At 45.1% G+C, this 288,358-nt stretch overlaps 2 protein-coding genes across 2 annotated transcripts; both read right to left on the reverse strand.

Moving 5' to 3' along the window:
• Positions 1-93,566: 93,566 nt before the first annotated feature.
• Positions 93,567-214,225, reverse strand: LOC143768163 (uncharacterized). The gene is made up of 17 exons (XM_077256852.1): positions 214,068-214,225; positions 213,861-213,984; positions 213,686-213,783; positions 198,583-198,732; positions 198,274-198,453; positions 198,067-198,190; positions 197,886-197,983; positions 193,283-193,373; positions 158,393-159,978; positions 139,297-139,387; positions 134,127-135,465; positions 129,219-129,399; positions 126,234-126,569; positions 101,509-101,626; positions 101,355-101,425; positions 99,117-99,207; positions 93,567-95,088 (listed from the first exon to the last, which is right to left on the reverse strand). The coding sequence occupies exons 1-17, from the start codon at positions 214,089-214,091 to the stop codon at positions 93,665-93,667; spliced, it is 6,126 nt and encodes a 2,041-aa protein (XP_077112967.1). The 5' UTR covers positions 214,092-214,225; the 3' UTR covers positions 93,567-93,664.
• A 38,768-nt stretch (positions 214,226-252,993) lies between these two features.
• On the reverse strand, positions 252,994-273,677 carry LOC143767382 (uncharacterized). Its single transcript, XM_077255683.1, has 7 exons — positions 273,627-273,677; positions 271,202-271,341; positions 270,893-271,072; positions 270,686-270,809; positions 270,505-270,602; positions 267,443-267,533; positions 252,994-256,056 (listed from the first exon to the last, which is right to left on the reverse strand). The coding sequence occupies exons 2-7, from the start codon at positions 271,277-271,279 to the stop codon at positions 255,059-255,061; spliced, it is 1,569 nt and encodes a 522-aa protein (XP_077111798.1). The 5' UTR covers positions 271,280-271,341; positions 273,627-273,677; the 3' UTR covers positions 252,994-255,058.
• Between the last annotated feature and the right edge of the window lie 14,681 nt (positions 273,678-288,358).

The raw sequence follows: 288,358 nt of genomic DNA on the forward strand, positions 1-288,358 counted from the left end.
ACGGCCTCTTCGGAATAGGCAAGGACAACAACAATCCACTAGCCCGAGAACAGCAAGGCTTGGCCCGAGCACAAACATCCCGAGACAGGGAAGGCCACCAGAAGGACCTGGCCACCAAATCTCTGGTACCAAAAATTCCAGGGTGACCTGCCAACACAGAAGAATGAACCTCCGAGATGACTCTACTGGTCCATTCATCTGGAACAAACAGTCTCCCAGGCGGACAACGATCAGGCCTATCAGTCTGAAACTCCTGCAAAGCACGTCGCAAGTCTGGGGAGACAGCAGACAAAATCACCCCATCCTTAAGGATACCCGTAGGCTCAGAATCACCAGAGGAGTCAGGCTCAAAACTCCTAGAAAGGGCATCTGCCTTCACATTTTTTGAACCCGGCAAGTATGAAACCACAAAATTAAACCGGGAGAAAAACAACGACCAGCGCGCCTGTCTAGGATTCAGACGCCTGGCAGACTCAAGGTAAATCAGATTCTTGTGTCAGTCAAGACCACCACCTGATGTCTAGCACCCTCAAGCCAATGACGCCACTCCTCAAATGCCCACTTCATAGCCAAGAGCTCCCGATTACCGACATCATAATTTCGCTCGGCGGGCGAAAACTTTCGAGAGAAGAATGCACATGGTCTCATCACTGAGCAATCGGGACTTCTCTGCGACAAAACCGCCCCCGCTCCAATCTCGGAAGCATCAACCTCGACCTGAAAAGGGAGCGAAACATCAGGCTGGCGCAACACAGGGGCGGAAGAAAAGCGGCGCTTAAGCTCCCGAAAGGCCTCCACAGCCGCAGAGGACCAATTGGCAACATCAGCACCCTTCTTAGTCAAATCAGTCAGAGGTTTAGCAACACTTGAAAACCCAGTTATAAATCGACGATAGAAATTAGCAAAGCCCAAGAACTTCTGAAGACTCTTCAGGGAAGTAGGCTGCGTCCAATCACAAATAGCCCGAACCTTGACAGGATCCATCTCAACAGAAGAAGGGGAAAAAATATACCCCAAAAAGGAGATCTTCTGAACCCCAAAAATACACTTTGAACCCTTTACAAACAAAGAATTGGCCCGCAAAACCTGAAAAACCTTCCTAACCTGTTGAACATGCGACTCCCAGTCATCCGAAAAAATCAAAATATCATCCAAATACACAATCATAAATTTATCCAGGTATTTACGGAAAATATCGTGCATAAAGGACTGAAAGACTGAAGGAGCATTAGAAAGACCAAAAGGCATTACCAAATACTCAAAATGGCCCTCGGGCGTATTAAATGCAGTTTTCCACTCATCTCCCTGCTTAATCCGCACCAAATTATACGCACCCCGAAGATCAATCTTAGAGAACCACTTTGCCCCTTTAATACGAGCAAATAAATCAGTCAATAGTGGCAAAGGATACTGGTATTTGACTGTAATCTTATTCAACAGGCGATAATCAATACAGGGCCTCAGGGAGCCATCTTTTTTACCCACGAAAAAAAAAAACCTGCTCCTAAAGGGGATGAGGATGGACGGATATGTCCCTTTTCCAAGGACTCCTTAATATACTCCCGCATAGCAGCATGCTCAGGCACAGACAGATTAAACAAACGACCCTTGGGAAACTTGCTGCCCGGAATCAAGCCTATAGCACAATCACAATCCCTGTGAGGGGGGAGAGAACTAAGTTTGGGCTCCTCAAAAACATCACAATAGTCAGACAAAAATGCCGGAATTTCAGAGGGAGTAGATGAAGCAATGGAAACCAAAGGTACTTCCCCATGAGCCCCCTGACATTCCCAGCTTAACACAGACATTGTTTTCCAGTCAAGGACTGGATTATGAGTTTGCAACCATGGCAATCCAAGCACTAAGACATCATGCAAGTTATGCAACACAAGGAAGCGAATCACCTCCCGATGGTCAGGAGTCATACACATAGTCACTTGTGTCCAGTATTGTGGTTTATTCCTAGCCAATGGTGTGGAGTCGATACCCTTCAGAGGGATAGGAACTTCCAAAGGCTCTAGGCTAAACCCACAGCGTCTGGCAAAGGACAAATCCATAAGACTCAAGGAAGCGCCAGAATCCACATAGGCATCCACAGTAATAGATGATAATGAACAGATCAAAGTTACAGACAAAATAAACTTAGACTGTAAAGTGCCAATTGCAAAAGACTTATCAACCTTTTTTGTGCGTTTAGAGCATGCTGATATAACATGAGCAGAATCACCACAGTAGAAGCACAACCCATTTTTACGCCTATAATTCTGCCGTTCACTTCTGGACAGAATTCTATCACATTGCATAATCTCCGGTGTCTGCTCAGAAGACACCGCCAAATGGTGCACAGGTTTGCGCTCCCGTAAATGCCGATCAATCTGAATAGCCATAGTCATGGATTCATTCAGACCTGTGGGCGTAGGAAACCCCACCATGACATCTTTAACGGCGTCAGAGAGACCTTCTCTGAAATTCGCCGCCAGGGCGCACTCATTCCACTGAGTAAGCACAGACCATTTTCGAAATTTTTTACAATATATTTCAGCTTCATCATGCCCTTGAGAGAGGGCTATCAAGGCCTTTTCAGCCTGAATCTCCAAATTAGGTTCCTCATAGAGCAACCCCAGTATCCACATTGAGCAGCGCAGGATCCCCTGGTGCCAATGCAAATGCCCAATTCTGGGGGTCACCCCGCAACAAGGAAATCACAATTTTAACCTGCTGAGCGGAGTCTCCAGCGGAGCGAGATCTCAGAGAAAGATACAATTTACAATTGTGCTTAAAATTCAAAAAACGAGATCTATCTCCAGAAAAGAACTCAGGTATAGGAATCTTGGGTTCTGACATAGGAGCATGTATAACATAGTCTTGGATATTTTGAACCTTAGAAGCAAGAGCACTCAGGCCTGTAGCTAAACTCTGGATATCCATTTCTCAACAGCTGAGATCTGAGCCATTCAGGGGTTAAGAGGAGAAAAAAAAGCAGCAGATTGCAATTATGGCTAGACAGAACTTCTGAGTAAAAAAAAAAAAAAAGTGTCAGAAACTTCCTCTTTTCTCTCTTTCTTCAGCCAATACCTTTAATACATTTGCGGCCGGCAATACTGTCATGGTTCCCAATGGCAGGGACTCAGGCAAAAACGGACTAGCTCTAGGAATGATGGAATCTCAGATGACCGCGATGCTGAACCTAACACGCAACTAATAGTAGCCAGGGGGTGTGCCTACGATTATCCCTAGACACCTCGCACCAGCCGGAGATCTAGTTACCCCCTAGTAGAGGAATACACAGACCTGGCTTGCCTCCAGGGAAACCCCAAAAGTGATAGTAGCCCCCCACATATAATAACGGTTAGGTAAGAGGAAAACACGTACGCAGTATGAATATAGATTCAGCAAAGAGAGGCCCTCTGACTAGATAGCAGAAAATACAAAAGAGGACTTCGCGGTCACCTCAAAACCCTAAACAGCCATCCTGAAATTACTTTAACTCCGTTATCAACTCATGACACCGGAGTAGTAATTTCAGATCACTAGAGCTTCCAGCAGCAAGAGAAATATAAATGCATGCTGGACAAACAAACACAAAAAATGCCAAAGATCCAACTTAGCTGAATTGCAGACTTGGAGCAGATAGCAAGCAACAGAGGTGCTCTGGTAACATTGATTGCCGGCACTAGAATGACTGAGAAGCCAGACTAAATAGGAAACTCCCAGTTTCCTGATGGGAACAGGTGCAAGACAAAAGTCAGCCAGTACCACCAGTAACCACCAGAGGGAGCCCAAAAACAGAATTCACAACAAACCTCGCCACATAAAAGTAGAAACACAAAAGTCGCCGCTCAAAACTCGCCACGCGCAAAACTCTCCACATGCAAAACTCGCCACACGTGCAAAACTCACCTCATGGAAAACTCGCCACACGCAAAACTTGCACACGCAGAAAAATTGCCACACGCAGAAAAATTGCCACATGCACAAAAGTTGCAACACATGCAAAAGTTGCCTCACACAAAACTTGCACATACTCAAAAGGCACCACACATAAAACTCGCCACGCGCAAAACTCGCCATGCGCAAAACTTGCTGCACACAACTTGCTACACTAACCTGTCACATGCAACTCGACACACAAAAAGTTGCTACACGCATGTCGCCACACAAAACTCATCTCACAAAAGTCGCTACATGCATGTCGCCACACGCAACTCAACACACACAACTTGACACACGAAACTCGCCCTAAAACACACACAAGTCTGGTATTATCCTTCAAAAATAAAAATCTGATTAATAAGCAGACAAACTACAAGAGCAACAAATGTACCATATAGGAATCCAGCAGCTGTCAGTCACATGACCAGTCTATTATGTGTATGTGTGAGCTAATACAGTTAGGTCCATATATATTTGGACAGAGACAACATTTTTCTCATTTTGGTTATAGACATTACCACAATTTAATTTAAAACAAAACAATTCAGATGCAGTTGAAGTTCAGACTTTTAGCTTTCATTTGAGGGTATCCATATTAAAATTGGATGAAGAGTTTAGGAGTTTCAGCTCCTTAACCTGTGCCACCCTGTTTTTTAAAGGGACCAAAAGTAATTGGACAATTGACTCCAAGGCTATTTCATGGACAGGTGTGGGCAATCCCTTCGTTATGTCATTCTCAACTAAGCAGATAAAAGGCCTGGAGTTGATTTGAGGTGTGGTGCTTGCATTTGGAAGGTTTTCCTATGAAGTAAACATGCGGTCAAAAGTGCTCTCCATGAAGGTGAAACAAGCCATTCTTAAGCTGTGAAAACAGAGAAAAAACCCATCCGAGAAATTGCTACAATATTAGGAGTGGCAAAATGTACAGTTTGGTACATCCTGAGAAGGAAAGAAAGCACTGGTGATCTCATCAATGCAAAAAGACCTGGGCGCCCACGGAAGACAACAGTGGTGGATGATCGCAGAATAATCTCCATGGTGAAGAGAAACCCCTTCACAACAGCCAACCAAGTGACCAACACTCTCCCGGAGGTCGGCGTATCAATATCCAAATCTATCATAAAGAGAAGACTGCATGAAAGTAAATACAGAGGGTTCACTGCACGGTGCAAGCCACTCATAAGTGTCAAGAATAAAAAGGCTAGACTGGACTTTGCTAAAAAACATCTAAAAAAGCCAGCACAGTTCTGGAAGAACATTCTTTGGACAGATGTAACCAAGATCAACCTCTACCAGAATGATGGAAAGAGAAAAGTATGGCGAAGGCTTGGTACAGCTCATGATCCAAAGCATACCACATCATCTGTAAAACACGGCGGAGGCAGTGTGATGGCTTGGGCATGCATGGCTGCCAGTGGCACTGGGTCACTAGTGTTTATTGATGATGTGACACAGGACAGAAGCAGCCAAATGAATTCTGAGGTATTCAGAGCCATACTGTGTGCTCAGATCCAGCCAAATGCAGCAAAACTGATTGGTCGTCGTTTCATACTACAGATGGACAATGACCCAAAACATGAAGCCAAAGCAACCCAGGAGTCTATTAAAGCAAAGAAGTGGAATATTCCTGAATGGCCAAGTCAGTCACCTGATCTCAACCCAATTGAGCATGCATTTCACTTGTTAAAGACTAAACTTCAGACAGAAAGGCCCACAAACAAACAGCAACTGAAAACCACCGCAGTGAAGGCCTGGCAGAGCATCAAAAAGGAGGAAACACAGCGTCTGGTGATGTCCATGAGTTCAAGACTTCAGGCAGTCATTGCCAACAAAGGGTTTTCAACCAAGTACTAGAAATGAACATTTTATTTAAAATTATTTAATCTGTCCAATTACTTTTGGTCCCTTTAAAAACAGGGTGGCACATGTTAAGGAGCTGAAACTCCTAAACCCTTCATCCAATTTTAATGTGGATACCCTCAAATGAAAGCTGAAAGTCTGAACTTCAACTGGATCTGAATTGTTTTGTTTAAAATTCATTGTGGTAATGTCTATAACCAAAATGAGAAAAATGTTGTCTCTGTCCAAATATATATGGACCTAACTGTATATACTGCCAGGGGGTGGGCTTACTGTTGGCTGGGGATTTATCAGGCTGCCATTTTAGCTTACAAATACTGAGGTAAAAATACTGACCAAATAACGTGTGAACGAGGTCTAATACAGGAGGAGATGACATACAGATATATACTATATACAGGAGGAGATGACACACAGGTATATACTATTTACAGGGGAGATGACACACAGGTATATACTATATACAGGAGGAGATGACACACAGATATATACTATATACAGGAGAGATGACACACAGGTATATACTATATAGAGGAGGAGATGACATACAGGTACATACTACATACAGGAGGAGATGACATACAGGTATATACTATATACAGGAGGAGATGACACACAGGTATATACTATATACAGGAGCAGATTACCTACAGGTATATAGTATATACAGGAGGAGATGACATACAGGTATATGCTATGTATAGGAGGAGATGACATACAGGTATATACTATATACAGGAGGAGATGACACACAGATATATACTATATATAGGAGAGATGACACACAGGTATATACTATATACAGGAGATTACATACAGGTATATCTAATATATAAAGCTGAATGTGTGTATGTATGTATGTGTGTATGTCCGGGATTGGCATCTGCACCGTCGCAGCTACAGCCACAAAATTTTGCACAGTCACACGTCTGGACCCCGAGAGCGTCATAGGCTATGTTGTGAGGTGAAATTTTAACCCCGCGCGTTCCAATTCACCAAACAATTTTGCCCCTATCTACATAATGGGGAAAAAGTGAAGGGAAAAGTGTTGGAGGAAAATTGACAGCTGCCAGATGTGAACAATGAGGACTTAAAGAATGAGAGCGATGGCGCCAAAGAGTATATACCGTACAGTTGCTAAGGTGGGGCCCCGACATGGGATACTCACCACACACGGGGATATGAACACAAACACAAAATGCGCCACACACTACCACGTGCTTGAACACATATACGACCCTCAGCACACATTTCACCACACACACACCAACCTCGCCACATAAAAGTCGAAACACAAAAGTCACCACTCAAAACTCGCCACGCGCAAAACTCGCTACATGCAAAACTCACCATATGCAAAACTAGGCTCACGCAAAACTCGCCACACGTGCAAAACTCACCTCATGGAAAACTCACCTCATGCAAAACTTGCACACACAGAAAAATTGCCACATGTACAAAAGTTGCACCACATACAAAAGTTGCCTCACACAAAACTTGCACATACTCAAAACGCACCACACATAAAACTCGCCACGCGCAAAACTCGCCATGCACAAATCTTGCTGCACACAACTTGCTACACTAACCAGTCACATGCAACTCGACACACAAAATGTTGCTACACGCATGTCGCCACACAAAACTCATCTCACAAAAGTCGCTACATGCATGTCGCCACACGCAACTCAACACACACAACTTGACACATGAAACTCGCCCTAAAACACACACAAGTCTGGTATTGTCCTTCAAAAATAAAAATCTGATTAATAAGCAGACAAACTACAAGAGCAACAAATGTACCATATAGGAAATACGGCAGCTGTCAGTCACATGACCTGTCTATTATGTGTATGTGTGAGCTAATATATACTGCCAGGGCGGAGGGCTTCCTGTTGGCTGGGGATTTATCAGGCTGCCAATAGCAACCAATCACAGCTCAGCTTCTATTTTGCTACAGTTAATTAATCTGAGCTCTGATTGGTTAATATAGGCAACAAAGACATTCTCAGTATAACAAAGCTAATATATGTTGTGAAATTCTTCTATTAGCTTAGCTTTTGCCTTTTAATAATTACATTTCTATCTATTTGTTTTGTGGTTTTTGCGTGCAGAATAAATTTTTGTTAACACATTCTATTTTGCTAACAGCAGTCATTAACCCGGGCGAAGCCGGGTAGTACAGCTAGTTATCTACATATAATCCATGTTCATTCCATGGCTAAGATATAGAAGAAATCTATAATACCTCTCTATATTTTTGGACCGATGTTATTATGCTCATTCTTTTTAGTATGTCCCGTATAACACACAGTCCCATTATAGTCACATACAGAGATTTATCACAGGCTCAGCACTGAGGGGGTTAATGTCCCCTGCGCCCAGTAATGGGGAATCTCCAGCACCTACCTCCACCTGCAGAGCCGCACACCACATATATGGCTGTTCTGTGCGCACAGGACCTGTGATGAGGTCACAGGAGGGGAGGAGTCAGGGGGTCACATGATCAGGGGCCTCAGTGCATGTAGGAGGGGTTTACAGTGTGCCTGTGGATGTAGCAGAGGCATAGGTGTACGGAGCGGAGCCGTGTGTATACGAGGTGTATGGAGCAGGGACACGGCCAAGGTAAGGAAGGATGAAAAACGACTACCTTTGAACAAGAAACATAAGATAAAACGTCAAGACTGGGCCAAGAAATATCTTATGACTGATTTTTCAAAGGTTTTATGGACTGATGAAATGAGAGTGACTCTTGATGGCCATAGGCTGGATCAGTAAGGCCTCTTTCACACTTAGTTGTTTGGCGTCAGTCAGAAACCGCCATTTTCCTCAAATAGCGGATCCGCTATTTTCCCATAGACATACATTAGCGATGGATTGTGGCGGATAGTCGTCCGTTCCATCCGCCATGCGACGGTTCCGTCGAGATTTGGCGGACGTCATCTAGACATTGACGGACATTACAACGTTTTTTATCTGCGCCGAAATGGCGGTTCGCCAGAATGGCCGCCTATGGGCAACGGATCCGTCGCGACTGTCATTTCGGCGGATCCGTCGCCCCAATCCGCTTTTTCAATTGCGCATGCTCCAAAAAGTAGATACTTTTCCCAGACAACCCCCAAGTAATGGATCCGTCAAAAAAACGGATCCGTTAGAACCGTTTTCTCAACAATAGTGACGGATCCGTCGATCCGGCACTATGTCGGAGCTGGCTGACGCCAAACAACTGAAGTGTGAAAGAAGCCTATGGGACAGAGAGCTCCACTCCGACTCAGACGCCAGCAAGGTGGAGGTGGGGTACTTTTATGGGCTGGTAGCATCAAAGTTGAACTTGTGGGACCTTTTCGGGTTGAGGATGGAGTGAAGCTCAACTCCCAGACCTACTGCCAGTTTCTGGAAGACAACTTCTTCAAGCAGTGGTACAAGAGGAAGTCAGTATCGTTCAAGAAAAACATGATTTTCATGCAGGACAATGCTCCATCACATGCCTCCAACTACTCCACAGCGTGGCTGGCCAGTGAAGGTCTCAAAGAAGAAAAAATAATGACATGGCCGCCTTGTTCCCCTGATCTGAACCCCATAGAGAACCTGTGGTCCCTCATAAAATGTGAGATCTACAGGGAGGGAAAACGGTCCACATCTCGGAACAGTGTCTGGGAGGCTGTGGTGGCTGCTGCACGCAATGTTGATCGTAAACATATCAAGCAGCTGACAGAATCTATGGATGGAGGCTGCTGAGTGTCATCATAAAGAAAGGTGGCTATATTGGTCACTAATTTTGGGGGGTTTTGTTTTTGTATGTCAGAAATGTTTATTTCTACATTTTGTGCAGTTATATTGGTTTACCTGGTGAAAATAAACAAGTGAGATGGGAGTATATTTGGTTATTAAGTTGCCTAATAATTCTGCACAGTAAGGCCGGCGTCACACTCAGCGTAGGCAAATACAGTCCGTATTTTACATGCGTAATACGCAGAAATGTTCCCAAAATAGTGTTCCGTATTGTCATCCGTAGGCAGGTTGTGGCAGCGTATGGCATCCGTACAGCGAGATTTTCTCGTCGCCTTGCAAAACGGACATACAATGGATCCATGGGCTCATATATTCATGAAAACATATATACAGTCTATATATCTACTATATAATTGTCTAAGGGTACTTCCGTCTGTCTGTCCTTCTGTCTGTCTGTCTGTCGCGGTTATTCGTTTGCTGATTGGTCTCGCCAGCTGCTGGTCATGGCTGCCGCGACCAATCAGCGACGGGCACAGTCCGGAAAAAAATGGCGGCTCCTTACTCCCCGCACTCACTGCCCGGCGCCCGCATACACCCCTCCGGTCACCGCTCACACTGGGTTAATGCCGGCGGTAACGGACCGCGTTATGCCGCGGGTAATGCACTCCGTTACCACCGCTATTAACCCTGTGTGTCCCCAACTTTGTACTATTGACGCTGCCTATGCGGCATCAATAGTACAAAATGTAATCTTAAAAATAATAAATAAAAAAAAAAAAAACCTGCTATACTCACCCTCTGTAGTCTGCTGAGCCGCTCGCGCCGCCCGCCATCTTCCGTTGCAGGTTGCGGTGGCAAAGATAGTATGGCAGAAGGACATGCCATGACGTCACAGTCATGTGACCGCGACGTCATCACAAGTCCTGCGCGCCTGCGCGGAAAGGACCTGACGTGAAGTCATGGTCATGTGACCGCTACACGGTCATGTGACCGCGACGTCATCACAGGTCCTGCGCTCACACCAACCCTGGGACCGGAAGCTGCCGTGGACTACAAGGGGCCCTCGGAAAGGTGAGTATATGTTTATTTTTTATTTTTTAACCTGTGACAAACGTGGCTGGGCAATATACTACGTGACTGGCCAATATACTATGTGGCTCTGTGCTGTATACTACTTTGCTGTGCAATATAATACGTGGCTCTGTGCTGTATACAGTACTACGTCGCTGGGCAATATACTACGTAACTGGGCAATATACTACGTCGCTGGGCAATATACTACGTAATTGGGCAATATACTACGGCGCTGAGCAACATACTACGTCGCTGGGCAATATACTACGTCGCTGGGCTATATACTACGTGGCTGGGCAATATACCACATGACTGGGCAATATACTACGTGGCTGGGCAATATACTACGTGGACATGCATATTCTAGAATACCCGATGCGTTAGAATCGGGCCACCATCTAGTATATATATATATATATATATATATATATATATATATATATATACACACTCACCGGCCACTTTATTAGGTACACCTGTCCAACTTCTTGTTAACACTTAATTTCTAATCAGCCAATCACATGGCGGCAACTCAGTGCATTTAGGCATGTAGACATGGTCAAGACAATCTCCTGCAGTTCAAACCGAGCATCAGTATGGGGAAGAAAGGTGATTTGAGTGCCTTTGAACGTGGCATGGTTGTTGGTGCCAGAAGGGCTGGTCTGAGTATTTCAGAAACTGCTGATCTACTGGGATTTTCACGCACAACCATCTCTAGGGTTTACAGAGAATGGTCCAAAAAAGAAAAAAAATCCAGTGAGCGGCAGTTCTGTGGGCGGAAATGCCTTGTTGATGCCAGAGGTCAGAGGAGAATGGGCAGACTGGTTCGAGCTGATAGAAAGGCAACAGTGACTCAAATCGCCACCCGTTACAACCAAGGTAGGCCTAAGAGCATCTCTGAACGCACAGTGCGTCGAACTTTGAGGCAGATGGGCTACAGCAGCAGAAGACCACACCGGGTACCACTCCTTTCAGCTAAGAACAGGAAACGGAGGCTACAATTTGTACAAGCTCATCAAAATTGGACAGTAGAAGATTGGAAAAACGTTGCTTGGTCTGATGAGTCTCGATTTCTGCTGCGACATTCGGATGGTAGGGTCAGAATTTGGCGTAAACAACATGAAAGCATGGATCCATCCTGCCTTGTAGGGAGCATCTTTGGGATGTGCAGCCGACAAATCTGCGGCAACTGTGTGATGCCATCATGTCAATATGGACCAAAATCTCTGAGGAATGCTTCCAGCACCTTGTTGAATCTATGCCACGAAGAATTGAGGCAGTTCTGAAGGCAAAAGGGGGTCCAACCCGTTACTAGCATGGTGTACCTAATAAAGTGGCCGGTGAGTGTATATATATATATATATATATATATGTGTGTGTGTGTGTCAGTGAGAAGCATATATATATATTTATATTTAATACAGCACTAGATAGCTTAAAAGCCGGTAATTCAATTGCTTTTGCTATCTCCTTCCCAAACCCGACAGGATATGAGACATGGTTTACATACAGTAAACCATTTCATATCCCTTATTTTTTAACATATTCCTCATTAGTAATGTTCCAAGTGTCTGTGTGCAAAATTTTGGGGCTCTAGCTGTTAAAATATAGGGTTAATTCACGGAAAAAATTGGCGTGGGCTCCCGCGCAATTTTCTCCACCAGAGTGGGAAAGCCAGTGACCGAGGGCAGATATTAATAGCCTAGGGAGGTACCATGGTTATAGGATCTCCCCTGGCTAAAAACATCTGCCCCCAGCCACCCCAGAATAGGCGCATCTTACAGATGCGCCTATTCTGGCACTTAGCCTCTCTCTTCCCACTCCCCTGTAGCGGTGGGATATGGGGTAATAAAGGGTTAATGTCACCTTGCTATTGTAAAGTGACATTAAGCCAGGTTAATAATGGAGAGGTGTCAATAAGACACCTATCCATCATTAATCCTATAGTAGTAAATGGTTAATAAAGCACATACACATTAGGAAAAAAGTATTTTATTGAAATAAAGACACATGGTGTTGTAATAGTTTATTATACTCTCAATCCAACTGAAGACCCTTGTCACCTGAAACAAAGTTAAAATAAAAAATCAACAATATCCCATACCCAACAATATTCCGTCGCTCAGTCTTGTCCCACGCTGTAAATCCATCTGAAGGGGTTAAATAAATTTACAGCCAGGAGCTCTGCTAATGCAGCTGTGCTCCTGACTGTAAAATCTGGGGAATGAATGGGAAGCAGGGGAACTTAGCTACCTAGACTTGCGGTGCTGTGCCCCCTGCTGGTATAACCTCAGATGAACTCGAGCGTGAGAAAATAATCTGAAAAATTCCCACGCTCGAGTTCATATGAGGCTATGCCAGCAGGGGGCGCAGCACTGCAAGTCTAGGTAGCTATGTTCCCCTGCATTCCATTCATTCCCCAACGTTTACAGGCAGGAGCACAGCTGCATTAGGAGAGCTCCTGCTTGTAAAATTATTTAACCCCTTCAGATGGATTTACAGCGTGGGACAAGACTGAACGACGGAAGGTATGGGATATTGTTGATTTTTTATTTTAACTTTGTTTCAGGTGACAAGGGTCTTCAGTTGGATTGAGAGTATAATAAACTATTACAACACCATGTGTATTTATTTCATTAACCACTTTACCCCCAAGGGTGGTTTGCACGTTAATGACGGGCCAATTTTTACAATTCTGACCACTGTCCCATTATGAGGTTATAACTCTGGAACGCTTCAACGGATCCTGGTGATTCTGACATTGTCACACAAAATACGTAATAAGTAACATTTCCCACATGTCTACTTTACATCAGCACAATTTTGGAACCAAAATTTTATTTTGTTAGGGAGTTATAAGGGTTAAAAGTTGACCAGCAATTTCTCATTTTTACAACACCATTTTTTTAGGGACCCCATCACATTTGAAGTCATTTTGAGGGGTCTATATGATAGAAAATACCCAAGTGTGACACCATTCTAAAAACTGCACCCCTCAAGGTGCTCAAAACCACATTCAAGAAGTTTATTAACCTTTCAGGTGTTTCACAGGAATTTTTGGAATGTTTAAATAAAAATGATACAGGAAAGATATATATCTTGGTATTTTGTATTAGTCTATGCCTGATGAAGAGACCTGAGTAGTCTCGAAAGCTTGCAATTTGTTACCATCTTTTCAGTTAGCCATTAAAAGGTATCAACCACTGAGGACTCTCAATTCTAAACATTTTTCTAAATAAAAATGAACATTTAACTTTTTTTCACAAAAAATTTACTTCAGCTCCAATTTGTTTTATTTTACCAAGGGTAACAGGAGAAAATGGACCGCAAAAGTTGTTGTACAATTTGTCCTGAGTATGCCGATGACTTTTCAATGCAAAATTGACAGGAATTGAGATGGGACTCCATGTTGCGTTTGGAGAGCCCCTGATGTGCCTAAACATTGAAACCCCCCACAAGTGACACCATTTTGGAAAGTAGACACCCTAAGGAACTTATCTAGATGTGTGGTGAGCACTTTGACCCATTAAGTGATTCACAGAAGTTTATAATGCGGAGCCGTAAAAATAAAAAATCATATTTTTTCACAAAAATGATTTTTTTCGCCCCCAATTTTTTATTTTCCCAGGTGTAAGAGAAGAAATTGGACCCCAATAGTTGTTGCACAATTTGTCCTGAGTACGCTGATACCCCATATGTGGGGGAACCACCGCTTGAGCGCATGGCAGAGCTCGGAAGGGAAGGAGCGCCATTTGGAATGCAGACTTAGATTTTTTCTACAAAAATTATTTTTTAGCCCCCAGTTTTGTATTTTTCCAAGGGTAGCAGGAGAAATTGGACCCCAAAAGTTGTTGTCCAATGTATCCTGAGTACGCTGATGCCCCATATGTTGGGGTAAACCCCTGTTTGGGCGCACGGGAGAGCTCGGAAGGGAAGGAGCACTGTTTTACTTTTTCAACGCAGAATTGGCTGGAATATCGCGTTTGGAGAGCCCCTGATGTGCCTAAACAGTGGAAACCCCCCAATTATAACTGAAACATTTTTTGCGTTATCACATTCTGAGAGCTATAATTTTTCCATATTTTGGTCCGCAGAGTCATGTGAGGTCTTGTTTTTTGCGGGACGAGTTGATGTTTTTATTGGTAACATTTTCGGGCATGAGACATTTTTTGATCGCTTTTTATTCCGATTTTTGTGAGGCAGAATGACCAAAAACCAGCTATTCATGAATTTCTTTTGGGGGAGGCGTTTATACCGTTCCGCTTTTGGTAAAATTGATAAAGCAGTTTTATTCTTCGGGTCAGTCCGATTACAGCGATACCTCATTTATATCTTTTTTTATGTTTTGGCGCTTTTATATGATAAAAACTATTTTATAGAAAAAATAATTATTTTTGCATCGCTTTATTCTGAGGACTATAACTTTTTTATTTTTTCTTTGATGACGCTGTGTGGTGGCTCGTTTTTTGCGGGACAAGATGTCGTTTTCAGCGGTACCATGGTTATTTAAATCTGTCTTTTTGATCGCATGTTATTCCACTTTTTGTTTGGCAGTATGATAATAAAGCGTTTTTGGCCTAGGTTTTTTTTTTTTTTTTTTTACGGTGTTCACTGAAGGGGTTAACTAGTGGGACAGTTTTATAGGTCGGGTCGCTACGGACGCGGCTATACTAAATATGTGTACTTTTATTGTTTTTATTTAGATAAAGAAATGTATTTATAGGAACTATATATATATATATATATATATATATATATATATATATATATATATATATATATATATATATATATATATATATATATATATATATATATATATATATATATATACACTCACTGGCCACTTTATTAGGTACACCTGTCCAACTTCTTGTTAACACTTAATTTCTAATCAGCCAATCACATGGCGGCAACTCAGTGCATTTAGGCATGTAGACATGGTCAAGACAATCTCCTGCAGTTCAAACCGAGCATCAGTATGGGGAAGAAAGGTGATTTGAGTGCCTTTGAACGTGGCATGGTTGTTGGTGCCAGAAGGGCTGGTCTGAGTATTTCAGAAACTGCTGATCTACTGGGATTTTCACGCACAACCATCTCTAGGGTTTACAGAGAATGGTCCGAAAAAGAAAAAAAATCCAGTGAGCGGCAGTTCTGTGGGCGGAAATGCCTTGTTGATGCCAGAGGTCAGAGGAGAATGGGCAGACTGGTTCAAGCTGATAGAAAGGCAACAGTGACTCAAATCGCCACCCGTTACAACCAAGGTAGGCCTAAGAGCATCTCTGAACGCACAGTGCGTCGAACTTTGAGGCAGATGGGCTACAGCAGCAGAAGACCACACCGGGTACCACTCCTTTCAGCTAAGAACAGGAAACTGAGGCTACAATTTGTACAAGCTCATCGAAATTGGACAGTAGAAGATTGGAAAAACGTTGCTTGGTCTGATGAGTCTCGATTTCTGCTGCGACATTCGGATGGTAGGGTCAGAATTTGGCGTAAACAACATGAAAGCATGGATCCATCCTGCCTTGTATGGAGCATCTTTGGGATGTGCAGCCGACAAATCTGCGGCAACTGTGTGATGCCATCATGTCAATATGGACCAAAATCTCTGAGGAATGCTTCCAGCACCTTGTTGAATCTATGCCACGAAGAATTGAGGCAGTTCTGAAGGCAAAAGGGGTCCAACCCGTTACTAGCATGGTGTACCTAATAAAGTGGCCGGTGAGTGTGTATATATATATATATATATATATATATATATATATATATATATATATATATATATACATATATATATATATTTTGCTTCTTTTTGGGGGGGGAATTTTTTTTTTTTTAATTTTTATTTACAAATGTGAATTCTTTTTATTCTTTTTTTTTTACACTATAACATTGCCCCGGGGGGGCATCATGTTATAGTGTAAGATTGCTGATCTGACAGTTTGAACAGCACTCTGTCGGATCGGCGATCTGACGTGCACAGCTCCTGGAGGCTTCCCGGCGCCTCCTCTGAGCAGGCGCTGTGAAGCCACCTCCCTGCAGAACCCGGATGCCGCGGCCATTTTGGATCCGGGCCTGCTGCAGGGAGGAGGAGGTAAGAGACCCTCGGAGCAACGCGATCACAATGCGTTGCTCCGGGGGTCTCAGGGAAGCACGCAGGGAACCCCCTCCCTGCGCGATGCTTCCCTATACCGCCGGAACACTGCGATCATGTTTGATTGCAGTGTGCCGGGGGGTTAATGTGCCGGGGGCGGTCCGTGACCGCTCCTGGCACATAGTGCCGGATGTCAGCTGCGATAGTCAGCTGACACCTGGCCACGATCGGCCGTGCTCCCCCCGTGAGCGCGGCCGATCGCTATGACGTACTATCCCGTCGAGGGTCAGATAGGCCCAGGTCACCTCGATGGGATAGTATGTCTAAGGTCAGAGAGGGGTTAAAATACTTTTTTCCTAATGTGTGTGTGCTTTATTAACCATTTACTACTATAGGATTAATAATGGATAGGTGTCTTATTGACACCTCTCCATTATTAACCTGGCTTAATGTCACCTTACAATAGCAAGGTGACATTAACCCTTCATTACCCCATATCCCAGCGCTACACGGGAGTGGGAAGAGAGTGGCCAAGTGCCAGAATCAGCGCATCTTCCAGATGTGCCTTTTCTGGGGTGGCTGGGGGCAGATGTTTTTAGCCACGGGGGGGCCAATAACCATGGACCCTCTCTAGGCTATTAATATCTGCCTCAGTCACTGGCTTTACCACTCTGGCGGAGAAAATTGCGCGGGAGCCTACGCCAATTTTTTCTGTGATTTAACCCTTTATTTTAACAGCTAGAGCCCCAAAAATTTGCACGCAGACACTTGGAACATTACTAATGAGGAATATGTAAAAAAATAAGGGATATGAAATGGTTTACTGTATGTAAAACATGTCTCATATCCTGTCGGGTTTGGGAAGGAGATAGCAAAAGCCGGCAATTGAATTACCGGCTATTCTGCTATCTAGCGCTGTATGACATATAAATATATATATATATGTGTCTCACTGACATATACGGTATATATACCCCTATACTATGTGTGCACATTTATTCTACCTATTCTATTCTGTCAGTGTGATTTTACTGTACACCGCACTGAATTACCGGCTTTTCTATAGAACACCGCTGCGTATTTCTTGGAAGTCACACGCATGGTCCGTGTGTAATCCATATTTTTCTTGCCCCCATAGATTTTCGTTGGTGGATTTTTTGTGCAATACGCTGACAAACGCAGCATGCTGCGATTTCCTACGGCCTTACAAGACCGTAAAATACAGATGCGTAAAATACGCCAGATAGGAGCTGTGCCATAGAGAATCATTGTACCGTGTGCAATGCGTATTTTCTGCGCCTCTCATACGTCCGTAAAACTCGCTAGTGTGACGCCGGCCTCATAGTTACCTGTACAAACAGATAACCTCCTAAGATAGCCAAATCTTAACAAAAAAAACACTCTAACTTCCAAAAATATTAAGCTTTGATATTTATGAGTCTTTTGGGTTGATTGACAACATAGTTGGTGATCAGTAATAAAAATAATCCTCTAAAATACAACTTGCCTAATAATTCTGCACACAGTGTACATTTGGGGGGTAATTTGTCCAATCCCCACAGTGCACCCTGGCCAGAAGGATCTCATGCCAGATTATCTCCTGACGCGTTTCTTCTATTCTTCGTCCGTTAACGGGGTTATATCGGGCCAGATATCAGTCCCAGTACCATGTGACGTTACACTGAAAACACGGCCGTGTTGATTCGAGGATCGAGATAAAAAAGCAGCTTAAGGTTAATTTGGATATTTAATCACCTTAATGAGGTTTTCCATCTCCAAGATCCTATCCCTATATGTATTAGGTGTAATAATAATATAAACAAATACCACCAATTATAAATGTAGTATAGTTTTTCTGATTCGCTATGTCTCTTTCCTCATGTGCAGGTATTGCAGGTCCTTAGATATCCATGGTTATGACCACTAGCAAATAGCTGTCACTTTATCAGTGGATGTAAGTAATCATGGATAGCTAAGGCCAAGCAATGCCTGCACATGAGGAAAGAGACATAGCGAATCAGAAAAACTATACTACATTTCTAATTGGAAGAATTTGCTAATATTATTATTACACCTACTACATATTAGGAAAGGATCTTGAAGATGGGAATATTCCTTTATCGGCACACTAGACAAATCACTATGTACAATGTATAGACACTGACGAGCAAAATAGTAATAATGTTTAGAGGTTTTGACTTTCAGGCTCCATATCTCACCCATCCATTACAGCTTCGAACATGAGACTACCATCATTTTATAGACAATCATCTTGGCTATCTCAGACATAAACTATTTAGCATATCATTAGTTATGCAGATACTTGTCATGTCACTGCATTTTTACTGTTTTGCTCCCGGTGGTGTAAAAATATTTTTCTTCCCGTATGCTACAAAATACAACCTGTGTTATTAGGTTTATTCCCAGGCGAAAGGTCACTGGTTGAATCATGGAGCAGCCATGTAGAAGATTTCGCAAAAAAAGAGAAATGGCATCATCCAGCTTATGGATAGCCGTCTCTAGGCCAAGATAATGGCCAAACTGCATCATGTGACAGCTTGAAGAATACGAAATGAAGTCTGTCCATCCATTCAAAAGTCAAGAGGTGGACGTCCATGCAAAATATCGAGAAGTCAGCTCATCATAAGGGCTGTCATTGCTGGAATGACAAACATGGCAGTGGAGGTGGCTCTTAGGCTATGTGCACACATTGTGGATTTCCTGCGGATACGCAGCGTTTTTTTACGCGTGGAAAGCTGCAGATCCGCAAGTGATTTACAGTACAATGTAAATCAATGGGAAAAAAAATGCAAAATTCCACACTGAAAAGGCAGCAGATTCAAAAATGGACCATGTCAATTCTTTTTGCGGATCTGCAGCGTTCCTGCACCCATTGACTTGCATTGATTCTGTCGTATCTGCAGCAAAACCGCAGGATCTGCGGTTTTGCTGCGGAGTTGGGTGCTAGAAACGTTGAAGATCGGGAGGGGGAAGAGTGTGTGGGCGGAGACTGTGTGTAGGCGGAGATGTGCATGTCTGTGTGTGTCTGCGGGGATCGCGGGGCTGTGCGGTGATCGTGGGGGTCTGCGGGGATCGCAGGGCTTCATGGCGATCGCTGGGGTCTACGGAGATCACGGAGCTATGCAGGTATTGTGGGGCTGTGTGGTGATCGTGGGTGTCTGTGGGGATCGTGGGGCTGTGTGTGTCTGTGCGTGGGTGTGTGCATGCCTGTGTATGTGCAGGTCTGTATGTAGGCCGGCATCGTCCGATGGGACTCCTAGTCCCATCCGGCTATACCTGCTACAGTGACAGGTAGCCAGATGATGGGACTTCATCCGCTACTGTGTTCAACTGTACAAAAAAAAACACATTCACACATACAACATACAGAACATACAAAATACAGTACATACAATATACAGTACATACAATATACAGTACATACAACATACAGTACATACAATACTGAACATACAATATACAGTACATACAAAATATAGTACATACATACAGTACATAGAACATACAGAACATACAACATACAATGCATACAACATACAGTACATAATATAGACATACAGCACAGACAGTACATACAACATACAGTAAATACATACAGACATACAGTACATACAACATACATATAGACATACAGTGCATACAACATAGAGTAAATACTCACCATCACCTTGATCCCCGAAGCCATTGCTCACCTGAAAAAAAAATATTAAAATTATAAACAAACAATATACTCCCTGATCCACAGAAATCCAATTAATACCAGTGTCCCACGATGGTCTCCCGTGGAGAGCTGCCACATCAGCTGATGCGACAGCTCTCCAGGGGCCCCGGAATACAGTGACGGAAGGTATCCTTCCGCACTGAATCCCTCCGCCGCTGTGAGAAATAGTTCCTACTCTCACTTGCGGCACTGCTGTGTGAAAAAATTCCCACGCAGCTTTGCCATAACGTGAGAGCCTGAACTCAGGCAACCTCTTCAGTGATGCACTGCTGGAGCCATTGTCTCCTGTCAGTGTGTCACTAGAGGCCTATAATAGAGCTGTGACATCACGTGATGTCACTGTTCTACAGGGGAGATCGTCGTGGGACACTCGTTATTAATTGGACTGCGTTGGACAGGGAGTATACGGTTGGTTTATTATTTTAATTTTTTTGCAGGCGATCGAGTATGGTAAGTATGGTGAAATTAAGAATATGAAAATACTTTATTTTGGCTTTGTCTTTTTTTTAACTCTTTCTTTCACTGCAATAGGATTAATAATGGATAGGTGTCTTATTGACGCCTCTCCATTATTAACCGGGCTTAATGTCACCTTACAATAGCAAGGTGACATGTAACCCCTTATTACCCCATATACCACCACTACACGGGAGTGGGAAGAGAGGGGCTAAGTGCCAGAATTGGCGCATCTTAGAGATGCATCATTTCTGGGGCGGCTGGGTGCTGGTATTTGTAGCCAGGGGGGGCAATAACCATGGCCCCTCTCTAGGTTATGAATATCAGCCCGCAGGTCTCTGCCTAGCCTTTCTGGCTATAAAATATAGGGGGACCCCAAGTCTATTTTAATAGACAGTAAAGGCTATGCAGACAGCTGCAGGCTGATATTCATAACCTGGGAAGGGGCCATGGGTATTACCCCATTCCCAGGCTACAAATATAATGCCCCCGGTCGTTGGCTTTCCCCCTCTGGCGCAGAGTAATGCGCAGGATCCCTTGCCATTTTTTCCCCGTTTTTTTTCAAAAATAAAACATATTGTTCATTATTAAACATCGGCCTTGCTATTATATAATTATGGATAGATGTAGATAGATATATGGATAGTTAGATAGATATATTTATAGATAGACAGATATATCTATAGATACTTAGATATGTCTATCCATATATCTATCTTTCAATAGATATATCTATGGATAGATACAGTCATATGAAAAAGTTTGGGCACCCCTACTAATCTTAAGCTTAATGTTTTATAAAAATTGTTTTTTTTTGCAACAGCTATTTCAGTTTCATATATCTAATAACTGTTGGACACCGTAATGTTTCTGCCTTGAAATGAGGTTTATTGTACTAACAGAAAATGTGCAATCTGCATTCAAACAAAATTTGACAGGTGCATAAGTATGGGCACCCTTATCATTTTCTTGTTTAAAATACTCCTACCTACTTTTTACTGACTTACTAAAGCACTTTTTTTGGTTTTGTAACCTCATTGAGCTTTGAACTTCATAGCCAGGTGTATGCAATCATGAGAAAAGCTACTTAAAGTGGCCACTTGCAAGTTGTTCTCCTGTTTGAATCTCCTCTGACGAGTGGCATCAAGGGCTCCTCAAAACAACTGTCAAATGATCTGAAAACAAAGATTATTCAAAATAGCTGTTCAGGGGAAGGATACAAAAAGCTGTCTCAGAGATTTAACCTGTCAATTTCCACTGTGAGGAACATAGTAAGGAAATGGAAGAACACAGTTACAGTTCTTGTTAAGGCCAGAAGTGGCAGGCCAATAAAAACATCAGAAAGGCAGAGAAGAAGAATGGTGAGATCAGTCAAGGACAATCCTCAGACCACCTCCAGAGAGCTGCAGCATCAACTTGCTGCAGATGGTGTCACTGTGCATCGATCAACTATACAACGCACTTTGCACAAGGAGAAGCTGTATGGGAGAGTGATGCAAAAGAAGCCGTTTCTGCAAGCACGCCACAAACAGAGTTGGCTGAGGTATGCAAAAGCACATTTGAAGAAGCCAATTTCTTTTTGGAAGAAGGTCCTGTGGACTGATGAAACCAAGATTGAGTTGTTTGGTCATACAAAAAGGCGTTATGCATGGCGGCAAAAAAATACAGTGCGTTGTATAGTTGACCGATGCACAGTGACACCATCTGCTGCAAGTTGATGCTGCAGCTCTCTGGAGGTGGTCTGAGGATTGTCCTTGACTGATCTCACCATTCTTCTTCTCTGCCTTTCTGATGTTTTTCTTGGCCTGCCACTTCTGGCCTTAACAAGAACTGTACCTGTGTTCTTCCATTTCCTTACTATGATCCTCACAGTGGAAATTGACAGGTTAAACCTCTGAGACAGCTTTTTGTATCCTTGCCCTGAACAACTATGTTGAATAATCTTTGTTTTCAGATCATTTGACAGTTGTTTTGAGGAGCCCATGATGCCACTCTTCAGAGGAGATTCAAACAGGAGAACAACTTGCAAGTGGCCACTTTAAGTAGCTTTTCTCATGATTGCATACACCTGGCTATGAAGTTCAAAGCTCAATGAGGTTACAAAACCAAAAAAAGTGCTTTAGTAAGTCAGTAAAAAGTAGGTAGGAGTATTTTAAACAAGAAAATGATAAGGGTGCCCATACTTATGCACCTGTCAAATTTTGTTTGAATGCAGATTGCACATTTTCTGTTAGTACAATAAACCTCATTTCAAGGCAGAAACATTACTGTGTCCAACAGTTATTAGATATATGAAACTGAAATAGCTGTTGCAAAAAAAAACAATTTTTATAAAACATTAAGCTTAAGATTAATAGGGGTGCCCAAAGTTTTTCATATGACTGTATATCTATAGATAGATATATGAATAGATCTATCTATGTATCTATAGATCTATTTATATATAGATCTATCTATCTCTTTCCTTCTATCTATCTATCTATCTATCTATCTATCTATCTGTGTGTAATGGAGTGTGGGTTGGACAAATGTAAAAGAAGAGGTTGGACAAGAAATGACATCACAAATCTTTTTTTTTTCCCAATAATAGATCTTTATTTAGCTTTCAAAAAGGCATACAAATCCGCATGGAAAAAATGCATAAAAAACGCATCAAAAACGCAGCAAATCCGCACGTGCGTTTTCTGGCAAGAGAGGGAAGAATCTGCACAGAAAATTCCACAGGCAAATATGCAACGTGTGCACATACCCTAATGCTCCTTAACCCCTTTACCCCCAAGCAGGGGCGTAACTACCGCGGTCGCAGGGGTCGCAATTGCGACGGGGCCCGCAGTGCTTAGGGGCCCACCCAGTCCAGCAGACTGGGCGGGCTCCTAAGAACTCTAAGCTACAAAATGGGCCGCCGGCCCTTTAAATAATTCTTCCTTACAGGCCCTGCTGCGCGTGCACTCGCGATCACGGGTGGGACTGCACTTGACCCGCAGCAGAGCCCCTCCACCGCAGAGAGCCGCACACCACTACTATAGCTGCCACTGCTCTGTGCGCACAGGACCTAGGATGAGGTCACAGGAGGGGAGGAGTCGGAGTCACATGATCAAGGGCTTCCGTGTAGTGCAGGACAGTAGTGCAGTGCTGTTTGTCATCTTGCTGGAGGAGGGTAAGCTTTTGTGTGAGGTCAGGAGGGGTTTGGGTGGATGTAGCAGAGCAGTGTGTGTATGAGGTGTACAGAGCAGAGCCGGGTGTGCATGAGGTGTACGGAGCGGAGCCGGGTGTGCATGAGGTGTACGGAGCGGAGCCGGGTGTGTACGAGGTGTACGGAGCGGAGCCGGGTGTGTACGAGGTGTACGGAGCGGAGCCGGGTGTGTACGAGGTGTACGGAGCAGAGCCGGGTGTGTACGAGGTGTACGGAGCAGAGCCGGGTGTGTACGAGGTGTACGGAGCAGAGCCGGGTGTGTACGAGGTGTACGGAGCGGAGCCGGGTGTGTACGAGGTGTACGGAGCGGAGCCGGGTGTGTACGAGGTGTACGGAGCGGAGCCGGGTGTGTACGAGGTGTACGGAGCGGAGCCGGGTGTGTACGAGGTGTACGGAGCGGAGCCGGGTGTGTACGAGGTGTACGGAGCGGAGCCGGGTGTGTACGAGGTGTACGGAGCGGAGCCGGGTGTGTACGAGGTGTACGGAGCGGAGCCGGGTGTGTACGAGGTGTACGGAGCGGAGCCGGGTGTGTACGAGGTGTACGGAGCGGAGCCGGGTGTGTACGAGGTGTACGGAGCGGAGCCGGGTGTGTACGAGGTGTACGGAGCGGAGCCGGGTGTGTACGAGGTGTACGGAGCGGAGCCGGGTGTGTACGAGGTGTACGGAGCGGAGCCGGGTGTGTACGAGGTGTACGGAGCGGAGCCGGGTGTGTACGAGGTGTACGGAGCGGAGCCGGGTGTGTACGAGGTGTACGGAGCGGAGCCGGGTGTGTACGAGGTGTACGGAGCGGAGCCGGGTGTGTACGAGGTGTACGGAGCGGAGCCGGGTGTGTACGAGGTGTACGGAGCGGAGCCGGGTGTGTACGAGGTGTACGGAGCGGAGCCGGGTGTGTACGAGGTGTACGGAGCGGAGCCGGGTGTGTACGAGGTGTACGGAGCGGAGCCGGGTGTGTACGAGGTGTACGGAGCGGAGCCGGGTGTGTACGAGGTGTACGGAGCGGAGCCGGGTGTGTACGAGGTGTACGGAGCGGAGCCGGGTGTGTACGAGGTGTACGGAGCGGAGCCGGGTGTGCACGAGGTGTACGGAGCGGAGCCGGGTGTGCACGAGGTGTACGGAGCGGAGCCGGGTGTGCACGAGGTGTACGGAGCGGAGCCGGGTGTGCACGAGGTGTACGGAGCGGAGCCGGGTGTGCACGAGGTGTACGGAGCGGAGCCGGGTGTGCACGAGGTGTACGGAGCGGAGCCGGGTGTGCACGAGGTGTACGGAGCGGAGCCGGGTGTGCACGAGGTGTACGGAGCGGAGCCGGGTGTGCACGAGGTGTACGGAGCGGAGCCGGGTGTGTACGAGGTGTACGGAGCGGAGCCGGGTGTGTACGAGGTGTACGGAGCGGAGTCGGGTGTGTACGAGGTGTCGCATCTCTGCTTCAGGAAAATGGCCGCCGCGATCTCCATCTGGGCACGCGTTTCCTGAAGCCGCGGCCAGCAGAGCGCCGCTTCTGCGCACGCGCGGCCAAAGGAAGATGGCCGCCCCACCGATCACCAATGAAATGTCGCACATCACGCTATTTTCACTCCCCTGTGCAGTGGATTCGGGACCTTGGGCATGCGCACACCACTACGCCACCAACGGAAAACTAAGCAAGATCTGGGGGAAGACACCACGCCCATCTGACCAGACCAGCCTGATTGACAGGCGAAAACGACTACTTTGGTAACGTATTTCGGCAGCATAGGTGGGGAATCGGGGTCCACAAAATACACTATTGCAATGCACAGCTCAGGCCCTATTTAACAGTATTTTTATCTCATACGGAAAAAACGGGGTGACAGGTTCCCTTTAAGAGAAAGCCAAAATAACCCCGGGACAGAAGGCGAGAGCAGGGGGGAGGTGCGGGACAGAGCCGCTTTAGGCTAGTTTCACACTAGCGTTAACTGCAATACATCGCAAATGCGTCGTTTTGCCGAAAATACGCATCCAGCAAAAGTTCTTGCTGGATACGTTTTTTCGTCATAGACTAACATTAGCGACACATTTGCGACGCATTGCCAAACGTCGCGTCCGTTTTGCGACGCTTGGGCGTGTGGTAGCGGACCGTCGGGAGAAAAAAACCTTACATGTAACGTTTTTTGCTCCCAACGGTCCACTTTTTCCGACCGCGCATGCGCGGCCGGAACTCCGCCCCCACCTCCCCGCACTTCCCCGCACCTCACAATGGGGCAGCGGATGCGTGGGAAAAATGCATCCGCTGCCCCCGTTGTGCGGCGGAGACCACACTAGCGTCGGGAACGTCGGCCCGACGCACAGCGACGGGTTGTTCCCGACGCTAGTGTGAAACTAGCCTTAGTCACTAGTGTGAAACTAGCCTTAGTCAGGAGAAGCTGAGGAGCTGCAGCCGGTTTACATCAGCCACCCCTGTACCAGAGAGGAGATTGTGAGTTGTGTATATGAGCTGGTATCTCTGGTGTGTGTGTGTGGTATCTGTAGTGTGTGTGTGATAACTGTAGTATGTGTGTGATATCTGTAGTATGATGTGTGTGTGTGTGTGATATCTGTAGTGTGTGTGTGTGTGATATCTGTAGTATGATGTGTGTGTGTGTGTGATATCTGTAGTGTGTGTATGTGTGTGTGTGTGATATCTGTAGTGTGTGTATGTGTGTGATATCTGTAGTGTGTGTGTGTGTTATCTGTAGTGTGTGTGTGTGTGATATCTGTAGTATGATGTGTGTGTGTGTGTGATATCTGTAGTATGATGTGTGTGTGTGTGTGATATCTGTAGTGTGTGTGTGTGATAACTGTAGTATGTGTGTGATATCTGTAATATGATGTGTGTGTGATATCTGTAGTGTGTGTAATAACTGATGTGTGTGTGATATCTGTAGTATGATGTGTGTGTGTGATATCTGTAGTGTGTGTGTGATATCTGTAGTATGTGTGTGTGTGAGGCAGCGGCGTAACTACTACGGTCGCAGCTGCAAGCGGCTCTGGCAGGTCAGGGGGCCGTGAGTCCCCTTGAGCCTGTCTCCCTTATGCTTGTGTCCCCATGTGCCAGTCTCCCTTGCCCATTAGTCCCTGTGTGTCCCCATGTGCCTGTCTCCCTTGTCCCCTTATGCTTGTGTCCCTTGTCCCCGTGTGCCAGTCTCCCTTGCCCATTAGTCCCTGTGTGTCCCCTTGAGCCTGTCTCCCTTATGCTTGTGTCCCCGTGTGCCAGTCTCCCTTGCCCATTAGTCCCTGTGTGTCCCCATGTGCCTGTCTCCTATGTCCCCTTGTGCTTGTGTCAGTCTCCTTTGTCCCCTTGTGCTTGTGTCAGTCTCCTTTGCCCACTAGTCCCTGTGTGTCAGTCTCCCTTTCCCACTTGTCCCTGTGTGTCCCCTTGTGCTTGTATCCCTTGTCCCCTTGTGTCAGTCTCTTGCTCACTAGTCCCTATGTGTCCCCTTGTGCCTGTCTCCCTTGTCCCCTTGTGCTTGTCCCTTGTCCCCGTGTGTCAGTCTCCATTGCCCACTAGTCCCCTTGTATCAGTCTCCCTTGCCCACTATTCCCCGTGTGTCAGTCTCCCTTGCCCACTAGTCCGTGTCCCCGTGTGCCAGTCTCTCTTGTCCACTAGTCCCCGTGTGCCCTTTGTGTCAGTCTCCCTTGCCCACTTGTGTCAGTCTCCCTTGCCCACTAGACCCCTTGTATCCTTCTCCCCTGCCTCCTAGCCCCCATGTGTCCCCTAGTGCCTGTCTTCCTTGCCCCCTTGTTCCCTCTCCTCTGCCCCCTCGTCACCATTTGCTCGTGTCTTTGTCACTGCCCCTGTATGGAGGGGCTGCATTATACTATGAGGGGGGCTGCATTGTATTCTATGGGGCTTACATTGAATTTTATGGCGGGGGGGGCCCCATTTGGAAGTTCGCACCGGGGCCCATAACTTTGTAGTTACGCCACTGCCCCCAAGGGTGGTTTGCATGTTAATAACCAGGCCAATTTTTACAATTCTGACCACTGTCCCTTTACGAGGTTATAACTCTGGAATGCTTCAATGGATCCCGGTGATTCTGACACTGTTTTTTAGTGACATATTGTACTTCACAAAAAAATAGATCAAGGGGATCACAGTCTCAAGTATTATTGTCCTCAGAAAAAAGTGATATAGCAAAATAGATCAATCTGAGGACATAAAAAATCAATTGCCAAAATCAATTTTATTATTGGAAAAGAATTATAATTTGACCAAACATACAGTGAACCTCTGGATATACAGTACCTCTAGATATACATTATCTACTGTATATATTGTTAGGTAGATATGGTTATGTGATATTCTAATTTTCTCCCCTTTTTTTCCCTTTTTCTCTTATAGACTTAGGCCGGCGTCACACTAGCGAGTTTTACGGACGTATGAGCGCACAAAATACGTCCAGAAAATACGCATTGCACACGGCCCAATGATTCTCTATGGGGCAGCTCCTATCTGCCGTATATTACGCATCCGTAATATACGGTATGTTACGGGCGTAGAAAATCGCAGCATGCTGCGTTTGTCAGCGTATTGCGCAAAAAATCCGCCAATGAAAGACTATGGGGGCGAGAAAATTACGGATTACACACAGACCATGCGTGTGACTTGCGAGAAATACGCAGCGGTGTTCTATAGAAAAGCCGGCAATTCAGCGCGGTGTACAGTAAAATCACACTGACAGAATACAATAGAATAGATAGAATAAATGTGCAAAATTTATAAATATTCAGAAAATATTCTGAAAAGTTCCCAGGCTCGAGTTCATATGAGTTCATCCAGCAGAGGGCACATCACCGCGACTGGAGGTAACTATAGGACATTCCCCTGCATTCCATTCATTCACCAAGTTTTACAGACAGGAGCACAGCTGCATTAGCAGAGCTACTGGGTGTAAAATGATTTATCCCCTTCAGATGGATTTACAGCGTGGGACAAGACTGAACGACGGAAGGTATGGAATATTGTTGTTTGTTTTTAACTTTATTTCAGGTGACAAGGGTCTTCAGGCGGATTGAGAGTGTAATAAAATATTAAAACACCATGTGTCTTTATTTCATTAAAATACTTTTTAATATAGTGTGTGTGTTTTATTAACCATTTTGTACTATTGGATTAATAATGGATAGGTGTCAGAATTGACGCTTCTCCATTATTAACCTGGCTTAATGTCACCTTACAATAGCAAGGTGACATTAACCCTTCATTACACGAAAATCCCACCATCCCACCACTACAGGGGAGTGGGAAGAGAGAGGCTAAGTGCCAGAATAGGCGCATTTTACAGATGTGCCTTTTCTGGGGTGGCTGGGGGAGATGTTTTTAGCCAGGGGGGCCAATAACCATGATCACTATTAATATCTGCCTTCAGTCACTGGCTTTCCCACTCTGGCGAAGAAAATTGCGCGGGAGCCCAGGCCATTTTTTTCCGGGATTTAACCCTTTAATTTAATAGAGACCCCAAATTTAACACACATACACTTCTTACATTAGTATAGAGGAATATGTAATAAAAGAAGGGATATGAGATGGTTTACTGTATGTAAACCATGTCTCATATCCTGTCGGGTTTGTGAAGGAGATAGCAAAAGCCGGCAATTGAATTACCGGCTTTTCTGCTATCTAGCGCTGTATTAAATATATATATATATATATATATATATATATATATCTCACTGACATATATATATGTAGACTGTATATATGTTTTTAAGAATATTTGAGCCGATGGATCCATGATATGCCCAATTTGCAAGCCTGCGTGAAAAACTCGCCGTACTGAAGCCATACGGATGACACACGGATAAATTTGTGCGTAAAAATCACATCCTCGCATTGAATACGGAACAGTGTTTTGAGACAATTACTGCGTATTACGGCCTTAAAAACGGACCGTATTTTCATACGCCTAGTGTGACGCCGGCCTTAGTCCGGTGGTCCCCCACATGTTGGGTGTATCTCTATTTCCTACAGGTTTGTGGGTCCTTCATTCTTACACACTTTTCACTATCTATTATATTACACCACTATATTTGACACTGGGTCTATATTCCTTTTGCGGCCCCATTACTGCTCGTACATGATATATATTTTCCTTTCACGTAAATATGGTATATGGTGTTATAGTTTTTACATTACCCAGTGGCTAGTGCCTTCACATTCTTTCAATTCACACTCTATTCTTGATCGGTACGATTTGCTATTATTTTTATAATTTAACATTTTCTTCCTTTACATAGTTATTCCTGTTTTTGCCTCGTTTCCGTCGTTTAGGCTGCACTGCGCATGCGCGTGTTAGCGATCTTTTACCTACAAAGTAGTTTTCCTCCGTGTATTTATAACGGTGTTCCTGCCCCACTTCCGTCCTGTTGTTTCCATAGCGCATGCGCATGTCAGCCAGTTCGCGCTTGCGCAGCAGCTTTCGAGATCTTTCCTCTCTTCCGCTTCACACACATCACTGACGCTATAAATAGGCGCCAGAACCGATACACGGTACACCTCAGTCCTATTGCGGCCTCATCCGGAACCTCATTATCCGATCTGCCAGGTATTAATACTGTTTCTATATAACCTTATTCACCCTTCTAGTTATTTCTATGGCACTTACTCTTTTTCGTTATATTTTATTGTTCACAGTTGAACTTCCTGTACCACCATACAAGTAATCATGGACTCTATTTGTTTCCTTTTGTTTCTGTACATTCACCTTATGGACCCTGGACTCAGTATCTCTTGATATCCTCCTTTACTCAGAAGACGTATCATAGATTGATTGATTTATTTATTTATTTCGATATTCTTGTAGTGTAAACATAGCTATCCCTTCTATAGTAGTTTGACTTTCTTTTTTCTTTTTTTTTTCTTCTTTTGGGTAGATTTTGCCCTTTCTATGTCTATGATGCGATATCATTTAATATATATCTATATATGCATATATGCTTATGCCAACATACAAGATTCATATATTGTTTTCTATTAATATTATGATGTTATATACATTTGATGGTATTTTCTCTTCTTTTTATCTTTATTTTTTGACCAACATGTATTCATTATGCGTTATTATGTTTCTGTAGATAACTGCCTTGACAAAGGCCAAATGTGGCCGAAACGTTGGCTCACTGTATGTTTGGTCAAGTTATAATTATTTTCCAATAATAAAAATTGATTTTGGCAATTGATCTTTTATGTCCTCAGATTGATCTATTTTGATATTGTACTTCATGATGGTGGTAAAATTTCTTTGAAATTTGTCAAAAACTTTAAAATTTCGCAATTTTCCAACTTTGAATTTTCATGCCCTTAGTTCACAGAGATATGACACACAAAATACTTAATGAATAACATTTCCCACATGTCTACATCAGCACAATTTTGGAACCCCAATTTTTTTTTTTAATAGGGAGTTATAAGGGTTAAAATGTAAACAGCGATTTCTCATTTTTACAACACCATTTTTTTTAGGGACAACCTTACATTTGAAGTCACTTTGTGGAGTCTATATGAAAGAAAATACCCAAAAGTGACATCATTCTAAAAACTGCACCACTCAAGGTGCTGAAAACCACATTCAAGGCATTTATTAACCCTTCAGGTGCTTCACATGAATTTTTGTAATGTTTAAAAAAAAATGAACATTTAACTTTTTTGACAAAAAATTTAATTCAGATCCAATTTTTTTCATTTTACCAAGGGTAACAGGAGAAATTGGAACATATGAGTTGTTGTGCTATTTGTCCTGAGTACGCCGATACCCCATATGTGCAGGTAACCTACTGTTTGGGCACATGGCAGAACATGGAAGGGAAGGAGCGCCATTTGACTTTTCAATGCAAAATTGGCTGGAATTGAGATCGTACACCATGTTCCGTTTGGAGAGCACCTGATGTGCCTAAACAGCAGAAACCCCCCACAAGTGACACCATTTTGGAAAATAGACCCCGCCCAAGGAACGTTTCTAGATGTGTGAACACTTTGAACCCCATGTGCTTCACAGAAGTTTATAACATAGAGCCAAAAAAATAAAAAATCATACTTTTTCCACAAAAATGAATTTTCGCCCCCAATTTTTTCTGTTCACAAGGGTAACAGAAGAAATTGGACCCCAAAAGTTACTGTGTAATTTGTTCTGCGCACGCTGATACCCCATATGTGGGGGTAAACCACTGTTTGGGCGCATGGCAGATCTCGGAAGGTAGCAGCGCCGTTTTACTTTTTCAACGCAAAATTGGCTGGAATTAAATTCGGACACCATGTCACGTTTGGAGAGACCCTGATGTGCATAAACAGTGGAAACCCCCCACATGTGACACCATTTTGGAAACTAGACCCAGCAAGGAACTTATCTAGATGTGTGGTGAGCACTTTGAACCCACATGTGCTTCGTAGAAGTTTATAACATAGAGGTATAAAAATAAAAAAATCATATTTTATCCACAAAAATTATATTTCGACCCAATTTTTTTTAATTTCCCAAGGGTAAGAGGAGGAATTGGACCACAAAAGCTATTGTGCAATTTGTCCTGAGTATGCTGATATCCCATATGTGGGGGTAAACCACTGTTTGGGCGCACGGCAGAGTTTGGAAGGGAAGGAGTGCTGTTTTACTTTTTCAATGCAAAATTGGCTGGAATTAAGATCGGACACCATGTCGCGTTTGGAGAGACCCTGATGTGCATAAACAGTGGAAACCCCCTACAAGTGACACCATTTTGGAAACTAGACCCCCAAGGAACTTTTCTAGATCTGTGGTGAGCACTTTGAACCCCCAAGTGCTTCACAGAAGTTTATAACGTGAAGCCGTAAAAATAAAAAAAAAACATTTTTTCCACAAAAATGATCTTTTCGTCCCCAATTCTTTATTATACCAAGGGTTACAGGATAAATTAGACCCCAAAATTGCTCTGCAATTTTTCTTGAGTACGCCGATACCCTATATGTCAGGGAATACTACTTTTGAGGCACAGTGCAAACCTCAGAAGGGAAGAGGCACCATATTGGAGTTCAGATTTTGTTGAAATGGTTTGAGGGTGTCATGTCATATTGGCAGAGCCCCTAAGGTGCCATAACAACAGAACCCCTATATGTGAACTCATTTTGCAAACTATACTCCCCATTGAATTAATCTAGGGGCGCAGTGATCATATTAACTCCACATGTGCCTTACAGAATTTTATACCACTGAGCGGTGAGGAAAGAATAAGTTACATTTCTACCTCTAAAATGTTGTTTTAGCCACAAGTTTTTAATTTTTCTAAGGGCTAATAGAAAATGGTAAAAATGGTACCCAAATTTGTCCCACAATTTCTACTGAACGTGGCAATACCCCATATGTGGCTGTAACAGTACTACTTAGCCATACAGAGAGACTCGCTTATTCAAGTGAATGGGTCTGTGCACATGTCAGTGTGTTTCCATGGACAGTGTGTCCATGGGCAAAACAAGCTGACATGTCCGTTTTTAATGTCAGCATGGGCCACAAAATGTCCCGCACATGTGCATATACATAACACACATGAATGTCATCTGTGTGACATGCATCGGCGCCGAGAAAGAAGTGTTACAGTAAGCGCTGTTCCCCATCGCCGGGTGCTGAACATGGCTCTCATCATTCTCCCCTGCTGTGCCGGCGATTGGCTCAATAAAAAATGATAAAAGAGCAGGAGGCGGCTGATGGGTCTATTACTCCTATCAGCCTATCCCTGCTGCTAATAACAGTGACAGCAGGAGCGGCTGATGAGGGTATTCATCAGCCACGGCCTGGGCTGTAAATAAATAAATAAATGATAAAAACAGCGTTGGTTCCCCTGTATTTTCTATAACCAGCCAGGCAAAACTCACAGCTGGGGGCTGCAACCCTCAGCTGTCCGCTTCAGCAAGACTGGTTATCAATAATAGAGGGGTCCCCACTCTGTGTTTTTTTTTAATTATTTAAATAAATAATTTTAAAAAATGACGTGGAGTTCCCCCCATTTTTGACAACCAACCTTGCTAAAGCTCACAGCAGGGGGCTGGTTTTCTCAAGCTGGTAAGGAGCAATGGATATTGACCACCCACAGCCTAAAAATAGTAGCCCATAACTACCCAGAAAAGGCACGTTTATTAGATGCACCAATTCTAGCGCTTTGCCCGGCTCTTCCCACTTGCCCTGTAGCGGTGGCAAGTGGGGTTAATATTTGTGGGGTTGATGTCACCTTTGTATTGGCAGGTGACATCAAGCCCATGGCTTAGTAATAGAGAGGTGTCTATAAGATAACTGTACGATAACTCCATAATTCCCTATGAAATTACGACTCCCGTCTGTCTGGGGCGTTTCTTTGAAGAAGTTAAGCAGTTTGGGATACTTCTGAAGGTGAAGATGCTAGGGCCTCCACCCTCGTCTTATCTCCTGAATCAGCCCTCCTTCTATTCCCTTCCCCTACCCAGGGAAGAGGAGAGCTGCTGTACAACGCAGTACACCAACCCGACAAACAAGTCAAAACGAACAAGGGGTAACTGAATATACCAGGCATACAAATATTCACTCACATATAACAGGAATGCACCGGGGAGTGGAGGATGGGGAAAACCAAAGTAAGAGGAGGGAAGGGTTATCACTCTTCAAACCCATGCAACGGTCACAGATAACTCCTTCAATCTCCTCATAATAAGCACTAAAGCACCTCTCCTCCAAGGCATGCAGCTTATTATGAGGAGAATGAAGGAGTTATCTGTGACTGTTGCGTGGGTTTGCAAGAGTGATAACCCTTCCCTTCTCTTACTTTGTTTTTTTTTGCATCTGGCTCTGACAATGTGTTTTAACCAGGACGCAGATTATATAGTGGATAGGAGTGGCTAACCGAGCTCACCTGAGAACTCAGACTCCCAGAGCTCCCAACATGGCCGATTAACCCCTGTTTTGCCAAAAGAAATAAACACCATTTAAAAAGAAGGTCAAGTGCTTCTTTTCAGTGCAGGAGTAGGAGCAATCAGATGCTGCGGTCTTCTGGCTCCTCTCTGTTGCGGTAACCCTGTGATAGTACCCCCTTCTTCGAGGGACCTACAGAACCTCAGGACCAGGTTTATCGGGATGTGCCATGTGAAAAGACAGGATTGGTGTGGTCACATGGACGTCAGATGCTGGTACCCACATCCTCTCCTTAGGACCGTACCCCTCCAATGTACCACATACTGAAGCGACCAACGAACTAAACGAGAATCCATGGTTTTCGCTATCTGAAATTCAAAGTTTCCATCGACAATGACAAGAGATGGTGGTAGTAGTGATGGTACCAAACGTAGTTTTTGAGGATAGACTGATTAAATATATTATGGATCCTAAAACTAGGCGGCAAAGCAAGGCAGGATGCTGCGAGGTTTACGATGGCTATGATCTTATAAAGGACAAATAAACCTGGGTCCCAGTTTTCAAGATGGAACCTTCAACTTAATGTTCCTAGAGGACAACCACACCAAGTCACCAACACACAGGTCCGGAAGCACCAAATGTCTCCGATCAGCAGGGGCTGGCTGGCAATTTTCAGCCTGGGGGGCAATCACAAGGCAGTGGCCCTCGAGTTTCGGTGGCCCTCCTTTTCCCTGCTTATATCTGGCCACTGCATTAAAGTAGCAGAGATAACAGGCTTTAAAAACAGGCTGGTACACAGATATGGGAACTGAACGGAGCTTGCTGCATAGATATGGGAGCAGAATCGAGCTTACTCCAGAGATATGGGAACCGAACGGAGCTTACTACAGAGATTTGTGAGCAGAACAGAGCTTACTACAGAGATATGGGAGCAGAACAGAGCTTATTATATAGATATGGGAGCAGAACCGAACTTACTAGATTCAGAGATATGGGAGCCGAACCGAGCTTACTGCAAAATATGGGAGCAGAACCGAGCTTACTACAGAGATAAGGGAGCAGAACCAAGCTTACTACAGAGATAGGGGAACAGAACCGAGCTTACTACAGAGATATGGGAGCAGAAACGAGCTTACTACAGAGATAAGGAAGCAGAAACGAGCTTACTAAAGAGATATGGGAACAGAACCGAGCTTACTACAGAGATATGGACGCAGAACCGAGCTTACTGCAAAGATATGGGAGCAGAACCAAGCTTACTACAGAGATATGGGAGCAGAACCGAGCTTAGTGCAGAGAAATGGGAGCAGAACCGAGCTTACTGCAGAGATATGGGAACAGAATCGACCTTACTACAGAGATATGGGAGCAGAACCAAACTTACTACAGAGATATGGGAGCAGAACCTAGCATACTACAGAGATAAAGATAAAGGAGTAGAACTGAGCTTGCTAGAGAGATAAGGGAGCAGAACTGAGCTTACTACAGAGATATGGGAGCAGAACCGAGCTTACTGCAGAGATATGGGAGCAGAACCGAGCTTACTACAGAGATATGGGAGCAGAACCGAGCTTACTGCAGAGATATTGGAGCAGAACCGAGCTTACTACAGAGATAAGGGAGCAGAACCGAGCTTAATAAGTCTACTACATGGAACCAAGTATGCTACATAGAAACTGGAGCAGAACTGAGATTACGACATACATACAGTACCATAATCTAGATTACTACATTGATACAGTACCAGAACCAAGCTTACTGCTTAGATATGGTGCCATAACGGAGCTTACTTACAAACATACACACAACAATACAGCTACACAGTGCCTAGTGCTATCACCACTGCACAGAGAATACATAATTGTTGTGAATTCCGTTCTTGGGCTCCATCCTGTGGTTACAAATGGTATTTTTGGAAGTTCTGCTCTTGGGCTCCCTCTGGTGGTTTCGAGTGGAACTTAGCAGCTGCTTTCACTAATCGGTTCCCTGGCCTTGTTATTTAACTGGGCTTTAGTCTGTAGTGGATGCCAGCTGTCAATGTTTCTTCCTGTGTATTCAGTCCTTTCCTGGAAGTTCTCTGTTGGCCAGTCCATTTCAGCTTAAGATAAGTTCTGCTAGTTTTTGGGTGTTTCCCTGCTTATGACCTTTTGTTCAGTTTAAGTTATGTCTCTTTTGTCCAGCTTGTCATTATGAATTATTCCGGCTAGTTGGAAGCTCTGGGGTCGCAGATTTGCTCCTCCACACCGTGAGTCGGTGTGGAGGTTATTTTTTGTAATCTCTGCGTGGACTTTTAGTTTTTATATACTGACCACACAGTAGCCTTTTCTATCTCTGTCTATTGTATAGTATTGGCCTCCTAAAATCTAGTTTCATTTCTGAGTTTGTCATTTCCCTCTCCACTCACCGTCAATATTTGTGGGGGGCTATCTTTCCTTTGGGGGTTTCTCTGAGGCGAGATAGTTTTCCGTTTCCATCTTCAGGGGTAGCTAGTTCTTAGGCTGTGACGAGGCGTCTAGGCAGAGATAGGCACGCTCCACGGCTATTTCTAGTGTTGGTGTTAGGAGTAGGGATTGCGGTCAGTAAAGCTACCACCTCCCCAGAGCTAGTACATGATTGGTTTTACCCACCAGGTCATCTCAGTACTGCTCCGTGACCACCAGGCCATAACACATAATATTATAATATCACCATTACCTCTACATGAAACTACATTGTATACAAAGACCAATGATGCCACCATACACTCCCTGACAGAAGTTATGTCGCTTATCCATGTTATGTAAATAAAAGCTTATAACCTGATGTTAAATTCATCCATTGGTTGTATGAGTTATTTTTTTGAAAGATGGAACCCTCCAAAATGTGATTTAGGTTAAGAAAATAAATTGGTATCAAAGCAGAAATATTGATCAGTTAATGGACACAGAATGGTCACATTTTGGCAAGACAAAATTTTTGTTGCCCACAGACAAATAATTAACTTAAAATACAAATATATGTTGCATAACATTGGTGAATGAAGTTGTGGTGCTCATCTAGATTCTTTGGTTTTGTCTTCCAAGCTTCCTCTTTCATCCTTCCCCAAACATGCTCAATGATGTTCATGTCTGGTGACTGGGCTGGCCAGTCCTTGAGCACCTTGATCTTTTTTGCCTGGAGGAACTTTGTTGTAGAGATGGATGTATGAGATGGAGCACCATCCTGCTGCAGAATTTGACCTCTTTTATGATTTGGAATATAAGCAGTAGCTAATACTTCTTGATATTTTAGGCTATTGATATTGCCTTCCACCTTGCAAATGTTTTGCACACCTCCATACTGAATGTAACCCCAGACCATGATCTTTCAACCACCAAATGTAACTGTCTTCTGGGTGTATTTTGGATCCATACGGGCTCCAGTAGGACTCCTGCAGTGTTTGTGGCAGCTGTGGTGTAATTCTACTGAAGAGAAATCCATCTTCTGCCACTTTTCCAGTATCCATCTATTTAGCAGGCTGTGGGAGTTTGCAAATGCCACACGGTTTTTTATTTGCCTTTTGTTTAGTGCTGGCTTCTGGGCACTGATTCCACCATGGAGGCCATTTTGAGACAGAATCCTACAAACTGTTCTAGTTGACACAGGTAAAGGTTTAGGTGTGCACTCAGCCTTAATATGGCGAGGTGCTGGTGTAACGGACCAATGGCCCAGAATAACAGTAAAAGTTAAATTCACCGCACTCTCTCTAGGTTTCTTATGCAAAGTCTGGTGTAAATTTATTATACATAAACTGGGAGCGTAACAGAATATTACAGCATCTGCGATTTTTTATATACAACCTTTCGGCTCAACCAGAGCCTTTGTCATGTAATCGCTTGTTCCAGCTAAGATAGTGATACACAGAGAAGGTGGAAAGTCCCAGCGGTGCAATATAAGCTCTATTGTAATCTAATTGTCCGCCTATGGAAGATCCTGTCCAGTAGTGTGGACCTGCAGTGTCTGTTATGACAAGCGGCGCTCCCGCGCCTTGCTAACGATCGGCGTGTCACGTGCGGTGAATTTAACTTTTACTAGTTGACACAGGAACTTGAGGTGACCAGACCTGTTGGAGCTCTGCTGCTGTGGAAGAGGGGCTTGCTTTGGATTTTCTAACCAACAAACATTCCTCCTGAGCAGTTGTCTTGCGGGGTCTGCCGGACCTGCGCTTGTCAAACACATCTCCAGTCTCATCAAATCTTTTTTTTAATTCTTTGTACTTGACGCTGAGACACATTAAAGGTGCACGCCACCTCTGCAGTGGATCTGGTCTTCAGCCTCTTGATAATCCAGGCTTTGGTCGCAGGGTGGATTTTTGGAAGGTTGTCAAGAGCTCAAGTTGCAGTTCAAGTGAAGGTCTGGGGTGCTGGGTTTCTTTTTATACACACACACTAAATAACCAATCATTTACTGAGCACAGGTGAGGATGTAAACTAGGATTGGGTGCATTATATGACCAGGCGACAAAACTTTTGTCTTGCTAAAATCTGACCATTCTGTGTCCATTAACTGATCAATATTTCTGCATTGATGTCAATTTATTTTCTTAACCTAAACCACATTTTGGAAGGTTTCAGCTTTCAAAAGAATAATTTATACAACCAATGGATGAATATAACATCAGGTTATAAGGTTTTATTTACATAACATGGATAAGCGACATTACTTCTGTCAGGGAGTGTACAACTTTTACTACTTGTATACTACAATACTGATCATTAATTTTAAAAAAGCACAACACTAAGTGCCATTGTATACAGGAACTCTGTATTTACGGTCAGTGTAAGGATACTACAGTGATCACTGGTGACATTATACACAGGAGATCTGTATAAGGTGTCAGTGTACAGGTAATACATTGATCACCACTGTCAGTGACATTATACATAGGAGCTTTGTATATAGTATACAGTGTATAGTGTCAGTGTACAGGTAATACACTTACTCACTAGTGACGTCTCTAGCTGAAGTCCTTCATCTTTGCTTTTAATTTTCATCCAGCACAGACTGCCATCACTTTTTCCAGCCAGGACTCGTCTCTGGATAAAATAACACAGTTACCTAGAGCACGCCTTCCAGACCACATTCCCCACTTTTTCCCTTTCTTCTACACCATGTTCCAAATTATTATGCAAATTATATTTTTCTCGGATTTTACTAAATGGTCGGTGCAAATGACAGTCAGTCTAATAAAAGTCATCACCCGTTAGAGTATACATCGAATTTTATAGGAGAAACCTCCCCATGATAACAGTATAATCTCCAAAATGAATAATAACTCAAAATGCACTGTTCCAAATTATTAGGCACAGTAGAATTTCTAAACATTTGATCTGTTTTAAAGAACTGAAAATGCTCATTTGTGGAATTTGCAGCATTAGCAATCTTGCCTTGTGCAGGCATGTACTACGGAGGACAGAGAATGAACTTCAATCCAATATTGCAGCCAGCATGCAGCCGGCGGGTAAGGAAAGGGTGCATCAAACACCCGAAAACCCCGCCCCTAGGTCTAAAGATTCTTCCCTCCAAATTCAGGTGACAGTGTCCCTTTAAAGGGCCCTTCCAGCTGTTTCCCCATGATTCCAGCCCAAAACATTACTCCTCCATCTCCTTGCTGACGTTGCAGCCTTGTTGGGACATGGTGGCCATCCACCAACCATCCACTACTCCATCCATCTGGACCACCCAGGGTTGCTCGACACTCATCAGTAAACAAGACTGTTTGGAAATCAGTCTTAATGTGTGTCTGGGCCCACTGCAACTGTTTCTGCTTGTGAACACTGTTTAGGGGTGGCCGAATAGTAGGTTTATGCACCACAGCAAGCCTTTGAAGGATCCTACACCTTGAGGTTCGAGGGACTCCAGAGGCACCAGCAGCTTCAAATAAGTGTTTGCTGCTTTGTAATGGTATTTTGGCAGCTGCTCTCTTTATCCAATGAATTTTTCTGGCAGAAACCTTCCTCATTATGCCTTTATCTGCATGAACCCTGTCTGTGCTCTGTTTCAGTCACAAATCTCTTCACAGTATGATGATCACTCTTAAGTTTTCGTGAAATATCTAATGTTTTCATACTTTGACCAAGGCATTGCACTATTTAATGCTTTTCAGCAGCAGAGAGATCCTTTTTATTTCCCATTTTGCTTGAAACCTGTGGTCTGCTTTATAATGTGGAACATCATTTTAAAGTAGTTTTTCTTTAATTAGAATCACCTGGAAAACTAATTATCACATGTGTTTAAGATTGATTTCAGTGATCCATTGAGCCCTGAGACACAATACCATCCACAAGTTTATTTGAAAAACAAAACAATTAAATCTTTATGACACTTAAATCCAATTTGCATAATAATTTGGAACATGGTGTACACTAGACATCTGAATACAGAGGTGCACCCACAAACAATATATAATTGGTTATTATGCAACCTCATAGATAGTAAGCTTGCGAGCAGGGCCCTCATTCCTTTTGGTATCTGTTGATCTATGTGTTTATTGTTATGCTTAATGTCCATTGTCTGTACAAGTCCCCTCTAAAATGTGAAGTGTTGGCACTATAGAAATAAAATTATTATAATTATTATTATTAACTGACCATTCCAAATATAAATTATAATCCACCACTGTGCACCCACTAACTATAAATAGCCACTTTCCCCATTTAATATATAAATTAATTACCACCTGTACTCTTTCCCCCAATTCATTACCAGTCACTTCATCCTCAACGCCCCCCACTATGTACCTAGCACTCTAACCCTAACCCTGATTCATTATAGTTACATGCCCCTCCCGCCCCAATTCATTGTCATGTCTTTCTCTCTCACCCTCTATTCATTATCAACTGCTCTACCCCACATTCAATACATCATTTACTCCCCCACCCTTAAAATTCATTATTTGTTCTTCCCCTAGATCATCATTTGCTCTCCCCACCCCCTATTCAATTGATCATTTGCTCTCCCCACCCCCACCTTCAGTTAAATTGCTGGCCCCTTTCCCTCACACTGAATTTATCATTTTGCAGCCCCCCACTTTAATTTGAAGTCCCCTTACTTCATTCATTGCAGTCCCCTATCACCCCCTCACTTCATATGCAGTGCCCCTTCATCATTTGCAGCCCCCTATCCCCCTTCCATTTCATCATGAGCAGTCCCACATAAGACACACTTCATCATGTGCAGTCCTGCAGTCCCCTTCTCCCACTTCATCATGTGCAGTCCCCTTACCCCCCACTTCATCATGTGCAGTCCCCTTACCCCCCACTTCATCATGTGCAGTCACCCTTACCCCCCACTTCATGTGCAGTCCATCTTACACTCCACTTTATCATGTGCAGTCCCCATTACCCCCACTTCATGTGCAGATCACCTTACCCCCCACTTGATCATGTGCAGTCCCCTTTAACCCCCAATTCATCATGTGCAGTCCCCCTTACCCCCCACTTCATCATGTGCAGTCCCCCTTACCCCCACTTCATGTGCAGCCCCACTCCCCCTTCATCATGCACAATCCCCCTTACCCCCACATCATCATGTGCTGCCCCATTCCATCATGTACAGCCCCACTCTCCCCACTTCATCATGTGCAGTCTCCTTTATCCACTAAACTATCATGTGCAGCCCCACTCCCCCTTCATCATGTGCAGCCCCACTCCATCATGTACAGCCCCACTCAATCTTCATGTGCAGCCCCACTTACCCCCTCACTCTATCATGTGCAGTTTCCTTTAACCCCCAAATTCCATCATGTGCAGCCTCCTTACACCCCCCACTTCATAACTTGCAGTTACCCACCATTAAATTTATTTTATAAAGAAAACAAAAAAGTTCTTCATACTTACCTCACCAGTTGCTCCCCTGCAGTGCCTCTCTGCTTCTAGCATCCGGGTCATGTCGGCGTGTGCGTGAGGACGCCATCGTGCATGTCCAACAGCTAACCTGGAAGTATAGAGAACATGAAGGGAGCAGTAGCTGCGCAGCCATCAAGGTGACAGCCAAGCATAGCTCCTGGCCCCAGCGCAGACGTGTGCGCTAACTGTGATGCGGCTGTGTCTGCTGCCAGCCACGTCACATTACAGCAGACATGGCAGCGCACAATTTGCTGTGTGGCTGTAGCCACCACCAGGCAGCCAGCCCTGAACAGCTGCTGGGGGAGCGGCCCGGGGGGCATTTGCCTCTTTGCCACCTGGGCCAATCAGCCACACTCTTATATTTGGATCCCATCTTCCTCAAATTATTAGTAACCCCCTGCCACACGGACGCAATACATAATGAAAACCGTTCCTCTTCAGGTAATCCAGAAGAACAATTCTTATTAAATGACCTGAAAAGGGGATGAAACCCATATGCCCTGAAAAATGGGGACTTACCAGTCGATTCATAACAACGATTATTTACTGCGAATTCAGCTAACGGTAAGTAGGTAACCCAATACTCCCGATTCTCAGACGAAAAACACCTTCGATAAGTCTCCAGATTCTAGTTAACCCGTTTAGTCTGCCCATTAGACTGCGGGTGAAATGCAGAAGTAAATGACAGATGGATCCCCAGATGGGTGCAAAATACCCTCCAAAACTTGGAAACAAGTTGCCCCCTGTACAAACTGTCAGAAACAATATCGGTCGGGATCCCACATAATTTTCCCTGATGAAAATTTGTGCCAAGGACTTGGCGTTCGGTAAAGCAATAAAATGAGATATCATACTGCATATATCCACAACCATCAAAATTACCGTATTCCCTGCTGACATGGGTAGGTCCATGATAAAATCGACAGACGAGTACAAGGTCTGCTGGGAATCTCAAATGGTAGGAGAGCCCCTGATGAACGAATATGAGGTCTTAGGCTATGTGCACACGTTGCAGATTTTGATGCGTTTCCGCAGCGCTTTTGGATGCGCGGAATTGCATCAAATCCATAGTGTAGTGTACAAGCAATGTTAGTCAATGGGAAATTGACAATTGGTGTACACATGCTGTGGAAAAAAACACGCAGATTTGCAGCGTTTTATTTTCCGCAGCATGTCAATTCTTTTTGCGGATCTGCAGCGTTTCAGCACCCAATGACTTCCATTGATTCAGTCAAATCGGCAGCAAAAAAGATCTGCGGTTTTGATGCGGAGTTGGGTGTGAGAAACGTGCAGGGAGGAGGAAGAGTGTGTGGGCAGAGTATGGGCGGAGACTGTGTGTGTGGGCGGAGACTGTGTGCGGAGATGTGTCTGTGTGCGGGGGTTTGTGTGTATCTGTGTGTGTCTGTGCGTTTGGGGGAGTCTGCGGGTGTGTGCGGGTCTGAATGTAGGCAGGCAACGTCCGATGGGACTACTAGTCCCATCCGGCTCTGTCTGCTACAGTGACAGCTAGCCGATGATGGGACAGCAGTAGTTCCATCATCCGGCTACTGTTTTCAAGTGTAAAAAAACAAAAGAAAACACATACACACACATACAGTACATACATATAGACATACAGTACATACATATACATACATACATACTCACCATACAGCTAATCCCCGACGCCCTTGATCACCTGTAAAAAAAAAAATAAACCAACAGTATACTCCCTGTTCCATTTATCTATAGATATATCTATCTATCTATAGATCTATCGAGAAAAAAAGGTGAAAAAAGCAGCACAGAAATAGTTACAGGGTGCAAAGCTTCCCAGGCGTGTACCAATCCCAGTAAGTATATCCACAAAAATTGGACGCAGCACACCATAATAGAGTCAAATCACGTGCAGTTTAATTGCCCATCTGGCAACGTTTCGGTCCCAAAAGAAGGGGGACATCTATCTATCCATAGATCTGTCCATCTATTTATCTATAGATCTATCTATCTATCTTAGATCTATCTATTATCTATAGATTTATCTATCTATATGTGTGTGTAAACATTATTCATCAATGGAGTATTATTATTATTATTTATTGTTATAGCGCCATTTATTCCATGGTGCTTTACATGTGAGGAGGGGTATACATAATAAAAACAAGTACAATAATCTTAACCCCTTCACCCCCAAGGGTGGTTTGCACGTTAATGACCGGGCCAATTTTTACAATTCTGACCACTGTCCATTTATGAGGTTATAACTCTGGAACGCTTCAACGGATCTTGGCGATTCTGACACTGTTTTCTCGTGACATATTGTACTTCATGATAGTGGTAAAATTTCTTCGATATAACTTGCGTTTATTTGTGAAAAAAACGAATATTTGGCGAAAATTTTGAAAATTTCGCAATTTTCCAACTTTGAATTTTTATGCCCTTAAATCACAGACATATGTCACGCAAAATACTTAATAAGTAACATTTCCCACATGTCTACTTTACATCAGCACAATTTTGGAACCAAAATTTTTTTTTGTGACGGAGTTATAAGGGTTAAAAGTTGACCAGCAATTTCTCATTTTTACAACACCATTTTTTTTTAGGGACCACATCTCATTTGAAGTCATTTTGAGGGGTCTATATGATAGAAAATACCCAAGTGTGACACCATTCTAAAAACTGCACCCCTCAAGGTACTCAAAACCACTTTCAAGAAGTTTATTAACCCTTCAAGTGTTTCACAGGAATTTTTGGAATGTTTAAATAAAAATAAACATTTAACTTTTTTTCACACAAAATTTATTTCAGCTCCAATTTGTTTTATTTTACCAAGGGTAACAGGTGAAAATAGACCCCAAAATGTGTTGTACAATTTGTCCTGAGTACGCTGATACCCCATATGTGGGGGTAAATCACTGTTTGGGCGCATGGCAGAGCTCGGAAGGAAAGGAGCGCCATTTGACTTTTCAATGCAAAATTGAGTGGAATTGAGATGGGACGCCATGTTGCATTTGGAGAGCCCCTGATGTGCCTAAACATTGAAACCCCCCACAAGTGACACCATTTTGGAAAGTAGACCCCCTAAGGATCTTATCTAGATGTGTGGTGAGCACTTTGACCCAACAAGTGCTTCACAGAAGTTTATAATGCAGAGCCGTAAAAATAAAAAATCATATTTTTTCACAAAAATGATCTTTTCGCCCCCAATTTTTTATTTTCCCAAGGGTAAGAGAAGAAATTGGACCCCAAAAATTGTTGTGCAATTTGTCCTGAGTACGCTGATACCCCATATGTGGGTGTAAACCATTGTTTGGGCGCAGGGCAGAGCTCGGAAGGGAAGGAGCGCCATTTGACTTTTCAATGCAAAATTGACTGGAATTGGGATGGGACGCCATGTTGTGTTTGGAGAGCCCCTGATGTGCCTAAACATTAAAAAACCCCACAAGTGACACCATTTTGGAAAGTAGACCCCCTAAGGAACTTATCTAGATGTGTTTTGAGAGCTTTGAACCCCCAAGTGTTTCACTACAGTTTTTAACGCAGAGCCGTGAAAATAAAAATTCTTTTTTTTTTCACAAAAATGATTTTTTAGCCCCCAGTTTTGTATTTTCACAAGGGTATCAGGATAAATTGGACCCCAAACGTTGTTGTCCAATTTGTCCTGAGTACGCTGATACCCCATATGTGAGGGGGAACCACTGTTTGGGCGCATGACAGAGCTCGGAAGGGAAGGAGCGCCATTTGGAATGCAGACTTAAATGGATTGGTCTGCAGGCGTCACGTTGAATTTGCAGAGCCCCTGATGTACCCAAACAGTACAAACTCCCCACAAGTGACCCCATATCGGAAACTAGACCCCCCAAGGAACTTATCTAGATGTGTTGTGAGAACTTTGAACCCCCAAGTGTTTTACTACAGTTTACAACGCAGAGCCGTGAAAATAAAAAATCTTTTTTTTCCCACAAAACTTATTTTTTGGCCCCCAGTTTTGTATTTTCCCAAGGGTAGCAGGAGAAATTGGACCCCAAAAGATGATGTCCAATTTGTCCTGAGTACGCTGATACCCCATATGTTGGGGTAAACCCCTGTTTGGGCACACGGGAGAGCTCTGAAGGGAAGGAGCACTGTTTTCCTTTTTCAACGCAGAATTGGCTGGAATTCAGATCGGATGCCATGTCCCGTTTGGAGAGCCCCTGATGTGCCTAAACAGTGGAAAGCCCCCAATTATAACTGAAACCCTAAAGGTACCTTCACACGAAACGACTTCGTAACGATATCGCTAGCGATCCGTGACGTTGAAGCGTCCTCGCTAGCGATATCGTTTAGTTTGACACGCAGCAGCGATCAGGATCCTGCTGTGATGTCGCTGGTCGCTGAATAAAGTCCAGAACTTTATTTGGTCGTCCGATCGCCGTGTATCGTTGTGTTTGAAAGCAAAAGCAACGATACCAGCGATGTTTTACACTGGTAACCAGGGTAAACATCGGGTTACCAAGCGCAGGGCCGCGCTTAGTAACCCAATGTTTACCCTGGTTACCAGCGTAAAAGTAAAAAAACAAACAGTACATACTCACCTGCGCTTCCCCCAGCGTCTGCTTCCTGACACTTACTGAGCGCCGGCCCTAAAGTGAAAGTGAAAGCACAGCGGTGACATCACCGCTGTGCTGTTAGGGCCGGAGCTCAGTCAGTGTCAGGAAGCAGATGCTGGGGGACGCGCAGGTGAGTATGTACTGTTTGGTTTTTTTACTTTTACGCTGGTAACCAGGGTAAACATCGGGTTACTAAGCGCGGCCCTGCGCTTAGCAACCCGATGTTTACCCTGGTTACCCGGGGACCTCGGCATCGTTGGTCGCTGGAGAGCGGTCTGTGTGACAGCTCCCCAGCGATCAAATAGCGACGCTGCAGCGATCGGCATCATTGTCGCTATCACTGCAGCGTCGCTTCGTGTGAAGGTACCTTTATCCAAACACACCCCTTACCCTAATCCCAACAGTAACCCAACCCTATTCCCAACCGTAAATGTAATCCAAACCCTAACCCTATCTTTAGCCCCAACCCTAACTGTAGCCCCAACCCTAGCCCCAACCCTAACCCTAGCCCTAACCCTAGCAATAACCCTAGCCCTATCACTAGCCCTAACACTAGCCGTAACCCTAACCCTAACCCTAGCCCCAACTATAACCCTAGCACTAACCCTAGCCCCAACCCTAGCCCTAACCCTAGCCCTAACCCTAGCCCCAACCCTAGCCCTAACCCTAACCCTAGTCCTAACCCTTGCCCTAACCCTAACCCTAGCCCTAACTCTAGTCCTAACTCTAGCCCTAACCCTAACCCTAATGGGAAAATGGAAATAAATACATTTTTAAATTTTTTTATTTTTCCCAAACTAAGGGGGTGATTAAGGGGGGTTTGATTTACTTTTATAGCAGGTTTTTTAGCTGATTTTTATGATTGGCAGCCGTCACACACTGAAAGACGCTTTTCATTGCAAAAAATATTTTTTGCGTTACCACATTTTGAGAGCTGTAATTTTTCCATATTTGAGTCCACAGAGTCATGTGAGATCTTGTTTTTTGCGGGACGAGTTGACGTTTTTATTGGTAACATTTTCGGACACGTGGCATTTTTTGATCGCTTTTTATTCCGATTTTTGTGAGGCAGAGTGATCAAAAACCAGCTATTCATGAATTTCTTTTGGGGGAGGCGTTTATACCGTTCCGCGTTTGGTAAAATTGATAAAGCAGTTTTATTCGTCGGGTCAGTATGATTACAGCGATATCTCATTTATATCATTTTTTTATGTTTTGGCGCTTTTATACGATAAAAACTATTTTATAGAAAAAATAATTATTTTGGTATCGCTTTATTCTCAGGACTATAACTTTTTTATTTTTTGCTAATGATGCTGTATGGCAGCTTGTTTTTTGCGGGACAAGATGACGTTTTCAGCGGTACCATGGTTATTTATGTCAGTCTTTTTGATCGCGTGTTATTCCACTTTTTGTTCGGTGGTATGATAATAAAGCGTTGTTTTTTGCCTCGTTTTTTTTTTTTTTCTTACGGTGTTTACTGAAGGGGTTAACTAGTGGGGCAGTTTTATAGGTTGGGTCGTTACGGACGCGGCGATACTAAATATGTGTACTTTTATTGTTTTTTTATTTTATTTAGCTAAAGAAATGTATTTATGGGAATAATATTTTTTTTTCCCTTTATTTAGGATATTTTTTTTATTTTTTTTTTACACACATGTGGGGAATTTTTTTTTAACTTTTTTACTTTGTCCCAGGGGGGGACATTACAGATCATTGATCTGACAGTGTGCACAGCACTCTGTCAGATCGACGATCTGCTGTGCAGGGCTGCAGGCTTACCAAGTGTCTGCTCTGAGCAGGCACTCGGTAAGCCACCTCCCTCCCTGCAGGACCCGGATGCCGCGGCCATCTTGGATCCGGGACCTGCGGCGAGGAGGGAGGTAGGAGACCCTCGGAGCAACGTGATCACATCCCGTTGCTCCGGGGGTCTCAGGGAAGCCCGCAGGAGCCCCCTCCCTGTGCGATGCTTCCCTATACCGCCGGTACACCGCGATCATGTTTGATCGCGGTGTGCCGGGGGTTAATGTGCCGGGGGCGGTCCGTGACTGCTCCTGGCACATAGTGCCGGATGTCAGCTGCGATATGCAGCTGACACCCAGCCGCGATCGGCCGCGCTCCCCCCGTGAGCGCGGCCGATCGCGTATGACGTACTATCCCGTCGGTGGTCATACGGGCCCACCCCACCTCGACAGGATAGTACGTCTGATGTCAGAAAGGGGTTAAACAATACAAGTCATAACTGGTACAGGAGGAGAGAGGACCCTGCCCATGAAGGCTCACAGTCTACAAGGTATGGGTGAGAATACAGTAGGTGAGGATAGAGCTGGTCATGCAGCGGTTTGGTCGATCGGTGGTTACTGCAGGTTGTAGGCTTGTCGGAAGAGGTGGGTCTTCAGGTTCTTTTTGAAGATTTCGATGGTAGGCGAGAGTCTGATGTGTTGTGGTAGAGGGTTCCAGAGTAGGGGTGTTACGCGAGAGAAATATTGTATGCGATTATGGGAAGAGGAGATAAGAGGGGAGTAGAGAAGGAGATCTTGTGAGGATCGGAGGTTGCGTGTAGGTAAGTACCGGGAGACGAGGTCACTGATGTATGGAGGAGACAGGTTGTGGATGGCTTTGTACGTCATGGTTAGGGTTTTGTACTGGAGTCTCTGGGCAATGGGGAGCCAGTGAAGGGATTGACAGAGGGGAGAGGCCGGGGAATAGCGGGGGACAGGTGGATTAGTCGGGCAGCAGAGTTTAGAATAGATTGGAGGGGTGCGAGAGTGTTCGAGGGGAGGCCATAAAGCAGGAGGTTGCAGTAGTCAAGGCGAGAGATGATGAGGGCATGGACTAGGGTTTTTGCAGATTCTTGGTTGAGGAATGAACGGATTCGTGAAATATTTTTGAGTTGAATTCGTCAGGAAGTGGAAAGGGCTTGGATATGTGGTTTGAAGGAGAGATCAGCGTCGAGGATTACCCCGAGGCAGCGAGCCTCTGGGACTGGGGAGAGTGGGCAGCCATTTACTGTAATGGTTAGGTTTGTTGGGGGGGTCGCGTGAGATGGCGGAAAGATGATGAATTCTGTCCATGTTAAGTTTGAGAAATCTAGCGGAGAAGAAGGATGAAATAGTGGACAGACATTGAGGGATTCTGGTTAGTAGGGAGGTGATATCTGGTCCAGAGATGTAGATCTGTGTGTCATCAGCATAGAGGTGATACTTTAAGCCATGAGATTCTATGAGCTGTCCCAGGCCAAAGGTGTAAATGGAGAAGAGCAGGGGTCCAAGGACTGAACCTTGTGGGACTCCGACAGATAGGGGGCGAGGTGAGGAGGTGGTGTGTGAGTGGGTGATGCTGAATGTCCGGTCTGTTAGGTATGATGAGATCCAGGATAGGGCCAAGTCTGTGATGCCAAGGGATGAGAGGGTCTGTAATAATAGGGAATGGTCCACTGTGTCAAAGGCAGCTGACAGGTCGAGGAGGAGGAGGACAGAGTAGTGTCGCTTGCTCTTGGCGGTTAAGAGGTCGTTGGTGACCTTAGTTAGGGCAGTTTCAGTGGAATGGTATGACCGGATGCCAGATTATAAGCGGTCAAAGAGGGAGCAAGAAGAGAGATGGGAGGACAGTTCAAGGTAGACGTGTTGTTCCAGTAGTTTGGAGGCATAAGGGAGAAATGATATAGGGCGATAGCTAGATACAGAGGATGGATCAAGAGAGGGCTTTTTGAGGATAGGTGTGATGGAGGCATGTTTAAAGCTTGAGGGGAAAACACCAGTTGTTAGTGATAGGTTGAAGAGATGGGTTAGGGTTGGGATGAAGACTGTGGTGAGGTTTGGGATGAGGTGGGATGGGAGCGGGTCAAGTGCACAGGTGGTGAGATGCGATCTTGAGAGTAGAGTGGAGAGTTGATCTTCTGTAATGTTGGAGAAGTTGGTTTTGGAGGTGGAGGGCTGGGAAGTCGGGAGGAAGGGCTCTGGGGGTTGTTGACCAAAACTGTCTCTGATGCTATCAATCTTCTGCTTGAAAAATGAGGCTAAGTCTTCAGCGGAGATAAGTGGGGAGGGAGGAGGTGCTGGGGGACGGAGGAGAGAACTGAAGGTGTTGAATAACTGTTTAGGGTTGTGAGACAGGGAGGATATGAGAGATGAGAAGTTGGTTTGTTTAGCTGTGGCGAGTGTGGTCTTGAAAGTAGTGAGGGACTGTTTGAATGCGATGAAGTGCTTGTTGGAGTGGGATCTTTTCCATCTGCGCTCAGCAGCCCTGGAAGCTCGCCTCAGTTCTTTGGTCAGGCTGGTGTGCCAGGGCTGTCTGTTGATTTTGCGAGCTTTGGTATGTGTAAGTGAGGCAGCAGATTCCAAAGCTACAGCTATTGTGGTGTTATATAGAGCGGCAGCGTCATCCGCATTGTGTATGGAACTTATGTCTGTGAGAGGGAGGAGGGATTCAGAGAATGAATGTAGGTCAAGATGTTTAAGATTTCTGCGAGGGTGTGAAAGTTTGTGGGGTGGGGATTGTAGACATGGAGTGGAGAGAGATGAGAATGTGAGAAGGTTGTGGTCAGAGAGTGGAAGAGGTGAGTTAGAGAGGTTAGATAGGGAGCAGAGGCGGGTGAAGATGAGGTCCAGTGTGTGACCATCTTTGTGAGTGGCTGCAGAAGACCATTGAGTGAGGCCGAAGGAGGAAGTGAGAGATAGAAGTTTAGTGGCAGCTGAGAGGGAAGTGTCAATGGGGATGTTGAAATCGCCCATGATGATAGTGGGGATGTCCGCAGAAAGGAAATGAAGTAGCCAGGTGGTGAAGTGGTCAAAGAAGGTGGCTGGCCCTGGGGGGTGGTAAATGGCAGCCAGTTGGAGGTTGGAGGGGGAGTAGATGCGCACAGAGTGCACCTCAAAGGAAGGGATGGTAACAGAGGGTGGCAGTGGGATTGGGGTGAAGGAGCAGTTATCTGACAGGAGAAAACCAACTCCTCCGCCATGCTTGCTGCTGGGGCGGGGTGTGTGAGAAAGGTGGAAGCCACCGTAAGAGAGTGCAGCAGGGGAGGCTGTGTCAGAAGGGGTGAGCCAGGTTTCGGTGATGGCGAGGAAGGAAAGTTTGGTAGTAACAAAAAGATCATGGATGTAGGAAAGCTTGTTGCAGACAGAGCGAGCGTTCCACAGAGCTCCTGTTAGTGGGACAGGGGAAGCGGGGGCTGGGCGAATGGGTATAAGGTTAGAGAGGTTACGGAAGTTTGTGATGGAGTGTGGATGGGAGGTAGAAATGACTGTGGGAATATGGTGAGGAGGACCAGGATTTGGAGAGATATCACCCGCAGTGAGAAGTAGCAGAGATAGTGTTAGCAGGTGGGAGCAGGAGAGGGCATGAGGGGGCTGCCTGTGCTTTGAGACAGAGGATTGTATGTTAAGGAACAGTTCTGAGGAGGAGGTGAGGTGGATGGGGAGGATTGAAGAGGAGATGAACAGTTCCTTATTTGGTGTGGGGATTGGGAGAGGTAGCAGAAAGTGAAAGATTATAGGGGTGAAAGTGAAATGAAACAGAACCATTGTTTGCAGTGACTGGCCAGTTACCTTCAGTTCCCTTCAAGTTCAATTCAGGTTTTAATTCTACTGTAATCCACACTTTTAGGACACACTTGTAGGGATCACACTGCAGACTAAAGTCATGCAGACTTTTGCTATGCAATATATGGAAAACTAAGTGCGTTCAGGTGTGAAGCAGAGAGGAGTGGTCTCTGCTCATCTTGGTCAGATAATTAAGAGTGGACCAGATGCATACAATCAAGCCTGAGTAAACAAGGTCATAAATAACACTAGGGTAGAGCTGGGGTTAGCTGAAAGGCATACCATGTGAAAGCAAGGAGCAGAGGGAAGTCTATGTGCAAAGCTGGGTGATGTACTGTGTGTACTTCATAGACAGACAGCAGGAGAGCTGGGTGGATGAATATACCTGTTGGAAGAATAGAGATGCTTGTTAGAGTGTGATGGTGGCAGGTAGCAGGGCACAGTCTGTATACATCTTTCAGGTTTTAATTGTACTGTAATCCACACTTTTAGGTATGTAAAAGTATGTACAAGTATGTAAAAAAAAGTATGTGAAAAAGTATGTAAAAGTATGTAAAAGAAGAGGTTGGACAAGGAAATGACATCACAATTCTTTTTTTTTTGTTACATAGTAACATAGTTAGCAAGGCCAAAAAAAGACATTTGTCCATCCACTTCAGCCTATATTCCGTCAGAATAAATCCCCAGATCTACGTCCTCCTTAAGATCCTAATCACTGTAAGACACAATATTGTTACGCTCCAGGAAGACATCCAGGCCTCTCTTGAACCCAGGGCAGCCACTAGGAATTTCGGGGTCCCATACTGGCAAAATTTCCAGGGCCCCTTAAAACGCCGCCCTGGCTCAACCCTAGCCACGCCTCTACCCTTCGAACCTACCACAGTCCCACCATCTTCCTTGGAAAAACTCCACTTCTGCACCACGTCCTCACCAATCACACATTTACAGTTCCCATCACCTGGTCACATATACAGCCAGCAGCTTTTGTTTTGGCCAAAAGATTTTTTAGTCCGCCACCACGACAAAGTAGACTCTTTTGGCCGGCTCTACTCCACTGTAACTTGTTAAACTTTTTTTTTTTAAGTATCCAGTACAATTTTAGGGATATTTTTATTTATTTTTCAATTTTTAAAATGACCAATAATGCCACATACAAAGGACAAATACCACTGCACCATGAACGAATCACATATTACCACCACATGGTGACCAAAAATACCACATACAAGGAACAAATACCACCACGCCATGACCAGACCACATTTTACCACCACATAGTGACCGAATAATACCACATACAAGGAACAAATACCGCCAATCGATGACCAGACCACATATTACCACCACTGTGACCGAATAATAGCACATACAAGGAACAAATACCGCCACACCATGAACAGATCATATATTACCACCACATAGTGACCGAATACTACAATACTGATCATTAATTGAAATAAAACAAACAATACTAATGCCATTATACAGAGGAGATCTGTACTTAGTGTACAATGTCCTTGTACAGGTAATACAGTGACATTATACACAGGAGCTCTGTATAGAGCATATAGTTTCAGTGTACAGGGATCACCAGTGATATTATACACAGGAGCTCTGTATATAGCATATAGTGTATAGTATCAGTGCACAGGTAATACAGGGATCACCAGTGACATACACAGGAGCTCTGTATATAGCATATAATGTATTGTGTCAGTGTACAGATAAAACAGGGATCACCAGTGACATTATACACCTAAATGCTGTATATAGTGTACAGGTAAAACAGTGATCACCAGTGACATTATACACAGGAACTCTGTATATAGTGTCAGTGTACAAGTAATACAGTGCTTACCGGTGGGATTACACACAGGAGCTCTGTATACAGTATATAGTGTAAGTGTTCAGGTAACACACTGACTCATCGGTGACGTCTGTAGTTGAAGTCCTTCATCTTCGCTTTTCTTCTTCATCCAGTGCACACCACAATCACTTCTTCCAGCCAGGACTCCTCTCTGCAGAAAATAACAGTTATCTAGTGCACATTCCCCAATTTTTAGCCAACCTCTATACTACGCCAGATGAAGAAAAAAGCAACGCTGTTGCCCGCACAGTAACAGGACCTCTCCTCCCCCACATCCTATCCTAAAAAATAATGCCCTTTAATTACCCCCTACAGTAATAAAATCCCACATTCTGGACCCCATGTGTCCTCCCATTCTGGACCCCATGTGTCCACCCATTTTGCCCCATGTCTCTCCATATTGCCCCCATAGTCATCCATACTAGCATAATGCATCCCATAGTCACATATAGTCGTATAATGCAGCCCCATAGTAGTACAATGCAGCCGCATAGTGGTATATAATGCAGCCCCATAGTAGTATAATTGACCCCCATAGGGGTATAATGCAGCCCCATAGTGAATAATAGATTGTAAGCTTGCGAGCAGAGCTCTCATTCCTCTTAGTTTCTGTTGATCTATGTGATTATTGTTATGCTGTAATGTCTTTTGTCTGTACAATCCCCTCTAAAATGTAAAGTGCTGCGGAATATGTTGCCTCTATAGAAATATAATTATTTTTATTATTATATGCCCCATACCGTGGCTTTACAAAAAAAATAATCTGAGGCATGGACCTTCGTTCCGGCGTATGATAGTGATGTCATACGCCGGCGATGTGCCCTCTGATGTCAGCTGCCGGCGGATTCGCTGGTGATTGTTAACTGTTGCCGTTTGGGAGCAATCTGTCGCATGGAAACAAATTTTAACGGCCTGTGCGTCTAAGGATGCACAGGCAGTTACTGAGCCGGCAGAATGCTGCAGCTGGGGCCTGCTGAGCAGAGGAAAGGGGGCCCCACTGCAGGCCCCCTCTGCTCATCGGGCCCCATTCAGTAAGGGCAGTAATGCCCTGATGGCGCCCTGCTTAGGTCAGTGGGCTTGGGAAGAAGCAGGGCTGGCTCCAGGTTTTTGAGGGCCCCGGGCGAAAGAGTCTCAGTGGACCCCCCCTTTAACACATACCACGATTCATGATCGCATATAACACAGCCATGTATTATATAACACAGCCCACGTAGTATATAACAGTCACATAGCATATAACACAGCCATGTAGTATATAACAGCCCATGTAGCATATAAAACAGCCACGTAGTATATAGCACAGCCCACGTAGCATATAACAGCCCACGTAGTATATAACACGGCCCACGTAGTATATAGAACAGCCATGTAGTGTATAGCACAGCCCACGTAGCATATAACAGCCCTTATACACTCACCGGCCACTTTATTAGGTACACCATGCTAGTAACGGGTTGGACCCCCTTTTGCCTTCAGAACTGCCTCAATTCTTCATGGCATAGATTCAACAAGGTGCTGGAAGCATTCCTCAGAGATTTTGGTCCATATTGACATGATGGCATCACACAGTTGCCGCAGATTTGTCGGCTGCACATCCCAAAGATGCTCCATACAAGGCAGGATGGATCCATGCTTTCATGTTGTTTACGCCAAATTCTGACCCTACCATCCGAATGTCGCAGCAGAAATCGAGACTCATCAGACCAAGCAACGTTTTTCCAATCTTCTACTGTCCAATTTCGATATGCTTGTACAAATTGTAGCCTCAGTTTCCTGTTCTTAGCTGAAAGGAGTGGTACCCGGTGTGGTCTTCTGCTGCTGTAGCCCATCTGCCTCAAAGTTCGACGCACTGTGCGTTCAGAGATGCTCTTAGGCCTACCTTGGTTGTAACGGGTGGCGATTTGAGTCACTGTTGCCTTTCTATCAGCTCGAACCAGTCTGCCCATTCTCCTCTGATCTCTGGCATCAACAAGGCATTTCCGCCCACAGAACTGCCGCTCACTGGATTTTTTTTCTTTTTCGGACCATTCTCTGTAAACCCTAGAGATGGTTGTGCGTGAAAATCCCAGTAGATCAGCAGTTTCTGAAATACTCAGACCAGCCCTTCTGGCACCAACAACCATGCCACGTTCAAAGGCACTCAAATCACCTTTCTTCCCCATACTGATGCTCGGTTTGAACTGCAGGAGATTATCTTGACCATGTCTACATGCCTAAATGCACTGAGTTGCCGCCATGTGATTGGCTGATTAGAAATTAAGTGTTAACAAGAAGTTGGACAGGTTCACCTAATAAAGTGGCCAGTGAGTGTAGTATATAGCACAGCCACATAGTATATAACACGGCCCACGTAGTATATAGAACAGCCATGTAGTATATAGCACAGCCCACGTAGCATATAACAGCCCATATAGTATATAGCACAGCCACATAGTATATAACACGGCCCATGTAGTATATAGAACAGCCATGTAGTATATAGCACAGCCCACGTAGCATATAACAGCCCATATAGTATATAGCACAGCCACATAGTATATAACACGGCCCATGTAGTATATAGAACAGCCATGTAGTATATAGCACAGACATGTAGTATACAGCACAGCCCCCCTCCCCCCAAGAATGGCCCCATAGTCCAGTACTCACTGTTATAGTTACAAAAAAAAAACACTCCTCACCTCTCAACGTGCCCGCGCTGCTCCCTGCTCCGGTCTCGGCGGCTGCCGCTGCACTGCCTGACACACAGCGAGTGCGCGATGACATCATCGCGCACCCGCAGCGGCATTGTCAGAGGCAGAGTGGGGAATGATGGGAGAGGGAGCATCAGGTGACGCTCACTCCTCCATCATTTGCTTTGAACTTTACAGGCAGACGCCGGTATAGTTCAATGCGGTGGCGGGGTAGTTGGCGCTTGCGACAGGCGGGCCCCCCTGCCTCAGAGAGTCCCCATAGCGGCTGCGTGATGTGCCACTAGCTGAGGGCCCCTGGGGGAGCGGGGGCCCTAGGCACTAGCAGCTGCCTGACCCTAACACCGGCCCTGATTGGGCCCCCCTGTGTCGCCATGGCCCCTGTTGTGAATTCCGTTCTTGGGCTCCATCCTGTGGTTGCTAATGGTATTTTTGGGAGTTCTGCTCTTGGGCTCCCTCTGGTGGTTTCAAGTGGAACTTAGCAGCTGTGTTCACTAATCGGTTTCCTGGCCTTGTTATTTAACTGGGCTTTTGGCTGTAGGTGATGCCAGCTGTCAATGTATTTCCTGTGGATTCAGTCCTTTCCTGGAAGTTCTCTGTTGGCCAGTCCATTTTCAGCTTAAGATAAGTCTGCTAGTTTTTGGGTGTTTCCCTGCTTATGACCTTCTGTTCAGTTCAATTTATGTCTCTTTTGTCCAGCTTGTCATTATGAGATATTTTGGCTAGTTGGAAGCTCTGGGGTCGCAGATTTGCCCCTCCACACCGCGAGTCGGTGTGGTGGTTATTTTTGCAAACTCTGCGTGGACTTTTAGTTTTAATACTGACCGCACAGCAATCTTTTCTATCTCTGTCTATTTAGATAGTTTTGGCCTCCTTTGCTAAAAAAACTAGTTTCATTTCTGACTTTGTCATTTCCCTCTTCACTCACCGTCAATATTTGTGGGGGGCTATCTTCCTTTGGGGATTTCTCTGAGGCGAGATAGTTTTCCGTTTCCATCTTCAGGGGTAGCTAGTTCTTAGGCTGTGCAGAGGCGTCTAGGCAGAGTTAGGTACGCTCCACGGCTATTTCTAGTGTTGGTGTTAGGAGTAGGGATTGCGGTCAGTAAAGCTACCACCTCCTCAGAGCTAGTACTACGTTTGTTTTACCCACCAGGTCATTTCAGTGCTGCTCCGTATTCACTAGGTCATATCAGTGATTAATGTCTGTGGAGCTGCTACCTCCTCTAAGCGAGTCCATGATTGGCTTTGCTCACCAGGTCATCTCAGTACGGCACCGTACCCACCAGGTCATAACAGGCCCCGACATTTGCTACGTGGGCTGTGCTATATACATGGCTGTTCTATATACTACTTGGGCTGTGTTATATAATATGTGGCGGTGCTATATACCATATGGGCTGTTATATGCTACGTGGGCTGTGCTATATACTACTGTCATGATCTCTGCAGGCAGAGATCATAGCAAGCCTATAGAGGGACAAGCTCTCGGAAGATGGAACTATACTGACCATGAACTAAGCCTGCCGCGCAACTAGAAATAGCCAGGTAGCATTTCCTATTTATCGCTAGATGCCCAGCTCTGGCCTAAGACCTAAATAGCTAGCAGAGGGAAATATAAGACCTGGCTCACCTCTAGAGAAATATTCCAAAGAAGACAGTAGCCCCCCACATATAATGACGGTGAGTTCAGATGAAACAACAAACGCAGCAGGAAAATAGTCTTAGCAAATTTGAGGTCCGCTTACTAGATAGCAGAAGACAGATAGTATACTTTCATGGTCAGCAGAAAAACACTAACAAAACACCATCCAGAGATTACCTTAAACTCTGGCATTAACTCATAACGCCAGAGTAGCAATCCCTGATCAACGAGAGCTTTCCAGACACAGTAACAAAACTTCAGCTGTGAACTGGAACAAATAGGCAAAACGAAACATGGACAAAAGTCCAACTTATCTAGTAGTTGTCTAGAAGCAGGAACAAGCACTGAGAGGCATCAGATAACATTGTTGACCGGCAAGAAACCACCAGAGAAATGAGCTTAAATAGCGACACCCACTACTGATGGAACCAGGTGAAACAGGAAAGAAGATGACAAGTCCAATTCCACAAGCGGCCACCGGGGGAGCCCAGAATCCAAATTCACAACAGTACCCCCCCCTCAAGGAGGGGGCACCGAACCCTCACCAGATCCACCAGGGCGACCAGGATGAGCCCTATGGAAGGCACGAACAAGATCAGAAGCATGAACATCAGATGCATTGACCCAAGAATTATCCTCCTGGCCGTAACCCTTCCAGTTGACCAGATACTGGAGTCTCCGTCTGGAAACACGAGAGTCCAAAATTTTCTCCACAACGTACTCCAACTCACCCTCAACCAACACCGGAGCAGGAGGCTCAACTGAAGGTACAACAGGTACCTCATACCTGCGCAATAACGACCGATGAAAAACGTTATGAATGGAAAAGGACGCAGGGAGGTCCAAACGGAAAGAAACAGGATTAAGAATCTCCAATATTCTATAAGGGCCGATGAACCGAGGTTTAAACTTAGGAGAAGAGACCCTCATAGGGACAAAACGAGAAGACAACCACACCAAATCTCCAACACAAAGCCGAGAACCAACACGACGATGACGGTTGGCAAAACGCTGAGTCTTCTCCTGGGACAACTTCAAATTGTCCATAACCTGCCCCCAGATGTGATGCAATCTCTCCACCACCGCATCCACTCCAGGACAATCCGAGGATTCCACCTGACCGGAGGAAAATCGAGGGTGAAACCCCGAATTACAGAAAAACGGGGACACCAAGGTGGAAGAGCTGGCCCGATTATTGAGGGCGAACTCTGCCAATGGCAAAAAAGCAACCCAATCATCCTGGTCAGCAGAGACAAAACACCTCAGATATGTCTCCAGGGTCTGATTAGTCCGCTCGGTCTGGCCATTAGTCTGAGGGTGAAAAGCAGATGAAAAAGACAAATCTATGCCCATCCTAGCACAGAATGCCCGCCAAAATCTAGACACAAATTGGGTACCTCTGTCAGAAACAATATTCTCAGGAATACCGTGCAATCGGACAACATTCTGAAAAAACAGAGGAACCAACTCAGAAGAAGAAGGCAACTTGGGCAGAGGAACCAAATGGACCATTTTAGAGAAACGGTCACAGACCACCCAGATGACAGACATCTTCTGGGAAACAGGCAGATCTGAAATAAAATCCATCGAGATGTGTGTCCAAGGCCTCTTAGGAATAGGCAAGGGTAACAGCAGTCCGCTAGCCCGAGAACTACAAGACTTGGCCCGAGCACAAATGTCACATGACTGCACAAAGACTCGCACATCTTGTGACAGGGAAGGCCACCAGAAGGATCTTGCCACCAAATCCCTGGTACCAAAAATTCCGGGATGACCTGCCAATGCAGAAGAATGTACCTCAGAGATGACTCTACTGGTCCAATCATCCGGAACAAACAGTCTATCAGGCGGACAACGATCCGGTCTATCCGCCTGAAACTCTTGCAAGGACCGCCGCAGATCAGGAGAAACGGCCGACAAAATTACTCCCTCCCTAAGGATACCTGTGGGTTCAGAATTACCAGGAGAGTCCGGGTCAAAACTCCTAGAAAGGGCATCTGCCTTAACATTCTTAGAACCCGGTAGGTATGACACCACAAAATTAAAGCGAGAAAAAAATAAAGACCAGCGCGCCTGTCTAGGATTCAGGCGCCTGGCAGTCTCAAGATAAATCAAATTTTTGTGGTCAGTCAATACCACCACCTGATGCTTAGCCCCCTCTAGCCAATGGCGCCACTCCTCAAACGCCCACTTCATGGCCAAAAGCTCCCTATTCCCAACATCATAATTCCGCTCTGCGGGCGAAAATTTGCGAGAAAAGAAGGCACAAGGCCTAATGACGGAGCAGTCGGAACCTTTCTGCGACAACACTGCCCCAGCTCCGATCTCCGAAGCGTCAACCTCAACCTGAAAAGGCAGATTCACATCAGGCTGACGCAACACAGGGGCAGAGGCAAAACGGTGCTTAAGCTCCTGAAAGGCCTCTACAGCATGAGGGGACCAATTAGCAACATCAGCGCCATGTCTGGTCAAATCAGTCAGTGGTTTAACGACATCCGAAAAACCAGCAATAAATCGGCGGTAAAAGTTGGCAAAGCCCAAAAATCTCTGAAGACCCTTAAGAGAGGAGGGCTGAGTCCAGTCACAAATAGCTTGCACCTTGACGGGATCCATCTCAATGGAAGAGGGAGAAAAAATATACCCCAAAAAGGAAATTTTCTGGACCCCAAAAACGCACTTAGACCCCTTCACACATAAAGAATTAGACCGCAGAACCTGAAAAACTCTCCTGACCTGCTGGACATGAGAGTCCCAGTCATCAGAAAAAATCAGAATATCATCCAGATATATTATCATAAATTTATCCAGAAAATCGCGGAAAATATCATGCATAAAAGACTGGAAAACTGAAGGGGCATTAGAAAGACCAAAAGGCATGACCAAATACTCAAAGTGGCCCTCGGGCGTATTAAATGCGGTCTTCCACTCATCCCCCTGCCTGATCCGCACCAAATTATACGCCCCACGAAGATCAATTTTAGAGAACCACTTAGCACCCTCTATACGAGCAAACAAATCAGTAAGCAATGGCAATGGGTATTGGTACTTAACAGTGATCTTATTCAGAAGCCGATAATCAATACATGGTCTCAAAGAGCCGTCCTTTTTTGAGACAAAGAAAAACCCAGCTCCCAAGGGAGAAGAAGATGGACGAATATGTCCCTTTTCCAAAGACTCCTTTATATATTCCCGCATAGCAGCATGTTCCGGCACAGACAGATTAAACAAACGACCCTTTGGATATTTGCAACCCGGTATCAAATCTATGGCACAATCGCACTCACGGTGCGGAGGTAACGACCCAAGCTTGGGTTCGTCAAAGACGTCTTGATAATCAGAGAGGAACTCAGGGACTTCAGAGGGAATGGACGACGAAATAGAAACCAAAGGTAAGTCCCCATGAATACCCTTACATCCCCAGCTCAACACAGACATTGCTCTCCAGTCCAAGACTGGATTGTGAGACTGCAACCATGGCAATCCCAGTACCAAATCGTCATGTAAATTATACAGCACCAGGAAACGAATAATCTCCTGGTGATCCGGATTGATACGCATGGTTACTTGTGTCCAGTATTGTGGTTTATTATTAGCCAATGGGGTGGAGTCAATCCCCTTCAGAGGAATAAGAGTCTCCAAAGGCTCTAAATCAAAACCACAACGATTGGCAAAGGACCAATCCATAAGACTCAGAGCGGCGCCAGAGTCAACATAGGCGTCCGTGGCAATGGATGACAAAGAGCAAATCAGGGTTACAGACAAAATAAACTTAGACTGAATGGTGCCAATGGAAACAGACTTATCAAGCTTCTTTGTACGCCTAGAGCATGCTGATATAACATGAGTAGAATCCCCACAATAGAAGCACAATCCATTCTTCCGTCTAAAATTCTGTCGCTCGCTCCTGGACAGAATTCTATCACACTGCATACTTTCTGGCGTCTTTTCCATAGACACCGCCAGATGGTGCACCGGTTTGCGCTCCCGCAGACGCCTATCAATCTGAATAGCCATTGTCATGGACTCATTCAGACCTGCAGGCACAGGGAACCCCACCATAACATCCTTAACGGCATCAGAGAGACCTTCTCTGAAAGTTGCCGCCAAGGCGCACTCATTCCACTGAGTAAGCACAGACCATTTACGGAATTTTTGGCAGTAAACCTCAGCTTCGTCTTGCCCCTGAGATAGTGCCATCAAAGTTTTTTCTGCCTGAAGTTCCAAATGAGGTTCCTCATAAAGCAAGCCCAAGGCCAGAAAAAACGCATCCACATCGCGCAACGCAGGATCCCCTGCTGGCAATGAGAAGGCCCAATCTTGAGGGTCACCCCTGAGCAAGGAAATCACAATCCTAACCTGCTGAGCAGGGTCTCCAGCTGAACGAGACTTCAGGGACAAATAAAGCTTACAATTATTTCGGAAATTCTGGAAGCTAGCTCTATTCCCTGTGAAGAACTCCGGCAAAGGAATTCTCGGCTCAGATACCGGAGCATGTACCACAAAATCTTGTAAATTTTGTACTTTCGTGATGAGATTATTCAAACCCGCAGTTACACTCTGAAGATCCATTATTGTCAGGTGCACACAGAGCCATACAGAGATTAGGAGGAGAGAGAGAAAAAAGACTGCAGCAAGGCAAACTGGAGGAAAAAAAAAAAAAAAATTCCAGCAGACTTCTTATAACTCTCCTTTCTCAACCTGGGTATTTAACACTTTATTGGCCGGTCAAACTATCATGATCTCTGCAGGCAGAGATCATAGCAAGCCTATAGAGGGACAAGCTCTCGGAAGATGGAACTATACTGACCATGAACTAAGCCTGCCGCGCAACTAGAAATAGCCAGGTAGCATTTCCTATTTATCGCTAGATGCCCAGCTCTGGCCTAAGACCTAAATAGCTAGCAGAGGGAAATATAAGACCTGGCTCACCTCTAGAGAAATATTCCAAAGAAGACAGTAGCCCCCCACATATAATGACGGTGAGTTCAGATGAAACAACAAACGCAGCAGGAAAATAGTCTTAGCAAATTTGAGGTCCGCTTACTAGATAGCAGAAGACAGATAGTATACTTTCATGGTCAGCAGAAAAACACTAACAAAACACCATCCAGAGATTACCTTAAACTCTGGCATTAACTCATAACGCCAGAGTAGCAATCCCTGATCAACGAGAGCTTTCCAGACACAGTAACAAAACTTCAGCTGTGAACTGGAACAAATAGGCAAAACGAAACATGGACAAAAGTCCAACTTATCTAGTAGTTGTCTAGAAGCAGGAACAAGCACTGAGAGGCATCAGATAACATTGTTGACCGGCAAGAAACCACCAGAGAAATGAGCTTAAATAGCGACACCCACTACTGATGGAACCAGGTGAAACAGGAAAGAAGATGACAAGTCCAATTCCACAAGCGGCCACCGGGGGAGCCCAGAATCCAAATTCACAACATACTACATGGCTGTTCTATATACAAGGTGGGCCGTGTTATATACTATGTGGCTGTTCTATATACTATAAGGGCTGCTATATGCTACCTGGGCTGTGCTATATACTACATGGCTGTTCTATATACTACGTGGGCCGTGTTATATACTACATGGGCTGTTATATGCTACATGGGCTGTTATATACTACATGGCTGTGTTATATGCTACGTGGCTGTGTTATATACTACGTGGGCTGTGTTATATACTACGTGGGCTGTGTTATATACTACATGGCTGTGTTATATGCGATCATGAATCGTGGTATGTGTTAAAGGGGGGGCCCACTGAGACTCTTTCGCCCGGGGCCCTCAAAAACCTGGAGCCAGCCCTGCGTGTATATACAGTACAGACCAAAAGTTTGGACACACCTTCTCATTTAAAGATTTTTCTGTATTTTCATGACTAGTCACACTGAAGGCATCAAAACTACGAATTAACACATGTGGATTTATATACTTAACAAAAAAGTGTGAAGCAACTGAAATTGTCTTATATTCTAGGTTCTTCAAAGTAGCCACCTTTTGCTTTGATGACTGCTTTGCACACTCTTGGCATTCTCTTGATGAGCCTCAAGAAGTAGTCACCGGGATCGGTCTTCCAACAATCTTGAAGGAGTTCCCAGAGATGTTTAGCACTTCTTGGCCCTTTTGCCTTCACTCTGCGGTCCAGCTCACCCCATCTCGATTGGGTTCAGGTCTGTTGACTGTGGAGGCCAGGTCATCTGGTGTAGCACCCCATCACTCTCCTTCTTGGTCAAATAGCCCTTACACAGCCTGGAGGTGTGTTTGGGGTCATTGTCCTGTTGAAAAATAAATTATGGTCCAACTAAACACAAACCGGATAGAATGGCATGCTGCTGCAAGATGCTGTGGTAGCCATGCTGGTTCAGTATGCCTTCATTTTTTAATAAATCCCCAACAGTGTCACCAGCAAAGCACCCCCACACCATCACACCTCCTCCTCCATGCTTCACGGTGGGAACCAGGCATGTAGAGTCCATTAGTTCACCTTTTCTACGTCGCACAAAGACACGGTGGTTGGAACCAAAGATCTCAAATTTGGACTCATCAGACCAAAGTGGAGCGCCCCCAGACGACGGGCCGCGGGGTACTCGGTACCGGGCCTCTCTGTCTAAGGGGCGTCCAATTAAAGGTGATGGTGCGTGGTGCAATGAATAACGAGGACACAGGGTTGCAGTCTCTTTACCTCTTTACTGAAGGCTTCGGGATCCGCAATCCAGAGCACTGCTAACAGGGCTGGCTGAGACCGGCCGGTCCGAAGGCACATCCAGAGTTTCCTTTGCAGGTTGAAATCAGTGCCTACCTACTAGCGCCTGGGTGTTGTAGTACTTCCCTGCTGAGCACCATGGGATAGTCCTCACAATTGTCTTGTCTGTTTCTGATGTTCGTTCTCTCTCCGTCCCCCAGATGATATGGATAGGACGCACCCGTATGACTAGGCAGTCAGCTCAGGTACAAATCCGTTTTTGAGATTACCTTGACGTTTGGTGGATGGTCTTTTTTTTGGTTATGCACCAGTTCAGACTATTTGCTGTTCAGTCAGTTTTCTTATATTTACTATGTACTATTTTTTCTGACTTGAACGCTCCGCCCTTCACCATGCTGTGATTTTAATTACATCCAAACACAGTTGGTTCTGAGCTTCCTATATAAGCAGGCTTTATCATGTTATTAGCCATAGGTAAGTGTTCACACTAGGCAGTCAGCTCAGGTACCCATCCGTTTTTGAGATTACCTTGATGTTTGGTGGATGGGCTCACAACATTTGGCCAAATATTGTGCTAAGAATCTCATGTGTTTTTTCATAAATTTCCCAAGCCATTATGCTATTCACATTTCATGTATTGCACATTTCCTTGCCTTAGCACAGTAAATTTTGAGTGCAGCCATGGATCTATATACTTATCTTTGCTGACTTGGCAGAAGGCTGAAGGAACCAAACCAGGACCAAAACCTCCCAACAACCATGGACAACTGGCAAGGACTAATGAATCCTGCACGCCTAAATACCCCAGTCAGAACTGCAATCAGCAGATACACCTGACCAGGACTGCAACTCAGGGACAACTGCATTACCACCTACAACCACCGGAGGGAGCCCAAAAGCAGAATTCACAACAGTACCCCCCCCCCTTGAGGAGGGGTCACCGAACCCTCACCAGAGCCCCCAGGCCGATCAGGACGAGCCAGATGAAAAGCATGAACTAAATCAGCAGCATGGACATCAGAGGCAACAACCCAAGAATTATCCTCCTGGCCATAACCCTTCCATTTGACAAGATACTGAAGCCTCCACCTCGAAAAACAAGAATCCAAAATCTTCTCAACCACATACTCCAACTCCCCATCAACCAACACAGGGGCCGGAGGATCAACAGAGGGAACAACCGGTACCACATATTTCCGCAATATAGATCTATGGAAGACATTATGGATAGCAAAAGAGGCCGGAAGCGCCAAACGAAAAGACACCGGATTAATAATCCCAGAAATCCTATAAGGACCAATAAACCGAGGCTTAAACTTAGGAGAAGAAACCTTCATAGGAACATGACGGGAAGACAACCAGACCAGATCCCCAACCTGAAGCCGGGAACCAACACACCGACGACGGTTAGCAAAACGTTGAGCCTCCTCCTGAGACAACACCAAATTGTCCACCACATGAGCCCAAATCTGCTGCAACCTGTCAACCACCGAATCCACACCAGGACAGTCAGAAGGCTCAACCTGCCCAGAAGAAAAACGAGGATGAAAACCAAAATTACAAAAAAAAGGCGAAAAAAAAGGCGAAACCAAAGTAGCCGAACTAGCCCGATTATTAAGGGCAAACTCGGCCAATGGCAAAAAGGCCACCCAATCATCCTGATCAGCAGACACAAAGCATCTCAAATAAGTCTCCAAGGTCTGATTAGTTCGCTTGGTTTGGCCATTTGTCTGAGGATGAAATGCAGAGGAAAAAGATAAATCAATGCCCAGCCTAGCACAAAAGGCTCGCCAAAACCTAGAAACAAACTGGGAACCTCTGTCGGACACAATATTCTCCGGAATGCCATGCAAACGAACCACATGCTGAAAAAACAACAAAACTAAATCTGAAGAGGAAGGCAATTTAGGCAAAGGCACCAAATGAACCATCTTGGAAAACCGGTCACAAACAACCCAGATAACCGACATTCTCTGGGAAACCGGAAGATCAGAAACAAAATCCATAGAAATATGCGTCCAGGGCCTCTCAGGGACCGGTAATGGCAAAAGCAACCCACTAGCACGGGAACAACAAGGCTTGGCCCGCGCACAAGTCCCACATGACTGCACAAAAGAACGCACATCACGTGATAAAGAAGGCCACCAAAAGGACCTACCAACCAAGTCTCTGGTACCAAAAATACCAGGATGACCAGCCAATACAGAACAGTGAACCTCAGAAATCACTCTACTAGTCCATCTGTCAGGAACAAACAGTTTCCCCACTGGACAACGATCAGGTCTGTCAGCCTGAAATTCCTGAAGAACCCGTCGTAAATCAGGGGAAATAGCAGAAAGAACCACCCCTTCTTTCAGAATGCCGACCGGTTCAAGGACCTCAGGAGAATCAGGCAAAAAACTCCTAGAAAGGGCATCAGCCTTAATATTCTTGGAACCCGGAAGATACGAGACCACAAAATCAAAACGGGAAAAAAACAAGGACCATCGAGCCTGTCTAGGATTCAACCGCTTGGCAGACTCGAGGTAAATCAAATTCTTATGATCGGTCAAGACCACAATACGGTGCTTAGCTCCCTCAAGCCAATGTCGTCACTCCTCAAATGCCCACTTCATAGCCAACAACTCCCGATTGCCGACATAATTGCGCTCAGCAGGCGAAAATTTACGGGAAAAGAATGCACACGGTTTCATCAAGGAACCAACAGAATCCCTCTGGGACAAAACGGCCCCTGCACCAATCTCAGAAGGGTCAATCTCAACCTGAAACGGAAGAGAAACATCCGGTTGGCGTAACACTGGAGCAGAAGTAAATCGACGTTTAAGCTCCTGAAAGGCAGAAACAGCTGCAGAGGACCAATTCGCCACATCAGCGCCTTTCTTTGTCAAATCGGTCAAGGGTTTAACCACGCTGGAAAAGTTAACAATGAAACGGCGATAAAAATTTGCAAAACCCAAAAATTTCTGAAGGCTCTTTACGGATGTGGGTTGAATCCAATCATGAATGGCCTGAACCTTAACTGGATCCATCTCAATAGATGAAGGAGAAAAAATAAAACCCAAAAAAGAAACCTTCTGCACCCCAAATAGACACTTAGACCCCTTCACAAACAAAGCATTGTCACGAAGGATCTGAAATACCATCCTGACCTGTTCCACATGAGACGCCCAATCATCAGAAAAAATCAAAATATCGTCCAAATATACAATCAAGAATTTATCAATATAAGTCCGGAAGATATCATGCATGAAAGATTGAAAAACAGATGGAGCATTAGTGAGCCCGAACGGCATCACAAGGTATTCAAAATGGCCTTCGGGCGTATTGAGCGCAGTTTTCCATTCATCACCCTGCTTAATAGAATCCCCAGAGGATCGAGGTCTCAAAGCAAAGAACAGTTTACAGTTGTTTTTAAAGCTCAAAAATTTGGACCTGTCACCAAAAAACAAATCAGGAGTAGGAATCTTCGGCTCTAAAACAGGAGTCTGAACAATATAATCAGAAATTCCCTGTACCCTAGCAGCAAGCTGTTCCACACGAGAAGCTAATTCCTGAACATCCATGCTAGCACAAGACTCCCCAGCCACCCATAGATAAAGAGGGAAGAAAAGACAAAGCAGACTGCAGAAAAAAAAATGGCTCAACACCTTTCTTCCCTTCTTCTGAGATGCATTTAACTCATTATTGGCCAGTTGTACTGTTCTGATCCGGTGACTTTGGAGCTGCATGAACTTTCTCTGGAGTAGGTGGAAACTGTACTGACCGCAAAACCTGAACTAACACCGCAACTAGAAGTAGCCGTGGGGTGTGCCTAACAAACCCTAGACACCTCGACACAGCCGGAGGACTAAATACCCCTATAGATGGAAATAGGAATACTACCTTGCCTCAGAGCAGAACCCCAAAGGATAGGCAGCCCCCCACGAATATTGACTGAGTAGGAGAGGAAAGACACGCAGGCAGAAAACAGGATTTAGCAACAGAGGCCACTCTAGCTAAATAGGGAAAGATAGGACAGAATACTAAGCGGTCAGTATTAAAAACCCTTCCAAAAATATCCACAGCAGATAATACAAAAAGTTCCACAATCAAACTAAAGACATGGAATGTATATCTGCCACTCCAGAGAATCCAACAAGACTGAGAAAATACTAAAACAATCTAAGCTGGACAAAAAAACACTGAATAGAACAGAATTATTAAGCACACAGCATGTGTGCCACAGAAACAAAACCAGACACTTATCTTTGCTGACTTGGCAGAAGGCACCAAACCAGGACCAAAACCTCCCAACAACCATGGACAACTGGCAAGGACTAATTAATCCTGCACGCCTAAATACTCCAGTCAGAACTGCAATCAGCAGATACACCTGACCAGGACTGCAACTCAGGGACAACTGCATTACCACCTACAACCACCGGAGGGAGCCGAAAAGCAGAATTCACAACAGGGACACTTTCAAAGTTTGCCCATTTTTTCGGACTGACTGACCTTCATTTCTTAAAGTAATGATGGCCACTCGTTTTTCTTTACTTAGCTGCTTTTTTCTTGCCATAATACAAATTCTAACAGTCTATTCAGTAGGACAATCAGCTGTGTATCCACCAGACTTCTGCACAACACAACTGATGGTCCCAACCCCATTTATAAGGCACTTATTAAACCTGACAGGGCACACCTGTGAAGTGAAAACCATTCCCGGTGACTAACTCTTGAAGCTCATCAAGAGAATGCCAAGAGTGTGCAAAGCAGTCATCAAAGCAAAAGGTGGCTACTTTGAAGAACCTAGAATATAAGACATAATTTCAGTTGTTTCATGTTTTTTTGTTATGTATATAATTCCACATGTGTTAATTCATAGTTTTGAGGCCTTCAGTGTGAATGTACAATTTTCATAGTCATGAAAATACAGAAAAATCTTTAAATGAGAAGATGTGTCCAAACTTTTGGTCTGTACTGTGTATCTATCTATCTATCTATCTATCTATCTATCTATCTATCTATCTATCTATCTATCTATCTATCTATCTATCTATCTTTAGTGGATATAGAAAAACACGCCTGAGCACTCACCGGTCCTGGAGTCAAAGATTCCTTTATTAAATGTCCATATAAATCTTCACGGCACGGGGGAACAAGGCAGTGTAAGGAGTGTGCAGGAGGAGACAACAGCCGTTTCACGCTTCACACAGCGCTTCTACGGGTCTATCTATCTATTGTCATGTCGGACGCTGTTCAGACCAGGTCGTTTGACAGACAGCGGTAATTCCGCTTTTGACCACAGGAGACAGGGTGAGGTTCGAGGCCTGGACATGCACACCATCAGTGTAAACTCCAGGTAGAGGGTCAGTCAGGATTTCCCTAGTCTGAGGGAAATTGTAGGGGCCCAGGTTATTAGCTCTCGCTCACCTAGTCTCCCCGTGACATCTATCTATCTATCTATCTATCTATCTATCTATCTATCTATCTATCTATCTATCTATCTATCTATCTATCTATCTATCTAGTGTATTTATGTTTCCATGACATAGAAGGTGAGCCTATTCGTCAGCTATACGTCTTGATGACCAGTGTCCTGGTGACCCCTGCAGAGAAGGATAAGGCTGCTGTACCCCATCTCCCCCTGACAGGACACAGGAGCTCAATTCAGAAGACTGAAGTTTATCAGAGCCGTTTGGAGGTGTAAATGTCACCTGTGGGAAGCTTGAGAAGGGGGCTGCTGTGTCTTGTGAGGAGGCAGATTTAGCTCAGCAGCCTTAAGGTACCGTCACACTGAACAACTTAACAACGATAACGATAGCGATACGTGACGTTGCAGCATCCTGGATAGCGATATCGTTGTGTTTGACACGCAGCAGCGATCTGGATCCTGCTGTGACATCGTTGGTCGGAGCTAGAAGGCCAGCACCTTATTTCGTCGCTGGATCACCCGCTGACATCGCTGAGTCGGCGTGTGTGACACCGATTCAGCGATGTCTTCACTGGTAACCAGGGTAAACATCGGGTTACTAAGCGCAGGGCCACGCTTAGTAACCCGATATTTACCCTGGTTACCATTGTAAATGTAAAAAAACCCAAACACTACATACTTACATTCCGGTGTCTGTCGCGTCCCCCGGCGTCCGCTTCCCTGCACTGTGTCAGCGCTGGCCGGCCGTAAAGCAGAGCACAGCGGTGACATCACTGCTCTGCTTTCCATCCAGCGGCGCTTACACAGGATGCAGGAGGAGTGCAGGGAAGCGGTCGCCGGGGGACGTGACAGGCACCGGAATGTGAGTATGTGTTTTTTTTTTTTACATTTACAATGGTAACCAGGGTAAATATCGGGTTACTAAGCGCGGCCCTGCGCTTAGTAACCCGATGTTTACCCTGGTTACCCGGGGACTTCGGCATCGTTGGTCGCTGGAGAGCTGTCTGTGTGACAGCTCTCCAGCGACCACACAACGACGAAACAGCGACGCTGCAGCGATTGGCATCGTTGTCTATATCGCTGCAGCGTCGCTTAATGTGACGGTACCTTAATTATGCTTCTCTGCAGGAGGTGAGGGGGGAGGGGTGACCAGCACAGACCACGCTGTGCTCTTATCAGGATCTACAATATAAGGGTATGTGCACACGTCAGGATTTCTTGCAGAAATTTTCCTGACAAAAACTGGACATTTCTGCCAGAAAACCGCATGCGTTTTTTTCGCGTTTTTCATGCGTTTTTTGTGCGCTTTTTTCCAAATGCATAGAATTGCGGGAAAAACGTGGAAATTCCATAATTAATGAACATGCTGCTTTTTTTTACTGCGATGCATTTTTTTCGCGGAAAAAAACGCACCATGTGCACAAAACATGCAGAATGAATTCTACATGATAGGATGCATAATGTATGCATTTTTAATGAGTTTTTATAGCGTTTTTATCGCGAAAAAAACACAAAAAAACCTGAACGTATGCACATAGCCTTACTCATACAGACTGGGGTCAGAGTATAGCAGCCTCCTCAGTGGGCCAGCTGCTGTGATGATAGTAAGGCAGATTCTTTTCAGAGTATGCCTCTGCTGCATGTGTGGACTCGGGCGGATTATAATAGGGTCAATCTGGGCGGTAGCCCAGGGCCCAGTGGGCCGCTCAGATTGACCGCCACCATCAGGGCATTACTGCCATGACTGGCATAGTATGGGCCCGATGGGCAGAGGGGGCCCGCATCGGGCCCCGTCTCATCTGCTCACCGGCCCCTACTGGAGCTGAGGCAGTTAAACGCTATTGATGTGTGGCCGCGCGCCCGCACATCAATAGTTAACAGCCGCCAGCCAATCGGAGGCTGGCAGCTGACATCAGCCGCAGCGCGCACGTCGCCGGCATCTGATGTCATTGTCAGTCGCCGGCGAGTGCGCGCTTCAGCTGCAATGAGAGCTTCGGCCACCGCAGGAGCGTGGACAGGTGAGGAGAACTTTTTTTTTTTTTATTGCGAACGGGGGGCTCGGGCCAGTATGCTGGACAATGGGGGCAGAGATGCTGGACACACTGGGGGCAGAATACACACTGGGGCAGATTGCTGGACACACTGGGGGCAATATGCTGGACACACTGGGGGCAATATGCTGGAGACACTGGGGGCAATATGCTGGAGACACTGGGGGCAATATGCTGGACACACTGAGGGCAGGATGCTGGACACACTGGGGGCAGGATGGCCTGGACACACTGGGGGCAGGACTGGAGGCAGATGGGGCAGGATTGGAGACATCCGCAGAATGTAGATATGGGGCATGATTGGAGACACGGGGCAGAATGAAAGACATGGGGCAGGATTGGAGACAGATCGTGCAGGATCATGGGGCAGGATGGATACTCATGGGGGCAGGAGAGAACATATCGCTGGAGCCAGGAATGAGACACACGGGGCCAGGATGGGGGATATTATTATTACTATAGGGGCTAATTAAGGGATATTATTACTGCAGTGATATAATTATTTTATTTTTTGAGGACACTGTTTTAAATGGGGGGGGGGCAGTCCTGTTACTGTGTAGATCAGGGGTGTCAAACTGCATTCCTCGAGGGCCTCAAACCATGCGTGTTTTCTAGATTTCCTTAGCATTGCACAAGGTGCAGGAATCATTATCTGTGCAGGTGGTTAAATTATCACCTGTGCAATACAAGGAAATCCTGAAAACATGACCTGTTTGCGGCCCTCGAGGAATGCAGTTTGACACCCCTGGTGTAGAGTGACACTATGTCACCTTTCTTAGTGGTGTAATGTAGAAGTTGGGAAAAATTAAGTAATGTGTTTTACGAGCGGAGCTCGAGATAACTGTGTTATTTCCTGCAGAGACGAGTCCTGGCTGAATGAAGTGATGGCGGTCTGTGCTGGATGAAAGATGAAGGACTTCACCTAGAGACGTCACTGGTGATTCAGTGTTACCTATACACTGACACTATACACTGTATACTATATACTGAACTGAAGGGTAAATTTACTAGATCAATGGATGTTTGACAGGTTATAGTTTCACACAGCAACTATTTTTCTGGAATAATCTGGTTCAGGTATATGATTACCACGTCGCATGACCCGTCACATGACCCCATCACATGACCCCGTCACATGACCGGGGGGCCCACAGTGTCTGAACAGCCCGGGGCCCTGGCGACCCTTAATCCACCCCTGTGTGGACTGGAGCCTGGCAAGGCACCGTCCTTACACTTCATCAGCACAGGCAGTCAGGCTCAGACACTCACCCGATGATGGCTGTGATGCTCCTGCTGCTCATTGACTCACTGACTGTAACTGTCTGGTGGGAACACTGTACTGAGCCCGCTCTCAGCGGGGATTGGGTGGTGGAAAGTCCCACCCTCTTGTGGCTCAGCACTGGCTGCCTCTCCAAGTCAGTCTGTCATAATGACGCTCCTCCTTCTGCATCCTCCACACACAGCTCCGATTTATGTAAGCTCTGACCCCGGGCCCCTCCAGCTCATGGGCCCCATACACCAGTAAGGGTAATAATGCCCTGATGGTGGCCCTGCCTGAACCTCTCGACTGAGTTCGCCATCACCACCTCCTCAGGCAAGGAATTCAAGATTCTCACTGCCCTAACAGTAAAGATTCCTCTTCTATGTTGGTGGAAAAACCTTCTCTCCTCCAGATGCAGAGAATGCCCCTTGTAACCGTCACCTTCCTAGGTATAAACAGATCCTCGGAAAGATATTTATATTGTCCCGTTATATACTTAAACATGGTTATTAGATCGCCCCTCAGTCATCTTTTTTCTAGACTAAATCTTAATTTTGCTAATCTCTCTGGGTATTGTAGTTCCCCCATCCCCTTTATTAATTTTTTTTGCCCTCCTTTGTACTCGCTCTAGTTCGATTATATCCTTCCTGAGCACCAGTACCCAAAACTGTACACAGTACTCCATGAGTGGTCTAAGGCCTCGTTCACACTTCTGTTTTCAGACCTCCGTCGTTATGGCAAAAAAATGGATCCTGCAAATGTGCCCGCAGGATCCGTTTTTTTGCCATACACTTTAATGGACGACGGATTGTGACAAATGGCCACACGTCGCATCCATCATGCGACGAATGCATCGTGTTTTTGCGGTCCGTCGTGACAAAAATAACGTTCAATGGAATGTTTTTTTGTCCGTCGGTTCCGCCCCCTTCTCCCGGTTCTTCACAATGGGCAGCGGATGCGTCGTAAAACTGCATCCGCTGCCCACTTTGTGCTAAATTTAGCACAACGTCCGTTGGTACGTTGGGCCGACGGTTTGTGATGGCCCCGTACCGACGGAAGTGTGAAAGAGGCCTAACCAGGGATTTTGTACAGAGGCAGTATAATGCTCGCATCAGGTGTTTCCAGACCACTTTTAATGCACCCTATGATCCCTTTTGCCTTGGCAGCCGTTGAATGATAGATCTTTATTTAGCCTACAAAAATGCATACAAATTCGCAAGAAAAAACGCATGAAAAACGAATCAAATACGAGCTAAGTTTTACCTACATTTTCTGCCAAGAGATGCAGAATCTGCTCAGAAAATTCCACAGGCAAATCTACAACGTGTGCACTTACCCTTAGAATGCGCAGACACCGCAGGCGGCTACATATTCACGGATATCCTGATGAACCCCTGGCCACCAAAGACGCTGAGTAAGAAGATCATTGGTGGCTTTATTACTAGGATGTCCGGCCAAGATTGAATCGTGATGTTACCAATGTCATAATTTTTCTCTGCAGACGAGTTTTTTAAAAAAATATGCACATGAACACCATTTACCAGGAGACGCATTCTGCAACATCACAGCATCCACTCCCACCTCAGACACTTCAACCTCGATGATAAAAGGCGGAGAGAAGTTGGGCTGTATGAGTATCGGCGCAGATGAAACCGGTTTTTACTTACCGGTAATATGATTTTACAGAGTCCACGACAGCACCCCACGAGAGAGGGGATCCGCCCACCATCCGGACAGGAACCTACAGGTTAAAAAGGGGCGGTCCCCCTCGCACTCCAGTTTGTGTTCCAGAGTATCAAGGGATACCGCCAATGAATCAGTACATGATAATATCTTAAAGCATGCTAAGTACCATCACATCTATAGAGTGATCACTAAAGGCACACCTTCCAAAGAGTGCAAGAATAAGTAATTATATACAGAGGGGGAATGTACGGGTGCTGTTGCGGACTCTGTAAAATCCTATTACCGGTAAGTAAAAACTGGTTTTCCTATCGCCACGACAGCACCCCACGAGAGACTTTCAAAGACTATTTAACTGGGAGGGACCACAGCACTAAGTACTGAACGGCCAAAAGTGTAAGCTGGAATTAGCAGATAGATCAAGGCGATAGTGCTTATAAAACGTGGAAGGTGATGACGAAGTTGCCGCCTTACATATCATATCAATGGGGACATCTGCCTTCTCTTCCCAGGATGATGCCATAGCCCGAGTGGAATGCGCTTTGATGCCCTCTGGTGGTGTCTCCCCTTTGGCGGAATAAGCAAGACATATCGCATCCCTAATCCATCTAGCAATAGAACTCTTCATCACACTTGAACCTTTCCTTCGATTCTGGAAAGAAACAAACAAAGCCCTACTCTGTCTCCAGCTTTGTGTCCTTTTAACATCTAGAGTATGATATTTTTTTCTCGTGTTCTGAGGCTGGGTTTTCATAAAAGGATGGTAGGTATATCTCCTGGCTTCTGTGAAACCTAGATGCTACTTTTGGCAGGTATGCAGGATCTGGTTTTAAGACAATTTTATCCTGGAAAATTACTAGATAGGGAGGATCAACTGATAACGCTTGGATATCACTAACCCTCCTAGCAGATGTCAGTACTAAAAGCAGAGCTGTCTTTAAGGTCAAGTTTTTAATTGGAATAGAATCTAAGGGCCCCTTCACACTGGTCGATTCTGCTACGATTACGACGCATTTGCGTCATATTCGACATCGCAGTACGAGCTCGTAGCCAGCGGTCACACTCTACGATGTTAACGCTTTTTCTGACGTAGTTGCGATGTGAACGTCACGCGTCGCAATCGTACGCTACCCTTCACACCGCCATAGTCCTACGACTCCGAGCGTGACGTATTACCAGCATGGGCGTGCTAAAACGTCACGCCCAATCAGGAGACAGGTATGCGGAAGCCCAACCCACGTAGTCGCATTACGAGCTCGTATGACTGCCGTCACATACTACGATTTCGACCGCCACAGCGAGACATTTACGACGAAAGAAAGTTCTGCTCTTTCTTTCACATCGTACGATGCTGGGCTGCGTCGCAAATCGTAACGCCATGTCACACTTTGCAACCTCGGAACGAGGACGGATAAACGTCACAAATCGAACGCTCGTTCAGACTTTGATTGCACAGTGTGAAGGGGCCTTAAGGGTTCGAAAGGAGGTTCAGTTAACGCCTCGAGCACTAAATTTAGATCCCAAGGGGGCAATCTTGCAATATGGACCGGGTTACTACGTTGACATGCTTTGATAAACCTAGCAACCCATCTATTCCCTGCTACATCACTGTTATACAAAGCCCTTAAGGCTGAAACATGGACTTTCAATGTGCTAACTGCCAAGCCCAATTCCCAACCTTTCTGAAGGAAATCCAGAATGGCCAGAATTGGAACTTTATCTGCTAGGTGTTGTTGATGGAATGTAAGGAACTTTCTCCAGATCCTAGAATAAATCCTAGTAGTGACCTCTTTCCGGCTTCTTAACAAGGTATTAATCAAAGCCCCGGAGAAAACTTTTTCCCTCAGAAGCTCCCTCTCAAGTTCCACGCCGTCAAGTGAAGACTCTCCAAATTGGGATGATGAAATGGACCTTGAGAAAGGAGCTCCGGAACCACTGGCAACACCCAAGGATCAGTCACTGACATTGCCCTGAGGAGAGAAAACCAAGGCCTCCTGGGCCAGAAGGGGGCAATCAGAATTACTCTTGCTCTCTCTTCCCTGATCTTCCTGAGAACTAGAGGAATCAAGCACATCGGGGGAAACGCATATGCTAGCGGAAAGTCCCAACGGACCCGAAGGGAATCTACTATGCACGGTTGGTCTGATGTCTGGAGAGATGCAAACATCCTGACCTTTCTGTTTTCTCTCGTAGCAAACAGATCTATGACTGGTAACCCCCAGAGTCTGACTTTCTGCTTGAATATCTGTTTGTCTAAAGACCATTCCCCCTGCCGAAGGGAATAGCGACTGAGATAGTCTGCCTCCGTATTGAGCTCTCCTTTTATGTGAATTGCCGATAGGGAACGAAAGTGAGTCTCGGCCAAGGACAAAATCTGTGCTGTTATGGACATCAGAGATTGCGCTCTTGTCCCTCCCTGATGGTTGAGGTAGGCCACTACAGTCATATTGTCGGTCTGCACCCGCACATGCAAATTCTTCAGGTATGGCAGTAGGTGAAGGAGAGCATGTTTGACCGCTGAGAGTTCTTTCATATTTGACGAGCCCTGGGACTCTAGATCCGACCACCGCCCTTGGGTCAAAACATTCCCCATGAGGGCTCCCCAACCGAATGGACTGGCATCGGTCGTAACTATCCTGTCTGGTGTGATGCTCCACTGAACTCCTCTTGATAAATGAAGCAGACTGAGCCACCATTTTAGATCGCAAAGGGTGGCTGGTGATAATCTGAGTTTTCCATTTAGAGAACCTTGAAGCTCTTTTTCCGCCTGGAGGATTTCGAACTGTAGCATACGAGTATGAGCTTGAGCCCATCTCACGGCTGGTATACACGCTGTCAGTGACCCTAGTATGAACATTGCGTCTCTCAATTTTAAATTCGGATCCTTTCTTGCAGCCGTCACTTTGCGAATAATCTTCTGCTTCTTTTCCTCTGGTAGAAAAGATGATTGGTCTTCTGAATTTAGAAGAATCCCTAGAAAAATCTGACACCTGGCAGGTTCTAGCCTTGATTTTTCTATGTTGATCATCCAACCGAGTTCCTGTAAGGATGATATTATGGCGTTTACACGGGCCTTACATTGGCAAATCGAATTCACTACTATTAAAAAATCATCTAAATAGGGTATCACAAGGGTATCCTTCTCCCTTACATGGGCCATTACTTCTGAAATAATTTTAGTAAATATCCTAGGTGCCATGGATAGGCCAAAGGGCATTGCCAGAAATTGAAAATGCCTAACCTGATGATCTAGCCGCACTGCCATCCTGAGGAACTGTTGGTGATCTTTGAAAACTGGCAGATGATAGTATGCATCTTTTAGATCCAGTACCGACATGTAGCACCTGGGAAATAAAAGTTTAGTTGTTGATTTAATGGATTCCATCTTAAAAGCGCGATATTGAAGAAATTTATTTAATTCATTCAAATTTATGATAGTCCTAAAGGACCCGTCGGGTTTGGAAATCAAAAATAGCGGAGAATAAAATCCTGTTTTCTCCTGGTGTTTTGGTCCCTCTTCAATAACCTGCTTTTTAAGTAATTGTTGAATTTCTACTTCTAGGGCCTGTTGTTGAGCTGGAGAATCAAGCGAAGTTACTACAAAATGATCCCGGGGAATCTTCAAAAACTCTCATCTCAACCCTGATGCAACTCCCCCAATATCCATTTACTAGAAGTTATCTTAATCCATTTATTGAGGAAAAACTTCAATCTACCCCCCCCCACTGGTAGATCTCTATCTATAATTGCGCCTGCGTCTTGAAGATGAGGGGTTTCCATAGTATCCACATTTCTTCTTTTGCTCTGCCGGCTCCCAATCGCGACTATAGCCTTGCTGGTCTGATTGAAATCTTCTGAAAGGCATGCGTCTTCTGAAGGCGTTCCTGAAAGTGGGATTAAACACTTTAGGAAATCCCTTCTTCCTATCCTCTGCCTTTGCAAGGATATCATCCAGCACTGGGCCAAATAGGTACTCACCCCTACATGGAATGGTGCACAACTTGGCTCTAGCCTGAGCATCTCCCTTCCAGGTCTTAAGTCAAAGTGCCCGCCGGGCCGCATTTGACAGACCAGCTGATCTTGCGGCTAATTTCAAAGAGTCTATTGAAGCGTCCGCCAAATAGGCTACTCCATCTCGGATCTGAGACAAGGAATCCAACAATATTTCTCTAGGAACTTTTGCTTTAAGTTGCTCCTTTAGCTGAGTTACCCAGACCATAACGGATCTGGCAGTACAGGTACCAGCGATTGCGGGTTTGAAGGCTCCAGAAGATGATTCCCACACTTTTTTCAGGAACATGTCCGCCTTCCTATCTGATGGGTCTTTAAGAAGACCCACATCTTCCAGTGGTAACGAGGCTGACTTTGAGGTGTTAGCCACTGCTACGTCTACCTTAGGGATTTTTACCCATTGAGATAAGAGGTCATCATCAAAGGGGTATCTTCTCTTTGCAGCGGATGGTAAGAACCCTTTATCCTGCTTATCCCATTCCCGGCTGACCAGATCTTTGATTGTGTCCACCACCGGGAACGTTTTCCGATTTCTTTGGCACAGCCCCGCAAACATAATGTCCTGGGTAGATCTTGCTACCTTATTTTCTGTGACACCCATTGTCGCCCGGACTGCTTTGACTAGGGTTTCCATATTATCCATAGAAAAACAAGCTTTCCCTCATCTTGAGGAGGATGGCGAGGCGCTCTCTGAACATTCGCCTTCCTGTAGGGAAGGACTTGAATCGGACATGACTTCCATTCTGATTTTTTCATGCCGTTTTGATTTAACCCCTTAGTGACAGAGCCAATTTGGTACTTAATGACCGAGCCAATTTTTACAATTCTGACCACTGTCACTTTATGAGGTTGTAACTCTGGAACGCTTTAACGGATCCTGCTGATTCTGAGATTGTTTTTTCATGACATGTTGTACTTCATGATAGTGGTAACATTTCTTCGATATTACTTGCGATTATTTATGAAAAAAATGGAAATATGGTGAAAATTTTTAAAATTTAGCAATTTTCAAATTTTGTATTTTTATGCCCTTAAATCAGAGAGATATGTCACACAAAATAGTTAATAAATAACATTTCCGACATGTCTACTTTACATCAGCACAATTTTGGAAACAACATTTTTTTTGTTAGGGAGTTATAAGGGTTAAAATTTGACCAGCAATTTCTCATTTTTACAACACCATTTTTTTTTAGGGACCACATCACATTTGAAGTCATTTTGAGGGGTCTATATGATAGGAAATAACCAAGTGTGACACCATTCTAAAAACTGCACCCCTCAAGGTACTTAAAACCACATTCAAGAAGTTTATTAACCCTTTACGTGCTTCACAGGAACTCAAACAATGTGGAAGGAAAAAATGAACATTTAACTTTTTTTGCAAACACTTTAATTCAGAACCATATTTTTTTATTTTCACAAGTGTAAAAACAGAAATTTAACCATACATTTTGTTGTGCAATTTCTCCTGAATACGCTGATACCCCATATGTGGGGGTAAACCACTGTTTGGGCGCACCGCAGAGCTTGGAAGAGAAGGAGCGCCGTTTGACTTTTTCAATGCAGAATTGGCTGGAATTGAGATCGGATGCCATGTCACGTTTGGAGAACCCCTGATGTGCCTAAACAGTGGAAACCCCCCACAAGTAACACCATTTTGGAAACTAGACCCCTTAAGGAACTTAACTAGATGTGTGGTGAGCACTTTGAGCCCCCAAGTGCTTCACAGAAGTTTATAACGTAGAGCCGTGAAAATAAAAAATCGCATTTGTTTACACAAAAATGATATTTTCGACCACAAATTCTTATTTTCACAAGGGTAACAGGAGAAATTAGACCACAAAAGTTGTTGTGCAATTTCTCCTGAGTACGACGATACCCCATATGTGGGGGTAAACCACTGTTTGGGCGCACCGCAGAGCTTGGAAGAGAAGGAGTGCCGTTTTACTTTTTCAATGTAGAATTGGCTGGATTTGAGATCGGACGCCATGTCGCGTTTGGAGAGCCCCTGATGTGCCTAAACAGTGGAAACCCCCCACAAGTGACACCATTTTGGAAACTAGACCCCATAAGGAACTTAACTAGATGTGTGGTGAGCACTTTGATCCCACAGGTGCTTCACGGAAGTTTATAACGTAGAGCCGTGAAAATAAAAAATCACATTTTTTCTACAAAAATGATCTTTTTGCCCCAAAATTTTTATTTTCCCAAGGGTAACAGGAGAAATTAGACCACAAAAGTTGTTGTGCAATTTCTCCTGAGTATGTCGATACCCCATATGTGGGGGGTAAACCACTGTTTGGGTGCACTGCAGAGCTTGGAAGAGAAGGAGTGCCGTTTTACTTTTTCAATGTAGAATTGGCTGGAATTGAGATCGGATGCCATGTCGCGTTTGGAGAGCCCCTGATGTACCTAAACAGTAGAAACCCCCCACAAGTGACTCCATTTTGGAAACTAGACCCCCCAAAGAGCTTATCTAGATGTGTGGTGAGCACTAGGAACCCCCAACTGCTTCACAGAAGTTTATAATGTAGAGCCATGAAAATAAAAAAAATCATATTTTTTCCACAAAAATTATCTTTTCACCCCCAAATTTTTACTTTCAGAAGGGTAACAGGAGAAATTGGACCCCAAAATTTATTGTGCAATTTATGCTGAGTAGGCTGATACCCCATATGTGGGGGATAAACCACTGTTTGGGCGCATGGCAGAGCTTGGAAGGGAAGGAGCGCCGTTTTGGAATGCAGACTTTGATAGAATGGTCTGCAGGCATTATGTTGCATTTGCAGAGCCCCCGATGTACCTAAACAGTAGAAACCCCCCACAAGTGACCTCATTTTGGAAACTAGACCCCCCAAGGAACTTATCTAGATGTGTTGTGAGAACTTTGAATGCCCAAGTGCTTCACAGAAGTTTATAATGCAGTCGTGAAAACAAAAAAAAATATTTTTTTCACAAAAAAGATTTTTTTAGCCCCCCAATTTTTATTTTCACAAGGGTAACAAGAGAAATTGGACCCCAAAAGTTGTTGTCCAATTTGTCCTGAGTACACTGATACCCCATGTGTGGGGGGACCACTGTTTGGGCGCATGGCTGAGCTCGGAAGGGAAGGAGTGCCGTTTTGGAATGCAGACTTTGATAGAATGGTCTGCAGGCATTATGTTGCGTTTGCAGAGCCCCCGATGTACCTAAACAGTAGAAACCCCCCACAAGTGACCTCATTTTGGAAACTAGACCCCCCAAGGAACTTATCTAGATGTGTTGTGAGAACTTTGAATGCCCAAGTGCTTCACAGAAGTTTATAATGCAGAGTCGTGAAAATAAAAAATATTTTTTTTCCACAAAAAAAGATTTTTTAGCCCCCAAGTTTTTATTTTCACAAGGGTATCAGGAGAAATTGGACCCCAAAAGTTGTCCAATTTATCCCGAGTACGCTGATGCCCCATATGTGGGGGTAAACCACTGTTTGGGCGCACGGCAGAGCTCAGAAGGTAGGGAGCACCATTTTACTTTTTGAGCACAAAATTGGCTGTGGCGTTTAGAGACCCCCTGATGTACCTAAACAGTGAAACCCCCCAATTCTAACTCCAACCCTAACACACCCCTAACCCTAATCACAACCCTAACCCCCAAAACACCCCTAACCCTAATCCCAAAGCTAACCATAACCCTAATCAAAACCCTAAACCCAACACCCCCCTAATCCTAATCTCAACCCTAACCTCAAAACCTAACCCTAATCCCAATACACCCCTATCCTTAATCCCAACCCTAGCCTTAACCCTAATCCCAAATGTAACCCTAATGCCAACCCTAATCCAAATCCTAATCCCAACTCTAACCCTAACTTTAGCCCCAACCCTAGCCCTAACCCTAACTTTAGCCCTAAACCTAGCCCTAACCCTAACTTTAGCCCCAACCCTAGCCCTAACCCTAGCTCTAACCCTAATCCTAGCTCTAACCCTAACCCAAGCCCTAACCCTAAGGCTATGTGCACATGTTGCGGATTTTGCTGCGGATCCGCAGCGTTTCCGCAGCTGTGGGTCCGCAGCAGTTTCCCATGAGTTTACAGTACAATGTAAACCTATGGGAAACATAAAACGCTGTGCCCATGCTGCTGAAAAAAACACACGGAAACGCAGCGGTTTACATTCCGCAGCATCTCAATTCTTTCTGCTGATTCCGCAGCGGTTTTACACCTGCTCCATAATAGAAAACCCAGGTGTAAAACCGCAGTGGAATCCGCACAAAAACCGCGGTACATCCGCGATAAATCCGCAGGAAAAACGCAGCGTTTTGGTCCTGCGGATTTATCAAATCCGCTGCGGAAAAATCCGCAGAGAACCATTCTATGTGTGCGCATTTCCTAACCCTACCCCTAACCCTAACCCTACCCCTATTTGGAAAATAGAAATTCATACATTTTTTTTATTTTATTATTTTTTTCTTACTAAAGGGGTGATAAAGGGGGGGGTTATTTACTTTTTTTTTTATTTTGATCACTGTGATAGGATCTCACAGTGACCAAAATAAAAAAAAGGAAGAATTTTCGCCATTTTCTTACCGGAGCAAGAAGCCGGTGGCCAGCAGAAGAAGCAGGAGGACCCAGGGACACCGGTAAGTATAACAGGGTCCCCGAATCCCCCTATTTCTCTGTCCTCTGATGTGAGATCACATCAGAGGACAGAGAATGACATTGCTTTTTTTTTTTTTGCGGTCGCCGGTAAACAGTTAATTACCGGCGATCGCAAAACAGGGGTCGGTAAAAACCGACCCCGATCATGTTCTTTGGGGTCTCGGCTACCCCCGGCAGCCGAGACCCCAAAGAACATCCGGGTGCCGGGCGGCGGGCGCACTGCGCATACGCCCGCCATTATTTCCCCGGAAAAAGATGGCGGCGCCCATCGGGAGCCACGAGGAGCACCGGGGGAGGTAGGTGAGTATTGGGGGGCTATCGGGGACCACATTTCTCTGTCCTCCGATGTGCGATCACATCGGAGGACAGAGAAATTAAATATCAAATCGCGTGTTTTGGTTTTTTTTGCGACCGCCAGTAAACGGTTAATTACCGGCGATCGCAACTCGGGGGTCGGTAAAAAAACCCCGAATCATGTTCTCTGGGGTCTCGGCTACCCTCGGCAACCGAGACTCCATTGAAAATCCGACTCTGGGGGGCGCTATTCACTTTTTCCACAGCGCCGTTAATTAACGGCGCTGTGGTTTAAGTACCCTTAGCGGCCGCCGTTAAAAGGCGTATCGGCGGTCGTTAAGGGGTTAAGGGAACATCTTATTTCTTCCCTTATGATCTCCCTCAAATTCGTTGTACGGAGAGGGGCTTCCTCCTCCAAAGTACGGCAGATACAAGCCTGACACAGTTTCTTTATGTAACTGTCCGACAATGTTTCTGTGCACAAAGCACACTGTTTGCTTTGACTTTGTAACCTTTTTACCCTATAACAAAGCACAGCACAAGACAACATTATCAGCTACAGGGCTGGAATTAAACACTCACCCACTGCTGAAGGAGTACCTGTCTCTGAGGAGGTGAGGTGCCACCTGACGTCGGGTTGCCAGATTCCTGCCACCCGCGTACCAGGTCACTGCTGCATGACCGACTGCTGCTCTTCCTCTGCTGCTCTGTCAGCTGCAAGTGCTCGGCGTCATTAATCGAGGACATGCTGCCACGCACACTCACTCTCTGCGGCTCTGCCTTTTGTATTTGCCGCTCTCCTCCTCCCGGTCTCCCCCGGAAGTAGAACAACTACTTCCGGGTCACAAGCGCCGACGTCTGCTGAGAAGCTTTGCTCATCTGTGACCCAGGGCTGCATTTCCCGGCCCCTGGGAACGCATTCACTCCACTCCGGTCAGACGAGGGGGGTCTGCAAGCAGTACAACCCTGACGCTGCTTCCGGTGCCCCCAATTCTGCAGTTCTCTCCGGACACCGCCTGGTGGACCCCGGAAAGTTGACTGCGCTGGATCTTCAGCTGCCTTCAGGCTCCTGCCGTCCGGACAGGAACCCAAAACTGGAGGGCGAGGGGGATTGCCCCTTTTTAGCCTGTAGGTTCCTGTCCGGATGGTGGGCGGATCCCCTCTCTCGTGGGGTGCTGTCGTGGCGATAGGAAAACAAACTCTTGGAAAAGTCCATCCCCTTTCCTAGTCATATCCGTCAGAGGTTTGGCTACTACCAAAAAGTTTTTGATGAGCTTACGGTAGTAGTTGGAAAAACCTAAAAACCTTTGTAGTACCTTCAAATCCTCAGGATGATCCCAATCCAATACTGCCTGGACTTTCGCAGGATCCATGCGAAAACCGGTAGATGACAACACATATCCTAAGAAAGGGATCTCCTCACCTGAGAACATACATTTCTCCGGTTTGACAAATAATTTATTATCTGAGTATAAGTAAGACCTGCCTGATATGTACCTAATGTGACTCAAGGTCAGGTGAATAAATTAATATGTCATCTAGATAGATAACCACAAATCAGCCTACCAGATGACTAAAGAGGTAATTTACCAAGTGCTGAAAAATGGCGGTCATGTTTGTCAACCCAAATGGCATCACCAAGTTCCCATAGTGTTCCTCAGGCGTATTAAATGCTGTTTTCCAATCATCCCCCTATTTAATGCGAATGAGATTATACGCCCCCTGAGGTCTAGTTTTGAAAACCATTTAGCTTCTACAATCTCATTAAAGAGGTCAGATGAAAGGGCGTGGATACAGAACACTGACAGTGATCGTATTGACTTTGCGAAAATCTAGGCATGGGCGTAACCCTCCATTTTTTTTCTTTACAAAAAAAGAATCCTGCGGCAATGGGGGATGAGGATGGTCTGATATGACCCTTTGCCAAACTTTCCCCAATATAGTTCTTCATGGCTTGCCTCTCAGGACCAAAGATATTATAGTCTGCTCTTAGGTAGCTTGGCCCCAGGAACAAGATTCACGGCGCCGTCATAAGGACGATGGGAAGGAAATTCTTGGCATCCCTGGCCCAAACACATCCCCAAAGTCAGACAAGTATTTCAGTATAGACTGGGTATCCAACCTTCCAAGCCGGGTACTCAAGCAGTGTCCTTGACAATACTCATTCCACTTTACTACTTCCTAAGTTGCTAATCTACCAAAGGATTGTGCTGAGTGAACCAAAGAAGTCCAAGAACCACAGGTGAGGACAGATCCTCTAGCACATAACAGTCTATTACCTCAGAGAGTATGGTCCCTACCTGAAGATGTAAACCTCGGACAACTTGAGTAAAATAACCCTGTCTCAAAGGGGCAGTCAATAGCAATTATGGGTATGGGTCTGGACAGAGTAAGTGGATTGAGGCCTTGGACTTGGATGAACCTAGCGCTGATTAAGTTAAACCCCATCCCACTGTCCAGAAATGCAGGCACATCTACCTTAATTTCACCCAGGTGAATTTCTGCTGGCAGAAAAATTGTGTCCTTCGTACGCAGTTGATGAGTACACCCAGGTTGCTAACCTCCCCGTAACCAGGGCCTCTTAGTTTTCTGGCGGCTGTATACTGTGAGGTCGGGAAGGACGCATGAACACGAAATGGCACTTTTCAGCACAGTAAAAACATGCTCGCCTTTGCGCCAAACAAGAGTTTTCCAGAGTGAGTTGTCACACCCACCTGCATGGGTTCCTCAGATGACTCAGTGTCAATCTCCCTTGAATGGAATGTCACCCTATGTCTCTGGCGAAGACAGCGATCAACCCAGATTACCAGAGAAATGGCTGCCTCAATGGAGACTGGAGTCTCATACAGGGCTAAGGCATCCTTCACTCTTAATATAAGCCCCTCATATAACTGGCTATGGAGTACAAGGTCTTTCGACCTAGTACCCGTGGCCTATCTACGAAAATCAGAGCAATACTCCTAAGTCGGCCGGTCTCCTTGGTGAAGTTGGAGCAGTGTGGACTCCGCCAAGGAGATGCGGACGGGGTCCTTGTATATAAGGCCCAGTGTCAGAAAAAATTCCTCCACCATCTGAAGTGACTGGGAGTCAGACGGGAGAGAAAACGCCCTTGCTTTTCTGTACCTGAGGAAACAGGACTTAAGGTACCGTCACATTAAGCGACGCTGCAGCGATATAGACAACGATCCCGATCGCTGCAGTGTCGCTGTGTGGTCGCTGGAGAGCTGTCACACAGACAGCTCTCCAGCGACGAACTATGCGAAGTCCCCTGGTAACCAGGGTAAACATCGGGTTACTAAGCGCAGGGCCGCGCTTAGTAACCCGATGTTTACCCTGGTTACCAGTGAAGACATCGCTGGATCGGTGTCACACACGCCGATTCAGCGATGTCTACGGGAGATCCAGTGATGAAATAAAGTTCTGGCCTTTCTGCTCCGACCAACGATGTCACAGCAGGATCCTGATCGCTGCTGCCTGTCAAACTCAACGACATACCTCCCAACCGTCCCGGATCCCGCGGGACTGTCCTGATTTTGACAGCCAGCCCCGGGATCCCGGGCGGGACACTAATGTCCCGTGCCTAGGGCAGGGACAATGCAGGGGGCGGCACCTGAGTAGCTTAGGTTTGTGGCTGTTTTTTTTTTCTTATACATGCTGGGTCTCCTCCCGACCGATCCCGCCCCCGCACACCCCCCCCACCCCCGCCCCATGTGTGTGCGGCGCTGCCACGCTGAGGAAGAGAGCCAGCAGCGATCAAGATGAGAGGTCAGCGACTCACTTCCCTCCTGTGTGTGCACGGAGCTCCGGCGTCTCCTGCTCTTAGCTGCTATCCCGGCAGAGAAGGAGACGGGGGAGGTGCCGGGACAGTGCAGAGCTGTGAGCAGCCGGAGAAACTGAAGAGCTGCAGTGCACATCATGGACAGATCAGCCGCCCCTGCACCACAGAGGAGATTGTGTGTGTGTGATGTGTGTGAGATGTGTGATGCTGCATTTGTGTGTGTGTCATGTGTCATGTGTGTATGAGGTATCTGGTGTGTGTGATGGCTGGGTGTGTGTGTGTGTGTGTGATGGCTGGGTGTGTGTGTGTGATGGCTGCATGTGTGATGCATTTGTGTCAAAGCTGCATGTGTTTGTGAGCTGCGTTTGTGATGCTGCGTGTGTATGTGTGATACTGTGTGTGTGATGCTGCATGTGTGTGAGCTGCGTGCCTGTATGTCATTATACAGTATGGAGAACTGTGGCCATAATACAGTATGGAGCATCATGTGGGGTCATTATACAGTATGGAGCATCATGTGCAGTCATTATACAGTATGGAGCATCATGTGCGGTCATTATACAATATGGAGCATCATGTGCAGCCAGTATACAGTATGGAGCATCATGTGTGGTCATTATACAATATGGAGCATCATGTGCAGTCATTATACAGTATGGAGCATCATGTGCAGCCAGTATACAGTATGGAGCATCATGTGCGGTCATTATACAATATGGAGCATCATGTGCGGTCATTATACAGTATGGAGCATCATGTGCGGTCATTATACAGTATGGAGCATCATGTGCGGCCATTATACAGTATGGAGCATCATGTGCAGTCATTATACAGTATGGAGCATCATGTGCGGTCATTATACAGTATGGAGCATCATGTGCGGCCAGTATACAGTATGGAGCATCATGTGCGGTCATTATACAGTATGGAGCATCATGTGCGGTCATTATACAATATGGAGCATCATGTGTGGCCATTATACAGTATGGAGCATCATGTGTGTTCATTATACAGTATGGAGCATCATGTGCAGCCAGTATACAGTATGGAGCATCATGTGCGGTCATTATACAATATGGAGCATCATGTGCAGTCATTATACAGTATGGAGCATCATGTGCAGCCAGTATACAGTATGGAGCATCATGTGCGGTCATTATACAATATGGAGCATCATGTGCGGTCATTATACAGTATGGAGCATCATGTGCGTTCATTATACAGTATGGAGCATCATGTGCGGCCATTATACAGTATGCATGCGGTCATTATACAGTATGGAGCATCATGTGGGGCCATTATACAGTATGGAGCATCATGTGCGGCCATTATACAGTATGCATGCGGTCATTATACAGTATGGAGCATCATGTGTGTTCATTATACAGTATGGAGCGTCATGTGTGGCCATTATACAGTATGGGGCATCATGTGTGGTCATTATACAGTATGGAGCACTGTGTGGCCATATTTTTTTGTTTATAACTATTGTATATGAAACAGTGTGATCAGCAGTGCTAAATGGGTGTGCTTGGGACGTGGATATGGGTGTGACTAATTATGAATGGGTGTGGTCAGAGGCGTGGCCTAAAATTTGCCGCGGCGCGCTTTGCGCGCCGCAAACTTTGTCCCTCTTTCCCATCTTCAAAAGTTGGGAGGTATGCTCAACGATATCGCTAGCCAGGACGCTGCAACGTCACGGATCACTAGCGATATCGTTCAGTGTGAAGGTACCTTTTGTTTAAAGTACAGTTTACTGGCCTCTCTGAAAACCACAAACTTGTCGCACCTCCCAGAGAACGTGTCAGGCAAAGCGATCTTGGGTTCCACTACGGTTTCACTCAGATACATGATTCATACACCAGATGTATTAGGGTGCTGCAAAACAACAGTGCGTAGATCTGTGACCTCCAGACTGAGCTGCTGCAGTTGCTCTCTCAGAGCAGTAATAGGATCCATAATGGATCAAAAAATGGTTATGCTCAGAGGTAATGTCATGACTCAGCTGTCAGGTAACCCAGTATCAGGGGTTCCTTCCCTGTCCCTAACACTAGGCCGCACACTAGCTTGCCTATTCTTCTGAAGGTGAAGATTCCGGGGTCTCCACCCTTTCATTATCTCCTGAATCAGCCTTCCGTCTGTTCCCTTCCCCCACCCAGGGAAGAGGGAAGCTGCTGTGCACCGCCGTACACAAACTCGACGAACAAGGCAACATGAACAAGGCGTAACTGGAAATACCAGACATAGGCATACAAATATTAACTCACATATAACAGAGGAATGCACCAGGAAGTGGAGTATGGGGAAAAAACTAAATAAGAAGAGGGAAGGGAATTATCACACTTACAAACCCATGCAGCAGTCACAGACAACTCCTCCAAACTCCTCATAATAAGCACCAAAACACTTCTCCTCCAAGCCAAGTAGCATAAGCTAGCTCTAATGATGTGTTTCAATTAGGACACAGAATATATAGGGGATAGGAGTGGCTAACGGAGCTCAGATGAGAGCTCAGACTCCCAGAGCTCCCAATATGGTCGATTAAACCCTGTTCTGCCTAAAGAAATAAACACCATTTAAAAAGAAGGTGAAGTGCTTCTTTTCAGTGCAGGAGTAGGAGCAATCAGACGCTGTGGTCTTCTGGCTCCTCTCTGTTGCGGTAACCCCATGACACCTATTGAGACCTCTTAGACGTACTGTCAGTGAAGTGCGATATCTTATATTAAATTGTCTTTGGATATCTAATAGCCTATCAGAGGGTTCTAGTGTTCCCAAGATATTTATAATACCTGATCTTCTGCTGCCTGACCCTTTGGACTATTCCCATTGTCTTGTCTTTTTGCTTTGATCGGCTATCCCCTTGTGTTTTAACCCTTGGACAGTGACCTGATTTACACCTTTGTCTTTACCATTGGTTATCTACGTGCTATATTGGTACTGACACCAGAACATTTGACTTTTCTGCCTCACGGTCTGTCCGTGAGTAGGGACAAGTACTAGTACTAGACTAAACTAGCAGTAACTATCTAAAGATCTTGTCATAGTGCAAACTATCAATGGTATAAAAATGTTTAGATGAATAATTAGAATTAAAAACTATGAATTCTTATGAAGCCAGACTTATCAACATTTGGGCTCAGAAAAGAAAGTTTGCCATTTTAGGGAAGATTAGTTAATGCATTATGGCTTTGCCTATACCCCTTCCTTTCATTCATACATTCTCCCATTCATCAGGTGAACTTCAGGGAGCAGCACAGCTGAGTTTAGCTGTGTCACCTTATAAACTCTTCAGTCAACTCTTCTCTTCTCATAGCACTGTCAGCTCTGCTCTACAGCCCCTTCCTCCACACTGTTTGGAGATTAATCACACTTAAGTTTGTTGTGATGGAATCACATTTTGAGCACAAAAGATGTAACTGTAAGTACTGATACATTTCCTCACAGATAATTTGAGGAAGGGGCAGTACAACACAACTTATAGTGCGAGGAGAGGAGAGCTGATTCTGGAGTGTGGTATCAGAACATTATTATTTCATACTGGTTCTCCTTAATTGTTGCACAAATCAAAGTTTCAGTAATTCTTGCCAAATAGTTTGTCAGGTAGGAAGAGACCTCCCATTTAATCATATACATATTTTGGGATACCAGGGAAAGTAGGAAGTCACTTATGTAGTTTAATTTGGAGATTAGACCTTTAATAGAAGGGGATCCCCTACATATCTTCTCAAAGGAGGTGGCGAGAGAGACATAAGTAGAGTTAAGAAGGGAAATAGCAAAATGCTTTATCTCCTTGAGTGAGAGAGTTTTCCTGATGCGTTTTTTAATGCAAATTTTCAGCTTTGTTTCACAGTACCAGCAATGTCTATGAGATTTCAGAAATCTCATGCACACAGCTTGTTTTCTTTTGTCATCAGGATTTTTTGCTTTGCATGTTTTTTTGAACAATGGATCATGTCACTTCTTTCAGCGTTTTTCACCCATTGAAATGAATGGGTGATGAAAAAAAGCTGAAAAAAGCACCAAAAACACAGGTATCAGGTTTTGCTGCAGTTTTTTGTGCCAAAACCTGATTCTATAGAATAGGACATTTTTTCAACACTAAACTTTATGATGCAAGAGACAAATCTAGCATGCGAAAACTGCAGCAAAAAACAACAAAAAAACGCAGCAAGAAAAAACAAAGAAAATATGCTTTTTTCTATAGCTTCTTTCCAGTCAAGAGATCATGTTTTGCTGCAGAAAAAAGATGCTGCAAAAACACCTAGTCTAAACATATGGCTTTTATATATTTGAAAGGAGAACAGACGGTTCTCATATTGGTGTCGACTTTGTCTGCAAATCAGAACAGGCTCACCGATGACCAAGGAAGAACCATGGCTGAAGTCATGCTTTATGGGTTTGCTTGAGGACAAAGAAAAAAGTCTATTGCCTTTTACAAATACATCTCCGGTAAATTTAATTGGACCCAGTAAGTCTGTTCAAGGGTGGGGAAGGGTTAGGTCAGGGGAAGGCGTTACTTCCCATAGGAGGGAAATAGTGTGAATATGCGAGACCCACAATTTTTGTATTTCAGCTTATTTGTTAAATGAGAGGCGGGGAAAAAAATTCTGCATAGGTAGAAGGCCCAAAAATATTTATTTAACTACATATTGGACTGGTATTGTTTACAACTAAAACTTGCAAAGCATTTTTTACATTCTGAACATGAATATGGCTATTCCCTTGTGTGAGATCTCTGATGTTTAACAAGTCCTTTTTTGTGTGTATAACATTTCCCACATTCTGTACATGAAAATGGCTTCGCCCCTGTGTGCGTTTCCTGATGTGTAACAAGACTTGCTTTCAATGTATAACATTTCCCACATTCAGAACATGAAAACGGTTTCTCCCCTGTGTGAATTCTTCGATGTCTGACAAGATGTGACTTTGTTCTAAAACATTTCTCACATTCGGAACATGAAAATGGTTTCTCCCCTGTGTGCATTCTCTGATGTGTAACAAGATAAGATTTGTGATTAAAACATTTCCCACATTCTGAACATGAATAAGGCTTCTCGCCTCTATGACTTCTCTCATGTGTAACAAGATATGATTTCCTTGTAAAACATTTCTTACATTCTGAACATGAATATGGCTGCTCACCCGTATGTTCTCTCTGATGATTAACAAGTCTTGCTTTCTCTGTAAAACATTTTCCACATTCTGAACATGAAAAAGGCTCCTCCCCTGTGTGAAGTCGCTCATGTGCAACAAGATGTGTTTTCTGTGTAAAGCATTTCCCACATTCTGAACAAGAATATGGCTTTTCCCCTGTGTGTCTTTTCTCATGTTTAAATAGATTTGATTTAACTGTAAAACACTTTCCACATTCTAAACATGAAAATGGCTGTTCCCCTGTGTGATTTCTCTCATGTGCAACAAGACACTTTTTTTGTATAAAACATTTCCCACACTCGGAACATGAATATGGCTTCTCACCTGTGTGTCTTTTCTCATGATCAAACAGACTTGATTTAGCTGTAAAACACTTTCCACATTCTAAACATGAAAATGGCTTCACCCCTGTGTGACTGCGCTTATGTGCAATAAGATTTGATTTTTTTGTAAAACATTTCTCACATTCTGAACAAGAATATGGCTTCTCCCCTGTGTGAATTCTCTGATGTGCAATAAGATTTGATTTTTTTGTAAAACATTTCCCACATTCTGAACATGAATATGGCTTCTCACCTGCGTGAATTTTCTCATGTTTAAGAAGACTTGATTTAGCTGTAAAACATTTTCCACATTCTAAACATGAAAAAGGCTGTTCCCCTGTGTGAATTCTCTCATGTCTAATAAGATTTGAGTTTTTTGTAAAACATTTCCCACATTTTGAACATGAATATAGATTCTTTCTTGTGTGAGCTATTTGATGTTCACAACCAATTGTGTTATTTTTGTTTTGCATAATAGTCTGTGATGAATCAGAAGACAGAAACTTTTCAAAAGCATCATATACTGGATCTTTACTGTGAAGGGCTGAGGATAAATCTGGGATATTGTCATTTTCTTCACATGTATCCGGTGTGATAGTATGATCATGTGCAGTCAATTCTGAAAATGTAAGATGTGTCCCCGATCGGCTGGTGCGGTCATCTGCCAAGATTAAAACGGAAATTACAACATAACCATGAAATTAGATTAATAATTATAATATTTATACTTTCTAGAACATTTCAGTGCAAATTGTATTAAAATTCAATTAGGAAATGAAGAAGGCACTGGTGGCAACAGAAGATATCAAAGCAGGGACTCATACATTATGTTAGACCATTAGATTTCTGCTGTTTTCGTCTTGCACTTCGCCACTTTATAGGTCCATGTTTTACTGTACATGTCACCAAAAGTTTGTGAAATATAAAATGGCTCTTTTATTTGGGATCCCTTCCAACGCTGCAATATTAGTTTTTTTAATTTGCCCGCCATACCTGTAGTCTGTCCGGGGGGCATGTTTTTTCCCCCTGGACACAAACGCCTCCCAGCCATCACTCGGCCCCTCCGGGCGCCGCCTTCTCTGCCTTCATTAACTTCCCCGGCGCCTGCACTGTAAGTTCCCATCATGTGATGTGGGTCAAAGGGCAGCGCAAACTGCGCATGTCCGAGAAAGAAACTTACAGCGCAGGCGCCGGAGACGTTAATGAAGGCAGAGACGGCAGAGGAGGCAGCGCACGGAGGGGCCGAGTGATCGCTGGGAGGCGTTTGTGTTGGGGGGGAAAAGACATGACCCCCGGACAGACTACAGGTATGGCGGGCAAATTAAAAAAAACTAATATTGCAGCGTTGGAAGGAACCCCCAAAAAAAGAGCCACCTTGACAGAATGCAGCATTAGTGCTACACAAGGTGGCTATATTAGTTAAAAACGCCAGGGGGCTGTGACAGGTTCCCTTTAAAATCTGCCAGCAATAGTGGCCTGTTGAGAAGTTATTAAAATTTAGATGCTAAAAATAAACTTCTTAATTCCTGTCATACCACATTGCATTAATTCCTGAAAAGCACCTGAAGGATTAATAAGCTACCTGAAAGCAATTTTGAATATGTTAAGAGGTACTGTTTTTAAAGTGGTATCAAGTTGGGGGTCCTACATATTGGAAACCCCAAAAAATCACTTCTAAACTGAGCAGGACCCTAAAAAAGATAAGTTTAGTAAATTTCCTTGAAAAAATGAAAAATGACCGATACATGACTTGTTAGAATCCTAACAAAATAAAACAACATTTTGCAAATGGTGCTGATATAAAGCAGACACGAGGGAAATGATATTCATTAAAGGGAACCTGTCACCACGTTTTTGGAAGATGGGATAAAAATAGCGTTAAATAGGGGCAGAGGTGGGCGTTACATTAGTGTGTTTGTTATGCGTTTATTACCCACCTAAGTTGCCGAAATACCTTTGCAAAGTCTCCGTTTTCGCCTGTCAATCAGGCTGGTCTGGTCAAAAGGGCGTTGTCTTCCCCCAGATTTTGCGTAGTTTTCCGTTGGTGGCGTAGTGGTGTGCGCATGCCCAAGGTCCCGAATCCTCTGCCAGGGGATTTAAAAGAACGCGCTGTTCGTTTTCATTGGTGATCGGTGGGCGCGGCCATCTTCCTTTGGCCGCGCGTGCGCAGAAGCGGCGCTCTGCTGGCCGCGGCTTCAGGAAAATGGCCGCCGCGATATCCATCTGCGCACGCGCGGCATCCCGCGGCCATTTTCCTGAAGCCGCGGCCAGCAGAGCGCCGCTTCTGCGCACGCGCGGCCAAAGGAAGATGGCCGCGCCCACCGATCACCAATGAAAACGAACAGCGCGCTCTTTTAAATCCCCTGGCAGAGGATTCAGGACTTTGGGCATGCGCACACCACTACGCCACCAACGGAAAACTACGCAAAATCTGGGGGAAGACAAGACGCCCATCTGACCAGACCAGCCTGATTGACAGGCGAAAACGGAGACTTTGCAAAGGTATTTCGGCAACTTAGGTGGGTAATAAACGCATAACAAACACACTAATGTAACGCCCACCTCTGCCCCTATTTAACGCTATTTTTATCCCATCTTCCAAAAACGTGGTGACAGGTTCCCTTTAATTTTTTGTGTGGTGTGACTACTTGGATTACAGGGATAATCATTCAAAGTTCAAAAATTGATAATTTTTAAACATTTTTGTTAAAATTTCTAATATTTTTATAAACACTGAAAATATCAATATAAATTTACCACTACCATAAAGTGCAATGTGTCATGAAAAAACAGTCTCAAAATCAATAGGATATGTTTAAGCATTCCAGAGTTAATACCACATAAAGTCACAGTGGTCAGATTTGAAAAAACTAAGAGGTTAAGAACGCAGCCTATATTTGATTTTGCATTTACATTTTTTCCTTCTCATTCTCAGAGAGGCCACTTTTTCAATTTCCTGACAATATAGATGTCACGAGGGCAGTTGTTTCTCTTTTTTTGCAGTAAGAGTTGTTGTTTTGCATTACACCATTCACTTTACCATTTAATTTACTGAAAAACAGGAAATAAAGAAGTCAAAAGTGGGGAAAATCGGTAACTACACTTAATGGTAATTTTGTTTCCTCAAACCATGACAGACCCGATATATGCCAACCATTCTTTTTTGTTCTCATCCACTATGTGTTGAAGTTTTCTATATTGTGATGTTGGCAGAAAAAAAATAGCTTAATATTTAAATGTTTATTTAATTCCTTTGTGGCAATTTTCCTTCTCGCAGTTTCAGTAGCATTTTCTTTCTTGTCCTTCTTCCAAGATCCATAACTTTCTTATTTTTCCATGTGATGGCTTGATTCTTTCTTTTTTCTGACGAATTCTCGTTTTGAATATTAATTTAATCATACAACTAACTGGAAAACAGTAAAATCAATTTTTCCATTGCTGTTTCGGTTTTGAGTTCATTTTACTGTAAAAATTACCCGGTAACATCATTCTCCAGGTCAGAAGAATTACAGAGATGCAAAACTTGTAGGATTGTGAAATAAATATATTGGTATCTGTTGCCATTTATTGAGACTCATAACTTATTTTTTTGTCATTGAAGCTATGTGAGGGATTGGTTTTTCTTGGTGAACTGATATTTTTAATGAAACAATTTTATTATTTTTTACCTAATTCTTTCAGGAGTGGCAGCAATTTTTTTTAGCACCTCGGGGGACCTAAACCTACAATAACACAAGCTCTTTGTCTGTATTTTTGTGTGGAAAAAAAAACACCATGTCATTTACTAAATTTGGCCATCCAATTTTTCTATTACTCAAATCAAACATTAATATTCTGTGTTATAAACCCTAAAGAGATTAACAGTAAGGCTGGAGTCACGCTAAACGTATGAAAAATCGGTCCGAGTCTCCCTGCCGGGAGTCACATGAGTGTAATGCGAGTGTCAGGCGATTTTTAACACCTAGCATCCGATTTACATCCGATTGCAATGCGATTTAAACATGAGCTTTTACATAGAGCAATTCTCTAGGTCAATTACACATCCTTTTCCAAGGAAATATTCTTCAAAACACACACACACAGACATACATATACAGGTGTGCTCAAAAGTTTACATACCCCGGCAGAATTTTTGCTTTTTTGGCCTTTTTTCAGGGAATATGAATGAGAACGCCAAAACTCCACTCATGGTTAGTGGTTGGGTGAAGCCATTTATTGTCAAACTACTGTGTTTTCTCTTTTTGAATCATAATGACAACCCTGGTTGCCTGGTTGCTAGGAATACCCACAAGTACTTAAGCTGCCTATCAGATGTAAATCATTCAGCTGCGGTAAGAAAAACTAAAACTCCGAGCACTAAAAAATACTGGGAGGACCCCCGAGCATGCTCGAGAAATCTCGAGTAACGAGTATATTCGCTTATCAGTAAAGGGAACCTAAACCTGCAATCACATGAGCTCTTCTTCAGTATACTGCATTTTATAGTCCATCATGAAGCTCTGCATTATTATGTGGAGAAAAACACCTTTTAATTTAGTCAATTTAAAAGTTTGCAATCAAATTTTTCTGCCAGTCCAATCAGACAATAATATTCTGTGTTACAGATCCTAAAATTATCATCACATATTTCTAAAATCCAGTGACTGAGAAGAATCTGTGACTTCTCAGCATGTAGTGGTCACTACTCACCTGTGCGGTTATCTGTAGGAATCTCCTCTTTACACCGCTCATCATCCCTCACATAAGTCTCTGTAGTATTAATACGGGGCAGATCTTCACCCTGTAAGAAATATTGTAAGAGTCAGAGAGAGATGAAAAAATCATAAGAAATTATTTAGAAGAACAGAAAAGATGAGATAAATGCAGGTCTCCTGTACAAATCCAACCCATCGACTTCTAACTGTTATCAGCAGTCTCCAGACAATATTTAATGTCTATGATCAGCTTTATCCTGTCATCTCTACCAAGTATAAAACATACACTGAATGGCCACATTATTAGGGACACCCGTCTAGTAGCCAGTTGGACTCCTCTGGTCTTCAGAGCCTCAGCAAATTATTTTGTCAGTAACAGAAAGTGTTAATCCTTCTACATGAATATTGTCCCTTGAAGACCGGATAGGTTTTCACAGTTGCCACAATATAGGTGACTTGCTCTGAACAACCCATTCTTACTTGTAATGCAGACGTTCCATAGGATTAAGAACTAAACACTATAAGAGCCGGGTAAGCAAGAAAAAAAAATGTATTGTCCTGTTCCTGGAAACAATCCATGACAATACAACCATTGTGGCATCGAGCATTGTCCTGCCGCAAGTGTCCTTCTGCCAGAAAAGGATGAACCTAGTTGACCACTGGCCACAAAGCCTAGGTAAGCGCCTGTGCTGAAGAGCTGTTTATTTGTACACCCTAGTTGTAGATCCAGCATTGTATTCAGCTGCAGGACATGACTGTACACCGCCTGTCCTTAGAATGACTTGTGATGAAAGCTTCTTCTTAAGTTGATGAGTTACTTGTATTCATAGGATCTGTTTTTCCTGGATGTTTTTCCTCAATCACAACATTCTCAGTATAATCTCACCACCATTGTATGTAATAAATGATCAAAGTCGATCACATCACTTTTGCTCCCATTATAATGTAGATTCACATTGCAAATATCCACAGAAAAGTGATCAGTGGATTTCCTGCCGTACTCTGGAGTCACTGGTCACATTTCCATTCAAGAAAGTTTATATTAGAAACGTTTTGGTGTCTCTAATAAATCGATCATTCAGTGTATAATACTGGTGGATAAAACAAGACTGAACACAAGACCTTCACAGCCTTCTACATATCACTGGGAAGCTTAGCGTAATGATCATGGTAACAAAGGACCCGACCAGGCCCGTGCAGGGAAAGCCCACTGACGCCAGCACAATCTACAACTGGATGTGTGTCCGTGGACGAACCTGAACACAAGACATTCACAGCCTTCAACATATCACTGGGAAGCATGGTGGCAACCAGGCCTGAGAGGGTGGAGGCCCAGCCGATGCCAGGACAATGTTCAACTGAATGTGCGTCCAAGAACGTACATTCAGCTGAAGTGTATTGTGTCAAAGAGACCAGTACAGTCTGTACGCAGCAAAATACACTGCCGGCCAATCAGAGGCCAGCAGCTGATATCGGCTTGCATGTGACTGGTGGAGGCTGAAGTCAGATGCCGGCTTCTGAAGAGATCGCAGCGCAGCAGGGGAGGTAGGGAAGGATGGGGATATGTATACCAGGATTGGGGCCAGAATGAGGGATATATACAGGGTGATTATGAAAGATTCATCTGGTTTTGCATTTATATTACTGCAAAGACATAAATTTCACCAGTTTGTAATAATTTATCAACAGGTCACATCTCAGAGTTTGAGACTGACTTGAAACTCACCAGGTAACATCAGATCCAAAAATGGCAACTATGCAAGAGAATAGCCCCCAGGTATCCTGATCTGACACTGTGTGACTTCCTTTGGGGGTATGTCAAAGACCGTTTATTTGCATCCTTAGCCAGCAACACTGGATCAGCTCAGAGACTGCATTACCGCCGCTCTAATATAGACGGGGACGTGGTGCAGCGTGTTTGGGTAGAACTGGATTGCCGCATTGATGTGTGTCATGTGGCAAAAGGACGATAAATACAACATTTATAAACATCATGTGCTAAACTTGGAGAGCTTATGTTCGTTATGTGCCATTCACCATTGTGCATGTAATACAATTTGAAACCCAATGAATCTTTTTTAATCACCCTGTATATAATAACAAGGGGTCCAGGATAAGGGACATATATACCAGGATGGGGGGGTGCAGGCTGGACAAAATCTTGCACCAGGGCCCATTAGACTCTAGCTGCACCACTGCTAGGAAGATTTCATGACACCTTTTCTCTATTTACCTGTTGATTCTGAGAAACATCAGGGTCTTCTTGTTTAATGTCCCGTGGAAGAAGAGGACGGGGACATCTCTCTGGAGGAAACACATACAGGGACTGAATTCATTCTTTATATACAGATAATTATAGGCCGTGTGTATTTACTCCTGTCTATTACCTGGTGATGTGAGGGGCTGGGGAACCTCCATCATGACGTCCTTGTACTGATCTTTGTGTCCTCCTAAATACTCCCACTCCTCCATGGAGAAATAGACAGTGACATCCTGACACCTTATAGGAACCTGACACATACAATGATACGGTCATTCCCCTGATCCCTCCATAGTGTCACTGTATAATGTCCCAGCATTCCCAGCAGTGTCACCTCTCCAGTCAGCAGCTCAATCATCTTGTAGGTGAGTTCTAGGATCTTCTGGTCATTGATGTCCTCATGTATCAGGGGGTGAGGTGGAGGCCCAGTGATTGGGCTCAGGGGTCTTCCCCATCCCTCAGACACAGGGGCCTGACAGCGCTCACTAGAGGTCTTCTTCACTACTGTGTAATCCTGGTTATGGAGAGACACATTAATAAACCTCACTACAGACATTTCCAGAGTCCTCACCTCTCCAGTTCTGTCCATCTGTTATTCCCATAGATAAGAATGATGTAATGTGACGTCATCAGAATCTCTCACCTCTCCAGTAAGCCGGAAGAGGATCTCTAGGGTGAGGTGTAATATCCTCTCCGCCATCTTGTCCCTGTCCCTATCCATCCTTGTAAGGTCACTCAGGAGAATTCTCTTATATAGAAGATCTCCACTGAGAGGATCCGATATTGTAGGGACCTGAATGGGGAGAAGATGACGATGTAACATCATAAAGGTCCCATGTAAGAAACCTCCGGAGCTGTTACCGGCGTCACATGATCACTACATCCAGTCATGGCCCCGTCCTGACCCCAGTATAACATGGGACATACTAAAAAGAATGAAGAAAAGGAATAAATAAAAAGAATGAGCATAATAATTTCTCGGTCCAAAAATATAGAGGGTATTATAGATTTCTTCTGCATCTTAGGCTAGCCATGGAATGAACATGGATTATATGTAGATAATAGGGGAATGAACACATATCCCATATAAACAGGTGTATATTATATTCCCTGTGCTTGGTAGGTGGGGACAGGGTCGTATTTGCCACTAGACACTTGAGGGCACGTGCCTAGGGCAGGACGATGCAGGAGCGGCGGCACCTGAGCAAGTTTTTTAATTTAAGTCCGGGGTCTCCTCCCTACCTGAGCCGGCCCGCCTCCCACCTCACAAACCCCCCCCACTTGAGGACGTCATACTCACCTACTCCAGTGATGCCTGGTCTCAACGCCTGCAGCTCGTCTTGTGTGAGCGGTCACGTGGTACTGCTCATTAAGATGATGAATATGGAAGCACGCAGGAAGAAGCTGCCGCGCCGGGACAGAGCTGGGTTCGGCGTGTTGTGGAAAGGTGAGTATGACAGCCAGGGAGGACGGGGGGAGAGGATGAGGGAGGGTGGATGGGGGAGCGAGCCATGCGTGCAAGATGGGAGCAGGCGCCGGGGAAAGCTGAGCCATTCATACAAGGGGGGGAGAGCTGAGCCATTCATACAAGAGGGAGGAAACTGAGCCATTCATACAAGGGGGGGGGGGGGTAGCTGGGCCATTCATACAAGGGGGAGGAAACTGAGCCATTCATACAAGGGGGGAAAGCTGGGCCATTCATACGAGGGGGAGGAAACTGAGCCATTCATACAAGGGGGGAGGAAACAGCCATTCATACAAGGGGGGAGGAAACTGAGCCATTCATACAAGGGGGGGGAAACTGAGCCATTCATACAAGGGGGGGAAAGCTGGGACATTCATACGAGGGGGAGGAAACGGAGCCATTCATACAAGGGGGAGGAAACTGAGCCATTCATACAAGGGGGAGGAAAGCTGAGCCATTCATACAAGGGGGAGGGAGAGCTGAGCCATTCATACAAGGGGGGAAGCTGGGCCATTCATACAAGGGGGAGGAAAGCTGAGCCATTCATACAAGGGGGGGGGGTGAGCTGAGCCATTCATACAAGATGGGAGGGGGGGGAAGCTGAGCCATTCATACAAGATGGGAGGGGGGGAACAATTTTAGTGGGGATGAGGGGATTTATTATGCGTGGGGAGAATTGGAGTGGGGATGGGGGATTTAATGTGTGGGGGGATATTTGAGGACACAAAATGAAGAGCAAAGGGGGAGATGGGGAAACAGTATGGGGGAATGGGGGGCATGTATGAGGAAACAGTACTGGGGAATGGGGGGCATGTATGAAGAAACAGTACTAGGCAATGGGGGGCATGTATGAGGAAACAGTACGGGGGAATGGGGGGCATGTATGAGGAAACAGTACGGGAGAATGGGGGCATGTATGAGGAAACAGTACTGGGGAATGGGGGGCATGTATGGGCAATGGGGGGCATGTATGAGGAAACAGTACGGGGGGATGGGTGCAGACAGTATGGGGAGTGAACGGGGGAATGTATGTGGGCACAGTATGAGTAGCGATGTGAAAAATGTATGTGGACAGAGTACGGGGAGTGAGGGTGATGGAATGTGTGCAGACACAGTATGGGGAGTCAGGTGCACAGACAGTATAGAAAGCGAGGGGGTAAATATATGAGGAGACAGTATGGTGAACAGGAGGGATGTGAGAGGAGACAGTATGAGGAGGGAGGGGAATAGTATGAGGAGACAGTGTGGGGGGAGAAAAGTGAGTGGGCACAGAATAGAAACTGAGTAGTGGGTTTGTAGCATGGGGGACAGTGTAAGGGCACAGCCAGGAGCGGACAGTATACCAAGGAGGGGGAGTGTGATGAGAGAGTACAGTATAAATACTGGGCCCTATAGGGGGGGGCACAGTGTGAGAGGATAGTGTAAAGAGGGGGCCGGTATGGAAAGGAGAGGTCAGTGTGAAGAGCATGTACCATAAGAAGGACAGTGTGGGGGTCATGTTTTGTGCAGACAATATAGTGAGGGGCAATTTTTCATTCAGGAGCATTATAATGACACTTGTATCTTTAAGGGCATCATGTGGAGATTTTCTGCAAAAGAGCAGAGAAGATGGAAGTCTGCAGAGACGGCTGTGGATGAGAAAACTCATCATGGGGTCTGGACAAGATGAAGAAAAGAAGGAGAACGGCTCCAGAGGCGACGTCATCTATAAGGTACCTGGATGTAAATGTTATTTGTGATACTGACTAATTCTCATGTTTTATTTATGTTAGGAGCATTAAAGGGGATGTCCAGGTTTGTAATGAGTCTGCAGTCATTCTTTGTGACTGCAGACTTCTGAGTTCTCACAGTGCGCACTGCACGCGGTCAGGATTCTCTCGTGCCGGCGATTTACATACATGCGGTCACGTGCTGACTAGACATGCGTGGCCCCACTCTATGAAAATGAACTGAGCGAGGCTGGGCACGTCTAGTCAGAATGTGGTCAGAAGTATACAAATCACATGCTTGTGCTGACATGACTGTCCACCGGCAAGGGAGAATCCTAAAAGTGTGCAGTGCATGTGTTGTGAGAATTCAGAAGCCTGCGATGTCAGGATTCAGCTCTGCAGGTTCCAGTAGACGTCATATGGACCAGAGGTGTCAAACTGCATTCCTCGAGGGCCGCCAACAGGTCATGTTTTCAGGATTTCCTTGTATTGCACAGGTGATAATTTAATCACCTGCACAGAATGATTCCAGCACCTTGTGGAATGCTAAGGAAATCCTGAAAACATGACCTGTTGGCGGCCCTCGAAAAATGCAGTTTGACAACTCTGACATGGACACTTCACTCACTTGCGATTTTCACACTTGTGGTCCTGTGACAACGAGCTTCTCTTCTGCTTCTCTCAGTTTTTCACTGAACATTGAGAGCATTAGGGAGAGGAGGTCGTGGGTACATGACTAAGTGTGCAAATCGCATGTGTGCTGGGGGGCGCCAAAATAAATTCTTTTCCCGGGTGCCAGTAACCCTAGATACACCTCTGCCGGTATGCTACTGCGAGCGGTGATTACTGGGTCCGGTGGAGGGATGTCTGTGCACAGGCAGTGAGGCAGGGACTGAGGATGTGCACAGCGAGAAAATGGAGACCCGGAGACTGCCCGTCCCAGTCTACGCCGTAGCCTGGAGCCCTCATGATCATAGGACTATGTCAGTTAATAAATTGTTTTTCTAAAGCTTTATAGTGTAGTTTTAGGTCAGAGGGATGGTTAGGGATGAGCTAGCAAGGTGCAGGGACAGGTAGTGATGTCTATTTGCGGCACTTGTGGTTTTTCACTTGCGGTGAGAAAAAAAAACACTGCTAGCAGCGTTTTTTTCCATTGCTGCAAGTACAGCATTTACCGAATCGTGGCAAAACCGCAAGTGCCGCACAAGTCCACAAGTCCCATAGGGAATGAATGAGGCCGAACGCAGTGTTGCCGTAAGTGATCCGTTACATGGCAGATGCGGAAAAACTGCCCCATCTGCTGCAAAAGGCGACTTTCACATCAGCGATTTTTGCCAAAGTCACTGCCAATAGTGTCATACTCACCAAAGGGGGAGGCAGCACTAAAAGTGCCTAGGGCAGCAGAAACTCTAAATACGGCCCTGGGTGGGGAATGCGTATTATCATTCATATCATTATTCATTCCCCACCTATCAGGAACAGGTAAGTTATTATGCTCATTCTTTTTATTTATTCCTTTTCTTCATTCTTTTTAGGACGTCCCCTGTAACACACAGTCCCATTATAGTCACATACAGAGAGTTATCACAGGCTCAGCACTGAGGGGGTTAATGTCCCCTGCATCCAGTAATGGGGAATCTCCAGCACCTACCTCCACCTGCAGAGCCGCACATCACATATATGGCTGCTCTGTGCGCACAGGACCTGTGATGAGGTCACAGGAGGGGAGGAGTCAGGGGTCACATGAGTGTATGCAGGAGGGGTTTAAACTTTACAGTGTGCTTGTGGATGTAGCAGAGGCATACCTATACGGAGCAGAGCCATGTGTACGAGGTGTACGGAGCGGAGCCGCGTGTGTACGAGGTGTACGGAGCGGAGCCGCGTGTGTACGAGGTGTACGGAGCAGAGCCGCGTGTGTACGAGGTGTACGGAGCAGAGCCGCGTGTGTACGAGGTGTACGGAGCTGAGCCGCGTGTGTACGAGGTGTACGGAGCTGAGCCGCGTGTGTACGAGGTGTACGGAGCTGAGCCGCGTGTGTACGAGGTGTACGGAGCTGAGCCGCGTGTGTACGAGGTGTACAGAGCTGAGCCGCGTGTGTACGAGGTGTACGGAGCTGAGCCGCGTATGTACGAGGTGTACGGAGCTGAGCCGCGTGTGTACGAGGTGTACGGAGCGGACCCGCGTGTGTACGAGGTGTACGGAGCTGAGCCGCGTGTGTACGAGGTGTACGGAGCGGAGCCGCGTGTGTACGAGGTATACGGAGCTGAGCCGCGTGTGTACGAGGAGCACGGAACTGAGCCGCGTGTGTACGAGGTGTACGGAGCGGAGCCGCGTGTGTACAAGGTGTACGGAGCGGAGCTGTGTGTATGTTGTGTGGGGTCAGGAGGGATTTACAGGGTGGATGTAATTAGTTAAAGCAAAGAAGTTGGATAAAATATAATTTTTAGTACAATATATAAAATGTTCTTCTCTTCGCCACATAAACAAACAAAAAACCACACAGACGTTCATTTTATAAATAGAGAACTGTCACCAAAAAATTATCCCGCACCATTAATTTGTCAGGACGCCGGTCAGTGATAACCCCGTCTGCGCTGGTATAATTATCTGGGATGTATTATTGTGATGAGGATAAATCCCATATTCATGAGAGACAGGAACAATCTCACCCAAATCCATAACCAGCGGCTCAGAAGAGATGCTCAAAAATTATCCTTCATACAATTAGGGGGTAATTTGTCCAATCCCCACAGTGCACCCTGACCAGAAGGATCTCATGCCAGATTATCTCCTGATGCGTTTCTTCTATTCGTCATCCGTTAATCTATATATATAATTGTCTAAGGCCTCTTTCACACTTATGTACGTCGCAATCCGTCGTTTTGGGAAAAAAACGGATCCTGCAAATGTGCCCGCAGGATGCGTTTTTTTCCAATAGACTTGTATTGCCGACGGATTGAGACGTATGGCCGCACGTCGCGTCCGTCATGCACTGGATCCGTCAGTATTTGGCGGACCGTCGTAGCAAAAAAACGTTCAAGTGAACATTTTTCCGTAGGTTGCGTCCACCATTTTCTACCGCACATGCGTGGCCGAAACTCCACCCCCTCCTCCCCGGACTTTAGGCTGGGCAGCGGATGCGTTGAAAAACTGCATCCGCTGCCCACGTCGTGCCACATTTTTACAACGTGCGTCGGTACGTCGGCCCGACGCATAGTGACAGACCTGTACCGACGCAAGTGTGAAAGTAGCCTAAGGTCCACCTCCGTCTGTTTGTCTGTAACATAAATCCCGCGTCGCTGATTGGTCGCGGCCGGCTGGGCGCGACCAATCAGCGACAGGCACAGTCCGGCCGCGAATTGGCCCCTCCCTACTCCAGTCAGGGGCGCCGCTATCATGGGGCAAGTTGATCCCTTTGCTTCAGGCAGCAGTAGTCACTGAAAGACGGGGCGGCAGAGCGGCGGTCAGAAAACCTGGTGCCGACTCTCCATAATTCCTGACATTTGCTGTCACTAGTGCGGTGCGCGTGCCCCTGCTCACAACCCACGGTGTGCAATATCAGCCGGTCATCCCTGCACCCGCAGAGCAGCACACCACATATTGGCTGCTCTGTGCAAACAGGACCTGTAATCAGTGTGATGAGGTCACAGGAGGGGAGGAGTCAGGGGTCACATGATTGGGGCCTCCATGGATTGCAGGACTCTGCTGTGCTGGTTGCCATGGTAAGTGTGTGTATGAGGTGTATGGAGCGGAGCCGTGTGTGCAAGGTGTATGGAGCGGAGCAGAGTGTGTACGAGGTGTATGGAGCTGAGCCGTGTGTATGAGGTGTATGGAGCGGAGCCGTGTGTGTATGAGGTGTACGGAGCAGAGCCGTGTGTGTATGAGGTGCATGGAGTGGAGCCACGTGTTTATGAGGTGTACGGAGCGGAGCCATGTGTGTATGAGGTGTATGGAGCGGAGCTGAATGTGTACGAGGTGTACGGAGCGGAGCCGCATGTGTACGAGGTGTATGGAGCGGAGCTACGTGTGTACGAGGTGTACGGAGCAGAGCCACATGTGTTTGAGGTGTATGGATCGGAGCCGGGTGTGTGCGAGGTGTATGGAGCGGAGCTGAATGTGTACGGAGCAGAGCTGAATGTGTACGAGGTGTACGGAGCGGAGCCATGTGTGTATGAGGTGTACGGAGCAGAGCCGTGTGTGTATGAGGTGTATGGAGTGGAGCCACGTGTTTATGAGGTGTACGGAGCGGAGCCATGTGTGTATGAGGTGTATGGAGCGGAGCTGAATGTGTACGAGGTGTACGGAGCGGAGCCGCATGTGTACGAGGTGTACGGAGTGGAGCCACGTGTGTACGAGGTGTACGGAGCAGATCCGCATGTGTTTGAGGTGTATGGAGCGGAGCCGGGTGTGTGCGAGGTGTATGGAGCGGAGCCATGTGTGCAAGGTGTATGGAGCGGAGCCGTGTGTGTATGAGGTGTATGGAGCGGAGCCGTGTGTGTATGAGGTGTATGGAGCGGAGCTGAATGTGTACGGAGCAGAGCTGAATGTGTACGAGGTGTACGGAGCAGAGCCATGTGTGTATGAGGTGTACGGAGCAGAGCCGTGTGTGTATGAGGTGTATGGAGCGGAGCCATGTGTGTATGAGGTGTATAGAGCGGAGCCACGTGTTTATGAGGTGTACGGAGTGGAGCTGTGTGTGTATGAGGTGTATGGAGCGGAGCTGAATGTGTACGAGGTGTACGGAGCAGAGCCGCGTGTGTGCGAGATGTATGGAGCGGAGCCACGTGAGTACAGAGGAGCCGTGTGTGCAAGGTGTATGGAGCGCAGCCGCATGTGTAGGAGTAACTATGTGTGACCATTATACAGTATGGAGCATCATGTGGGCCCATTATACAGTATGCAGCATCATGTGAGGCCATTATACAGTATGGAGCACTGTGTAGCCATTATACAGTATGGAACATCATGTGTGGCCATTATACAGTATGGAGCACTGTGTGGCCATTATACAGTATGGAGCATCATGTGTGGCCATTATACAGTATGGAGCACTGTGTGGCCATTATACAGTATGGAGCATCATGTGTGGCCACTATACAGTATGGAGCATCATTTGGGGCTCATTATACTGTATGGAGCAATATATGGGGCTCATTATACTGTATGGAGCAATATATGGGGCATGTTATTCTGTATGGGGCACTGTGCGGTGCCCACAATACTGTATGCAGCAATATATGGGGCTCATTATACTGTATGGCGCAATATATGGGGCTCATTATTCTGTATGGAGCACTGTGGTGCCCAGAATACTGTATGGAGGACAATGCTCCATTACATGCCTCCAACTACTCCACAGCGTGGCTGGCCAGTAAAGGTCTCAAAGAAGAAAAAATAACGACATGGCCTCCTTGTTCACCTGATCTGAACCCCATAGATAACCTGTGGTCCCTCATAAAATGTGAGATCTACAGGGAGGGAAAACAGTACACCTCTCAGAACAGTGTCTGGGAGGCTGTGGTGGCTGCTGCATGCAATGTTGATCGCAAACTGATCATCAAGCAACTGACAGAATCTATGGATGGAAGGCTGTTGAGCGTCATCATAAAGAAAGGTGGCTATATTGGTCACTAATGTTTTGGGGTTTTGTTTTTGCATGTCAGAAATATTTCTAAATTTTGTGCAGTTATATTGGTTTACCTGGTGAAAATGAAAAAGTGAGATGGGATTATATTTGGTTTTTATTAAGTTGCCTAATAATTCTGCACAGTAATAGTTACTTGCACAAACAGATATCATCCTAAGATAGCCAAATCTAAAAAAAAAACCACTCCAACTTCCAAAAATATTAAGCTTTGATATTTATGAGTCTTTTGGGTTGATTGAGAACATAGTTGTTGATCAGTAATAAAATAATCCTCTAAAATACAACTTGCCTAATAATTCTGAACACAGTGTATTGCGTGGGCTGTGTTATATACTACGTCGCTGCGCTATACACTACGTGGGCTGTGCAATATACTACGTGGCTGTGTTATATACTACGTGGGCTGTCCTATATACTAAGTGGGTGTCAGAACTCTGAACATTTTTATTACCTTTTGTGCATTACTGCCCTTTTCCAAGATGGCGTCTTTGGTCTCATGTGCAGTGTGTCTTCCTGCTATAAAACTCCACCCCAGCCTTTAGTCTGTGCTAGAGTATTCTGACTTGCATCCAGCTCCTGACTCTGGTGACTCCCTGGCTATATACCTGCTCCTGTGAACCTGTGTGGTTATCCTGCTACTCTGCTCTGAGTTCCTGCTGAATACACCAGTTTCCAGTAATCCTCCTTCATCTGCTGCTTGTGTTTACTTCCATCTGCATTTGCTGGACATGTGTTGTGAACTGTGTTTCTGGGCTCCCTCTGGTGGTCACTAATGGTATTGTATGAGTCATGTCTTTCTGCATGCCTGGGCTTCAGCTGTTTCATTAAGCTGTGGGTTTTCCCTATTTAGTCCTCCTTAGGACTCAGTCTCTTGCCTGGTATCGATGTATTCAGTCCTATTTGGTCTCCTCCTGATTCCTTGCCATCTGCCTCATGCAAGAAAAGCTAAGTCCAGTTTGCATACTTTGGATCATTTGCATTATCAGTGTTTTTTGTTCAGCTTGCTCAAAATGTGATTTTCTAGCTCGCTGGAAGCTCTAGGGTGCTGATATTCTCCCCCCACACCGTCAGTCAGTGCGGGGGTTCTTGAATACTCAGCGTGGATGTTTTTGCAGGGTTTTCTGCTGACCGCATAGTTCACTTTCTATTTTCTGCCTATCTAGTTTAGTGGGCCTCACTTTGCTAAATCTAGTTCATCTCTACGTTTGTGTTTTCCTCTTGCCTCACCATTATTATTTGTTGGGGGCTTTCTCTATCTTTGGGGTTAATTTCTCTGGAGGCAAGTGAGGTCTTATTTTCCCTCTAGGGGTAGTCAGTTCTCCGGCTGGCTCGAGACGTCTAGAATCAACGTAGGCACGTTCACCGGCTACTTCTAGTTGTGTGTTAGGATCAGTTATGCGGTTAGCCTAGTTTCCACCTCCCTAGAGCAGTTCTATGTTATTGTGGACTTAGTCTGAATACCAGAGATTCTCTACCACTAGAATCATAACAGTATACCAGGCCCAAAAAGAAAATGTTTAAAGCATCGCAGAAGCGGGATTAAAAAGAAGTTCTGAGGTGTTTTTTTGTTGCAGTCTGTCTAGCTTCTTTCTTCCCCTTATACTCTGAGTGGTTTTGAGCTCTGCTGCAGACATGGATTTTCAGACTCTGACTTCTAGTGTGGATCAGCTTGCTGCAAGGGTGCAAAGTATTCAGGATTTTGTCACTCATAGTCCTATGTCTGAACCAAAAATACCTATCCCTGAGCTGTTTTTTGGAGATAGATCTAAGTTCCTGAATTTTAGGAATAATTGTAAATTGTTTCTGTCTCTGAGACCTCGTTCCTCTGGGGATTCCACTCAGCAAGTTAAAATTGTTATCTCCTTCTTGTGTGGCGACCCTCAAGATTGGGCTTTCTCTCTGGCGCCAGGAGATCCTGCATTGGTGAATGTTGATGCGTTTTTTCTGGCGCTTGGTTTGCTTTATGGGGAGCCTAATCTTGAAAATCAGGCCGAAAAGGCCTTGCTAGCTATCTCTCAAGGTCAGGACGAAGCTGAGGTATATTGTGAAAAATTTCGGAAATGGTCCGTGCTTACTCAATGGAATGAGTGTGGCCTGGCCGCAAATTTCAGAAATGGTCTTTCTGAAGCCATTAGGAATGTGATGGTGGGGTTTCCTATCCCTACAAGTCTGAATGATTCAATGGCTCTGGCCATTCAAATTGATCGGCGTTTGCGGGAGCGCAAATCTGCTAATCCTTTGGCGGTGCTGTCTGAACGGACACCTAACCCTATGTAATGTGACAGAATTCTGACCAGAGCCGAACGACAAAATCATAGACGTCAAAATGGGTGGTGTTTTTACTGTGGTGATTCAACGCATGTTATCTCAGCATGCTCTAAGCACTTAAAAAGAGTTGTTAATCCTGTCGCCATTAGTACTTTACAGCCTAAATTTATTTTGTCTGTGACCTTAATTTGTTCATTGTCTTCTTACTCAGTCATGGCTTTTGTGGATTCTGGTGCTGCTCTGAGTCTGATGGATTTGTCGTTTGCCAGGCGCTGTGGTTTTGTCCTGGAGCCGTTGGAATTTCCTATTCCTCTTAGAGGAATTGATGCTACGCCATTGGCGGAGAATAAACCTCAGTATTGGAAGCAAGTGACCATGTGCATGACTCCTGTACATCAGGAGGTGATTCGCTTCCTTGTTCTGCATGATTTGTATGATGTGGTCGTTTTGGGTCTGCCATGGCTACAGATCCATAATCCAGTTTTGGATTGGAAAGCTATGACTGTGTCAAGTTGGGGTTGTCGGGGGATTCATGGTGATACTCCGTTGGTGTCTATTGCTTCTTCCACTCCTTCTGAGACCCCTGAGTTTTTGTCAGATTACCAGGATGTATTTAGTGAGCCCAGGTCCAGTGCCCTTCCTCCTCATAGGGACTGTGATTGTGCTATAAATTTGATTCCTGGTAGTAAATTTCCTAAGGGTCGACTCTTTAATTTGTCTGTACCAGAGCATGCCGCGATGCGGAGTTATATAAAGGAGTCTTTGGAGAAGGGACATATTCGTCCATCCTCTTCTCCTCTTGGTGCAGGATTCTTTTTTGTGGCCAAAAAGGACGGGTCTTTGAGACCTTGTATAGATTATCGTCTTCTGAATAAGATCACGGTCAAGTTTCAGTATCCTTTGCCATTGTTGTCTGATTTGTTTGCTCGGATTAAGGGTGCCAGTTGGTTCACCAAGATAGATCTTCGTGGTGCGTATAACCTTGTGCGCATTAAGCAGGGAGATGAATGGAAAACAGCATTTAATACGCCCGAGGATCATTTTGAGTACTTGGTGATGCCGTTTGGACTCTCTAATGCCCCTTCTGTGTTTCAGTCCTTCATGCATGACATCTTCCGGAAATATCTGGATAAATTTATGATTGTTTATCTGGATGATATTTTGTTTTTTTCTGATGATTGGGAGTCCCATGTGAACCAGGTCAGGATGGTGTTTCAAGTTCTGCGTGATAATGCTTTGTTTGTGAAGGGCTCAAAATGTCTCTTTGGAGTACAGAAGGTGTCTTTTTTGGGTTTTATTTTTTCCCCTTCTACTGTGGAGATGGACCCAGTCAAGGTCCATGCCATTCATGACTGGACTCAGCCCACGTCTGTTAAGAGCCTTCAGAAGTTCTTGGGCTTTGCTAACTTTTACCGTCGTTTTATCGCTAATTTTTCTAGCGTAGTTAAACCTTTGACGGATATGACCAAGAAAGGTTCTGATGTTGCTAATTGGTCTCCTGCGGCCGTGGAGGCCTTTTGGGAGCTGAAGCGCCGGTTTGCTTCAGCACCAGTCTTGTGCCAGCCGGATGTCTCTCTTCCCTTCCAGATTGAAGTTGATGCTTCTGAGATTGGTGCGGGGGCCGTTTTGTCGCAGAGAAGCTCTGATTGCTCTGTGATAAGGCCATGCGCTTTCTTTTCCAGAAAATTTTCGCCTGCTGAGCGGAACTATGATGTTGGGAATCGGGAGTTGTTGGCTATGAAGTGGGCATTTGAGGAGTGGCGTCATTGGCTCGAGGGAGCTAAGCATCGTGTGGTGGTCTTGACTGATCATAAAAATCTGATTTATCTCGAGTCTGCCAAGCGTCTGAATCCTAGACAGGCTCGTTGGTCGTTGTTTTTCTCCCGTTTTGACTTTGTGGTCTCATACCTGCCTGGTTCGAAGAACGTGAAGGCTGATGCGCTTTCTAGGAGTTTTGTGCCTGACTCTCCGGGAGTCTCGGAACCGGCTGGTATTCTCAGAGAGGGAGTGATTTTGTCTGCCATCTCCCCAGATTTGCGACGAGTGCTGCAGAAATTTCAGGCTGATAGACCTGATCGTTGCCCACCAGGGAGACTGTTTGTCCCTGATAGATGGACCAGCAGAGTTATTTCCGAGATTCATTCTTCGGTGTTGGCGGGGCATCCTGGGATTTTTGGTACCAGAGATTTGGTGGCTAGGTCCTTTTGGTGGCCTTCCTTGGCGCGGGATGTGCGTTCCTTTGTGCAGTCCTGTGGGATTTGTGCTCGGGCTAAGCCTTGCTGTTCTCGTGCCAGCGGGTTGCTTTTGCCCTTGCCTATCCCGAAAAGGCCTTGGACGCACATTTCCATGGATTTCATTTCGGATCTTCCAGTATCTCAGAAGATGTCTGTCATCTGGGTGGTGTGTGATCGTTTTTCTAAAATGGTCCATTTGGTGCCCTTACCTAAGTTGCCTTCCTCCTCCGATTTGGTTCCTTTGTTCTTTCAGAATGTGGTTTGTTTGCACGGCATCCCTGAGAATATTGTGTCTGACAGAGGGTCCCAGTTTGTGTCCAGATTCTGGCGATCCTTTTGTGCTAAGATGGGTATTGACTTGTCGTTCTCATCGGCTTTTCATCCTCAAACTAATGGCCAAACCGAGCGAACTAATCAGACGCTGGAAGCTTATTTAAGATGTTTTGTTTCTGCTGATCAGGATGATTGGGTGACCTTTTTGCCACTGGCCGAGTTTGCCCTTAATAATAGGGCTAGTTCTGCCACTTTGGTTTCGCCCTTTTTCTGCAATCTTGGTTTTCATCCTCGTTTTTCCTCGGGTCAATTTGAACCTTCTGATTGTCCTGGGGTTGATTCTGTGGTGGATAGGTTGCAGCGGATTTGGAACCATGTGGTGGACAATTTGAAATTGTCACAGGAGAAGGCTCAGCGTTTTGCCAACCGTCGCCGCGGTGTGGGTCCCCGACTTCGTATTGGGGATTTGGTTTGGTTGTCTTCTCGGCATGTTCCTTTGAAGGTCTCCTCTCCTAAGTTCAAGCCTCGCTTTATCGGTCCTTATAAGATTTTGGAAATCCTTAACCCGGTGTCTTTTCGTTTGGACCTTCCAGCGTCATTTGCTATTCATAATGTATTCCATAGGTCCTTGTTGCGGCGGTACGTGGTGCCTGTGGTCCCTGCTGTTGAGCCTCCTGCTCCGGTTTTGGTTGAGGGCGAGTTGGAGTACGTAGTGGAGAAGATCTTGGATTCTCGTATCTCTAGACGTAGACTTCAATATTTGGTTAAATGGAAAGGTTATGGTCAGGAGGATAATTCCTGGGTTGTCGCCTCTGATGTTCATGCGGCTGATTTGGTTCATGCCTTTCACGCTGCTCATCCTGATCGTCCTGGGGGTCTTGGTGAGGGTTCGGTGACCCCTCCTCAAGGGGGGGGGTACTGTTGTGAACTGTGTTTCTGGGCTCCCTCTGGTGGTCACTAATGGTATTGTATGAGTCATGTCTTTCTGCATGCCTGGGCTTCAGCTGTTTCATTAAGCTGTGGGTTTTCCCTATTTAGTCCTCCTTAGGACTCAGTCTCTTGCCTGGTATCGATGTATTCAGTCCTATTTGGTCTCCTCCTGATTCCTTGCCATCTGCCTCATGCAAGAAAAGCTAAGTCCAGTTTGCATACTTTGGATCATTTGCATTATCAGTGTTTTTTGTTCAGCTTGCTCAAAATGTGATTTTCTAGCTCGCTGGAAGCTCTAGGGTGCTGATATTCTCCCCCCACACCGTCAGTCGGTGCGGGGGTTCTTGAATACTCAGCGTGGATGTTTTTGCAGGGTTTTCTGCTGACCGCATAGTTCACTTTCTATTTTCTGCCTATCTAGTTTAGTGGGCCTCACTTTGCTAAATCTAGTTCATCTCTACGTTTGTGTTTTCCTCTTGCCTCACCATTATTATTTGTTGGGGGCTTTCTATATCTTTGGGGTTAATTTCTCTGGAGGCAAGTGAGGTCTTATTTTCCCTCTAGGGGTAGTCAGTTCTCCGGCTGGCTCGAGACGTCTAGAATCAACGTAGGCACGTTCACCGGCTACTTCTAGTTGTGTGTTAGGATCAGTTATGCGGTTAGCCTAGTTTCCACCTCCCTATAGCAGTTCTATGTTATTGCGGACTTAGTCTGAATACCAGAGATTCTCTACCACTAGAATCATAACAGACATGTAAGCTATTGCTGCTCTGCAAAAACCTGAGACTATTAACCAGGCATTCCTGGTTGAGCTAAGATATTATTTGAACTGCCTTATAAGTATATCTATCTGTGTTTGGACTAAGGCAAGGACTTATTCGTGTCAAGTATCCTCAAGAATAACTGTGCTTCATAGACTTTCTGCTTGATTGCATTTTCCTCTGAAGTTTCCTATAGACTGTTAAGCTGCGTTTAATATTTACACCGAGTGTTGTGAATCACCGTGTGATAATATAGACTTTACCACTTATAAAACTGTGTGCTGTAGTTGTCTTGTTCCACGCAAAGAGTCTCCTGAGTTATCCCCTATAATTATTACAGTGGGCTGTGCTATATACTACGTGGGCTGTGTTATATACTGCGTGGGCTGTGTTATATACTGCGTGGGATGTGCTGTATACTACGTGGCTCTGCAATATACTACGTGGCTGTGTTATATACTGCGTGGGCTGTGCTATATACTACGTGCCTGTGCTAGATACTACGTGGCTGTGCTATATACTACGTGGCTGTGTTATATACTACATAGCTGTGCTATATACTACGTGGCTGTGCTATATACTACGTGGGCTGTGTTATATGCTAAGTGGGCTGAGACTCTCCCGGGGCCCTCAAAAACCTGCAGCTGGCCCTGGCTTCACTGATCGGTCACGGCCGGCAACAATCAGCGACAGGCGCTGTCCGGAAGCGAATTGGCGTGGGATTTGAACCACACTTCGCTAATTGGTCGCGCCCAGCCGGCCGAATCCTTTGTATTCATTGCATTATTCTGAAATCTTCATAAATAAACTACATACATATTCTAGAATACCCGATGCGTTAGAATCGGGCCACCATCTAGTGGATTTATATCGGGCCAGAAATCAGTCCCAGTACCATGTGATGTTACACTGAAAACACGGCCGTGTTAACTCGAGGATCAAGATAAAAAAGCAGCTTAAAGGGCCACTGTCACCCCCTCCAGCCGTTATAAACTAAAAGAGCCATCTTGTGCAGCAGTAATGCTGCAGTCTAACAAGGTGGCTCTTTTAGTTTTTGATTCAGTTATTCCCTCAATAAAGCGTTTTAAAATTTGCCCTAAATACCTGTCTTTAGACCTGGAGGCGGTCCGAAGCCTCCTCTGTGAATCTCCCAACTGCCGTCACTCTTCTCTTCTGGGGATGTGGTCGCCGCCCCCTTCGCGCTGTTTCTTCTTAAATCCGGCGCCTGCGCTGTGCGTGCCTGCCTGGGGCAGGCACAGTCTTCATTGTCGGTCATAGGTCAGATGCAGGGTGCCTGACTGCGCCTGTGCGGGCAGTGCGGCCACCCTGTTGCTGAATCCCCGCCCCGCACTGTGTTATTCATTATGCACAGTGCGGGGCTGGGGTTCCTGGGCATGCGCACTGCGCTGTTCAGACGCTCCCCCAGCTCCCCCGCCTTCCAGTGTTGCCGGAATATACAGGTTTCCTTGCCAGCATTTGGAATGAAGCAGCCGCAAATAACAACGCTGGAAGGCGGGGGAGCTGGGGGAGCGTCAGATAGCAGTGGTTGGAGGGCAGAGCGCCGGCAAGAGTTCCGTGCTGGAAAACTTCGTAGGCCGGTAAGATGTGCCGGCACCGCCTGTCATCGCGGCATTCCCTATTGTCAGTTGGTATTCACAGCAGCACTCTGCGCACTTTACGGAGTTTTTCCTGCAGGCTTCTCAATGAGTGACGACTGACGTCTCCGCTCTGCGCTCGGGCTCCTGACAGCAGCGGCGGCGGCGGAGCGGTTACCCCAGTGGTGGCCGCTGTCTTCAGGCTCCTCCGGGCGCGGTGCGGTGTTATCCAGCGCTGTATGGTGTTATCCAGCGCTGTACAGGCTCCATGGACGTCACTGCGCTCCAGCAGCTGGAAAACTACAACTCCCAGCATGCCCTGACTGCCAGGTCTATCAGGGGACGCTGGGAAATGTAGTTTTCCTGCAGCTGGTGCAGAACAGACGGCAGAGGCTTGCTGGCAGGCACGCACAGCGCAGGCGCCGGATTTAAGAAGAAACAGCGCGAAGGGGGCGGCGACCACATCCCCAGAAGAGAAGAGTGACGGCCGTTGGGAGATTCACAGAGGAGGCTTCGGACCGCCTCCAGGTCTAAAGACAGGTATTTAGGGCAAATTTTAAAACGCTTTATTGAGGGAATAACTGAATCAAAAACTAAAAGAGCCACCTTGTTAGAATGCAGCATTACTGCTGCACAAGGTGGCTGTTTTAGTTTATAACGACTGGAGGGGGTGACAGTGGCCCTTTAAGTTTAATTTGGATATTTAATCACCTTAATGAGGTTTTCCATCTCCAAGATCCTATCTTAATATGTTGTAGGTGTAATAATAATATTAACAAATACCTCCAATTACAAATGTAGTACAGTTTTTCTCATTCGCTATGTCTCTTTCCTCATGTGCAGACATTGCAGGCCCTTAGATATCCATGGTTATGACCACTAGCAAATAACTGTCACTTTATCAGTGGATGCAAGTAATCATGGATAGCTAAGGCCAAGCAATGCCTGCACATGAGGAAAGAGACATAGCGAATCAGAAAAACAATACTACATTTCTAATTGGAAGAATTTGCTAATACTTTGCTAAAGAATTTTTCAAGCAGAAGATTGATAGCATCAGAGACAGTTTTGGTCAACAAGCCCCAGAGCCCTTCCTCCCGACTTCCCAGCCCTCCACCTCCAAAACCAACTTCTCCACCATTACAGAAGATCAACTCTCCACTCTACTCTCAAGATCGCATCTCACCACCTGTGCACTTGACCCGCTCCCATCCTACCTCATCCCAAACCTCACCACAGTCTTCATCCCAACCCTAACCCATCTCTTCAACCTATCACTAACAACTGGTGTTTTCCCCTCAAGCTTTAAACATGCCTCCATCACACCTATCCTCAAAAAGCCCTCTCTTGGCCCATCCTCTGTATCTAGCTATCGCCCTATATCACTTCTCCCTTATGCCTCCATACTACTGGAACAACACGTCTACCTTGAACTGTCCTCCCATCTCTCTTCTTGCTCCCTCTTTGACCGCTTACAATCTGGCTTCCGGTCACACCATTCCACTGAAACTGCCCTAAGGTCACCAACGACCTCTTAACCGCCAAGAGCAAGCGACACTACTCTGTTCTCCTCCTCCTCGACCTGTCGGCTGCCTTTGACACAGTGGACCATTCCCTATTATTACAGACCCTCTCATCCCTTGGCATCACAGGCTTGGCCCTATCCTGGATCTCATCATACCTAACAGACCGGACATTCAGTGTCTCCCACTCACACACCACCTCCTCACCTCGCCCCCTATCTGTCGGAGTCCCACAAGGTTCAGTCCTTGGGCCCCTGCTCTTCTCCATTTACACCTTTGGCCTGGGACAGCTCATAGAATCTCATGGCTTTCTGTATCACATCTGTGCTGATGACACACAGATCTACATCTCTGGACCAGATATCACCTCCCTACTAACCAGAATCCCTCAATGTCTGTCCACTATTTCATCCTTCTTCTCCGCTAGATTTCTGAAACTTAACATGGACAAAACAGAATTCATCATCTTTCCCCCCATCTCACGCGACCGCCCCAACGAACCTAACCATTACAGTAAATGGCTGCCCACTCTCCCCAGTCCCACAAGCTCGCTGCCTCGGGGTAATCCTTGACGCTGATCTCTCCTTCAAACCACATATCCAAGCCCTTTCCACTTCCTGACGAATTCAACTCAAAAATATTTCACGAATCCGTTCATTCCTCAACCAAGAATCTGAAAAAACCCTAGTCCATGCCCTCATCATCTCTTGCCTTGACTACTGCAACCTCCTGCTCTGTGGCCTCCCCTCAAACACTCTCACACCCCTCCAATCTATTCTAAACTCTGCGGCCCGACTAATCCACCTGTCCCCCCGCTATTCCCCTGTCTCTCCCTTCTGTCAATCCCTTCACTGGCTCCTCATTGCCCAGAGACTCCAGTACAAAACCCTAACCATGACATACAAAGCCATCCACAACCTGTCTCCTCCATACATCTGTGACCTCGTCTCCCGGTACTTACCTACACGCAACCTCCGATCCTCACAAGATCTCCTTCTCTACTCCCCTCTTATCTCCTCTTCCCACAATCGTATACAAGATTTCTCTCGCGTATCACCCCTACTCTGGAACCCTCTACCACAACACATCAGACTCTCGCCTACCATCGAAATCTTCAAAAAGAACCTGAAGACCCACCTCTTCCGACAAGCCTACAACCTGCAGTAACCACCGATCAACCAAACCGCTGCATGACCAGCTCTATCCTCACCTACTGTATTCTCACCCATCCCTTGTAGATTGTGAGCCTTCGCGGGCAGGGTCCTCTCTCCTCCTGTACCAGTTATGAGTTGTATTGTTTAAGATTATTGTACTTATTTTTATTATGTATATCCCTCCTCACATGTAAAGCGCCATAGAATAAATGGCGCTATAACAATAAATAATAATAATAATACTATTATTACACCTCTACATATTAGGATAGGATCTTCAAGATGGGAATATTCCTTTATCGGCACACTAGACAAATCACTATGTACACAATGGATATACACTGATGAGCAAAATAGTAACAATGTTTAAAACTTTTCACTTTCAGGCTCCATATCTCACCCATCCATTACAGCTTCGAACGTGAGATTACCATCATTTTATAGACAATCATCTTGGCTATCTCATATATAAACTATTTAGCATATCATTAGTTATGCAGATAATTCTCATGTCACTGCATTTTTACTGTTTTGCTCCCGCTGGTGTAAAAATATTTTTCTTCCCGTATGCTACAAAATACAACCTGTTTTATTAGGTTTATTCCCAGGCGAAAGGTCACTGGTTGAATCGTAGAGCAGCCATGTAGATTTCTCAAAAAAAGAGAAATGGCATCATCCAGCTTATGGATAGCGGTCTCTAGGCCAAGAAAATTTCCAAACTGCATCATGTGACAGCTTGAAGAATACGAAATGAAGTCTGTCCATCCATTCAAAAGCCAAGAGGTGGACGTCCAGGCAAAATATCGGAGTCCAGAAGTCAGCTCACCATAAGGGCTGTCATTGCTGGAACGACAAACATGGCAGTGGAGGTGGCTCTTAGGCTATGTGCACACATTGCGGATTTCCTGTGGACACGCAGCATTTTTTTCTGCGTGAAAACGCTGCAGATCCGCAAGTGATTTACAGTACAATGTAAATCAATGGGGGAAAAAAATGCTTTGCTAATGGTGTGGAAAATTCCACACTGAAAACGCAGCAGATTCAAAAAAGGACCATGTCAATTCTTTTTGCGGATCTGCAGCGTTCCTGCACCCATTGACTTGCATTGACTCTGACGTATCTGCAGCAAAACCGCAAGATCTGCGGTTTTGCTGCGGAGTTGGGTGCGAGAAACGCTGAAGATTGGGAGGGGGAAGAGTGTGTGGGCGGAGACTGTGTATGTGGGCGGAGACTGTGTGTGTGGAGAAGATGTGCATGTCTGTGTGTCTGCGGGGATTGCAGGGCTTTGCGGTGATCGCTGGGGTCTGCGGGGATCACGGGGCTATGCAGGGATCGTGGGGTTGTGTGGCGATCGTGGGGGTCTGCGGGGATCGTGGAGCTGTGTGTGTCTGTACGTGGGTGTGTGTGTGCCTGTGTGTGTGTGCAGGTCTGAATGTAGGCAGGCATCGTCCGATGGGACTCCTAGTCCCATCCGGCTATACCTGCTACAGTGACAGGTGGCCAGATCATGGGACAGTATAGTCCCTTCATCCGGCCACTGTGTTCAAGAGTACAAAAAAAACAAATACACACATACAACATACAGAACATTCAAAATACAGTACATACAACATACAGTACATACAACATACAGAACATAATACAGTACAACATACAGAACATACAGTACATAATATAAACATACAGCACAGACAGTACATACAACATAGAGTACTCACCTTCACCTTGATCCCCGAAGCCATTGCTCACCTGTAAAAAAATATTAAAATAATAAACAAACAATATACTCCCTGATCCGCAGAAATCCAATTAATACGAGTGTCCCACGATGATCTCCTGTGGAGAGCTGCCACATCAGCTGATGCGACCGCTCTCCAGGGGCTCTGGGATACAATGACGGAAGGTATCCTTCCGCATTGTATCTCTCTGCCGCTGCTGTGAGAAATAGCTCCTACTCTCACTTGTGGCACTGCTGTGTGGGAAAATTCCCACGCAGCTTTGCCATAAAGTGAGAGCCTGAACTCAGGCAACCTCTTCAGTGATGCACTGCAGGAGCTATTGTCTCCTTTCAGTGTGTCACTGGAGGCCTATAATAGAGCAGTGACATCAGCTGATGTCACTGTTCGATAGGAGAGATCGTCGTGGGACACTCGTTATTTGGACTGTGTCGGACAGGGAGTATACGGTTGGTTTATTATTTTTAATTTTTTGCAGGCGATCGAGTATGGTAAGCATGGTGAAATTAAGAATATTAAAATACTTTATTCTGGCTGTGTTTTTTTTAACTCTTTCACTACAATAGGACTAATAATGGATAGGTGTCTTATTGACGCCTCTCCATTATTAACCGGGCTTAATGTCACCTTACAATAGCAAGGTGACATTAACCCCTTATTATCACATATGCCACCACTACACGGGAGTGGGAAGAGAGGGGCTAAGTGCCAGAATTGGCGCATCTTAGAGATGCGCCATTTCTGGGGCGGCTGGGTGCTGGTATTTGTAGCGGGGGGGGGGGGCAATAACCATGGCCCCTCTCTAGGCTATGAATATCAGCCCGCAGCTGTCTGCGTACCCTTTCTAGCTATAAAATATAGGGGACCCTACGTCATTTTTGGGGGGGTCCCCCTATTTTAATAGCCAGTAAAGGCTATGCAGACAGCTGCGGGCTGATATTCATAGCCTGGGAAGTGGCCATGGGTATTACCCCATTCCCAGGCTACAAATATAATGCCCCAGGCCGTCGGCTTTCCCCCTCTGGTGCAGAAAATGGCAGAGGAGCCCACGCCATTTTTTTTCCCGTTTTTTTTCAAAAATAAAACATATTGTTCATTAATAAACATCAGCCTTGCTATTATATATCTATGGATGGATGTAGATAGATATATGGATAGTTAGATAGATATATTTATAGATAGACAGATATATCTATAGATAGTTAGATATATCTATCCATATATCTATCTATCTATCTATCTATCTATCTATCTATCTATCTATCTATCTATTCATAGATATATCTATAAATAGATATATGAATAGATCTATCTATGTATCTATAGATCTATTTATATAGAGATCTCTCTCATTCCTTCTATCTATCTATCTAATCTATCTCATTCCTTCTACCTATCTATCTATCTACCTATCTATCTGTGTGTAATGGAGTGTGGGTTGGACAAACGTAAAAGAGGAGGTTGGACAAAAAATTACATCACAAATCTTTTTTTTTTCAATAATAGATCTTTATTTAGCTTTCAAAAATGCATACAAATCCGCATGGAAAAAATGCAACAAAAACGCATCAAAAACTCAGCAAATCCGCACCTGCGTTTTCTGGCAAGAGAGGGAAGAATCTGCACAGAAAATTCCACAGGCAAATCTGCAAAGTGTGCACATACCCTAATGCTCCTTAACCCCTTTACCCCCAAGGGTGGTTTGCATGTTAATAACCAAGCCAGTTTTTACAAGTTTGACCACTGTCCCTTTATGAGGTTTAACTCTGGAACGCTTCAATAGATCCTGGTGATTCTGACACTGTTTTTTAGTGATGTATTGTACTTCATGATAGTGATAAAAATTTCTTTGAAATTTGGAGAAAATTTTTAAAATTTCGCAATTTTCCAACTTTGAATCCCTTCGTTCAGAGATATGACACACAAAATACTTAATAACATTTCCCACATGGCTACATCAGCACAATTTTGAAAACAACATTTTTTTTTTATTAGGGAGTTATAAGGGTCAAAATTTAAACAGCGATTTCTCATTTTTACAACACCATTTTTTTTAGGGACCACCTTACATTTGAAGTCACTTCGTGGAGTCTATATGAAAGAAAATACCCAAAAGTGACATCATTCTAAAAACTGCACACCTCAAGGTGCTCAAAACCACATTCAAGGCATTTATTATCCCTGCAGGTTTGACAAAAAATTTACTTCAGATCCAATTTTTTTCATTTTACCAATGGTAAAAGGAGAAATTGGAACCCATAAGTTGTTGTGCAATTTGTTCTGAGTATGCCGATACACCATATGTGCAGGTAACTTTTGACTAGGTACTGTTTTGGCACATGGCAGAACATGGAAGGGAAGGAGCACCTAAAAATAGCAGCCCGTAACGACCCAGAAAAGGTGCATTTATTAGATGCGCCAATTCTAGCACTTTGCCTTGCTCTTTCCACTTGCCCTGTAGCGGTGGCAAGTGGGGTTAATATTTGTGGGGTTGATGTCACCTTTGTATTGTCAGGTGACATCAAGCCCATGGCTTAGTAATGGAGAGGTGTCTATAAGATAACTGTACAATAACTCCATAACTTCTTTGAAGAAGTTAAGCAGTTTGGGCTCCCAGCAGTGGTTCATTCTGAAAGAAAAGCCTTGGTTCCAGCTAGACTGCTAAGATTGTGAGATTTTCGACTTAGAGCTTTTGAAGCTTTACCACCTGCTGAGGGATTCTGTTTCAGCTTCACATTTTAAAGTAGGTCTATAATTTCAGACTCTATATGATAGTCAATTGGCATGAAATTATATCCCCCATATTCTTCCTATTGTCAAGACTCGGGACCAGGGGCTTCTTCCCTGTCCCTAACACTAGGGGCGCAATAGCTTGCCCTATTCCCCGGGACACTTCTGAAGGTGTTGATGCCAGGGCCTCCACCCTTGCTTTATCTCCTGAATCAGCCCTCCTTCTATTCCCTTCCCCTACCCAGGGAAGAGGAGAGCTGCCGTACAACTCAGGGACACCTGATCAATAGCCTTAATTTTAAGTTTACTGGCATTACATTCATGATGCAAGAAAAAATGGCGAGGCAGAGTTTTTAAAGAGCTCACATCTTTGGACATTTTGGCTTTCTCTATATCACGCATGTTCTCTTGTCCTAATCTTGAGCTCACGAGTGGTCATCCCAATGTACACCTTATTGCATGGGCACTGTGCGTGATAGATTACCCCCTTGGAGGCGCACATGAGTCTATGACGAATCTTAAAACAACGACCATCCTGGGGGTTAGAGAAGTCTTTGCTCTTAATATGATTCAAGCAGCCCTTACAGAACGTACATGGAAAAAAAGCCGTGTACAAGATCTCTTGCTCCTTTCATTTTTTCTTCATTTGGAGAGTAGTGGCTTCGAACTAATAAGTCACGGAGATTGTCTGATCTCTTGGCCGTAATTGATGGTCTGTCGGGCAGAATAGTATTCAAAATAGGATCAGACTGCAAAATTCCCCAATGTTTGGTGACAATTCCAACAAAGTCCTTCCATTGACTATTGAATGGAGTGATAAGTCTCACCTGCATATCTTCTTTATCTTTCGGTGAAGTCTGGTACAGGAGATCATTACGGGGTGTCGAACATGCTCTTTTGTAACCCCTACGAATTTGTCGGTGGCTGTAACCACGTTCTCTGAAGCGGCAATAGAGATCTCGAGCCTGCTTTTGAAATTTATCCTGACTGGAGCAAATTCGTTTGATACGCAGATGTTGACCAATTGGGATACCATTGATGGTAGATCGACGATGTGATGAGCTTGCATGCAACAACATATTTGTGGCAGTCGGTTTACGATACACATTAGTTTCTATCAATCCCTGAGAAGAGACACTGACATCCAGATCCAAAAAATTGACCTGTCGACCACAGGAGAAAGTTTAATATTCAAATCATTTGTGTTGAGCTCATGCATGAAAATATTAAGTTGTTCAATGGTACCCTCCCATATGAAAAACACATCGTCGATGTACCGAATCCAGTGGTGCACCTTGTTCAGTACTCCAGGAGCGTTCTAACCAGGGATTTGTACAGCGGCAGTATAATGCTCTCATCATGTCTGTCCAGACCACTTTTAATGCACCCCATGATCCGGTTTGCCTTGGCAGCCGTTAAATGATAGATCTTTATTTAGCCTACAAAAATGCATACAAATCCGCATGAAAAAACGCATGAAAAACTAATCAAATCGGTGCGGAGTTTTACCTGCGTTTTCTGCTAAGAGATGCAGAATCTGCGCAGAAAATTCCACAGCTGCAGCTTACCCTTAGAATGCGCAGACACCACAGGCGGCTACATACTCACGGATATCCTGATGAACCCCTAGCCACCAAAGACACTGAGTAAGAAGATCATTGGTGGCTTTATTACTAGGATGTCCGGCAAAGACGGAATCGTGATGTTCACTAAGGACTCTTGGATCAAGACTCACAGGAACAGTTTACCTAATGGACAGGCAGCAGGGGTGTCCCCCTGAGTGTCAACCTCTCTTTCAAGATTGGAGCATGTAGAAGCTATAACCACCCATTTTTATAGAATAGGTATCAGTTCACAATTATTTCCTCCCCCAGGAAAACAACGACATAAGGCATCTGCCTTAATGTTTTTGTTCCCCGGCCTATATATGGCAAAGAAGTTAAACCTGGTGAAGAACAATACCCGTCTTGCCTGTCAAGGAGTTAGACATTTCACTGATTCTAAATATACAAGATTCTTATGATCCATGATTACCATAACCGGATTAACTGCTCCCTCTAAAAATTACGCCACTCTTCAAAACCCCACTTGACTACCAAGAGTTCCCTGTTACCAATGTCATAATTTTTCTCTGCAGACGAGTTTTTTTTCAAACGATATGCACATGGACGCCATTTACCAGGAGACGCACTCTGCGACATCACAGCACCCACTCCCACCTCAGACACGTCAACCTCGATGATAAAAGGCGGAGAGATGTTGGGCTGTATGAGTATTGGCGAAGATGAAAAATAAACTCTTGGAAAAGTCTGTCCCCTTCCTAGTCATATCCGTCAGAGGTTTGGATACTACCAAAAAGTTTTTGATGAACTTACGGTAGTAGTTGGCGAAACCTAAAAACCTTTGTAGCACCTTTAAATCCTCAGGATGATCCCAATCCAATACTGCCTGGACTTTCGCCGGATCCATGTGAAAACCGGTAGATGACAACACATATCCTAAGAAAGGGATCTCCTCACCTGAGAACATACATTTCTCCGATTTGACAAATAATTTATTGTCTCTGAGTATAAGTAAGACCTGTCTGATATGTACCTAATGTGACTCAAGGTCAGGTGAATAAATAAATATGTCGTCTAGATAGATAACCACGAATCAGCCTACCAGGTGACTAAATATGTAATTTACCAAGTGCTGAAAAATGGCGATCGTGTTTGTCAACCCAAATGGCATCACCAAGTTCCCATAGTGTCCCTCGGGCGCATTAAATGCCGCTTTCCACTCTTTAATGCGAATGAGATTATACGCCCCCCTGAGGTCTAGTTTTGAAAACCACTTAGCTTCTACAGTCTCATTAAAGAGGTCTGAGTTGAGAGGGCGGGGATACAGAACACGGACAGTGATCGTATTGAGTTTGCGAAAATCTAGGCATGGGCGTAACCCTCCATCTTTTTTCTTTACAAAAAAGAATCCCACGGCAATGGGGGATAAGGATAGTCTGATATGACCCTTTGCCAAACTTTCCGCATTATAGTCCTTCGTGGCTTGCCTCTCAGGACCAAAGATATTATAGTCTGCTCTTAGACAGCGTGGCCCCAGGAACAAGATTCACGGCGCTGTCATAAGGACGATGGGGAGGAAGTTCTTGGCATCCCTGCTCCAAACACATCCCCAAAGTCAGACAAGTATTTCGGTATAGACTGGGCATCCACCCTAGCAAGCCGGGTACTCAAGCTGTGTCCTTGACAATACTCATTCCACTTTACTACTTCCTAAGTCTGCTAATCTACCAAAGTATTATGCAGAGTAAACCAAGAAGTCCAAGAACCACAGGTGAGGACAGATCGTCTAGCACATAACAGTTTATTACCTCAAAGTGTATTCTCGCTACCTGAAGATGTAAACCTCAGACAACTTGAGTAAAATAGCCCTGTCTCAAAGGGGAGGAGTCAATAGCAATTATGGGTATGGGTCTGGACAGAGTAAGTGGATTGAGGCCTTAGACCTGGACGAACCTAACGTCAATCAAGTTACACTCCATCCCACTGTCCAGAAATGCAGACACATCTACCTTAATTTCACCCAGGTGAATTTCACCTGGCAGAAAAAATTGTGTCCTATGTACGCAGTTGATGAGTACACCCAGGTTGCTAACCTCCCCGTAACCAGGGCCTCTTAGTTTTCCAGCGGCTGTATACTGTGAGGTTGGGAAGGACGCATGAACACGAAATGGCACTTTTCAGCACAGTAAAAACATGCTCCCCTTTGCGCCAAACAACAGACAGTTTTCCAGAGTGAGTTGCCACACCCACCTGCATGGGTTCCTCAGATGACTCAGTGTCAATCTCACTTGAATGGAATGTCACCCTATGTCTCTGTCGAAGACGGCGATCAACCCAGATTGCCAGAGAAATGGCTGCCTCAATGGAGACTGGAGTCTCATACAGGGCTAAGGCATCCTTCACCCTTACTATAAGCCCCTCATAGAACTGGCTACGGAGTACAAGGTCATTCGACCTAGTGCCCGTGGCCCATCTACGAAAATCAAAGCAATACTCCTCCGTTGGCCGGTCTCCTTGCTGAAGTTTGCGCAGTGTGGACTCCGCCAAGGAGACCTCGTATATAAGGCCCAGTGTCAGAAAAAAATCCTCCACCATCTGAAGCGACTGGGAGTCAGATGGGAGAGAAAACGCCCTTGCTCCTCTGTACCTGAGGAAACAGGACTTAATCTGAAGTACAGTTTACAGGCCTCTCTGAAAACCACAAACTTGTCACACCTCCCAGAGAACCTGTCAGGCAAAGCGATCTTGGGTTCCACTACGGGATCACTCTGAGACATGATTCGTACACCAGATGTATTAGGGTGCTGCAAAACAACAGTGCATAGATCAGTGACTTCCAGACTGAGATGCTGCAGTTGCTCTGTCAGATGAGTAATAGGATCCATAATGGATCAAAAAATGGTTATGCTCAGAGGTAATGTCATGACTCAGCTGTCGGGTAACCCAGTATCAGGGGCTCCTTCCCTTTCACTAACACTAGGCGGCACCCTAGCTTGCCTATTCTTCTGAAGGTGAAGATTCCGGGGCCTCCACCCTTTCCTTATGTCCTGAATCAGCCTTCCGTCTGTTCCCTTCCCCCACCCAGGGAAGAGGAAAGCTGCTGTGCACCGCCGTACACCACCCCGAAAAGAACAAGGCAACATGAACAAGGGGTAACTGGAAATGCCAGGCATAGGCATACAAATATTCACTCACATTTAACAGAGGAATGCACCAGGGAGTGGAGTATGGGGAAAAAACTAAATAAGAAGGAAGGGAATTATCACACTTACAAACCCATGCAACAGTCACAGATAACTCCTCCAAACTCCTCATAATAAGCACCAAAACACCTCTCCTCCAAGGCAAGTAGCATAAGCTAGCTCTAATGATGTGTTTCAATTAGGACTCAGAATATATAGGGGATAGGAGTGGCTAACGGAGCTCAGCTGAGAGCTCAGACTCCCAGAGCTCCCAATATGGTCGATTAAACTCTGTTCTGCCTAAAGAAATAAACACCATTTAAAATGAAGGTGAAGTGCTTCTTTTCAGCGTAGGAGTAGGAGCAATCAGACGCTCCAGTCTTCTGGCTCCTCTCTGTTGCGGTAACCCCATGACACCTATTGGGACCTCTTAGACATACTATCAGTGTAGTGCGATATCTTATATTAATTTGTCTTTGGATATCTAATATCCTATCAGAGGGTTCTAGTGTTCCTAAGATACTTATAGTACCCGATCTTCTGCTGCCTGACCCTTTGGACTATCCCATTGTCTTGTCCTTTTGCTTTGATCCGCTATCCCCTTGTGTTTTAACCCTTGGACAGAGATCTGATTTACACTTGTCTTTTCGATAGGTTATCTACGTGCTCTCTTGGTACTGACACCGGAACATTTGATTTTTCTGCCTCACGGTCTGTGTGAGTAGTGACAAGTACTAGTACTAGACTAAACTAGTAGTAACTATCTAAAGACCTTTTCATAGTTTGCACTATCAATGGTATAAAAATGTTTAGATGAATAATTAGAATTAAAAACTATGAATTCTTATGAAGCCAGACTTATCAACATTCGGGATCAGAAAAGAAAGTTTGCCATTTTAGGGAAGATTAGTTAATGCATTATGGCTTTGCCTATACCCCTTCCTTTCATTCATACATTCTCCCATTTATCAGGTGAACTTCAGGGAGCAGCACAGCTGAGTTTAGCTGTGTCACCTTATAAATTCTTCAGTCAACTCTTCTCTTCTCATAGCACTGTCAGCTCTGCTCTGCAGCCCCTTCCTCCACACTGTTTGGAGATGAATCACACTTAAGTTTGTTGTGATGGAATCAGATTTTGAGCACAAAAGATGTAACTGTGATTATTGATACATTTCCTCATAGATAATTTGGGGAAGGGCCAGTACAACACAACTTACAGCGCGAGGAGAGGAGGAGAGCTGATTCTGGAGTGTGGTACCAGAACACCATTATTTTATACTGGTTCTCTTTAACTGTTGTACAAATCAAAGTTTCAGTAATTCTTGCCCAAATAGTTTGTCAGGTAGGAAGAGACCTCCCATTTAATCATATACATATTTTGGGATACCAGGGAAAGTAGGGAGTCACTTATCATGTAGTTTAATTTGGAGATTAGACCTTTAATAGAAGGGGATCCCCTACATATCTTCTCAAAGGGGGTGGCTAGAGAGACATAAGTAGAGTTAAGGAGATAAAGCATTTTGCTGTTTCCCTTCTTGAGTGAGAGCGTTACTACTAAGTTCACACTAGGCGTTTTTGCAGCGTTTTCTTGATGCGTTTTTTAATGCAAATTTTCAGCTGGGTCTCACAGTACCAGCAAAGTCTATGAGATTTCAGAAATCTCATGCACACAGCTTGTTTTCTTTTGTCATCAGGATTTTGTGCTTTGCATGTTTTTTTGCGCAATGGAGCATGTCTAAACTTTATGACCCAAGAGACAAATCTAGCATGCGAAAACTGCAGCAAAAAACACAGCAAGAAAAAACAAGGAAAACATGCTTTTTCTATAGCTTCTTTCCAGTCAAGAGATCATGTTTTGTTGCAGAAAAAAGATGCTGCAAAAACACCTAGTCTAAACATGTCGCTTTTATATATTTGAAAGGAGACCAGACGGTTCCCATATTGGTGTCGACTTTGTCTGCAAATCAGAACAGGCTCACCTATGACCAAATAAGAACCATGGCTGAAGTCATGCTTTAGGGGTTTGCTTGAGGACAAAGAAAAGAGTCTATTGCCTTTTACAAATACATCTCCGGTAAATTTATTTGGACCCAGTAAGTCTGTTGAAGGGTTAGGTCAGGGGAAGGCGTTACTTCCCATAGGAGGGAAATACAGTTATATGAAAAAGTTTGGGCACCCCTATTAATCTTGAGCGTAATGTTTTATAAAAATTGTTTTTTTTGCAACAGCTATTTCGGTTTCATATATCTAATAACTGTTGGACACAGTAAAGTTTCTGCCTTGAAATGAGGTTTATTGTACTAACAGAAAATGTGCAATCTGCATTCAATCAAAATTTGACAGGTGCATAAGTATGGGCACCCTTATCATTTTCTTGTTTTAAATACTCCTACCTACTTTTTACTGACTTACTAAAGCACTTTTTTTTTGTTTTGTAACCTCATTGAGCTTTGAACTGAATAGCCAGGTGTATGCAATCATGATAAAAGCTACTTAAAGTGGCCACTTGCAAGTTGTTCTCTTGTTTGAATCTCCTCTGAAGAGTGGCATCATGGGCTCCTCAAAACAACTGTCAAATGATCTGAAAACAAAGATTATTTAACATAGTTGTTCAGGGGAAGGATACAAAAAGCTGTATCAGAAATTTAACCTGTCAATTTCCACTGTGAGGAACATAGTAAGGTAATGAAAAACACAGGTACAGTTCTTGTTAAGGCCAGAAGTGGCAGGCCAAGAAAAACATCAGAAAGGCAGAGAAGAATGGAGAGATCAGTCAAGGACAATCCTCAGACCACCTCCAGAGAGCTGCAGCATCAACTTGCTGCAGATGGTGTCACTGTGCATCGGTCAACTATACAACGCACTTTGCACAAGGAGAAGCTGTATGGGAGAGTGATGCGAAAGAAGCCGTTTCTGCAAGCACGCCACAAACAGAGTCAGCTGAGGTATGCAAAAGCACATTTGGAGAAGCCAATTTATTTTTGGAAGAAGGTCATGTGGACTGATGAAACCAAGATTGAGTTGTTTGGTCATACAATAAGGCGTTATGCATGGCGGCCAAAAAACACAGCATTCCAAGAAAAAACACTTGCTACCCACAGTAAAATTTGGTAGAGGTTCCATCATGCTTTGGGGCTGTGTGGCCAATGCCGGCATCGGGAATCTTGTTAAAGTTGAGGGACGCATGGATTCCTCTCAGTATCAGCAGATTCTTGACAATAATGTTCATGAATCAGTGACAAAGTTGAAGTTACCAGGGGATGGATCTTTCAGCAAGACAATGATCCAAAACACAGCTCCAAATCTACTCAGGCATTCATGCAGAGGAACAATTACACTGTTCTGAAATGGCAATCCCAGTCCCCAGACCTGAATATCATTGAACATCTGTGGGATTATTTGAAGAGGGCTGTCCATGCTCGGCGACCATCAAACTTAACTGAACTGGAATTGTTTTGTAAGGAGGAATGGTCAAAAATACCTTCGTCCAGGATCCAGGAACTCAATAAAAGCTACAGGAAGCGACTAGAGGCTGTTATTTTTGCAAAAGGAGGATCTACTAAATATTAATGTCACTTTTCTGGTGAGGTGCCCATACTTATGCACCTGTCAAATTTTGTTTGAATGCAGAATGCACATTTTCCGTTAGTACAATAAACATTTCAAGGCAGAAACATTACTGTGTCCAACAGTTATTAGATATATGAAACTGAAATAGCTGTAGCAAAAAAAACAATTTTTATAAAACATTAAGCTTAAGATTAATAGGGGTGCCCAAACTTTTTCATATAACTGTAGTGTGAACATGCGAGACCCACAATTTTTGTATTTCAGCTAATTTGTTGAATGAGAGGCGGGGAAAAAAATTCTGCATAGGCAGAAGGCCCAAAATTTTTTAATTAACTACATATTAGACTGGTATTGTTTACATACTAAAACTTGCAAAGCATTTTTATATTCTGAACATCAATATGGCTATTCCCTTGTGTGAGATCTCTGATGTTTAACAAGTCCTTTTTTGTGTGTAAAACATTTCCCAAATTCTGTACATGAAAATGGCTTCGCCCATGTGTGCGTTTTCTGATGTGTAACAAGACTTGCTTTCAATGTATAACATTTCCCACATTCAGAACATGAAAACGGTTTCTCCCCTGTGTGAATTCTTCGATGGCTGACAAGAAGTGATTTTACCATAAAACATTTCTCACATTCAGAACATGAAAATGGTTTCTCCCCTGTGTGCATTCTCTGATGTGTAACAAGGTAACATTTGTGAGTAAAACATTTCCCACATTCTGAACATGAATAAGGCTTCTCGCCTCTATGACTTCTCTCATGTATAACAAGATATGATTTCCTTGTAAACCATTTCTTACATTCTGAACATGAATATGGCTTCTCACCTGTATGTTCTCTCTGATGAATAACAAGTCTTGCTTTCTCCGTAAAACATTTTCCACATTCTGAACATGAAAAAGGCTTCTCCCCTGTGTGACGTCGCTCATGTGCAACAAGATGTGTTTTCTGTGTAAAACATTTCCCACATTCTGAACATGAAAATGGTTTTTCCCCTGTGTGAATTCTCCAATGATTAACAAGATAACGTTTTAGTGTAAAGCATTTGCCACATTCTGAACAAGAATATGGCTTCTCACCTGTGTGAATTCTCTGATGTGCAACAAGACACGTTTTTTGTATAAAACATTTCCCACACTCAGAACATGAATATGGCTTCTCACCTGTGTGTGTTTTCTCATGGTTAAGAAGACTTGATTTAGCTGTAAAACATTTTCCACATTCTAAACATGAAAAAGGCTGTTCCCCTGTGTGACTTCTCTCATGTTCAACAAGACACGTTTTTTGTATAAAACATTTCCCACACTCAGAACATGAATATGGCTTCTCACCTGTGTGTGTTTTCTCATGGTTAAGAAGACTTGATTTAGCTGTAAAACATTTTCCACATTCTAAACATGAAAATGGCTTCTCCCCTGTGTGAATTCTCTCATGTGCAATAAGATTTGATTTTATTGTAAAACATTTCCCACATTCTAAACATGGATATGGCTTCTTTCTTGTGTAAGCTATTCGATGTTCACAACCACTTGTGTTATTTTTGTTTTGCATAATAGTCTGTGATGAATCAGAAGACTGAAACTTTTCAAAAGTATCATATGGTGGATCTTTACTGTGAAGGGCTGAGGATAAATCTGGGATATTGTCATGTTCTTCACAAGTATCCGGTGTGATAGTATGATCATGTGCAGTCAATTCTGAAAATGTAAGATGTGTCCCCGATCGGCTGGTGCAGTCATCTGCCAAGAATAAAACAGAAATTAAAGCATAGCCATGAAATTAGATTAATAATTATAATACTTAGACTTTCTAGAACATTTCAGTGCAAATTGTATTAAAATTCAATTAGGAAATGATGAAGGCACTGGTGGCAACAGAAGATATCAAAGCAGGGACTCATACATTATGTTAGACCATTAGGCTTCTGCTATTTTCGTCTTGCACTTCGCCACTTTATAGGTTCATGTTTTACTGTACCTGTCACCAAAATGTTGTGAAATATAAAATATTTATTTATATTTAGCGAAATACTCAGTGAAGACTAGTAGAGGTCAGCCTCCAAAAAGGTCCTCAAAACTATCCCACAACATTCACTTCCCATATAACAAATAAGGAACCAACAAATAATAATGGAGAAAAGGTTTATGTAACAAAATACAACACTGAAAACAACATCGAAGTGCAGAATGAAACACACAAGCGACACATGTGTTAACCACTAAAAATACAGCAAACTAGTCTAAGCCCAAAGGGGATATATATATATATGCGCGTGTGTGCTACCAGTGGCAACAAAGCTTCTATTAGCACAATATTTTCAAAACACAGCCCAATAAAACCTGTTCAGAAATTGCAGTAACCCCATCACTCCTTAGTGACCACCAATACATCTTTTTATGGACCTGCGATATAAGAGACTAGCTTCCCCCAATGGTTGACAATCCAGCAGCTATCAGCTGTACAGTATAGCTAACAACTTTATGCATCAGCCATGATCAGTGTTGGCACCGACTAAAGCCGTTTAACCCCTTAAATACTGCAGTAAATAGTGACTACAGCATCTAGATAGTTAACAGAGTGTTGGGGCTCCCTATTTATCCCCATTGGCACCCTAAGATCTTGATCGTGTGGTCCTGATGTTTGCAATGGCAGTTCATGACCAAATAACGGCCTTAAAGGAAACCTATCACCCCCCTGGCGTTTTTAACTAAAAGAGCCACCTTGTGCAGCACTAAAGCTGCATTCTGTCAAGGTGGCTCTTTTATTTGGGTTCCCTTCTAACGCTGCAATATTCGTTTTTTTTAATTTGCCCGCCATACCTGTAGTCTGTCCGGGGGGCATGTCTTTTCCCCCCTGACACAAACGCCTCCCAGCCATCACTCGGCCCCTCCTCTGGCTTCATTAATGTCCCCGGCGCCTGAAATATAAGTTCCCATCATGTGATGTGAGTCAAAGGGCAGCGCAAACTGCGCATGCCCGAAAAAGGAACTTACAGAACAGGCGCCGGGGACGTTAATGAAGGCAGAGGAGGCGGCGCACCAAGGGGCCGAGTGATGGGTGGGAGGCGTTTGTGTTGGGGGGGAAAAGACATGTCCCCCCCGGACAGACTACAGGTATGGCGGGCAAATTAAAAAAAACGAATATTGCAGCGTTGGAAGGAACCCCAAATAAAAGAGCCACCTTGACAGAATGCAGCATTAGTGCTTCACAAGGTGGCTATATTAGTTAAAAAATGCCAGGGGGCGGTGACGGGATCCCTTTAAAATCTGCCAGCAATAGTGGCCTGTTCAGAAGTTATTAAAATTTAGATGCTAAAAATAAACTTCTTAACTCCTGTCATACCACATTGCATTAATTCCTGAAAAGCACCTGAAGGATTAATAAGCTACCTGAAAGCAATTTTGAATATGTTAAGAGGGACTGTTTTTAAAGTGGTATCACGTTGGGGGTCTTACATATTGGAAACCCCAAAAAATCACTTCTAAACTGAGCAGGTCCCTAAAAAAGATAAGTTTAGTAAATTTCCTTGAAAAAATGAAAAATGACCGATACATGACTTGTTAGAATTCTAACAAAATAAAACAACATTTTGCAAATGGTGCTGATATAAAGCAGACACGAGGGAAATGATATTCATTAATATTTTTGTATGGTGTGACTACTTGGATTAAAGGGATAATCAAAGTTCAAAAATTGATAATTTTTAAAAAATTTTGTTAAAATTTCTGAGATTTTTATAAACACTGAAAATATCAATACAAATTTACCACTACCATAAAGTGCAATGTGTCATGAAAAAACAGTCTCAAAATCAATAGGATATGTTTAAGCATTCCAGAGTTAATACCACATAAAGTCACAAGAGGTTAAGAACGCAGCATATATTTGATTTTGCATTTACGTTTTTTCCTTTTTATTTTCAGAGAGGCCACTTTTTCAATTTCCTGACACTATAGATATCATGAGGGCAGTTGTTTCTCTTTTTTGCAGTATGAGTTGTTGTTTTGTATGACGCCATTCACTTTACCATTTAATTTACTGAAAAACAGGTAATAAAGAAGTCAAAAGTGGGGAAAATCGGTAACTACACTTAATGGTAATTTTGCTTCATCAAACCATGACAGACCCGATATATGCCAACCATTCTTTATTGTTCTCATCCACTATGTGTTGAAGTTTTCTATATTGTGATGTTGGCAGAAAAAATTAGCTTAATATTTAAATGTTTATTTAATTCCTTTGTGGCAATTTTCCTTCTTGCAGTTTCAGTTGAATTTTCTTTCTTGTCCTTCTTCCAAGAACCATAACTTTTTTATTTTTCCATGTGATGGCTTGATTCTTTTTTTTTTTCTGACGAATTCTCGTTTTGAATATTAATTTAATCATACAACAAACTGGAAAACAGTAAAATCAATTTTTCCATTGTTGCTTCTTTTTTTAGTTCATTTTACTGTAAAAATTACCCGGCAACATCATTCTCCAGGTCAGAAGAATTACAGAGATGCGAAACTTGTAGGATTGTAAGAAAAATAATGGTATCTGTTGCCATTTATTGAGACTCATAACTTATTTTTTTTAGCACCTCGGGGGACCGAAACCTGCAATAACACAAGCTCTTTTTCTGTATTTTTGTGTGAAAAAAAAAACACCATTTCATTTACTAAATTTGAAACTTGGCCATCCAATTTTTTTACCAGTCAAATCAAACATTAATATTCTGTGCTACAAACCCTAAAGAGATTAACAGTAAGGCTGGAGTCACACTAAACGTCTGAAAAATCGGTCCGAGTCTCCCTGCCGAGAGTCGCATGAGTGTAATGCGAGTGTCAGGCGATTTTTAACACCTAGCATCCGATTTACATCCGATTGCAATGCGATTTAAACATGAGCTTTTACATAGAGCAATTCTCTAGGTCAATTACACATCCTTTTCCAAGGAAATATTCTTCAAAACACACACACAGACATACATATACAGTTGTGCTCAAAAGTTTACACACCCCGGCAGAATTTTTCCTTTCTTGGCCTTTTTTCAGGGAATATGAATGATAACACAAAAACTCCACTCATGGTTAGTGGTTGGGTGAATCCATTTATTGTCAAACTACTGTGTTTTCTCTTTTTGAATCATAATGACAACCCTGGTTGCCTGGTTGCTAGGAATACCCATAAGTACTTAAGCTGCCTATCAGATGTAAATCATTCAGCTGCGGTAAGAAAAACTAAAACTCCGAGCACTAAAAAATACTGGGAGGACCCCCGAGCATGCTCGAGAAATCTCGAGTAACGAGTATATTCGCTCATCAGTAAAGGGAACCTAAACCTGCAATCACATGAGCTCTTCTTCAGTATACTGCATTTTATAGTCCATCATGAAGCTCTGCATTATTATGTGGAGAAAAACACCTTTTAATTTAGTCAATTTAAAAGTTTGCAATCAAATTTTTCTGCCAGTCCAATCAGACAATAATATTCTGTGTTACAGATCCTAAAATTATCATCACATATTTCTAAAATCCAGTGACTGAGAAGAATCTGTGACTTCTCAGCATGTAGTGGTCACTACTCACCTGTGCGGTTATCTGTAGGAATCTCCTCATTACACCACTCATCATCCCTCACATATGTCTCTGTAGTATTAATACGGGGCAGATCTTTACCCTGAAATAAATATTGTAAGAGTCAGAGAGAGATGAAAAAGTCATAAGAAATTATTTAGAAGAACAGAAAAGATGAAATAGCTGCAGGTCTCCTGTACAAATCCGACCTGTCGACTTCTAACTGTAACCAGAAGTCTCCATAACCATAAATATAATTGTGAGAAGTTTCCAGACAACATCTAATGTCTATGATCAGCTTTATCCTGTCATCTCTACCAAGTATAAAACAAACTGAATGGCCACATTATTAGAGACACCCGTCTAGTAGCCTGTTGGACTCCTCTGGTCTTCAGAGCCTCAGCAAATTATTTTGTCAGTAACAGAAAGTGTTAATCCTTCTGCATGAATATTGTCCCTTGAAGACAGGATAGGTTTTTACAGTTGCCACAATATAGGTGGAGATACTGAATTGCTCTGAACAACCCATTCTTACTTGTAAAGCAGATGTTCCATAGGATTAAGAACTAAGCACTATAAGAGCCGGGTAAGCAAGAAGAAATGTACTATCATGTTCCTAGAAGCAATCCATGACTATACAACCATTGTGGCATCAAGCATTGTCCTGCCGCAAGTGTCCTTCTGCCAGAAAAGGATGAACCTAGTTGACCACTGGCCACAAAGCCTAGGTAAGCTCCTGAGCCGAAGACTTGTTTATTTGTACACCCTAGTTGTAGATCCAGCATTGTATTCAGCTGCAGGACATGACTGTACACCGCCTGTCCTTAGAATGACTTGTGATGAAAGCTTCTTCTTCAGTTAATGAGCTCCTTGTATTCATAGGATCTGTTTTTCCTGGATGTTTTTCCTCAATCACAACATTCTCAGTATAATCTCACCACCATTGTATGTAATAAATGATCAAAGTAGATCACATCATCTTATGTTCCCATTATAATGTAGATTCACATTGCAAATATCCACAGAAAAGTGATCAGTGGATCTCCTGGCGTACTCTGGAGTCACTGGTCACATTTCCATTTAGGAAAGTTTATATTAGAAACGTTTTGGTGTCTCTAATAAATCAATCATTTAGTGTATAATACTGGTGGATTAAACAAGACTGAACACAAGACCTTCACAGCCTTCTACATATCACTGGGAAGCTTGGTGTAATGATCATGGTAACAAAGGACCCGACCAGGCCCGTGCAGGGAAAGCCCACTGACGCCAGCACAATCTACAACTGGATGTGTGTCCGTGGACGAACCTGAACACAAGACATTCACAGCCTTCAACATATCACTGGGAAGCATGGTGGCAACCAGGCCTGAGCGGGTGGAGGCCCAGCCGATGCCAGGACAATGTTCAACTAGACGTGCGTCCAAGAATGTACATTCAGCTGAAGTGTATTGTGGCAAAGAGACCAGTACAGTCTGTACGCAGCAAAATACACTGCCGGCCAATCAGAGGCCAGCAGCTGACATCAGCTTGCACGTGACTGGTGGAAGCTGAAGTCAGATGCCGGCTTCTGAAGAGATCACAGCGCAGCAGGGGAGGTAGGGAAGGATGGGGATATGTCCACCAGGATTTGGGCCAGAATGAGGGATATATACAGGGTGATTATGAAAAATTCATCTGGTTTTGCATTTATATTACTGCAAAGACATAAATTTGTTTGTAATAAGAATTTATCAAAAGGTCACATCTCAGAGTTTGAGACTGACTTGAAACTCACCAGGTAACATCAGATCCAAAAATGGCAACAATGCAAGAGAATAGCCCCCAGGTATCCTGATCTGACACTGTGTGACTTCCTTTGGGGGTATGTCAAAGACCGTTTATTTGCATCCTTTGCCAGCAACACTGGATCACCTCAGAGACTGCATTACCGCCGCTCTAATATCGATGGGGACATGGTGCAGCGTGGTCGGGTAGAACTGGATTGCCGCATTGATGTGTGTCATGTGGCAAAAGGACGATAAATACAACATTTATAAACATCATGTGCTAAACTTGGAGAGCTTATGTTTGTTGCTTTTGATTCTGAGAAACATCAGGGTCTTCTTGTTTACAGTCCTGTGGAAGAAGAGGACGGGGACATCTCTCGGGTGTTGTCCTCTCACTGGATAGAACTGGAGGAAACACATACAGGGACTGAATTCATTCTTTATATACAGATAATTATAGGCCGTGTGTATTTAGTCCTGTCTATTACCTGGTGATGTGAGGGGCTGGGGAACCTCCATCCTGACGTCCTTGTACAGATCTTTGTGCCCTTCTAAATACCCCCACTCCTCCATGGAGAAATAGACGGCGAAATCCTGACACCTTATAGGAACCTGACACATACAATGATACCGTCATCCCCCAATCCCTCCATAGCGTTACTGTATAATGTCCCAGCAGTGTCACCTCTTCAGTCAGCAGCTCAATCGTCTTGTAGGCGAGTTCTAGGATCTTCTGGTCATTGATGTCCTCATGTATCAGGGGGTGAGGTGGAGGCCCCGTGATTGGGCTCAGGGGTCTTCCCCATCCCTCAGACACAGGGTCCTGACAGCGCTCACTAGAGGTCTTCTTCACTACTGTGTAATCCTGGTTATGGAGAGACACATTAATAAATCTCACTACAGACATTTCCAGAGTCCTCACCTCTCCAGTTCTGTCCATCTGTTATTCCCATAGATAAGAATGATGTAATGTGACATCATCAGAATCTCTCACCTCTCCAGTAAGCCGGAAGAGGATCTCTAGGGTGAGGTGTAATATCCTCTCCGCCATCTTGTCCCTGTCCCTGTCCATCCTTGTAGGGTCACTCAGGAGAATTCTCTTATATAGAAGATACTTTTCTTTTACTATTGACTTGACCACACGGTCCGATTTACCAGCACCTCCACAACTCTTGACCAGAGTGCACACCATTACCCGCTCTACAAGGTGTATGGAGCGGAGCCGTGTGTGTACAAGGTGTATGGAGCGGAGCCGTGTGTGTACAAGGTGTATGGAGCGGAGCCGTGTGTGTACGAGGTGTACGGAGCTGAGCCGTGTGTGTACGAGGTGTACGGAGCGGAGCCGTGTGTGTACGAGGTGTACGGAGCGGAGCCGTGTGTGTACGAGGTGTACGGAGCGGAGCCGTGTGTGTACAAGGTGTATGGAGCGGAGCCGTGTGTGTACGAGGTGTATGGAGCGGAGCCGTGTGTGTACGAGGTGTATGGAGCGGAGCCGTGTGTGTACAAGGTGTATGGAGCGGAGCCGTGTGTGTACGAGGTGTATGGAGCGGAGCCATGTGTGTACAAGGTGTATGGAGCGGAGCCGTGTGTGTACGAGGTGTATGGAGCGGAGCCGTGTGTGTACGAGGTGTACGGAGCAGAGCTGTGTGTATGTTGTGTGGGGTCAGGAGGGATTTACAGGGTGGATGTAATAAGTTAAAGCAAAGAAGTTGGATAAAATAAACCTTTTAATACAATATATAAAATGTGCTTCTCTTTGCCACATAAACAAATAAGAAACCACACAGACGTTCATTTTATAAATAGAGAACTCTCCCTAATAATTATCCCGCACCATTAATTTGTCAGGACGCCTGTCAGTGATAACCCCGTCTGTGCTGGTATAATTATCTGGGATGTATTATTGTGATGAGGATAAATCCCATATTAATGAGAGACAGGAACAATCTCACCCAAATCCATAACCGGCGGCTCAGAAGAGATGCTCAAAAATTATCCTTCATACAATTAGGGGGTAATTTGTCCAATCCCCACAGTGCACCCTGACCAGAAGGATCTCATGCCAGATTATCTCCTGATGCGTTTCCTCTATTCTTCATCCGTTAAGGCTACTTTCACACTAGCGTCATGCGCTGCACGTCGCTATGCGACGTGGCGGCGCACCGACGCTAGCTGTGGAAGCGCCGCACAATGGGGGCAGCGGATGCTATTTTTCAATGCATCCGCTGCCCCAATGTGAGGTGCGGGGAGGCGGGGACGGAGTTCCGGCCGCGCATTCGTGGTCAGAAAAGACGGGAACGACGCACCAAAAAACGTTACAAGCAACGCTTTTTGGTGGCGACGGTCCGAAGCAACCATCGCACGACTAGTGTGAAAGTAGCCTTACGGGTTTATATCGGGCCAGAAATCAGTCCCAGTACCATGTGACGTTACACTGAAAACACGGCAGTGTTTATTCGAGGATCGAGATAAAAAAGCAGCTTAACCCCTTCACGACATGCGCCGTACTATTACTGCGCATGTCGTGTCTCCCCATTTGATGTGGGCTACGGCGGTGTGCCCACATCAAAGTCGCGACATGTCAGCTGTTTTGTACAGCTGACATGTGCGCGCAATAGTGGCAGGTGAAATCGCGATTCACCCGCCGCTATTAACCTGTTAAATGCCGCTGTGAAATGCTGAGATCTATCTATCTATCTATCTTAGATCTATCTATTATCTGTCTATAGATTTATATATCTATCTATATGTGTTTGCAAACATTATTCTTCAATGGAATATGTAAAAGAAGAGGTTACAAAAATTGAAAGGAACGGATGGCACTCACCGGTTAAAAAACTTCTTTATTCCAATACTTTAAAACATTGGCGTCGGGAGGATGGGAGCAGGAGTGGAATGGAAGACAGCTGTTTTGCGCTGCAGTGGCACTTCTACTGGTCAGTAGATCCCATCCTCCCGACGCCAATGTTTTAAAGTATTGTAATAAAGAGGTTTTTTAACCGGTGAGTGCCATCCGTTCCTTTCAATTTTTTTATCCATTGTGGCTATTTTCTTTGAAGTGGCACCCCGGCTCATGGAGCACTTACTGCTGTATACATGCTTACAGCATCAGTTCATGCAATTACCTGTGCACTGAGTGGGCTTCCCCGCTGTGCGGATTAACACTTTGTAAAAGAAGAGGTTGGACAAGGAAATTACATCACAATTCTTTTTTTTTTGTTACATAGTAACATAGTTAGCAAGGCTGAAAAAAGACATTTGTCCATCCAGTTCAGCCTATATTCCGTCAGAATAAATCCCCAGATCTACGTCCTTCTTAAGATCCAAATCACAGTAAGGCCAGCGTCACACTCGGCGTAAGACAATACGGTCCGTATTTTACGGCCGGAATACGGCCGGAATACGGAGAAATGTTCCCAAAATAGTGATCCGTAGGCAGGGTGTGTCAGCGTATTTTGCGCATGGCATCCTCCGTATGTAATCTGTATGGCATCCGTACTGCGAGATTTTCTCGCAGGCTTGCAAAACCGACATCTAATGGATTTATGTGCTCAAATGTTCGGGAAAACATATATACAGTATATATATATATATATATATATATATATATATATATATATATATATATATATATATGTCATTGAGACACATATATATATATAGTCTGTATTTATATTTACTACAGCGCGATATCTGTGAAAAGCCGGTAATTCAATTGCCGGCTTTTCATTTCTCCTGCCTAAACCCGACAGGATATGAGACATGGTTTACATACAGTAAACCATCTCATATCCCCATTTTTTTTGCATATTCCACACTACTAATGTTAGTAGTGTGTGTATGCAAAATGTGGGCGCTGTAGCTGCTAAAATAAAGGGTTAAATGGCGGAAAAAATTGGCGTGGGCTCCCGCGCAATTTTCTCCGCCAGAGTGGTAAAGCCAGTGACTGACGGCAGATATTAATAGCCAGGAGAGGGTCCATGGTTATTGCCTTCCCCCTGTGGCTAAAAACATCTGCCCCCAGCCACCCCAGAAAAGGCACATCTGGAAGATGCGCCTATTCTGGCACTTGGCCACTCTCTTCCCACTCCCTGTAGCGGTGGGATATGGGGTAATGAAGGGTTAATGCCACCTTGCTATTGTAAGGTGACATTAAGCCAGATTAATAATGGAGAGGCGTCAATTATGACACCTATCCTTTATTAATCCAATTGTATGAAAGGGTTAAAAAACACACACACACATGATTTAAAAGTATTTTAATGAAATAAACACAGCGGTTGTTGTAATATTTTATTGCTCTCTCAATCCATTTGCAGACCCTCGCTTGGCAAAACAATAAACGCACAATATACATACCTTCTGCTGACCCGTCACGTCCCACGAAGTAATCCATCTGAAGGGGTTAAAATAATTTACAAGCAGGAGCCCTGCAAATGCAGCTGTGCTCGTGCTTGTTATTCCCCGGCGAATGAATGAAATGTAGGTCATTGACCTACATTTTCTTCAGTCGCGGTGATGCGCCCCTGCTGGATGTTCTCATGAACTTCAGCCTGGGAACTTTTTCCCACGCTCCAGGTCATATGAGGACATCCACCAGGGGGCGCATCACCGCGACTGAAGGAAATGTAGGTCAATGACCTACATTTCATTCATTCGCCGGGGAATAACAAGCACGAGCACAGCTGCATTTGCAGGGCTCCTGCTTGTAAATTATTTTAACCCCTTCAGATGGATTACTTCGTGGGACGTGACGGGTCAGCAGAAGGTATGTATATTGTGCGTTTATTGTTTTGCCAAGCGAGGGTCTGCAAATGGATTGAGAGAGCAATAAAATATTACAACAACCGCTGTGTTTATTTCATTAAAATACTTTTAAATCATGTGTGTGTGTTTTTTAACCCTTTCATACAATTGGATTAATAATGGATAGGTGTCATAATTAACGCCTCTCCATTATTAATCTGGCTTAATGTCACCTTACAATAGCAAGGTGGCATTAACCCTTCATTACCCCATATCCCGCCGCTACAGGGAGTGGGAAGAGAGTGGCCAAGTGCCAGAATAGGCGCATCTTCCAGATGTGCCTTTTCTGGGGTGGCTGGGGGCAGATGTTTTTAGCCACGGGGGGGCCAATAACCATGGACCCTCTCCTGGCTATTAATATCTGCCGTCAGTCACTGGCTTTACCACTCTGGCGGAGAAAATTGCGCGGGAGCCCATGCCAATTTTTTCCGCCATTTAACCCTTTATTTTAGCAGCTACAGCGCCCAAATTTTGCATACACACACTACTAACAGTAGTGTGGAATATGCAAAAAAAATGGGGATATGAGATGGTTTACTGTATGTAAACCATGTCTCATATCCTGTCGGGTTTAGGCAGGAGAAATGAAAAGCCGGCAATTGAATTACTGACTTTTCACTAACACCGCTGCGTATTTCTCGCAGGTCACACTGCTGGTCCGTGTGGAATCCATATTTTTCTCGCCCCCAGACTTTCATTGGCGATTTTTTTGCGCAATACGCTGACAAACGCAGCATGCTGCGATTTTGTACGGCCGTAGAACGCCGTATATTACGGATCCGTAATATACGGCTGATAGGACGAGACCCATTGAGAAGCATTGTGCCATATGTTATGCGAGTTTTACGCACGTAGTTTCTGCGCTCTTACGTCCGTAAAACTCGCATGTGTGATGGCGGCCTAAGACACAATATTGTTACACTCCAGGAAGACATCCAGGCCTCTCTTGAACCCCTCGACTGAGTTCGCCATCACCACCTCCTCAGGCAAGGAATTCCAGATTCTCACTGCCCTAACAGTAAAGAATCTTCTTCTATGTTGGTGGAAAAACCTTCTCTCCTCCAGACACAAAGAATGCCCCCGGTGCCCGTCACCTTCCTTGGTATAAACAGATCCCCGGAGAGATACTTGTATTGTCCCCTTATATACTTAAACATGTTTGTTACACTGCGTGCAGAATTATTAGGCAAGTTGTATTTTAGAGGATTATTTTTATTATTAAACAACAACAAAGTTCTCAATCAAACCAAAAGACTCGTAAATATCAAAGCTTAATATTTTTGGAAGTTGGAGTGGGTTATTTTTAGATTTGGCTATCTTAGGAGGATATCTGTTTGTGCAGGCAACTATTAGGCCGGTGTCACACTGGCGAGTTTTACGGACGTAAGAGCGCAGAAATTACGTCCGTAAAACTCGCAAAATAAACGGCACAATTATTCTCAATGGGGCTGCTCCTATCAGCCGTATATTACGGTTCAGTATTATACGGCTTTCTACGGCCGTCCAAAATCGCAGCATGCTGCGTTTGTCAGCGTATTGCGCAAAAAATTCGCCAATGAAAGTCTATGGGGGCGAGAAAAATACGGATTCCACACGGACCAGCAGTGTGACTTGCGAGAAATACGCAGCGGTGTTAGTGAAAAGTCGGTAATTCAATTGCCGGCTTTTCATTTCTCCTGCACAAACCCGACAGGATATGAGACATGGTTTACATACAGTAAACCATCTCATATCCCCTTTTTTTTTGTATATTCCACACTACTAATATTAGTAGTGTGTATGTGCAAAATTTCAGCGCTGTAGCTGCTAAAATAAAGGGTTAAATGGCGGAAAAAATTGGCGTGGGCTCCCGCGCAAGTTTCTCCGCCAGAGTGGTAAAGCCAGTGACTGAGGGCAGATATTAATAGCCAGGAGAGGGTCCATGGTTATTGCCCCCCCCCCCCCGTGGCTACAAACATCTGCCCCCTGCCACCCCAGAAAAGGCACATCTGGAAGATGCGCCTGTTCTGGCACTTGGCCACTCTCTTCCCACTCCCTGTAGCGGTGGGATATGGGGTAATGAAGGGTTAATGCCACCTTGCTATTGTAAGGTGACATTAAGCCAGATTAATAATGGAGAGGCGTCAATTATGACACCTATCCATTATTAATCCAATTGTTTGAAAGGGTTAAAAAAAACACACACACACATGATTTAAAAGTATTTTAATGAAATAAACACAGCGGTTGTTTTAATAATTTATTGCTCTCTCAATCCATTTGCAGGCCCTCGCTTGGCAAAATAATAAACGCACAATATACATACCTTCTGATGTCCGATCACGTCCCACGAGGTAATCCATCTGAAGGGGTTAACTAATATTACAGGCACGAGCTGCGATAAACCACTCGCTCGTGCCTGTAATCCCCAGGTGCTGAAAGGAAAGCTGGATCTGTACTTACATTGAGTCGCGGTGATGCGCCCCTGCTGGATGTTCTCATGAACTGCAGCCTGGGAACTTTTTCCCACGCTCCAGGTCATATGAGGACATCCACCAGGGGGCGCATCACCGCGACTGAAGGAAATGTAGGTCAATGACCTACATTTCATTCATTCGCCGGAGAATTACAAGCACGAGCACACCGCTGCATTAGCAGGGCTCCTGCTTGTAAATTATTTTAACCCCTTCAGATGGATTACATCGTGGGACGTGACGGTTCAGCTGAGGGTATCTATATTGTGCGTTTATTATTTTTCCAAGCGAGGGCCTGCAAATGGATTGAGAGAGCAATAAATTATTAAAACAACCGCTGTGTTTATTTCATTAAAATAATTTTTAATAATGTGTGTGTTTTTTTAACCCTTTCAAACAATTGGATTAATAATGGATAGGTGTCATAATTGACGCCTCTCCATTATTAATCTGGCTTAATGTCACCTTACAATAGCAAGGTGGCATTAACCCTTCATTACCCCATATCCCACCGCTACAGGGAGTGGGAAGAGAGTGGCCAAGTGCCAGAATAGGCGCATCTTCCAGATGTGCCTTTTCTGGGGTGGCTGGGGGCAGATGTTTTTAGCCACGGGGGGGCCAATAACCATGGACCCTCTCCTGGCTATTAATATCTGCCGTCAGTCACTGGCTTTACCATTCTGGCGGACAAAATTGCGCGGGAGCCCACGCCAATTTTTTCCGCCATTTAACCCTTTATTTTAGCAGCTACAGCGCCCAAATTTTGCATACACACACTACTAACATTAGTAGTGTGGAATATGCAAAAAAAATGGGGATATGAGATGGTTTACTGTATGTAAACCATGTCTCATATCCTGTCGGGTTTAGGCAGGAGAAATGAAAAGCCGGCAATTGAATTACCGGCTGTTCACAGATATCGCGCTGAATGAAATCTAAATACAGAATATATATAAATATGTGTCTCAATGACATATATATATATACTGTATATATGTTTTCCCGAACATTTGAGCACATAAATCCATTAGATGTCGGTTTTGCAAGCCTGCGCGAAAATCTCGCAGTACGGATGCCATACGGATTACATACGGAGGATGCCATGCGCAAAATACGCTGACACACCCTGACTACGGATCAATATTTTGGGAACATTTCTCCGTATTACGGCCGTATAATACGTGGCGTATTGTCTTACGCCAAGTGTGACGCCGGCCTTACTGTGCAGAATTATTAGGCAACTTAATAAAAACCAAATACCGTATTTTCCGGCGTATAAGACGACTGGGCGTATAAGACGACCCCCCAACTTTACCAGTTAAAAAATAAAATCTTCTTAAAAGTCGGGGGTCTTCTTATACACCCTATGTCGTCTTATAGGGCCGGTGAATATGTGCCTTTTGGGGGGGGGGGGAGTGATCCTGATGAGGACGAGGGGGCGTCTCACAGGAAAGTGAGTATCCCCCATTACCTTATCATAGCGCTGCAGCGTGGGGTCTCTGTGCTGGGAGCGGCGGCTGCTGTGCTGTGCTGTGGCGGCTCCTCTTCTGCAGTGTGGGGCCTCTGGTGCTGTGGGGCAGTGGCGGCGGCGTATCTTCATACAGTCGGGGCTCCTCCAGCATCTCAAAGACTGGAAGCCCCGCCGGCAACTCCATGGGTACAATGCGGTCAGGTGGCCTCCGGGAAAATGGCCGCTGCTCAGATTCAGATCTCGTCCCGAGATCTCGGGAGACGAGATCTGAATCTGAGCAGTGGCCATTTTCCCGGAGGCAGCTCAATAGGTGCGATGCGGTGGCCCGGCCGCTGGGGGCTGCGCATGCTCAGATTCAGATCTCAACGAGATCTGAATCTAAGCAGCGGCCATTTTCCCGGAGGCCAGCGCATTGTACCGATGGAGTTGCCGGCGGGGCTTCCAGGCTGAGATGCCGGAGGAGCCCCGACTGCATGAAGATACGCCGCCGCCGCCACCGCCCCACAGCACCAGAGGCCCCACACTGCAGAAGAGGAGCCGCCACAGCACAGCACAGCAGCCGCCGCCGCTCCCAGCACAGAGACCCCACGCTGCAGCGCTATGATAAGGTAATGGGGGATACTCACTTTTCTGTGAGACGCCCCCTCGTCCTCATCAGGATCACTCCCCCCCCCCCCACCCACCATATACACCCGGCGTACAAGGCGATTCCCGGCGTACAAGACGACCCCCGACTTTTAAGAAGATTTTCAGGGGTTAAAAAGTCGTCTTGTACGCCGGAAAATACGGTATATTCCTATCTCACTTGTTTATTTTCACCACGTAAACCATTATAACTGCACAAAATTTAGAAATAAAAATTTCTAACATGCAAAATCAAAACCCAAAAAAATTGGTGACCAATATACTGTAGCCACCTTTCTTTATGATGACACTAACAACCTTCCATCCATAGATTCTGTCAGTTGCTTGATTTGTTTACGATCAACATTGCGTGCAGCAGCCACCACAGCCTCCCAGGCACTGTTTCGAGAGGGGGACTGTTTTCCCTCCCTGTAGATCTCACATTTTATGAGGGACCACAGGTTCTCTATGGGGTTCACATCAGAGGAACAAGGGGGCCATGTCATTATTTTTTCTTCTTTGAGACCTTTACTGGCCAGCCACGCTGTGGAGTAGTTGGAGGCATGTGATGGAGCATTGTCCTGCATGAAAATCATGTTTTTCTTGAACGATACCGACTTCTTCCTGTACCACTGCTTGAAGAAGTCTTCCAGAAACTGGCAGTAGGTCTGGGAGTTGAGCTTCACTTCATCCTCATCCCGAAAAGGTCACACAAGTTCATCTTTGATGATACCAGCCCATACAAGTCCCCCACCTCCACCTTGCTGGTGTCTGAGTCGGAGTGGAGCTCTCTGCCCTTTACTGATCCAGCCTATGGCCATCAAGAGTCACTCTCATTTCATCAGTCCATAAAACCTTTGAAAAGTCAGTCTTAAGATATTTCTTGGCCCAGTCTTGACGTTTTATCTTATGTTTCTTGTTCAAAGGTAGTCGTTTTTCAGCCTTCCTTACCTTGGCCATGTGCTTGAGTATCCCACACCTTGAGCTTTTTGTTACTCCAGTAACGTTGCAGCTCTGAAATATGGCACAACTGGTGGCAAATGGCATCTTGGCAGCTTCACGCTTGATTTTCCTCAATCCATGGGCAGTTATTTTGCGCCGTTTTTGCCCAACACACTTCTTGCGACCCTGTTGGCTATTTGCCATGAAACGCTTGATTGTTCGGTGATCACGCTTCAAAAGTTTGGCAATTTCAAGACAGCTGCATCCCTCTGCATGATATCTAACAATTTTGGACTTTTCAGAGCCCGTCAAATCTCTCTTCTGACCCATCTTGCCAAAGGAAAGGAAGTTGCCTAATAATTAAGCACACCTTATATAGGGATTTGATGTCATTAGACAACACCCCTCCTCATTACAGAGATGCACATCACTTGATTTACTTAATTTGTAGTTGGCTCTCAAGCCTGAACAGCTTGGAGTAGGACAACATGTATAAAAAGTATCATGTGATCCAAAAAACAACTTGCCTAATAATTCTGCACGCAGTGTAGATCGCCCCGCAGTAATCTTTTTTCTAGACTAAATCTTAATTTTGCTAATCTCTCTGGGTATTGTAATTCCCCCATCCCCTTTATTAATTTTGTTGCCCTCCTTTGTACTCGCTCTGGTTCCATTATATCCTTTCTGAGCACTGGTACCCAAAACTGTACACAGTACTCCATGTGCAGTCTAACCAGGGATTTGTACAGAGGCAGTATAATGCTCCCATCATGTGTGCCCAGACCACTTTTAATGCACCCCATGATCCTATTTGCCTTGGCAGCCGTTAAATGATAGGTCTTTATTTAGCCTACAAAAATGAATAGAAATCCACTTGAAAAAGCGCATGAAAAACTAATCAAATCCACGCAGTTTTACCTGCGTTTTCTGCCAAGAGATGCAGAATCTGCGCAGAAAATTCCACAGGAAAATCTGCAACGTGTGCACTTACCCTTAGAATGCGCAGACACTGCAGGCGGCTACATATTCACGGATATCCTGATGAACCCCTGGCCACCAAAGACGCTGAGTAAGAAGATCATTGGTGGCTTTATTACTAGGATGTCTGGCCAAGACCGAATCGTGATGTTCACTAAGGATTCTTGGATCAAGACTCACAGGAACAATTTACCTAATGGACAGGCAGCAGGGGTGTCCCCCTGAGTGTTAACAACCTCTCTTTCAAGATTGGAGCATGTAGAAGCTATAACAACAGATTTTTATAGAATAGGTATCGGTTCACAATTATTTCCTCCCCCAGGAAAACAAAATAAGGCATCTGCCTTAGGCTACTTTACCAAAATTAGCAGGATCCGGCATTTTCCCATAGACTTGTATTAGCGGCGTATGTACTCACGTTTTTTCCACCGGGCACTGGATCCTGCGAAATGTGACGGCCCATCTTTTGCAAAAAACGCTCAAGGAAACGTTTTTCTGTACATTGTAGACAGTGTTTCTGACTGCGCATGTCCAGCAAGAAACCTCGCACTCACTCTTTCCTCCCCGGGACTACACACGGAAATGTGAAAGGACAAACTTCCATCGGTATGTCGCACCGACGCTTTGCGACGGGCGACTACCGACGCAAATGTGAAAGTAGCCTTAATGTTTTTGTTCCCCGGCCTATATATGGCAAAGAAGTTAAACCTGGTGAAGAACAATACCCGTCTTGCCTGTCAAGGAGTTAGACATTTCACTGATTCTAAATATACAAGATTCTTATGATCCATGATCACCATAACCGGATTAACTGCTCCCTCTAAAAATTACGCCCCTCTTCAAAAGCCCACTTGAATGCCAAGAGTTCCCTGTTACCAATGTCATCATTTTTCTCGGCAGTCTAGTTTTAAAAAAAAAATTGCACATGGACAACATTTACCAGGAGACGCACTCTGCGACTTCACAGCACCCACTCCCACCTCAGACACGTCAACCTCGAAGATAAAAGGCGCAGAGACGTTGGGCTGTATGAGGATCAGCGCAGATGAAAAATAATCTCTTGGAAAAGTCCGTCCCCTTCCTAGTCATATCCGTCAGAGGTTTGGCTACTACCAAAAAGTTTTTGATGAGCTTACGGTAGCAGTTGGCAAAACCTAAAATCTTTTGTAGCACCTTCAAATCCTCAGGGCGATCCCAATCCAATACTGCCTGGACTTTCGCCGGATCCATGCGAAAACCGGTAGATCACAACACATATCCTAAGAAAGGGATCTTCTCATCTGAGGACATACATTTCTCCGGTTTGACAAATAATTTATTGTCTCTGAGTATAAGTAAGACCTGCCTGATATGTACATAATGTGACTCAAGGTCAGGTGAATAAATTAATATGTCATCTAGATAGATAACCACAAATCAGCCTACCAGGTGACTAAAGATATAATTTACCAAGTGCTGAAAGATGGTGGGTGTGTTTGTCAACCCAAATGGCATCACCAAGTTCCCATAGTGTCCCTCAGGCATATTTAATGCTGTTTTCCACTCATCCCCCTCTTTAATGCAAATGAGATTATATGCCCCCCTGAGGTCTAGTTTTGAAAACCATTTAGCTTCTACAATCTCATTAAAGAGGTCTGAGATGAGAGGGTGCGGATACGGAACACGGACAGTGATCGTATTGAGTTCGTGAAAATCTAGGCATAGGCGTAACCCTCCATCTTTTTTCTTTACAAATAAAAGAATCCGGCGGGAATGGGGGATGAGGATGGTCTGATATGACCCCCTTGGAACACTCTGTTCTTTTGATATGGTTGCTTTTTGTGATTTTTTTTTTAAATTTAATAAAGATATCATTATATAATAATTGATGGTTGCATGGTTCTCTTTTTGCGGCTAAAGGAATGTAAGTCCGCTTTTTGGTTAAACTCATTGTCGAAGTGCCATGGTAATATGTATTGAGACTTATGGTGGTTATGTCATGATATGACCCTTTGCCAAACTTTCCGCAATATAGTCCTTTATGGCTTGCCTCTCAGGACCAAAGATATTAGTCTGCTCTTAAGCAACTTGACCCAGGAACAAGATTCACGGCGCCATCATAAGGACGATGGGGACGACGTTCTTGGCATCCCTGCTCCAAACACATCCCCAAAATCAGACAAGTATTTCGGCATAGACTGGGTATCCACCCTAGCAAGCCGGGTACTCAAGCAGTGTCCTTGACAATACTCATTCCACTTTACTACTTCCTAAGTCTGCTAATCTTCCAAAGGATTGTGCAGAGTGAACCAAAGAAGTCCAAGAACCACAGGTGAGGACAGATCCTCTAGCACATAACAGTCTATTACCTCAGAGAGTATGGTCCCTACCTGAAGATGTAAACCTCGGACAACTTGAGTAAAATACCCCTGTCTCAAAGGGGCAGAGTCAATAGCAATCATGGGTCTGGACGGAGTAAGTGGATTGAGGCCTTGGACCTGGACGAATCTAGCATCGATCAAGTTAAACCCCATCCCACTGTCCAGAAATGCAGACACATCTACCTTAATTTCACCCAGGTGAATTTCAGATGGCAGAAAAAATTGTGTCCTACTTACACAGTTGATGAGTACACCAGGTTGCTAACCTCCCTGTAACCAGGGCCTCTTAGTTTTCCGGTGGCTGTATACTGTGTGGTCTGGAAGGACGCATGCACACGAAATGGCACTTTTCAGCACAGTAAAAACATGCTCCTCTTTGCGCCAAACAACAGACAGTTTTTCAGAGTGAGTTGCCACACCCACCTGCATGGGTTCCTCAGATGACTCAGTGTCAATCTCCCTTGAATGGAATGTCACCCTATGTCTCTGGCGAAGACGGCGATCAACCCAAATTGCCAGAGAAATGGCCGCCTCAATGGAGACTGAAGTCTCATACAGGGCTAAGGCATCCTTCACCCTTAATATAAGCCCCTCATAGAACTGGCTACGGAGTACTAGGTCATTCGACCTAGTGCCCGTGGCCCATCTACGAAAATCAGGGCAATACTCCTCCATCGGCCGGTCTCCTTGCTGAAGTTGGTGCAGTGTGGACTCCGCCAAGAAGATGCGGACAGGGTCCTCGTATATAAGGCCCAGTGTCAGAAAAAATTCCTCCACCATCTGAAGCGACTGGGAGTCAGACGGGAGAGAAAACGCCCTTGCTCCTCTCTACCTGAGGAACCAGGACTTAATCTAAAGTACAGTTTACAGGCCTCTTTGAAAACCACAAACTTGTCACACCTCCCAGAGAACCTGTCAGGCAAAGCGATCTTGGTTTCCACTACGGTTTCACTCGGAGACATGATTCGTACACCAGATGTATTAGGGTGCTGCAAAACAGATCTGTGACCTCCAGACTGAGCTGCTGCAGTTGCTCTGTCAGAGCAGTAATAGGATCCATAATGGATCAAAAAATGGTTATGGTCAGAGGTAATGTCACGACTCAGCTGTTGGGTAACCCGGTATCAGGGGCTCCTTCCCTGTCCCTAACTCTAGGCGGCACCCTAGCTTGCCTATTCTTCTGAAGCTGAAGATTTTGGGGCCTCCACCCTTTCCTTATCTCCTGAATCAGCCTTCTGTCTGTTCCCTTCCCCCACCCAGGGAAGAGGGAAGCTTCCGTGCACCGCTGTACACCAACCCGACGAACAAGGCAACATGAGCAACTAAAAATACCAGGCATATGCATACAAATATTCACTCACATATAACAGAGGAATGCACCAGGGAGGGGAGTATGGGGACAAAACTAAATAAGAAGAGGGAAGGGAATTATCACACTTACAAACCCATGCAACAGTCACAGATAACTCCTCCAAACTCCTCATAATAAGCACCAAAACACCTCTCCTCCAAGCCAAGTAGCATAAGCTAGCTCTAATGATGTGTTTCAATTAGGACACAGAATATATAGGGGATAGGAGTGACTAATGGAGCTCAGCTGAGAGCTCAGACTCCCAGAACTCCCAATATGGTTGATTAAACCCTGTTCTGAATAAAAAAATAAACACCATTTAAAAAGGTGAAGTGCTTCTTTTCAGCGCAGGAGTAGGAGCAATCAGATGCTGCGGTCTACTGTTGCGGTAACCCCATGACACCTATTGAGACCTGACATACTGTCAGTGAAGTGCAATATTTTATATTAATTTGTCTTTGGATATCTAATATCCTATAAGAGGGTTCTAATGTTCCTAAGATGTCTTTTCCATTGGGTATCTATGTGCTCTCTTGGTACTTACACAGGTACATTTCACTTTTCTGCCTCACGGTCTGTCCGTGAGTAGTGACAACTACTGGTACTAGACTAAACTAGTAGTAACTATCTAAAGATCTAGTCATAGTGCAAACTATCAATGGTATAAAAATGTTTAGATGAATAATTAGAATTGAAAACTATGAATTCTTATGAAGCCAGACTTATCAACATTCGGGCTCAGAAAAGAAAGTTTGCCATTTTAGGGAAGATTAGTTAATGCATTATGGCTTTGCCTATACCCCTTCCTTTCATTCATACATTCTCCCATTCATCAGGTGAACTTCAGGGGGCAGCACAGCTGAGTTTAGCTGTATCACCTTATAAACTCTTCAGTCAACTCTTCTCTTCTCATAGCACTGTCAGCTCTGCTCTACAGCCCCTTCCTCCACAGTTTGGAGATTAATCACACTTAAGTTTGTTGTGATGGAATCACATTTTGAGCACAAAAGATGTAACTGTGATTACTGATACATATCCTCAAAGATAATTTGGAGGAAGGGGCAGTACAACACAACTTACAGTGCAAGGAGAGGAGAACTGATTCAGGAGTTTGGTACCAGAACAGCATTATTTTATACTAGTTCTCTTTAATTGTTGTACAAATCAAAGTTTCAGTAATTCTTGCCAAATAGTTTGTCAGGTAGGAAGAGATCTCCCATTTAATCATATACATATTTTGGGATGCCAGGGAAAGTAGGGAGTCACTTATGTAGTTTAATTTGGATATTAAACCTTTAATAGAAGGGGATCCCCTACATATCTTCTCAAAGGAGTGGCGAGAGAGACATAAGTAGAGTTAAGAAAGGAAAGAGCACGATGCTTTATCTCCTTGAGTGAGAGAGTTACTACTAAGTACACACTAGGCGTTTTTGCAGCGTTTTCTTTAGGCGTTTTTTAATGCAAATTTTCAGTTGGGTTTCACAGTACCAGCAAAGTCTATGAGATTTCAGAAATCTCAGGCACACAGCTTGTTTTATTTTGTCATCAGGCTTTCGTGCTTTGCATGTTTTTTTGCACAATCGAGCATGTCACTTCTTTCAGCGTTTTTCACCCATTGAAATGAATGGATGGTGAAAAAAAGCTGAAAAAAGCACCAAAAACACAGGTATCAGGTTTTGCTGCAGTTTTTTGTGCCAAAACCTGATTCTATAGAATAGGACATTTTTTCAACACAAAACTTTATGATGCAAGAGACAAATCTAGCATGCGAAAACTGCAGCAAAAAACAGCAAAAAAACGCACCAAGAAAAAACAAAGAAAATATGCTTTTTTCTATAGCTTCTTACAAGCCAAGAGATTGTGTTTTGCTGCAGAAAAAAGATGCTGCAAAAACACCTAGTCTAAACATGTGGCTTTTATATATTTGAAAGGAGACCAGACGGTTCTCATATTGGTGTCGACTTTGTCTGCAAATCAGAACAGGCTCACCGATGACCAAGGAAGAACCATGGCTGAAGTAACGCTTTAGGGGTTTGCTTGAGGACAAAGAAAAGAGTCTATTGCCTTTTACAAATACATCTCCGGTAAATTTAATTGGATCCAATAAGTATGTAAGTATGTTGAAGGGTAAGGTCAGGGGAAGGCGTTACTTCCCATAGGAGGGAAATAGTGTGAACATGCGAGACCCACAATTTTTGTATTTCAGTTTATTTGTTGAATGAGAGGCGGGGAAAAAAATTCTGCATAAGTAGAAGGCCCAAAAATATTTATTTAACTACATATTGGACTGGTATTGTTTACATACTAAAACTTGCAAAGCATTTTTTACCTTCTGAACATGAATATGGCTATTCCCTTGTGTGAGATCTATGATGTTTAACAAGTCCTTTTTTGTGTGTATAACATTTCCCACATTCTGTACATGAAAATGGCTTCGCCCCTGTGTGCATTTTCTGATGTGTAACAAGACTTGCTTTCAATGTATAACATTTCCCACATTCAAAGCATGAAAACGGTTTCTCCCCTGTGTGAATTCTTCGATGTGTGAGAAGATGTGATTTTGTTCTAAAACATTTCTCACATTCGGAACATGAAAATGGTTTCTCCCCTGTGTGCATTCTTTGATGTGTAACAAGATAAGATTTGTGATTAAAACATTTCCCACATTCTGAACATGAATAAGGCTTCTCGCCTCTATGACTTCTCTCATGTATAACAAGATATGATTTCCTTGTAAAACATTTCTTACATTCTGAACATGAATATGGCTTCTGACCTGTATGTTTTATCTGATGACTAACAAGTCTTGCTTTCTCTGTAAAACATTCTCCACATTCTGAACATGGAAAAGGCTTCTCCCCTGTGTGAAGTCGCTCATGTGCAACAAGATGTGTTTTCTGTGTAAAACATTTCCCACATTCTGAACATGAAAATGGCTTTTCCCCTGTGTGACTTCTCCAATGTTTAACAAGATAACGTTTTAGTGTAAAGCATCTCCCACATTCTGAACATGAATATGGCTTCTCACCTGTGTGTCTTTTCTCATGTTTAAGAAGACTTGATTTAGCTGTAAAACACTTTCCACATTCTAAACATGAAAAAGGCTTTTCCCCTGTGTGACTTCTCTCATGTGCAACAAGACAAAATTTGTGAGTAAAACATTTCCCACACTCAGAACATGAATATGGCTTCTCACCGGTGTGTGTTTTCTCATGGTTAAGAAGAGTTGATTTAGCTGTAAAACACTTTCCACATTCTAAACATGAAAAAGGCTGTTCCCCTGTGTGAATTCTCTGATGTGCAATAACATTTGATTTTTTTGTAAAACATTTCCCACATTCTGAACATGAATATGGCTTCTCACCGGTGTGTGTTTTCTCATGTTTAAGAAGACTTGATTTAGCTGTAAAACATTTTCCACATTCTAAACATGAAAAAGGCTGTTCCCCTGTGTGACTCCTCTCATGTGCAACAAGACACGTTTTTTGTATAAAACATTTCCCACATTCAGAACATGAATATGGCTTCTCACCTGTGTGTGTTTTCTCATGGTTAAGAAGACTTGATTTAGCTGTAAAACACTTTCCACATTCTAAACATGAAAATGGCTTCTCCCCTGTGTGAATTCTCTCATGTGTAATAAGATTTGATTTTTTTGTAAAACATTTCCCACATTCTGAACATGGATATGGATTCTTTCTTGTGTGAGCTATTTGATGTTCACAACCAATTGTGTTATTTTTGTTTTGCATAATAGTCTGTGATGAATCAGAAGACAGAAACTTTTCAAAAGTATCATATGGTGGATCTTTACTGTGAAGGGCTGAGGATAAATATCGGATATTGTTATGTTCTTCACATGTATCCGGTGTGATAGTATGATCATGTGCAGTCAATTCTGAAAATGTAAGATGTGTCCCCGATCGGCTGGTGCAGTCATCTGCCAAGATTAAAACGGAAATTACAACATAACCATGAAATTAGATTAATAATTATAATATTTATACTTTCTAGAACATTTCAGTGCAAATTGTATTAAAATTCAATTAGCAAATGATGACGGCACTGGTGGCAACAGAAGATATCAAAGCAGGGACTCATACATTATGTTAGACCATTAGGTTTCTGCTCTTTTCGTCTTGCACTTCGCCACTTTATAGGTCCATGTTTTACTGTACCTGTCACCAAAGTTTTGTGAAATATAAAATATTTATTTACATTTAGCGAAATACTCAGTGAAGACTAGTAGAGGTCAACCTCCAAAAAGGTCCTCAAAACTATCCCACAACATTCACTTCCCATATAACAAATATGGAACCAACAAATAATAATGGAGAAAAGGTTTATGTAACAATTTACAACACTGATAACATCGAAGTGCAGAATGAAACACACAAGCGACACATGTGTTAACCACTAAAAATACAGCTAACTAGACTAAGCCCAAAGGGGATATAAATATATATGCACGTGTGTGCTACCAGTGGCAACAGAGCTTCTATCAGCACAATATTTTCAAAACACAGCCCAATAAAACCTGTTCAGAAATTGCAGTTACCCCGTCACTCCCTAGTGACCACCAATACATCTTTTTACTGACCTGCGATATAAGAGACTAGCATCCCCCAATGGTTGACAATCCAGCAGCTATCAGCTGTACAGTATAGCTGACAACTTTATGCATCAGACATGATGAGTGTTGGCACCAACTAAATCCGTTTAACCCTGAGATCTTGATCGTGTGGTCCTGATGTTTGCAATGGCAGTTCATGACCAAATAACGGCCTTAAAGGGAACCTGTCACCTCCCCTGGCGTTTTTAACTAAAAGATCCACCTTGTGCAGCACTAATGCTGCATTTTGTCAAGGTGGCCCTTTTATTTGAGGTCCCTTCCGACACTGCAATATTCGTTTTTTAATTTGCCCGCCATAACTGTAGTCTGTTCATGGGGCATGTCTTTTCTCCCTGGACACAAACGCCTCCCAGCCATCACTGGACCCCTCCGTGCGCCACCTCTTCTGCCTTCATTAACGTCGCCGGTGCCTGCGCTGTAAGTTCCCATCATGTGATGAGAGTCAAAGGGCAGCAAACTGCGCATGCCCGAAAAAAAGGAACTTACAGCGCAGGCACCGGGGATGTTAATGAAGGCAGAGGAGGCAGCGCACAGGGGGGGCCGAGTGATGGCTGGGAGGCGTTTGGGTCCGGGGGGAAAAGACATGTTCCCCCCGGACCGACTACAGGTATGGCGGGCAAATTAAAAAAATTGAATATTGCAGCGTTAGAAGGGAACCCAAATAAAAGAGCCACCTTGACAGAATGCAGCATTAGTGCTGCACAAGGTGGCTCTTTTAGTTAAAAACGCCAGGGGGCGGTGACAGGTTCCCTTTAAAATCTGCCCGCAATAGTGGCCTGTTCAGAAGTTATCAAAATTTAGATGCTAAAAATAAACTTCTTAATTCTTGTCATACCACATTGCATTCATTCTTGAAAAGCACCTGAATGATTAATAAGCTACCTGAAAGCATTTTTGAATATGTTAAGAGGGACTGTTTTTATAATGGTATCACGTTGGGGGTGCTGCATATTGGAAACCCCCAAAAATCACTTCTAAACTGAACAGGTCCCTAAAAAAAAAATAAGTTTAGTAAATTTCCTTGAAAAAATGAAAAATGACTGATACAAGACTTGTTAGAATTCTAACAAAATAAAACAACATTTTGCAAATGGTGCGGATATAAAGCAGACATGAGGGAAATGTTATTTATTAATTAATTGTGTGGTGTGACTACCTGGATTAAAGGGATAATCATTCAAAGTTCAAAAATTGCACATTTTTTTCCCTTTTTTAAAAAAATTTCTGATTTTTTTTTATAAACAAACACTGAAAATATCAACATAAATTTACCACTACCATAAAGTACAATGTGTCATGAAAAAACAGTCTCAAAATCAATAGGATATGTTTAAGCATTCCAGAGTTATCTAATATATAAAGCTGAATGTGTGTGTGTATGTGTGTATGTATATCCGGGATTGGCATCTGCACCGTCGCAGCTACAGCCACAAAATTTTGCACAGTCACACGTCTGGACCCCGAGAGCGTCATGGGCTATGCTGTGCAAAATTTTAACCCCACGCGTTCCAATTCGTGAAACAATTTTGCCCCTATATAAATAATGGGGGAAAAGTGAAAGGAAAAGTGTTGGAGGCAAATTGACAGCCAGGAGGAGATGGCATACAGGTATATACTATATACAGGGGAGATGATATACAGCTATATATTATATACAGGAGGAGATGACATACAGGTATATACTATATACAGGGGAGATGACATACAGGTATACTATATACAGGAGGAGATGACATACACGTATATACTATATACAGGAGGAGATGACATACAGCTATATATTATATACAGGAGGAGATGACATACAGGTATATACTATATACAGGGGAGATGACATACAGGTATATACTATATACAGGGGAGATGACTTACAGGTATATCTAATATATAAAGCTGAATGTGTATGTGTGTATGTCCGGGATTGGCACCTGCACCGTCGCAGCTACAGCCACAAAATTTTGCACAGTCACACATCTGGACCCCGAAAGCGTCATAGGCTATGTTGTGAGGCGAAATTTTAACCCCGCGCGTTCCAATTCGCGAAACAATTTTGCCCCTATATACATAATGGGGAAAATGTGAAAGGAAAAGTGTTGGAGGCAAATTGACAACTGCCAGATGTGAACAAGGGGGACACACACACACAAAATGAGCCACACACTACCACGTGCTTGAACACATATACCACCCTCAGCACACATTTCACCACACATGCACCAACCTCGCCACATAAAAGTCGAAACACAAAAGTCACCAATCAAAACTCGCCATGCGCAAAATTCGCCACATGCAAAACTCACCACATGCAAAACTAGGCTCACGCAAAACTCGCCACACGTGCAAAACTCACCTCATGGAAAACTCGCCACACGCAAAACTTGCACACGCGGAAAAATTGCCACATGCACAAAAGTTGCCTCACAAAACTTGCACATACTCAAAACGCACCACACATAAAACTCGACGCGCAAAACACACTAACCTGTCACATGCAACTCGACACACAAAAAGTTGCTACACGCATGTCGAAACACAAAACTCATCTCACAAAAGTTGCTACATGCATGTCACCACACGCAACTCAACACAAACAAATTGACACATGAAACTCGCCCTAAAACACACACAAGTCTGGTATTATCCTTCAAAAATAAAAATCTGATTAATAAGCGGACAAACTACAAGAGCAACAAATGTACCATATAGGAAATACGACAGCTGTCAGTCACATGACCTGTCTATTATATGTATGTGTGAGCTAATATATACTGCCAGGGGGGAGGGCTTCCTGTTGGCTGGGGATTTATCAGTCTGCCAATAGCAACCAATCACAGCTCAGCTTCTACTTTGCTACAGTTAATTAATCTGAGCTCTGATTGGTTAATATAGGCAGGACATTCTCAGTATAACAAAGCTTGTGTGAGGTAGTAGCATGTTGTTAGGGTGTGTTGGTGGAAAGGCTGATGTCAGTCACATTACCTCTATGTGAGAGGATATAGAAACTGCCAGTTACAGACTATTTTTACCACAATAATGCCTCATAAGAAAAGGAATTCCATGGCACGAATGTCTGCTGATGCGAAAAGAAAAGCTGCATTACGGGCCAATGAAAAATGTGAAGACCGAGAAACAAGGCTGACACACATGAGAACAGCAGCTGCTTTCTCAAGAGCCAATGAACTTTCTTAGCAGAGGGAAGTGAGGCTTGCAGACAAGAGAACAAGAACTGCTTCCTCAAGAGCCAATGAATTTTCTGAGGAGAGGGAAGCGAGGCTTGCAGACATGAAAACAAGAGCTGCTTCCTCAAGAGCCAATGAACTTTCTGAGGAGAGGGAAGCGAGGCTTGCACATAAGAGAAGAAGAGCTGCTTCCTCAAGGGCCAATGAGTCATCTCAGCAGAGAGAAGGCCGACTTGCCGTTAAGAGAAATGCTATTTCTTCCACCAGGGCACAGGAAATGGTTGGAGATTTGAAACATGCTGCCTTTTGTTACCATTCAGACATAATCAGGATAATCCTAAAGTTCAGATAGGAAAAATGGATGTGGTCTGCATGTACTGCAGTGCCCTAAAATGGAAAGATGAACTGCCAGGTTTATACTGTGCAAATGGCAAGATAAAACTTCCACCTCTCCTGTCGCCACCAGATCCCCTAAAGTCTCTGATGACAGGTACCAGTACAATATCAAAGCATTTCTTGGACAACATCAGGAAGTACAACTCCAGCTTCCAAATTACATGATTTGGTGCAACAAAAGAAATGTTTACAACAGGATTTATGCTGACATTTAAAGTTCAAGGACAGGTTTACCACTCAATTGGCTCACTGCTTCCATTACAAGGAGAAGAACCTCAAATTCTTCAACTCTTCTTCATGGGTAATGCAGAAGCAGAGGCTCAGCAGAGATGCTCTTTAATTCCTAACACTCGACCTTGATATTGTCACTATTTTGCAGCAGTTCCTTCACTCCAACAATCCATATGTTCAACTTTTCAAGACTGCACTTGAATGCATGGCAAATGACGATTACAAGGTTGTCATTCCAGCTGACAAAACACCACAAGTGAGCATCAGCGACGTTTCAATGCTCCCACATTTGATGAGGTAGCCATCTTGATTGTAGGTAATGATTTTCAAAGCCGTGACATTGTGCTTCAGAAAAGGAACAATAGTTTGCAACGAGTAGCAGAAACTCACAGGTCCTATGATGCACTGCAATATCCAATCATCTTTTGGCAGGGACAGGATGGCTATCACTTTGGAATACCTCAGACAGATCCTACAACAGGCAACCCTTCAGGAAAAAAAGTGTCTGCCATGGACTTCTATGCATATAGGATCATGACAAGATTTGCAGAGGAAAATCACATCTTGAAATGCAAACACCTCTTCCACCAATTTATTGCTGACATGTATGCAAAGATTGAGAGTGAACGTCTTTTATATATCCGACTAAATCAAAAGAAGCTCAGGGCAGAGGAATATATTCACCTTAGAGATGCTGTTGCAAATGATGCTGATCCAAAAGAGTTGGGGAAAATGGTTATTCTTCCATCAACTGTCACTGGAAGCCCACGACACATGCATGAATACACACAGTATGCAATGACTTATGTGAGAAAGTATGGGCGTCCAGATCCTTTCATCACCTTTACTTGCAATCCTGCCTGGGAGGAAAATGGAGGGCACCTGTTGCCGGGCTAAAAAACAGTGAATTGCCATGACCTTATTGCTCGGGTTTTCAAACAGAAACTTTCAAAAACGACTAATCTCATCACAAAATCACATATTTATGGTGAGACGCAGTGCAGGATGTATTCAGTTGAATGAATGGCCTTCCTCACGCCCACATCTTGATCTGGCTGAAGCAAAAAATACAGCCTGCTGAAATTGACAATATCATCAGTGCCGAATTGCCAGACCTTCAGATTGACCCATTGCTGTTTGACACCATCACAAAAAACATGATCCATGGTCCGTGTGGGAGCCTCAACAAAAATTCTCCCTGTATGATTGATGGCAGGTGTTCAAAGCATTACCCACGATCCCTGGTCCAAGAAAACCAAACAGGACAAGATGGATATCCAGTCTACCGAAGAAGAAAGCCAGGGGATGGTGGTTTCACAGCAAAGCTCAAAATGCATGTTGGATCATCACTCAAAGAGATAGAAATTGACAACAGGTGGGTAGTGCCTTACAACCCTTTGCTCTCAAAAATCTCCCAGGCCCACATAAAGGTCGAATCTTGCCACTCTGTGAAATCAATCAAGTATATCTGCAAATATGTCCACAAAGGAAGTGATCAAGCGGTTTTTGAACTCCAGAAAAATTGACCTATTATTGATGAAGTGGAGGCATTCCAGATGGGCAGGTACATAAGCAGCAATGAAGCTGTCTGGAGAATACTAGGATTCTCCTATCATACCGCTGCTGCCGCCTGCTCGCTCCCGGCCTCTGCTTCTCGTGCACGCGCGCATACCAGGTTCAGTGCTGTGTGTGTGCACTTCTGATCTTCTGTTGGCGCTCCTCTTCGTCTCCTCTATGATCCTGGAGGACTAGTACCCGGAAGTCGGTCCTCCTTATTGTCCTCTCTATGGTTCTGGAGGTCTGTTACCCGGAAGTGCTACCCTGCCTTTAGGTATTTAAACTGCTTCCTGCCGTCCCTCTGTGCCTGGTTATCATTTGTTCCTTCAGGTGTTCCTGGCCACTCTTAGTCTCTGTGAAGTTCGTTTTCCCTCTGACTTTGGGTTTATCCTGTCTTTCCTGTATCCTGCAAGTCTCTGAATTCCCTCAGTTCCTCCACCAGTCCCTGCATCGCTGCAGTTTACCCACCAGTCCTGTGTCTCTGCAGTACTCACCTATCCTGTGGTCCTACTATCTCCATCTCTTCTTGGTCTTCTCCCGCCCTGGTCCTCCAGCTTCTGTGGCAATAGTCCCTCACGGGCCTGCCCCTATCTGGTCAGCTCGTCCATGAGGGGTTCCTCGTCGCGGTCTAGAGGGTCCACTTTCCATTTTCCCTCTTTGAATCGTCACACTCACAATAGGACTGCACACGGATGACATCTGAGTGCAGCCTGATTCTTACAGCATAACAGTATAACCAGGCCATGGACCCTGCTGGTGTCTCCGCCACTCAAAAGGAGTTACTTTTTTTGCGGGAGAACCAGACTAGAATCATGTCCTTTCTCAAGAACATGGAGTCTCGTCTCGCGACGTTACAGTCTACCGACCCTGGTAACGCTACTCAGTTGGTGGCTCTTCAGCAAGAGTTAAGTCAACAACGGGACACTCAATCCCATATTTTTAATTTTATGGCCTCTGTCGATAATAGACTTTTCTCTCTCTTCAGTCTGCCGCTTCTGCTCCTGTACAGGCGTCCGCTCCACAGCCCTCGCCCCGTCTTGCCAGGCCACCTCGGTATGGTGGGGATCCTAAATTATGTCGCGGATTTCTCAACCAGTGTCAACTACACTTTGAATTATCCCCGCTACTGTACCCAACTGACCGAGCTAAGGTGGCTTTTGTGATGTCCCATTTCGAGGGTGAGGCTTTGGCTTGGGTGAACTCTCTTTGGGAGCGAGATGATCTAGTGGTTTCTCAACTTGCTCTCTTTTTAGACACCTTCCGCAAGGTGTTTGATGAACCTGGTCGTCTGGTATCCACTCCCGAGTCCCTTTTCAACCTTGGTCAGGGGACCCTTTCTGTAGCTCAATATGCCATCCGTTTCCGGACGCTGTCCTCTGATTTAGGTTGGAATAATGAGGCTTTGGTGGGAGCATTTTGGCGAGGTTTGTCTTCTCGTATTAAGGATGAGCTGGCAAGGCGGGATACTCCTTCTGCTTTAGATGACCTTATCTCTTTGTTGACTCGCATTGATTTGCGGTTCCAGGAGCGTTCTCGTGCGGTTGTCAGGGAGAGGAGATCTCCTCGTTTTTCCTCCGTTACACGTGGTACTTCTTTTTCCCAAACCACTGCAGCTTCTTCCTTTTCTTCCCCTGAGCCTATGCAGGTTGATCGCCTCAAGCCTGCCGAACAACGCCGAAAGGAGAGACTCGCACAGGGCTTATGCTTTTATTGTGGCAGCGCTTCTCATCTTCTGCGTTCTTGTCCCCAGAAGCCGGGAAACGCCTCTGCCTAGGTCAGGTAAGAGAGGCCTCCCTAGGTAGCCATGATTCCTCTCCACCTTTGATTTTGCCTGTTATTTTACATATGGGTTCCAGTCGCTTCTCTCTTGAGGCTTATGTAGATTCTGGTGCGGCTGGGAATTTTGTTCAACTTGAGCTGGTCGAGAGGCTTGGGATTCCTGTCAGATCCTTGGAGGTTCCTAGGCAAATAGCTTCTGTCGACGGTCAGCCTTTGCGGGAGGTCGTTTCTTCTGTCACAAAGGAGATTGAGATTCAAATTAGAGCTTTACATCGAGAAAAGTTGGCATTTTATGTTTTACCGTCTTTATCCCATGCATTTCTTTTAGGACTCCCCTGGCTAAGAAACCATGAACCTACTCTGAATTGGAGTACTGGGGACGTCCTATCCTGGGGACAGTTTTGTCAAAACAGATGCCTGCTTCCCGTCAAGCCTGCTAGTTTCTCTCTCTCGGCTCCGGAATTAGCGAATCTACCCGCAGCTTATCACTCTTTTTCGGACGTTTTCAACAAAAAGGAAGCAGAGGTCTTTTACCTCTGCATCGCCCATACGACTGTCCGATAGATCTTGTATCCGGCTCTACTCCTCCTAGAGGTCATATTTATCCTTTGTCACCCTCCGAGACTCAAGCCATGTCTGAATACGTTCAAGAGAATCTGGCCAGAGGCTTTATACGGAAGTCCTCCTCACCTGCAGGTGCTGTTTTTTTCTTCGTCAAGAAGAAGGACGGTTCCCTTCGTCCCTGCATTGATTACCGTGGCCTCAATAACATCACCATTAAAAACAAGTACCCACTTCCTCTCATCCCAGAACTTTTTGATCGTCTGCGTGGAGCACGAATCTTCACTAAACTGGATCTCAGAGGAGCTTACAACTTGATCCGAATTCGTTAGGGATATGAATGGAAGACTGCGTTTAACACCAGAGACGGTCATTATGAGTATTTGGTGATGCCTTTCGGCTTATGTAATGCTCCTGCAGTTTTTCGAGTTGGTGAACGATGTTTTTCGGGACCTACTTTACACCTGTGTAGTGGTGTACTTGGACGACATCCTTGTGTTTTCACAGGATCTGCTTTCTCATAGGAGACATGTGCGGCAAGTTCTTCTCCGTCTGAGGGAGAATCGTCTGTATGCTAAACTTGAGAAGTGTGCCTTCGAACAGTTGTCCCTGCCGTTCCTGGGCTTCATCATCTCTGATTCTGGTCTGTGTATGGATCCGGCTAAAGTTTCTGCAGTACTCAACTGGCCACGTCCACTTGGGGTTAAGGCGATTCAGCGTTTTCTAGGATTCGCAAATTACTATTGGCAATTTATTCCTCATTTCTCCTCCTTGTCGACTTCCATCTCTTCTTTGATAAAGAAGGGTGCCAATCCTCGTCTTTGGCCAGCAGAGGCTGAAAAGGCTTTTAATTCTCTCAAAGAAGCATTCGCCTCCGCCCCTTTACTCCATCGCCCTGAAGCTAATAAACCCTTCTTCCTAGAGGTTGACACCTCTGCTGTCGGTGCCGGAGCTGTGCTTTCTCAGAAGTCTTCTACTGGACATCTTGTGCCCTGTGGTTTCTTCTCCAAGAGTTTCTCTTCTTCTGAAAGAAATTATTCCATTGGCGACAGAGAACTTTTGGCTATTAAATTGGCCTTAGAGGAGTGGAGATATCTGTTGGAAGGAGCCATACATCCCTTTGTCATCTTTACGGATCATATGAATTTGGCATACATCCGTTCAGCGCACCGACTGAATCCACGACAGGCCAGGTGGGCCTTGTTCTTTGCCCGATTTGACTTTGAACTTCGCTTCCTGCCTGGAGAAAAGAACTTCAAAGCTGACGCTCTATCCAGGTCCTTCTTGTCGGTGGACACTGAGGAGGAGTCCTCGCATATCATTGACCCCGCTAGAATCATCACACTTGCTCCAGTATCTATGACCTCTTTACCTCCGGGTAAGACTTTCGTTTCTGAGAGGAACAGGAGACGTGTGTTACTCTGGGGACATGCTTCCAAGCAAGCGGGACATATCGGTTTCAAGAAAACTCTTGATCTAATATCTCGTTACTACTGGTGGCCGACTCTTTTGAAAGATGTCCAAGCTTTTGTGGTCTCTTGTCCTTCCTGTGCCAAGAACAAAGTACTCAGGCGGCTTCCTTCCGGGCTTCTTCTTCCTCTTCCAGTGCCTACCGCTCCGTGGCAACATATCGCAATGGATTTTTTAACTGATCTGCCTCGTTCCTGTGGTTGTACCGTCATCCTCATGGTTGTGGACCGTTTTTCTAAAATGGCACATTTCATTGCTCTTCTTGGTCTGCCTTCGGTTCCTGAACTGGCGAAGATTTTTGTTCAACATATTTTTCGCATTCATGGTCTTCTACAGCACATTGTTTGTGACCGGGGAGTTCAGTTCACCGCTCGTTTCTGGAGATCTCTCTGTAAGTCATTGAACATTTCGCTTGATTTTTCTTCGGTCTATCATCCACAGTCCAACGGGCAAGTGGAGCGTACCAATCAGATCCTGGTTACTTATCTCCGGCATTTCTCCAACGCTCATCAAAATGATTGGTCTGACTTACTACCATGGGCCGAGTTTTCTTATAATAACCACACCAGCGAAGCTTCTACCAAATCTCCATTTTTTGTCGTCTACGGACAACACCCTGCTCTTTCTCTACCAATTCCTCCTGTCTCTACTGTGCCGGCGGCAGATCTTCTGTCTAGAGAATTCTCCAGGGTTTGGCAGGAGACCAAGTCTGCTCTCGAACTAACTCAGCATAGGATGAAGAGGCATGCAGATAAAAGGAGTCTCCTGTTAAAGCTAGCGGAACGCACCAAATGGATATAGAGACTTTATTATAATATATGCGTTCGCAGCCCAGGGTCCACCGTGCAGGAGAAGCTGCTGCTAGCAAATGGCAGAACTAAATTGCGGTATGAGCTACCTCTGTTACTTCACAGAGTAGCCGTGAACTCAAAGCACTGCGCCCTGTTAACCTTCACAGTGGCACAGGCTAACTACCCAAACGAAAGCAGTCAGTGGTCATGCATGCACACAAAACTCCTCGCCAGAGGTGCCAGCATGCTAGGGCCTATTTCAGCCAGGTCCCTGAATACTCAAACACACAAACTCCTCGCCGGAGGTGCCAGCATTCTAGGGACTTATTTCAGCCAGGTCCCTAAACACAATCATACGTGACCACACTGGCGCAAAGTACAACATAGAACAATACTAGCGCATGGCCATGCGGCCTTGCGAGCCTTAAATAGTTGCAGCAAGTACAGGACCTTCCTAGAAGGACCAATGAGAGGCTGCCACAGAGCGTGAGCACCTACAGGACCTTCCTGAAGGATCAATGGCCTTAGCTGCAGTGTCTGATCATGTGACCCTCGATCTCCACTGAGAGATCTTACTCTGGGCATGCTCAGAACGAGAAAAGCAGGACTTAGTCCCAGAAGCATCTGCTCGCTGCTGCCCAGCACTGACTCCAATGGCAGAAGCAGGAAAAGCAGCAGTAACTCTCTGTACAGAGTCAGAGTGAGCGAGACGCTGGGACCGACGTCTCCGCTGAGCAGGCTCCACTGCGGCAGGAGAAGAATGGGATACCGCAGCGGAGATGGCCCGAGATTCCCCCTGTGCAGAGGCGGAACTCGACCCCTAACATTACCCCCCTCCCTAGGACCCCTCCCCCTCCTTGGGCCTCGCTACGTTCGAAGGCAGCAATGAGCTGCGGAGCCCGAATGTGCTCAGCAGGCTCCCAGGACCTATCCTCAGGACCGTAACCCTTCCAGTCCACCAAATAAAATTTCTTGCCATGAACCCGATGTCCCGGCAGATGACTCAGAAAACCGGGACATGTATACAGGCTTAAGGAGGGACACATAAAAGGTGTCGGTGATACCTAGGCATGGAGGAAGGGCTAGACGGTAGACCACAGGGTTAACCTGTTCGAGGACCATGAAGGGACCTAAGTAGCGAGGTGCAAACTTAGTGGACTCAACACGCAGCCTGATGTTACGGGCGGAGAGCCACACTAAGTCGCCAGGAGCAAAGGTCGGGGCAGGGCGCCGATGTGCATTGGCGGAGGACCTCATTCTCTCCTTGGAGGCCTGGATAGCATCCTGAGTGCGGTCCCAAATGTCTCGTGCCTCCACTGACCAGTCTGCCACCCTGGAATCAGCAGAGGACACGGGCATAGGCACAGGAACCCGCGGATGTTGGCCGTAATTAAGGAGGAAAGGAGTCTGACAGGTGGAGTCGGCTACAGCGTTGTTAAGGGCAAACTCAGCCCACGGTAACAAGGATGCCCAGTCATCCTGCCTGGCAGAAACAAAATGTCGCAAATAAGTGACCAGAGTCTGATTGGCCTTCTCAACCAACCCATTCGTCTCGGGATGATAAGCCAAAGAGAGATTTAACTCAATACTGAGTAGACGACAAAGCTCCCTCCAGAATCGAGACGCAAACTGGGGACCCCGGTCACTGACAATCTTGTCTGGCATACTGTGTAAACGAAAGATATGCTTGATGAACAAGGCTGCCAGAGCCCGTGCAGATGGTAGCCGTGGAAGAGGCACCAAATGAACCATTTTGGAAAAATGGTCGGTGATCACCCAGATAATGGTGCAGTTACGAGACTTGGGTAAGCCCACCACAAAGTCCATCCCGACCATCTCCCAGGGCCTGTCCGCCACCGGCAGAGGGTAAAGCAACCCAGCTGGCCATTGCTGAGGGGACTTGTTCTTGGCGCAAGAGACACACGCCCGAACATAGTCTGCGACATCACGAGCCATATGCGGCCACCAGTATGCCCTCGCCAGTAACTCAGATGTCCTTTTGGAACCAAAATGTCCACACACCCTGGACGAGTGTGCCCAAGAGAGAACCTCCGGTCGCAAACTGGATGGTACAAAAATCTTGCCCGGAGACACAGACTCTAGCGAAACCGGGTCCACGGTTCTCAGGCTCTCAGTGGGGACAATAAGCCGAGGCTCCTCTTCCTCCTCCACAGATGACACAACGGAGCGAGAGAGAGCGTCGGCACAAATGTTCTTCTCCCCAGAAAGAAAATGAAGGGTGAAATGAAAGCGGGAGAAGAACAAGGGCCATCTGGCCTGGCGAGAATTTAACCGCTGGGCTGTCTGCAGGTACACCAAATTTTTATGATCTGTGAAGACTTGGAATGGAAAACGAGCTCCCTCCAAGAGATGTCTCCACTCAGAGAAGGCCAACTTCATGGCTAGCAACTCCCTGTCCCCGATGGAATAATTCCTCTCTGCTGGTGAGGTCTTTGAAAAGAAGAAGCAAGGATGCTTCCGACCTTGAGCATCCTTTTGGAAGAGGACTGCTCCAGCAGCAACAGATGAGGCATCCACCTCCATGATAAATGGCTTATCTACATCGGGGCGATGTAGGATGGGAGTGCTAGCGAAGTGTGACTTTATGGAGTTAAAGGCCTTGGAGACCTCCACAGACCACAATTTGGGATTTGCCCCCTTCTTGGTGAGGGCAACCAAGGGAGCTACCAAAGTTGAGAAGTGCGGAATGAACTGGCGATAATTAATGAACCCCATAAAGCGCTGCACCGCTTTAAGAGAATGGAGTTCCTGCCAGTCCATCACAGCCTGTAGTTTGGCAGGATCCATAGCCAATCCCTGGGCGGAGATGATATAGCCTAGGAAAGGTAAGGACTCCTGCTCAAACATACACTTCTCCAACTTGGCATAGAGGGAGTTTGCCCGTAGGAGGTCAAAGACTTTGCAAACATCTCTCCGGTGGGAGTCAATATCTGGAGAGTAGATGAGAATATCATCCAGATAGACTACGACCGAGGTGGTGAGCATATCCCGGAAGATGTCGTTCACAAAGTCTTGGAAAATGGCTGGGGCATTACAGAGCCTGAAGGGCATCACCAGATATTCATAGTGCCCATCCCTGGTGTTAAAAGCCGTCTTCTATTCGTCCCCCTTACGGATGCGAATCAGGTTGTAAGCACCCCGCAGATCTAGTTTAGTAAACACCCTTGCTCCCCGAAGCCTATCGAAGAGCTCAGATATGAAGGGCAAAGGATACTTATTTTTAACGGTGATGGCATTAAGACCCCTGTAGTCTATGCATGGATGCAGTTCCCCACTCTTCTTCTGCACGAAGAAGAACCCAGCCCCAGCAGGTGACACTGACTTCCTGATGAACACTCTTGCCAGATTCTCTTGAATGTACTGAGACATTGCCTCCGTCTCCGGGAGAGATAATGGATAAACTCGACCCCGGGGAGGCTCAGCACAAGGCAAGAGATCAATAGGACAGTCATAGGGGCGATGGGGCGGAAGGGTCTCTGCCGCCTTTTTGGAGAACACGTCTGCATAAGACCAATATTTCTTGGGGAGAGAGGATAGATCTGCGGGTACCTCTGTTGTAGCAACCTGAACACACTCCCTCTGACACCTACCTCCACAAGATTCACCCCAACCCAAAATTCTGCCTGAGGACCACTCGATATGAGGAGAGTGGAACTGTAGCCATGGTATCCTCAACAGGACCTCATGAATTCCTTCAGGAATGACGAGCAGAGATATAATCTCCTGATGGGATGGCGACATACACAGAGTAAGAGGGATGGTCTGGTGTTGTGAATTCCGCTCTTGGGCTCCCTCCGGTGGTTGTAAGTGGCACTTTTGTGAGTTCTGCTCTTGGGCTCCCTCCGGTGGTTTTAAGTGGAACTGCTGCTCCTTGGATTTAGCAGTGCAGCTGCTTCCACTGATTGTCTTTCTGGCTCGCCTATTTTAGCCTGGCCTTATCCTTCAGCCAGTGCCAGTTGTCAATGGTTCCTGTTTGGAGTCACATCTCTTCTTGGATTTCCCTGATATTCTGACCAGTTCAGCAAAGATAAGTCCTTGCTTTGTTCTTTTGCAGTCCACTTGTGGTGGACTTAATCGTTCAGCACATTCTATGTTTTTGTTTCTAGTCCAGCTTGTCAGTATGGATTTATTCAGTTAAGCTGGAAGCTCTGGGCAGCAGATTTGCCCTCCACACCTTTAGTCAGGTGTGGAGTTTTTTGTAAACTCTGTGGTGGATTTTTCTAGTTTTTATACTGACCGCACAGTATTCTGTCCTGTTCTATCTATCTAGCTAGAAGTGGCCTCCTTTGCTACATCTTGGTTTCATTCTACGTATGTCATTTCCCTCTCCACTCACAGTCAATATTTGTGGGGGGCTTTTTGTCCTTTGGGGATTTTCTCTGAGGCAAGATAGCTTTCCTGTTTCTACCTTTAGGGGTAGTTAGTTCTCCGGCTGTGACGAGGTGTCTAGGGAGTGACAGGAACATCCCACGGCTACTTCTAGTGTTGTGTTAAGCTCAGGAACTGCGGTCAGTACAGTTACCACCTGCTCGGAGCTCAACGCATGTCGTTCCTAAAACACCAGATCATAACAGTCTGGTGTGTTATCTGTGAGGGCAGTGACGACCCATTTACCACTCGTACCGTTACTGGTTGAGCTAGCATAACCAGGGGTATTGCGTGACGTTGGGCGAAGGCTGAAGACATAAAATTGCCCTCCGCCCCAGAATCCACGCAGAGCTCTACCGAGTGGGAGGATGAGCCAATAATTATTGTCCCCTTAAAGGACAATTTGGAGGCAAACGTCGCCGTGTCTAGTGTACCTCCACCTACTACCACTAGACGCTGACGTTTCCTCGACTGCTGGGGACATCTGGTGGCAAGATGTCCTGACTGCTGGCAAACATGACAGACCTTGTCTGTACAAGCGGTCCGGGACGTAGATCCCTCATGTGACACTTCCATGGCCTCATGTGACTCAGGAACCAGGACCGGAGATTCCAGAGGTTTGGCAAAGTGGGAGCCAGCCGAAACCTCTGCCTACACTGAGCTCGCTCTAACCTCCGCTCGTTAAAACGGAGGTCAATACGAGTAGAGACAGATATTAACTCCTCCAGTGTGGCAGGAATCTCCCTAGTGGCCAGAGCGTCCTTAACGTGACCAGCCAGCCCCCTCCAAAATATGGGGATAAGGGCTTTATCCGACCACTCCAGCTCAGAAGCTAAAGTACGGAAGTGGACGGCAAATTGGCTGACCAAGGACTCACCCTGAGTTAATGCCGGCAGTTGGAGCGCCGTGTCATGGGTGACTCGAGGTTCTAAAAAGACCTGTTTCAGAGTGCTCAGGAACAGCGGAGCACTCTGCACCACATGATCACCACGCTCCCACAGCGGTGTAGCCCACTCCAACGCCCTGTCCGACAAGGGGGACACAATAAATCCCACCTTAGCTCGCTCTGTGGGAAAACGTGCAGCCAGGAGCTTGAGGTGAATAGAGCACTGACTCACGAATACCCTACAGGACTTGCTGTCTCCAGAAAATTTCTCTGGCAGCGGAAGGCGAGATAATGTCGGAACAGGGGTGGCAGTGGACAAGGTTGCTGCAGCCACGCTAGCAGCCTGTACAGCAACTGCGGTAACATCCACAGCTGAGGTTGAGCTCTCGAGAGCCGCCAACCTACCCTCCAGCTGCTGGATATACCGCAAAGATTGCTGAATGTTCGCCATTTACTAGCCAGACCCTGGCGCTAGTATTAAGTTAGGGCTAGCGGAACGCACCAAATGGATATAGAGACTTTATTATAATATATGCGTTCACAGCCCGGGGTCCACCGTGCAGCAGAACCTGCTGCTGGCAAATGGCAGAACTAAATTGCTGTATGAGCTACCTCTGTTACTTCACAGAGTAGCCGTGAACTCAAAGCACTGCGCCCTGTTAACCTTCACAGTGGCACAGGCTAACTACCCAAACGAGAGCAGTCAGTGGTCATGCATGCACACAAAACTCCTCGCCGGAGGTGCCAGCATTCTAGGGGCTTATTTCAGCCGGATCCCTAAACACAATCAAACGTGACCACACTGGCGCAAAGTACAACATAGAACAATACTAGCGCATGGCCGTGGGGCCATGCGAGCCTTAAATAGTTGCAGCAAGTACAGGACCTTCCTAGAAGGACCAATGAGAGGCTGCCAAAGAGCGTGAGCACCTACAGGACCTTCCTGAAGGACCAATGGCCTTAGCTGCAGTGTCTGATCATGTGACCCTCGATCTCCACTGAGAGATCTTACTCTGGGCATGCTCAGAACGAGAAAAGCAGGACTTAGTCCCAGAAGCGTCTGCTCGCCGCTGCCCAGCACTGACTCCAATGGCAGAAGCAGGAAAAACAGCAGTAACTCTCTGTACAGAGTCAGAGTGAGTGAGACGCTGGGACTGACGTCTCTGCTGAGCAGGCTCCACTGCGGCAGGAGAAGAATGGGAGACCGCAGCGGAGATGGCCCGAGATTCCCCCTGTGCAGAGGCGGGAACTCGACCCCTAACATCTCGATTCTCCTGTGTTCCATCCTGGGGATAAGATCTGGCTTTCTTCTAGATTTATTTGCCTTAAAATCCCTTCACATAAACTGGGTCCCCGTTATATTGGTCCTTTCGAGGTTTTGGCACGTATTAACAACGTTTCTTACAAACTTAAGTTACCTGCCTCTCTTCCTATCCCTAATTCCTTTCATGTATCTCTTCTTAAGCCTGTAGTTTTTAATTGGTTTCATACCTCGACTCTTTCTTCACCTTCGCCTGTTTCCGCAGACAATGTTTTTAAGGTTAAGGACATTTTGGCCATGAAAAAAAATTAGAGGTAGAACTTTGTTTTTGGTCGACTGGAAGGGTTTCGGTCCTGAGGAGAGATCCTGGGAGCCTCGGGAGAATATTCAGGCTCCTCGAATTTTAGCTAAGTTTCTTTCTGGCCTAAAGAGGAGGGAGGGATGTAAAGATGGGGGTACTATCATACCGCTGCTGCCGCCTCCTCGCTCGCTCCCGGCCTCTGCTTCTCGTGCGCGCGCATACCAGGTTCGGTGCTACGCGTGTGCACTTCTGATCTTCTGTCGGCGCTCCTCTTCGTCTCCTCTATGGTCCTGGAGGACTAGTACCCGGAAGTCGGTCCTCCTTATTGTCCTCTCTATGGTTCTGGAGGTCTGTTACCCAGAAGTGCTACCTTGCCTTTAGGTATTTAAACTGCTTCCTGCCGTTCCTCTGTGCCTGGTTATCATTTGTTCCTTCAGGTGTTCCTGGCCGCTCTTAGTCTCTGTGAAGTTCGTTTTCCCTCTGACTTTGGGTTTATCCTGTCTTTCCTGTATCCTGCTAGCCTCTGCGTTCCCTCAGTTCCTCCGCCAGTCCCTGCACTGCTGCAGTGTACCCACCAGTCCTGTGTCTCTGCAGTACTCACCTATCCTGTGGTCCTACTATCTCCGTCTCTTCTTGGTCTTCTCCCGCCCTGGTCCTCCAGTTTCTGTGGCGATAGTCTCTCAAGGGCCTGCCCCTAACTCTCCCTGTATAGGGGGCGGTCTATCTGGTCAGCTCGTCCATGAGGGGTTCGTCGTCACGGTCTAGAGGGTCCACTTTCCATTTTCCCTCTTTGAATCGTCACACTCACAATAGGACTGCACTCGGATGACATCTGAGTGCAGCCTGCTTCTTACAGCATAACATCTCCATTCATGAGCACTACCCACCAGTTGTGCATCTGAGTGTGCACTTGGAAAATGGACAGAGAATTTATTTTAACCCAGCAAATTTGCAGCAGCAGCTCCTAACACCACCTAAGACCATCCTCTTGGCATTTTTTGAGCTGTGCCAACAAGACCCTTTTGCAAAAAAAATTCTCTACTGTGATTTACCGAAGTACTACACTTGGAATGCCTCCAGAAAAACAATGAAACGGAGGAAACGGGGGCTTGATATTGAAGGCTATCCAGGGGTGAAAGCAACTGATACGCTTGGTTGCATCTACACTGTTCATCCGTCAAATGCAGAGTGCTTCTACCTGCGCATGTTACTTCATGTTGTCAAAGGCCCTACATCATTTTCTGACCTGAAGACTGTCGGAGGCCATGTGTGTGAAACATTCAGGGAAGCTTGCCAAAGAAAAGGACTTCTGGAAAATGATGGACACTAGGACATGACCCTCAGTGAACCAGCAGCCACACAAACCCCAAAGCGACTAAGACACCTCTTTGCTATTATTCTAACAACCTGTAGCATTTCAAATCCTCTTGAGATTTGGACAAAGTACAAAACTGATCTCAGTGAGGACATCCTCATGCAGATTAGAAGGGAAAATCCTCAGCAACTCATCAACTTCACTGAGGAAATGTTCAATGAAACTTTAATGCTCCTTGAAGATCAGTGCATAGCAATGTCAGGAAAAGCCTTACAGTTGCTTGGTTTGCCTGCTCCAAAAAAAAATCCTAAAGGCATCCAAATGTGTAGGGAGATTTTCATAGAAACAAACTACAATATTGATGAACTGACAGCATTTGTGTCTCAGAACGAGCCAATATTGGTACCAGATCAAAGGGAGGCCTATAACTACATTTTAAGTTTCAGTGAAACCAACAAAGGTGGGATTGTCTTCCTTGATGCTCCAGGAGGAACAGGAAAGACATTTGTAATAAACTTGCTCCTGGCAAAATTTCGACAACAAAAAAAGATTGCACTTGCAGTGGCATCTTCTGGAATTGCAGCTACGCTTTTAAAAGGTGGCAGGACAGCACATTCGACATTCAAACTACCACTTAACCTGTCTCATAGTGACAGCCCCGTGTGTAATATTGCCAAGGGATCAGGACTGGCCAAGTTGCTTCAAAAATGCAGTGCGATCATTTGGGATGAATGCACCATGTCACACAAAAGGGCTCTGGAAGCAGTGGACAGACTGCTGCAAGACCTGCGTAGCAACAAATATATCATGGGAGGAGTAGTTGTTGTTTTGGCATGTGACTTCCGCCAAACACTACCTGTTATTCCAAGATCAACCCCTGCAGATGAACTCAATGCCTGTCTCAAAGCATCGTACCTTTGGAGAAAAGTAAAGAAAATGTCACTGAACACAAATATGAGGGTCTACATGACAGGCGATGTTTCTGCTGGACTGTTATTGAGCCAGCTGTTGACTATTGGAGATGGCAAGGCACCAGTAAACTCAACCACTGGACAGATCACCTTCCCAAGAAACTTTTGTTGCATTGTGACTTCCATTGAGGAGTTGAAAGCAAAGGTTTTTCCAAACATTCAACTCCACTTCAAAAATTCTGGTTGGCTGTGTGAAAGGGCTATTCTAGCTCCCAAAAATGACAGCGTCAACAAGATCAATCTTCAAATTCTAAATCTCCTTCCAGGTGTGTGCACAACCTACAAGTCAGTAGATACAGTAATAAACCCTGTTCAAGCATTATTTTAGCCAACTGAGTTCCTCAACTCCTTGGAGCAACAAGAACTTCTTCCTCACAACCTCTTTCTAAAACCTGGAGCACCTATTCTGCTATTGAGAAATTTGGATCCACCAAAGCTGTGTAATGGAACAAGACTCTTGATTAAGAACCTGTTTCCACATGTAATTGAGGCAACCATTTTGACAGGATGTGCCACAGGAGAAGATGTTTTCATTCCAAAAATTCCTCTCATTCCATCTGATTTGCCTTTTGATTTTAAACGCCTCCAGTTTCCTGTTCGACTGGCATTTGCTATGTCCATCAACAAGGCTCAGGAACAGTCCTTGAAAGTAGTTGGAATCGATTTTACAATCCCCAGGCTTTTCTCATGGTCAACTTTATGTGGCCTGTTCAAGAGTTAGAACAGCCAATAATCTGTTTGTCTTTGCACCTGAAGGAAAAACTAAGAATGTCGTTTATCAAAAGGCTCTCGAATAAGTAGTAGAAGATTCCTTCACATTACTTGGCCAATATAGTTAAATCTGTGTGGAATATCTCTGGTAATTAAATATATGTTGTAAAATGCTTCTATTAGCTTAGTTTTTGCCTCTTAATAATTACATTTCTATCTATTTGTTTTGTGCTTTTTGTGTGCAGAATAAATTTTTGTTAACACATTCTATTTTGCTAACAGCAGTTATTAACCTGGGCGAAGCCGGGTAGTACAGCTAGTTACCACATAAAGTCACAGTGGTCAGATTTGGAAAATTTGGCCCGGTCACTAAGAGGTTAAGAACGCAGCCTATATTTGATTTTGCATTTACATTTTTTCCTTCTCATTCTCAGAGAGCCCACTTTTTCAATTTCTTGACAATATAGATGTCATGAGGGCAGTTGTTTCGCTTTTTTGCAGTAAGAGTTGTCATTTTGTATGACACCATTCACCTTATCGTATAATTTCATGAAAAACAGGAAATAAAGAAGCCAAAAGTGGCGAAAATTGGTAACTACACTTAATGGTAAATTTGTTTCCTCAAACCATGACAGACCCGATATATGCCCACCATTCTTTATTGTTCTCATCCACTATGTGTTGACGTTTTTATATTGTGATGTTGGCAGAAAAAAAAGTAGCTTAATATTTAAATGTTTATTTAATTCCTTTGTGGCAATTTTCTTTCTTGCAGTTTCAGTTGCATTTTCTTTCTTGTCCTTCTTCCAAGAACCATAACTTTCTTATTTTTCCATGTGATGGCTTGATTCTTTTTTTTTTGCTGACGAATTCTCGTTTTGAATATTAATTTAACCCCTTTCTGACATATGATGTACTATACCGTCGAGGTGGGGTGGGCCCGTATGACCACCGACGGGATAGTACGTTACATGCGATTGCGGCCGGGTGTCAGCTGACTATCGCAGCTGACATCTGGCACTATGTGCCAGGAGCGGTCACAGACCGCCCCTAGCACATTAACCCCCGGAACACAGCGATCAAACATGATCGCAGTGTTCCGGCGGTATAGGGAAGCATCGCGCAGGGAGGGGGCTCCCTTTGCGCTTCCCTGAGACCCTCGGAGCAACGCGATGCTAGGAACCACCTGGTCACTCGGGCGTTGTTCCCTCTTTTCTCCCTCATCCACTTCAGTGGTGCATGGTTTGACACCAGTCTAAACTTCTGGCCCCAGAGGTAGTATCTTATTGTGTCTAATGCCCACTTGACGGCTAAACATTACTTCTCCACTATGGAGTAATATTTCTCACAGGACGACAACTTTCGGCTGAGATACATTATGGGGTGCTCTTCCCAGTTCACCTATTGAGATAGGGCAGCTCCCAGCCCAACATCCGACTCGTCCGTCTGGACCACGAACTCCTTGGAGAAATCGGGTGCTCCCAGCACCGGCTGTTTACACAGGGCCAGCTTCAGTTCCTGGACGGTCTTCTCAGCCTCTGAAGACCACTTAGCCATAGCAGACTTTGTCCCTTTAAGGAGGTCTGCCAGAGAGGTGGCTACAATGGCGAAGTTTGGGATAAACCGCTTCTTTGAGAGGGGTTGTGGCCAGCCCTGGATCGCCTCAACTTTATTTTGCCTACAACATAGCCCAAGTATCTAGCTTCCTCCATTCCCATGGCACACTTCTTTGGGTATATGGAAAACCCCGTCTTCCGAAGAGCATCAATGATCGCCTGGACCTTGCTCAGATGGCTTCCCCAATCCTGGCTGAAGATCACAATTACGTCCAGGTAAGCCGCTGCGTACTTTTTGTGGGGAGCTAGGATGTGGTCCATGGCCCTCTGGAATGTTGCTGGAGCTCCTTGTAACCCAAATGGTATCCTTGCATATCGGAAGCATCCATCTGGCGTTGAAAAGGCAGTCTTCTCTTTGGGACATGGGAATTTGCCAATACCCTTTTGTGAGGTGAAGGGTAGTAATGTACCAAGTCGGCCCTAGCCTCTCAATGAATTCATCGACCCGGGGCATCCAGTAGGCATTGGTCTTAGAAACCTCATTCGGCTTTCAATAGTCATTGCAAAATCGCCATTCCCCATCTGGTTTCAGCACTAGGACTGTTGGACTTGACCACCCACTCATTGTTTCCTCGATGACTCCCAGGCTCAGCATCCGCTTCACCTCCTTGGAGATCACTTCTCGGCATGCTTCAGGAATCCGGTAAGGCTTCAAGTTGACCCGGACATTAGGCTCCATCAGGACGTCATGCTCTATAACCTTCATACAGCCTGGCAGCTCTGAGAGGAAGTCCCTCCTGTAGCAACTCCACGTCCGCTTCAGGCTGGGCCATCAAACACGGAGCTTCCACAAGCTCCCTATCTTGCCAAGGCTTAATCAGGTTGACATGGTATACCTGGTATGGCTTCGCCAACCTTTTCAACTGTTTGGTAGGGGCCCTACCACTTGGCCAGGAATTAGCTCTCCACCGTAGGTACCAGCACCAGTACTCGATCTCCAGGGTCGAAGTGTCTCACCCTTGCCGACCTATTGTATACCCTCGAATGCGCCTCTTGTGCTTTGAGGTATTCTCTCATGAGGGGCATCACCTTGGCAATCCTCTTTCATCTGGGCCACATGCTCGATCACACTCCAGTAGGGTGTAACCTCCGCCTCCCATATCTCTCTTGCTACGTCGAGGAGTCCACGTGGGTGTCGGCCATACAACAGTTCAAAAGGAGAGAAGCCAGTAGAGGCCTGCGGGACTTCTCTGATGGAGAATAGTAGGTACAGTTGTAGACAGTCCCAGTCCCGGCCATCCTTCTCTACGACCTTCTTCAACATGGCCTTCAAGGTTTTATTAAACCTTTCTACCAATCCATCCATCTGTGGATGGTAAACTGAGGTCTGGAGTTGTGTGATTTGCAGGGTGTTGCACAACTCCATCACTTTTGTTAAAAATGGGGTCCCTTGGTCGGTCAGGATCTTTTTAGGCAACCCCATTCTAGAGAAGACATTGACCAACTCTCGGGAGATACACTTGGCGGAGGAGTTATGTAGTGGAATGGCCTCCGGGTATCGTGTAGCATAGTCCAGTGTCACCAGGATATACTGATGTCCTCTGGCATACTTGACCAGAGGTCCCACTAGATCCATGGTGTGAGAACGCTACCTGAGTGGGTTAGGGAAACTCGCTTGGCAATAGGAATTAAAGCACTCAGGCACGATTTCAACACATAAACAGCCTATCCGGTTTATTAAACTTCATAAACCGTGTCACAAACAGTTCATTATATACATCAACGGAACACATTAACCACCGACAGTCTGTTCTAATGGCAGATACGTCTCTGCCTGTAACCCCCTTTATCTGGAGTTACCTTATAGGAGCTCCTGCTCCACACACTGACTCCTGTCAGTGCTTGTTCCCAGGGGAAAGCTGCCTCACTGGGGTCACCATCCTTGTGACCATGGCACCTCAGATAGTCCAGACCCGCAGTAGGAACTGTAGCTTCCCCAACACAGTAGCCGTCCTAGGCTCTGCAGCTATGGCCTCTCCGTGCGCTTTTCAGGAAGTCCAGTCCCAGGCACTTCCAACACACAGGCCTTCAGTCCATGGTCTCACCAGGTGCTTCCAGGAATCCAGTCCATCCCAGGACATTCCAACACACAGGCTACACAGGAACTCACACTCTCAAACATGTGACCCACACCCTGGTCACATTACATAGATGTAACCACTCCCATAGGTGGGAGGTGTGTGTGTGGCTAGTTCAACCCACCCAGCTCTTCAAACTAGCCCTATAAGCCCCCCTTATAAGCAAACACAACAAACACTTGTGGAACTATAAGACCCAGCATAACCATATCATTTTGGGCTTACAGCGCAGAGCACATCTGCGACACATACCGGCAATTTACAATAATGCCAGTCCCTAATTCACCATTATAATTATGCCTCCAAGTGCATCCTGAAGCACACACACAGCGCCCCCTGTCTGTAACATGGGTCACTGCACAACAATGGCTATGCAACCAAATGGTACCTCAATAATGGGTAACGGCACCAAAGGGCTATGGAAATGGGCCACTGGGGAAGTCAGATGGCAGGTGGGACAGGACCTACAGAAAATCACAATATCACGGTGACAACTGGGCCAGTAGAACCTCTGAAGGATCCGTTCCTCGGTTTTCTCTACGCCCATGTGACCACCTAACATGTGTATGGGCCATGTCTAACACTCTGCGTCTGTATGATCCTGGCACCAGTAACTGTTCAATTACCTACCCTCTCAGCTTGGTGACGCAATATATCATCTCCCCATTCATGGCAAAATGTGGGTATCGAGTGTCAGTCCCCGGCTCTTGGGCTACACCATAAGTACTGATACATTATCCAATGCCCCTTTTAGAGTTAAATCCCTGAGTTGAGTGGTCCCAAAGTTTCCCTCGGACACCTCCAGCTCAGGGATGTTGACCTCGTGGATGCTGTCTCATCCTCATTGCCAACAAGCACGCAAAACGGAAACCTGTCATCTGCAGGTTTGGGAGCAACCTGGCTGTTATCCAGACAACCAGACATTCCACCTTTTCCCCACAAGTCTCAAAATAACACAAAGTCCCACCCTATTATAATAGGGTGCAATAGGTCCTTGACCATGCCGACCTCATGGGACTCTGTGCCAGTTTGTTTTTATGACCACCTGGGCCACAGGGTAGTTCTTCGCATCGCCATGGATACAGCGGATGCCCAGCCTCTTTCCAGGAATCAGCCGATGTGGAATTGTGGCCTCACTAGGGTTACCAAACTTCTTGAGTCCAGCAGACCAGTCACTTGCACCCCGTTTACTGTCACTGGGCATGCCTGCGGCCCCTCTCCCATTTGGGGAACAGCACTGCAGGCCAGGTATGCAAAGTACAAGCAGCGCCAACCTGTGCTGCAGTCCATTGGCTCAGTGGTCATGGGACAACGAGCGGCTATGTGGCCAGGGCTATGACAATTCCAACAAATTACACTATGGGAAGGGACCTTGGCCACTAACTCTGGGGATCTAGGAGGCCCCCCAGGTGTGGTTCCCACCCCCCCTCTTTTGGGTGTCAGCCCCATTTGGGAAACCCAGTTGGGGGATGCTAAGACCCCTTGCTTCCCCAAGGACCTCTCGACTGCCTGGTACCTCTCCACCAAGCTCACTAGGTTATCGGCATTACGGGGATCTCTTTGGACAACCCAGGATTGCACTGGCCTGGGTAGGGAGTGTACTAATCATGACGACACTCTCCACCAACTGTGCTGGGGAGGAGGATTCAGGTTGCAACCATTTCTAGATGTAGGAGATCGAACATTTGGGACCGGGGAGGTTTGTCACTGTGATATGCCCCCTCATGCACCCGTTGCGACCTGACAGTCAGAGTCACTCCTAAGCGTGCCAAGGTCTCACCCTTTAACTTGGCATATTCTTTTGCGTCCCGCAACTCCAAGTTATAATACGCCTTCTGCGGTTCACCTGTCAAATATGGCGCCAAAACCTTGGCCCACTGATCCGGAGGCAATTTTTCACGATCCGCCACCCTTTCAAACACCGCCAGGAACGCCTTGGCCTTATTCCCCCCGGGTCATCTTCTGCAAAGCTCTTCTTACCGTCTTGCTCACGTAAGAGTCATCAGCCGGACTTTGGGTTGGGGCACTTGTCCTGCCCTGGATGGCGGTTGCCAGAAGCTGCATCTGCTGACGTTGTTACTGATGGCTCTGCAGGATCTGCTGCCGCTGCTCCTGCTGGCTCTGCTGTAACAACAGCTTGTTGGTCTCTTGTTGCTGCTGCTGCGCCTGGACCAGGTGTTTCAGCAGTTCCTCCATGTTGTGAGATTTCCCTCCTGCAGCTGCTTTCACCCAGGACATGCGGTATCGGCAGTTACACTGCCTCTTGGGATTCATGCCCGTGCTTCTAGCACCAATTGTAGGGATCCGTACTCACTAGGCTGCGGTTGAGGTAGGCACAGGAAGCAGTATTGCAGAAATGTCCAAGCAAGTTTATTAAAACGGCATAAACTGCTCTGGATGGGAAAACAAATGAACAGCCTTTTCCGGCACAAAGTAACAAACAGTAAAATAACCAGTCCATATGCAGCGCCCCAGGGTCCTGGTTGTTGCAGTAATGTCATTCTCCTCTAGGGGGAGTGATGTTACGTCTGAGGGCAATAAAGGAGATCTCACTACCAGGTAACACCAACACACAACACACTTCATACTCCAGTCCACCAGGGGGAGCTATGCTCCTATTTATTAGGGCACTCTTCACAATTAGGTAAAACTGGTGGTCTGGATAGAAAGTTAGGCAGAAGGAGAAGCTGACTGAGCTTGACTCAGGCAGCAGCTAGCTGAGTTCCCCCCCTTTAGTGGGTCCCTGACAGGGGTGGGATCCTGTCAGAGGCCTAAACAGTTCCCAAGAAAGAGACACGAACAGAGAACTGTATTGTAAAGCGTGAGGAGAAGTCATAGCAAAAGGAGAGGAAACCAGAAGGAGTTCTGCCCTGCACAGGCTGCCTCCTTCTGAGGCACAGGGTCCCGGTAGCCGGAACACCGAGGGAGCAACAGTCCTTTATGCCTTGCTCCAGAGACCGACAGGACAGCTAATTTCAAGTTACTGATCCGCCCTACACCCAGGAGGCACGGTGGCAACTAGTGGAGCCCGGGGCGTGCTAGAGTTCCTGTAAAGAGCCTCAGGCCACCAGTCATACGGGTTTGTCCTATCCTTACCATCAGGGGGACAGAGAGAAAGAGACAAAACATCTAGAACATCTACAACAGTTGTAAGGACCTTATGAGAGGCTCAGCAATAAGGTACTACAACACCCAGGCGCTAGAGGAAGGCTACTGATTTCCACCTGTATAAGGGGACTCTATATTTGCCTTCAGACCAGCTGGACTCTGCCTGCCCTGTGATCTGGTGCTCTGGACTGTGGATGCTGAAGTCTTCAGTAAAAGGTAGAGACTGCAACCTTGTGTCTTCGTTCTTCACTGCACCTCTCACCATCCACCATCTACACACTGGGAAGCCCTGGGGTACACTTCACCTGTGGGAAGGTACACCATCTAGCTGCCATAACATCACCCCAGCGGACCCCTCAAAGCAGCGTCGGTCATCCTGACCGAATACCACAGGTGGCGTCACGAACATTTTCCCTTTAAAGACCTTTCCCCCAATTTACAACGGACGTCCCTAGGGCCACGGACCGGGTCAGCCACCGTGACATCCCCCTTGAGAACAGAAGGACCAGGGACCGAGTAACCCCTAGCCCTTGGGGGCGCTCCACATATATTACTGCGGGTCCGCCCCCTCAGGTCAGTGTCTTTAGCACACACAATGGAGGTCTCCACACCTCCAGCCACAGACACTGAATGAGGCAATTGGCATCCAACCAATCTCTTATAACCGCTTGTAAAACCCGGCACTGGAATGGCCAAATAACTCTCTTAGCACAATACGTGCTGGAGCATACTTCAGAGCTCACATCACAGCAGCTAATAGCCGCAATGACACATATCTTCCCTCCAGGACTCGTCCGGTGGCCATCTTATATATACAGCTCTGGCAAAAATTAAGAGACCACTGCAAAATAAAGATAGCATAAAAGCAGGCAATTCATCTGCTGTGTACAGTAAAAATCAGAGTGACAGGTTAGAATAGAATAGATAGTGTACCGTATATACTCGAGTATAAGCCGACCCGAGTATAAGCCGACCCCCCTAATTTTGCCACAAAAAACTGGGAAAACTTATTGACTCGAGTATAAGCCTAGGGTGGAAAATGCAGCAGCTACCGGTGAATTTCAAAAATAAAAATAGATGCTCCATACCATTCATTATGGCCCCATAGCTGTGCCATATAGTGCTCTGCACCGTTCATTAGTGCCCCATAGCTGTACCAAAGAAAGCTGTGCCATACAGTGCTCTGCACCGTTCATTATTGCCCCATAGCTGTACCATAGAAAGCTGTGCTATATAGTGCTCTGCAGCGTTCATTATTGCCCCATAGCTGTGCCATATAGTGCTCTGCACCGTTCATTATTGCCCCATAGCTGTGCCATATAGTGCTCTGCACCGTTCATTATTGCCCCATAGATGTACCATAGAAAGCTGTGCCATATAGTGCTCTGCACCGTTCATTATTGCCCCATAGCTGTGCCATATAGTGCTCTGCACCGTTCATTATTGCCCCATAGCTGTGCCATATAGTGCTCTGCACCGTTCATTATTGCCCCATAGCTGTGCCATATAGTGCTCTGCACCGTTCATTATTGCCCCATAGCTGTGCCATATAGTGCTCTGCACCGTTCATTATTGCCCCATAGCTGTGCCATATAGTGCTCTGCACCGTTCATTATTGCCCCATAGCTGTGCCATATAGTGCTCTGCACCGTTCATTATTGCCCCATAGCTGTGCCATATAGTGCTCTGCACCGTTCATTATTGCCCCATAGCTGTGCCATATAGTGCTCTGCACTGTTCATTATTGCCCCATAGCTGTGCCATATAGTGCTCTGCACCGTTCATTATTGCCCCATAGCTGTGCCATATAGTGCTCTGCACCGTTCACTATTGCCCCATAGCTGTGCCATATAATGCTCTGCACCGTTCATTATTGCCCCATAGATGTACCATATAGTGCTCTGCACCGTTCATTATTGCCCCATAGCTGTGCCATATAGTGCTCTGCACCGTTCATTATTGCCCCATAGCTGTGCCATATAGTGCTCTGCACCGTTCATTATTGCCCCATAGATGTACCATAGAAAGCTGTGCCATTGCTGCTGCTGCAATAAAAAAAAAATAACATACTCACCTCTCTTACTTGCAGCTCCTCAGCGTCCCGTCCCGGCATCTCTCTGCACTGACTAATCAGGCAAACGGCGGCGCGCACACTATATGCGTCATCTCGCCCTCTGACCTGCACAGTCAGTGCGGAGAGACGCTGGGAAGATGGAGCGGCGCCCGGCGTGTGGAACGCGGACAGGTGAATATGTAATACTTACCTGCTCCCGGCGTCCCGCTCCTTCCCCCGGACAGCTGGTCTTCGGTGACGCAGCCTCTTCCTCTAACAGCGGTCACCGTTACCGCTCATTAGAGAAATGAATATGCGGCTCCACCCCTATGGGAGTGGAGTCCATATTTATTTCTCTAATGAACGGTCCCATGTGACCGCTGAACAGGGGAAGAGCTGCGGCACCCGGAGACCGTGGGACTGCAGGGACAGCGCCAGGAGCCCCGGAAGCAGGTGAGTATGCCTCAGCGCCCTCTCCCCCTCACCCGCCGACCCTGCCGCCGACCGTGACTCGAGTATAAGCCGAGAGGGGCACTTTCAGCCCAAAAATTTGGGCTGAAAATCTCGGCTTATACTCGAGTATATACGGTAGATATATACACATAGAATACATAGATATATAGATGTCAGTGACACACATATACAGCTCTGGCAAAAATTAAGAGACCACTACAAAATTTTCAGTTTGTTAGATTTTTCTCTTTATACGTATATTTTTGAGTAAAATGCAAACTGTTCTTTTATTCTGTAAACTACTGACAACATGTCTCCGAAGTTCCAAGCAATACATTTTGTATTTACTTTCTGAAAATAAGAAATGGTCAAAATAACAAAAACATGTATTGCTTGCAGACCTCAAATAATGCAAAAAACAAGTTCATAATCATTTAGAAACAACAATACTAATGTTTTAACTCAGGAAGAGTTCAGAAATCAATATTTTGTGGAATAACCACTTCCATGCGTCTAGGCATGCTTTCCACCAGTCTGGCTTGAATTTAGCAGGTTGTTCTTTGTGAATTACGTATGAATGAAGCCGCATACAAGGTTATCCTGGAAAAACAGTTGATTCCTTCTGCTCAGGCAATGTTCCCCAACTCTGAGGACTGTTTTTTCCAGCAGGACAATGCGCCATGCCACACACCTAGGTCAATCAAGGTGTAGATGAAGCACCACCACATCAAATCCCTGTCATGGCCAGCCCAATCTCCAGATCTGAACCCCATTGAAAACCTCTGGAATGTAATCAAGAGGAAGATGGATAGACACAAGCCATCAAACAAAGAAGAACTGCTTAAATTTTTGTATCAGGAGTGGCATAAGGTCACCCAAAAGAAGTGTGAAAGACTGGTGGAAAGCATGCCAAGACGCTTGAAAGCTGTGATTAAAAATCAAGGTTATTCCACAAAATATTGATTTCTGAACTCTTCCTGAGTTAAAACATTAGTATTGTTGCTTCTAAATGATTATGAACTTTGTTTTGCATTATTTGAGGTCTGCAAGCATTGCATTGTCCTTCATCCACACCTTGAGTGACCTAGCTGTATGGCATGGCGCATTGTCCTGCTGGAAAACTATATACTTAGCCTTTACTGACTATTAAAATGGGGGACTCTAAAAAAAATGATGAAGGGTCCCCCTATAATTAATAACCAGCAAAGGCTATGCAGACAGCTGCAGGCTGATATTAATAGCCTAGGAAGGGGCCATGGATACTCGCCCCAGGCTAAAAACATCAGCTCTCAGCTGCCCCAGAAAAGGCGCATCTCTAAGATGTGCCAATTCTGGCACTTAGCCTCACTCTTCCCACTTGCCCTGTAGTGGTAGCAAGTGTAAATTTACACTCTGCACCCCATCTTGACTGAAAACCCCCCAGAAATGTAGAAATGTTTGCAAATTTAGTAAGAAAGAAAAACTGAAATATCACATGGTCATAAGTATTCAGACCCTTTGCTCAGTATTGAGTAGAAGCACCCTTTTGAGCCAGTACAGCCATATGTCTTCTTGGGAATGATGCAACAAGTTTTTCACACCTGGATTTGGGGATCCTCTGACATTGTTCCTGGCAGATCCTCTCCAGTTCCATCAGGTTGGATGTTGAACGTTGGTGGGCAGCCATTTTCAGGTCTCTCCAGAGATGCTCAATTGGGTTCACGTCAGGGCTCTGGATGGGCCAGTCAAGAATGGTCACAGAGTTGTTCTGAAGCCACTCATTTATTATTTTAGCGGTTTGCTTAGGGTCATTGTCTTGTTGGAAGGTGAACCTTCAGCCAAGTCCGATTTCAAGAGCACTCTGGAAGAGGTTTTCATCCAGAATACCTCTGTACTTGGCCACATTCATGTTTCCTTCAATAACAACCAGTCGTCCTGTCACTGCAGCTGAAAAACACCCCCATAGCATGATGCTGCCACCACCATGTTTCAATGTTGGGATTGTATTGGGCAGGTGATGAGGAGTGCCTGGTTTTCTCCACACATACCGCTTAGAATTATCACCAAAAAGGTCTAACTTCGTCTCATCAGACCAGAGAATCTTATTTCTCATAGTCTGGGAGTCCTTCATGTGTTTTTTTTAGCAAACTCAATATGGACTTTCATATGTCTTGCACTGAGGAGAGGCTTTCGTCTGGCCACTCTGCCATAAACGCCCGACTGATGGAGGGCTGCAGTGATAGTTGACTTTGTGGAACTTTCTCATCTCCCTACTGCATCTCTGGAGCTCAGTCACAGTGATCTTGGGGTTCTTCTTTACCTCTCTCACCAAGGCTCTTCTCCCACGCTTGCTCAGTTTGGCTGAACGGCTAGGTCTAGGAAGACTTCTGGTAGTCCCAAACTTCTTCCATTTAAGGATTATGGAGGCCACTGTGCTCTTAGGAACCTTGAGAACTGCAGAAATTCTTTTGTAACATTGGCCAGATCTGTGTATTGCCACAATTCTGTCTCTGAGCTCCTTGGCCAGTTTCTTTGACATATGAATCTCATTTAGTCTGACATGCGCTGTGAGGTCTTATATAGACAGGTGTGTGCCTTTCCAAATCAAGTCCTATCAGTTTAATTAAACACAGCTGGACTCCAATGAAGGAGTAGAACCATCTCAAGAAGGATAACAAGGAAATGGACAGCATGTGACTCAAATACTGTGTGAGTGTGTGAGCAAAGATTCTGAATACTTATGACCATGTGATATTTCAGTTTTTCTTTTTTAATAAATTTGCAAAAATGTCTACTTTTCTGATTTGCTTTTCAGTCAAGATGGGGTGCGGAGTGTAATGTTAAAAAAATGAACTTTTTTTGAATTTACTACATGGCTGCAATGACACAGAGTGAACAATTGAAAGGGGGTCTAAATATTTTCCATACCCACTGTATATATCTATGTATTCTATGTGTAAAATTGGACAGCACGCACATGGTCCATGTGCTGTGCGATTTTTCCTCGTACCCATAGGCATTGGTGAGACTATGCTGAATCTCGGTGACAATCGCAGCATGCTGTGATTTTACACGCACACCAAATACGGCTGAGAAAATAAATGCTGATGTGAGCTGCCCCATAGATTAACACTAGGCAGAGTGCTATGCTATGTTTTCTCGCACTGCACTTGGCCCCTTTTTCACTGAGCTGGCAGTTCATATATAGTTCCTCCAAAGCTGGGTGTCTGGTTGGGACCCTGTGACTCTCTGACACTATTCACACTAGGTAGGTTTTAACATTAGACAGTGTAGCTACTGTCCCAATTGGGTACACCTTTGCCGCGGTTTGACAGCTTTTTGCTTTTTTTTTTAATCAAAACCAGTGTTTACTAAATACCTTATGTTAATTATTTAATGCACTTGCTTTTTTTACATATTTATTTTCATTAGGGTATATGCATACATTGTTTTTTCTTTGGTTTTGTTTGAATCCAGTGACTGAGAAGAATCTGTGACTTATCTACATATAGTGGTCACTACTCACCTGTGCAGTTATCTGTAGGAATCTCCTCCTTACACCTCTCATCACCCCTCACATATGTCTCTGTAGTATTACTATGGAAAAGATGTTTACCCTAAAACAAAAATTGCAAAAGTCACAGACAGATAGAGAAGTCACAAGAAATGAATTAAATTAATTAATTAGAAAAGATAGCTGTGGATCTCCTATATAAATCCAACCTGTCGGCTTCTAATTGTATCCAGCAGTCTCCATATTTAGAACAGTTTGAGAAGATCCAGACCACATCTAACGTCTACCATCAGCTTTATCCTGTCATCTCTACCAAGTATAAAACGTACACTGAATGGTCACATTATTAGACACAAATCTACTAGCGCGTTGAACCTCCTTTGGTCTTCAGAACCTCAGCAAATTGTTGTCAATTCCAATAAGTGTTAATCCTTCTGCATGAATATTGTTCCTGAGAGCAGGATAGGTTTTTATAGTTGCCAAAAAATGGAGAAACTGACGTCCTCTGAATAACCCGTGCTTGCTTGTAAAGCAGAAAAGGATTAAGAGTTGAACACTTTAAGGGCCAGGTAAGCAAGAAAAAATACACTGTCATGTTCCTAGAAGCAATCCATGGCTATAAGATTTCTCTCGCACATCACCCCTTCTCTGGAACTCTTTACCACAACATAGACTCTCACCTACCATCGAAACTTTCAAAAAGAACCTGAAGACCCACCTCTTCCGACAAGCCTACAACCTGCAGTAACCACCAATCGACCAAACCACTGCACGACCAGCTCTATCCTCACCTACTGTATCCTCACCCATCCCTTGTAGATTGTGAGCCCTCGCGGGCAGGGTCCTCTCTCCTCCTGTACCAGTTGTGACTTGTATTGTTCAAGATTATTGTACTTGTTTATATTATGTATACCCCTCCTCACATGTAAAGCGCCATGGAATAAATGGCGCTATAATAATAAATAATAATAATAAGACCATTGTTGCATCGAGCATTGTCCTGCTGTAAGTGTGGCACCCCAGGAGTTCAGGTACCACAGTGGTATTGCCTTCCTCTCGGGGAGGGTGATGCCATGCCTGGAAATGAGGAGAGTCCCTTTGGCAGGTAAGCTGTACATTCAACACATTCTGACTCCAGGCCAGAAGGGGGAGCTCTGAACACGGTTTTAGGGGAGCTTCCCTTGATATACATTCTGGTCTGGAGGAGGAGTTATTTAGTCTGGTGCAGACAAGGAACAGTGAAGGAGCACAGGAGAAATCAGGAGCTAGAGGAGAGCTGCGAGTGGGCACCCTCTAAGCTAGAGCGCAGAAATCGGGCACCGGGAGCCCGAGGCTGTGTGGAACTACAAGTCCCACGGCAGAACCGAAGAACAGGAAATCTGAAGTGACTTGTCCACATTACACCTGAGGTACAGCAACATCTTGAGCCAGGAGTCAGTGTATAGAGTCCCCCAGGAACGGCTCAAGTTGCCTACCATGCAGGAACTGTTCCAGGACAGAGAGTAAACGAGGACCTTGCCAGAAAGCCACAGGCAGCAAGGAACTATTATTCAGCGCATAGTGGAAGGCTCCCAATCTGACCTGCAAAAGGTATTCTACTCGCTTTCAGGCTGCATGGACTCCACTGTCACCTGTCGCTGGTACCCTGGACTGTGGCTGACTACAACCAGTAAACCAGGTAAATAGACTGCAACCCTGTGTCCTCTGTATATTCTGGCACCACACCATCCCTGCCAACCACACTGACAACCCTGGGGTCCCCGCTTCACCTGTGGAAAGTGACATCATGTTAGCTGCAGCACCATCGCCCCCAGAGAACCCCTTTAAGCAGCGTCGGTCACCTCTGACAGAGAACCACAGGTGGCGTCACAAACTTTTACCACTTTACCAATCCCTTTAAAGACTGTTCCCCTTTTATTGGGTGCCCAGGGCCACGGATCAGGTCACAGCCACCGTGACATCAACTTTAAGTACCGGACCCAGTACCAAGTACCCCTAGGCCCTGGCGGGCATTTCATAAGTGTCCTTCTGACAGAAAAGGATGAACTTAGTTGACCACTGGCCACAAAGACTAGGTAAGCTCCTGTGCTGAAGAGCTGTTTATTCGGACACTATAGTTATAGATGCAGTGTTGTATTCAGCTGCAGGACATGACTGTGCACCGCCTGTTCTTAGAACGACTCTCAACAAACGCCTCTGACTTCTTTAATTGATGAGTTCCTTGTATCCACAGGATCTGTTATTCCTGGATTATTTTCCTCAATCACAACATTTTCAGTATAATCTCACCACCATTGTATGTAATAAATGTTCAAAGTCGACCAGATCACTTTATGCTCCCATTATACTGTAGATTCACATTGCAAATATCCACAGAAGAGTGGTCACTGGATTTCCTGCTGCACTCTGGAGTCACTGGTCACATTTCTATTCACAAAAGTTTCTATTAAAAAAGTTTCATTGTCTCTAATAAATCGACTGTACAGTGTATAATACTGGTGGATAAAACAAGACTGAGGACTGGGAAGCATGGTCACAACCGGGCCCGTGCGGGTGGGTGCCCAGCTGATGCCAACACAATCTTCAACTGCATGTGCTATGGCTTCCAGTACCATCTGTATGCTGATGACACTCAGATCTACCTCTCTGGCCCAGATGTCACCTCTCTGCTGTCCAGAATCCCAGAGTATATATCAGCCATATCCTCCTTCTTCTCCTCTCACTTCATCAAACTCAATGTGGACAAATCTGAACTAATTATCTTTCCTCCACCTCGCACATCTTCCCTAACTGATCTGTCTATCACAATAAATTAATTCACACTCTTCCTTGTCCCGGTAATCTGCTAGCTCACAGTAACCCTTGACTCTGCCCTGTCCTAACCGCACATTCAAACTCTCGCCACCTCCTGTCGTCTTCAGCCGAAAAATATTTCCAGAATCCGTCCTTTCCTCAACCCTCACTCTACCAAAATGCTTGTGCATGCCCTAATCATCTCCTGCCTCGACTACTGCAACATCCTCCTCTGTGGCCTACCTTCTAACACTCTCGCACCCCTCCAGTCCGTCCTTAACTTTACTGCCCGACTAATTAATCTCTCTACTCGCTACACTCCTGCTTCCCCTCTTTGCAAATCCCTTCACTGGCTCCCAATTTCCCAGCATATATAGTTTAAACTACTAATACTGACCTACAAAGCCATCCATAAACTTTCTCCTCGGTATATTTCCAAACTAATCTCTCTATATCTTCCCTCACGTTATCTCTGGTCCTCCCAAGACCTCCTTCTCTCCTCCACGCTTATTCCCTCCTCACCCAACCGCCTCAAAGACTTCTCCCGAATATCCTCCATCCTCTGGAATTCTGTGTCCCAACACGTCCGGTTATCCACCACATTTGGATCCTTCAAACGGAACCTGAAAATCCATCTCTTCAAAAAAGCTTACAACCTGCAATGACCACAAGCCCACCTCAACACTATCGGAGCTGCTGCAATCCCTGACCTACTGTCTCCTTCCCCATAATCCTGTAGAATGTAAGCCCGCAAGGGCAGGGTCCTCTTCCCTCTGTATCAGTCTGTCATTGTTAATTTACTGTGATATCTGTATTTTGATGTAACCCCTTCTCATGTACAGCACCATTGAATTAATGGTGCTATATAAATAATAATAATAATAATAATAATAATGTGAGTCCGTGGACACACATTCAGCTGAAGTGTATTGCGGCTAAGAGACCCATCAGGTCAGTACGCGGCAATATATACTGCCGGCCAATCAGAGGCCAGCAGCTGACATCGGCTTGCACGTGACTGGGGGGTATGGCAGTCTCGTCATGCAGTCCCGTAGCTGAAACGCTGAAATCAGCTGCCAGCTTCTGAAGAGATCACCGTGCGGCAGGGGAGGTAGGGAATGATGAGGATATGTATACCAGGATGGGGGCCAGAATTAGAGATATATACAGGGTGATTATGAAAGATTCATCTGGTTTTGCATTCATATTACTGCAAAGATATAAGTTTCACCCGTCTGTAAAAATAAGTTATCGAAAGGTCACATCTCAGAGTTTGAGACTCTATTGTGACTCACCAGATGGCAGGGCAGCATCAGATCCCAAAATTTTGACTATGCAACAGAATAGGCCTCCAAGTCTCCTGATCTGACAGTGTGTGACTTTTTCCTTTGGGGGTATGTCAAAGACATTGTTTATGTGCTGCCTTTATCAGCAACACTGGATGAGCTGCGAGATCACATTACTGTCGCTCTAATGACCATCGACGGGGACATGGTGCAGCGTGTTTGGGTAGAACTGGATTAATGCATTGATGTGTGTTATGTGGCAAAAGGAGGACACATACAACATTTATAAACATCATGTGCTAAACTTGGAGAGCTTATGTTCGTTATCATGTGCCATTCACCACTGTGCATGTAATACATTTTGAAACCCGATTAATCTTTTATAATCACCCTGTATATAATACCAGGATGGGGCCAGGATGAGCGTCATATATACCAGGATGGGTTGGGCCTTCTCCAAATCTTGTACCAGGGCCAATCAGACTCTAGTTACACCACCGCTATGGAAGACTATATGGCACATTCTCTCCATCTACCTGATGATCCTGAGGAACATTGGAATCTTCTTGTTTACAGTCCTGTGGAAGAAGAGGACGGGGACTTCTCTCTGGTGTTGTCCTCTCACTGGATAGAACTGGAGGAAACACATACAGGGACTGAATTCATTGTTTATATACAGATAATTATAGGCCGTGTGTATTTAGTCCTGTCTATTACCTGGTGATGTGAGGGGCTCAGGAACCTCCATCATGATGTCCTTGTACAGATATTTGTGTCCTTCTAAATACTCCCACTCCTCCATGGTGAAATAGACGGTGACATCCTGACACCTTATAGGAACCTGACACATACAATGATACCGTCATCCCCCCGATCCCTCCATAGCGTTACTGTATAATGTCCCAGCATTCCCAGCAGTGTCACCTCTGCAGTCAGCAGCTCAATCATCTTGTAGGTGAGTTCTAGGATCTTCTGGTCATTGATGTCATCATGTATCAGGGGGTGAGCTGGAGGCCCCGTGATTGGGCTCAGGGGTCTTCCCCATCCCTCAGACACAGGGGCCTGACAGCGCTCACTAGAGGTCTTCTTCACTACTGTGTAATCCTGGTTATGGAGAGACACATTAATAAACCTCACTACAGACATTCCCAGAGTCCTCACCTCTCCAGTTCTGTCCATCTGTTATTCCCATAGATAAGAATGATGTAATGTGACGTCATCAGAATCTCTCACCTCTCCAGTAAGCCGGAAGAGGATCTCTAGGGTGAGATGTAATATCCTCTCTGCCATCTTGTCCCTGTCCCTCTCCATCCTTGTAGGGTCACTCAGGAGAATTCTCTTATATAGAAGATCTCCACTGAGAGGATCCGATATTGTAGGGACCTGAATGGGGAGAAGATGACGATGTAACATCATAAAGATCCCATGTAAGAAATCTCCGGAGCTTTTACCGGCGTCACATGATCACTACATCCAGTCATGGCCCCGTCCTGCCCCCGGTATAACACACAGTCCCATTATAGTCACAACATAATGGGGTACAATGGTGTGCACTCAGTCAATTTAGGACGAGGTGCTAGTGTCACGGACTGGAAAGTCCTAGTAATCAAATATTATTTGGAAGACACTGCACACTCTAGTGATAATTTATGCAAGATAATGTGAGTTTATTTAAACACAACTTAATATAAGTAACACATGGGAGCACATCTACAAAATTAGGATAAGCGACCTAATGTAATAACACAACATGACGTTTCGACTCTCCCGAGTCTTAATCATACCATCGCTAGAAGACAAAAGGAATAATACAATAAACATAGGTAAATACAACATATAATATATACATATATACAAGTCTGCAAAGTACATGCATATTAGACTATCCGTTTATTGAAAGGGATACCGAAGAAGCACGACAAGCAACCGTAGTACCTTCAAGGCACCACTGAGAACACCACGGTGAGTAAGCTATTATTACCATCACGGGAGTGGAGCATAAAGGGGATCAGAAGTTATGGTGGTTTAAACCAAAAGGATATAGACAGGGGAGGTGGCAGAAAAACACTAGTTACCTTAGTTTGGTGGTAATGATGCGTAAATGTAGCAAATCCTTATTTATGGATACACAGATAGTGCTGTAGAGGGTTAATGGAGGATACAGATCAGTATAATGGCAATGACAGAACGGCTGAATAATGGTAATGAAAAGAGAGAGGAAGTCATTGCTTAAATACCTAAATGCTGCTAGGGTAGACAAAGGCCAAAAACTGAATGCTGACCAGTGTGGAGGACCTAGAATTGAATGGGTAATAATAAATGAAGATAGCCCTTGGTTAGGGATCATATGATGTTGCCTGCAGAAATGTCACCACTGGCTGACTGTCAGGAGGGACGTGGTAGGGGCATGGTGGACACTAATAAGCGGTCCCACTAGTAAAACGCTGCCATACCTGTATTGTGTGTCTTGAAAAGCGGCGCTCCCGCGCCTTGCAGATGCCGGCGTGGTGAGAGGAGGCAGGATGGGGCTGTTTATAGGAGAGCGGTGACCGCTGGACCGGAAGTGCGTCATCCGGACCGAAAGTCCCGCTTGCGCATGCGCAAAGTGTGAAGGTGCCTGTGTACATGCTGCTATGGTAACCAGCTGTCTATGTGGGGTGGCGGCTGCCATGCTAAATGAGCACTGTATGCACCTGGGACTAAACTAAATAGAAGTGTAAGAATACAAGGGCGGTAACCTGGGAAACGTTTAAGGGGAGAGGAATAGATACTGGACGATAGGAACAAAATAGCAGGTTTATAAACTAGGGGTAAAAAAATGGGGATAAATTAGTTTATTTAAGTCAAGAACTGAGAGTCTACTTTTAGCACTTGATGTCAATAGCCTGTACACCTCTATTGAACATGAAAAAGGGATCCGAGCCACAAAATTTCTACTCGAAAAGTCCAACACACCCATTAAGACCATTCAATTCTGTCTGGAGCTCCTCAGGCTTGTCCTCTACGAGAATTTTTTCCTATACAGGGACACGTTTTATGTCCAAACGCGTGGGTCCGCTATGGGCTCAAACGTAGCCCCGGCATACGCAAACGCGTTCATGAATCAGTTTGAAATTGAGTACATCTACGAGAATGATTTCTTTACCACACATGTCAGCAATTATGTACGCTACATAGATGACATCTTCTTCATATGGACAGGGACAGTTGACACTTTGGACCAATTCTTTGTGTACCTTAACTCCATCTCCTCAGAGTTACAGTTTACTATTCATTATGATGCCCATCAAATTTCATTTCTCGATACTCTAGTAATCAAAGATGACTCTGGTAATCTCACAACTGATCTATTTACAAAACCTACAGATTGTAACAATCTTCTGCATTATTCGAGTTGCCATCCAAAAACTACAAAAAATAGTCTCCCACGATCACAACTCAAGAGGGTTGCTCGCATTGTTACTGATCCCACTTTACGCCAGAATAGACTGGAGACCATGGCCCTTAAATTTCAAGAAAGACAATACCCTCTCAAACTCTTATCATGTTCGAATGTCATAAAATCAGATAATGTTACCCACCCGAGAACAGGGAAATCGTATCCCATACAGGGCTTTTTTACCTGCGACACCAACTTTGCCATCTATGTCATCAAGTGCCCTTGTGGCCTGCTATATGTTGGTGAGACCACACAGCATGTCAAAGACTGCATAGCGAGTCATAAATCAACCATTCGGTGTGGCAAAACATGGCTCCCCATTCCTGAACATTTCATTACTCACAAACATACGGTGGCCCAACTAAAGTTCCAGATCCTCGGACAGGTCCCGTTTCCCAGAAGAGGTGGCAACCACATAAAAACTACTTAAAAGTAGAGAAACGTTCTGGATACACACGTTAGACACCCTGGCGCCCCGGGGTTTGAATAGAGAGATAGACTGGCATGTATGTTAAAACTCCAGTACTAATCATTTGTTTTACCTTTTAGACTCGTTGAACCCCCATCAAACAGGTGAGTTACCGTAATAGCTCCCACTCTTTTTTTTCTTTTTTTTACCATTTTTTTCATTCATTTTTTTCATTTTTTCATTTATTTTTCTATTTTTTTATTTATTTATTTTTTATTTGAATATGAATCAAAAAAACTCACACTGGCGCTCACCACATAGAGGTCGGTGACAGGGAGCGAGAAAGGGGAAGGGAAGGAAAACAAGGGTTACACACCCCTAGCTGCTGGGATCAAAAACCAGGATCTGTGCCTACCCTGGAAACACAATAAGGAGTGATCTTGAGGAACGAGGTGATCCCGCGCTCAGAGGTTGAATGGACGTAATGCAGTGAAAATTAAAAACTATTAAAATTAGCCCCGAACCTGTGTACAAGTGTATATATACATATATATGTATATATATGAGTAATTTGTGGCGGGACAATGATACCCCGGCACGTAGATACGCTAGTAGTCCCAGTGAGAGACCTTCCGAATTACCTGGTCCGGTGACCGCTGAAGGCTTGTTGCAGTGTATGCGGGGAATGAGGGAGCAGGAATATGTAGCAGCTATCGCGGTGCCTGGGAGCCCCGGCCGAAGGTGTCCCTGGCAACCACGAGGAGGAGGATAGCTGCTAGCGCCGGCTCGCGAGTGCCTATGCTGTGCGGCTCCGTACCTTTTGTGACGTCACAGCATAGGCACTCGCGAGCCGGCGCTAGCAGCTATCCTCCTCCTCGTGGTTGCCAGGGACGCCTTCGGCCGGGGCTCCCAGGCACCGCGATAGCTGCTACATATTCCTGCTCCCTCATTCCCCGCATACACTGCAACAAGCCTTCAGCGGTCACCGGACCAGGTAATTCGGAAGGTCTCTCACTGGGACTACTAGCGTATCTACGTGCCAGGGTATCATTGTCCCGCCACGAATTACTCATATATATACATATATATGTATATATACACTTGTACACAGGTTCGGGGCTAATTTTAATAGTTTTTAATTTTCACTGCATTACGTCCATTCAACCTCTGAGCGCGGGATCACCTCGTTCCTCAAGATCACTCTTTATTTTTTATTTCATTTTTATTTTTGTATTCCTTTTTTCTCATTGTTTTCAATTTTTTCATTTGTTTCATTTGATCCATTTGCCGTTTCTCATATTTTCTCAATACATTCCATTTTTCTATATTTATTATTTCATTCATTTCTTTATTATTAATTTTTATTTTTTATTCTTTATTTTGCCAGTTACATTGCATTTTGCCATATCCCTTTGTCCTCTCAGTTCTTGACTTAAATAAACTCATTTATCCCCATTTTTTTACCCCTAGTTTATAAACCTGCTATTTTGTTCCTATCGTCCAGTATCTATTCCTCTCCCCTTAAACGTTTCCCAGGTTACCGCCCTTGTATTCTTACACTTCTATTTAGTTTAGTCCCAGGTGCATACAGTGCTCATTTAGCATGGCAGCCGCCACCCCACATAGACAGCTGGTTACCATAGCAGCATGTACACAGGCCCCTTCACACTTTGCGCATGCGCAAGCGGGACTTTCGGTCCGGATGACGCACTTCCGGTCCATTCTATTCTAGGTCCTCCACACTGGTCAGCATTCAGTTTTTGGCCTTTGTCTACCCTAGCAGCATTTAGGTATTTAAGCAATGACTTCCTCTCTCTTTTCATTACCATTATTCAGCCATACTGTCATTGCCATTATACTGATCTGTATCCTCCCTTAACCCTCTACAGCACTATCTGTGTATCCATAAATAAGGATTTGCTACATTTACGCATCATTACCACCAAACTAAGGTAACTAGTGTTTTTCTGCCACCTCCCCTGTCTATATCCTTTTGGTTTAAACCACCATAACTTCTGATCCCCTTTATGCTCCACTCCCGTGATGGTAATAATAGCTTACTCACCGTGGTGTTCTCAGTGGTGCCTTGAAGGTACTACGGTTGCTTGTCGTGCTTCTTCGGTATCCCTTTCAATAAACGGATAGTCTAATATGCATGTACTTTGCAGACTTGTATATATGTATATATTATATGTTGTATTTACCTATGTTTATTGTATTATTCCTTTTGTCTTCTAGCGATGGTATGATTAAGACTCGGGAGAGTCGAAACGTCATGTTGTGTTATTACATTAGGTCGCTTATCCTAATTTTGTAGATGTGCTCCCATGTGTTACTTATATTAAGTTGTGTTTAAATAAACTCACATTATCTTGCATAAATGATCACTAGAGTGTGCAGTGTCTTCCAAATAATATTCCATTATAGTCACATACAGAGATGTATCACAGGCTCAGCACTGAGGGGGTTAATGTCCCCTGTGCCCAGTAATGGGGAATCTCCAGCACCTACCTCCACCTGCAGAGCCGCACACCACATATATGGCTGTTCTGTGTAGACAGGACCTGTGATGAGGTCACAGGAGGGGAGGAGTCAGGGGTCACATGATCAGGGGCCTCAGTGTATGCAGGACTCTGCTGTGCTGGTTGTCATGGTGCTGGATGAGGGGAAGTTTATGTGTGGGGTCAGGAGGGGTTTACAAAACATATATATATTAGTTAAAGCATTGGGTATGTGCATTTTCCTATGTGTCTGAGTGTGTGTGTTCCTGGGTGTGTTTATGTGTGCTTTCCGGTGTGTGTGTTTTTTCCTTGGTTTGCTTTCCTGTGTGCGTGTTTTCATGTGTGTGTATGTGTGTGTGTGTGTATTTTCCTGTGTGTGTTTTCCTTGGTTTGTTTTCCTGTGTGTGTTTTCCTGTGTGTGTGTGTTTTCCTAGGTTTGTTTTCCTGTGTGCATTTTCCTGTGTGTGTGTGTGTGTGTGTGTGTGTGTGTGTGTGTGTGTGTGTGTGTGTGTGTGTGTGTATTTTCCTGGGTATGTGTGTTTTCCTATGTGTGTTTTCTCAAGTGTGTGACCGTGCATGTGTGCGAGTGTATATGTGTGCGTATTTTTCTTGTCTTTGAGCATGCATGTGTGTGTGAGTGACTTTAAAGAAAGGCTATGCAGCCTATTTGAAGTATATCCCATGACAGAACATCAAAAGGTCAACATTCTAACTGGTCAATTAATTGGCGCAGCACAAAGAGAAGTGAAATCCTGGCCAGATATTGAAAAAAGAACTGTTAAGCACATGTTTGCCAATCTTAAAAATACTTTTGACACCCGCACCGCTGCAGAAATCAAAATGAGGTTTTTCGGGTGCAAACAAAGAACACAGGATAGCATATGGGACTATGCCCTTAATCTCCAGGAGGCACTATGGGCCATTAAAAAGGTTAACCTTAACAACATGCAGGATGGGGACAAGCTATTAAAGGAGCAGTTTTTTGAGGGACTCCAGCACCCACAGAACACAGCTGCGCATCCTGGCCTTGCAAAACCCTGACCTGGACTTTGCACAATTTCAAAACAGGGCCATCCGGGTGCTGCATGACCCACCGGCCAGCCACACAGTGCCCCCTAATCATCCAGCAATCACTTACCACTAGGAGGTGGCACCCTGTCGTCAGGTCCCCGTCGAGGCCGACGCACAGATCCTGGATGATGATCCCTCAACAGAACTGCGCCTAAAGGTCCAGGAACTGACTAAAAGCATAGCTGCACTAGTCAGAACAATGCAGTCCCTGCAGGAATCCCCAAAGGAAAAGATCCAGCTGGCTTCCACTCCAGATGACGTCCCCTGGCGACAACAGAACAGGATCCCACCGATCAGAGGAAGAGACAACGACCACTATCATCAGGATGGACGACCCATTTGCCGCCGCTGTAACCAGGTAGGACACATCGCAAGGGTCTGTCATTTAAAGCGACCCCTGGGGCAGAGGGCCAACCCCAAGGAGTAGGATGACCAGGCCCACAAAACTGGCAAGCCAAGTACGACGGAGGACGACCGGTCCTCACCATTGTGATCGACCGGCTCTCAGGTGACAACTATGCCTTACATTCTCTACAAACGGTATTGGGCTGACTCTGATATCACCCATAGCCCAGATAGTGATTTGACAATAGTAGGCAGTAATCGTCAGCCTTTAACACAGGTGGGGTACAAGGAGGTAAACAATAAAGTGGGGCGGGTAGAATTGAAGGCCCAAGGTATGGTGATCATTGTTATTGACCAACCTGAATGTAACCCCATGATGACCTTAGGTACTAATGTCATAAAAAACTGTCTGGCCAAGGTTATTGTCTTGTTACAACAGGTGACCGAAACTGCTGGTTCCAGTGAACAACGTGTCCAGCAAAAAGAAATCAGAGTCCTGATGCAGAGACAGCAGATAGAATTGTCTGGTAGAGAAGTTGGCCGTGTCACAGTGAGTGATCCGATCCCCACTGCAATACCCCCCAGGAGTGAAATGTTAATATGGTATCGGGCAGCAATAGGCCTCAGCGGTAAAGACTACCAGGCCCTGGTAGAACCTGTGTATTCAGATAGTAGTCCCACCATCCCGACAGCCAGAGGGGTGGTGGATGTCCGCATGGGGAGGGTACCAGTATGTGTCCTTAACTGTGGAGAGAAAGAGGTCTACTTACCCAGATATGCCACACTTGCTAAACTGTTTACTTAAAAGCAACAGAACCCTTGGTCCCGTCCGACCAGGCGGAGGACAATAGCTCTGCAGGACAGTTGGAGGATTGGTGCCAGAAGTTACATGTGGGCACTGACTCTCCCCCTTCACACCAAAAACGGGGCTTACCGGGTGGTCCATGAGTATGAGCGGGTATTTAGCAAACACCCACTAGATTTTGGGCAGGTAAAAGGGGATTAACATCATATCCCCACTGGAGGTCATCCGCCCATTAAAGAGAGGTACCGGCCTGTACATCCAGCTCACTACCAATGTGCCAAGAGTATGTTACGAGAGATGATGGAGGCTGAGGTAATCAGAGACAGTTGTAGGATGGTACAATGAGGATGTGTGTTGATTACAGGTAGATAAACCGCATTACACACAAAGATGCATACCCGTTGCCCAGAATCGAAGAGTCATTAGCTGCTTTAAAATCTGCTAACTATTTCTCCACCTTAGATCTCACTAGTGGGTACTGGCAGGTTCCCGTGGCAGAGGCAAATAAGGAAAAGACTGCCTTCACGATACCGATGGGCCTCTCCGAATTCAACTACATGCCATTCGGGCTTTGTAACGCACCAGGGACATTCCAGAGGATGATGGAGTGCTGTCTTGGGCACAAGAATTTTAAAACCGTCCTATTGTACCTGGATGATGTAAACATCTTCTACAAGACATATGAAGAGCACCTGAAGCACCTGCCCGAGGTGTTTGAAGCTCTGTCTAGCTTTGGCTTGAAGGTAAAGCCGTCCAAGTGCCACCTGTTAAAGCCCAAAGTACAGTACCTGGGCCATGTGGTAAGTGCTGAAGGAGTGGCACCAGACCCTGACAAGGTCACTGTGATCAGGGACTGGCCAAAACCCAGCAACATCCATGAAGTCCGGCAGTTCCTCGGGTTGGTAGGCTACTACCGAAGGTTCAATAAGGACTTCACTAAGATAGCCGCACCCCTGCAAGACCTGTAAATGGGCCAATCTAAGAAGACCAAGAGCAAGGAACCTCCATTTGAGTGGAACAACAGGCTGGAAGGATCCTTCACTCTTGAAGTTGGCTCTCACGGGAGATGAGGTACTGGCTTACCCTGACTATGACCAACCGTTTGTGCTCTACACAGACGCCAGCAAGGTGGGATTGGGAGCAGTGTTGTCCCAGGAGCAGAAAGGCAAAGAATGAGTAATTGCGTACGCCAGCAGGAAGCTTCGTCCCACTGAAAGGAACCCCGAAAACTACAGCTCCTTCAAGCTGGAGTTTCTAGCCATAGTCTGGGTGGTAAAAGAGCGGTTCAAACACTACTTGGCCTCAGCAAGATTCACCGTTTTCACGAACAACAATCCGCTGACCCACCTGGAAACGGCAAAACTAGGTGCATTGGAGCAGCGATGGATGGCCCGGTTGAAAAACTACAAATTCACCATCAAGTATCGTACAGGGCACAAGAATGCAAATGCCGATGCGCAGTCCAGGATGCCACATTTACCAGAAGTGGGAGAAGATCCGGAGGCACTTGAAGAGATTGAGTTACCAGCTTTCCATTGCCCCGGGGTGACTCAGTACTCTCATAATGTGAAGAACAAGCGCAAAGACAGGCGAGAAGCCACGCTAAACCCATTGCCTCACCATGGATGGGCAGAGACGCAGGAAAGCGACCCAGCAGTCCGTCTGGCAAAAGAGCTGCTGACACAGGCTGATTCACACCCTGGTCCAGATGCTCCACAAGAGACTCAGCAGTTGTGGAAGGAGAAGAGCAAATTGTTTATCTACAACGGTAAGCTGTGTTGGAGGAATATTGATCCACGCACTCACGAGCTAGTCTGGCAGGTGGTAGTCCCGAGACAAGATGCGCCAATGGTTTTGGAAGAGTACCACCATGGAGCAGGAAACTTCAGATGGAAGAAGTTAGAGATCCTACTTCGTAGGAAGTTCTATTGGATTGGCATGAGAAGAGCCATTGAAAAGTGCCGACAGTGTGGGCCATGCAATCTGCGCAGAAAGGACCGTGACAGCCAAAGGGCTCCCCTACAGCCCATAGTCACCAAACAGCCACTTGAATTGGTTGCTCTGGATCATATGAAAGTAACCCCAAGCCAGTCAGGCTATGTCTATGCTTTGACCACAGTGGACCATTAATCCAGAGTCCTGGTAGTTGTGCCTGTCAAGGACCAGACAGCGAAGATGGCAGTCAAGGCATTCCAACAACACTTTTGTCGACCACATGGTTACCCTGAAAAAGGTACTCACCAACTCAGCCTTTGAAGCAGAAGTGTTCCATGAGTTCTGTATCCTGTGCGGATGCAAGAAAATCAGAACAACGCCGTACCACCCACAGACAAATGGCATGTGTGAGAAGATGAACCAGGTGGTAATCAACCTGTTGAAGACCTTGCCTTTGGAAGAAAGAAACCTGTGGCCAGAGAGTTGCTGGACTTGGTAGATCTGTACAATCATATTCCGGTAAATTCCACCAATTGCACTCCAGCTTACCTAACGAGAGGAAGACCTAGCAAATTACATGTTGACCTTGATATGGGAGTCCTAACACCAGAAACAACCTCACCAGATGCAGATTGGAATACTGAGCGACAGCAGAAATACCACCAAGTACAAGAATGTGTGGAAAGAAGCTTGTCCCAGGCAAGGCAAAGACAAGAAAGAAACTATAATCAACGTGCCCCTACAATTCCCTTGCCACCAGGTGAACAAGTTCTAAAGCGGAAAAGGAGAATGCACAAACTTGATGACCAGTGAGAAGGAGAATCGTATACCATTCTACCCTCGAACTTCGATAACACTAGTCTCATAAGCAAAGATGGAGGAGAAACCTCGACTGCGGTATCAAGGGATCATGTTAAAGTGTGCCCTGACACACTGAGAGACAAGGAGAAAGACCCAGGTACTTCTCAAACCCACTGAAGAAGAGGAAAACAAAATCCATACTGTTCTTGGAGATTTTCCCCAGCCTTGGACTCAAGTACATCAAGCCATAGTGGTGCCTGTTTTGACCTTTTCCCAGTTGGAAATACTAGAAGGAGATGTGACTCAAAACCGTCCTGAAACAGAAGAGACTCTACACCAGCGGGCTCAAGCAGCAGATGTCACACCAGCAGTGGAACCAGAGAATCCACCCCCTACTATTGGTGAATCTGTCATGCCCTCAGTGAGTAGAAGTAGCCCCAGGAGATCAAGTATACCTGTGCTACGTACAATCACTAGAAGTGTAGCCATAAGAGAGTGCACTACACCAGTGGTAGCAACAATAGTGAATCCCGTCAGGTCACTATCTATCCCTGTACTGCGTAGGTCCACCCGTAGTACCAGAGGTCAGATACCAGCCCGTTACAGGGACTAAAAATGTAAAATGTCAATCGTTGTTGTTACCTGGTTTAAAAATGTTTGCTTTTGATTATGAAGATTTCAAATGGACAATAAGGTAATGGACGGTGAATTGCCCAAAAACTTTACTGTAGATAGTTGGCACCTTCAAGGTGCACCTTTGGTTGTACCCGCAATGCCAGCGTGGATAGGGCCTTGTTTGCGTCCTAAGACAGAAGAAAAACCATCTGGCGTGGCTGAAGACCAGGTCTGGATACTATGCCTTGTAGCCTACGTTGGCCTACGTTGGGGGTTTATGATGGGTTCCCCGCATCGGAACTGTTGTTAATGTACAAGGACACCCTGGTATAAGACCAGTCGTACTCTTATAAATAGGTTTTGCAATGTTTTAAAAAGAGTGCCTCCCTTAAGGGAAGAAAAAGTTTATACCTGTTTACCCCGCTTAAATGCCTTTTTCAAATGTTTTGCACAATCTAACCTGTACGGTTTAGGTTTTCTTTTCCCAGTCCGGGAGTACTGGATTAAACAAGGGGGGGGGGGAATGTGGCACCCCAGGAGTTCAGGTACCACAGTGGTATTGCCTTCCTCTCAGGGAGGGTGATGCCATGCCTGGAAATGAGGAGAGTCCCTTTGGCAGGTAAGCTGTACATTCAACACATTCTGACTCCAGGCCAGAAGGGGGAGCTCTGAACACGGTTTTAGGGGAGCTTCCCTTGATATACATTCTGGTCTGGAGGAGTAGTTAGTTAGTCTGGTGCAGACAAGGAACAGTGAAGGAGCACAGGAGAAATCAGGAGCTAGAGGAGAGCTGCGAGTGGGCTCCCTCTAAGCTAGAGCGCAGAAACCGGGCACCAGGAGCCCGAGGCTGTGTGGAACTACAAGTCCCATGGCAGAACCGGAGGACAGGAAATTTGAAGTGACTTGTCCACATTACACCTGAGATACAGCAACATCTAGAGCCCAGAGTCACAGTGTATAGAGACCCCCAGGAACGGCTCAAGTTGCCTACCATGCAGGAACTGTCCCAGGACAGAGAGTAAAAGCGGACCTTGCCAGAAAGCTGCAGGCAGCAAGGAACTATTATTCAGCGCATAGTGGAAGGCTCCCAATCTGACCTGGCAAAGGGGATTCTCCTCGCTTACTGGCTACCTGGACTCCACTGTCACCTGTTGCTGGTACCCTGGACTGTGGCTGACTACAACCAGTAAACCAGGTAAATAGACTGCAACCTTGTGTCCTCTGTTTATTTTGGCACCACACCATCCCTGCCAACCACACTGGGAGTCCTGGGGACTCCGCTTCACCTGTGGGAAGCAACACCGTCTTTGCTGCAGCACCATCGCCCCCAGAGGACCCCTTTAAGCAGCGGTCACCTCTGACCGAGAACCACAGGTGGCGTCACAAATTTTTACCACTTTAACAATACCTTTAAAGACTGTTCCCCTTTTATTGGGTGCCCAGGGCCACGGATCGGGTCACAGCCACCGTGACATCAACTTTAAGTACCGGACCCAGTACCAAGTACCCCTAGGCCCTGGTGGGCATTCCATAAGTGTCCTTCTGACAGAAAAGGATGAACTTAGTTGACCACTGGCCACAAAGACTAGGTAAGCTCCTGTGCTGAAGAGCTGTTTATTCGGACACTATAGTTATAGATGCAGTGTTGTATTCAGCTGCAGGACATGACTGTGCACCGTCTGTTCCTAGAATGACTCTTAACAAACGCCTCTGACTTCTTTAATTGATGAGTTCCTTGTATCCATAGGATCTGTTTTTCCTGGATTATTTTCCTCAATCCCAACATTCTCAGTATAATCTCACCACCATTGTATGTAATAAATGTTCAAAGTCGACCAGATCACTTTATGCTCCCATAATACTGTAGATTCACATTACAAATGTCCACAGAAGAGTGGTCACTGGATTTCCTGCTGCACTCTGGAGTCACTGGTCACATTTCTATTCACAAAAGTTTCTATTAAAAAAGTTTCATTGTCTCTAATAAATCGACTGTACAGTGTATAATACTGGTGGATAAAACAAGACTGAGGACTGGGAAGCATGGTCACAACCGGGCCCGTGCGGGTGGGTGCCCAGCTGATGCCAACACAATCTTCAACTGCATGTGCTATGGCTTCCAGTACCATCTGTATGCTGATGACACTCAGATCTACCTCTCTGGCCCAGATGTCACCTCTCTGCTGTCCAGAATCCCAGAGTATCTATCAGCCATATCCTCCTTCTTCTCCTCTCACTTCATCAAACTCAATGTGGACAAATCTGAACTAATTATCTTTCCTCCACCTCGCACATCTTCCCTAACTGATCTGTCTATCACAATAAATTAATTCACACTCTTCCTTGTCCCGGTAATGCGCTGCCTCGGAGTAACCCTTGACTCTGCCCTGTCCCTTAAACCGCACATTCGAGCTCTCGCCACCTCCTGTCGCCTTCAGCTCAAAAATATTTCCAGAATCCGTCCATTCCTCAACCCTCACTCTACCAAGACGCTTGTGCATGCCCTAATCATCTCCTGCCTCGACTACTGCAACATCCTCCTCTGTGGCCTACCTTCTAACACTCTCGCACCCCTCCAGTCCGTCCTTAACTCTGCTGCCCGACTAATTAATCTCTCTTCTCGCTACACTCCTGCTTCCCCTCTTTGCAAATCCCTTCACTGGCTCCCAATTTCCCAGCGTATCCAGTTTAAAATACTTACACTGACCTACAAAGCCATCCAAAAACTTTCTCCTCCATATATTTCCAAACTAATCTCTCTATATCTTCCCTCATGTAATCTCCGGTCCTCCCAAGACCTCCTTCTCTCCTCCGCGCTTATTCCCTCCTTACCCAATTGCCTCCAAGACTTCTCCCGAATATCCCCCATCATTTGGAATTCTGTGCCCCAGCACGTCCGTTTATCCACAAAACCCATTTCTTCAAAGAAGCTTACAGCCTGTAATGATCACACGGCCACCTCAACACCATTGGAGCTACTGCAACCCCCAACCTACTGTCTCCTTCCCCATAATCCTGTAGAATGTAAGCCCGCAAGGGCAGGGTCCTCTTCCCTCTGTACCAGTCTGTCATTGTTAGTTTACTGTAAGTGATATTTGTATTTTGAATTTAGTGATGAGCGAATATACTCGTTACTCGAGATTTCTCGAGCATGCTCGGGTGTCCTCCGAGTATTTTTTAGTGCACGGAGATTTCGTTTTTATTGCCGCAGCTGAATGATTTACATCTGATTTACAGCATAAGTACATGTGGGAGTTGCCTGGTTGCTAGGGAACCCCCACATGTACTTATGCTGGCTATCAGATGTAAATCATTCAGCTGCGGCAAGAAAAACTAAATCTCTGAGCACTAAAAAATACTCGGAGGACTCCTGAGCGTGCTCGGGAAATCTCGAGTAACGAGTATACTCGCTCATCACTAATTTTGATGTAACCCCTTCTCATGTACAGCACCATGGAATTAATGGTGCTATATAAATAATAATAATAATGTGTGTCCGTGGACACACATTCAGCTGAAGTGTATTGCGGCTAAGAGACCCATCAGGTCAGTACGCGGCAATATATACTGCCGGCCAATCAGAGGCCAGCAGCTGACATCGGGGTGCACGTGACTGGGGGGTATGGCAGTCTCGTCATGCAGTCCCGTAGCTGAAACGCTGAAATCAGCTGCCAGCTTTTGAAGAGATCACCGTGCGGCAGGGGAGGTAGGGAAGGATGGGGATATGTATACCAGGATGGGGCCAAAATGAGGGATATATACAGGGTGATTATGAAAGATTCATCTGGTTTTGCACTCATATTACTATAAAGATATAAGTTTCACCCGTTTGCAAAAATAAGTTATCGAAAGGTCACATCTCAGAGTTTGAGACTCTATTGTGACTCACCAGATGGCAGGACAGCATCAGATCCCAAAATTTCGACTATGCAACAGAATAGGCCCCCAAGTCTCCTGATCTGACAGTGTGTGTCTTCTTCCTTTGGGGGTATGTCAAAGACATTGTTTATGTGCTGCCATTATCAACAACACTGGATGAGCAGCGAGATCGCATTACTGCCGCTCTAATGGCCATCGACGGGGACATGGTGCAGTGTGTTTGGGTAGAACTGGATTAATGCATTGATGTGTGTTATGTGGCAAAAGGAGGACACATACAACATTTATAAACATCATGTGCTAAACTTGGAGAGTTTATGTTCGTTATCATGTGATATTCACCATTGTGCATGTAATACATTTTGAAACCCGATGAATCTTTTATAATCACCCTGTATATAATACCAGGATGGGGCCTGGATGAGGGACATACTGTATATACCAGGATGAGTTGGGGGGCCTGCTCCAAATCTTGTACCAGGGCCCATCAGAATCTAGTTACACCACCGCTGTGGAAGACTATATAGCACATTTACCTGATGATCATGAGGAACATTGGGATCTTCTGGTTTACAGTCCTGTGGTAGAAGAGGACGGGGACATCTCTCTGGTGTTGTCCTCTCACTGGACAGAACTGGAGGAAACACATACAGGGACTGAATTCATTCTTTACATAACTATAGGCCGTGTGCATTTAGTCCTGTCTATTACCTGGTGATGTGAGGGGCTGGGGAACCTCCATCATGACGTCCTTGTACAGGTTTTTGTGTCCTTCTAAATACTCCCACTCCTCCATGAAGAAATAGATGGCGACATCCTGACACCTTATAAGAACCTGACACATACAATGATACCGTCATCCCCCCGATCCCTCCATAGCGTTACTGTATAATGTCCCAGCATTCCCAGCAGTGTCACCTCTCCAGTCAGCAGCTCAATCATCTTGTAGGTGAGTTCTAGGATCTTCTGGTCATTGATGTCCTCATGTATCAGGGGGTGAGGTGGAGGTCCTGTGATTGGGCTCAGGGGTCTTCCCCATCCCTCAGACACAGGGGCCTGACAGCGCTCACTAGAGGTCTTCTTCACTACTGTGTAATCCTGGTTATGGAGAGACACATTAATAAACCTCACTACAGACATTTCCAGAGTCCTCACCTCCCCAGTTCTGTCCATCTGTTATTCCCATAGATAAGAATGATGTAATGTGATGTCATCATAATCTCTCACCTCTCCAGTAAGCCGGAAGAGGATCTCTAGGGTGAGGTGTAATAACCTCTCTGCCATCTTGTCCCTGTCCCTATCCATCCTTGTAGGGTCACTCAGGAGAATTCTCTTATATAGAAGATCTTCACCGAGAGGATCCGATATTGTAGGGACCTGAATGGGGAGAAGATGACGATGTAACATCATAAACAGGCTCGGACTGGCCCACCGGAGAACCGGAGGATCCTCCGGTGGGCCCAGGCACTGACACCTGCTGGCAGGGCCCCCACTGCTCCAGGGCCCTCCCCCACCCGCCCTCCTTGAAGACGATACTCACCCTGCTCCAGCGATGGTCTCGCCGTCTGCACTGCAGCTCGTCCTGCTTGTGCAGTCACGTGGTACCGCTCATTAAGGTCATGAATATGCGCATATTCATGACCTTAATGACAGTATCACATGACCGCACAAGCAGGAAGAAGATGCTGCGCCGCCGCCGGGAGTCGGGACAGAGCGCGAGCGCGAGGGATGTCGGCACGGCCGTGCAGTGTGTGGGACAGGTGAGTATGACTATGAGGGACGGGGGGACTGGGGGATGGAGGACATAAGCCGGCGCGCTGTGCAAGATGAGAGCGGGTGCGAGGGGGTGGGGTGGAGAGATAAGCCATGCGTGCGGTGGGGGGGATATGAGCCATGCATACGGGGGGGAGTAATAGTCTGGGGCAGATTGCTGGGGGCAGTGCTGGACATACTGGGGCAGATTGCTGGACACACTGGGGGCAGTGCTGGACACTGGGGCAGATTGCTGGACACACTGGGGGCAGTGCTGGACACACTGGGGCAGATTGCTGGACACTCTGGGGGCAGTGCTGGACATACTGGGGCAGATTGCTGGACAACCTGGGGGTAATATGCTTGAAATACTGGGGAAGATTGCTGGACACACTGTCTGGGGGCAATGCTGGACATACTGGGGCAGATTGCTGGACACACTGGGGGTAATATGCTGGATACACTGGGGCAGATTGCTGGACACACTGGGGGCAGGACTGGAGGCATGGGCAGAATGTAGATACGGGGCATGATTGGAGACACGGGGCAGAATGAAAGACATGGGGCAGGATTGGATCATGGGGCAGGATGGATACAATGGAGACAGAATGGGGCAGGATGGGGAGATCATATGGGGTAGAATGGATACTCATGAGGGCAGGATGCGAGAACATATGGCTGGAGCCAGGAATGAGATAAACGGGGCCAGGATGGGGAATATTATTACCATAGGGGCTAATTAAGGGATATTATTACTGCAGTGATGTATTCATTTTATTTTTTGAGAACACTGTTTTAAATGGGGGGGCGGTCCTGTTACTGTGCAGAGTGACACTATATCGCCTCTTTTTCTTCATGTGGTGTAATGTAGAAGTTGTGAAAAATTAAGTAATGTGTTCTGCAAGCGAAGCTTGAGATAACTGTGTTATTTCCTGCAGAAATGAGTCCTGGCTGGAAGAAATGATGGCAGTCTGTGCTGGATGAAAGATGAAGGACTTTACCTAGAGACGTCACTGGTGAGTCAGTGTTACCTATACACTGACACTATACACTGTATACTATATACAGAGCTCCTGTGTACAATGTCACCAGTGATCACTGTATTACCTCTACATTATATACAGAGCTCCTGTGTATAATACCACCAGTGATCTCTGTATTACCTTTACACAGACACTGCATACTAAGTACAGATCTCCTGTGTATAATGTCACTTAGGCTGCCGTCACACATTCAGTATTTGGTCTGTAATTTACATCAGTATTTGTAAGCCAAAACCAGGGGTGGGTGATAAATACAGAAGTGGTGCATATGTTTCTGTTATACTTTGCCTCTGATTGTTCCACTCCTGGTTTTGGCTTACAAATACTGATGTAAAATACTGACCAAATACTGCTAGTGTGACGGCAGCCTTATGGTGATAGTATTGTGTTTTTTTGTTTTTTTTTAATTTCTGATCAGTATTTTAGTATTCAGTCACTATGTGGTGGTAATATGTGGTCTGGAAATGGTGTTGTGGTATTTGTCCCTTGTATGTGCTATTTGGTCACCAAGTGGTGGTAATATGTGGTCTTGACATGGTGCGGTGGTATTTGTCCGTTGTATGTAGTATTATTCGGTCACTATGTGGTCTGGTCATGTTGTGGTGGTATTTCTTCCTGTATGTGGTATTATTGGTCTTGGTATAGTGGATTGTGTTGTGTATGGCGGTCATTTGTTCTCTCTGATATTAATTAGGAGAAGATTCTTTATTTCCATTAGAGTTTTAATGCTTTGAACACAGCGGCGGAGATGCACTTACAGGGGGTTTCCTGTGGAAAAAAGTAATCACCTCTCCACAGGATAAGTGATAACATATTGATTGGTGGAGGTCTGAATGCTTGCACCCATTCAGCAAAATGTGGAACTTTTTATCCCCATTAGACTGGAGTGACATCTCCGACTCGATCACTGATCCATTCATTCCCTCAGTGGCTGCACTTGTTTTTTTCTGGAAGCCCCAAAGAGAATGAATGGAGCTGCGGTCAGAAATCCCACCTGCCGCTGCATTTTAAAATAGTGATAAAAGTGTCCTGCCAGGGATAAAACTTCCCTATTCTTCCGATCGGTGCAGTTTCTAATGGTCGAATCTAAGCGATCACTTATTCTGTGGAGCCCATGGATCAGTGATAACTTGTTTTAACCAAGAACCCCGTTAATGTAAACTACCGTAATTATACATCCCAGTTATTGGGGCACACGGTAGATGTGCAGCAGCCGCCGGTGTTTTACAGCCGATGCTCCACTATAATGACAGATATTTGCATATAGCTGTAGGGTGGGCCCCTAGAGTCCATTCCTCTGGTGGGCCCCAGACACCCTAGTCCGACGCTGATCATAAAGATCCCATGTAAGAAATCTCCGGAGCTGTTACCGGCGTCACATGATCACTACATCCAGTCATGGCCCCGTCCTGCCCCCGGTATAACACACAGTCCCATTATAGAAGAAATCTATAATACCTCTCTATATTTTTGGTCCAATAAGTTATTATGCTCATTCTTTTTAGGACGTCCCATATAACACACAGTCCCATTATAGTCACATACAGAGATTTATCACAGGCTCAGCACTGAGGGGGTTAATGTCCCCTGCGCCCAGTAATGGGGAATCTCCAGCACCTACCTCCACCTGCAGAGCCGCACACCACATATATGGCTGTTCTGTGCGCACAGGACCTGGGATGAGGTCACAGGAGGGGAGGAGTCAGGGGTCACATGATCAGGGGCCTCAGTGTGTGCTGATGGGCAGTCCGGCTCTTTTTGTAAATAGAAATACGTTTTAGGCCAGTTTCACATTTGCGGCAGAATCTGCAGCATTTTTTAGATGCGTAAAGTAACACATGCGGTTAAAACAACGCTGTGTTTTCACGCTTTTCCATGCGTTTTGCATGCGTTTGCGTTTTCTGTGCGCATGGTGGAAAATTTAACAGGAGAAAAATCTAGATAAACAGACACCGCCAATGGGACTACAGAGGGCGTGTATTATGGGATATCTATATATAGACCCTAGTAGGACTGCTGAAATCTTCACAGTTTGCTACTGTATCTTGTGTCACGATGGATCTTCGCATGGAGAGCTTTTATTTCAACCTGGATTTAGGCATCAAGCTGTTTCTTGCCTGTGCGTTTGCTTGGGACCAACAAAGAAATAGAGAATGACAGAGAAGGACACGGCGTAGGAGTTTTTGGAGACATCCCATTATTGAACTCGGGGAGAGCCGTGGAGCCTATCACACACTATATGGCGAGCTTAATGCCAACCCAGACAAATTCCTGGAATATACCAGGATGTCTCAAGACTCTTTCCGGGATTTGCTTGGTCGTGACCAAGGAGCCATCCGGAGACAGGACACCCAGCTCCGTAGAGCGATTCTAGCAGAGGAACGTCTGCTGGTTACATTAAGGTACGTAATAATTCTAAACAAATGTCTGTCATAATTATTGTTGGTCTGCCATATATTATTTGTATTTTCCTTTATGTCTTTAACTAAACACCACCATAAATAGAATTTATTTTATTTTATTTTTTATTTTATTTCAGATTTCTGGCTACCGGAGAGAGCTTATCATCACTCCACTTAGTACCGGCTTGGAATTTCCACATTGTCTGGAATAGTTGCGGACACCTGCCGGGCTTTGTGGAACGTTCTCCGGGATGAATTTATCCCCCTACCCACTGCAGACATATGGATGGAAATTGCAGAAAAATTCTGGAGTGTGTGTGATTTCCCCAACTGTTTGGGAGCGGTGGATGGAAAGCACATACACATTATCAAACCCGCCAGAACTGGATCGGAGTACTTCAACTACAAAAAATATTTTTCTGTAGTGCTCATGGCAATAGCAGATGCGGACTGTCGCTTTATCACCGTGGACATTGGAGCTTTTGGCCTTGGCAATGACTCAGACTTTCAAGAACTCTGATATGGGCCGACGTGTGTATGGCAAAAATTTTAATTTGTTATGGTTGGGGATGAGGCTTTTCAGATGTGTGAAAACCTACTGAATCCATATTCCAGTCGGGACTTGAACCACACTAAAAGGATTTATAACTACCGACTGACCAGGGCCCGAAGAACAGTGGAGTGTACTTTTGGGATTCTTATCTCAAAATGGCGCATTCTTGCGACAGCCATTAATCTAAAAATGGAGACAGTTGATGAGGTGGTCAAAGCCTGTGTGGTTCTCCACAATTACATAATGGCTAAGGAGCGACCCAACATTGAACTGGATGAACCAGTTGCACACCCATTGCCAGATTACCAGCATCACCCTCTGCGGTCAACTGTTGAAGTTGGCCACATGCGGAACCAATTTGCTGCCTATTTTGATTCTGATATTGGACGTGTGGCATGGCAAGATAATATTGTGTAAAATGTGCTGTTGGGTTTGGGTCTGTACCAGTTATGTTTTAAATATTAAAGGGAACCTGTCACCCCCCCAGGCGTTTGAAACTAAAAGAGCCACCTTGTGCAGCAGTAATGCTGCATTCTGACAAGGTGGCTTTTAGTTATTGGTGCTGTAACTGCAGAAGTAATCCGTTTTGTAATTTGTCCCAAATACCTTTCTTCAGTCAAGGAGGCAGGCCTTTCCCCCCCTGCTGCAGATGCCACACAGCCGTCACTCAAATCCTCTTGGCGCCTCCTCATCGCTGTTTTGAAATGAGCCGGCGCCTGCGCTCTTTTCTCCTGCCTTGGGCAGGCGCAGTGAGCGCTGCCCGTCCTCTGTGCGCATATGCAGTCTAGCTGACTGCGCCTGTGCGGCCGCCCTGCCTGTGAATCCCAGCCCCGTGAGAATAAATCATAAGACACTGCGGGGCTGGGATTCACAGGCAGGGTGGCCGCACAGGCGCAGTCAGCTAGACTGCATATGAGCACAGAGGACGGGCAGCGCTCACTGCGCCTGCCCAAGGCAGGAGAAAAGAGCGCAGGCGCTGGCTCATTTCAAAACAGCGATGAGGAGGCGGTGCCCGGCGCCAAGAGGATTTGAGTGACGACTGTGTGGCGTCTGCAGCAGGGGGGGAAAGGCCTGCCTCCTTGACTGAAGAAAGGTATTTGGGACAAATTACAAAACGGATTATTTCTGCAGTTACAGCACCAATAACTAAAAGAGCCACCTGTCAGAATGCAGCATTACTGCTGCACAAGGTGGCTCTTTTAGTTTCAAACGCCTGGGGTGACAGGTTCCCTTTAATAATATTTTTGCTTAATAAATAGCGTGTTTTGATCTCTTTACCGAGTCTCCTATGTATTTCCTCTAAAAACCACTTAGGTTGCTACTGCTAAGGTAGTTGACATCATTACATCCAGATTCTGTTCTGCAGTATCTATTTGATGCAGACTGAAGAGACGATGGAGGTATAATACAAGGGAGATCTATACTCACCAGGTCAGGTGTCAGAAATAATGAATTCATGATGCGCAAAACCCAGCCTCATGAATTCACTATTTCTGACACCTGTCCAGGTGAGTATAGATATGCCTTGTATGACCTCCATCATCTCTTCAGTTTGTGTGAAATAGATTACGTAGACGGAAGAGAAAATGGAGGTTATACAAGGCAGTTCTCTACTCACCAGGTCAGGTGTCATAACTAATGAGTTTTTTTGACATATGACCTGTTGAGTATAGTTCTGCTCTGTATTACCGCCATTGTCTCTTCAGTCGGCGACACAGATTAAGCAGACTAAAGAGATTATGGAGAAAATACAAGTTGTTTTTTTTGACAACTCATAGCTCCATACCAAACACACAAAGCTGCAGTGTTGTACTTAATAACTACTAGAGCTATGAGGTGGCAAAAAATCAAAGTGTACGGCACAGTGTGTTTATTTGGCACACAGTGTGTGTTGCCGGTGGCGAAATACACAAATAACCAAACAGTATTGGGGGCAAAAAACATTAACATTTATTTTTAAATATAAAAAAAAAATTAATTGTGCATGCTTGGGGTAGAGTGACGGAACAGGGGGGTGTGTAGCTGTGAGGCCTGGCTAACTGTGGACGACGCAGGGGTGGCAGGAGAAGGGGCAATTAAAGTACTGGGGTCTGGGAGTTCGGGGATGGTGCTTGACGCATGAGAGGGCAGACACACTGGAAGGGTAAGACAAACCTGACATTACAGACACATTGAGAGGTGAGGGGGGAGGAGTAGCGATAGTCCGCTGTTTCTTTTTCCCCTTCCCTTTTTGGGATCGGCGCTGTGGTCTGGGGAGCCTCAGTGGACTCATTTCTTGTGGCCTGGTCTGGGTGGCCGACCTGTCAGGGTCCGTTTGCCGCTGCTGCTGCATGGTTGTGGTGGTGGGGAAGGCCATGCCAGGGTCCTGCTGCTGCATGGTGGTGGGCAAGGCCATGCCAGGGTCCTGCTGCTGCATCGTGGTGGTAGAGCGGAAGGCCATGCCAGGGTCCTGCTGCTGCATTGTGGTGGTGGGGAAGGCCATGCCTGGCTCCTGATGCTGCTGCATCGTGGTGGTAGAGCGGAAGGCCATGCATGGGTCCTGCTGCTGCTGCATCGTGGTGGCAATGGAGGAGGTCCAAGCAGGAGCAGCAGTTGTCATGGTGGTGGTGGGCTGTCCAACAGCACTTGGCATGGTGGTGGTGCTGTAGTGGTGTCCGGCAATGCTTGGAATGGTGGTGGCCGTGCAGTGGTATGCAGCAGAGCTCGGCATTGAGGTCAAGCATGACAGTGTTGACACAGGTGGAAATGCCACCACTAGCTGCTGAAAATACCGATTCTGCTGCATAGCCTGCACGTAAGCAGCACTGCAGGCCTGCATGACACTAAGCTGGAGATCAGTAGTAAGGTGTTCCGACATGCCCTTCTCTATTTGATTGAAAAAATGATGTACTGGCCTCTGGAGGTCAGCTTTCACTTGGTCAAGGCTTTTGGTGACATCCTGGATAAGTGTATTCATATGATTTATGGCACTATCCAGTTGGTCACCCATCTCCTTGAGTCCATCATGAAAAACTGAGCTCAAGTGCAAAAACTCGGGCATGAGTGACCTGTCCAAGGCCCTCTGCCGCTACCGGGAAGAGCCCCAAAAAAAAGAGGACAGGGACAGGGGAACACCTGATGGACCAGCTTCCTGGTCTCCAGTCTGTGTTGCAGGCCCACTTGCTGCAGCGCTGCTGGATGGCTGGGACAGCTCCGTGGCTGTCTGATGAAGGACCGCTCCAGAACCAGGGTCAAGAGTGCTGCTCCATGTGCTGTGGAAAAAAACAAAAAACAAAACATTAGTACCAAACATTTACAATAGTAAAGCGCCAACTCCTGTGGAATAGAAAATAACAGATTAGGCAATACAAAACAACCCATTACAGCACAAAAAATACTTACATTCTCTGGGCAAGGACCGGTCTCAAAAATGCAAGGATGCGGTGATATTTATATTTGCGGATCCTTGCTCCTGAACCACTAGGAACCCGGCTCTCTTGACGAAGGTCCTTGTTGAAGCGATCCTTCATCGAACGCCAACGTGTTTTGACTTTGAGCACTGTTGAAAAATATAAATAATGATTAGACAATGCACTTTTGACCGTGATCACACTACTGTGTGGGATCAGAGAAACTCTCAGGAGTTTCTCTCATCACACACAGTTGTGTGATCCCGGACAAGGTCACTGCTGCAGCACACCGCATTGCATTAATTACAAAATGCATTTCGGATCCGAGTCAGGACGTTGTCCCAGCCATCCCACATCACTTTGGCCCCCTCATTCCATAGCATAGTTGTCCGAGTGCTGCGGAACCCGGGTGTCCCACATCGGGACTCGCTCATGGACCAGGGAGATTAGGATGTCATTGTCAATGAGGACCTCTACACGTTCTGGAACCTAAAAAATAAATAAAGACATTAATGTTGGAGACATTAACATAAGGAAAAGAAAGAAAACAACAGACAGAAAACTGGCATGAATATTCAAAGTCAAGAAAAAAAAAGGAGTCAAGAAGAAAAAGGTAAAGAAAGAGGAAAGTAAAGAAATGCACATTCAAGAATAGTAAAGTCAGGATACAATAAACGGTCAGCCAGGTATACTTACACGCTGCCGCCTTGCCACCCGACCATGTCCACGCTGCTCTTGCTCAGCCACTGCCACAGTGGAAGAACTGCTTTAAAAAAAGGAAAAAAAAATTGTCACGTGTAGATATGACAGAGAATACTTACAAATCTGAGGAGGTGAATACTCACTTCACTGACATTTTCACCTTGTGCCTTGTGCAGGCCCAGGATGTTGCTCCTCAGAATAAAATGACATTCTGATGCATGCAGCAAGAAAAAAAAAGACAGAAATTAGGACATATAGAGACAGAAAATAGAAAATAAAGACATTGGCTTTGATACTCACATTGTTTAGAGTGTGGTTTCCTCCAAGGTGCTTTCCTGTGTCTGCCCTTGTTCCCTGTCTGCTGAGTAATGACCTGCCAATGCCCACTCCCTCCTTTTATCAGTTTGTATGTGGGGGTGGCTAATCAGTGTCTAGACATGTTTTCCTGTGGTAAAACGCATGCATTCACAAACGCAAGTAAACGCATGTGCTGGCGAATGCATGCGTTCACATAGACCATAATGCGTTTTTTTTTGCCGCATTCCTTCCGCTAACAACCGCATAAGTTTTGAGGTGGCAAATTGACGCTTCTGAAATTACTACATGTAGTGTTTACCGCGCCAAACCGCAGACGACAAAACGACGCATGTGTCGTCAAACGAGGCAAAATGCAACCAATCGCAGACGCATGCATAACTAATGTTAAAGATAGGAATACACAACGCATGCAGAAAATTGCTGCACAAACGCTGTGGACACAACCGCAAATGGGAAACCAGCCTTACACACAGGGGCGTAACAACTGCGGTCGCAGGGGTCGCAGCTGCGACCGGGCCCGGAGTGCTTAGGGGCCCGCCCAGTCCAGCAAACAAGTAGCAGTAGCCGGGAAACTCAGCAGACAAGTCACGCACTCTGCTGTCCATGCCCACAACGGCCAGCTTCCCTAGACTTCCAGCGGTGTGAGGCGAGTGGGTGTGTCCGTGAAGGACATGTGACCTAGCAGAAGGGCTGGGCGTGTCACTGAAGCTTGACCGAGATGGAGGGGAAGCACACACACACACACGACCTGTGATGAGGTCACAGGAGGGGAGGAGTCAGGGGTCACATGATCAGTGGCCTCAGTGTATGCAGGACTCTGCTGTGCTGATTGTCATGGTGCTGAATGAGGGGAAGTTTATGTGTGGGGTCAGAAGGGGTTTATGGTGTGGATGTAGCAGAGCCGTGTGTGTACAAGGTGTACAGAGCAGAGATTTGTATGTGTGTAGTGGAGCAATGTGTACGACGTGTACGGAGCGGAGTCAGGTGTGTACGAGGTGTACAAAGCTGAGCCGAGTATGAAAGAGGTGAGCGGAGTCGTGTGTGTGAATGGGGTGTATGGAGTGGTGCTGCGTGTTTACGAGGTGTATGGAGCGGAGCCACTTGTGTACGAGGTGTGCGGAGCCGTCTATGGAGTGTACGAAGTGGAGCTGCGTGTGTATGGAGTGTACGGAGCGGAGCCGCGTGTGTATGGGGTGTACGGAGCGGAGCTGTGTGTGTGAGGTGTACGGAGTGGATCCGCGTGTGTATGAGGTGTTCGGAGCAGATCCGCGGGTGTAAGGAGCAGAGCCGCGTGTGTACAAGGTGTACGGAGCTGAGCCGTGTGTGTACGGGGCTCACGGAGCGAAGCCGCGTGTATACGGGCTGTAAAGTTCTGAGTCGGGAAGAATGTGGGCAGAACCCAGCATGTGCACTGTGGGGGAGCATTGGGTGTGTAGCGCCCCCACTGCCGCAGGGCCGAGGGGTACCCGGTACCGGGCCTCTGAGTCTCTGCTCTGGGGTTGTCACGGTGGCTAGGCCCGGTCCGTGACCCTGCTGAGGGGCGCACAGTGAATAATAGATGTGGATGGTGGTGGTGGTGCGGTGCAGTAAATAACGAGGATACCAGGTTGCAGTCTCTTTACCTCTTTACTGAAGGTCTCTGGGTCCTCAGTCCGGAATACGGTTCACCAGGCTGCGCAAGTCCGGCCGGTCCGATGGCACCTCCAGAGTTCCCTTTGCAGGTGGAAATCTGTGCCTTCCTGCTAGCGCTATGTGTTGTGGTCCTCCCCTGCTGTGCTTACGGGATAGTCCCCACAACTGTTGTGTCTGTTTCTCGTGTTCCCTCACAACAACTCGATTAGATGATGTTCTGCTAATCCTCCGTCCCTCCCGGTGTTATGGTTGGGACGCACCCGTATGACAGGTAGGCTCGGAGCTCTTCCGGGACCCTAGAGTCGCCCCTCTCCACAGGTTGCCCCCTATGTCTGCATAGGTGATTTAGGTGAGACAGCCCGCCTATGACTGACTGTCCTGCCGTTGGTTTGAAGTATTGCCTGAAGCTGAATATAGTAATACTTCCTCGGCGTTCCGGCCGCCGGTTGTGCGCCTCAGTAGGATGTTGCCTCGGTCTTACAGCACGACCCCTACTGGTATTCTCCTTCTTGCTTTGATCTCGTTTCTCACTCAGCACAATATATCTCGCTTCTGATCCTTTCTTAGGGCACCGCCGCTATGCTGAGCAGGCACGGTCCCGTGACGTTCTTCCTTGTTGCCAGGCCTCTGTCAGGGTCCCAAACCTGACAGGGACCCTACCGAATCTTCCCCCCGCAACACCCTCTGCCACAAGGTGTTGCCTGGTTCCAACCCAGTCAGTTTTCTGTCTAACTTCCTGCCTGACCCCCAGTTTACCCACACGGTGAGGAGTGGCCTAATAAATAGCACCCTTAGCTCCCCCTGGAGGCCCGACTGTGAAATGTATTGGTGTATGTGATACCTGGTCAGATGAACTCCTTCAGTGCCATCAGACGTACCATAGCCCCCCTTAGCGGCGGAGCCACAGTACTGCAACGACCAGGACTCTGGGGCGCTGCAGGTGTACTCGCCAGCGTCAGAATGTGCAGTGCGTATGCTCCGGAGCCAACCAGTACACCCAATACACCCCCACACTGCACAGGTCCGGAAATGACGCACTGCAGCGTCATACCAGGAAGAAACGGCACACAGATTTCAAACGCCGGGAGTGCGCTTGGAATTAGAGCGAGGGAGGACATGAACGCCCAGAGTCTGCACTTCCGAAGACATCGCCCTAATTAGTATAGGGACATGTTAGTTATAAAATCATTTTTTTTCAGCGATTACAGGGCAGTATTAGGTCAGACTAATCAACAAAGCAACAAAACTATAGTGTGCGAAATGAATAGGGAAAATGTAAATTTTGGTGGGAAATATTTTGGCCCGGGGGGGCCCCATTTGAAAGTTCGCATCGGGGCCCCTCACTTTGTAGTTATGCCACTGCTTACACAGTCATCGTTCCGGGTCTTTGCCTGTAAAGTGAGAGCCTCATTATACACCTGTATAAGTATCTAGTGAAGCAGTAAAGACTGTTTTTTTAGCACTGCTGTTTGCTCAGATTGTTAGCTACTCGTTTTTTGTACGTTTTTTGTACATTGATGTAGTCATTCCATCTTGGACACAATATATCTGCATCTTTTTTTTTTCTGCAATCGGATGCAAAAGCATGGAACTGCATCCTGATCAGGATTTGGTTGGAAATGTGAAATTTTGACTTCTGTGGAAGAGGGGAGAGAGACTGGTGAAAGTGAAAAAAAAAGGGGCTCCGAGCAAGCAAAGTATGACATCCACATGCAGATTGGACGCAGGCATCCTGATTCAGGGCGTCTACACTGACAATCAGATGTTTTTTGGATGCGCTGCCAAGTACCAGGATGTTTGCAGATTTTTTTAACACCCAAAATTCGCAACAAGCTGTGTTTTGAGAGCACATGAAAAATCCTGATGCAAATGCAGGTCCATGCGTCCCTATGTGAAGTGTAGGGATGTAATCTGGATCGGGATGCATCAGGATTGCTACACATCACAACGCACCGTACCAAAGCGCTAGTGTGAGAGCAGCCCCACCCTTGCAGCCCCTAACCAGGTGCCCCATGTTATATACAGGCTCCCAATACATTTTATTACCATTAGCACGCTATAACATCGGGCACAAGCCCTTCACTGTATGACAGCACAGCATGCAGTCTACATTATGTCTGCATACTGCTCCCATACAGTTTCATCACTTTCCCATACAGCACATCCCTTTCTTCTGAGCATGCTCAGCCCACATAACGGATCCCTGCACATGGAAGCACACGGATCCGTGTTGTCCAGAATCTGTGCTCCATGGTAATTCCAGACGTGTAGCCCCGAATCCGTGTGTGCCCCTGTGCCTGTGTGTTTTTCAGACGACACAAAACTTCAACAAGTTGCGTTTTTGTGAGTCTGATAAAATATGCAGACACACGGGTCCGTGGGAAAACAGTGACAACTAGATGCACACGCAGGTCCCATCTGTCACCACTGAAAGTCAATGGAGTCGAAAACGGATCCGTGTGCATCCATTATCACACAGATTGCAAAATATGCAAGGTTTTGCCTAAAATCACTTTATCTTACTTATTAGCCTACCCTCAGCAGCAACAACTGACGTTGGCTATCCTCCTCCCTGTAGTGTTCCTGTCCTGAATCCTCCTCAGTCCTGACTAATATTATGTTACCAATTTGCTGAGTCTCTCCTCCTATACACATACCTCCCAACTTTCGAGGAAGAGAAAGAGGGACAAAGGCAGCGCGCTGCGGCAAATTTTAGGCCACACCTCTGACCACACCCATTTCACAACTAGTCACGCCCCAACCACACCCATTTAGCACTTCTGATCACAATGTTTCGTAAACAATAAATATAAACAAAAAAAAATATGGCCACACATGACGCTCCATACTGTATAATGGCCACACATGACGCTCCATACTGTATAATGGCCACACATGGCGCTCCATACTGTATAATGGCCACACATGACGCTCCATACTGTATAATGGCTCCAAATGATGCTGCGTACAGTGTACTGGCCCCACGTGATACTCCATACAGTATAATGGGCCCACATGATGCTGCATACTGTATAATGGCCACACATGATGCTCCATACTGTATAATGGCTCCACATGATGCTCCATACTGTATATTGGCCACACAGTGCTCCATACTGTATAATGGCCACACAGTGCTCCATACTGTATAATGGCCACATGATGCTCCATACTGTATAATGGCCACATTATGCTCCATACTGTATAATGGCCACATTATGCTCCATACTGTATAATGGCCACACATGATGCTCCATACTGTATAATGGCCAAACATGATGCTCCATACTGTATAATGGCTCCACATGATGCTCCATACTGTATATTGGCCACACAGTGCTCCATACTGTATAATGGCCACACAGTGCTCCATACTGTATTATGGCCACACATGATGCTCCATACTTGATACGAAAAACCGGAGCAAAAACATCCATGACAACATAGTTATATATAAAAAGATATAACGTTTATTTTGTAATTCCATATAAATAACACCAATATTAATATCAACACTGCAATGAGTGCTGTAGGCACTCTGCACATACAAAAAGGAAATAAGAAGGAGACATGATGGTTTAAATAATGATAAAAGCGGACGTGGTGCCGGGATAGTGGCGCATGCGCGGTGGCATCCGAAGTGCGTCATCGCCTAAGCCGTCATAGCAGGGCGGGCGTAAGGGGGAAATCCACCCATAGACGTCATATGACGCACGCCCTGCTGATACAGACGGCCACAGCAAAAGACGTACACTCTAGACGACAGCGGGCATGCGCACACCCGGCAGCCATTTTTAAGAAGACCACGGCGGCGGCCATATTTGGAAAGATCATGGAGCTGCGTATTCCCACCCACTTTCCTATAATGGAAAGAGAAGAAAACTGACTCCCCCACCATCCTATGAACGGAAGGCAAAGGATACAAGTTTAGAGGTGATTAATTTGTCCACCCATTCCCTATCCAAAACACAAATTGAGGTTTTAAAATTGGGTCTCAATTTTGTTCCATCTAACCAGTTTGACTTTTTCACAGTCGTAAAAGACACTCATTTATTTTGTCGCAAACTACTCCTCAAAAAGCTACATGGCCAAAAAAACCTCGGTGGCAACTCGCTAAATGAGGTGGAGGCTAACGCCTTGTCAGTGTTGGAGTATCTACTCAAGGAGCAACAACCAGACTTTTTAGGTAAATTTCCTTCTTCACTCATACCCAGGTCAACCACTTTCCCCCCCCCTGTCATTATGTCCACAAGTGGACATTTTTTGTAGATTGGTCACTGAAGACCTAACCAAGCTATCAAGAGGGTTATCTAATGATAACCTGACAGCGGGTCAAAGGAAAGCATTAAGAGAATTGCAGGAATTGGATTCCGTAGTAATCAAACCGGCTGACAAGGGGGGGGGGAATGTGGTGATCTGGCCAATTGAGAAATACGAAAGGGAAATTATGCGGCAACTAAGGAATAAGGACACGTATCGCGTGTTGCTTCAAAATCCCACTCAGACCTTTACTAACAAACTGGCGCGTATCCTAGATCTGGCGGGTGGGTCGAACATTGTCCCTGGGAAGGTGCTTGATGGACTTATGCCCAAGTTCCCTAGGGTTGCTACCTTCTATGCCCTGCCCAAGGTGCATAAGGATGCTGTGAACCCGCCCGGACGACCGATTGTCTCTGGCATAGGGGGGTTGTGTGACAATATTTGTACATTTGTAGACTTCTACTTTAAACCTTTAGTCGAGACACTTCCCTCCTATGTCAGGGACACTACGGATGTATTGAGGAGGGTGGATGGACTGTCTCTTGAAGGGGGTATGATTCTTGTCACTATTGAGATTGAATCTTTATATACATCTATTAGACATGAGGATGGACTGAGGGCTGCCCGTTTCTTCCTCGAAGGTACCAACTGGGATGGCCATTTAGTTGAATTTGTTTTGGAGTTACTTGAGTTTATTTTAACTCACAACCATTTTGTTTTCAAAGATAGGTTTTATTTACAGTTACAAGGTACTGCGATGGGCGCGGCGTGTGCTCCGTCGTATGCAAATCTTTTTCTGGGCTTCTGGGAAAGACATATTTTCCAGGGAGACGGGGCACACGTCGCGGACCCGGTGGTGGGCTGGTTTCGCTACATTGATGATGTTCTAATGATTTGGAACAGTGGCGAAACCAGCCTATCCAATTTTATGCAGGAGTTAAATCATAATACTTTTAATTTAAAATTCACTTACTCTTGGCATAAAACCACTATAGACTTTTTGGATATTACTTTATGTGTTGCCGGGGATGGTTCTATCGAGACGGATCTCTACCGAAAGGAAACATCCGTTAATTCGTTATTACACGCATCCTCGGCACACAATTATTCTGTCATTAAAGCCATCCCAGTTGGGCAATTTTTGAGGAACAGATGGGTATGCTCCACAGAGGCCCGCTTTGAGAGGCAGTCCGCCATCCTATCGGAACGTTTTCGGGCAAGAGGGTACAGCCGCCGGAGCATCAGGGCAGGGTATGGAAGAGCAAAGTCCACATGGAGGGAGGACTTGTTATTGCAAGGGAAAAAGTCCAAATCAGATGATGGGTCTGGGGTCAGATTCATATCAACTTCCAACTGTCAGTGGAATCGCATCCGGGAAATACTGAATAGGCACTGGTCTGTATTACAGACTGATGCCATACTGGCCTCACATCTAACGGAATTTCCCCTTATGACTCAACGTAGGGGTAAAAATTTAAAAGATAGTTTGGTGAGGAGCCACTATGTAGTTAAAAACAAGAATAGAAATTTCCTGGATGCGGGAAGCCCAAGACAGGGTTGCTATCCATGTGGCTCATGTGTCGCGTGTCCGAATATCCTTAGATGTGGGACCTTCAAGACTTCAGATGGGAGCAGAGAATTTAAAATTAGAGACTTCATTTCGTGTAGTACGACCTTTGTCGTTTACTACGCCACCTGTCCCTGCTCCCTAATTTATGTTGGTCTCACATCTAGGGAACTCAAAATTCGGGCGCGCGAGCATGTACGCGACATTCTAGCCGCAAAAGAGGCAGTGGATGTGTCAGGTTTAAAGACCCTACCAAGACACTTCCGGAAGTATCATGGATCTGACCCCAGAGGCTTGAAAATAAGGGGTATCGAGAGGATACATCGAGGGATCAGGGGTGGCAACATGGTTAAAACACTTGCACAACGTGAATGCAGGTGGATTGTCACCCTCGATACCCTAGTTCCAAGGGGATTGAATGAGAAATTAAGTTTTGCCCCTTTCCTTTGAATGTTTCGGTCCTGGACCCATACCATATGTAATAGTATATATTTGTTTGATCTTGTTACGCCTGTGTAGCAATGGACACTCCAACATATTGGACTATTTGTCCAATTCTTTCTCTGTACTCTTGAGCCAGTTCACCATTCTGTTTTAAATATTTTTGCATTAATTTGTCTTGTGTTTGTTTTTATTATAGTTTACTCCTGTCATGTCGGACGCTGTTCAGACCAGGTCGTCCGACAGACAGCGGTAATTCCGCTTTTGACCACTATTTACTCATTGGCGTCTGCTAGATTTTGTCTAGCTGTTCTGGGGTTAATTTACCTGATCCTCGGATTGGAAGCTGGGCCATTTCCATGGCCTTTAAATAGTTCTCCTGATCATTGGGCGTCGCCGATTATAGCTTCTGTCTTGCGTTGTTATCTCGGTCTGGAGTGGAGAGCTGGTGGTTGGAGATTCGTTGCTGGTGGTGTATATTCCTTCGTCTTATTTACTCCTTCCTATATTTGTGTTTATTTTGCCCTGCACATTTATAGTGTATTCCTGAGTGTCTGCGGCGTGGTGTATATTTTCCTTTATCCTTGTCTGTGCTAACTGTGGGTATTTAAGTATTACCTCTTCACTGGGTGGTGGGTGGAGGTTTCAGCCTAGGGCTGAGCTCAGGAGTTAGGGTGAGGTTCGAGGCCTGAACATGCACACCATCAGTGTAAACTTCAGGTAGAGGGTCAGTCAGGATTTCCCTAGTCTTAGGGAAATTGCAGGGGCCCGGGTTATTAGCTCTCGCTCACCTAGTCTCTCCCTGACAACTCTCTAAATATGACCATGGTTTCAGATGGCATTTGGACTGTTTAGTATTCCTTTCCCCCATGCACTAAAATCACATTGAAATTTGAAGAAGAAATAAAGAGGAATTAAAGAGGGGAATATAAGGCAAAAAGGCAAAAAAGCAAAAAAGAAGAATGGAGTCTCTTTACTACCATTTTATATCCGTTTTTTGTCCGTTTTGATTGTTTATGTTTATGTATTGTATTATAACATTATATGCACCTGTCACTTTAAGTCCGCACTGGTACACGATTTATATTTATACATTCTTGTATCTTAATTTCACTATTATGTCAGCTGTAGGGATTAGTGTGCTATTTCCCCTGTGCACCATATTGGTCACACTATATGTATCGTTTATCCACTATTGCTTTCACTTACATGGTGGGTAGGAATACGCAGCTCCATGATCTTTCCAAATATGGCCGCCGCCATGGTCTTCTTAAAAATGGCTGCCGGGTGTGCGCATGCCCGCTGTCGTCTAGAGCAGTGATTTTCAACCTTTTTTGAGCCGCGGCACACTTTTTATACTTAAAAAATCCCGGGGCACACCACCAACCAAAATGGCACAAAATGACACTAAAACAGTACATATTCTACACAGTTAATAATATAGATTCTAAATGTATTTATACTCACTCAGTGTGAAACCTGGGCCTGTTTCGATAAACACAAAAGGGATATCCTTGCAGGAATGGTGGAAAGACACACACGAAGCTCTTCCTCATCAGTTCTCAGTCTCTCCCTGTTTTTAGTTTTTATCGCAGTCAAGCTTGAGAAGCCCAGCTCACATAGATATGTGGTAAAAAATGGGAGCAATGTCAAAATAGCTTTGTTGGCCAGAATGGGGAACTCCTTGGCAACAGATAACCAAAAACTGTCCAAAGGAAGATCAGCAAACTTTAGCTTTAAACCGCGATCTTGCTTCAGTTCAATGAGTTCCTCTTGCTCCTTTAAAGTCATGTCCTTTCCAGCAACGGATAATGAGCTGTATGGGTCCCTAACCCAGTCAAGGCATTCTGTGAAGGTTGAAGAGAAATAAAACGATAACTTCTCCTCAAGAATTTTCAAATGTCTGCCAATCACCTCGCACATTGCAGCAGTGTTGTCATCATGCAGTTTCTCGGTGAGCGGGAACATCTGAAGGTTGCCACCCTGCACATGTTGCTGCCAGAGCTGCAACTTTAAACGGAATCCGTTCATTTTATCAGTGCTTGTAAGCAGGTTTTCATTTCGGCCTTGCATCCGTGTGTTTAGTTCATTCAGATATTGAAATATATCAGCCAGGTATGCCAGCTTTGCACACCACTCATCACTTGCAAGCAGCTTTGAATAATCGGACCTCTCGTTTGTCAGAAATATTTTAAGTTCCTCTCGCAACTCATACACACGGGCCAGCACTTTGCCGCGTGACAGCCACCTGACCTCCGTGTGGAGCAATAAGATTTTATGTTCCGCTCCCATTTCTGTACACAAAGACGCAAATAAGCGACATCTCAAAGGTCGCGTCTTCACAAAGTTCACTATGCGCACAACATCATCCAACACGGGAGCTAGATCTGCTGGTAAGGTCTTTGCAACGAGGGCCTCACGGTGCAAGAAACAGTGGATAACAAGAACATCTGGGTTTCTTTCTTTAACCCTACTTACAAAGCCTTTGATGCGCCCGACCATGGCTGCGGCTCCATCAGTGCAGACACCTGTGCAGTTTTCCCATGTAAGCCCACTTTTATCAAGATATTCCGATGTGACCTGGAATATTACCTCTCCTGTTGATTTTTCTGGCAGTGCCTTGCAAAATAGGAAGTTTTCTCTAATGGCTTCTCCATCCACAAAACGCACATTGGCCAACAGCTGACAATGTCCACTGATATCCGTCGACTCATCAAGTTGCAAGGCAAATTTCTTACTGATCCGCACCTTTTCCAAAACAACTGTTTCAATGTCTGCAGACATGTCATCAATCCGTCTGGCAATTGTGTTATCAGAGAGAGGCATTTTAGCTATCTCTTTGGCTGCATCAGGCCATGTGCACACGTTAAGTATTTTTCGCGTTTCTTCGCTATAAAAACGTGATAAAAACGCGAAAAAAACGCTTACATATGCCTCCCATTATTTTAAGTGTATTCCGCATTTTTTGTGCAAATGTAGCCTTTTTTTCCGCGAAAAAATCGCATCGCGGAAAAAAAAGCAACATGTTCATTAAAATGCGGAATTGCAGGGGATTCCGCACACCTAGGGGTCCATTGATCTGCTTACTTCCCGCACGGGGCTGTGCCCACGATGCGGGAAGTAAGCAGATTATGTGCGGTTGGTACCCAGGGTGGAGGAGAGGAGACTCTCCTCCACGCACTGGGCACCATATAATCGGTCAAAAAATAAGAATTAAAATAAAAAATAGTCCTATACTCACCCTCGATGTCTTCCCGCCTCCACTGCATGCTGTCGCTTCGGTTCCTGTAGCTGATGTGCGGTGAAGGACCTTGCCGATGACGTCACTGTCCTGTGATTGGTCGTGAGCGGTCATGTGACCGCTCACGTGACCGTGACGTCACGGAAGGTCCTGCGCGCACAGACCAGCTATAGGAAGAGGAACGGACGCCGGTGAGGAGATGTCTGGGTGAGTATAACCTTTTTTTTTATTTTTTTTATTATTTTTAAACATTCTATCTTTTACTATACAGGTCCTTCTCAAAAAATTAGCATATAGTGTTAAATTTCATTATTTACCATAATGTAATGATTACAATTAAACTTTCATATATTATAGATTCATTATCCACCAACTGAAATTTGTCAGGTCTTTTATTGTTTTAATACTGATGATTTTGGCCTACAACTCCTGATAACCCAAAAAACCTGTCTCAATAAATTAGCATATTTCACCCGTCCAATCAAATAAAAGTGTAATACTATATGCTAATTTTTTGAGAAGGACCTGTAGATGCTGCATAAGCTGCATCTATAGTAAAAAGTTGGTCACACTTGTCAAACAGTATGTTTGACAAGTGTGACCAACCTGTCAGTCAGTTTTCCAAGCGATGCTACAGATCGCTTGGAAAACTTTAGCATTCTGCAAGCTAATTACGCTTGTAGAATGCTAAAAAAACGCGAAAAAAACGGAGAAAAAAAACGCAAAAAAAAGAATGCGGATTTCTTGCAGAAAATTTCCGGTTTTCTTCAGGAAATTTCTGCAAGAAATCCGCAACGTGTGCACATACCCTCAGGGCCAAGCATCTCATTTACAATAGCTTTACAAGCTGGCAGTATTAATGTTTCTGCCACAGTGTGTGACTTTTTTGATTTAGCTATGAGTTCAGCAACAATGTAGCTAGCTTTGAGGGCTCTCTCATTTACCTTTGTGCTTTTTCTCAAAAAAGTTGCCCCTTTCTCATTGTTTGTACGTAAGCGTACAAAATACTCCATCGGCTTATTTTGAACGGAAGGGTGTTTCGTTTGGAGATGGCGTTTAAGCTTGCTTGGCACCATGGCGCTATTGGATAGCTTCTCACCACACACCAAGCACAGTGGTGTTGGTGCTGTCGCATCCCCAGTGAAAGTAAATCCAAATGAAAGATAGCTTTCACTGTATTGCCTTGAGCTCACCGTCTTGTCTTTTTTCTTTTGTCGACCTTTCATACTAGGGCCTTCATCTGGGTTAGAATTGTGTCCAGGGTCCTGTTCGGCATTTGCCTTTTCCATTCTCAAATACTTCTCCATCACTGCTGAGATAGTGTGCGCAGCCACACACTAAAATAGAAGAGTATTACATTATCTGCCACACTTAAAGGACCTCTGCCAGGTACTAAAAGTACCAGCTCATATGCTGAGTATTCTGCCAACAGTTCATATACTCAGGCAAAAGCTCATATAGTCAGCAACAGCTGATTAACTGTTAACCCCTTCATGACCCAGCCTATTTTGACCTTAATGACCTGGCCGTTTTTTTGCAATTCTGACCAGTGTCCCTTTATTAGGTAATAACTCCGGAACGCTTCAACGGATCCTAGCGGTTCTGAGATTGTTTTTTCGTGACATATTGGGCTTCATGTTAGTGGTAAATTTAGGTCGATAATTTCTGCGTTTATTTGTGAAAAAAACCGAAATTTGGCGAAAATTTTGAGGATTTCACCTGCGGATTCCTATTATGGAGCAGGTGTAAAACGCTGCAGAATCCGCACAAAGAATTGACATGCTGTGGAAAATACAACGCAGCGTTTCCGCGCTGTATTTTCCGCACCATGGGCACAGCGGATTTGGTTTTCCATAGGTTTACGTGGTACGGATCCGCAGCCAAATCTGCACCATGTGCACATAGCCTAATTCTAACCCTAATTCCAACCCTAGCCCTAATTCTAACCCTAACTCTAACCCTAATTGTAACCCTAACCCTAATTCTAACCCTAATTCTAACCCTATCCCTAAGTGCAACCATATCCCTAAGTGTAACACTAACCCTAAGTGCAGCCCTAAGTGCAACCCTAAGTGCAGCCCTATCCCTAAGTGCAACCCTATCCCTAAGTGCAACCCTATCCCTAAGTGCAACCCTAAGTGCAACCCTATCCCTAAGTGCAACCCTAAGTGCAAGCCTCTCCCTAAGTGCAACTCTATCCCTAAGTGCAACTCTATCCCTAAGTGCAACTCTATCCCTAAGTGCAACTCTATCCCTAAGTGCAACCCTAAGTGCAACCCTAAGTGCAACCCTACCCCTAACCCTAACCCTACCCCTAACCCTAACTCTAACCCTAATTGTAACCCTAACCCTAATTCTAACCCTAATTCTAACCCTATCCCTAAGTGCAACCCTAAGTGCCACACTAACCCTAAGTGCAGCCCTAAGTGCAACCCTAAGTGCAGCCCTATCCCTAAGTGCAGCCTTATCCCTAAGTGCAACCCTATCCCTAAGTGCAACCCTATCTCTAAGTGCAACCCTAAGTGCAACCCTATCCCTAAGTGCAACCCTAAGTGCAACCCTATCCCTAAGTGCAACTCTATCCCTAAGTGCAACTCTATCCCTAAGTGCAACTCTATCCCTAAGTGCAACCCTAAGTGCAGCCCTAAGTGCAACCCTAAGTGCAGCCCTATCCCTAAGTGCAACCCTATCCCTAAGTGCAACCCTAAGTGCAACCCTATCCCTAAGTGCAACCCTAAGTGCAACCCTATCCCTAAGTGCAACTCTATTCCTAAGTGCAACTCTATCCCTAAGTGCAACTCTATCCCTAAGTGCAACTCTATCCCTAAGTGCAACTCTATCCCTAAGTGCAACCCTAAGTGCAACCCTACCCCTAACCCTACCCCTAACCCTAACCCTACCCCTAACCCTAACTCTAACCCTAATTGTAACCCTAACCCTAATTCTAACCCTATCCCTAAGTGCAACACTATCCCTAAGTGCAACCCTAAGTGCAACACTAACCCTAAGTGCAGCCCTAAGTGCAACCCTAAGTGCAGCCCTATCCCTAAGTGCAGCCCTATCCCTAAGTGCAACCCTATCCCTAAGTGCAACCCTATCCCTAAGTGCAACCCTAAGTGCAACCCTATCCCTAAGTGCAACCCTAAGTGCAACCCTATCCCTAAGTGCAACTCTATCCCTAAGTGCAACTCTATCCCTAAGTGCAACTCTATCCCTAAGTGCAACTCTATCCCTAAGTGCAACCCTAAGTGCAGCCCTATGTGCAACCCTAAGTGCAACCCTACCCCTAACCTTACCCCTAACCCTACCCCTAACCCTACTCCTAACCCTACCCCTAACCCTAACCCTACCCCTAATCCTAACAGAAAAACAAAAATAAATATATTTTCAGTATTTTATTATTGTTTCTACCTATGGGGGTGATAAAGGGGGGGGGGTTATTTACTATTTTTTTATTTTGATCGCTGTGATAGAACCTATCGCAGCGATCAAAATGTGCAAGGAACGAATCTGTCGACCGGCAGATTCGGCCGGCGCACTGCGCATGCGCCCGCCATTTTCCAAGATGGCGGCGCCCATGCGAGAAGACCGAGGACACCGGGACTAGGTAAGTATGGGGGGGTACGATCGGACAGCGGGGGGGCAGAGGGGAGGACGGGGGAGGGTCGGATGGGAGAGGAAGGTGCTTAGGACAGGACGGAGGGGTACGGAACACTGACGGCGGCTGCAGATCGCCGTCGTCAGTCGTGGGGGGGGCAGATCGGGGTCTCCAGCCATGGCAGATGCTATTGCAGCATCGGCCATGGCTGGATTGTAATATTTCACCAATTTTCATAGGTGAAATATTACAGATTGCTCTGATTGGCTGTTTCACTTTCAACAGCCAATCAGAGCGATCGTAGCCACGTGGGGGTGAAGCCACCCCCCCTGGGCTGAAGTACCACTCCCCCTGTCCCTGCATGTCGAGTGAAATTGGAGTTAAGCCTTTCACCCGGCCTGCAGGGACGCGATCATTCTGTGACACAGCATATGCGTCACAGGTCGGATTGGCACCGACTTTCATGACGCATACGCTGTGTCACAGGTCGGGAAGGGGTTAATGAGCTGTTGCTGACTTAATGATTATACCCAGCATTATTGGCGGGCATTACCTTGGCGGCGGGCAAATGCGAGAGTCTCTCCGCTCTCAGGATGACGCGCCGGCCTCGGTGACGTCATTAAGTCGCGCGAGCGTTCAAAGCTCGCGCATGTGTTATTCCGTGACTGCGCATCGCTGCGCATCGCTGCGCATTGCCGGGGAACAAAACAAAGGGGGCACCATAGTTTGGGGAACTTTCCCCGCGGCACACTCGACCATGTGGACCATATGGAACACTGGTTGAAAATCACTGGTCTAGAGTGTGCGTCTTCTGCTGCGGCCATCTGTATCAGCAGGGCGTGCGTCATATGACGTCTATGGGTGGATTTCCCCCTTACGCCCGCCCTGCTATGACGGCTTAGGCGATGATGCACTTCGGACGCCACCGCGCATGCGCCGCTATCCCGGCACCACTTCCGCTTTTATCATTATTTAAACTGCATGAGACTGGCCACATGTTAACCCTGCTGAGAAAGCGAATACGCGAAACGCGCGTCCAGGGGAGCCATACCAGGAGGGGGAACCTTTTTCAAGTAATCACAATGGGTAAGCCTGATTGTTTGTATGGTGTATTGTATACATCATAGTTTTGTCACTTAGATTAAGGGGATACCGGTAGGACCTCATATTTGGTGATTTGTGGGCTGTACATCCTAGCTACAAAGATGTGAAAAAGGTATAATAGATTGTGTTCTTCCCTCCTTGTGTTTGGCTACCATCATTTCTCCTTCTTATTTCCTTTTTGTATGTGCAGAGTGCCTACAGCACTCATTGCAGTGTTGATATTAATATTGGTGTTATTTATATGGAATTACAAAATAAACGTTATATCTTTTTATATATAACTATGTTGTCATGGATGTTTTTGCTCCGGTTTTTCGTATCAAGTTCTGTTTGGAGCAATCCTGTTTTGCTTGCGCACGTTGTGCGCGTAGGGAGTACTAATGTGGTTTGCTCCCCATTACTATCTACTGTGGTGCTTCATGATTTTGCAATGAAATGATGCTCCATACTATATAATGGCCACACATGATGCTCCATACTGTATAATGGCCACACATGATGCACCATACTGTATAATGGCCACATGATGCTCCATACTGTATAATGGCCACATGATGCTCCATACTGTATAATGGTCACACAAGATGCTCCATACTGTATAATGGCCATTGGCCACATTATGCTCCATACTGTATAATAGCCCCACATGATGCTTCGTACTGTATAATGGCCACACATGATGCTCCATACTGTATAATGGCCACACATGATGCTCCATACTGTATAATGGCCACACATGATGCTCCTTACTGTATAATGGCTCCACATGATGCTCCATACTGTATAATGGCCACACACAGTTCTCCATACTATATAATGGCCACACATGATGCTCAATACTGTGTAATGGCCACACATGATGCTCCATAGTGTATAATGGCCACACATGATGCTCCATAATGTATAATGGCCACACAGTGCTCCATACTGTATAATGGCCACACATAGTGCTCCATACTGTATAATGGCCACATATAGTGCTCCATACTGTATAACGGCCACACACAGTTCTCAATACTGTATAGTGATCAAACATGTTGCTCAATACTGTATAATGGCCACACATGATGCTCCATACTGTTTAACGGCCACACATGATGCTCCTTACTGTATAATGGCTCCACATGATGCTCCTTACTGTATAATGGCCACACACAGTTCTCCATACTGTATAATGGCCACACATGATGCTCAATACTGTATAATGGCCACACATGATGCTCCATAGTGTATAATAGCCACACATGATGCTCCATAATGTATAATGTCCACATATTGCTCCATACTGTATAATGGCCACACATAGTGCTCCATACTGTATAATGGCCACACATAGTGCTCCATACTGTATAACGGCCACACACAGTTCTCCATACTGTATAATGATCCCACATGATGCTCAATACTGTATAATGGCCACACATGATGTTCCATACTGTATAACGGCCACACATGATGCTCCATACTGTATAATGGCCATTGGCCACACATGATGCTCCATACTGTAAAATGGCCACACATGATGCTCCATACTGTATAATGGCCACACAGTTCTCCATACTGTATAATGATCCCACATGATGCTTAATACTGTATAATGACCCCCTTCTGTATGCATGGCTCATATTTCCCCCTACTGTATGCATGGCTCATATTCCCCCCCCCCCGTATGCATGGCTCATATTTCCCCCCCTGTATGCATGGCTCATATTCCCCCTCCTGTATGCATGGCTCATATTTCCCCCTCCTGTATGCATGGCTCATATTCCCCTCCTCCTGTATGCATGGCTCATATTTCCCCCCCTGTATGCATGGCTCATATTCCCACTCCCCCTGTATGCATGGCTCATATTTCCCCCCCCTCCTGTATGCATGGCTCATATTCCCCCCCCCGTATGCATGGCTCATATTCCCCCTCCCCCTGTATGCATGGCTCATATTTCCCCCTCCTGTATGCATGGCTCATATTCCCCCCCCCCCTGTGTGCATGACTCATTTTTCCCCCCCTGTATGCATGGTTCATCTCTCCACTCCACCCCACCCCCGCTCCCATCTTGAATGGCGCGGCTTACCATCCTCCTTCATCCCCCTTCCCCTGTCCAACCGTCCCTCATACTTACCTGTTCCTCACCGCGCAGCCTCGCCGACATCCCTCTCGCTCTGTCCCAACTCCCGGCGCAGCACCTTCTTCCTGCGTGAGCGGTCATGTGATACCGCTCATTAAGGTCATGAATATGCGCATATTCATGACCTTAATGAGCGGTACAATATGACCGCTCATTCAGGAGCGCTGCAGAAGCCGAGACCAGGCATCACTGGAGCAGGGTGAGTATTGTCTTCAAGGAGGGTGGGTGGGAGGCAGCAAGGCGAGCGGGCGGGCGGCCAGGAGGTGACCCAGCTTTTATTAAAAAACAAAACAACAACAAACCTTGCTCAGGTGCTGCCCCCTGCAATGTCCCCACCCTAGGCACATGATACGGCCCTGCCGGGTGATGTACACACCTCCCAACCAGTGTGGGACAACTAATGTCCCGCCCGGGATCGCGGGGCTGACTGTCAAAATCGGGACAGTCCTGCTGGATCCGGGATGGTTGGGAGGTATGTATACCTACAGATATGTATATGCCATGAATGAGGCCAGTACAGAAACAGACTGGCCCATAGGGTAACAGGGGAATCCCCAAATGGGCACCTGTGCAGATTTGTGCCCCCAACCCCACTGTATGGGCAGTACTTGCCATAATTCACTCTACAGAAATAAAGCAGCATCTCATCATTCATTAACCAAACTACCCAGTTTATTATTATATAGAGGTATAGGTAAATTTGTGAATGAGGGTAGTGTGATATTTGTATGCAGGTGAAAATTGGGCCCCCCCCCCCCAAAGTCATTGTTACTGGTGGCCCTTGACATCTTTATTTGGGACTCAAGGTAAGCTCATCAAGAGAATGCCAAGAGTGTGCAAAGCAGTCATCAAAGCAAAAGGTGGCTACTTTGAAGAACCTAGAATATAAGACATATTTTCAATTGTTTCACATTTTTTTGTTAAGTATATAATTCCACATGTGTTAATTCATAGTTTTGATGCCTTCAGTGTGAATTTACAATTTTCATAGTCATGAAAATACAGAAAAATCTTTAAATGAGAAGGTGTGTCCAAACTTTTGGTCTGTACTGTAAATAAATCAGTCCCAGAGTACTCCTTATGGCGGATAGTGGTCGGCCCCGGCGTATCCCATGTGGCGGATACTGGTTGGCCCCAGCGTATCCCACGTGGCGAATAGTGATTGGCCCCTACGTGGGGGATAGTCATCGGCCTCGGCGTTTCCAGCGTGACAAATAGTGGTCGGGCCTGGCGTATCCCATGTGACATAAATAGCATAATTAAAGAGAACCTGTTGGCAGGATTGTGCAGAGTAACCTATAGTGTCAGGTTGACGCCGTTATACTGAATAAAACGATACCTTGGTTGATGAAATCCGTCTTGTGGTTGTTGTTTGATCTTTATTTTCAGTTCTGTGTTAATGGTATGCTCGTGCTCCGGGGCGGCCTGTGGGGAGGTCTTCATGTGGTGTCTGATTAGGTATTCATAGTGCAGCCTGCTGACAGGTCACTGATCCCTGACTGACCTGCCCCCTAGTTTGCATAATGAATATTTTATGTATATATTGTGGGAAACATAAATCCCCTTCTGAAGGCAGACACCAGCAGTGGCACCTGCGATGCAGCATAATCGCATATGTACTGTGTATATAATTAATTTGTTAAAGGTTATCCTGAAATTCATAAAAAAAAAATCTGTTTTGAAAATGGCGCCAGCTGCGCCTGTGCAGTAGAAGCTATCGGTGATCCGACAGCTGCTACTGCGAATGCGGCGTCATCGTTGTAAAAAAAAATCCTCCAAGATGGCACTGTCAGTGCATGCGTAGTAGCAGCTATGGGATAACCTTTATATACACCGATAGCTGCTACTGCACAGGCGGTGGTTGTGGTTTACAAACACTGATGTAAAATACTGAACGTGTAAACATGGCCTTATTTTGTATATATGCACTTGAGTCGCCTGCCAGGGCCATGGGGTACCCGGTACCGGGTCTGATGTTCACAGGAGGATGTCACGGTGGCGACCCGGTCCGTGGCCCTGGGCGCCCATGTAAAAGGGGAAAGTCTTTAAAGGGATTTGGTGAATAAAGTTTATGTTCGTAACGCCACCTGTGGTATTCGGTGAGTGGGGACCGACCCTGCTTTAAGGGGTCCGCTGGGGTGATGTTATGGCAGCTAGGTGGTATACCTTCCCACAGGTGAAGTATATCCCAAGGGCTCCCGGTGTGTAGATGGAAGATGGTGAATGGCGCAGTAAAGAACGAGGACACAAGGTTTGAAGTCTCTTTACCTGGTTTACTGAAGACTTCAGGCAGCCACAGTCCAGGGCACCAGATCACAGGGCAGGCAGGGTTCGGCCAGCTTGGAGGCAAGTTAGGAGTCCCCTTTCCAGGTGGAAATCAATGCCTTCCTCTAGCGCTGTGGTGTTGTAGTTCCTTACTGCTAATGGCTTTATATAAGGTCCCATTTTAATATTTTTATACCCCTTTCATTGTTTTTAGAATTATTGTTATAATAATATTTATTTGTAATATTTCCAAAAAAGCTTTTGGTTTATCTGCATCTGTTTCATGTACGCTTTTTTTACATACTCATGATCGAGGATATTGGTGTTGTTGCATATGTTAACATTGTGACGTGGTAGGCGACAGAGCAGGAAGAGACACCAGGCCGATAAACAATCCAACAAAATTTATTGGAACAGAGATCTGTGCAGCACAAATGAGGGTAATGCTACAGCGTCTGTAATTAGTTGCGTCTACAAGGAGTCTACACAAAGGAAGCCGACTCGGGGACGCCACCTGGTAATCTGACGACAGAGAAGCATAGAAATAGTCCTTGGATGAGTTCAATGGATCCTGCAGATGAGGGATACAACACAGTCCCACGTGACAGCTTCTAACAATACGCACAGTCACCGGGATCTCATCCCAGCCCTTTGCAGGTCACCACCAACTGACTCAGCCAAAACATGAGTCTATTGTCCTGTGTTCAGCCCATCGATGGAGGAGGCGATCGCAATTCCTCTCGTGCCCATTGCATGCACATGTCAGCAATGAAAACAGCTGACATGTCCCGGCTTTGAGGTGAGCTCACCGCCAGAGCTGCAGCGCAGACAGATGTAGTGTGAACATAAAAATGCATATTTTGAGTTCATATTGAAATATACAGAATGCATTCAAACCATGACAGAGTAGCATTATTGGTCATACATTTACAGACAACGTTCATAGTAACAAAATCTTGAGAACTGTTTACTCCCATTGTTTGAAGGTTTTTACCTCACAAATAGTCCAAATGTTTGTTATTGTAGAATGTAAGTCCGCAAGGACAGGGTCCTCTCTCCTCTGCACCAGTCTGTCATTGTAAATTTGTTTACTGTAAACATTATCTATAACCCTGTACATAACCCCTTTTCTCATGTGCAGCACCATGAAATTAATGGCTCTATATAAATAAATAATAATTATTATTGTAAAACATGGAGATTTATTTAACCTCTGTATGCTGTTGATTTAGGTTATCGTTGGGAGCTTTTGAATTGTCTGGGCTTATTGCCCATTGTCTGATGTTTGCCTTGTATCTCTGATTCATCTTATTCCAAATGCTGGCCACTGGAGGGCAAGGATGAAGCAGAGTTACACATACTGCAAATCACTATATAAGACCAGAAAAACATGACTAAGAAGCAGAAGTTGGTACCTTTTACTTATGTTGTTATACCTGCATAAGTAGGGACACCCATGAAGTGTTGTGAAATTTCCAAGAGGTCTCTGTCTTGGTGGTTGCGTTTCTGGTATTCCAGATGGATGATGTTTAAAAGCTCTTGGTGATGATGAGTTCTCTGTCTTGGTGGTTGCTTCTCTGGTTTTCCAGATGGATGATGTTTAAATAGCTCCTTGGTGATAATGTGAGTATATGTACTTAATCTTTATATATGTACTTAACATTTGTATGTTAAAATATACAAAAGTATATGCAATCATACTATTCCTATAATTTTATACTGTGAAATAAATTTGCGATAGGGCTTTAAAGCCATATCTGAACCTTCTGAATCTTCCTCTGTCCAATGTCTGTGTTCTTTTATTAGCCAGTTTCAAATATGGCTTTTCTTTGCCTCTCTGCCCTGAAGGCCAGCATCCCGGAGTCACCTCTTCCTTGTAGACATTGACACTGGCGTTTTGCGTGGACTATTTAATTATGCTGCCAGTTGAGGACCTGTGAGGCATCGATTTCTCAAGCTACAGACTCTAATGTACTTGTCTTGTTGCTCAGTTGTGAAGCGTTGCCTCCCACTTCTCTTTCTACTCTGGTTTGAGAGCCTGTTTGTTCTCTACTCTGAAGGGAGTAGTACAAACCGTTGTAGGAAATCTTCAGTTTCTTGGCAATTTCTCACATAGAATAGCCTTCATTTCTAAGAACAATTATAGAACAGAAACACATGGGCCACTTGCACATTGAACAAGTCTGTAGGAACCTGTTCACACCACCAGAAAACTTGAAGACACAAAAGAGCACAGTGAGGTCAAAAATACTCTGTTGTAAAAAAAAAAATCACAGTAATCAGCAAGTGCTAGTCAAAAGATGTAAAGAAAACAGGGTATTTAGTTGATACGTTTTTTTGCAAAAAAATGTATACTAAGCTGCTCCACCAAATCGTCAAGGTATACCCTTATAGAGCAGTCCTAACTAATGTATAGAATCCCTATCTGATGTATTTAAAACCTGATCATCTGTATAGTACCTGTATAAGCAGGGTTCAGAGAAGGACTATCCATGTGGACATGCAGGATGGAACAGCTTAAATGCAAATGACCCACAGAGGAGTGGTGGACTCCCCAGTCTTGTAGAAACAAGAGAACAATTATAGAACAGAAACACATGGGCCACTTGCACATTGAACAAGTCTGTAGGAACCTGTTCACACCACCAGAAAACTTGAAGACACAAAAGAGCACAGTGAGGTCAAAAATACTCTGTTGTAAAAAAAAAAAAAAATCACAGTAATCAGCAAGTGCTAGTCAAAAGATGTAAAGAAAACAGGGTATTTAGTTGATACGTTTTTTTGCAAAAAAATGTATACTAAGCTGCTCCACCAAATCGTCAAGGTATACCCTTATAGAGCAGTCCTAACTAATGTATAGAATCCCTATCTGATGTATTTAAAACCTGATCATCTGTATAGTACCTGTATAAGCAGGGTTCAGAGAAGGACTATCCATGTGGACATGCAGGATGGAACAGCTTAAATGCAAATGACCCACAGAGGAGTGGTGGACTCCCCAGTCTTGTAGAAACAAGAGAACAATTATAGAACAGAAACACATGGGCCACTTGCACATTGAACAAGTCTGTAGGAACCTGTTCACACCACCAGAAAACTTGAAGACACAAAAGAGCACAGTGAGGTCAAAAATACTCTGTTGTAAAAAAAAAAAAAAAATCACAGTAATCAGCAAGTGCTAGTCAAAAGATGTAAAGAAAACAGGGTATTTAGTTGATACGTTTTTTTGCAAAAAAATGTATACTAAGCTGCTCCACCAAATCGTCAAGGTATACCCTTATAGAGCAGTCCTAACTAATGTATAGAATCCCTATCTGATGTATTTAAAACCTGATCATCTGTATAGTACCTGTACAAGCAGGGTTCAGAGAAGGACTATCCATGTGGACATGCAGGATGGAACAGCTTAAATGCAAATGACCCACAGAGGAGTGGTGGACTCCCCAGTCTTGTAGAAACAAGAGAACAATTATAGAACAGAAACACATGGGCCACTTGCACATTGAACAAGTCTGTAGGAACCTGTTCACACCACCAGAAAACTTGAAGACACAAAAGAGCACAGTGAGGTCAAAAATACTCTGTTGTAAAAAAAAAAAAATCACAGTAATCAGCAAGTGCTAGTCAAAAGATGTAAAGAAAACAGGGTATTTAGTTGATACGTTTTTTTGCAAAAAAATGTATACTAAGCTGCTCCACCAAATCGTCAAGGTATACCCTTATAGAGCAGTCCTAACTAATGTATAGAATCCCTATCTGATGTATTTAAAACCTGATCATCTGTATAGTACCTGTATAAGCAGGGTTCAGAGAAGGACTATCCATGTGGACATGCAGGATGGAACAGCTTAAATGCAAATGACCCAATGCTCTTTTGTGTCTTCAAGATTTCTAAGAACAAGAATAGACTGTCAAGTTTCACATGAAATTTCTTTTTTTCTGGCCATTTTAATGGAACCAGCAAATGTAATGCTCCAGATTCTCAACTAGCTTAAAGGAAGGTCAGGTTTATAGGTTCTTTAATCAGCCACACTGTTTTCAGCTGTGCTAACATACTTGCACAAGGGTTTTTAAGGGTATTCTAACCATCCATTAGCCTTCTTACACAGTTAGCAAACACAAAGTACCATAAGAACACTGGAGTGATGGTTGTTGGAAATGGGCCTCTATACACCTATGAAGATATTGCATTAGAAACCAGACGTCTGCAGCTAGAATAGTCATTTACCACATTAACAATGTATAGAGTGTATTCCTGAATCATTTCATGTTAGCTTCATTGGAAAAAAAAAATGTGCTTTTCTTTCAAAAATAAGGTAATTTCTAAGTGACCCTGAACTTTTGAATGGTAGTGTACCTATTAAGAGAAAAATCAGACAAACTGAACATTTTGCAGTGATCTCTTAATTTTTTTTGCCAGAGCTGTGGAGTCATTACAGAGTGAGCTATTTCAAGTGTTTATTTTTGTTAATGTCAATGAGTATGGCTTACAGCCAACGAAAACCCAAAGGTCATTATCTCAGTAAATTTGAATAATTTACAAAAAACACCTGCAAAGACTTCCTAAGCATTTTAAAAGGTCCCTTTTGTCTGTTTCAGTAGGATCCACAATCCTGGGGAAGACTGCTGACTTGACAGATGTCCAGAAGGCAGTCATTGACACACTCCACAAGGATGGTAAGCCACAAAAGGTCATTGCTAAAGAATCTGGCTGTCCACAGAGTGCTGTATCAATGCATATGAATGGAAAGTTAAGTGGAAGGAAAAAGTGTGGTTGAAAAAGGTGCACAAGCAACCGGGATAACAGCAGCCTAAGAAAAGACCAGTCAAAAATTTTGGCGACATTAACAAGGAGTGGACTTCTGCTGGAGTCATTGCTTCAAGAGCCACCACACACAGATGTATCCAGGACATGGGCTACAAGTGTCGCTTTCCTTGTGTTAAGCCACTCATGACCAATAGTGTTATGGTCTGGTGATTAAGGAGTGACATGCGACTAGCTCTGGGCAGGTGGTAACTATACGGACCGCAGTTCCTGATCTTAACACAGACACTAGCAGTAGCCGTGGGATGTTCCTGTCACTCCCTGGACACCTCGTCACAGCCGGAGATCTAACTACCCCTAAAGTTAGAAGCAGGAAAGCTATCTTGCCTCAGAGAAAATCCCCAAAGGATAGGACAGCCCCCCACAAATAATGACTGTGAGAGGAGAAGGAAATGACATACGTAGTATGAAACAAGATTTAGCAAAGGAGGCCACTACTAGCTAGAAAGAATTAGTACAGGACAGAACACTGTGCGGTCAGTAACAAAAACAAGAAAAAGTCCACCGCAGAGAAATGCAAAAATCTCCACACCTGACTAAACTCTGCTGCCCAGAGCTTCCAGCTTAGCTGACTAGATACATACTGATAAGCTGGACAAATGAGCAAAACATAGAAAGTGCTAAACAACAAAGTCCACAACAAGTGAACTGCAAAAAGACAAGCAAGGACTTAGCTTTGCTGAAATGGTCAGAGTGACAGGGAAATCCTCAGAGAGCCATGACTCCAAGCTCAACAAATTGACAACTGGCATTGAATTAGGGAAAAGGCCAGACTAATATAGCAGAGCCAGAAAGACGATCAATGAAAACAGCTGCTGATGCTAAATCCAAGAAGCAGCCATACCACTCAAAACCACAGGAGGGGGCCCAAGAGCAGAACTCACAAAAATGCTACTTATAACCACCGGAGGGAGCCCAAGAGCGGAATTCACAACACAATAGACAACGCCAGAAGCATCTTACCTTGTTGTTCTCAGGTGAAAGTAAATTGTGCACTTCATTTGGAAATCGGGGTCCCAGAGTCTGAAGGAAGCGTGGAGAGATAGACAATCCAAGCTGCTTGAGGTCTACAGTGAAGTATCCACAATCAGTGAAGGATTGGGGAGCCATGTCATCTGCTGGTGCAGGTCCACTGTGTTTTATCAAGACCAAAGTCAGCGCAGCTGTCTACCAGGAAATTTTAGAGCACTTCATGCTTCCCTCTGCCAACAAACTTTTTGGAGATGGAAATTTCATTCTCCAGCAGGAGTTGGCACCTGTCCACACTGCAAAAAGTATCAATACCTGGTTTAAAAACAGCAGTATCACTGTGCTTGATTGGCCAGCAAACTCGCCTGACCTTAACCCTATAGAGAATCTATGGGGTATTGTCAAGAGGAAGATGAGAGACACCAGACCCAACAATGCAGATGAGCTGAAGGCTGCTATCAAACCAACCTGGGCTATCATAATATGTCATCAGTGCCACAGGATAATCAACTCCATGACACGCTGCGTTAATACGGTAATTGATGCAAAAGAAGCCCTGACAAAGTATTGAGTGCATTTACTGAACATACATTTCAGTAGGCCAACATTTCGGATTTTAAAATAATTTTTCAAGCTGGTGTTATAAAGTATTGTAATTTACTGAGATCATGACTTTTGGGTTTTCATTGGCTGTAAGTCATAATCATCAACATAAACAGAAATAAACACTTGAAATAGATCACGGTTTGTAATGACTATAATATATGAGTTTCACTTTTTATATTGAAGAACTGAAATAAATTAACTTTTTTATATTCTAATTTTGTGAGAAGCACCTGTAGTTGTATAAAATCCAGCATTTAAGGTTTTAACTTACAATAAAGAATTTATCATAATAAATATAGTCACATCCAGGTGCAGTAGTTCCACTTTGGTTATTTCTTTTCAAATAAAAGACACAAAACTGATAAGACGCATAAAGAATCTAAAGGCTTACTTAGATGAGCTGACAAAGGGCAATTGAGCATTTCTTAAAACGTTCATTACGCTTTTCAACCTAAGTAAACATGGAGACAATCACACTATGAACAAGAAAAAGGCTCATTTGTTGGGTGAGTGTTCATTTTCGAATAAAAATCACTGTTATTATTGGCACATCATCTAAGTAAACAGCTGATGTGATACCAAATGCACAATATTCTATTAGTACAGAATGATGTACTTAGGTCAGTAAACACTAGCATATTATGTAGAAATCAATCAGTCGATTAATAATCTGAAATTGGTCAGTCAATGGGCCTTTAGTTTTGAGTGAAGATTAAAAGAAGGAAATTTATTTAGACTCAAAATAGACGTATAAGGTGGAACAAACTATTATAATTGTATACTGCAAATGGCCCACAGAAAAAATATGGTGAAAAGTTGTTGGATTTAAAAAAACCCTCAATAGACAAAGAGTCCTGTCTTCGTCTAGACAAAAAAGGTTGACTCTCCAGGGGTGATGAGAGAACTCTCCTGCAAAGCCTATCAAAATTTCTTGTCACAGCGGGAACCATCAATGACTTTAAAAAAGTTTAAGAGGAATACAAAATAAAATGAATTTATATGCAAATGTGTCTCCTTGCGGAGAGTGACATGTTAAGCATGCCAAGATGAGCAGACTTAAAGCCGCAATGCTCCTCTGGGAAATATGCAAACAGTCTCTTCAGAGAGGAAGAGGAACTCCAGTGCCACCTATAGAAAGTAGCAATCCTAACAGTCAATGTCGACCCTTTAACAAGCCTTGTTACATGACTTAGGATAAAAGCCAAAACTAGAATCTCAATTTGCAGACACTGTGTTTTGGGGTATAAGTATAAGAAACCTGTAACCGGCATAGGAAAGAGCTAGAAGTTTAAATAATGGAAGGGAGTGGCAACAAGCTGCAGCAGCTGAGATTAGAGCCACATGGAATTCCAAAGTGGACTCCAAAGAGGTCTTACAATTTGTCAATCGCTGTGACCTTCTTATTCCAGATACCCCAAAGGCCGCAGCAGGATGCGGCACATTCGTGACAGTACCCTCTCCCTTTTACAAGTGGGCCTCAGGACAAAGTTTATCTGGATGAGCTGCATGGAAAGAATGAACAAACATACTAGTATTTACTTCCGATGATTTTACCCACATTCTCTCCTCTGGACCTTAAAACTTACAATGCAACAGGTACTGAAGGGAATGGTGAAATCAACAATTCTTGCTACCTGAAATTCCAAATTACTCTCCCCCCATGACTGCAGGAAGCGGTAAGGGTGACGATTCCGATGACGCAAAATATTTTTTGAGCAATGATCTATTAAACACATTATGGATTTAAAGTTCTTGCAGTAACTCAAAGTGACAAGCTACAGGATTAATGACGGCCACCACCATATATGGACCAATGAACCTGGGACCCAGTTTCCAGGAAGGAAGTTTCAATTTAATATTTCTGGTAGATAACCACACAGTAACTTAAACACATGTCAGGACATAGCACACATATTTTTTTGTTGTTGCTATTTTTTTTTAATTCAGCCATAAATTTATATCTGCCCCTCATAACCTTCAGGTTGTTTTGTAGCCCTTGCCATACAGAAAAGAGCAACTAAGATAAACGTCACTCCCCAGTAATCTTTAAAGACCCCTCCCCTCTGAAAGTACAAAACTGAGGGTGAAAACAGTATGCATGAAAAAATGGTGACTTACCAGTGGACTCATGACGACGATTGTTTAATGAAAATTCTGCCCAAGGTAAGTAAGATGACCAGTAGGTAGCTCAAGCTTTGAGTTATGCGTTCAGTCTGACCTTCAATTATTGATGAAAGGCCAGAAGAAAAAGATAGATGCAACCCCAGAAGGGAAGAACAAGCCCTACAAAATTTAAATTAAAATTTACAAACTGGCTCTCCAGATCAGAAACCACATTGGAGGGAACCCCGTGAAGCTTCACAATCTCCCTAAAACTGTTGAGCTAAGGTTTTGGCATTCATAAGAGCCGATAAGGCAACGAAGTGTGCCATCTGTCTAAACCAAACCAACAACAAGATCACCGTCCTTCCAGTGGATGGAGGAAGGTCGGTAATAACATCCATAAACAGATGTGTCCATGGTCTGTCAGAAATAACTAACTAGGAGAGACCCTGACAGATGAGATGCACAAATATTGCAGGTAGACACGAAATCAAAAAACATCCTGATGTAATACTAGCCACCAAAAAAACAAGAAGGTCCAAAGTTTCTTTGCTGCCCGTGTGACCTGCAAGAACTGAGTGATGATGTTCTCCTAAAATTTTAAAGGGAATCTGTCACCTACTTTTTCGTATATAACCTTCGGCCACCGCTATCAGGGGCTTATCTACAGCATTCTGTAATGCTGTAGATAAGCCCTGATGTAACCTGAAAGATAAGAAAAAGAAGTTATATTATACTCACCTGGGGGGGGCAGTCCGGCACCTCCTATCTTCATGTGATGATGTCCTCTTCCTTGCTTCTGTCGCAGCTGCTGCTTGCAGCTTGCTTCTGCCCAGGCGAGTATAATTTAACTTGTTTTTCATATCTTTTAGGTTACATCGGGGGCTTATCTACAGCATTACAGATTGCTGTAGTTAAGCCCCTAAAGGTGGTTACCACAGTTTATATATGAAAATGCAGGTGACAGATTCCTTTTAAGATGTAAATTTAAAAAGGCACAAATAATTTTCCTGAGGGACAGGAAGCAGGGGTTCCTCCTGAGCCTTCAACACCTCCTGCTCAAGAAATGAGCAAATGGTGGAAATGACCACTCCATCTTGTAGAATATGAACAGAGTCAGTCATTCACACTACCTTCCCCAGGGAAACTCCTAGAAAAGGCATCAGCCTTGATGTTCTTAACCCCGAGTCAGTAAGTGACAAACAAATTGACCTTCGTGAAAAATAAAGACAGCCTACCTTTTCTTGGAGTGAGACGATTAGTGGATTACAGGTACAACAGATTTTTATGTTCGATAATCATGTCACGTCGTAGCAAGGAAATGCCTGGTGTGTGGCACAAACAAGGGAAAGAAGGTAAAGGGTGCCTTGACAACAGGGAAAGGGAAGAAGGTACACCCCTAAACACTCACCCGAGACTGCACCCGGCACTCCCTATTGTCCCTTGATGGGTCCTTCCCCCGTGTGCTGTCACATGCCTAAGCAATGGCTGGCCCAGAGCTAGCCCTAACTAGTAAGGGCAGTAAAACACTGGTCTCACTACTAAGGTAAGGAAACACCGGAAAGGAAACAAACAAGGAGACGTCAAACAACAAATAGAACTCCACAGCTTAAACATGAACAACCTCACCAGGGATAGGAACAACTTCTCAAGGAGGTCAGCATAGCAAACCTGTAACCTACACAGGAGAGAGCTAGGAGTGAGTAAATAATGGGAGTGGCAACTGAGATTAGAGCCATATGGAATCGGAGCAGGATCAAAAAAGAACCCTTAACAGCTTCCTCACCACGTGAAAATCAATCTGCACCATTCAAGTTAAATGCCGAGCGGACTCCAAAGAGGACTTGCGATCTGCCAACCGCTGCAACATTCTGATCCCAGATATCCCAGAGGTCTCAGTAGGATGAGGCACATTCGTGACAATTAGAAACAATTCAATCAGCTCTCCTCTCAGGGACCGTACAGCACAACTGACAGTGCTAGGAGAGGTGATTCCGGAGATTGGTAACAGAACATCATTATTTTATATTTGTTCTCTTTTATTTCTTGTACAATTTAAAGTCTCAGTAACTCATACCCAAATAATTTGCCAGGTACGAAGAGGGAATTCTCTTATCTTCACAAATGGGTATCCCATTTAATCATTCATGTGCGTAGGGATGCCAGGGAGGGTATGGGGTCATTTACCATTGAGTACATTTCTGAAATTAGCCCTTTAGTAGAAAAGGAATTGCTACATATCTTTTCAAAAGTGGTTGGGAGAGTGATTTGACAGAGACTAGAGAGAGCAGAGTTAAAAAGGGGAAAAAGCAAATTGCTCTATCTGAAATTTATTTTAACGCCCTCACTCAGGGATATTAAATATGGGTTTTATAGATTTGAAAGGAAAACACATGGTTTTCATATTGGCATTGGTTTTGTCCACAAATCAGAACAGGCTCATCGATGACCAAGTGAGAACCATAGCTGAAGTCATGCTGTATGAGAAATGTTAATGAAATAAGATAAGAAAAATATAGGGGATTTCCTTAATGACAAAGAAAAGAGTCTATTGTGTTTGACAAATACATCTCATGTAAATTTAATTAGACCCAGAAAGTCTGTTGAGGGTCCATTTATTGAATGTGAAGCCCAAGAAGGGATTCTGCATACGTAACTAGAACAATAATATTTATTTACCTACATCTGGGACTGCAAGCCTCCCTGGTATTGGCTATATACTGAAACTTGCAAAGCATTTTTTACATTCTGAACACAAACATGGCTAGCCCCCGGTGTGAGATCTGTGATGTTTACGATTTGATATAACTGTATAACAACATGTTCTACACTCTCAACATGAAAATGGCTTTTCACCTGTGTGAGTTTTATGATGTGTAATAAGATGTGATTAAAACATTTTCCACATTTTGAACATGAATATGGCTTCTCCCCCGTGTGCATTCTCTGATGTGTGACAGCATGGTATTTCTGTGTAAAACATTTCCCACATTCTGAACATTAATATGGCTTCTCACATGTGTCTTTTCTGATGCTGGACAAGAGTTGATTTAGCTGTAAAACATTTTCCACATTCTAAACAAGAAAAAGGCTTTTCCCCTGTGTGACTTCTCAAATGTACAAGAAGATTTGATTTTTTTGCAAAACATTTCCCACATTCTGAACATGAAAATGGCTTCTCACCTGTGTGATTTCTCTCATGTGCAACAAGATTTGCTTTCTGTGTAAAACATTTCCCACATTTTGAACATGAATATGGCTTCTCCCCAGTGTGAAATGTTTGATGTGCAAGAAGATGTGATTTCTTTTTAAAACATTTCTCACATACGGAACATGAAAAAGGTTTCTCCCCTGTGTGCATTCTCTGATGTGTGACAGCATGGTATTTCTGTGTAAAACATTTCCCACATTCTGAACATGAATACGGCTTCCCACCTGTGTGTGTTTTCTGATGTCTAGCAAGACTTGATTTCTCTGTAAAACACTTTCCACATTCTGAACATGAAAAAGGCTTCTCCCGTGCATGACTTCTCTGATGTACAAGAAGATTTGATTTTTGTGTACAACATTTCCCACATTCTGAACATGAAAATGGCTTCTCACCTGTGTGATTTCTCTCGTGTGCAACAAGATTTGATTTTTTTGCAAAACATTTCCCACATTCTAAACATGAAAATGGCTTCTCGCCGGTGTGATTTCTCTCATGTGCAACAAGATTTGATCTTTTTGCAAAACATTTCCCACACTGTGAACATGAATATGGCTTCTTTTTTCTGTGAGCTCCTTGATGTTCACTATCAGTTCTGTAATTTTTGTTTTGCATAATAGTCAGTGATGAATCAGAAGATTCAAGCTTTTCAAAAGGATCAGATGGTGGATCTTTACTGTGAAGGGCTGAGGAGAAATCCGGAATATTGTCATTTTCTTCACATGTATCCGGTGTGATAGTATGATCACGTGCAGTCAAATCTGAAAGTGCAAGATGTGTCCCGGATCTGCTGGTACAATCATCTGCCAAGAATAAAACAGAAATTATAACATATACCGCCTTGAAATTAGATTAATAATTATAATATTTATACTTTTTATAACATTTCTATACAAATTGTACTAAAAATTGATTAGGAACTGATGAAGGCACTAGTGGCAGCAATAGATAGTAAAGCAGGAACTCAGATTCAATATTAGACCATTAGGTTTCTGCTCTTTTCGTCTTTCACTTCAACACTTTATACAGTAGGTCCAGGTTTCAGTGTACCTGTCACCAAACTTTTGTGAAATAAATAATTATTTATATTTAATGCAATATTCAGTGAAGTCAACCTTCCAAAAAATCCTCAAAACTATCCCACCTCATTCACTTTCCATATAACAAATACAAAACCAACAAACAACAATGAAGTGCAGTCGAATGAATTACAGAAGCGAAGCGTGTTAACGACTGAACCACTGAAAAATACAGAAAGCTAGTCTGAGCCCAGAGACACAATGGGGATATTATACATACATACATATATGTATGTATATGTATATATATATATACACATATATATATATACATATGTATATGTATGTGTATATATACACATACACACAGTTATATGAAAAAGTTTGGGCACCCCTATTAATCTTAAGCTTAATGTTTTATAAAAAATTGTTTTTTTTGCTACAGCTATTTCAGTTTCATATATCTAATAACTGTTGGACACAGTAATGTTTCTGCCTTGAAATGAGGTTTATTGTACTAACAGAAAATGTGCAATCTGCATTCAAACAAAATTTGACAGGTGCATAAGTATGGGCACCTCACCAGAAAAGTGACATTAATATTTAGTAGATCCTCCTTTTGCAAAAATAACAGCCTCTAGTCGCTTCCTGTAGCTTTTAATGAGTTCCTGGATCCTGGATGAAGGTATTTTTGACCATTCCTCTTTACAAAACAATTCCAGTTCAGTTAAGTTTGATGGTCGCCGAGCATGGACAGCCCTCTTCAAATAATCCCACAGATGTTCAATGATATTCAGGTCTGGGGACTGGGATTGCCATTCCAGAACAGTGTAATTGTTCCTCTGCATGAATGCCTGAGTAGATTTGGAGCGGTGTTTTGGATCATTGTCTTGCTGAAAGATCCATCCCCTGGTAACTTCAACTTTGTCACTGATTCATGAACATTATTGTCAAGAATCTGCTGAAACTGAGAGGAATCCATGCGTCCCTCAACTTTAACAAGATTCCCGGTGCCGGCATTGGCCACACAGCCCCAAAGCATGATGGAACCTCCACCAAATTTTACTGTGGGTAGCAAGTGTTTTTCTTGGAATGCTGCTGTGTTTTTTTGTCACCATGCATAACGCCTTTTTGTATGACCAAACAACTCAATCTTGGTTTCATCAGTCCACAGGACCTTCTTCCAAAAAGAAATTGGCTTCTCCAAATGTGCTTTTGCATACCTCAGCCGACTCTGTTTGTGGCGTGCTTGCAGAAACGGCTTCTTTCGCATCACTCTCCCATACAGCTTCTCCTTGTGCAAAGTGCGTTGTATAGTTGACCGATGCACAGTGATACCATCTGCAGCAAGTTGATGCTGCAGCTCTCTGGAGGTGGTCTGACGATTGTCCTTGACTGATCTCACCATTCTTCTTCTCTGCCTTTCTGATATTTTTTTTGGCCTGCCACTTCTGGCCTTAACAAGAACTGTCCCTGTGTTCTTCTATTTCCTTACTATGTTTCTCACAGTGGAAACTGACAGCTTTTTGTATCCTTCCCCTGAACAACTATGTTGAATAATCTTTGTTTTCAGATCATTTGACAGTTGTTTTGAGGAGCCCATGATGCCATTCTTCAGAGGAGATTCAAACAGGAGAACAACTTGCAAGTGGCCACTTTAAGTAGCTTTTCTCATGACTGCATACACCTGACTATGAAGTTCAAAGCTCAATGAGGTTACAAAACCAAAAAAAAGTTCTTTAGTAAGTCAGTAAAAAGTAGGTAGGGTTATTTAAAACAAGAAAATGATAAGGGTGCCCATACTTATGCACCTGTCAAATTTTGTTTGAATGCAGATTGCACATTTTCTGTTAGTACAATAAACCTCATTTCAAGGCAGAAACATTACTGTGTCCAACAGTTATTAGATATATGAAACTGAAATAGCTGTTGCAAAAAAAACCAATTTTTATAAAACACTTAAGATTAATAGGGGTGCCCAAACTTTTTCATATAACTGTATATCTACAATAAAAAAGGAGAGAAAAAAAAGGTGACGGCACCACTTTGCAGCAAAGTCTGATAATCACATATGTGGCACACATGCGTCAACTATACCATAGGATACCGGGTGCTTATCCAAGAAAAAAACATCATAAAGAGTATGCAGAAAATAGAAAAAATGGATAGCACTCACCGATCCTTAAAAATCTTGCTTTATTTCAACGTTTAAAACATCATGGCCAGGAGAACAGATGGAGTGGAGTGTGTGAAGTGAGTGGAGTGTGTGAGCCAGTGCTGACAACGGCCGTTTCGCGCTCAACAGTGCTTCTGAAGGCATCAAAACTATGAATTAACACATGTGGAATTTACCACCTTTTGCTTTGATGACTGCTTTGCACACTCTTGGCATTCTCTAGTTGAGCTTCAAGAGGTAGTCACCAGGAATGGTCTTCCAACAATCTTGAAGGAGTTCCCAGAGATGCTTAGCACTTCTTAGCCCTTTTGCCTTCACTCTGCGGTCCAGCTCACCCCAAACCATCTCGATTGGGTTCAGGTCCGTTGACTGTGGAGGCCAGGTCATCCTTCGTAGCACCCCATCACTCTCCTTCTTGGTCAAATAGCCCTTACACAGCCTGCAGGTGTGTTTGGAGGTCATTGTCCTGTTGAAAAATAAATGATGGTCCAACTAAACGCAAACCGAAAGGAATAGCATGCCGCTGCAAGATGCTGTGGTAGCCATGATGGTTCAGCATGCCTTCAATTTTGAATAAATCCCCAACAGTGTCACCAGCAAAGCACCCCCACACCATCACACCTCCTCCTCCATGCTTCACGGTGGGAACCAGGCATGTAGAGTCCATCCGTTTACCTTTTCTGCGTCACACAAAGACACAGTGGTTGGAACCAATGATCTCAAATTTGGACTCATCAGACCAAAGCACAGATTTCCACTGGTCTAATGTCCATTCTTTGTGTTATTTAGCCCAAACAAGTCTCTTCTGCTTGTTGCCTGTCCTTAGCAGTGGTTTCCTAGCAGCTATTTTACCATGAAGGCCTGCTGCACAAAGTCTCCTCTTAACAGTTGTTGTAGAGATGTGTCTGCTGCTAGAACTCTGTGTTGCATTGACCTGGTCTCTAATCTGAGCTGCTGTTAACCTGCAATTTCTGAGGCTGGTGACTCGGATAAACTTATCCTCAGAAGCAGAGGTGACTCTTGGTCTTTCTTTCCTGGGGCGGTCCTCATGTGAGCCAGTTTCTTTGTAGTGCTTCATGGTTTTTGAAACTGCACTTGGGGACACTTTCAAAGTTTTCCCAATTTTTGGGACTGACTGACCTTCATTTCTCAAAGTAATGATGGCCACTCATTTTTATTTACTTAGAATTTGTATTATGGCAGGAAAAATCAGCTAACAGTCTATTCAGTAGGACTATCAGCTGTGTATCCACCAGACTTCTGCAAACACAACTGATGGTCCCAACACCATTTATAAGGCAAGAAATCCCACTTATTAAACCTGACAGGGCACACCTGTGAAGTGAAAACCATTCCCGGTAACTACCTCTTGAAGCTCATCAAGAGAATGCCAAGAGTGTGCAAATAGGTCATCAAAGCAAAAGGTGGCTACTTTGAAGAACCTAAAATATAAGACATAATTTCAGTTGTTTCAAACTATTTTGTTAAGTATATAATTCCACATGTGTTAATTCATAGTTTTAACCCCTTACTGACATCGGACGGGATAGTACGTCCGATGTCAGCTCCCCTGCTTTGATGCAGGGCTCCGCGGTGAGCCCGCATCAAAGCCGGGACATGTCAGCTGTTTTTAACAGCTGACATGTGCCCGCAATAGTGGCGGGTGAAATCGCGATTCACCCGCCGCTATTAACTAGTTAAATGCCGCTGTCAAACGCAGACAGCGGTATTTAACTACCGCATCCGGCCGGGCGGCCGGAAATGATGGCATCGCCGACCCCCGTCACATGATCGGAGGTCGGCGATGCTTTTACATTGTAACCATAGAGTTCCTTGAGACCTCTATGGTTACTGATCGCCGGTAGCTGTGATCGCCACCCTGTGGTCGGCGCTCACAGCACACCTGATTTTCTGCTGCATAGCAGCGAACAGCAGATCGCTGCTATGTAGCAGAGGCGATCGTGCTGTGCCTGCTTCTAGCCTCCCATGGAGGCTATTGAAGCATGGCAAAAGTTAAAAAAAAAGTTAAAAAAAATGTGAAAAAAATAAAAAAAATATAAAAAGTTTAAATCACCCCCCTTTCGCCCCAATCAAAATAAATCAATAAAAAAATCAAATCTACACATATTTGGTATCGCCACGTTCAGAATCGCCCGATCTATCAATAAAAAAAAAACATTAACCTGATTGCTAAACGGCGTAACGATAAAAAAATCGAAACACCAGAATTACGTTTTTTTGGTCGCCGCGACATTGCATTAAAATGCAATAACGGGCGATCAAAAGAACGTATCTGCACTGAATTGGAATCATTAAAAACACCAGCTCGGCACGCAAAAAATAAGCCCTCAACTGACCCCAGATCATAAAAAATGGAGACGCTACGAGTATCGGAAAATGGCGCAATTTTTTTTTTTTTTTTAGCAAAGTTTGGAAAAAATTTTTCACCACTTAGGTAAAAAAATAACCTAGTCATGTTAGGTGTCTATGAACTCGTAATGACCTGGAGAATCATAATGGCAGGTCAGTTTCAGCATTTAGTGAACCTAGCAAAAAAGCCAAGCAAAAAACAAGTGTGGGATTGCACTTTTTTTGCAATTTCACCGCACTTGGAATTTTTTTCCCGTTTTCTAGTACACGACATGGTAAAACCAATGATGTCGTTCAAAAGTACAACTCGTCCCGCAAAAAATAAGCCCTCACATGGCCAAATTGACGGAAAAATAAAAAAGTTATGGCTCTGGGAAGGAGGGGAGTGAAAAACGAACACGGAAAAACGAAAAAAATCCCACGGTCATGAAGGGGTTAATGCCTTCAGTGTGAATTTACAATTTTCATAGTCATGAAAATACAGAAAAATCTTTAAATGAGAAGGTGTGTCCAAATTTTGGGTCAGTACTGTATATACAGTACATGACTATGACACCACACAGTTCCTGTCAGCACGCGGCAGTGCCGGCTCTGCAGGTGGAGATAAGGTAAACATCCTCCCACCCTCTCTACGGATGTCTACAGAACAAACCAGCCCATTATGCAAGTTAGTTAAAACCTCACAGCACGTAGTGTGCTGGAGGAAAATACTCTGGGTTTTACATCACTGACGGGTAGTGACGGGGGCCTGTCTGGGCTGCTGTGCTGAGAGGACATGCAACAGGAGAGCTCTCTCCAGACACTGTAGATTACAAGGCTCCACAGCCTCATTTTCAGCAAGATTACCTTCAGCGATTGTCCCCAGGAGAGCTAGGACTCGGCACATGCGGTGACAGTGTTGGCTGCTCATGCAAGAGCCCTGGATGCATCCCCCTTCAGATGTGGCTGCTTCACAGAAGGAGGAAGGTGAGGCTGGAGGCTCAGACACAAGGGAACTGCTGATAGGGACAGGAGACGGTGAGTCAGCAGGGGGTGAGGTGGATGGACACATGGAGGAGGTTTCCCAGCAGCAGGGATTACAGGAGGGTCTGAAGGAGGAGGAGTTATTTACAGTGTCCACCTCACAAAATGGCCCCTTGGCTTCAGAAGACTCTGTTCTACAGCCTCTCCGCCACCCAGGCTGGATCAAACCCCTAAGCCCACATCACAGACAGGAAGGAAGAAAATCTCCATACAAAGGGGCCAGGGGAGACTGGGATATAAGAGCCAAAGGATCATTCAGAGGCACTTTATTCTACTAATAAAGAAGGGGACTGGACTGACCCACAGGATGATTCCTCTGGGGATGAGGAGGAGGGACTGGCATATGATCCTCCCTCTTCAGCGGCTTGGGAGAGACTTGTTACATGTTCTCTCTAAAGATGATTTTAATGCTTTAATTAAAAAGGTTAAAAATACTTGCGGTTGTGATAGCATGTATAAGGCAAGATTTGCAGCAACTGACAGGTCGCTTAGACAATCTGGAGGGGGATCATGATGTTACTAGATACCATGTGTCAGAATTGCATCAACTAACTCCCCTTCAACAAAAGACTGTAAGAGATCTTCAGGTTCAATTTAGAGGATCTAAAAACCAGGGGCAGAAGATGTAATATTAGAGTACAGGGTGTTCCAGAGTCCAATGAACAGGAGAATCCTAAACTAATTCTGCAAACTATCTTCAACTTCTTTCCAACATAGGGCATAATAGTACGCCGATGTCGGACTCCCTTCCTTTGATGAGGGCTCCGATGGTGAGCCCACATCTCTCCCTGTACATGTCAGCTGTTTTGAACAGCTGACATGCGCTCGGAATAGCCGAGGGTAGAATCGCGATCCACCCGTGGCTATTAACCCATTAAATGCCACTGTCAAACGCTGACAGTGATATTTAACTCGTGCTTCCGGCCATCGGGACGAAAACCCGCCCACCGATGACCCCTGTCACGTGATCGCGGGTCACCGGTTCATTGGCATGACAACCATAGGCCTCCTGGAGACCTCTATGGTTGTCACTGCCAGATTGTTGTGAGCGCCACTCAGTGGTCGGTACTCACAGCAAGTGAGTAATTCTACTACATAGAGGCGATCTGATCGTCGCCTCTATGTAGCAGAGCCAATCGGGTTGTGGCAGCTTCTAGTCTCCCATGGAGACTATTGAAGCATGCCAAAAATAAAAAAAATGTTTTAAAATAAAATATAAAAAGTTCAAATCACTCCCCTTTCGCCCCATTCAAAATAAAACAATAAAAAATAAATAATCAAAACATACACATATTTGGTATCGCCACATTCAGAATCTACCGATCTATCAATAAAAAAAGGATTAACCTGATCGCTAAACGACGTAGCGAGAAAAAAAGTCAAACTGCCAGAATTACTTTTTTTGGTCGCCACGACATTGCATAAAAATGCAATAACGGGGGATCAAAAGATCGTATCTGCACCAAAATAATAAAATTAAAAATGTCAGTTCGACACGCAAAAAATAAGCCCTCTCCCAACCCGAGATCACGAAAAATTGAGATGCTAAGGGAATCGTAAAATGGCACCATTTCTTTTTTTTTAACAAAGTTTGGAATTTTTTTTTCACCATTTAGATAAAAAGAACCTAGACATGTTTCATATCTATGAACTCGTAATGACCTGGAGAATCATAATGGCAGGTCAGTTTTAGCATTTAGTGAACCTAGTAAAAAAGCTAAACAAAAAAAAGTGGGATTGCACTTTTTTTGCAATGTCACCGCATGTGGAATTTTTTTTCCCCATTTTCTAGTACACAACATGGTAAAACAAATGGTGTCGTTCAAAAGTATAACTTGGCCCTCACACGGAAAAATAAAAAAGTTATTGCTATGTGAAGAAGGGGAGCAAAACTGGATATTACTTACTGGTAAAAGGATTTTACGGAGTCCACAACAGCACCCTACTGAGGGGATCCGCCCACCAGTACAGGGAACCTACAGGTTAAAAGGGGGCTATCCCCCTCGACTCCTCAGTTGTGTTTCAGAGCATGAGAGGAACCGCCAGCCAGATCAGTACACAGTAATCATATTTACTGTACATCACAAAATACCATCACCTCTAAAGAATGAGAAAATTACAACACACTTCCCTTCAGAGTGCAGGAAGCCAAGTGAATAGTTAATGTGCGGGTGCTGTCGTGAACTCCGTAAAATCCTATTACCGGTAAGTAACCCCTTCTCATGTACAGCACCATGGAATAAATGGTGCTATATAAATAATAATAATTTGGGGTTTTCCTATCACCACGACAGCACCCTACTGAGAGACTTTCAGAGACTGTCACCTGGGAGGGACCACAGCATTAAGAACTGATCGCCCAAAGTCCAGACTAGAAGTGGATGATAGGTCAAGACAGTAGTGTCTATAAAAGGTGGAAGGTGAAGACCACTTTGCCGCCTTACAAATCGAATCAATGGAGACATCTTCATTTTCAGCCCAGGAAGATGCTCTCACTTCTTTGCGGAAGGGTTTCCCCCTTGGCTGAATAAGCTAGGCAGATCACGTCTCTTATCCACTGGGCGATAGTGTTCCTTGTGACAACCGACCCCTTCTTTCTGCCCTGAAAGGAGACAAAGCCCTACTCTGCCTCCAAGACCGAGTCCTCTCTAAATACTCTAGTACAGCCCTTCTGACATCTAAAGTATGCCATCTTTGTTCCTCTGCTGTAGCAGGGCTATCGAAAAAGGATGGTAGATAAATTTCCTGACTCCTATGAAACCCAGATGCGACTTTTGGTAAATAAGCTGGGTCCGGTTTCAGAACTATCTTGTCTTGATAAATCATCAAAACCGGAGTATCTACTGACAGTGCTTGAATGTCACTGGCCAGTCTTGCAGAAGTTAAGGCTACTAATAAAGCTGTCTTGAGGGTCAGAACCTTAACAGAGGCAGCATCTAATGGATCGAAGGTGGGACCTGTTAATGCGTCTAATGGGTTCAAATCTCAAGGAGGTAATCTAGGAATAGGCACTGAGTCACCACATTCACAGGCTTTTATAAATCTAGTGACCCACCTGTCCCCTGCTACATTATAGTTCCCACCTGTCCCCTGCTACATTATAGTTATATAGTGCGCCCAGAGCAGATACCTGTACTCTAAAGGTGTTAACAGATAACCCCAACTCCTGACCCTTCCGGCAATTCTGGAATTTTTGCAGAATTGGAACCTGGTCCGACAGGTCTTATAGTAAATTTTGGTGGTAACCTCCTTCCTACTCTTTAGTAAGGTGGTGATTAGTGCTTCTGTAAACCCTCTACGTCTCAGCAGCTCCCTCTCAAATTCCACGCCGTCAAGTGGAGACCTTCCATCTGGGGATAACAGACTGGGCCCTGAGAGAGAAGCCTCGGGCTCGCTGGCAGTACCCAAGGGTCGGTCACGGACATCGCCCTCAGCCAAGAAAACCAAGGCTTTCTGGGCCAGAAGGGGGAGATCAAGACTACTCTTGCTTTCTCGTCTCTCATTTTCCTGAGTACTAGCGGGATCAGACACATCGGAGGGAATGCGTAGGCTAGAGTATAGCCCCACCGGACTTGAAGGGAGTCTACCACCTATGGCTGGTCTGACACCTGTAGGGATGCCTGTATGTCCGGGAGGCCCAATAACCGTACTATCTGTCTGAACACCTGTCGGTCTAGGGACCATTCCCCGTGGCAAATACACAGACTCAGATACAGATACCATAATCACTAGATAGTCCTGGAAAAAAACCCAGGACTTGGGATAATACCCTCTGACGCTTCCTAATACATTATAACCAGAGAAACTGAAGCATACCAACTCACAAGTTTTTAAAAAAGGAGTAACTATAATTTTATTAACACTATAGTTTACAAATAGTAATCCAATAATATTACAGACAAGATATAACATCCAGAGCTATTTGAATATTAGGTATAGGTGCACCAAATACAGTGTTACACCATAGAGGTAGAAACAGGGTATAAATAGCAAAGTCACTATGGTCAACTACTATATCATATTAAATGCCAGTGCATAACCAGTATAGGGATAATGACATTTCGCTACTATTGCATAGGTTAAGAGGAAACTAGCTCCATGGTCCCGTGACCCCTAAATCTCACAGATGTAAATAGGACCAATAGTCCCATCAAATATCCTTACCCATATTTCTGTCCATTGGTGTAAACACGCGCCCCTACGCGTGTTTCGCCCACAGCTTCCTCGGGGGGCCCGCATTTGTCTCCGCCCGAGTGCGCTAACAACGAGGGCCGTGTGGAAGGGGCTTTGCATGTGGAGTGTGGCTATGTGGAGTGGGCGTGGCTTGATACACACATACATACACTCAGCTTTATATATATATATATAGATTTCTATAGTAAATTATATAATTTCCAGGATACGCTTCATTTGGATGAAAATAGAAGGGATTCCCTATTGAAAAATTACTTATACAATTTCAATTTACTAGTCCTGGCACCTGAAGCGGTAAACTCTCTTAGGACTCTCTCATACCAGATACCGTCGCATTCATACTTTATACTTATTTCTAAAGCGGGAAAAGACCACTAGGATTGCTCTAATTGTCATCCGATTGCCTTATTAAACTCGGACTTGAAAATATTTACCTGTATGTTGGCTAATAGACTTAATCAGTGGCTACCCCGGCTTATTAGTAAGGATCAGGTAGGCTTTGTCCCTTTTCGCCCGGGAGGGAACAACTTTAGAAGGGCGATAGATTGGATTGACGTGTCCAACAAAAATAAAAAACAAACACTTATTTTAAGTTTAGAAGCAGAGAAGCCATTTGACCGACTTAACTGATCTTCCTTGTTTGAAACAGTGAAAACATTTGGTATCTCAGGAGCTTTTTTTACAGAATTAAATGCATCGTATAGATCCCCATCAGCCTCGATTAAATTGCCCTTTGTGTCTCTCTCTTTTCTCATCTCTAATGGCATGAGGTAGGGATGCCCTCTTTCCCCCCTGCTATATGTAATGTGTCTGGAGCCTTTAGCGGCAATGATACATCAAAATCATAATATCTCAGGGGTGGAAGTCAAGAATAAGGTATTTAAGATTTCACTATTTGCTGAGGACATTTTACTGACCCTCACTAAACTTCATATAGCAATCCCCAACTTCATGGTTACTTTGAAGGAGTATGAACAACTGTCGGGATATAACTTAAATGCCTATTAAACAGAGGCCTTACCCTTGAACATTTCCTCTAATATCAATAATCAATTAAGAATTAATAGTTCCAATTCTCCTATAATATTCAAGTCTAATAAGAGTCAACCTCCCAAAAAATCCTCAAAACTATCCCACCACATTCACTTTCCAAATAACAAATATAAAACCAACAAACAATATTGAAGTACAGTCAATGAAACACACAAGCGACACAAGTTAACTATGTATAATATAATTATGTATATCTCCATCCAGTAGCACAATATTTTCAAAATACTGCCCAATATAACCTGTTCAGAAGGTAACCCCTTAAGAACGCAATCTATATTTGATTTAGCACTTTCATTTTTTCCTTCTCTTTCTCTCTAATCTGTGACTTCCCTACATATAGTGGTCACTACTCACCTGTGCGGTTATCTGTGAGAATCTCCCCTTTACACCTCTCATCACCCCTCACATATGTCTCTGTAGTATTAATATGGGGCAGATCTTCACCCTGAAACAAAATATTGTAAAAGTCACAGACAGATGGAAAAGTTGTGTGAAAGGATTCAGAAGAACAGAAAAGATGAAATAGCTGTAGGTCTCCTGTATAAATCCAACATGTTGACTACTAAATGTAACCAGCAGTCTCCATAATAAAAAAAATTGTGAGAAAAATCAAGACAACATCTATAGTCTATGATCAGTTTTTTCCTGTCATCTACACCAAAGGGAACACACACTGAAGGGTCACATTATTAGACCTCATTCGGTCTTCAGAACCTCAGCAAATTGTTATGTTGTGAATTCCAAAGAGTATTAATCCTTCTGCATGAGTAATGTCCATTGATGACAGGAAAGGTTTTTACAGTTGCCGTAATATAGATGGAGGTGCTAACTTGCTCTGAATAAGTCATTCTCACTTGTAAAGCAGATGTTCCATAGGATTAAGAACTAAACACTATAAGGTCCGGCTAAGAAAAAAAAATCAAAAATGTACTGTCCTGTTCCTAGAAGCAATCCATGACAAATCGACCATTGTGGCATCAAGCATTGTCCTGCCGTAAGTGTCCTTCTGACAGAAAAGGATGAACTTAGTTGACCACTGGCCACAAAGCCTAGGTAAGCTCCTGTGCTGAAGAGCTGTTTCTTCAGACACTATAGTTGTAGATCCAGTGTTGTATTCATCTGCAGGGCATGACTGTGCACCGCCTGTTCTTAGAACAACTCTTGACAAACACCTCTGACTTCTAACAATGCCCAAAATGTGGGCACATAAAGGCCAATCACTTACCCTAGTAATGGTATCAGTATGGGGGTCATTTTTATTGTATTTTATTTTTGATAATGGGACCCTTTTGCTCTCAATCCGTTGATACATATACCCTGAGGATGCTTTAGGGTGAAAAAGGAAAATATATACCGTATATATATATCATTGGAACAAATTATCTTGAGGAAACCTCTAAATATTTTAAACACCTTTATTTCTATAATTATGTTTAAGGAAGGTTTTCTAAACTGGGTTCAAAGGCCTATAATACTATATTGAGTCAATAATCCTAGGTTCTATACTGATTAACACATATTTTTAGATTATCTATTATCTATACATATATTTAAAAAAAAAATTAATTGCTTGAATTATTAATAAACTTTGTTTTTAAAGTAGTTCATTTTTTCCTTCATACATTTTGTCCTGGAACATTTCTAAATTTAGATAGTGGTGCATAGTTTATAATTTTAAAGATTTAAGATGGCATATGCAAAATACATTTATCCACTCTTCAAATCTTGAGACTCATAATCCACATACAGTCGCACACACTAAGTAGCTGTAATTCAGTCTATGTACAAGTACATGCATATACATATTTTGGCAGGGCAAGGCAAGACATAGGGGTGGGGACTTAAGCGCAGGTAGTATATATAGATGGGATAAGTCTGAAGGCGGTAACCCTGATGAAGGGCGCAGTCCTTCGAAACGCGTAGATCATCCTTTTGATCCCAGCGGTGCTCCGTAGCCTCTGTGACATCACACGCGAGCAGGTACTGTCGGCCATTTTTTCCCTTCAGCTGGTATCCAGGGATGCCACCGGCCGGGTATTCCCTGGCTCTGCGCAGCCCCTATGTACTCCTGCTGCTTGCCTATCGCAGGAGCACAGTCCGCTCACTGCAATCTACACGCCCAGATTAAACTCTGCAAGCGGAGACTTACTATTACTAGGGTAAGTGATTGGCCATACGTGCCCAAGTTTGCTTCCTCTGTAACCACATCTTGGGCATTGTTTTTTTTCTCGGTACCTGTCCAAACTGGCCAACCTTAGTGGCCTCAATCAGCAACTAAGCCACAATTAAAGGGGCTCAACATACCATCCAACTGAGAGGCTATTTCCATTATTTTGTATTATTATGGTTCAGTATTCAGTTTTAAACATACACCCTCAAGTGCGGTATCATGTGTTGTGATTTAATGTAGTTTGTCATTGCAAGTGTCTACAGAAAACTGATCAAGTCATTCTTACTTGTAAAGCAGATGTTCCTTAGGATTAAGATCTGAACACTATAAGGGCCGGGTAAGAATAAAAAAAAAATGTACCGTCATGTTCCTAGAAGCAATCATGACAATACGACCATTGTGGCATCGAGCATTGCCCTGCCGTAAGTGTCCTTCTGCTAGAAAAGGATGAACTTAGGCTGCTTTCACACATCAGGTTTTTTGTTTCAGGCACAATCCGGCAAATTTGCAAAACAAATCCGGCGTAAATTTTGAAAAACACTGATGCACCGGATCCGATTTTTAGCTGGATCCGGGGGAGAGGGAGACGGAGAGAGACCTTCAGGCTTTTTCGCCGCGCAGAAAAAACGTTGCAGTAGACGTTTATTGTGTCTGGCAAAAAAGCCTGAATGGACGGATCCGGCACAAATCGGATGAAACGCATGTCCTTCAGGCACAATCCGGCGCTAATACAACTCTATGTGGAAAAAACGTATCCGGCGTAAAAAAAAAAAACAGATCCATTTTTTTCTAAAACTGCCGGATTGTGCCTGAAACAAAAAACCTGATGTGTGAAAGCAGCCTTAGTTGACCATTGGCCACAAAGCCTAGGTAAGCTCCTGTGCTGAAGAGCTGTTTCTTCAGTCACTATAGTTGTAGATCCAGCGTTGTATTCAGCTGCAGGACATGACTCTGCACCGCCTGTTCTTAGAACATCTCTTACCAAATCCCTCTGATTTCTTTAATTCATTATACTGTAGATTCTCATTGCAAATGTCCACAGAAAACTGATCACTGGATTTCCTGCTGCACTCTGGAGTCACTGGTCACATTTCCATTCACGAAAAATTATATTAGAAAAATTCTGATGTCTCTAATAAAGCGACAGTTCAGTGTAAATTACTGATGGTAAAATCAAGCCTGAAGACAAGATCTTCACAGCTTTCTACACATTAGGGAGATTTTATAATATCTTCTCTCCATCTACCTGATGATCCTGAAGAACATTGGGATTTTCTTGCTTACAATCCTGTGGAAGGAGAGGATGGGGACATCTCTCTGGTGTTGTCCTCTTACTGGATAGAACTAGAGGAAACACATACAGGGACCGAATTCATTCTTTACATACAGATAATTATAGGCCGTGTGTATTTAGTCCTGCCTATTACCTGGTGATGTGAGGGGCTGGGGAACCTCCATCATGATGTCCTTGTAGAGATCTTTGTGTCCTTCTAAATACTCCCACTCCTCCATGGAGAAATAGACGGCGACATCCTGACACCTTATAGGAACCTGACACATACAATGATACCGTCATCCCCCCGATCCCTCCATAGTGTTACTGTATAATGTCCCAGCATTCCCAGCAGTGTCACCTCTCCAGTCAGCAGCTCAATCATCTTGTAGGTGAGTTCTAGGATCTTCTGGTCATTGATGTCCTCATGTATCAGGGGGTGAGGTGGAGGCCCCATGATTGGGCTCAGGGGTCTTCCCCATCCCTCAGACACAGGGTCCTGACAGTGCTCACTAGAGGTCTTCTTCACTACTGTGTAATCCTGGTTATGGAGAGACACATTAATAAACCTCACTACAGACATTTCCAGAGTCCTCACCTCTCCAGTTCTGTCCATCTGTTATTCCCATAGATAAGAATGATGTAATGTGACGTCATCAGAATCTCTCACCTCTCCAGTAAGCCGGAAGAGGATCTCTAGGGTGAGGTGTAATATCCTCTCCGCCATCTTGTCCCTGTCCCTATCCATCCTTGTAGGGTCACTCAGGAGAATAGAAGATCTCCACCGAGAGGATCCGATGTTGTAGGGACCTGAATGGGAAGAAGATGATGTAACAGTATTATATTAGAGCACTACTGACTCTCTGGTGCTGTATATATGTAGACAATTTACTAATATATATATATATATATACACACACACACACACACACACACACACACATTCACAAACACCCACACACAATACAGTGAAATATCATTGACAGTCTAGTACAGAGGGGAGAGGACTTTGTCCTCATGGACTGATTTCAGAGTTTCCCAAAGTGATGTGATGAGACAGTTTTGGAAACTAGACATAGGCAAAGCAGCAAGGCCAGACGGTCTCAGTACACGTGTCCTTAACGTGTATGCAAACCAGCTGTGTACTGTCTTACAGTACCTGTTTACCTGGAGTCTATAATCACTGAGGTTACCAGTGTTATGTCCTGCCCGGTTCCGGTTCCCAAGGCTACTTTCCTAGATTCCCTGAATGACTATCGCAATGTGGCAGGGCCGCCATCTGAGTCTCGCACAAGTAAGTAGGAGCCCTTACTAGTGTATGGGACCCGTGAGCTGAGAGGGCCCTGTGTCAGAGTTTTCATAATCCGGAGCTGTGTGGAGGGAGCAGGAGGAGAAGCGTCATTGTGACAGACAGTTTGGAGAGGCAGCCAGAGCTCAGCCACAGGAGGGTGGGACCCCAGTTGGGCAGTCTCCACCATCTAATCCCCGCTGAGCCTGCAATCGTGCAGTATTCTCCCCCAGTCACAGTAGTTAAGGATATGTATTTGATATATATTTGATTGTAAAGATATACAAAAAAAAACTCTTGCAGACATTTCAACCAATAAACCACAATTCATTTGAGACACGACTCATTGTCCATGTCCTGTGATTACTCCGGCCGTAAAACTCCAATATACAATTTGGCGGCACACAATTAAGGCAAGAACACACGCATCTCGTGTGCCCTACCACAGTCAGTGAGTCAGTGAGCAGCGCAGCCCCACCGGGTGACTGTCTGATCCTGTGCTGGTGAAGTGTATGGAGGGTGTCCTGACAGGCTCCAGTCCACACATGCAGCAGACACTTCCTCAGTGAGCCGGCCGGTGTGCTCAGTGACAGTGTCAGCCATACTATCAGCATAGCAGCCACTCACTGAGGACACTGTTGTGTCCTGACCCCTGTCTATGTGTCAGTTATAGATCCTGATAAGAGCACCTCCTGCAGAGAAGGATAAGGCTGCTGACCTGCAGGAGGCAGGAGGCAGGCCCCCTCTCAAGATTCCCACAGGTGTCATTTGCTCTGAAAAATGCCAGTCTTCAGAATTGAGCTGTGGTATCCTGTCAAGGGGCATCAGCCTTATCCTTCTCTGCAGGGGGCCAGGGGGTCAGCAGGACACTGCTCATCAGGATTTATAGCTGAGGAACAGATTCACCTTCCAGAGAGATCATATAGCATAAACACACTAATATATATATATATATATATATATATATATATATATATATATATATATATATATTTTTATACATATCACAAGCACAGTATATGTAGAAGTATGCAAAACTGCCACAGTATTACAAGAAATAAGTATTTGAGGCCGGACTCCAACATCAGAGGCTAATTGGACAATATCTGGGCTTTAACACGGCACCATAATTGAGCCAATTCTCTCGCATGAGAAAATCATCACTCGTGTGACCCCGGCCTTACACTTTTTTCCTTTGGACAATTCTTTTATATCCCTTAATTAGTCCTAATATTCTTGAAGACTTTATCATATAAGTATCCTTCTCTCTAAGAGCACTGACCTGAGCATCCATCATATGTACGTCCATTTATAAAAAACTATATGATTTATTTCAGATCCATAAAAAAAGAGTTCTTTCAGCTCATACAGACATTCAAATAATGATGAATTGGGAGTGGGGGACAGCAAATGATATAATGAGGGTGGGGGGAGGTGAGAACAAAGAATGATGAACTGAGGGTGGGGAAAAGCAAATAATGAATTGGGGAGGAGGAGAGTAAGTGATGTACTGAAGCTGAGGGAGAGAAAATTATGATGTGTTGGGGGTGGGAGCAAGCCAATGATTATGAATTGAGACCGGGGGACATCAAATAATTCTGTATTGAAAGTATGGGAGAGCAAATGATGAATTGAAGGGGTTCTGTTACTGTGCAGGGCGGCACTATGTCACTTTTTATCTGAGGTAGTGTAGAAGTTGGAAAAAATGGGGAATGTGCTCTGGAATCGGTGCTCTAGATAACATTGTGTTATTTTCTGCAGAAATGAGTCCTGGCTGGACTGAGATAATTCCCCTCTAAGAACTCACCTGTCCTCTCAGGTCCATCACTGGCTTCTCAGGAGGGAAACCTGTGTGCACAGGACCTGTGATGAGGTCACAGGAGGGGAGGAGTCAGGGGTCACATGATCAGGGGCCTCAGTGTATGCAGGACTCTGCTGTGCTGGTTGTCATGGTGCTGGATGAGGGGAAGTTTCTGTGTGGGGTCAGGAGGGGGTTACAGAATGGATGTAGCAGAGCCGTGTGTGTACAAGGTGTACGGAGCGGAGCCGTGTGTGTACGAGGTGTACGGAGCAGAGCCATGTGTGTACGAGGTGTACGGAGCAGAGCCATGTGTGTACGAGGTGTACGGAGTGGAGCCGTGTGTGTACGAGGTGTATGGAGCGGAGCCGTGTGTGTACAAGGTGTACGGAGCGGAGCCGTGAGTGTACCAAGTGTGCAGAGTGGAGCCGTGAGTGTACGGGGTGTACAGAGCGGAGATGTGTGTGTACAAGGTGTACAGAGCGGAGCCGTGTGTGTACGGGGTGTATGGAGCAGAGCCATGAGTGTACGAGGTGTACGGAGCGGAGATGTGTGTGTACGAGGTGTGCGGAGTGGAGCTGTATGTGTATTTCCATTGTGTGTATTGCAGCAATGCAAAAAACATGAAAAAGGCAAATTGGATGTAATTTCACATTTCTGCAGGAAATACTTCATTTTCTGGGACAATTTCAATGCTGCCACCACTTTTGGCCATGACTGTATATGGTTATGGTTCTCTCATCTCTTATTATATATTTTTCCTTGGATGAGCCATGGTGTCAGCAGTACCGTGCACCTTCTGATTATACATTTAGTGATAGAGATTTTCCTCTCACTAAGGCCGGCGTCACACTAGCGAGTTTTACAGACGTATGAGCGCATAAACTACGTCCGTAAAATACGCATTACACACGGCCCAATGATTCTCTATGGCCCAGCTCCTATCTGCCGTATATTACGCATCCGTAATATACGGTCTTGTACGGCCGTACAAAATCGCAGCATGCTGCGTTTGTCACCGTATTGCGCAAAAAAATCGCCAATGAAAGTCTATGGGGGCAAGAAAAATACGGATTACACACGGACCATGCGTGTGACTTGCGAGAAATACGCACCGGTGTTAGAGAAAAGCCGGTAATTCAATTGCCGGCTTTTCATTTCTCCTTCCCAAACCCGACAGGATATGAGACATGGTTACATACAGTAAACCATCTCATATCCCTTTTTTTTTGCATATTCCACACTACTAATGTTAGTAGTGCGTATGTGCAAAATTTGGGCACTGTAGCTTGTAAAATAAAGGGTTAAATGGCGGAAAAAAATGGCGTGGGCTCCCGCGCAATTTTCTCCGCCAGAGTGGTAAAGCCAGTGACTGAGGCAGATATTAATAGCCTAGAGAGGGTCCATGGTTATTGGCCCCCCCTGGCTACAAACATCTGCCCCCAGCCACCCCAGAAAAGGCACATCTGTAAGATGCGCCTATTCTGGCACTTGGCCACTCTCTTCCCACTCCCGTGTAGCGGTGGGATATGGGGTAATGAAGGCTTAATGTCACCTTGCTATTGTAAGGTGACATTAAGCCAGATTAATAATGGAGAGGCGTCAATTATGACACCTATCCATTATTAATCCAATAGTCCGAAATGGTTAATAAAACTCACACACATTATTTAAAAGTATTTTAATGAAATAAAGACACAGGTTGTTGTAATATTTTATTATACTGGTAATCCACCTGAAGACCCTCGTCCTGTAACAAAGGAAAAATAAAAACTCAACAATATCTCATACATTCCGTCGCTCAGGTCAAGTCCCACAAAGTAAATCCATCTGAAGGGGTTAAATCATTTTACAGCCAGGAGCTGTGCTAAAGCAGTGCTCGTGCCTGTAAAACCCCGGGGAATGAATGGAAAACAAGGTGACCTGTAGTTACCTTGAGTCGCGGTGATGCGCCCTCTGCTGGATGTCCTCATACGAACCCAAGCGTGGGAACTTTTACCAGGCTCCAGTTCATGAGGACATCCAGCAGAGGGCGCCTCACCGCAACTCAAGGTAACTACAGGTCATTCCCCTGCAATCCATTCATTCCCGGGGGTTTTACAGCCACGAGCACTGCTTTAGCACAGCTCCTGGCTGTAAAATGATTTAACCCCTTCAGATGGATTTACTTTGTGGGACTTGACCTGAGCGACGGAAGGTATGAGATATTGTTGAGTTTTTATTTTTCCTTTGTTACAGGACGAGGGTCTTCAGGTGGATTACCAGTATAATAAAATATTACAACAACCTGTGTCTTTATTTCATTAAAATACTTTTAAATAATGTGTGTGAGTTTTATTAACCATTTCGTACTATTGGATTAATAATGGATTGGTGTCATAATTGACACCTCTCCATTATTAATCTGGCTTAATGTCACCTTACAATAGCAAGGTGACATTAAGCCTTCATTACCCCATATCCCACCGCTACACGGGAGTGGGAAGAGAGTGGCAAAGTGCCAGAATAGGCATCTTCCAGATGTGCCTTTTCTGGGGTGGCTGGGGGCAGATGTTTGTAGCCAGGGGGGGCCAATAACCATGGACCCTCTCTAGGCTATTAATATCTGGCCTCAGTCACTGGCTTTACCACTCTGGTGGAAAAAATTGCGTGGGAGCCCACGCCAATTTTTTCCGCCATTTAACCTTTTATTTTACAAGCTACAGCGCCCACATTCTGCACATACACACTACTAACATTAGTAGTGTGGAATATGCCCAAAAAAAAAAAGGGATATGAGATGGTTTACTGTATGTAAACCATGTCTCATATCCTGTCGGGTTTGGGAAGGAGAAAGAAAAAGCCGGCAATTGAATTACCGGCTTTTCACATATCTCGCGCTGAATTTATAAATACAGTATATATATATATATATATATATATATATATATATATATATATATATATATATATATATATATATATGTATGTGTGTGTCTCAATGACATATATATATATATATATATATATATATATATATATATTGTATATATGTTTTAACGTACATTTGAGCACATAAATCCATTAGATGTCGGTTTTGCAAGCCTGCAAGAAAATATCGCAGTACGGATGCCATACGGATTACATACGGAGGATGCCATGCGCAAAATACGCTGCCACACCCTGCCTACGGATGACATACGGATCACTATTTTGGGAACATTTCTGCGTATTACGGCCGTAAAAAACAGACCGTATTGTCTTACGCCTAGTGTGACGCCGGCCTAATAAGTCACTGCTGTAGGCACAAACTAACCGATGAAACAATGCTTTTTGGTGTCTTGCATGTTTTGCCCATTAGGTGGCGCTGGTGTCTTATATAATACATTTTGTGTAATTATCATATTCTATACTGTGTGCAGAATTATTAGGCAAGTTGTATTTTGATCACATGACACTTTTTATACATATTGCCCTACTCCAAGCTGTTCAGGCTTGAGAGCCAACTACCAATTAGGTAAATCAGGTGATGTGCATCTCTGTAATGAGGAGGGGTGTGGTCTAATGACATCAAAACCCTATATAAGGTGTGCTTAATTATTAGGCAACTTCCTTTCCTTTGTCAAAATGGGTTAGAAGAGAGATTTGACGGGCTCTGAAAAGTCCAAAATTGTGAGATGTCTTGCAGAGGGATGCAGCAGTGTTGAAATTGCCAAACTTTTGAAGCGTGATCACCGAACAATTAAGCGTTTCAGGGCAAATAGCCAATAGAGTCACAAACAAGAAGCGTGTTGGGCAAAAAAGGCGCAAAATGAATTGAGGAAAATCAAGCGTGAAGCTGCCAAGCTGCCATTTGCCACCAGTTTTGCCATATTTCAGAGCCGCAACTTCACTGGAGTATCAAAAAGCACAAGGTGTGCGATACTCAGGTACATGGCCAAGGTAAGGAAGGCTGAAAAACGACCACCTTTGAACAAGAAACATAAGATAAAACGTCAAGACTGGGCCAAGAAATATCTTAAGACTGACTTTTCAAAGGTTTTATGGACTGATGAAATGAGAGTGACTCTTGATGGGCCAGATGGATGGGCCAGAGGCTGGATCAGTAAAGGGCAGAGAGCTCCACTCAGACGCCAGCAAGGTGGAGGTGGGGTACTGGTATGGGCTGGCATCATCAAAGATGAACTTGTGGGACCTTTTCGGTTGAGGATGGAGTGAAGCTCAACTCCCAGACCTACTGCCAGTTTCTGGAAGACAACTTCTTCAAGCAGTGGTACAAGAGGAAGTCGGTATTGTTCAAGAAAAACATGATTTTCATGCAGGACAATGCTCCATCACATGCCTCCAACTACTCCACAGCGTGGCTGGCCAGTAAAGGTCTCAAAGAAGAAAAAATAATGACATGGCCCCCTTGTTCACCTGATCTGAACCCCATAGAGAACCTGTGGTCCCTGATAAAAAGGAGATCTACAGGGAGGGAAAACAGTACACCTCTTGGAACAGTGTCTGGGAGGCTGTGGTGGCTGCTGCACGCAATGTTGATCGTAAACATATCAAGCAGCTGACAGAATCTATGGATGGAGGCTGCTGAGTGTCATCATAAAGAAAGGTGGCTATATTGGTCACTAATTATTTTTTGGGGGGTTTTGCATTTTCATGCCCTTAAATCACAGAGGTATGTCACACGAAATGCTTAATAAGTAACATTTCCCACATGTCTACTTTACATCAGCACAATTTTTGAACCAAATTTTTTTTCTTTAGGAAGTTATAAGGTTTAAAAGTTGACCAGCGATTTCTCATTTTTCCAACAACATTTAGGCTATGTGGGCACGTTGCAGATTTTTATCCGGATTTACAGCATTTTTGGACTCGCGAAATTGCATCAAATCCGCAGTGTAGTGCACAAGCAATGTTAGTCAATGTGAAATTGGCATTTGGTGTACACATGCTGCGGAAAAAAATGTGCAGAATTGCAGCTTTTTTTTCCCGCAGCATGTCAATTCTTTTTGCGGGTCTGCAGCGTTTCTACACCCATCGACTTCCATTCTGTCAGGCCAATCCGTAGCAATATCTCAGATTTTAAAAAGATCTGCAGATTTGCCACAGATGTGCCTGCGAGAAATGCTGCAGATCAGGAGGGGAAAGATTGTGTGGGCGGATTATGGGTGGAGACTGTGTTTGTGTGTGTCTGTGTGCGGGGCTGTGTGTGTCTGTGTGCGTGGGTGTGCGGGACAGTGTGCGTTCAGGTCTCTGTGTAGGCAGGCATCGTCCGATGGGACTGCTAGTCCCATCCGATTATGCCTGCTACAGTGACAGGTAGCCCGATGATGGAACAGTAGTAGTCCCATCATCCAGCTACTGTGTTCAATTGTAAAAAAAAAAAAACATGCACACATACAGTACATACATATAGACATACAATACTTACAGTACATAAAACATACAGTATATACTCACCATACAGCTAGTCCCCGAAGCCCTGGATCATCTGTAAAAAAAAATGTAAATAATAAACCAACATTATACTCCCTGATCCGATGTAATCCATGTAATAACGAATGTCCCACGATGATCTCCCATGGAGAGCTGTCACATCGGCAGATGCGACCCCTCTCCAAGGGCTCTAGTGATACAATGACAGAAGGTATACTTCCACACTGTATCTCTCCGCCGTGAGTACAGTATAGTTCATACTGTCACTTGTGAAAATTCTCATGCAGCGTTGCCGGAAAGTGAGAGACTGAACTCAGGTAAGCTCTTCAGTGATGCACTGCAGGAGCCATTGTCTCCTGTCAGTGTGTCACTGGAGCCCTATAGAGCTTCTCCTGATGTGACAGCTCTATAGGGGAGATCGTCGTGGGACAGTCGTTATTAAATGGACTGCGTCGGACCAGGGCGTATTTGTGTTCGTTTATTTTTTTTTTTCATTTTTTTTTTCAGGAGATCGAGGGCGTCGCATGGATTAGCAGAACAATAAAGATGGCAAAACTGTGTAGTGTTTTATTCAATTAAAGTACTTTTTTCTGGATGTGTGTTTATTTAACCCATTAACAACTATAGGATTAGTAATGGATAGGTGTCTTATTGACGCAGCTCCATTAATAAGCCGGCTTGATGTCACCTTACAATTCAAAGGTGGCATCAACCCCCAACTATTACCCCATATGCCACCACTATGCCATTTCTGGGGTGGCTGTGAGCTGTTGTTTGTAGCCGGGGGGGGGGGAAATATCCTTCCCAGACTATGAATATCAGCCCACAGCTGTCTGCATATCCTTTTCTGGCTATTAATTATAGGGGGGACCCCACGTTGTTTTTTTTGGAGGGGTCCCCCTATTTTAATAGCCAGTAAAGGCTAAATATACATCTGTAGGCTAATGTTCATAGCCTGGGAAGATCCATGGGTATTAACCCCTTCCCAGGCTATAAACATCGGCACCTAGTCGCTGGCGCAGAAAATTGTGCAGGAGTCCACACCATTTTTTTTCAATTTTTTTTAGAAACTAAACAGATATTGCGTTTAAGGCCGGGGTCACACTTGTGAGAAACTTGCACGAGTCTTTTGCATCAATACCTGGCATTGCAACCGGCACTCGGGACCGGAGCGTGGGGCTGCGCTCAGGTCCCGAGTGCCAGCGGCAGTGCCGGGTATTATGGTATGAGACTCGTGCGACATTCTGGCAAGTGTGACCCTGGCCTAACGCAGATTTTGTGTGTGTGTGCAGCGCCCCAGAGTCCTGGTCGTTGCAGTACTGTGGCTCCGCCGCTAAGGGGGGCTATGGTACGTTTGATGGCACTGAAGGAGTTCATCTGACCAGGTATCACATACACCAATACATTTCACAGTCGGGCCTCCAGGGGGAGCTAAGGGTACTATTCATTAGGCCACTCCTCACATACTGGTAAAACTGGGGGTCAGGCAGGAAGTTAGGAGAGAACGCTGACTGGGTTGGAACCAGGCAACACCTTGTGGCAGAGGGTGTTGCAGGGGAAGATTCGGTAGGGTCCCTGTCAGGGGTGGGATCCTGACAGAGGCCTGGCAAACAGAGAGAAAGCTACGGGACTGCGCCTGCACTTCATAGCGGCGGTGCCCTAAGAAAGGACAAGAAGCGAGATTTATTGTGCTGAGTGAGAAACGAGATCAAAGCAAGAAGGAGAATACCAGTAGGAGTCGTGCTGTAAGATCGAGGCAACATCCTACTGAGGCGTAAACAACCGGCGGCCGGAACGCCGAGGAGGTACAGAGCTCTAAGCCATACTTCAAACCAACGGCAGGACAGTCAGTCACAGGCGGGCTGTCTCACTTAAATCACCTACGCAGACATAGGGGGCAACCTGTGGAGAGGGGCGACTCTAGGGTCCCGGAAGAGCTCCGAGCCTACCCGTCATACGGGTGCGTCCCAACCATAACACCTGGGAGGGACGGAAGATTAGCAGAAGATCATCTAATCGAGTTGTGAGGGAACACGAGAAACAGACACAACAGTTGTGGGGACTATCCAGTAAGCTCAGCAGGGGAGGACCACAACACATAGCGCTAGAAGGAAGGCACAGATTTCCACCTGCAAAGGGAACTCTGGAGGTGCCATCGGACCGGCCGGACTTGCGCAGCCTGGTTAACCATATTCCGGATTGAGGACTTTGAGACCTTCAGTAAAGAGGTAAAGAGACTGCAACCTGGTGTCCTCGTTATTGACTGCGACCGGCACTACACTACCCCCATCATCCACATCTATTACTGTACGCCCCTCAGCAGGGTCACGGACCGGGTCTAGCCACCATGACAACCCCAGAGCAGAGACTCAGAGGCCCGGTACCGGGTACCCCTCGGCCCTGCGGCAGTGGGGGCGCTACAACTTGGCGTCACGAACAGGATCTACTTAAGCCTGAAGAATCAGGTCATGTGTGCCTTGGAACTGTGATTTACTGTGCTTGGACTGTACTTTATTGCAAAGACTGTGCTGTGCCATTTACCGCCAAAAGTTCCCGCCAAAATTCGCCGCCATTGCAGCGCCACAGGGAGCGCAGAGGGAGAAGAAGGGCGTGCCATGGGAGGAGACTACCAAAGCGGCGCCAGAAGTAGCGACCGCCCCCTCCGACTCCTGCTGCGACAGGATGACCTACCCAGCAGCAGAGGAGAACCGCCCCCTGATTTGCAACGGCGGGAACGAGGTGAAGAAGGAGCCCGACCTCGGAGAAATGGCGGAGCCAGGTGCATGCATTGCCGCCGAATGCCAGACAGCGACGATGAGCAACAAGTGCCCGCGCAACAGCGAGGTGATCCCGGCTTGCCCTCACCCATCAGGGACGGACTCGCGTCCACCGCCCGTGAAGGACCTGAACTCCTGGGAGCCGCCAGTGGAGGAGCCGAGCCTACCTATCCCAGCCACGGAGCCATGGAGGGCGGAGCCGCATCAAGAGGCCACTCCGGAAGAGCCGCGGTCTGGGCTGCAGCCGATTCCAGTGTCCTCGTCAACGGAACAGATCGACATCGGTGGAATCACATCAGGCGCAGGTATGGACGGCACCCCTACTCCCCCGGCCGATTCTGCTCTCCCGACCGATCCGGCTCCCCTGACCGATCCCGCTCCTGTGACCGTTCCTCACCCCAGCAACAATAACCGCGCCTTTACGGTAGAACGGGTGGTCCTCACCCCCGAAGTGATGGGGAAGCTGGTACCTCCCCTACTGACCAAGATGGGGGAACCCATAGATGTGGGCCCAGACGGGGTGATCCTCCGGTGGGACACCCCCTGGAACGAGCCGTATGGAGCTCTGGGGGAGAGCCTCACCCTTGCTGTGCTCACTTTGGAACATTATAAACAATGTCTGATCCAACACTGGAAAAACCGAGATGAAACAGAACAATCTGATATGCCGAAGACGCAACGCAGGAAGCCTGCGCACAACAGGAACGACGTGGTAAAGCGGGGGACTGTGCTAGCCTTCCACCCGAAGAGGGGTTGGGGCTCCATACAGGAACCGGGACTACCAACTGACGTCTTCGTTACTAGCTACAATGTAAAAACTCCCTGCTGCAGTCGAGATGGTGACCCATTGCAAAGGGGGGATCAGGTGACCTACACTCGCCGCCGGAACGCACAAGGATGGTGCGCTCGGAACGTCCACCGGTGTGAGCCTGAGGGAGCGTCACCTGTTGCCGTGACCCCGATTGATCCGGATTTGACAGATCTCGTTACTATCACCACCGTCCGCCTTGTAGCAGCCGCCGAGCTTGCAAGCAGGGTTAGCCTTCAAATCCAAACACCGGCTGATCTGATGGCACCTGAGAGACCAACTACCAGCACAGGTGCTGCATCGGCCGGGGACCAAAGACCACCCCCTACACTACAAGATTGAGTAAGCAAAAATGCTTTAATGACTGTAAATAGTTCATTGTCTTTCCTTGCTGTTTTGCTGCTAAAACCCGTCTAGGGTTACTCCTAAAGGGATCCCTTTGTTGACCCGGGATCCCTATTGTTTTTGTTTGTTTTCTACATTTGCACAAGTTATCAAGAACTGCTGAATCATGAACAATGCATGATACAAACTCCTTGTATATAGTTTGCACCTTCTTAAAGGTGCTCTCTACTGGTTTTATATAAAAGACGGACTCTTTGCGAAGATACGGTTTTTGGAACTTGCACTGGAGTCCTTGCTGCATACGGACTTGCGGCTTGAGAAGTTGCACTACCTCGTAGAGACTTGGTCCCCTCTTAAAGGGGATGTTCACATCTTGCACTTATGTACAGTGTTGCCTTAAGATGGTTAGATGGCAATAATGTCCTGAAAAGAAAGTATTGATGATGTTGATATGTGAAAGTTAAATGTAACCAATTAGTTGATTGTAAGAAATGTTCAATAATGTTAATAGAAGAATGAGGACAGAAAGTGAACCCGTAGGGGTTAGTGGTGAGTCCTCTTAGGAGCCATACAGAGATGGATCAGTGATCCTAAACTGAAAGAAAAATGATATGTTCTATACTGTGTATAGTAGTGGAAGGACAGTAGGCTCGGTCAGAAAGGAGCGGTCCTGTAACAGAAAGGAGAGGCAGTAGGTCTGGAGCAGTTAGGACAGGCGGTCCTGCAGACGTAAAGTAGGAGAATGTAGCACAGTTGCCTAAGCCTTATAATGTGTTATAAGAAGGTCTTTAGTGGATTCAGAGTGTACATCCTTAAAGGCAATGTTAAATTAATGTTTAAAAATTTTGCACTTAGTAGAATACCCGGTTGGGTAAGAAAAGTTATTTATAGTAAGTTATTTAAAAGTGTTTTACCATGTTTGTAACATTCAAGTGTCCTCACCTCCCATAAAGGGAAGCTCTGTTCAAATATGCTTATTGTTATTGCACTCACAAAAATTGTATGTCTTTTTGCTGACATGTATTGTTGTTTTCTTCCCAGTCCCGGAGTACTGGATTTAACCGGGGGGGAGTGCAGCGCCCCAGAGTCCTGGTCGTTGCAGTACTGTGGCTCCGCCGCTAAGGGGGGCTATGGTACGTTTGATGGCACTGAAGGAGTTCATCTGACCAGGTATCACATACACCAATACATTTCACAGTCGGGCCTCCAGGGGGAGCTAAGGGTACTATTCATTAGGCCACTCCTCACATACTGGTAAAACTGGGGGTCAGGCAGGAAGTTAGGAGAGAACGCTGACTGGGTTGGAACCAGGCAACACCTTGTGGCAGAGGGTGTTGCAGGGGAAGATTCGGTAGGGTCCCTGTCAGGGGTGGGATCCTGACAGAGGCCTGGCAAACAGAGAGAAAGCTACGGGACCGCGCCTGCACTTCATAGCGGCGGTGCCCTAAGAAAGGACAAGAAGCGAGATTTATTGTGCTGAGTGAGAAACGAGATCAAAGCAAGAAGGAGAATACCAGTAGGAGTCGTGCTGTAAGATCGAGGCAACATCCTACTGAGGCGTAAACAACCGGCGGCCGGAACGCCGAGGAGGTACAGAGCTCTAAGCCATACTTCAAACCAACGGCAGGACAGTCAGTCACAGGCGGGCTGTCTCACTTAAATCACCTACGCAGACATAGGGGGCAACCTGTGGAGAGGGGCGACTCTAGGGTCCCGGAAGAGCTCCGAGCCTACCCGTCATACGGGTGCGTCCCAACCATAACACCTGGAAGGGACGGAAGATTAGCAGAAGATTATCTAATCGAGTTGTGAGGGAACACGAGAAACAGACACAACAGTTGTGGGGACTATCCTGTAAGCTCAGCAGGGGAGGACCACAACACATAGCGCTAGAAGGAAGGCACAGATTTCCACCTGCAAAGGGAACTCTGGAGGTGCCATCGGACTGGCCGGACTTGCGCAGCCTGGTTAACCGTATTCCGGATTGAGGACTTTGAGACCTTCAGTAAAGAGTTAAAGAGACTGCAACCTGGTGTCCTCGTTATTGACTGCGACCGGCACTACACTACCCCCATCATCCACATCTATTACTGTACGCCCCTCAGCAGGGTCACGGACCGGGTCTAGCCACCGTGACAACCCCAGAGCAGAGACTCAGAGGCCCGGTACCGGGTACCCCTCGGCCCTGCGGCAGTGGGGGCGCTACATGTGTGTGTCTTTATTTAACTCTTTATGTACCATTTTACTATGTTAATTACTAAACATTGAGCTTGGTATTATCTATCTATCTATCTATAGATATATCTATCAATCTATAGATCTATCTATCTATATCCACAGAAATTGGAAGCAGCACACCATAGTAAAGTCAATTCTCGTGCAGTTTAATTGCCCATCTGGCAACGTTTCGGTCCCCCAAAAAAGGGGACCTTTTTTCAATTGAATCGTCGCCAGATGGGCAATTAAACTGCACGCGAATTAACTCTTCTATGGTGTGCTGCTTCCAATTTCTGTGGTTTTGGAGCGCCCCCCAGGATAGGGCAATGGGGTACTGGGCACCGGGTCCTTCAGTTCAGGGGATGTCACGGTGGCTGACCCCATCCGTGGCCCTAGGGGAACGTCCGTTTGATAGATGGGGAAAGGTCTTTAAAGGGATAGTGTTCGTGACACCACCTGTGGTATTCGGTCAGGGTGACCGACGCTGCTTAGGGGTCCGCTGGGGTGATGTTATGGCAGCAAGATAGTATACCTTCTCACAGCGTCGGACTGACCCACCGGAGAACCGGAGGATTCTCCGGTGGGTCCAGTCCCTGACAACTGCTGGCATACAGTGCCAGCAGTGCCTAGGGCCCCTGCTGCTCCAGGGGCCCCCAGCAAGTAGGGTGTCGCTAATAGCGCACACCACGCAGCTGCTATGGGGCCCCCAGTACCAGTGGAGCTAAAGTGAAATGAATATTCACGCTTCACGCCATGGGGACGTGGGGAGGAGTGAATTCATTTTACTATAATAGCGGGCAGCGTTTGCCGCAAATTGTGGCTAAACACTGCCCGCTATCAGAGACCGCAGACCAGGAAGACCCACCCCCCCTGCTCCCTCAGGGGCCCCAAGCTCACACGGCCGCTATGGGGCGGTAAGCCAGGGGTCCCGGCACCAAAGCCGCCCCCCAGCGCTCGTTAATAGGGAAGAGAGCGTCAGATGACGCTCCCTCTCCCATGATTCCTCTCGCCGCTGACACACAGCAGGTGCACGATGACGTCACTTCATCGCGCACCTGCTGTGTGTGAGGCCGACAGCAGCGCAGCTCCTGACATCGGAGCAGAGCCGCTGCTGGAGTCAGTGTGGAAGCGAGGAGGAGAGGTGAGTATTGTGCTTTTTTTTTTTTTTTTTATTATTAAGTCCTGGTTGTATAGGGGGGTGGGGAGAGCTGCATGATGCCCTATGGGGCAGGGGGGGGTGAGCTTCATGATGCCCTATGGGGCGGGGGGGTGAGCTGCACAATGCCCTATGGGCAAGGGGGGGTGAGCTGCATGATGCCCTATTGTTGTGAATTCCCTTCTTGGGCTCCATCCTGTGGTTGCAAATGGTATTTTTGGGAGTTCTGCTCTTGGGCTCCCTCTGGTGGTTTCAAGTGGAACTTAGCAGCTGCGTTCACTAATCGGTTTCCTGGCCTTGTTATTTAACTGGGCTTTTGGCTTTAGTGGATGCCAGCTGTCAATGTATTTCCTGTGGATTCAGTCCTTTCCTGGAAGTTCTCTGTTGGCCAGTCCATTTTCAGCTTAAGATAAGTCTGCTACTTTTTGGGTGTTTCCCTGCTTATGACCTTCTGTTCGGTTCAATTTATGTCTCTTTTGTCCAGCTTGTCATTATGAACTATTCCGGCTAGTTGGAAGCTCTGGGGTCGCAGATTTGCCCCTCCACACCGTGAGTCGGTGTGGTGGTTATTTTTGTAAACTCTGCGTGGACTTTTAGTTTTTATACTGACCGCACAGTAGCCTTTTCTATCTCTATTTAGATAGTATTGGCCTCCTTTGCTAAAAAATCTAGTTTCATTTCTGAGTTTGTCATTTTCCCTCTCCACTCACCGTCAATATTTGTGGGGGGCTATCTTCCTTTGGGGGTTTCTCTGAGGCGAGATAGCTTTCCGTTTCCATCTTCAGGGGTAGCTAGTTCTTAGGCTGTGCAGAGGCGTCTAGGCAGAGATAGGAACGCTCCACGGCTATTTCTAGTGTTGGTGTTAGGAGTAGGGATTGCAGTCAGTAAAGTTACCACCTCCTCAGAGCTAGTCCTATTCTTGTTTTACCCACCAGGTCATTTCAGTGCTGCTCCTTAGCGAGTCCATGATTGGTTTTGCCCACCAGGTCATCTCAGTACCGCTCCGTACCCACCAGGTCATAACAGTACAGCTGGCCCACAATGTGTTAAATGCATCTCAAAAGAGGGAAGAGAAAGTTCTGAGTCATTTTTTTTTTCCTTTGTGTTGCTTGTTTTGTCCTTTTTTTTCCCCTTGATTTTTGGATGGTGCAGGAGCTTGGTGCTGATATGGAGGTTCAGGGTCTGTCTGCGCGTGTTGATCATCTCGCTGCAAGGGTACAGAGTATCCAAGACTATGTTGTTCAAACTCCTGTTTCTGAGCCTAGAATTCCTATTCCTGATTTGTTTTCTGGGGATAGATCTAGGTTTTTGAATTTTAAAAATAATTGCAGATTATTTTTTGCTCTGAGACCCCGTTCCTCTGGTGACCCCATTCAGCAGGTGAAGATTGTTATTTCTCTGTTGCGTGGCGACCCGCAGGACTGGGCATTCTCCCTTGAGCCAGGGAATTCTGCATTGCTCAATATAGATTTGTTTTTTCAAGCACTTGGACTGCTTTATGACGAACCCAATTCTGTGGATCAGGCAGAAAAAATGTTGCTGGCTCTGTGTCAGGGTCAGGAAGCAGTAGAGATATATTGTCAGAAATTTAGAAAGTGGTCTGTGCTTACAAAATGGAATGAGGATGCCCTGGCGGCTATTTTCAGAAAGGGGCTTTCTGAAGCTCTTAAAGATGTTATGGTGGGGTTTCCCACGCTTGCTGGTTTGAACGAATCAATGTCTCTGGCCATTCAGATTGATCGGCGCTTACGTGAACGTAAGGTGGTGCACCATATGGCGGTGTCCTCTGGGCAGAGTTCTGAGCCTATGCAATGCGATAGAGTTTTGACGAGAGCAGAAAGGCAGGAGTTCAGACGTCAGAATGGGCTGTGTTTTTACTGTGGTGACGCTACTCATGCTATCTCTGACTGCCCGAAGCGAACTAAGAGGGTTGCTAAGTCGGTTACCATCAGTACTTTACAGCCTAAATTTCTCTTGTCTATTACCCTGATTTGCTCATTGTCGTCCTTTTCTGTAATGGCAT

This window comes from Ranitomeya variabilis, chromosome 4 (assembly GCF_051348905.1).
Source record: "Ranitomeya variabilis isolate aRanVar5 chromosome 4, aRanVar5.hap1, whole genome shotgun sequence".
Lineage (NCBI taxonomy): Eukaryota > Metazoa > Chordata > Amphibia > Anura > Dendrobatidae > Ranitomeya > Ranitomeya variabilis.

Coding starts and splice junctions, on each gene's coding strand:
- LOC143767382 (XM_077255683.1), bottom strand. CDS start 271,279: ATGGATAGGGACAGGGACAAGATGGCGGAGAGGATATTACACCTCACC. Junction 270,810..270,892: donor TTGAGCTGCTGACTGGAGAG/GTGACACTGCTG, acceptor TGTATGTGTCAG/GTTCCTATAAGGTGTCAGGA. Junction 256,057..267,442: donor TCTCACAGATAACCGCACAG/GTGAGTAGTGAC, acceptor TATTCTTGGCAG/ATGATTGTACCAGCAGATCC.
- LOC143768163 (XM_077256852.1), bottom strand. CDS start 214,091: ATGATTGAGCTGCTGACTGGAGAG. Junction 198,733..213,685: donor ATGTTCCTCATGATCATCAG/GTAAATGTGCTA, acceptor CTCCCCATTCAG/GTCCCTACAATATCGGATCC. Junction 198,454..198,582: donor TCTTCCGGCTTACTGGAGAG/GTGAGAGATTCT, acceptor CTCCATAACCAG/GATTACACAGTAGTGAAGAA.